This window comes from Salminus brasiliensis, chromosome 16, assembly GCF_030463535.1.
Source record: "Salminus brasiliensis chromosome 16, fSalBra1.hap2, whole genome shotgun sequence".
NCBI lineage: Eukaryota > Metazoa > Chordata > Actinopteri > Characiformes > Bryconidae > Salminus > Salminus brasiliensis.
The window spans coordinates 179082-413112 of record NC_132893.1 but is presented as its reverse complement, the minus strand read 5'-3'; the positions used below and the strand labels follow the sequence as shown (position 1 = coordinate 413112).

Sequence of the window (234031 nt, the reverse complement as noted above, 5' to 3'; positions counted from 1 at the left end):
TGTGAATTAATCAGTTCAGATGAATCTGTATAAATGAACTAATGTGAATGAATCAGTTCAGATGAATCAGTGTAAATTAACTAATGTGAATGAATCAGTTCAGATGAATCAGTGTAAATTAACTAATGTGAATGAATCAGTTCAGATGAATCAGTGTAAATTAACTAATGTGAATGAATCTGGCAGGACTGCTAATGCCAATAAACTAGTAATTACACATAAACCACCATACTAATGTGTGTGTGTGTGTGTGTGTGTGTGTAAAACAGGCCGTCTGAACGTGGGTAATGATGAGCTGGATGAGATGTTGAAGGAAGCTCCTGGACCCATCAACTTCACCATCTTCCTCAGCATGTTCGGAGAGAAGCTTAAAGGTAAAAACTCCAGCCCTGGAGTTCTGCTGTTAGCCGCGAGTCTGTTCCTTTTACTGCAGGGACAGCCTCTACTCCTCTGGGAACGCTTTACACTAGATGTTGGAACATTGCTGTGAGGAGTTGATTGCATTAAGCCACAATTCACTATCAAATAGAGACTGTCTGGATATTTCTGGACAAACACACTAAGGCCCTGTACAGACAAATATTATATTATGTCAAATCCACTTTTCCCCTGCATTTCACCACTGACACCATCTTTCTCTCTTTTAAAAGGAACGGACCCTGAGGAGAACATCCTGAACGCCTTTAAGATCTTCGACCCTGAGGGCACCGGGATCCTTAAAGGAGAGGAGTGAGTGTCCTCTGTAGCTTTCCTACTAACCTATATGATTTAATAATAATCAATAAGATAAAAGAGCACTTATACAGGAATATATGAATATGATTTTATTATAATGTGTGTGTTCGTCTCTTTCAGGATTAAGTACCACCTCATGTCCCAGGCAGATAAATTCACAGAGGCAGAGGTACGAGTCTTTACCACACATTAAAGCGATAAATAGGCTAATGTATCTCACTAATGGATGCTCATACCCCACCGATTAGCATGGTGTGTACAATGGGACACCAGTATGATGTGAGAAAGACTTCTGTAAAGACGCTGATAGATAACGCGCTCCTCTCTGACTGCTGCAGGTCAATCAGATGTTTACAAACTTCCCCCTGGACGTGGCCGGAAATCTGGACTACAAGAACCTGTGCTACGTCATCACCCATGGAGAGGACAAGGAGCAGGAGTGAAACACCATTTCCCACCATCGCCTCAGCTGTCTGTGTGTGTGTGTGTGTGTGTGTCCATTCCCTCGCCTGTATCTGTGATTTGTCAATAAAGATGTATAAAATCCAGATCAGCCCGTCAGTCGTTTCTGAAAATGATCCACACCATGTCTCCTCCTCCAATCAGCCACAACATTATAACCACCTGCCTGATATTGAGTGGATCCCCCTTGTGCTGCCACAACAGCTCTGAGGGTGTCCTGCTGTGGTATCCGGCACCAAGACCAACGTCAGCAGCAGATCCTTTAAGTCCTGTAAGCTGTGAGGTGGGGCATCCGTGCGTGTGCCGTCACACTGAGAACTGATCTCAGGACAGGCTGTACAGGGGTTATCGGGGTCACACACTTACAGATCTACACGTGTGTATCAGGTTCACTCTCAGTAATCCGCCCTGGTTCCCCTCATCAATGTAAGACTGATAAATAATCAGAAGGAGGAGACGGCTCATATACACTTCAGTGCTGCAATGCTTTTACATAACAACAGAACAGGAAATATGTATTATTAATATTAGGATTTATTATCATCATCATCATCAATATTATTGTTATCGTCATTCTCATCACCATTCTCATCATTATTGATAGCATCATTGTTATTTTAATTCCCATCATTATCATCCATATTGCTACCATTATCATCTTTATCATCAAAACTAATCATTTTTGTCATTCTTATCATCATTGTGTTTATCACTGCTATCATCCTTATCTTCATGATCATCACCATCATCCTTATCTTCATCATCATCACCATCATCCTTATCTTCATCATCATCATCATCCTTATCTTCATGATCATCACCATCATCCTTATCTTCATTATCATCACCATCATCATTATCATCACCATCATCATCATCTTCATTATCATGACTATCACCATCATTATCATCATTGTTATCTTCATTATCATCACCATAATTATCATCATCATCATTATTGTTTTTTTTTATCACTGTTATCATCATTATTGTCGTCGTTGTCACTGTTTCACCCTCATTGTGATTGTTGTTGATACTAATATTGCTGCCACTAATAATCCATTTATATCCCAAAAATATTCTGATAAAAACAGCAATTAAAATAAACACAAAATAATACTGTTTACATTTTGCATATTATAGCACACACACACACACACACACACACAACAACAACAATAATAAAATAATGAAAATAAAGAGGTTTGATGATTACGCTTTATCTCTCTCACACTGCGCACCTCTCCAGCCCCTCTAAAGCAGAAACACACTCCTGATCTAGAACCCATAAGTTCTGCTGCACTCTCACACAGCCAGTCTTCCACTTGTGAGGAAGTGATGCGCCCTCTGCTGGCCATTTGTTTTACTGCCCCCTCCTCACCCTGAACTGGTCAGTGCTGGGGATAAAATTGGACCTGTCCTGTCCAGCGGTCACGGCTGTGGCGGTGGGGGCGACGCTCATCAGCAGGTCGATTCCTGAGCCCAACTCCGGGTCAGAATCTGCAGACGTGAGAAAGAGTTGAGTCCACACACCTCACTGCAGCAACAGCTACTCCAACCCTACCATTCTTCTGACCTGCAGTTCACAACAGGAGATGCTAGGCTAACATTGCTTTGAGGAATTCAGTGAGTCAGGACTGACAGGCCTTATTCACACACTCAGTTTAGGGCTGGAGCTACATCCTCCTCCTCATCACGCCCTGCTCCGTAGTGCTGATCCACTGTCAGACTGGAGCGCAGTGGGCGGAGTGATACGAGGGGAAAGTGGTTCCAGTCATAAACTGGTAAAGCACACGTCAGACACTGGCTTCAGTGACACTCTGAGGTTTCACCAGACTGCTCCTTTAAACCTGACCGTGGACTCCGATCATGTGCTCCAGAATCAGAACTCTCTCCGCCAGGATCTTCAGCGCCACCTTCAGCTGCTGCACCTGCAGGACACACATACCGCCCAGCATACTGGCGTAACTAGAGGTGGCAAATCCAGGTCCAGAAAGTAATAATCCGCACCAGGGTTTAGTCCAGGACTGGTGCAGGCCGTCGGAAAGGAAGCCTGGTGCAGATTTTTACACTGTGGACCTGGATTTACCAACATAGGGCATAAAAATACACCGTGACTTCCTCACCTCTGTGTTGCTGTCTCCTGGATCACCCTTCCATCCCGGAGCACCCTGCACACACACACACACACACACACACACAGAAGGCCTCATTCGCCTGCAATCACTCTATGTATAGGCAGTGGTGGCTCAGCGGTTAGAGCGCCGGGATATCGATAACAGGGTTGTGGGTTCTGGGCAGTGGTGGTCAGCGGTTAGAGCACCGGGATATCGATAACAGGGTTGTGGGTTCGATTCCCGGGCTCGGCAAACTGCCACTGTTGGGCCCTTGAGCAAGGCCCTTCACTCTCTCTGCTCCCCGGGCGCTGGAGTTGGCTGCCCACCGCTCTGGGTGTGTGTGTGTACTCACTGCCCCTAGTTCACTAGTGTGTGTGTGTGTGTGTGTTCACTACCAGATGGGTTAAATGCGGAGGACACATTTCGCTGTACACTGTACAGTGACAAATACGTGCACCTTTACCTTTTTACTGGTTTGTGGGTGGAGCTAGTAGGAAATTCATCAAAACATGAAAGCTTCCAGCTCCTCCCACAGGTAAACAGAGCACATGGACAGTCGTCTGGACTTAATGATCAGAGCTGCTAAGAGATCTCAGCACTGTAACCACATCCTCAACACTATTACCTTAACATATCTTAATGTTTTGGCATATATAATTTTTTATAGAGCCAAAAAATGTATAATTTGTGACTGGCAGAAGCCCCGCCCCCACACTGAATTTAGTTAACTATGAAAACAGTACATTGTTCAATTCTGCAGTCTGAACTCACCGGCCTGCCTGGCTTCCCGGCGACCCCTGGTGGCCCCTAGCAATAAAACAGTGAGAAACTTCCCAACCAGTAACCAGTAGTTTTGTGTAGCTTTACTGCTAATTGTGTGTTTGTCTGAATCACTGAATCACTTACCCGTTCTCCTGCATCTCCCTTGGAGCCTTTGAGGCCTGGACTTCCAGTGAAGCCTCCCTAAAGTGAAGAGCTGTATTAATCAACACAGTGTGCTTTTCTTCTAACACACAAATAACTGCACCAATACTTCCAACCACTATGACAAATATATGGACTAAGTGGGGGGGTGGGGGTTGTGAGGTGGGGGGGGGGGGGGGGGGGGGGGGGGGGGGGGGGGGGGGGGGGGGGGGGGGGGTTTTAAGATGTTGTAAATGACGTGTTGTAATAAAGCTTAATGAAGTTTATTGTCAGTAAAAGCTCGTGTCCTGTAGGAGGGAGTGCTGTGCTACAGGGACGTCTCAGCAGGAGTGCCTAATGTGCATCATTTCTGCTGGATGCGAACAGCAGGCAGTGACACTGTGGAGGCTGTGAGTGGGACGCGGGACACAGCGTGTGCTGTTCCACACAGTACATTAACATGAGCTTAGTGAATAAAGGGTCCTACGTCTTGTCCTGGCACACCGGGGAGTCCCTGGGGTCCTGAGGGTCCTAGGCAGCCGGAGAGTTTGAGAAAGGAGAGAGAGGGGGGGGGGGGGGGGGGGTTACGTCTGCATTGTTAGGAGAGTGTTGTTATGTATGTATTTATCACTATACCTGGTGGGCCGGGTGGTCCAGATGGTCCTGGGGGTCCAAGCAACACTCTGCGTCCAAAGTAGGCAGGGAGGGAACCTTCACCATCTGTATGAAGCACACAAACACACGCTGGAGGTGGGTGGAGGTTCTGAAACAGGTGGAGAATTCTCTTCAGTGCGTGTTGGGTGTGTACTCACACTGTCCGTGCTGTCTGGTAGTTAGTGTGAACACATCTCGGTTAATGGACAAAGGGGAACCTCCTGGGGGTCCAGGTGGTCCTCTCTCACCTGAGGGGTTACAGAAAGACAACTTCCAACTGCAAGTCATTAACCTAAAATTTAACTTCTCTTAATTCTCTTATTATTACTATTAGTAGTAGCAAAAGTATTTAATAATAAAATTATTATTATGACTATTATTAATATTAGTAGTATTTTATTGAATATTTTATAAAATCTTTATAATAAAGCATAATCTTTTACTGACTGAAAACAGACAGATCTGACCTTGGGGTCCTGTCGGCCCTGGCTCTCCTGCAGGGCCTGGGGGTCCAATTGCTCCGGGAGGTCCTGCTGGCCCTGGGGGGCCCCTCAGCCCTTCCAGCACAGGAGAATCAGTGACTTTACAGAATCTAACAAAACTACAGAATCTAACAGAATCTAACATTGAGTGCAATTATATTTAAAAGCTGTCCCTGTTTATTAAATCAGTCTAATTATTATGCGCACAAATTTACCGCTTACCCTCATCAGCCAATCACTCGCCAGCAATACCATTCCATTCAGAATATGTGTTCACAGCATTACAACCACCTTAAGAACATGCTGGACTCACCCGGCCGCCCAACAGCATAAGGTGTGACAGGTGAGGGGCGGGACCCTTCCACCTCATTATCCGCTGCTTTCACAGCTGATTGGTTGACTGATGGGAGAGGAGGGAGTCCAGCATCTCTGAGTGACATCATCTACAAGCACCAGAGAGAAAGAGTGTCCAGCATCCAGAACAATAATATATTCATGGCCTCGCCTCGTTTTACAGTCAGTCTTGAACAGAGGCAGGGTTGGCGTCTGAGGTTTTCACACTGGAGCCACAGAGACTAACGTAGCTAACGTCTAATTATCATGTGCTAACACAGACATGCTGTTAGCACTGTGTTAATCCAAGATAGCAGCATTTGAACCTGGAGCAGGTGTCCCAATACTTTTGTCCATATAGTGTATGTTTTGGGACATGTGGGCGACTTTTGGCTCACTTGCACTTTGGCCAGGCTGACAGTGAGCCGGCAGGGCCATATAGCTGGCAGAAGTGGCCCACACCTGTATGGCCTGTCTGTAGGGGCGCGTCTAGGTCAGTGGAGCTGATTACCAGGCAAGTTGTGAAATGGGCAAAGCTTATTTTAGTAGAATGGTTTGATTGATTGTTTATGATGTTGAGTTTTTAAAGTCAAAATCATTATTTATTTAATATCCAGTAGTATTCACCAGTAGAAATATCGTTCTAAGAAAAAAATAGTTAATAATAAACATTTAATCTATCATTTATACACATTTCCTAGATGAAAAAAGTTTGTGGTCGGGCCCGTGGTGGTCATGGCCCAGAGGAGCTGTGGCGTTTCTGAATAGGTACCCTCCCTATCTGGGATGTAGCCTTGGTAGCCACTTAGCTCCAGTGAGAAGCCCACGTCAGACTGACTGATGATACCTGAGGAAAACTGAGCGTTAATACTGTACATCATCAGACTCACCTTAGATTCAATGATGTTTATTCGGTCCGTGAGGTCTGAGTGATTTGTGCAGTTCAGACAGTCTGCAGAGAGAGAGAGAGAGAGAGAGAGAGAGAGAGAGAGAGAGAGAGAGAGAGAGAGAGACAGAGAGAGAGACAGAGAGAGAGAGAGAGAGAGAGAGACAGAGAGAGAGAGAGAGAGAGAGAGAGAGAGAGTGAGAGAGACAGAGAGAGAGAGAGAGAGAGAGAGAGAGAGACAGACAGAGAGAGAGAGAGAGAGAGAGAGAGAGAGAGAGAGAGAGAGAGAGAGAGAGAGAGGTAAGCTGAATGTAGGAGATGGAGAAACCTGCACTAACCCCTCCAGAGGAAACACAGGGAAAAGTCAATGGAAGAAACAAAAGGTGTGTGTCTCTGTAGAGCGGGTAGCGTGTGTGAGTGTGTGTGTGTGAGTGTGTGTTACAGCCATTTTTTGGACTTCTACAGCTGCACACACACACACACACACTCACACTCACACACACAAACATCTACATTCCCTCACGTTCCAGCAAACACACCATCTTAACAGCCTTCACCTGCGTTTGGACCAGCGTGGTCAGCTAGCTTAGTCCTGATGATGGAACAGTGCTACCGGACTGGGCAGACTGGTCGACTGGCCTGGTCGTGCTGGTTGAGCGGCGGTGAGTTTGGGACGTGTGGTCTGGAACAAGTTGTTCTATCTGGTATTCCTTCTCTCCGTGTGTGTGTGTGTGTGTGTGTGTACAGTGCCGACACACACACACACACACACTGATGTCTTTAGCAGGTGTGTTAGAGCAGACAGCCGTTCTCTCTGGCAGCAGATCACACCTTCCACCAGGTCACAGTGAGAGCAGTGCAGGGGGGCAGAGTCCTGCTGAGAGCCGCGTCTCACTGCCCCCATCACACCTGACTGCAACAGCTGTCTCACATCTGCACCCCGCTGGGCTACTAATGTACTCACAGTTCTACAAATGATCTCCTTCATTATTTATGCTGTTGTTGACATCAGCACCAAAACAAACAACTCATCCACCCAGATCAGAATAAACACACACACACACTCACATACACACTCACACTTATGATGTTATAGTGATGACTAAGACTAAGTGATGCATCAGTAGCTCATTATCTGTCAATAACTGGCGAGACTACGGTTCAGCACAAACACACAAATCACACACACACACACACACACACACACAGTCTGACCACAGTGCACACACCCTCATTCTTAGGGCAGAGGGAATCTAATGAAGGGAGGCAGACAGACAGTTCAACAGACCCCCTAACTTTGAGGAGCTACAGGACAGATCATTACCACCCTCCTACTCCTTCATGTGTTAAATTGTTATTAGTATTATTGTTGTTGTTATTGTTATTGTTGTTGTTGTTGTTGTTATAGTGTTAGACTCAGTGACAATCTAGAAAACATGGAGGCCGTGGTTCCGTTCCCCTTCCTTCTACAGAAATGGAGCTGAAACTGTCCGCCATGTTGATCAATCTGCTACTAGAGTCAGGTGCTCAGTAGAGACCAGAGGTGGAGCTCATCAACCCCCAGGCCGAGCCTGAGTGTCTCAGACCGTCTTCACTGAGCTTCCAGTGCAGAAGCAGAGCGGATTTCCCCCTGGACTCCCAGTCTGTCCGGTAAGTGGACAACAGCTCCTCCATGTACTGACCAGAGAGGACGCCATGCAGGTCCTGCTGCAGACGAGCGCTCTCTTCCAGACAAGACTGTCTGTCTGTCAATCACTTCATTCCTAAGTGTAGCCCCGCCTTCTTCTGATAGAGCAGAGTAAGGGTTAAACTGATGTCTGGGGGAAATTAAAGATGGGTCAGTATCAGCACAGAGAGACCAACTGCTGGAATCTGGAGACACTGGAGACGGAGAGACCGTTTAGTGGAGGAGAATGGGCGGAGTTTTGTCATTGAAACATATGGGGATGGGCGGAGCTACCGGCACTGGACCTGTGGTGGCTTCACTCTGGAGAGACGTTGAGCTGAGTTATCGAGTCTGAACTGAACCTTTAGAAAGATGGTAGTACTGATGTTTTGCCTGTGAGACTAGGATCACTCCTGGTCTTTAATCCGCTGCAGCCTGGCTGCCGGACGGGCTGACGTCCATACAGTTCCCTCTGTATCTGAGTCAGGCTGCAGAAGCGAGGTGAGCTCATCAGGAGAATCGGAGGACATCATAAAGTCAGCGTTCCCGAATCAGTCATGGGAAAACCCCTGAGCTTCCCACGCTCTGGTGGAAAACACTGGGGGACGGAGTTCCTGGACAAAGCAGGCAGTATTACAGTGGTGTGTGTGAGTGTGTGTGGGTGTAAGGGTATATACTCCCCCACATTCACAGGGAATAGAAATATCTGAGGTTCTAAAATCAGTCGCACCACAAGAGGCTGTGTTACACTGGTTTCCTCAAGGTTCTGTGGTGTCAAGAACTCAAGGTGGAGTAAAATCTCTGCGACACACTAATGTCCACCCTACCCCTTAACTCACTACTACTGCTGATGATCCACAAGCACAACACCGCAGCCTGCAGTAAACTACTGTGGGTAGTCATAGCAGGCTGCGGTTTCCAACCATGAGAATGGATGCACACTATATGTCCAAAAGTTTGCAGACGCCCCTTCTAATCAATGCATCTAAGTTGCACCCATTGCTGACCCTGGTGTGCAAATGCACACACACAGCTTGTCTTGTCACTGTAGAGAAGAAGTACTGCCAATAGAATAGGACTCTCTGGAGCAGATCAACATCATGACCCTACTGGCTCCATGCTGCCTAATGCCAGGCGTGGGCTAGAGGGGTATAAAGCCCCCCAGCATTGAGGAGCTGTGGAGCAGTGGAGGAACTGTGTTCTCTGGAATGATGGTGGTGGAGCTCCATCCAGTACTTTTGGATGGGATGAGTTGGGGAGTTGGGGATGATGAGGTGGGGTGGTGATCCTCCAACATCCTGACCTCAATAATGCACAGTGTTGTTGCTGAATACAATCAAATCCTCACATCAGTGCTCCTCCAGACTCTAGTAGAAAGTCTTCTTCTCTGGACAGTAGAGACAGTTACTCCAACAGAAGCAGGATCAGCTCTTTTTAATAATCTTGCTTTCGGAAAAAAAACAATGAATAAGCAGGTGTCCCAATACTTTTATCTGGCTGCTCTGACCTTAAGCCAGGAGTACCAGTAAACCTCATCTTCATCTGAAATGAATAAGCTGCAATCACCACTGCTGTGTGTGGTGACACTGTACATTCCTGAAACATCTGCTGAAGGCCTCAGCAGCTCAGAGCTCCTCTCTCTGCGCCCTGCAGTCCCACTCCACTTCGCTTCATCTTGAAGGAATGAACCACACTGATACAGCTGGGCTTCACTTCATCACAGGGATTCCTCGTGTGCTGCTGCTCGGAGCCGAAGCTCAGATACAGAGATTGTAGAGATGCCAAGACGTGTTCGTCCCTGAAAAGTACTTTCTCAGCTACTGGTGTCTGTAAACACTGGGAGAGTAAGCACTACATGGACAAAAGTATTGGGACACCTGCCCTTTCATTGTTTTTTTCCGAAAGCAAGATTATTAAAAAGAGTTGATTCTGCTTCTGTTGGAGTAACTGTCTCTACTGTCCAGAGAAGAAGACTTTCTACTAGATTCTGGAGCAGCATTGCTGTGAGGATTTGATTGCATTCAGTGACTAGAGCGTTAGTGAGGTCAGGATGTTGAATGATGATCAACCACCCCACCTCATCATCCCCAACTCATCACATCTAAAAGTACTGGATGGAGCTCCACCACCATCATTCCAGAGAACACAGTTCCTCCACTGCTCCACAGCTCCTCAATGCTGGGGGGCTTTATACCCCTCTAGCCCACGCCTGGCATTAGACAGCATGGAGCCAATAGGGTCATGATGTTGATCTAAACTGAAACTGAATAATAGAATAATAATAATTAAACACCCCGTCAGTGAGACGCGCCCCCCTCTGGACCAGTCACCTCCTTCGTACGTCCTGATCGAGAGCCGGGACGGAAGCATTTAACCTTAAATCCTTAAAATAAACTAAAAATGGAAACATCTGAACTAGCAGCTTCGGCCCAGGGAGCCCTGAGGACTGGATAAAAATGGAGGACAGAGAGGGAAAGTTAGTGTGTGTGTGTGTGTGTGTGTGTGTGTGTGTGTGTGTGTGTGTGTGTGTGTGTTTATTTTCCATACCAGAGAAAATGGGGCCCTTGGCCTTTACCCAAGTACATCTCTCACATCTCACTGGCTCACTGGAGACGAGCAAGAATGGCAGCAGGACACACACACACACACACACATATACACACACACACACACACGGGTGCTGGCTTGGGTTAAACATTGGGGAGGTTCCCAATAAAATGACAGATTTGAGCGAGGGACACTACCCACTACATTATATACATACACTAAATGTCCAAATGTTTGTGGACACCCCTTCTAATGAATGCAGAATTCAGCTACTTTAAGCTGCACCCATTACGGACACAGATGTGCAAATGCACACACAGCTTGTCCAGTGTCTGTAGAGAAGAAGTACTACCAATAGAATAGGACTCCTGATCTCACTAACGCTCTTGCCACTGAATGCAATCAAATCCTCACAGCAATGCTCCTCCTCCAGAATCTAGTAGAAAGTCTTCTTCTCTAGACAGTAGAGACAGTTACTCCAACAGAAGCAGGATCAGCTCTTTTAATAGTCTTGATTTCAGAAGGAATGAGCATTAGGAGAGTAGTGTGGTTGGTCTGTCTGACTGACTGATCAGTTCAGCATCTTTGTCGACTCTCACCATACTCACATCAACACATACACACACACACACACACACACACACACACACACACACACACACACTGTCTGCGGTGAGCTTACTCACACACACATAAATCCCCTCCCAAAACACGAGGATCAGTAAGAATGATTTAGTGCAGTACGCTCAGCCCCAGTCTGCAGGGTTACAGTAAAGACTGACTGTCCCGCATTCAGACACACAACAACCCCGTCAGCGTCAGAGTGAACCTCCACCTGATTACAGCCCGTCTGTTCATCATCACCACTAACCGCAGAGAATCAGTACCACCCTCATATAGTTCTCCATAGTTCATCGTCACAGGTCCGGGTCACAGGTCCGGGTCACAGGTTCGGGTCTGGGGTAGAACAGCATCTGGGTCCAGACCCTGATCCTGACCTCTGCCCTTAGCCTACAGCTAGCTGTAGTGTTTTGTGGTTAGCTCTGCGGTTGGACACACTGCTGAAAATCAGCTCAGCTAGGGATGCTCACCTTCTCTGCAGTCATCGCCATGGAAACCAGGACAGCAGCGCCATTCCAGTGAAGTGACCAGTCTGTAGCTCACTCTGTAAGAAGGTCTGACCAGTGTCCTGTAGCTAACACAGACACACACACACACACACAATACTTATGTAACAACCTAATTAATGAATAATAATAATAATTGGACTGTTACATAATACGCTATATGGAAATGACCTGATGAGGTTTTTGCACGGCCCGGGCCAACGGCAGGTCTGGAAGAGCCGCTGAACCACAGTCTCCGTGCCATTGTGCGTCTGACAGGAGACTGACTTCCATACGGTGAACTGGCACCAGTTCCTGAATTCAGAAGGACTGGGGGACGCAGATTAAAGGGATAGTTAGAAAAACACACCTGGATTAAAAAGTGCTTTAATTCACACAAATGAAATGAAGAATCAGGCCTGGATATTAATGTGACTTATTTACAGCATCAACTACACACTGAGGGTGTGGCTAACACACCCCCTACTGCCAAAGTGAGGAAGGGATCATCAGGGATGGGTCCAATCGGCTCCTCTAGAAGCTGCGATGTGTAAAGCTGGCGTTCCTTACCTGCGGAGAAGACTCTGCCCTGCTTCTCCAGAAGGTTTCTCCATCAGCTGCTGCACTCTCAGCCTGGGCAGCTGATAGATCACTTCAGCAGCTCCACAGGGGACAGCCGCCAAACTGGTGACGAGGAACAGGCTGAGGAACGCTCGCAGCATCGTCCACGCGTCCACGCTGGGTCCGTCCAGCCTGCCTGGTTTGGGCTCTCTGAGCTGAGAGCAGGAGGAGCAGGTTTCACACTGGATCAAGGCTGGAGCTCGAATGGCCTGGATATAGTTGCTCTCCCCTGCCCATATTCTGGGAAGCCACGCCCCCTTGGAGAGGGGCTTATGAGTATGAATTGTAGCACCACGGGAGAGACAGGCCTAGACAAACCTAGCCAATCCCAGTGCAGCAGGTGTGGCTAAGCACATTCTGTACTAATAAAGTGGGCATGGCCTGGCCAAATGTGGACAAGGGGAGGGGTTTGTATTACACTGTATTGTGGAAACATGTCCATCTTTACTTTTCCAATATAACAGAAAGAGTTAGAGAAGTCTGTCAGAGCCTCGGAGTGGGGAACCTCTGAGTATTAGATATTCAGCCTTGTGTGAAAGTTTCTGCACCCCTGTTCATGGTGTTGATGGTCTAAAAACTGATAATATGAGATAATCTGATAAAGTCAGTAAATGAACAGTAAGTGTATTTCTGTAGAGCACATGCCTTGAGTTTAACTAGGGGTGCACAAACTTTTGCATATGTGTATATAGTAGGTAAAACGTTTATTTAGTCAAGGCAGTGGTTCAGTTTCATTGCTCTCACGTACAAACCTTGTATTTCCCATTTTGCAGTTTTCCACTTTTCCCCATAATGTGAATCTGGAGTTGTTCTTTAGACTATCAGAATTTCATGACAAATGGACCAATAGAAATGCTCCAAAATGACCAGGAGTAAAATCTCTTCATATTGACTTCCACTGAAAGTTAAAGGAGTGGTTCAGGACTGAGTTCCAGTTTTAGTTTAAAGATGTTTGAATGGCAAGTCTGAATCTCTAGTCAGGACGCTTTGCCATCAGCAGCCGGAGTCTGAGGGAGCACAACTGGCTGTACTCTCTCTCCCCTCATTATTAGGTGGTTTGGTGGAGCTGGGGGCCCAGCCCTTTCCTCTGAGCATGTCGGAGGAACTGATGGTTAATGTAGATGCAGGTACATGTAGACCAACAGTGGCAGTGAGAAGGCGGGGCTTGAACCCCAGTCTGAACTGAGAGGTAAAACTGATGTGAGCTCACTGACTTTTCACACACTTCTGATGTAGCAGCAGCTTGTGGGAAGTCCCAGTACACAGGAGAAAGTCCCAGTACGCACCAGTTCGCACCACTCCAGGCACTCCAGCAAAGCTAGTGGCTCCACCTTCTGGTCCAAACTGTGATCCAGTGAGCTCAGTCTTCAGGACAACCAAACAAGCAAACTGATTGGTGGGGCTTGTGGGAGACACACTCATGCTCCCACTGAGATCCGCCAGAGGACCACAACCACAGTGACCTTTTTGACCTTTTTAGTGACCCACTGTAAATCAGAAGAAGACTGGATGATTTTTCTGCCAGTCTGCTAAATTTGGAGAGTTTAGTGCCCCCTGCTGACAGAGATGCTCTAAACACAACCTCTTGTGTGATATGTAGTTCATTCAAATCTTATTTAATAAAGAGTTTATACAGGTTTATAGAAGTGCAGAATAAAACCAAGCCAAAATAAAACATCTGAAACCTTTATTGACATTTTAAATAATAATATAATCACATCCATGTGCCACTGAACCAGTGTGGAGTAATAAATGTCAAAAAAATAAAAACAAGCTAAATACCTTGTTTGTGTCAGTGAATCATTCAAAACCTCTCTGATTCGACATTTTAATGTAAATACAGAAACATGAGCCTCTTTGGATGCGAAGCGAAATAAAAGCTGGAAATCAACTCAAACTCCAGATGAACGACGGCGGGAGGGGAGGATTCAGTTCAATGATACAGAAAAGATAAAGACAAACCTCTGTTACAGGAGGAGGCGTTTAAGACCCTGAGGAGACGTCCGACTCCATAAGTTACTGAAATATTATTCACATCTTACTAATCATAAGTTAAATTCTCTGTTCAGGACTTTAGAATTATAATCTACAGGTATGTACATGACTGGATTAAAGGGACAGACCTTAATTGTGGTCACATTCTCTGTGACAGAGACAGAGACCCGGGGTCAGCACGGTAACCAGCAGGAGGGAGGATCAGACCAGCTGTTCAGACGGAGAGGCGGGACAATCTGCATTAGCACTATTTACCCTCCCCAGGCCCCGCCCACAAATGTGCTCTACCATAGCTACTGTTGTGAGGTTGGAGACGCTTTAAAGAATAAAGGTGCAAATCCAGTTTGACCCTAATGAGAGACTGTAACTCACATCTACGGTTCTAGATAAGCTCCCCCAGTCAGAGCTGTGGTTCTACAGTGGAGGTTCTAGATAATCTCCCCCAGTCAGAGCTGGAGTTCTACAGTGGAGGTGAAGGGAAGCAGACGTCTGAAGCTCTACTAAAAGCTCCTCACAGAAAGTTCTTCACCTAATGGTGATGAAGACGCTGCCTGATGCCTGAGACACTGTTCTACCAGAGTTCTGAGAAGAGCTCGGCTCTAGAACCTGCTTTTAAAACCAGATCATTAAAATGGTGGAGGGATACATGCTGCAGGGTGTAGTGCAGCTACAGAAAGTAGTCCCTAAAGAGAACTGCATTAGTTCAGATTCTCTATTCACTATTTTACCGTCTGAGGTGGAGATACAGCCTCTCTTTAGGGTTGAACAGGATTTTAACCAGCGTTCTGAAAGCACGTAGGACTGTGAATGATGGTGTACGTTTAACAGTTATAAAGATTTACCTAAAAAAGCAACTTGAGTATTTAAGTATATAAATAATACTTAAAAGTATCCAAATTAAACAAATTAACGAATCAAACCCGTCCAGTCTCACAGCCCCCCCTGCACAGGAATGTGTAATAAAGACTAAACCGTCTCCAAGCCCGGCCAAAACAGAACCACCAGGATAGGAACTAATATCACTGCGCTGCTGACCGGTCCATATAGAGTCTTCAGCAGAACTTCTAGACTGGACAGAACTCTGCCCAGCTGATTATCAATGGCCTAGTGCACGCTGTGTGTGTGTGTGTGTGTGTGTGTGTGTGTGTGTGTGTGTGTGTGTGTGTGTGTGTGTGTGTGTGTGTGTTAACTCATCAGAGTAGACTGGATTACTGAAGTTTGTTCAGTACAGACTCTTTTTAATGGCGGAGCACCAGAGCTTTCCTCTTCTTCCTCCTCTTCCTCTTCTTCCTCCTCCTCCTGCTCAGAAACAAACAGTGATATTTCCGTCAGATCAGACCATAACTGTAACAACTGATTAGTAAACAGTCAGATGATTAAACAACGTGGCTGGAGCCTGAGGTGGAGGTGGAGGTGTGGGGTAGGTGAGGCTCTCAGCTGCTATAACAGGAGTAATGTGATATTCATTAGGGAGGGGACTCCCATTAGGGCCACTGAGACTCCCATGACTGCTCTGAATGAGTTACACTGATGCTGCCACCACCATGCTTCACTGTGAAAGGTGCGTCTGTGGGGATGTGCAGTATTCGTTGTCTGCCAAAAAGCTCCAAGGAAGCTTCTTCCAGTTGGTCTCTGAGTCTCCCACACGCCTCTGGGTGAGCTGAGTAGTGGAGGTGCAGCTCTCTCTGCCGCTCACCCATAATGCTCTGACTGCTGAAGAACGTGGGCAGCAGCTGTTGTTGTATGCAGAGTCTCTCCCATCTCAAGCTTTACCTCCTTCAGAGTAGTCCTGGGGGTTTTGGTGGATTATATATGTGTCACATTCATAACTATCAGTCAGCTGTTGATTACCTGAGCAATGAGGGGTAAAATATCTTCCTTAATCAGCGTTGGTGGTTCATCTGCCATTTCCCGCAGCTGCAGCGACGGCTCTGCACAGAGTCAACATTCAGACAGTGCTAAACTGAAACCTGCTGAACTGAAACTGACAGTAAGAACCTGGAACTGTTGAACTGGCAACATGACAGCGACACTTCTGCTCACATCCTTAAAGCATTATAGAAAGGCTCTTAGAACTCCTATGTGTGGCTGAATGCAATCAAATCCTCACAGCAATGGTGCTTCAAAAACTAGTAGAAAGTCTTCTTCACTGGACACTTACTTTAACAAAAGCAGGAGAGACTCTTTTTAATACCCTTGATTCCAGAAGAAACTGAAGGAATAAGCAGGTGTCCCAATACTTTTGTCCAAATATAGTGTTCCTCGCTAAAGAGTGGAATTTGTTGTTGTGACGTGTGCACAGGGCAATCCTGCATGCACTCACCCTCCATGCACTCCTGCCCTAGTGTGGGCGGCTGCGGGTCATCTATGCGGTAATCCTGCGTGTGGATGGTGGGGCTGACCGGCTCGCTCGGCTGCGGACTCGAGTTACTGCTGCTGCTGTTCACCACTGCGGCCGCCTTCACCTGATATGAGTCCGACAGAGAGCTCTGATTGCTGTTTTCATCTGAAAAGTATGGCATTACAGATCAAAGGTATTATTATAGTTTGTTATTATCATTATTATTATTATTATTATTATTTTAAAAATTAGCCATAAACACACAAAAGGACCTCAAATAGTCCTCATGATGAGTACCTTGGTAGTCCAGCAGTGCTGGGCAGGAATTTTCAGATGTCTCCTCTGAAGGGAAGTTGTTCAGCTGGATCTCTGATCCAGACGGGACTTTGGGCTTCTCCTTCTGCGGAGGAACGGAGTTATGAGGAAATTACTCTAAATATTAGGCAATAATTTTATTATTTACACTAATATAATCTGGACAGGCCATTAATGCTGAACTGGGTCACAACTGTATCTACTCAGCACAGTACTCAATGAAACCCCTGTCAATCATCAACACTGTCCATCTGAATGCAGGGGGGGGCGGAGCTTCTGCTGTGAACACACCCATGTTCAAATGGATGGTTCATAAACTGTAGAATCGTAAATCCTGTGGAACCTGAAACTCCCACAGCTTTACACGGCACTGTTCCACAGGTCTACTGTACCTCCTTGGTGTCCACCACAGGAACCCACTTGAAGATTCTCAGAGACGTGTCTCCAACAGTCACCCACTTCTTCTCCCTGGAAGCATCAGCAGATCATTAATCAGCCCTTCAGACAAACACTGATTATTTTCAGCAGGTCACTGAAGAGTGATGTGATTAGAGACTCCCTGGATGATCAGCGGTCAATACAATGATAAGGTGAAGAAGGTCCAATGGGCCGTCCATGCTCCCCGGCCAATTTATCAGAAACCCCTCTCTTGTAGCTTTAACTTATTGACGCACGGTTTGTTATTCATGCTCTACTTTCACCAGCGGCCAACATGCACAAGGGAGGTGTTTCTGATAAAGTGGCCAGTGAGTGGAAGCACAAGGTAGGTGTTTCTAATAAAGTGGCCAGTGAGTGGAAGCACAAGGGAGGTGTTTCTAATAAAGTGGCCAGTGAGTGGAAGCACAAGGGAGGTGTTTCTAATAAAGTGGCCAGTGAGTGGAAGCACAAGGTAGGTGTTTCTGATAAAGTGGCCAGTGAGTGGAAGCACAAGGGAGGTGTTTCTGATAAAGTGGCCAGTGAGTGGAAGCACAAGGGAGGTGTTTCTGATAAAGTGGCCAGTGAGTGGAAGCACAAGGGAGGTGTTTCTGATAAAGTGGCCAGAGAGTGGAAGCACAAGGGAGGTGTTTCTGATAAAGTGGCCAGTGAGTGGAAGCACAAGGTCATTTTGGAGCATTTCTGCTGGTCCACTCATCATGAACTTTTACCACAATATAAAGAACAGCTGCCAGATTTACATAGCCACAATTATAGAGGGAAAAACTCTAAAAAAAAAAAAAAAAAAAAAAAATATATATATATATATATATATATTTTTTTTTTGCGTGATAAATAGTTTAGATTACGTTAGATGTGTACTTTTTTACTTATACTATTAATAGTAAACGAAGCTGTTGTTAATGAAGCATGTGGTTAGTGTATTTTATTGGATTATTAGATTATAATATCCTCACTGTGGCTCTATAAGGTAGACCGGACCTAACTCAGTGGACAGGGGCTGAAAGCACGTGGTTTAAAGTGAAAGGTGAGTGAACACTATCTTTATTAATAAAAATATAAAACCGAATTTATTATTTTAATAAAATAACTCGATTAAACTTGATCTTTATTTGTATCCTGATTCAGATTACACACCATCTCTTCTAAAACCACCTTTATTTTTGTCCCTCCTCTCACTGACCTGCTGCTCGTCTCCAGGGAGACGGCTCTATGTCTCTTCCTCATTGGCCGCTCCGCACGTCAATTATCCTACATCCTCTTACTAAGCCCCTCCCCCGGTTCCTCCGAAGTTTGGGTAATGTCTTTCTCTCGGACTGTTTAAACTCTAACTCACCATCTCCGCACTCTCTCTATAGCCGCCATCACCTTCTTAATGTCGTCTTTAGCGCGGCTCCGCGTCTCTGCCCGCACCGAGCGGCCCGACATCTTCCCCTGCTCTTAATTCCGCCGCACTTTTAGCTTTAGCTTCACTTTCTGCTCTCACTCTCCGTCCGGGAACCAACTCTCGTATCGCGAGACGCACCCTCTCTGGCCCCGCCCCGTTCCGCGCACAAAGGCTGCGTCTCAAATGGTCCCTTGTTCGCTATGTAGTGCACTTTGTAGGTCACGGAACGTAACGGCTTGGCTTTTACACGGACAGCCAATGAGAGGAGTAATAGAGCTGCTTACCGGTCAGACACGGAGTCCGTCACTAACTCCTCATGCCCTGCTGGGGGGTAAAGGTTAGTGTTCCGTGAACTACACAGGGAATACGTTGGCATTTGAGACTAAGCCAAAGTCCTGCTGTGGAAAATGAAATTATTATTATTATTATTATTAATAATAATAATAATAATAATAATCTTTACTCTCCTTACAGACTTACAGTTATAGATGAGTGTTTTTAAGTCTCAGTGATAGGAGTTCTTTTTATTTATTGATTTTTTTTTGTTTTCAACCTCTAAAATGTCCCTCAAGGAATATTGAGTATTTATTTTTATTTATTTATTTATTTATCTCATAGTATTTGTTGTATAGTGTAATGAGTAGCAGTATTTAAAATGCCTGTAGTGTAACATGTTGGAGTTCTTTCCAAATAAAGGTCCCAGTAAACTGTAACAATTCACACAAAATGTATTAAATAAAATATAAAATCAAGGAAAATTGTTTCCCCATGAACATAATAACACAAACTGTGAATTCAGATGTAATGGCTGGTTAAACTGATCAGTCTATCAGCATTAAAGCAAAAACAAAATTCAATGGGCATAAAAAAAAACAAACAAACAAAAAAAACCTTGTGATTCAATCTGATCACGGCCACATTCTGACAACTCCCATTAAGCAACTCACCGGACATGCTTGGAGAAAAAAAGAAAAAAAAAAAAGACCCAAAACACATTTCCTATGATTTATTTATTAAAACCAACATGCCAAAACAAACCAACTGCAAACACAAACCCGGCAGGCAGCGAGGGAGGGACCGAGGTAAGCGAGGTTTAGCCGTTCAGCTCTTCTGCGCGCTCAGCACCGTGTCCAAGGCGTTCTGGGCGTCCAGCAGCTGCTGCTGCAGCCTCTGCCTCACCCCGTCGTTGGAGGCTTTTTTCAGCATCGCCTGCATGTCCTGGATGGCGGCGCGGTAGCCGGTGGCGTTGTGGAAGACGCGGATGGCGCGGTCACCGCTGCAGACCAGGAATCGGTTGTTAATGTCAAATTTAAGGTCAGTGATCTCCTCGCTGTGGACGCCGAGGAACTCCTCCTCCAGCTCGCCGGAGGTGGCGCTGTACACGGCCACATCACGCCCGTTAGACACGGCCACGGCGCGGCCGTCCGGAGACAGGGCGACGCGGCTGCCCTCGGAGGCCTGGCACGGTACTGTCCGGAGCAGGTAGGGGTCCTGCTTCTTCTTATACTCCACATCTGTGTCCCACAGCTTCCAGGTGCCGTCTTTAGACACCGTCACCATCCTGCAGACCAGATCCGCACACACACACACACACGTCACACACAGGTACCACAGCACACACTCGTACAGTGGAACTATGAGTGAGTTTCTAATAAAGTGGCCAACTGCACTGCTGAGCTGCCGGGTTAAAGTCTGTACTTGTCTATAGAATTAGGCTGGAGGATCACATGGGGGACATGGGGGACATGGGGGTCATGGGGGTCATGGGGGTCGATCACCTGCGCGAGTCATTGGAGAAGTCGAAAGAATGAACTCCAGCCGAGTGTCCTTTCAGGTCAAAAGCTCGTGTGACCTCTTTAAACTCGCCGGTCTTCGCAAAACACACCTCCCACACTTTCACATCCGGGGTGAAACCACAGGACGCCACAAACCTGCCGAACACAAAACACCACAACCTTAAACACCGCTAATGCTCCACTACACCACCGCTAATGCTCCACTACACCACCGCTAATGCTCCACTATATTCAATATATTCCATATATAATACAGGCAATTAAAACCCTTCATAATAAAGTATTCCTCAAACTGATCACTGATATATTTTATTATTAGTGACAAGACAAATTCCTTGTATGGGTAACATACTTGGTGAAATAAAGAGATTCTGATTCTGATTCTGATTCTGATTATATAAAAATTAATAACATGGAAAAAAAAACAATAATATTACTTAGAATATAAATCCATTTTTTAGAAATATATCAGCACTGTCATGCAAAATCCTTGTATCTCTGGAGGGAGCATTCTGGAGCATTTCTATTGGTCCATTCATCATAAAATTCTCATTATGGTGGAACGTGGAAAGTTGGTTAGTTGTAGGGGGCGTAAAACACCCGCTTAAGCCACATAAAAACCTTTGACCCAGCGTATCCCACAGCGTGCTGCACTGAGCCCTGTGAACACCCACCTGCCGCAGGGGGAGACTGCAGTGTACGAGTTGGTCATCTGGTTGGTGTTGATGGAGGCTAAAATTTCTCCCTTCAGGTCCCAGATGAGGATGGTGGTGTCCACAGACGCGGTCATGATAAACTTGCCTTGAACAGAGGACGAAAGCACTTTAACCATAATATTAAATAAAGTATACTGCATTTTATTTACATTTAGCCCCGCCCACAACGTCTGATTGGCTGAAAAGTGCTCTACCTGTGTTACCTTCATCATCCAATGAACGCTACAACCTTAAAACAGAGGTCTTAAGAGAAGGCAGAGGTTCTAAACTGAATAAGTGGCCCACAACAAATACACCATATGTCCAAATGTTTGTGGACACCCCATCTAATGAGTGCATTTAGCTACTTTAAGCTGCACCCATTGCTGACACAGATGTGCAAATGCACACACAGCTTATCTAGTCCCTGTAGAGAAGAAGTACTGCCAATAGAATAGGACTCTCTGGAGCAGATCAACATCATGACCCTATTGGCTCCATGCTGCCTAATAATGCCAGGCGTGGGCTAGAGGGGTATAAAGCCCCCCAGCATTGAGGAGCTGTGGAGCAGTGGAGGAGCTGTGTTCTCTGGAATGATGGTGGAGGAGCTCCATCCAGTACTTTTAGGATAAGTTGGGTGATGATGGTGGGGTGGAGATCATCATCCAACATCCTGAGATGCTCCTTTAATCAAACACAGTGCAGCTCTAACCTGTCTGCGCTATTCCGATGTTGATGACGATCCCTTTGTGCCTCTGGGGGAAGTCCTCTGGAGCGGCTTTGAAACTGAACGTGCCGTCGTCCTTCTTGGTCATCTTGAAGATTCGGATGGTCTCTGCGTTGGCCAGCCACGTGATGAAGGCTCTAAAGAAACAAGGCGAGCCGTCAGTCAGTACTGCAGAGCTGCCTCCTGTTTGACTCCATCCTCCATCATTGGCCATTTTATTAGAAACACGTCTATTATAGATTTACCATCACACACGCCAGTGTTCCTGCTAGATTAAGAGTGTGTCCACCACCCAAAATTATACAACCCAAGTAAACTGTGGTCAGAAACTGACCCCTGATGAAGGTCTTTAGATCTGACACTACACGACCAACCCATTATATTTACTGTTCCCTAAACGTCCCGCGAGAACAAAATCCAGGACTGGAACCTGGATTCAAGGTCCAGATTGGAAGACCTGGGGTCTAAAGGATCTACAAGTCAGGGGTTTCTAATAAAGTGGCCAGTGAGTGGAAGATTTCTGAGTCAGCACTTACCGAGAATCTGGGCTGAAGCGGACGAGCGTGGCATGGTCAAACTCTACATTCGCCCGCAGGCATTTATGGTCGCGGTCCAGGAAGTCTTTGGTGCTCCAGATGCGGATGGTGCGGTCGTCTGAGCAAGAGGCCAGATATTTACCGTTACTGCTGAAATCCAGGCACGTCACGTTCCCACTGTGGCTCTGAGACCAGGAGACAAGTCCATCAGTTAAAACACAGACTAGGGGTTTCTAATAAAGTGGCCAGTCAGTGGAAGCACAAGGTGAGTGTTTCTAATAAAGTGGCCAGTGAGTGGAAGCACAAGGTGGGTGTTTCTAATAAAGTGGCCAGTGAGTGGAAGCACAAGATGGGTGTTTCTAATAAAGTGGCCAGTGAGTGGAAGCAGAAGGTAGGTGTTTCTAATAATGTGGCCAGCGAGTGGATCAGTCATCAGCAGTCCAAGTCAGTGGCCTTACAGACGTGGGTCTAACAGGCGTGACTGAAGCGCTGACGGTCAGAAAATGGGCCGTACCTTCAGAGAGGACGCCAGCAGAGGGTGGGTGAAGGTGTGCTGCTGGGGTTTCTCCTTCCGCGGCCGCTGCTGCTGTTTCTGCTTCTTAGAGGAGGAGGCTTTCGCCGAGCTCTCTTCAGCTGTGGAGTTAAACAGCAGAGTCCGATTAGCCCTAGATTAGACTGATACAGGGGCACTTGGGCAAACACAGTTCTGATCAATAGACATGATCTAATTAAGATCAGTGAAATTACTTTGATATTTAAGTACATTCACAAGCATTTTATATATACACACTCAATACTCACCTTTACCACCTAATACTTTATAAAGCTCACATTCACTTCATAAGTACAGTACAGTAGTACAGTAGTACAGACCCCCCCCTCCTGTCAGAGCTGGAGAACAGAAGCAGACGTCTGAAGCTCTAATCATTAAAATGGTGGAGGGATACATGCTGCAGGGTGTAGTGCAGCTATAGAAAGTAGTCCCTAAAGAGAACTGCATTAGTTCAGATTCTCTATTCACTATTTTACCTTCATCATCATCATCTTCATCATCATTCCATATAAAACTCAGAAGACTCGTGCAGCTGCACTGGTGGGTTTGGATAGGAGATACATTATGGGCTGTATCTGTGTTGTTGTAGTCATGGTGACGCCTGGTTCTAGTCACCTCCACTGTACAGAGATCAGAGGGGGTCAGTTTCTCTACAGTGAAGCTCAGTTCCCCCCTAATGAGCTCAGCTCTCACTCTTCTACAGAGACACTTTGAGAAGTGGGTGGAGTTCCCCTTTATCACCCCACCACTCGAGCACACCTGCACTGCTCCTACAGGTGGCGCTATAGTGCTACCCTGTCTGAGTGTGTGCGCGCGCGCGCATGTATATGTAATGAGGCTCACCTGTTGGTTTCACCTGCTGTGGTTCAGGTTGCTCGGGTGTTCCGTTTCTCTTGGCAACAGCTGCAAAGACCAGCACGAGGAGAGCTCCGAGAAGCAGGGAGAGCGCGAGCACAGCTGAGAACTCCATCTCGGTCTTACTTACTTACACACACACACACACACACACACACACACACACACACACACACACACACACACACACACAGTCTCTCTCTCTCGCTCGCTCACTCACTCACTCGCATTTGTACACACACACTTACTGTCTCATTCACACAGTAACTCTCTCGCTCTCTCTGTGGCGCTCGCGCTCCCGATACGCCTCTCTGCGCGTGTTCAGTTACCTGCATTAATTGCACAGGTGTGTAAAGTGAGATCAATCAGATCAATAAGTATTAGGAACAGACTAATCGCGCTCGCGCTGGAGTCGTGTACCGTGCTGACTTGTCAGAGCTGTTCTTCTGGAGTTCTCTCAGCTTTTAGGAAACCGCTGTTCCCTACCGCCCCCTGCCGGCCTGGAGCAGCGGCGCAGTTTTTATTCATATATTCACTTTTTCAGTTTTAAAAATCAGTCTATATAAAAACCATATAGCATCACATTGCAAATATCCATGCAAAACCATGTATCTTAAATTCTGGTGTTTCTCTCTTTTCTCCATAATGTGAATATATATATATATATATATAATTATATTATAGATGTATGTATACATAACAAATATAATGGGCAAGAATCTGACACTTTAACAAGAACAACTGGTTCAGAACATCTCCAAAACATCAGGCAGGTCTTGTGGGGTGTCCCGGTGGACCAGACACAAGGTCATGGGCTCCCAAGGCTCACTGATGCTCATAGAGGCCCCGCCCACCTCCCATCTTACAGGATCTGCTGCTGCTAACGTTAATCTTGGTTCCGGAAACCACAGCAGGACACCTCCAGCAGCCTCATCGAGTCCACGCCTCGACGGGTTCGAGCTGGTTTGGTGGCTCAAGGGGTGTTTAATGTTATGGCTGTATTGGTGTGTGTAATAAAGCCACGCCCACAGTGATTATAGACTTTGTTTATTTAAAGCTACCTGATGAGAAAAAACAAGTTTTATAAAAAAAAATTAATATCCATATTCACATTCATCTCATCTTCTGAAACTCATTTCACACCAACAGCTTCTCAGTCCTTCTCCCGTAAGCTGAAAGATAAGTCTTCAGTTAACATAGCGACACCTCGTGGAAGAACGCATGATGGTTTCAGTTGAGGACCGCCTCTCGCAGACGACTGCAGCACAAATGCCATGTGGCAATCAAAAAAAAAAAATACATACAGCTTTGGTTTGCGTTTAGATTCATTTATGATGTCATTGGAGTCGCAGAGCAAAGCGGAGCTGCACCTGTTCACTTTATACAACTTAAAAATAATAATAACAAAAAATAATGGTGGAAAATGCGCTCCAGGATTTAGTTCCAACTGCCTGGGCAGCTAAGCTAAGCGGATTTTGACTTTCTGGACCTGAATTTTCCACCTCTATAAAAAAGCACAGTAAAAAAAACAAACATACGTCTCTTTGTGGCTTCCAAACTCCTGCATTCAGTGTTTACCTGCTCCAACACTCCTCATTAACCCCTTTCTACCCAGGCTCCACCCACAGGTGTGTACAGAACAACACCGGTGCAGGCGAAGCAATGAGAGGGGACTCTGTTCAGTGTGTAAGAGCAGACACACTTAAACACTGCAGGGCAGCAATAGACCAGGACTGCTTTAAATGGCAAGGTGTGAAAGGGGAACTCCACCGATTTATCAGAATTCGCAGATGTAAACATTCAGAGTGGAAATTTCGGTGCGAAACGAAGGGAAGCAGACGTCTGAAGCTCTAATAATAAAAGCTCCTCACAGAAAGTTCTTCACCTAATGGTGATGAAGACGCTGCCTGATGCCTGAGACACGGTTCTACCAGAGTTCTGAGAAGAGTTCGGCTCTAGAACCTGCTTTTAAAATCAGATTATTAAAATGGTGGAGGGATACATGCTGCAGGGTGTAGTGCGGCTACAGAAAGTAGTCCCTAAAGAGAACTGCATTAGTTCAGATTCTCTATTCACTATTTTACCTTCATCATCATCATCATCACTCCATATAAAACTCGTGTAGGTGCACTGGTGGGTTTGGATATGAAAATAAATTAGGGCTGTATCTGTGGTGTTGTAGTCATGGCGACCGACGCCTGGTTCCATTCGCCTCCACTGTACAGAGATCAGAGTGGGTCAGTTTCTCTACAGTGAAGCTCAGTTTCACACCGAACCCGACTCTGAGCTCCTCACGAATACTGGGTTATACAGAGAAACTTTGAAAATCGGGTGGAGTTCCCCTTTAATAGTGTCCTCTGCTGTAGCTCTCAGTAGCTGAACATCTGTGGCGCTGTAGAGGCCTCCTGCGTAGGTCCTGAAGCCTCAGGCTGGATTTGATGACTTTGCTCCAGTGGGGGATGTGCTTGCTGGGGCAGCTGCTGTGGTGTGGCCTCCTGGGTCTGGGGATCCTGCGGGTCCGGCTGGGTTTCATCCATTGTGGCGGTGACGTGGGTCCCGTCGGCAGGGGTAACGGGCCTCCAGGCTAATGCGGGCTGCTCCATGGGGTGGGTTATGGGGTTGACGAAGGTGGTGAGGTTGATGAAGTGAGCGACAGACTGGGGGGCGGCAGGCCCCGCCCCTCCCTCGCTCTGCAGCTCTGCCGGACGGTTGTGCAGCATGGTCGAGCCGCTCACCGTGTCGAAGGTCACGGTCAGGATGGAGCTGTCCAGAGTCAAAGGCCTGTCGTTAGGTGTGAGGTGTCCCACGGCGACGGGCTGCAGGCTGGTAAACTGTGAACTGGAGGGGGACGCAACAGCGGCGGTGCTGGGGTCCGCCAAAACAACCACCTGGATGGGGAGGGGAGGGTGGAGATGACCGTTAACACAACCTGTCAGTCAGACATTTTCAACTGCAGTTCCCGGCCACTTTATCAGAAACCCCTTCCTTGTAGCTCCCCCTTGCAGGTGTTCAGGTAAAGACTGTAGATCATCTGTTCATGCACAGTTTGTAGGTTGAGGTGTTTCTAATAAAGTGGCCAGTGAGCAGAAGCACAGAGCGGATGTTTCAATGGGCCGAACCTGCTGAATGCTCTGCACGGCCGAGTTGGTCTCGTCTCCCACAGCTGTGGTGAAGGTCGTTTTGTTGGTGAACTCTGCGTACTCGTCCGAGTCCGACAGCTCCGGCTCTGCCAGCTGCTGCTTCTGCTGCTTCTCTGTGGGGCTGGAGGTCTGATGAGCCTTCTCTGCTGAGAGGGGGCTTTTCTCCAGCGGCAAAGACGGCTGAAACACACACACACACACACACACACACACACACACACACACACACACCTATTCAGGACTACTGAACCTCACAGATTTGATTTTTAGGCCTGCAGTTAGCATCATGCTAATCGGTGTACATAAGCTTCCATTAATTAGCAACATTAGCTTCACAGCTCCAATGCTAAAACTAAAGAAACACAGAAACAAGTGTTTGCTGAATTATTGCTTTAAGAGTTTGGGGAAACACACCTGCACTATGCTGATGGAGGAGGCGTCAATGGTTGGAGGTTCGTGAAGACCATCAAAGCTCTCCACCCTCACTGCCACCACCTGCTCTCAGACAGAACACACAGCATGGATATAGACACTCCACACACACACACACACACTGTACTACAAAAAACCCTGCAGAAGTCCAGTGGTGAGTGGATATATTTACATTATATGGCCAAAAGTATGTGGACACCTGCTTCTCCACCATTTCTTCCAAAATGTAAATAATCTGTTCTGTGTTTTTTGTTACCTGTCATACGTGTTGCTCTCACCAAGACAAATTCCTTGTATGTGTAACATACTTGGTGAAATAAAGAGATTCTGATTCTGAAAATCAAGAGTATTAGCTGGTAGTTGGCTGCAGGGAAGGCTTAGATGTTGGAACATTGCTGTGAGGAGGATTTGACTGCATTCAGCACAGAGACGGAGAGCATCAGTGAGGTCAGGTGGTGATGCTGGATAACTAGTTCTGCCATTCCAGCTCATCCCAAAGGTATTAGGTGGATTGCCATTATCACTCCAGAGAACCTCATGGCCCAAATGCCGGGGGCCTTATACCCCTCTAGCCCACGCTCAGCATTGGGTGCAGTGAACTCAGGGCTCCAGAGCATCCCATTCTATTGGCCAGTGCTTTTCTACATAGATTATACAGCTGTGTGTGAACATCTGTGTCACAGCAATAGAGGGAACCTAAGAGATAGAGCTCAGAGATGGAAAGAGGTGTCTACAAACTTTTGCCCATTAACAACTGTGAGACTGTGTGTGTGGGTGTGTGTGTGGGTGCGTGCGTGTGGGTGTACCTCAGGGTGTTTTCTGCGAAGGTGGCGGTTCATCGAGGCGCGTGTGGAGACTTTAGTTCCACACAGATGGCAGTCCTGCGCCTCCACCTTGTCGTGTGTGAGCTGAACGTGTTTCTGCAGCATGTACTCCGTCACGTACTTCTTATCACACACTGAGCACGACCACGTCTTCCCCACTGTGGGCACTCACACACACACACACACACACACACACACACACAGCATAAAATATAATTCTGAACCTCTAAATTTACAAAAGTACTTTTTTCTAATCACCCGTTCCACCTTAAAATGAACTGCTGCACTTCTGATTCAGCCGAGACGCCAGAGTGGAACTGATGCATCATTTAAGGTGGAACGAACAGTTTGATCAGAATTATTTACCTTAGCTGAACTTTCACTTTAATCAAACAGACTGCTCAGAGCGGGAACATCTGTAGACCATCTGCTGTGTGTTTGAGCATGTGTGGGTGTGTAAAGTGTGTAAGGTGTGTAAGCTGAGTGTGTATATGAGGGCATAAGTTGTACCTGTGTGTATGAGTTTGTGTGTTTCCATGGTGTTCTTCTCACTGAAGGTTTTTCCACACAGCTCACACATGAAGTCCTTCACACCTGCAAGAGAGGATGGGTCAATCCCACCGGTTATGACCAATTCTGACTTTAAGGGATAAAAAATTCCAATAAAATGAATCAGATATCATTTTTTGACTAATAAAGGAATGTGTGTGTGTGTGTGTGTGTTTTGTACCTGTGTGCCTCTTGTAGTGTTTCAGCATGTTGACTTTCTGAGCAAACTTGCGGTTACACTCTTTGCACTCGTACTCTTTAATGCCCTTATGGAGTTTCATGTGGTGCCTCAGTGCGTGCTTGGTCTTCATACCTGCAGAAAAACACAGACACGCACACACACGCACACGCACACACACACGCACACACACACGCACACACACACGCACACACACACGCACACACACACACACATCTGTACATTTGTAACTATTCTAAATGAGGTGTGTGTGTGTGTGTGTGTGTGTGTGTGTGTGTGTGTGTGTGTGTGTGTGTGTGTGTGTGTGTGTGTGCGCGCTCTTACCCTTTCCACACTCTGCACAGAGAAAGTCCCGGACGTTGTTGTGGACTCTGAGGTGCTCCTTCAGCATGTCCTTCCTCGCAAAGGACTTCCCGCACTGCTCACAGCAGTGGTTCTTCACACCTGAACACATCACAACAACTCACTGAACACACCACCTGCACTACCTACAGTGTGTACTCTCACCTGAAGCTCACCTATTTCACCTCGTCTACCGGAGACTCACCTGTGTGAATAATTTTGTGTCTTTCCAGGTTGCCGATGCTGTTAAAGATGCGGCCACACATTTCACATGGATGGATATACCTGCACAAGAGTCAGAATCACAATCAAGGTGCGTTTCAGAAAAGATCAATATATAATTATAAAACAGATCATTATCAGATAATCAATTATTCGACTGGTTAAATGAATCATCTATAGAAGAGAGAGATCATTACAGTGTAATAATTATGTTGGTATGTGTTTTTTACTCTACCTCTGCACGGCCGGGTCGGGGAGCTGCTCCCGGTGGATGACCAGGTGAGCGTTGTAAGTGGCTTTCAGGGCAAAGCGACGATTACAGATCCCACAGCCGTAACCTCGCTCTTTATGCATCTCCATAATGTGCTTCAGGTAATCTCGACCTTTAGCGAACGTCACCTGACATACAGAGAGACACAGCCCCAAACACCCGTCAGCACAATCAGCAGATACTGAGCAATTCCTAAACTACGAACCAGTTAGATGTACACCATCTGTCCAAATGTTTGTGGACACGCCTTCTAATGAATGCATTCAGTTACTTTAAGCTGCACCCATTGCTGACACAGATGTGCAAATGCACACACACAGCTTGCCTAGTCCCTGTAGAGAAGAAGTACTGCCAACTGTAAACCCCCCCCAGCACTGAGGAGCTGTGGAGCAGTGGAAGAACTGTGTTCTCCGGAATGATGGTGGTGGAGCTCCATCCAGTACTTTTGGGATGAGATGAGGTGTTGATCATTCAACATCCTGACCTCACTAACACTCTTGTGGCTGAGTGCAATCAAATCCACAGTAGAGACAGTTACTCCAACAAAAGCAGGATCAGCTCTTTTAATACCCTTGATGTCAGAAGAAACAATGAATGAGCAGGTGTCCCAATACTTTTGTCCAGTGTCAGCACTATGTAGCTCTAAACTGGCAGGTGTGTTCAGGTGTACTGAGCTGCTAACCTGGCACTTTTTACAGCTGTATCTGTGGTGTTCTGGGTCATCCTTCTCATCCTCGTCATCAGAGTTGTCGTCACTGTCCTCCATGGAGATTCCAATCTTCTTAATGAAGTTCTCTCGCTCCTGCTCGTCCATCAGCGCTATGTCCTGAGAGAGAGAGAGACAGAGACAGAGCCCAGAAAGGCAGTTTAGTCCCGCCCATTCACTTAACAGCATCATCTTATCCCGTACCCCCCCCCCCCCCCCCCCCCACATATCTACCACCTCCCTCTCACCTTGAAGTGGACGTGGATGTGGTCTCGCAGGACGTCCACTCTGAAGAACTTGCGGCCGCAGATCTCGCAGGTGTACTTCTTGTCACCGTGGGTCAGCAGGTGCTTGTTCATGTTACTGCGACAGGAGAACACCTGGTGGACAAAGCAGGTCAATTATTATTATTATTATTATTATTATTTATATATATATATATATATTTTTTTTAAAGATAATTGTATTACTCTTCATTCTGTTAATCTGAGTAAAGGAACAGCAGGTGTGTCTTATGGGTGTTAAGAGTGTGCAGAAGTGTGTCTCCAGAGGACGAGACCCATTTACACTCACACAGCTACACAACTACACAACTCAGCTACACATGTAGGAGTAAGCAGTGGTGTAGGAGTGGTGCAGGTGTAAGCAGTGGTGTAGGAGTGGTGCAGGTGTAAGCAGTGGTGTAGGAGTAAGCAGTGGTGTAGTAGGAGTCAGCGGGTGGTGTAGGAGTCAGCGGGTGGTACCTTGCTGCAGATGGGACAGGCTGACGGCTCTTTCCTGTATTTGGAGGCCTCCTCTCCATTCGACTCCAGCTCCTCTCTCATCATGCTCTTGGAGCCTGAGGAGCAGCAGAGCTTCACGTTAGCAGCGGTTTTTACTGGATCAGTGAAACGCTTCAAAATACAAAAGACCCTGAGTGCCCTGCGTTGTTCACTATATGGACAAAAGTATTGGGACACCTGCTCCTTCATTCTTCTGAAATCAAGGGTATTAAAAGAGCTGATCCTGCTTCTGTTGGAATATCTGTCTCTACTGTCCAGAGAAGAAGACTTTCTACTAGATTTTAGAGCAGCATTGCTGTGAGGATTTGACTGTATTCAGCATTATGAGCGATAGTGAGGTCGGGATGTTAGGTGATGATCACCACCCCACCTCATCATCCCCACTCATTCCATCCAAAGGTACTGGATGCAGCACCGCCCCCATCATTCTAGAGAACACAGCTCCTCTGCTGGTATCACTGTAACTCACCCATCACGTGGCGTCTCTGGTGGTCCTGCATGACGTCTTTTCTGTAGAACATTTTATTGCAGATCTCGCAGGCGTACAGCTTTTCTCCGTGCTTCTTCTTGTGTTTGGAGAGGTTACTGTTGGTGGAGAAGAACCGCGAGCAGATCTCACACTGAAACGTCTTATCATCTGAGGGGACAGACAGAAGCATGTGAGGCTGAGCGAAAAGTCTAAATATCTAATCCTTCTCATGAGGAGATCACTGTAGGAACATTAGAAGAGCTCCAAGAAGAGACCTTTCTTTCTTTTCACTTCATGAAAATAATAAATTGGTCAATATCTAGATTACAAAGACAGTAAATGGACACAAATATTGGGACACTCCTCTCAATCACTAAGTTTAGGTGTTTATCCTGTGGAAGTGTGTGGGGAGTCATACCAGTTCGGCAGTTGTGGAATTTCAGGGCGTTCTCGACCCGGAAGAACTTCTCACATGTAGCGCACTTATACCTGTGCTCCACATCGGGCTACACACACACACACACACACACACACACCAGTGTATTACCATTCAGAGATACTGATAGAAACCAAACACTAACACTAATCTGTATACTTTACATGTTTTAATGTTTGTAAGCTAAAGGCCAGAAAATGGATTTATATATATGCTATATAAGTGAGGACAGCTCACACACACTCTCACACACTATCTGTACCTCGTTTCTGCTGTGTTTGTAGGAGATGTGCTGCTTCAGACTTTCTTTACGGCTGAACATCTTGTCACACTCCTCACACTTGAATAGTTTATCACCTGCCACACACACACACACACACACACACACACACACACACACACACACACACACACACACACACACACACACACGAGAAAATAGTGTCAAACACACATGGGTTCTGTATTAATGCAGTTCAGAGATGAACAATTCTGGTCCAGAAAGTAAAAATCCACCCCAAGGTCTGCTCCAACTGCCTGCTCCAACTGCCTGGACAGCTAAGCTGCAGCAGATCTGCTCAGGCAGTAGGAAAACGCAGTTGGAACCAAATCCTGGGCTGGATTTTTACTTTTTAGACCAGAATTTCCATCTCTGATGCATTTATTAATTATTATATTCCTGAAGCCGTCACTGGAGGCGTAGTGTACACCGTCATTAAAGAGTCAGCGTATTACCGTGGGAGCGAATGTGGCGGTTGAGGTTGCTGCTGTTCTGAAACACTTTGCTGCAGAGGCCGCACTGATACAACCACTTATGGTCTCCCCCCGGCCTCAGAAAGCGCTTCCTAATAGCCGACCTACAGGCAGAGTGAGAGATCAACAGCCTGGTAAACATGGTGGTGGAAGCGTCATGCTCTGGAGCGTGGGTGGAATAACACAGAGACGACAGACAACTATCTCAGAATTATATACACACACACACACACACACACACACACATATATATATATATACATACATATACACATATATACACATATATATATATCTCAGGACTCCTCCCACTGTAAATGGGTGTATGTAAATCAGCAGTGAGTGAGTAAGTGTAAATGTTCGTACTTTGAGAGGGGCATGAGGCAGCGTGTGGTTTTGGTCAGTTTGACCCGCAGGCCGTCTCCGTCACTCATGAGGTCCTGAACGTCCATCACCGGCAGGGTCAGGTCAGGGGTCAGAGAGATGAGGGGTTGCACACCAGCCTCAGAAACGCGGCGGCCTACAGAGAGTCAGATCATCAGACTATAACCACAGCTCAGTAAATTTCTAATCTTACACCTGATGTAGCTGTTCAGCATCTGTCTGCTTCTTCAGTTTTACACTGGATTACAATACATGGACAAAAGTATTGGGACACCTACACTTATGCCATTCCATTTTAAACCCATAGGCATTATTAATCCGGAGCTGGTCCCCCTCTGCAGCTCTACCAGCAGCAGCAGGTCTGGAGCTCTGCTGCAGTTACTGAGTCAGTTGGAGGCTTTTCTGCACTCTGCTCTGAGCTCAGCACTCGGCCCTGACCCCGCTCTGTAACTCCGTAAACTCAGTGGTCTCACAATTCAGTGATTAAGTGATTCAGTGTCCCAATACTTTTGTCCATATATATAGCATTGGAAGCGTATACCAGTGCTAACTGATGCACATAAGCTTCCAGTACTTTCAGTATTTGTCAAACTTAAGACACTGAACAGGTCTGGGCTGATTTTGGAGGGGGTAAGGGGCGGGGCCTCCACAAATCCTCCTGTACCTTTGATGATTTCAGGTGTCCAAGTGGCTCTTGATTTCTGAGCCTTGATCTTGCGCTGTCTGCTCCGCTTCCTCTTGGTCACAGCCGGGATGGGTGCAGGGCTGGCATTGCCATTGCTGTCCAGCGTCACCATTGCTGCCACCTGCAGGACGGGTGATGATGTGACCGGTAAGGCTGTGGACAGTGGAGGGCTGAACATCTGGCCTGTGACAGAAAGAGGAAACTAGCCAGTCAATAACGTGAATTTACTGTAATTACAGCAATTAAAACACCAAGTTATTACACTGTAACCCACCATCTTTCACTTTGGTTACAGGGGGCGCTGTTGCTGCAGGCTTCTCCTGAGGGAGGCCTTGTTTGCTAGACACGATTCCTAAAAATCAGCAGCAATACAGATAATCCCACACTAACCACACATCTGTTCATATGCAGGACTTATGGTACATTCAGCATGGAGGGGATTTTTGTGTGTGTGTGTGTGTGTGTGTGTGTGTGTGTGTTTACCTGCTGACGGTGGAAGTGCAGGCAGTTTCAGTACAGGCTTCTCCATCTTTTTAGCATAAAAAGCTCCGTACCACACTCTGAGCTCCATACCAGGCAGAACATCCTGCAGAACAACAAACACTCACCGTTACTGTGACTCACACAGCAGAGCCACTTTACCAGGACCACATCAGTAAAGCTGAGGATTTACACTGGACAATAAGCGAAGAGCCTCCCTGGTGTTTATAATAATATAATAACAAATTAATAAATTGACATAAAGCATCTGAGGAAGATCAAACTAAACAGGAGGAAATGAGAAGGTCAGATGATGATCTGTGAGTGACAGACTGATCCTGATTGGGGTTCAGTAGAAAGACTGGCTAGAGACGACAAAGGAGGAACAGGAAGCAGAATCGGAGCTCTACCAGCAGAGCTGCAGGTGGGTCACTGTTGAAGAGGCAGATCACAGTTGATCTTCTTATATTTGTGTTATAACTGATTAGTAATGACCAGTAAGTTGTATATGGTCAGGGCTGACCGATATATTGTCTCAGCATTGCTATCGCAATGTGTACATGTGCAATCGTCACATCGCAGGATGTGCAATGTACAATTTATTCATTATTTTAATTATCTGCCCAATCTTATTAACTTTACTCGAATATTGGATACACACAGACTGCATTATTAATACCATAACATGTTGGATCATTTACTTCTGGTGAAATCTCAATTTCTCTAAATTCAACAAAACACTGCAGTCTCAGAATTATTCAGGTACAGGTGGAAAATTCAGGTCCAGAAAAGTAAACATCCACCCCAGAATTTCGTTCCAACGGCCTGAGCAGCCCTGCTGCAGTTGATATTCCTGGTTTCTTCAGATCTCACCAAAGATTATCTATGGGGTTCAAGTCAGCCGACTGTGACGACCACTCCAGAATCTCCCAGGACTTCTTCTGAAACCCTGAAGCCTTGGTAGAATATAAGGTATGTTTGGCATCCTTATCCTGTCGGAAAGTGCAATGACGCCAAAGCTTCAGCTTCCTCACAGAAGGCCTGATGTTCCTGATCCTTGACTGGACCCATCTCGCCCTCTCTCCACAAGCTGCAGGTCTCCAGAGCCAGAGGAAGCAGAGCAGCCTCAGAGCATCACAGAGCCACCGCCATGCTTCCTCCAGAACCAAGGTCCAGTTGTTTGCAATGGAGGCAGAATTATTTTGACTGAAACTGAACAGCAAACACAGACAGCGCCGTCACGTCTCTAGGATGTGTAAAGCGTACCTGGGAGGTGTTGAAGTAAAGCTCATCATCCAGCTGGTAAGCCGTCAGGTTCTGGTGCCTGTGGTCAGTCGCAGGTCTGACCAGCATCATCCAATTACAGTCGTCCTCATTAGACGTGTCGAAACACACCACCAAGCCGTCTTTCTGGAAGATCTGACAAACACAACACCCAGGCGATTTACCCCTGTGCTGGTACCATCACCAGCAGGACACATACAGCAGCTGTGATATCTGAAGATGAATATTCTCACGATTCTGTGTCTCAAAATGTATTTACTTCTAAAGAACCCTTCTATACAGAACCCACTCGGGCATCTCTGCAGTCTACAGCTGCGTCCCAAAGCACACACTGCTACACTTTACACACTACACTAATGAGTGCGCTTCAGTGGCTGTGCTCTATTTTTCACATATCCTTTACTGTGGTAGTGTGTGGTTTGTGACACAGCCAAAATCTACATTTCTCCTCTTTACGAGTCCCGGTGTTCTAGATGTTCTGGACAGAACCCACACAGAACAGAGTGTACAGACGGTATTGATCACATTAACGGTAATGTCTCAGAGTACCATCCAGTCCAGCACCTAAACATTCCCAATAAATGTCCCAGAGCTTACCTTCAAAGGGAACGGCCCCTCAGTGTTCAGGTTACGGACCCTTCTGGCTTCGAAAGGTCCGAATCGAGTTCTCTTGACGAGGCGCTGGAGAGCATACACCCCCTCGGTTCCGTCCTCTGCGTGACGGATCTGCAGACTGCTCGGTAGAGATGACCTGAAATGTAATAAGGGTTCTATAACGATCCTGGAACCATTACTGGTGCTACAAAGGTTATTTAAAGAACAAGACTTTACAGTGTATACGTCATAGGGAAGAACCTTTTAACCCGGCAGACGCAGAACCGCAATGACTAAAATAACTGTAATGGTTCTCTATACAACAACTGCCTTTACTAAAGAACCCTTGAAGAACCCCTTGTTTTTTTAGAGGGTGCCAAAGACATTCCTTTACTCACCGAGCGCGGCTCAGCACAAACGAATCCTTCACTGTGACGACTGGACCCAGCTCAGGACACTCAGAGTTGTGGTACTGCCCACAGTCCTCACACCCTAGAGCAAAGGACACGTCACTTTAGCCACCCAGCGGCCACTTTATTAGAAACCCCTTACTTGGGCTTTTACTCACCGGCCACTTTATTAGAAACCCCTACCCTGTACTTCCACTGACTGGTCACTTTATTAGAAACCCCTCTATGGAGCTTTTACTCACTGGCCACTTTATTAGAAACCCCTACCCTGTGTTTCCACTCACTGGTCACTTTATTAGAAACCCCTACCCTGTGTTTCCACTCACTGGTCACTTTATTAGAAACCCCTACCCTGTGTTTCCACTCACTGGCCACTTTATTAGAAACCCCTACCCTGTGTTTCCACTCACTGGCCACTTTATTAGAAACCCCTACCCTGTGCTTCCACTCACTGGCCACTTTATTGGAAACCCCTCTATGGAGCTTTTACTCACTGGTCACTTTATTAGAAACCCCTACCCTGTTTCCACTCACTGGTCACTTTATTAGAAACCCCTACCCTGTTTCCACTCACTGGTCACTTTATTAGAAACCCCTACCCTGTTTCCACTCACTGGTCACTTTATTAGAAACCCCTACCCTGTGCTTCCACTCACTGGTCACTTTATTAGAAACCCCTACCCTGTTTCCACTCACTGGTCACTTTATTAGAAACCCCTACCCTGTGCTTCCACTCACTGGTCACTTTATTAGAAACCCCTACCTTGTGCTTCCACTCACTGGTCACTTTATTAGAAACCCCTACCCTGTGCTTCCACTCACTGGCCACTTTATTAGAAACCCCTTATCTTAGTAGCCCCACCAAGCTAATAACACCTGTATAAACATAATCCAGCGGTGTATACTTACAGATATAGTCATCTGGCATCTGCTCTGCCATCCTGTCGGCCTGGGAGTGTATAAACACAGTGTAAAAGAGTGTACACCACATTTACTCAACCTTATCTAACACACAGGCCGCATCATCATCATCCTCACAGAGGAAACACACACATTACTGTTTCCTTCTATTGTCAGGTACAGTGATGCACATTATTAAAAATCATCAATTATTTGATCATAACCAATCAAAAACTATCATCATATGCCAAAACACGTCCTGCACGAGGGAGGGTGCTGTAAGTGCACTGTGGTCCATAAAGTGATCAATTAACCCTACAGGGGTGAGAGGGGTGAGCTGTGGTCAATGTGCCCCACTTCACTAATTAGCAGGTTCTTGTTGTGTACTAGCAAGTACACACACATACACACACACACGCGCATACACACACACACACACGCATATGCGCGCACACGCACGGTCTGGCTGCCTGTTTCTGAGCCCAGAGGATGTGAATGGGAGTAAATCGCATGGGGAACGCGGTGCATGGAGCTCAGATCCGCACGCAGAGCTCCAGGATTCGAGCAGATCTCAGACCTCCGCCGGGTTTTGTCTCCGATCTCTCCGCCGCGCAGATGCAACAAAGACCAGGCGGCGCGCCGCTCGTGCACACGGAGCCGAGGAGCGCGCCCCGCCGCGCGGCCAAACTGCCCGGGGCCGCCCACCGGAACGAACCGGGTCTCAAGAGGAGCAGAACCGATTCGGGTTTTAAAAAAAACACCTACCTGCTTCTCAAACCTCTACATTTATTAACAATCCTGAGTCCGGGATCCAATCCGCTCCAGAAACCGCGCAGGACCGGAAACACAGCGAGAGGAAGAAGATGGGAGTTGTAGTTTCTTCAGTAGCGGCGTTTTATTGGACTACAAACAGAACCCGCCCGCAGCGGGAACTAAAGTTCAGGATTTCACAGAAACACACGCAGAACCTACACTTAGCACATGGCTAATTTATCCCCTACCCAAACCCCCCAGTGCAGCTACACGAGTCTTCTGAGCTTTATATGGAATGATGATGATGATGATGATGATGATGAAGGTAAAACAGTGAATAGAGAATCTGAACTAATGCAGTTTTCTTTAGGGACTACTTTCTGTAGCTGCACTACACCCTGCAGCATGTATCCCTCCACCATTTTAATGATCTGGTTCTAAAAGCAGGTTCTAGAGCTGAGCTCTTCTCAGAACTCTGGTAGAACCGTGTCTCAGGCATCAGGCAGCGTCTTCATCACCATTAGGTGAAGAACTTTCTGTGAGGAGCTTTTATTATTAGAGCTTCTGGCGCTCAGTGCTTCTGCTTCTGTTCAGCGGACTGGAGCGGATTGGATCCCGGACTCAGGATCTAACGGAACGTCTCACAGACAGAACCGGGTGGAGATCAGGCGCGTCAGCGGAAATGATAAAGGTTTGGTGGTCACGTGACTTACGTGTAGTCGCAGCCTGCTGGTAGTTCCGGGAAGATTTTGGCGGGTAATTTAAACTGGTAAACACAGAGACAGCAGCGCGCGCACTGCTCACCACACACACACACACACACACACACACACACACACACACACACACACACACACACACAGACAGATATATAGATATAGATATAGTCGCTGTCCGATTGAAAACACTCATTAACTCTAAATGGAAGTTAATTTTAAACCAGGTGATTTAGAGCTTTTCTATTGATCCATTCATCCGATCAAACCATGGAGAAAAGAACAGACACAAATGGATACATATTTTACATTGGACGGCAATGATTATATATATATATATAAACAACAGCAACAAGATAACGTTAAATGTCAACAGGACTGTTAATTATCCACACTAATGCTCAAATAGTAATTAATAATGTATTGAAATAAAACTAATAAACATGTTGATGTAACTACATACTGCAGGATATATATATATAGATAGCACTGTCATCCTCACAGAGGAAACATGATTGTTTACTTCTATTGTCAGGTACAGTAATGTACATCAATTATTTGATCATAATTGTATTATATATATATATATATATATATATATATATATATATATATAAATCCTACAGTATGTAGTTACATCAACATTTGTAATTTTTTATTTCAATATATATATTTATATTATAGGGGCTTGTGTAGGACTACAGGATAGTTGAACACAAGTTTTCAGCCCACATTTCAAAATAAAAGCCCCCAAACAGCATTTTTATATTGCTTTTATATATTACAATATATTTTTTCATTAAAAAAGTATGTATATTCTATTATTTGTATTAATAAACCAGACGAAGGCAGATTGTTAATCAGTCAACATTTATTGCTCAAATCATAAACCTGATATGTTAATTATAGATGATCCCTGCACAGCGTTAGGCCAACATTCATTCCGCACAGGCCTCCTGGCTTCGGGTTTTCTACAAGTGAAGTGCAAACAAAAATGCCAGTAGTTTGCTCTGGATTTACAGGCTGCACACACACACACACACACACACTCTGTGCATTTTCAGTAATTCTGCAGGAAAACTTAAAGAAGCAGTTCAGAGAGAAATCAGAACATCATGATTGATCTCGGACCCCAGGTTCAGTCGATCAGCTATGACATGTTTGGTATCTGACGTGTGCTGCTTTAGTTTACACCAGGACATGCTAGGCTAACACTGCTAACAAATACTGGATTTAGACTGTCACCAATCCCAGCTCTGTAAACACACGCCTACAATCTTTATTTACTTCCAGCAGAAGAGAAGCTACATAAAGAGGTTTCTTAGTAAAGCAGCACAATATTTACACATTTAGTCTAGAACTACAGCTACATTATCATCCTCATAACGTCCCGCTGAGCACGCCCTGCACGGAGGTGAACGTGGTTCTGGTTCCTCCACCGCACTCTAAACCACGTCCAATTATCTAACTAATGAAGATCTGGAGGAGTTCAGAGAGACGGGCTGAGAGACTAACGTTATTGGGGGCGTATTGGTACCTGCAGCACACGTCAGATACCAAACATCCTGACTGATGGACTGAATCTCGGCTCAGAGATCAATCATTATACTCTGATCTTTCTACAAACTGCTCCTTTAAGAGGCTCAGCAACAAAGTCATGGCTAACTGCTCTCCCTCTCCCACCTCAGAGATACATTTACAACTGCATTCAGTGTTTTAAGGGCCTTCTGGTTTCTGCATACATCGATTAGGTTCCCATCAGGTCACAGTAAACAGACTGAGGAGCAACACAGCGCTCCACAGGGTTAATGCAGCGAGGTCAAACATCAGCATCAACCCAAAGCATGCACTCAGATTCCCCACGTTGAGTTTCAGCAACAGACGTGTGCATATATATATATATATTTATACACACTATATGTCCAAATGTTTGTGGACACCTCTTCTGATAACTGCATTCGGCTCTTTTAATTTACACCTGTTGCTGACAGTGTGCAAATGCACACACAGCTTGTCCAGAACTGTGTTCTCTGGAATGATGAGTTTGGTAATTGAGGATGAGGAGGTGTGGTGATCATCCAACATCCTGACTTCACTAATGCTGCAATCAAATCCTCACAGCAATCCCCTTTTGCTCCTCAAAAATCTAGAAGTAGAATGTCTTTTTCTCTGGACAGTAGAGACAGTTCCTCCAACAGACGCAGGAGAAACTCTCTTTAATACTCTTGATTTCAGAAGAAACAGTGAATGAGCAGGTGTCCAAATACTTTTGTCCATATAGTGTATATGTATGTTTATATTTCAGATTGATCAGATTTAAATTAGTGGCACTTCTCATTAAACAAGCCCGGCCAAAAAAAAACAAAAATAACAAAATGCTGAGTCATCATTTGCCGTTGCTCATCTTCCTCTTCCTGGCTTCATCACTGTCCTCCTCGCTCTCTACAGTCTGCAGATGGACGGACACACACACACACACACACACACACACACACACACTCAGGAAAATCACAGTGCTCTCCAGCTAAAATAACTGTCTGTGTAATGTCCGTTCCAACAGCAGTCCGGAGGGGAAAAGTCAGGGAAATCTCATCACCGTGGCAACCTTGGCCACATCCTTCAGGCATGGAAGTTACAGTGCTGATCCGGAATCCGCTGAGCGTTCAGGGGGAGGGAACCGATCCTCTAATGCAGGGGAGTGCAGAGCTCGTCCTGCAGGGCCTAGTCCAGCACAGTTTGCTGCTCTTGTGGAGGATTTGTTTTCCGACAGCGGCGATATGCAGTCATTCTCCCCGACTGTAATACACTACAGAAAGTATAGAGGGCGCTATAACATACAACACTGAATGCGTGTGGCTAAACTGCTGTAGGCTGAAAGGGTGGAGCTAAACTGCTGTGGACTAAGTGGAAGGGGCTTCACTTAAAACCCTGTGTCATGATATGGACCGTATCATTTTATTTTTTGTGGAACTCCTTGCAGGTGGAACAGGTGTGGCAGAGCAGGTAAATGACCCAAACTGTGCTGGGCGATGCTCAACGGCAAACGGCAGCGGACTCGTCTGCTTAGAGGTTGTCAAAAAACGAACAGAATAAAAACAAACAAACAAACAAACAAACAAAAGAATAAAAATAAACAAACAGCTGCAGTCTGATCTCACTCTGGTTAAAGCTGTTGGTCTTTTCTCAAAACAAAGCAAACTAAAGGAAGGTCTAAGTTAAGGAGAGGTCAGCTCATCGGGCTTCGCTCCAAATGCCCTAAAGTAGTGTTTTATGTCCTTTGGTTAAAAAGTACACACCAATCCTGCACGGATTATTAGTGTGTTTTTGGAATGATAACGATGATAACCATTCGATTTCTGTACACACACTCACACAATATGGCTAATCAAAAAAAACAAACAAACTATAGCTTTAGATATCTTCTCATATTTGCATTAAGATATTTAAAATGAAAAGAAGTGTAAATAAACAAAATCACTGCTAGTGTAGCATATATTAAAAGGGGAATTCCACCCACTTTTTTTTTTTTTTTTTTTTTTTTTTTTACAATTCTCACATCACTCAGTGGTTGACCTTCAGACTGGGTTTGGTGTGAGGTGGTGGTGAATGGATGTTAGTTTTATATGGAATAATAATGAATCTCAACTAATCCTCTTCTTCTTTAGGGACTCTTTAGGGACTACTTTCTGTAGCCGCACTACACCCTGCAGCATGTATCCCTCCACCATTTTAATGATCTGATTTTAAAAGCAGGTTCTAGAGCCCAACTCCACGGTAAAAGGCCACGCGTGATGTTCACGTTTGCAGTAATGTCACTGTTGCATATCATTAGACGTAATGCGCTTCCCACTGGAAGCTCACTAGTGCTAGCATACTGGTCAACCCGTACACTAGCATGTGGGCTACAGATTTGCCTGGATTAATATTTGCATATTTTGTCTCTGCAGTCCATCTTTCTTACGCACTCTCTCTTATTTTATGATTTAATGGTAGAGCGAGTGCAGAAGCTTGAGACACACAATCTGATTAATAAATTAGCAGGTGTGCTAGCATGTACACTGCAAAACCATCTGCATTAGTTTAAGCACTTTCTCGTCTTTGGTGCGAGCGCAGATGATCTGAGAAGAGGAAGCTATTAATCCGCCGGGATTATTATTTGCATATTGGGTTCACTAGAGTCCGTCTTTACTCTTCTCTCTTTTTCATAATTACACTTTAGAGCAAGAGAAGAAGACCTGCACTTGAGATGCACGATCCAATAAATTAGCTAACTAGCATAGCATGTGGGCTAGCATGAATGCTACAAATGTATCTGCAGTAATATCAGCATGTTTCTGTCTCTGTAGTCTGTTTGTCCTGTCCTCTCTTTCACGAGTAAGATCAAATGAGATGAAAAGCATTAATTAATAAGAGCTTACTAAAACACGAATGAACTTATTAGCAAAGAATGTATTAGCATGGACTAGCATGTAGGCTACAAATCTGTGGATCAGCTAGCATTTCCAGATCAGTTTTTCTAGAGCGCGCTGGTCTTTCTCTCCTCCCCTCGTTCTGGTTTACGGGATTAGTGAGTGTAGATCAGTTTAAAAGGAAAGGAGTCTGAAAGCTAGCATAGCCTGCGAGCTAGTATGAGGGGGGGGGCAATCCTTAAAATCATCTTAGCGTAAAGATTATTCTTAACTGGTGGAGTGAGCATCACACTGAACTCTCTCTCTCTCTCTACCAGTTAAGATGATCTGAACGCTAAGATGAACACTAAGGGATGAACTAACTAGCGTGAACTTGACGTGTGAGAATACAATGAAATCGGATGTTTGCAGGTATTTGGAAATTAGCCAGCTGCGTATTAGACAGTGTAAAGCATATTTTCTCATGTGAGATTAATATTTCTGTACATGTTCCCCGACTAACAGGGAATAAACTGAACTCCAGGGGCGGAGATCTCTGGAGCGGGAGGGACGGGGGAGCGTGAGGGGACATTTCCACGTTTTCAGCGGGTTTTAGAGGTGAAATCTGTCTGGATGGAGGTAGAAAGGGGGCGAGGATGAGGAGGCAGAGGCCACTGCTCTCAGGACATGACGTGTTAATTAATACAGCGAGTCCAGTTTGTGTCGGGTGCATCTCGGGTCTTTAGGACATCTCTGTGTGTTAGACATCTGAACACACTGCCTTTGTTAAATATGCACGTGAGACACAGAGCCTGTTTACACCCGGCAGTAACGGGCGTTTGGTATCTGGATCTACTTGATCTACCAGATTCTGTTTGCACTGGCCACTAAAATGTGTCCCCAGTGTGACCAGAACCTTCTGTAAACATCGGTCCCATCAAGGTGGTCCTGCTCGGGGAGACTGTGGACAGATAATGTGGTGGCTCCACAGTGCAGTAACGGCTTTATGGGAAAATTGACTCTTTAAAAAACTCAAGGGAGTTACAGTAAATAATGTCGAACAATCAATGATATTCAGAAGGGATCCGTCTCTCAGACCACCTCTGAATGAGGTCTGATTGATCCGAGGTGATCCAATTACCAAAACCGCTGTTAATGGCGTGGGTAGACAGGCCCTGAACGTGTTCTCCTGCTGTTAAGAAGGAACGCACTACATGCTGTATTTAACGCATCTGCTTTGAGAGAGCGACGGAGGCACGGAGCTTATATTATGTGTACTTTCTGATTGGTCAGGCTGGGTCATGAAGGCGGCTCCCGGGTCGTCCCGTTGGCTTTGCTCTTGCTCTTGGGCAGAAGTTTGCGGTTGATGATTTTCCGGAATGTGGCCGTCCTCTTCTCCCTCTCGGACATCGCAGAGACATCCGGTGGCTGCTCCAGGTACTGCAGGTCGTTGTGGGACTGGCTCATGCCCGGCTCCTTCCTCTGATGCCTCCTTCTGAAGAACAGCTTGGCACTCTTGTGAAGGAAGCTCCCTGCAGGGGGCGCCAAAAACACAGATGTAATATTAGCACAGACATGCTCATGAAATGGTCAACGTACCCAAAGTTGAGCCAACCTGGAGGTCAGACACGATGCTTTTAACGCAGACCCCATATAGTTCTACCATCTAAGTTTAAGAATTTGTAGAACAGTGTTTGAGTGACATGTTCGGTTCTAGATAAGCTCCCCCAGTCAGAGCTGGAGTTCTACAGTGGAGGTTCTAGATAAGCTCCCCCAGTCAGAGCTGGAGTTCTACAGTGGAGGTTCTAGATAAGCTCCCCCAGTCAGAGCTGTGGTTCTACAGTGGAGGTGAAGGGAAGCAGACGTCTGAAGCTCTAATAAAAGCTCCTCACAGAAAGTTCTTCACCTAATGGTGATGAAGACGCTGCCTGATGCCTGAGACACGGTTCTACCAGAGTTCTGAGAAGAGTTCGGCTCTAGAACCTGCTTTTAAAATCAGATCATTAAAATGGTGGAGGGATACATGCTGCAGGGTGTAGTGCGGCTACAGAAAGTAGTCCCTAAAGAGAACTGCATTAGTTGGAATTCTCCACTATTTTACCCTCATCATCATTCCATATAAAACAGCTGCACTGGTGGGTTTGGATAGGAAATAAATTATGGGCTAGATCCGTGTTGTAGTCATGGTGACCAACGCCTGCTTCCATTCACCTCCACTATAAAGAGATCCTTAAGTGGCTAAACTATTCCTGTAGAAGCACAGATTCTGACCTCCACAGCGGCCCAGTTCAGTCTGGGTGTAAGCAGTGTAACCTGTGCAGCTATATGTGAAGACACTCCACTGCATAGGACTAAAACTAGAGGTTTTAAATAATATAGGAGGTGATATGTAAAAAGCATAAGGCATTTTCTATATAGCTGCTACATAGGAGTCTTTAAAGGGCCCATATCATATCATTAATATAATATAAATAAATGGAGACGAGGTTACAAAAAGACTCTTTTTAAAATTAAACATGGTTTAGTCTACAGTTTAGTCCCACCCATTCGTCCTACAGAAGATTAGCCCACCCATTCAGCCTACAGCAATGTAGCCCCATCTATTCAGCCAAAATAAGTTTAGCCCTGCCCATTCTTCCTACAGCAACGCAGCCCCACCCATTCAGCCTACAGCCAAAAGAAGTTTAGCCCCACCCATTCAGCCAAAAGAAGTTTAGCCCCACCCATTCAGCCAAAATAAGTTTAGCCCTGCCCATTCTTCCTACAGCAACGCAGCCCCACCCATTCAGCCTACAGCCAAAAGAAGTTTAGCCCCACCCATTCAGCCAAAAGAAGTTTAGCCCCACCCATTCAGCCAAAAGAAGTTTAGCCCCACCCATTTTCAGTTCATCCAAAACCCCATAGAAGTGTCCAACACAGAACGCGGGCCCTTTAAACACCGCACAGCTCTGGGGTCATAGAGAAGCCATGACTGGCTCTGATTTGCTCTAAACTACAGAAGCTGATTGGCTAGTCTGAAGGGAGGTCTACGGGGCTACGTTAGCACACACTTACTGGGCCGGCACAACTGTCTGCTTATCACTGCTCTCCTCTTTTAGGTGGCAGAGAGAGAGATGGGAAGGGAGCGGTGTGGAGGGGAGAAGAGAGAAGCGAGTGATCAAAGAATGACAGAGAAAGACAGCACATTTACACACCAGCAGAGTGAGACAGGGAGAGGACTGAGGCATTGTGGGTAGAAAAGACTGCGAGGATCTGAAGACCTGACCTGACTGGATGTGCCTCAGACGGAAACCGCAGTGGCGAAACTGAGTTGATCTGAATTAATCTGAATTGATCTGAATTAAACTGAGTTGATCTGAATTTAACTGAGCTGATCTGAATTTAACTGAGCTGATCTGAATTAGACTGAGTTGATCTGAATTAAACTGAGCTGATCTGAATTAAACTGGGTTAATCTGAATTAAACTGGGTTAATCTGAATTAAACTGAATTGATCTGAATTGAACTGAGTTGATCTGAATTAGACTGGGAGTTGATCTGAATTAGACTGGGAGTTGATCTGAATTAAACTGGGAGTTGATCTGAATTAAAGCTGAAGCTCACCTTTTCCCTTTTTGGAGCTGGTCTCAGAGATGCAGAGTGAGAGCGAGGTCTTATCAGCGTCTGTATCCTCTCCCACCTGGCTCTCCCAGTCCTCCTGACCCGCTCCGCTGGGACCCTCCAGGGGGTCAGACGCTTGTGAAGTGGTGGGGTCGCTCACCGGCTCAGATGAGGTCACTTCCTCTCCATTTTTCATGTTCTCAGGCGCTCCTGACATGGAAGCGTCCATAGCAGCAGCATAACCGGCCATCAGGACCATTTCTTCATCCTGGGACAGAGGAGCCTACAGGGAACCAGAAAGGGCATCACTGAATATAAACAGTCCGGACTCAGAATCAGGCCATTAGAAATGGGAAACTGAAAGTGATTATTTTATTGATTATTTTATGTGTATCACAGCATCTGCAACTGAGCTCTGAACTGAAGAGGAAGAAGCAGCTTTTCTATTTCTGTACATTTTCACTTTCACAACTACATCCAAAGGTCGAACAGGAAAAAGCAATCTTTAGAAATATGACGCATCATAAAGTGCAGTAGATATGATCATGTCAGCAGTAACTTCACCTGTAAACGTTACACATTTGCCAGCAGAAAGAAACAGCTATCACCTGTGCAGTGTATATCACCAGAATTCACCAGTCACCTGTATATCCCTGTATGTCATCAATATTTACCTGTTCCCTCTATATCATCTGTATTTACCCACATATCACCTGTATTTACCTGCGTCATCTGTATACCCCCCCTTATTTACCTGTAGGTCACCTGTATGTCACCTATATCTGTATCATGTATATCCCTGCATTTACCTGTCACCTGTACGAATTTACAACATTGCGCACCTTGGCCACTCCGGAGATGATGATGGTGCTTTTTTTGACGGGAGATTTGAGCTTCTGTTTCGCTGACTCGTACAGCTGTTTGATGGCGGCCTCGGCCACTGGGTCCGTCCCATTCAGCATTAGCAGCTCTAAAAAGAACAGAACCGTTATCTGGTACTCCAGCAACTACAGCGGTACAGCACCGCGGTTACAGTTCAGCAGGGGAGAGCGCAGCACACTCCACACCAAAAGCTGAAGGCTGGTCCAGGTGGTGAAGGAATACCTGTATCTGATGATGATAAAGCCTTGCTGACTTTGGCTCCCAGGATGGAGGGCTGCTCGGACACTCTCCTCTCCGCCAGCTTGGTTTTGGACGGAGTTTTAACTGTTTCTAAAACACAGAAACGAACTGTTAACCACAGACAGCTATACACATCAGCTATAGTACAGACCCTATTAACAGATCGGACATTCATTCAATTAATAATTAAATAAAGCTGAGTGGACGTGCTGTAGTTGAGATCACCTGTAGAAGCCATTTCTTTAGTACTGTTATTACTGCCAATATTACACTTATTACATTTACTACATGACTATTTGATAGCATGGTCCCCAGTGTGTCACTGTGATTATACTGCAGTTAGGGCTGATATTAGTCAGCTGATAAAGCTGATAAAGAAGAGAGTTTATTAACAATAGTGATGAAAGAGCTCTGATGCTTAACCGAGCGCTGCTGCATTTAAAGACTGAGGGAACTCCCTCTCCTCGGCCGATTTGGGCGGGTCAGTAATAACTGTATAATCACAGCATGTCTTTGTTATCTCTGGGGTTAACGCTGACTTCTAGGGGCTGCCACAGTCAGTCTGCAGCAGGAACGGTGTTGTGATGTGTGGTGAGATGATCGTTACCTGGGGGCAGCTGCCGCCCTGGCCTGCTCCTCACTGCAGTGATGGTGGTTACCACGGTCCCACAGGGCATCACCGTCCGGTCCATCTCCACACGCTTAGTGGGGGCTGGTGTGGGGGGCTGCCATGTGCGCACCTCGCTTGGCTCCAGGAACGTAAACTAGCAGCAGGTGGAGAAAAGAGCAGTTTCTTTTTGGGTATAATAAATAAAAAATGTGATAGTCGATGATCTGTTGATCTTGATATTGCTCATTCCAACCCATAAACACTGTTCTACTTCAGCTGCACAGCGACAAACAGCAAGCACTGTAAAGCCTCGTGGTTAGATTTTATGTGGTGGTTTTTTATTGGCCTACTATAAACTCCAGAGTGAGTGCTGATGCTGACACGCTGCACTCAGTACTCAGCTGGTTGGGAACCCTGATTGCGGAAAACATGGACGCTGTGCTTTTCTTTCCCTTCCATCCTATAGAAGTGAAGCCAAATCTCTCCATGGCAGCTTTTGGCTTTGGTGCAACAATGATGCACAAGTCGAGTAGAAGCTTTCGTCTCTACGAGTTCAGAGAAATCTCGTATCTCCTACAGATAGTAAACAGCCACGCAGTGTAGGTAAAGTTCTGGTGTCCTTGTTTACCTCAGAGGTCAGAGAGCCGGTCATTTGGTCGGCGCTCATCAGAGCGAATGTCTGCTGCCCACGGGGAAGCCTCTTCACCAGGTCGAACGGCACGGACACCTGACCCAGCAAACAGTCTGAAGGGAAGGACGGCAGATGAACATATAACAGTGTGGATGTTACTATGTTATCATTTCATATTATTATTGACATTAATTATAGAATATAAAATTATATCAAATATAATTATAGTTCATAACAGTGACAAGTTCCCTGCAGGTCAGTCTCAGAGGACAGGCTGGACTCACTCTCTGGTGCTCTCCCAGTATCCAACAGTTGAATATTTAGCTCCTTTGATCTGCCGCTGAGTTCACTGCATGCGCACACACACACACACACACACACAGAAATACAAACAGTTTCAAAATAATTCCATAATGTCTGAAATTAAGGAAAAAGTCCATAAATAAATAAATAAATAAATAAAATAAATGAAGGTGGTCTAGATTACAGTGATCACACATACAAAAAAAATGTGTGTGTGTGTGAGAACTCACAATATAAATGGCTGGTCCCAAGTTGGGGTGTGTGTATTAGCCAATACTGAGCTGGTCAGCCTCTGAGGAGGGTCATCCAACTGGAGAACACACTGAGGACTCATGCTGCCTGGAATACACACACACACACACACACACACACACACAGTCTGAATGAATGAATAATGGAGCAGGGTGGATATGATGGCGGTCAGCGGTAAGGGCTGGCAGCAGCAGGGCTATTAGCGCTGGCCGATTTGAGCCGTACTGAGGGCTGGCGTCCGCTCGGGGGAATCGTGCACCACTTAGATGAATAAGACATGAGTCCATCCCTGGCATCCAGCCAACAGCAAATTTCATCAATAAGGTCTAGGAGAGTGGTGGTCGGGAACTGAGAGCAGTAAATCAGGGCGGCTCTGAGGGAAGGGCCGGAAACAGAACCCCTAATCACTAAGTAGTGCACGACTTTGTAGCGGTGTCTGAAAACAGTGCTGAATTATCCGTGCACTGTCACAATCCCACAATGCACCACAATAAGTAGTGTATGAATCATGTACACTAGCGATGTGTATCATTAGAGGCGCACCGGTTGGTGTCGTGAGTGATGTGTAGACGTGTGCTTTGGGACGCAGCAGAAAAAAACTAGTCTGGACAGCAGAGTGAGAGAAAGTGTGTGTGTGTGAGACCTGCAGTGCCGTCCTCCTCTTTGCACGTGACCCGGATATTCTTCACTAACAGTTTCCACTCATGTGCGCGAGGGGGCTTTGGTGGGGAGGTCAGCGGAGGGGTCCTGCTCCTCACTTCCTGTGGAAGAGAGTGGACAGGAAATAAAACACTGTCCCACACTCACCACCGATCAATAACATCCTCTACTGAACACGGGTTCGGGATTTGTGAGAAAGTTCAGCAGCACATAAACACATCAAACCTGAGATAAGCTACAGTTTCCCACCTAAACCTTCTGAGCATAGCGACCACGAGCCACTCCTCAACACTGTAACCCAACACTGCGCACACACAACCACAGCATTATTACACTGCTGAACAAACACTGTATCCACTATGAATTACTCAGTATCCACTATGAATTACTCAGTATCCACTATGAATTACTCAGTATCCACTATGAATTGTTTAAGTCTGTAATGGTAAGAGAGGAATTGCAGTGTGGACTCATTTGGAGACCCTTACAGTTTAAAGAGTTAATCTACACTAATCCACTGAGAAGCTGCTGGTGCTGTACTGCACAGTGTGTGTGTGTGTGTGTGTGTGCTCTACCTTCAGGTCTGTAGGTTGTGCAGGCCGGCTGCTCAGTGTTACAGATGGCTGAGCATCACTCAGAACCTTCCGGAGCCTCGCCATCACTGTGGCGGCATTCAGGACCCCACACTCTCCCTGCAACACACACACACACACACACACACACCTTGTTAAATACATGTAACACACTGTACACACACACTTTAAACGAAGGAATCTTCTTATACTGTTGAGAGTGCTTTTGGCACCAGGAGTGCTGGGGGAGGAGGTGCAGTGTGTACCTGTGTGTGGCTGGGTGTCAGCTGCAGGTGTGCCGAGTCCAGGTGATCCACTGCCCAGGTTACCTGCACCCGACCATCAACATCCCTCAGCTGCAGGGCCAGCTACATAAACATAAACATAAACACATAAACACATAAACACACACACACACACACACACACACACACACACACACACACACACACACTTACGCCTTATGCATAATGAACGCAGTCTGAGAGAGTCTGTGCTCCTCCAGAACTTCTTATTATAGCAACTATTCATCAAACACTGAATAATACAAAACTCCAGTCCTGGTTTTACTTCACACACACACACACACACACACACACACACACACAGCGGCTGGTGTCAGCCACTGACCATCAAGAACCAGCAGAACCTGCGTCCTCCATTAACATTCAGCTGCTGTGAGGTCAGTCATGGTAAAGAGACCATAGCCTGCATTCACCCACACTTTACCTCCCTTCCTGACTTCACAGGTTTTATTCACTCATACATAGTCATACCTACACACACTACGTGGACAAAAGTATTGGGACACAGGTGAATTCAGGTGTGTGATTCAGTCTCATTGTCACAGGTGTGTAAAATAGGCCCCTAGCCCTGCAGTCTGCCTCCCCTCAGGTTAGTGAAAGACTGGGGGGTTCTGAAGAGCTCACTGAACTCCAGCCTGGTAACCATCAGGTTTATGAGTCATTTGATCCAGACTGGTTTTCTCCTCATTAGCTCTTTAAAGTCTGCCGTCTGAACTCACACCATTAAAAGAGGAAAATCAGTTCAAACTCTAACAGTGGCTTTATTCTCTTTGATCTTAAAGAGCTGAACCTCAGGCACTCCGGTCCAGCTGTGGGGTTGCGAGCAGGGGGAGGGAAATGTGCCGTCATGTTCGAACACGTTCCCTGATAAACACCTGCAGTTCCGCTGAAATATGAGGGAAAACAGCAGCACTGAACCCACACACACACACACACACACACACCCCTTTAAAACCACCTTTAACCCTTTAAAGACCCCATTTTCTTCACTCCCCTTCTGTTTAATCCCCCGGAGCTCCTCATCCCTTACAGCGACACACATTCTACCTACACTTATGATCTGCTGTGAAGTAAGTTATGTTATAATAAGAATATTCTCATTTTTAACCAATTAACCAAACAGAGCCCCCGTAGAAGAGGCCTGAAACCGGACCCCGCTGACCTCCACAGCACAACAATGGCTGAAACGTCCAAACACTCCCCAAACAACAGCAGGCAGACCAGCAGCGGGACCGTTCCAGCAGCAGAGCGAGGGCAGGAGAGAGAGGGGGGGAGAGAGACAGAGAGAGAGGGGGGGGGGGGGGGGGGGGGGGAGCGAGAGAGAGAATCTTCCAGATAATCGACTGGCAGAACCACACACACCACTACTATACTATAAAATCAGTGTAGAACCATCACTTTTAGAACCCGGCTATTAGTTCAGGTCACAAAGGACAAGCTTGTCTCTGTTTCTAACACCTGACTGAAACCTCTAGAAACCAAACATCTAGAACCTCCAGAAGGCCTAGAGTGATGTTCACTCTGCTCATAGTAACACACACTCACAGCTTATCTAGAACCTCCAGAAGGCCTAGAGTGATGTTCACTCTGCTCATAGTAACACACACTCACAGCTTATCTAGAACCTCCAGAAGGCCTAGAGTGATGTTCACTCTGCTCATAGTAACACACACTCACAGCTTATCTAGAACCTCCAGAAGGCCTAGAGTGATGTTCACTCTGCTCATAGTAACACACACTCACAGCTTATCTAGAACCTCCAGAAGGCCTAGAGTGATGTTCACTCTGCTCATAGTAACACACACTCACAGCTTATCTAGAACCTCCGGAAGGCCTAGAGTGATGCTTTTATTCACAGCTCCGCCCACTGTAAACCAGAGAGTGATGACTGGTTCCTGTGTCTTCAGTTCTACCAGTGAAGTCCCGACCAATGGGAGAGCTGGTTTAGCTGAATCACTGAACACTGTTCAGAGTCTTTTATATTATAATGGATTATATTATATTATAATATTATAATCTCTGATACACAGAGTAAAAAAAGAGTTCATCAACAAAAATCAATAAATACTAAGAATTTAATGTAATAATTATCATCATGCATTATTTCCATGTTTCTGCTGCTCATTTAGAAAATGTGACACATCCAATCAGTCAGTAAAGCACCGCTTAACTAAAACTACTAACCATACTAAATCATTTCAGCTGAATATTAATATTAATTATTGCCTTTTTCAGTGCCTAGACACAGGTAATGGTATTAGAACGTATCCTACTGGTCAGGTTGCAGTAAAGTGCATCTGACTCTGGGGAGGAAAAGACGACACAGCAGTTGGGTTCTAGCGCTGATCAGCTTCAGAACGAGCTGTTGGAATCAGATCAGCTGGACTTCGAGGAGTCGAGCAACTTACTGGTTTAAAAATAGCCGTGCTTTAATTGGGTAAAGCTGAGCGGCTTCTTACACAGAGCTCCTCCCAACCCTGAGAGAGAGGAGGCTCAGAGCAGGATCAGCTGCAGCCCTCACGGTAATCCTGCAGGAGGAACTCGCACCTGCAGCCACCCAGAGCACTCCATCACACTCTGCTATCACCACTAACGAACCACACTCAGGAAGAACACACTCACTGAGATTAGAGCTGCAGGGGACAGAATCCGACCCAAACCAAAGAGCCAATCTCCTCACCTAAACTGCCAAAGCCCCGCCCCCAAACAAAAACAGACCCTCCCTTCAGGGTTCCCTCCAAAGCCATACCCCAAACAAAGAAGCCCTGCCCTTCAGAATTACCTACAAAAAGCCCTGCCTCCAAACACATACAGCCCTTCCATGCAGGGGGCAACCTAAAGCCCCGCCCGAAATTCTGGCCCCAAAACAAATACAGCCCCTCCCTTCACTGTTCCCCCCAAAACAAACAAAGCCCCGCCCTTCAGTGTTTCCACGAAGCCTCACCCTAAACAAATACAGCCCCTCCCCTCTGCGTTCCGTACAAAAGCCCCACCCCAACCAGCCTTTCAGCAACACAGCTAAGTAGCTAGTCAACATCAGTTACCAGAAAGCATCTCTAGCTAGCCTAGACACGCCTCCTTGACCTGATTGGTTGGCTGTAGGTATGTTTATCTTATTTACAGAGGCCTGTGCTCTGTCTGTCTGTCTATCTGTCTACCCTACTGTCTATCTATCCTTCTGTATATGCGTCTGTCTGTCTGTTTTCTGCGTGAGTTTCAGAGCTTTAGGAAGGACATTAGGAGGAACAGCGCTGGATCAGATCCCTGCAGATAAACCAGCAGAGTGAGTCACAGGGTATAAATCAGACAGTGGTGTGAATCAGAGCGCACTGACAGCACCGCCACCCCAGCGCTGCCCCACACTTCCTCCACTGAGTCTCTTCATTAATACCAGCTCAGAGGAATGAAGGTGCAGGGAGACCCTACTCACCTTAAACAGCAGAGATCCACAGAGTGCCACAGAGATCATAGTAGATTCATAGTGGATACTGCAGCACTGTAGTAGTAACTGTATAATTAATAGTAATCAATAGTATGAACTGATCAATAAGCCTTAACGTGTCTGAGTGTGTGATCTGTGTAAAGTCAGAGGAATGCTGTGGCTTGTGATGAGGCAGTAGCTGATGTTTGATGTATGCTGAGTATGAGGACAGATACTTTCACACAAAGCCAGTTAGATCACACTGCCCTCAGGATGCTGCTGCATCTGCGTCACCACCCTAATGCTCCGGAAACTTCCCAAAAACATGTTTCTCATACTCGGAGCGTTAGGGTCCCTCGCAATTCTCATGTCAGGCAGTGCAGCCGCTCAGCAGCGTGTGACACGCAGGATAAGAGAAGCAGCTATTATTACAAAGATGAAAGATTATTTTAAAACAGCTGTAAAACAAACCCAGCTCAGCCGATCTTATTCAGATTCTATATTTAAAAGCTGATCTGAGTGATCAATATTAAGTCTGACACTGTAAGACATGCAATGCCTTCACTTAAGCCATTCATCATTTCCTAAAGAACCACAATGGAAGTGAATAATGGCCGACTGTTTTCACTCCTGCTCTCTGAGGAAACGCCACGCAGTGAGTAAACTGACCGTGTTCAGCAGAATCCACAGACACTGTTTACACAGGAACTACAACCTGCCCAGACTCACCTGCCCAGACTCACCTGACTGAGCACGGAGGTGAAATGAAACCAAAAGACCATTCATACGCGCCAAAGCGATTTCATACCACTGATCACTGATCAGTTCCGCTGTGGGCTGATCATTCAGCTACTGATCTGAACCTCTAAACCTCTGACCTGGCTATTTTTGTTTTAGTCCCACCCATTATCCCTCATTCAGCCTTCAATTAACCATTCTCCAATCACAAAAATCTGGACATTTGAAATTATTCAGTATCCACTATGAGTTATTCTGTATGAATTGTTCAGTATCCACTATGAGTTATTCTGTATGAATTGTTCAGTATCCACTATGAGTTATTCTGTATGAATTGTTCAGTATCCACTGCTACACACTGACAGTGGCCTATGTGGAGATCTAGGCATGCAGTTTGTGTGATGCTAACTAAGAGGTCTGGAGTGAATGTCGTTGGCAGTCCTGCTTACCTGCAGCTGTAGAGGGGATACAGTGACGCTGTATCTCTGTGGAGCTTCGGTGGAGGTGGAGTTTGGTAAAGCGCTGAGAGAAAACTGCAGATTTTCTCCAAACACCTCACACTGCACATTCTGCCAACAAACACACACACACACACACACAGACAGTGAGAACAGCTGCTGTGCGCCTTAACTAGCGTCCTTACAGCCACTGTAACGCTGAGCACCGACCCTAAAAACTGAAGAACCTTAAACCTTAAGAACTGCTAGGTAAAGTGGAGGAGCTGTGTTCTCTGGAATGATGGTGGCGCTCCATCCAGTATTTCTGGGATGAGTTGAGGAGGTGGGAGTCAGAACATTCTGACCTTACTAACTAACACTCTTGTGGCTGAATGCAATCAAATCATCACAACAATCTAGTGAAAAGTCTTCTTCTCTGGACAGTAGAGACAGTTACTCCAACAGAAGCAGGATCAGCTCTTTTAATACCCTTGATTTCAGAAGAAACAGTGAATGCGCAGGCGTCCCAATACTTTTGTCCATACAGCGTAGTTAGCTTGGAAAACACTAAGGATTTTGATGCAAAACTGCAGAGACAGTTATACTTCTGTGTGCCTGTGATCAGAGTGACAGGACGTTTATCTTGACAGCAGAATGTGGGCCATCAAATGGAGGGAAGTGCCCAATTTCACGGCTCTGTAAACACAGTTTCTCGAGTTAGCAAAAAACTGCCAACGTTCGTTATCACACTAGCAGGGTACAGAACTACCAACCGCACTGTGGTATCACGCAGTACAACACGGCCATCCTTTCCTAAAACTTCTACAGTTACTGCTGCTGCTGCTCTGCTCTGACGCCACACCTTTTCCTCTGCCAGCAGAGCAATTAGTGGTCCAGACAGAATAGCCTGAAAGTGTCTGTAAGGCTAACGGAGCTGGTGTGACTGCAGGTCCCAGCCAAAGCCAAACGAAGTTAGGGTATAAATCAAATACAGTGAATTATCTGAAGTATGCAGGGTGGAGGACATTACAACCACTGAATGTGTTTAAAGACATACTCCAGCATGTTAAACCTGACCTCCACCTGCGGCGTATGGCCGGTCAACACGCATAGATGCACGCCATTTACCTGACGCTCTCATCCAGAGCGACTGACAGGTTACCTGTATTACAGAGGCGGGCCAGTGTAATGTTAGTAGTCCTGTTAAGGGCTCTTACTGGCGTGGAATTGAATCACGAATTGCGGGGCTCCGCACCACCCAACACGTCTCCCTGAACTGAGCAGAAACACACTGACTCTACTCTCAATTATAATAGAGGTCAATGGGATGCGGATGCAGAACTCCATCAGCATCAGAACACGCTTGTGAACATGTTAGTGTTCGTGAATTAGGCTATAAATCTGTATAACTCGTTGTTTTGGGGGTGATCTGTTACCAGTGTAGTAGCCTGAGTTTATGCATACTAGAATACTCGAAGAGTGAAAGTAACCGGAACTACTTTTTCACTGTGTCGCTCCAGGGCTGTTAAGATTTTAGATTTGCAGAGAGATTCTGACTCCTGTACACTTGTACTGCTCGCATTCACCCCTGAAAAATCCTAAATACTCCCTGTATTACAGCACCTGCCCACTGACGTCCATCATAAGTGAGTTCAGAGTCAGTGTGTTTCTGCCCTCATCTCCAGAGCTCAGGGAGACGTGTGGAACTGATGGTCTGTGGTGAGAGAGAGAAACTGACGCTCGCAGTAACAGTGATGATGATGATCTGCAGGTCAGTGTTTAGCAGCTATGTCCAAAACACAGAAATTCCCCAGATTCCTCACCTTCTGCCCGGCTGATTTGGTAAAGCTGGAAATGTGGCCCAGGGTAAGCTCTGACGTTTCCACGCCGTCTTCTTCAAAGGTCAGCTGAATCTGCCCCTAATGGGAGAGACCCGCAAATCAATCGGACAATGTCTTAAAAGGCCATTTACAACAGAAAGCACATGCATGCACCCCGTCTGGTCATTATCCTCCCTCCACTCTCTCTCTCTCACTCTCTCTCTCTCTCACTCACTCTCTCTCTCTCACTCTCTCTCACTCTCACTCTCACTCACTCTCTCTCACTCTCACTCTCACTCACTCTCACTCACTCTCACTCACTCTCTCTCACTCTCTCTCACTCACTCTCACTCTCTCTCTCAGAGAAACAGAATCATCGAAACTGAAAAACAACAAACAGCAGCTTTTCCCTTCGACCAGCGACTGCTGCTTCATCCACAGACAACACGTCTGCACTGTGGAAACCCTTTTCAGTGCTCTGTCATTTCTGTTTACTGTGTTATAAAGGGTTTAAAAGGTGACATAAATACATAATAAGCCATATTATTCTTACTTAATAACACACACACACACACACACACACACACACACAGACGCAGACACTTGGATCTGGCTGCACCCAGCCCACTGGACTGAGACACTTCCACACCCCAGTGAGCAGAACGTACTGATGGGTTTCCTAGATTTCGAGCATTTGTGTTGGAAAGCATGTTTTTACTCCTTTATAACATTAATAAAATCCCACATCAGTCAATAAACCAGACTGGGATTATCATTTCTATACTGCTGTCTTTTCTTGATTTTAACCCTTGTTGTGAACAAACGTTTTTCAATATTCCTGCAGTGCGTCCTAGTCTATACTACCTGTGCAGTATCCAGAGGTAAGATACTGCAACTGTTTATAGTAATAAATATATTTAAAAAGCTTGTCTTGCACCTAGAAGTAAAATATAATACTTTTTGCATTTATTTCTACATGTGCAGTATGCTGTAATTAAATACAGTATAACTATGTGTAATATTCCTGTAGTGTAGTGCTGTGTATCTTATAGAAAACTTAGTAATTCAATGTTTACCTGTGGTTTCTTGTAAATGGTAAGGGTATACAGCCTGGCCGACACCAACCCTACTCCGTTTACAAATAATACTGATACTATACAACAAGAAATTCAAGAATACGATAGAACAAACAGACAATAAGACGTATTGAGACGTATATACACTAGATAATAGTGTAGTAGTGTAATAGTGAGTGCACTGAGAACAACAGGACGGAGGTGATCTTCGGACTGAGTGTGAGGGGCTGCTGCTGCACAGTAGAACAGTGCTCCACCACTGCAGAGTTGGCTGAGGTCTAACAGGGTTTTGGTTTGACGAGCGGTTCATTTGGAAAGTAACTGTGCAGTAACTGCAGTTTCTCTTACTAGTTAATTATGTCTGTCTGTAATCTAACCAAACCCAACCCCACTCTGTTTACAAAACAATAGATACTATAACACTATAATAAGACCCTCCAGGCTTCCACACAGGAGCCCACTGTCAGGGGTGTTAGGACAGGGGGAATGAATGGGACAGTCCTGTATTCAAAATAAAAGCACACTCACCCCTGTTGCTTTAGCCTCCTGGTTCAAGGCTGTGAACCAAGCTCTCCTCCATTCACTCCTCCAGCTCCTCAGCCCTAAAGTCCAGCCCAGAAGTGCTTCTGCTTCTTCTGAGTTCTCCCTGCTCGCACTTTCTCTCCGGGAGTGAGAGAAGTGAGTGAAATACTGAACGAAATACACCACAAGAGTCACGACGGAGGCCATGAACAGGGTGAGCACACTCAGCCACTGCAGCTCCAGCCAACTTCCCGCGGGCGACATTGTGGCTGTAAAGCCCCGCGAGGGCGAATCCTACACCGACACTCGCTCAGACCCGCCGCTGCTGCTGGTGGTGGTGCTGCTGGTGGTGGTTTAGCTCTCCATCGCCGTTTATTCACTTTATTCACCAGCTCTCTCTCTGCTGGGGCTGCTCCCACTCCGCCGACACACACACACACACACACACACACACACAGCTACTGGAAATCACCACATCACTTCCTACAGTCTGACGGGGAGAGACGGAAAACACGGCAGCACACACACACACTCTCACACTCTCACACACACTGAGAAATACAACACAGATATTTCTGCCTTAACCTCGTCTGTTTTGGTCAATCTTTCCTTAAAAGTTGAATTAGTAGTCTACGTTAACGCTGAGGCTGATTTTTAGCCTATTTGCATTATTAATGCTCGAATTTCTCCGTTCCACCTTAAATGGAGCAGCATTAACTGATGCACGGCTTAAGGTGGAACGGGAACCTCGAACTTTCAGCTAAACTGAAGCTAAATTAGCTAGTGCTACATTCAACACGGCTTTCAAAAGGTTTAGTTATTTATAATTATTATAATTATGTATTAATAAATGTACACATATCCCGGCCTGTACAGCTAACTAGCTCATGTGTTCCGCTTGCTCCCCTGCAGCTAACAGGCTAACAGGCTAACAGGCTAACCGAAAGAAAGTTAGCTCTAACCTTCTCACACGACTTATAATCAATACCTTAATCAATACGATCATCCACAACATTCAGATCAGATAGCGCCTGACACAATACATTTATTAAACATTCAGGAATGAGGAATAAGTGCTTTTACTCTGAGGACATCAGAAAGTGTCTATATGTGAAACACACACACACACACACACACACACACACACACACACACACACACACACACACACACAGGGAAGTGACGCCAGTACGGTCATAGTCAAAATAATATATATTTCATACAGTAGTTAAGATTTTACTTCAGTCTGGTTTGATTACTCATGTCAGATGCATAAGTGGTATTTATTTATAATATATTACTTATAATACATTCGTCAAATAGATTAAAAATAACTTTAAAAAACGAAAATGTTAAGTACATTAAAACGGGCAATTTACATATTTTGGGGTAACAAAAATAATAATAGCCATTGTTATGTTGACAGTATTATGATTTTAGTAATAATTATAATGTTGATGACCATTATTATTATTATTGCTTTGGCTACACTCTAAAAGCTTGAGAATATTACATTGATAATAGTACACAAAGACATCAAACCAGGAGAATTTTAAGGACAGAAGAAGAAATAAAAATGTCATGTCAAGTCGGAAATAATCTCTAAAACACTTTTCTTTGTACTTTTATATGCTAAATATAATATACTACTTTAAATATAAAAGTTCCTTCAGAAATAAACATTTAAAAGCTGATTTTACCTTTTTGCAACATGGTAAAATAGTTATAATGTATAACGTAAAATATGTTATAACGTATTAATTGTATTCCTTTTTCGTAACTAAGCACGACTAAGAAAATATTAGTTTAAAGCTAAATGAAGGAGCTTAGATTAATATTTATGCTCGTTGTTTACCTGCCTCGTGTTTTTATATTAGCACATTCTATCCAATCACAAAGCGCAATGCAAATGAGTATGTAAATGAAACCGAATGTCCGCGCTCGACGCGTCCCCGCCCTCCGTTAGCCTGCTCGGCTACACGAGGAAACCGGAGACAGTAAAACAGTAAGAAATAGAATAAAATGATAAAATATTTAGATATGTGAAGTTCATCTGAATTAGTTTAGATATTTTAAATGATCTTTAATGTAAACATGGACATATTTAGCTACATCAAATAAAACACAAACAGTCACGCTAGCGCTATGCTAACGATAGCTAGCTAGCTAACTACCCAGACTAAGGGTTAAACTTGTGGTAAATTATTATTATTATTATTTTTTTAATGTTTTTTTTTATATATAAATGATATTTTCACGTTTAGCTATAAATTGTGTTATTAGGCTGACCTGGAAAACCAAAAGTGAATAGAATGAATTAGCCTCATGGTTATTGTGGAGTTATCAGCAGCCAAATAATCAATAATTCAGCTAAATGAGCACCAGCTCAGCTCAGAAAACTGAGCAGGAGGAGGTGTGATATTCTGTGCATTGTTTAATGTTAGTGTTGTTAGCTGTCAGTAGTGTGTCAGTCAGGTGAGTGTGTACCTGAAGATGCCCTCTGCGCCCCCTGTGCCCTGCCCTGTCCGCCTGGGCTCGGTCCGATCCGGCGGTGCACCTGCTCTTCTCCACAGTGCCACACTTGAGAGAAACTTACGCAGGATGGAGAAACTCCTTAAAAAAGGTAACTGAGCACCTGACATTTCATCCTTTCGGCCTACAGAGTTGTGTGCCTGCCTGGCTGATGTGCACTGCTTTACTGCTGTGTTCAGGAGTGGACGTGGACTGTGAGAATAGCCTTGGGCAGACGCCGCTGTTCTGTGCCTCTCTGCTGGGCTTTTCTAACGTGGTTGAGCTCCTGTTGCAGTACGGCGCTGACCCTAACCAGTGAGGCTTGATTTTCAGCTCAGTTGTCGCTCTGACGCGGTACAGTGTGGATCCTGTGATGAGTAACGAGACAATCATGTTCCTCCAGCCGCTGCGTGGACAGAAGTACGCCGGTCCATGCCGCTGTGTTCTCCTGTAACCCGTGGCTGCTGAGTGGTCTGCTGGACGCTGGAGGAGATTTGCGCCTTCATGATGATCAGGGCAGGACACCCCGAGATTGGGCCGAGGCGGGAGCTCAGGAACATTCCCCTAGGGTCTTTATGAATTCCAGTACACACTCACATGCACACATTCAACTTCAATTAATTTTATTTTTTGGACTTCTATTGTTTTTGAAATACTACAGGCTTTATTATGCAAAGGTTTTGTGCCCTGCAAATGAGTATGTAAATGAAACCGAATGTCCGCGCTCGACACGTCCCCGCCTTCTGGTGAATTTCTTATTTTATTATAAAAAATAAGTCTCATCCTCTACAGAGACTCTTTTTCTGCACACTATATACACAACTACTGTTTATTTACTGAATTTAACAGATAGTACAAAAAACATTAAATGTATATCGTCAATGTAACGTTTTAGTGTAATGTTCTTTATACTGTTTCAGAATTTCAGGATGAATGGACCAATAGAAATGCTCCAAAATGACTTATTACATTGACATCTATTAAAATTAGGATATTTTTTCCTGTAAATCTGCTGTTCTGGAGATGTGTGACAGTGATGATGCACATATACATAAAAATTGTTCTTTGGGTTAAAATGAATTTTGTGATGTTGTTAGATGCTGGATTTTCTGAAGAGATGTGTGTCCCACATGTGGAGCCTGACTCAGACACACTCACCCCGAGACGGACGGTCCAACCCAACTTCCTCAAAGACCCTCCTGCGCTCACCATCTCTGCTGGAGCTCCTCAGACCCGGGTGAGGCTCAGCACACACACACACACACACACACACACATCACTGGGTAAAATCACATATACTCAAGGTCTATACTTTGTCTGTTTTAGAGGCTCTGATCTCTTTGTCAACAAGAAGCCGAGCTTAAAGTCCTCCGTCTGCGACGTGGTCCAGTGCTTCGGCTACGGAAAGGTAAGAGGTTTGCTGCTATTTTTACAGTGTGCTTTGTTTGAAATCTCCAGAGACGTTTAAATTCATCTAAATCTCTGTATTTAGGCCTTTAACTGGGATGAACCGAGTGGTACTGAAATGGATCTACTCTTAATTAGGTGGGAATGAACCTCTCTGGTGTCGGTCTGTGAGACACTGTGTCTCTGTTTCCACAGTTATGTATAGAGAAGTCCAGGCGGCCTGCAGGTGTGCTGGCGTCGGTGCCTCTGATAGCGGACTGTGAGTTAGTGCAGGCCGAGGATGAAGCGCTCTACTCCTTCACCTGTGGATCCCATTGCTGCATGACCAAGTACTGCTGCCTCCTTGCAGGCCTCTTTAACTTTTAGTACTGTTTTTTAATGTGTTACAGCGACACTGCTGACACAGGCCCAGAGGGGTATAAAGGTCAAATACCCTCTATTAAACATCAGTGGTTAGCAGTGTCTCTACTGTTCTCCACAGCTACAGTTGGAGAGGATGCCGGGTTACAGTGAAAGAGCTGGAGACACACACTTCACAGAAGCATGCTGAGCAGGACGGTTTCCAGGACCTGCTTATATCAGAGCTGGAGTTCTGCAGGTAAAAGCTCTCAGCTCCTTTACAGAGCACAAACTGACGCTGTTGACTGGCCTATGTTAGACACAGCAGTCCACTGTAGGCTGTGTGTTAGTCCAGCAGACGGAAATCACTGCAACACACAGCCTACGCTCTTAAAATATAAGATGCTTGAGGAGCGTTTGGAGGTTCTTCAGTGTGTGTGTGTGTGTGTGTGTGTGTGTGTGTTCCAGCCGGCTATTCCATCCCCACCTGCTGCAGCTGATGGCAGTGAGCATTGTGGCGGATCTGCAGCAGAGCAGACTGGTTTATGAAAGAGTGCACATGGGATCACTGTACACCATACTGTACCACAGGGTAACACGCACACACACACACACACACACACACACACACACACACACACACACACATAGACTTATGACTCATATGGGCTCAAACAGACTTGTGTGCCCCACATATGTGCTTATAAATGATCCGTGTAAAGAAGACTTGTGTATGTTGTTGATGTGTGTGTGTGTGTGTGTGTGTGTCAGCGTGCAGAGTTCCCCATGTTACAGGTGTGTGAGCTGTTGGCCGTGGTTCTGCAGGTGTGTGAGGCATTGCTGTACCTGCATGGCCAAGCGCTGGTCCTCAGAGCCCTCTCCTCACACTCCGTCATCATTGTCCACCCAGGGGTCGCCAAGGTCACTGGCCTCGGCTTTATTGTGCCCAGGTCAATCTCATACACCTCAGCCCAAATCAAGCTGCTTCAGTCATTTTTTTATCATACATCAGTCCATGTTCTAGATAACAGTGTCCTACTGTGTTGGAAAGCACATAATCAGTCCGTTAGAGATGACTGGACGCCTCCTCACGGTTTGAGGAGAGTATGTGATAATGTAGACCTGCAGTAACACTCGATTAATAATACTTATCTTCGCACCTATTCAGGAAAAAACACAGCGTATCCAACAAGAAGGAAAGCCTCGTCCGGCTTTTATACAATAGTAAAAGCAAGGTAGCTCACAAAAAGCTCTGCTGATGGATTCCACTCACTGATACGATTTACACCAGTAAAAAGGTCTATTATGTATTTTGTAGCATTTTTTTCTCAAATTAGCAGCTTTAAACTCATCATGATGCTCCGCTGACTGTAGTACGGAGAATAGCACCCCATTGTTAACTTTGGCAAAAGGTAACTTTGTGAAACACTGCGTAACCTGAGTCATATTAGTGTAAAAGCCTCAGTCCACATGCTTTTCTACCTTCAGATGCTGCTGCTGAAGCTCTCAGCTTGTCCAGAAATGCTCACACTTCCTGACTGTAGGGGGGAGCTCAGCAGGAACCATTGGCAATTCTGGCATAATGCTGCTTTAAACAGAATTGTGCCATTGTACCCTGTGTTTCGCAGTGAGGGTAGTTGCCCTGGTAACGTGTCCCCGCTGCCACTTCCTGCTGCGCTGTATAACTGGGCAGCTCCAGAGGTCATCAGGAGAAGAGAATGCACAGGGAAAGCTGACCTCTACAGCCTCTGTGCACTCATACAGGAGCTATATACAGGTACATCCATCACACAGTCTCATACAGGGGGCATGTACACACAGTGTATGGACAAAAGTATTGGGACACCTGCTCATTCATTGTTTCTTCAGAAAAATAGTTGCCTGTATAGTGGAATTATAAGAGAGATTTCTAATAAACTGGCCAGTATGGGTCGATACATAGAGGTAGGTGGACATAATAAGCTGGAAACTGGTTGTCTTGAAGCTAGTAAGTGTGTCTGTGTGTGATGTTTAGATGCAGTTCCATGGCGCTGTGTGGACCCTTACTGGATAAAGCAGGCAGTGGACACAGGTCAGGCGCTTTCCCCAGATGCAGCTGTGCCTCAGCCGTACTATCAGCTTCTACAGAGCGGCCTGCAGCCACAGCCAAAGGACAGGACCTGTAGCCTGCAGGACCTTCGGTTCACACTGCGCTGTGACCTAAAGGTGCGTCCAGTACTGCAGTGGTTCCCAACCCTGATGCTGCATATTGTGGAGCATTCCTGCTCCAGTACACCTGATCAAGGTTATCAGCTCATAATAAACAGCATTATTTTACTTGTTTTTTTTGCATTAAGTTTTATTCAACCAGGAAAACCTTGCTGATTAGACTAAATTACTACAATCTGACCAGCCTATTATTATTGTCTAGTTTTAGCCCATTAGATTGAACTGGCCTTTTCACTCAAGTCTCCTTGCAGCGTTGGTATTGAGAAATAGCTGTATTGACAGATAAATTCTCTGACAGGAGTTCAGCAAGAGAAAGAGCAGGAGTGGAGTGTGCCCCCTATCAGTGGGTTTGAGCATGCCCAGATGGAGCTCTGAACTCAGGCAGGATAGAAAGCCAGAGGAAGCAGGTGAGGTTCCTCATTTTTTAGCTTAACCAGGAGATTAATGCTCCTGGAGCTTTGGCACACTGTACGTACAACTGGGGTGGCCGATCAGGACTGGAGCTGTGCAGCCCTCTGATTGTTACATTTAAGGGTGTAACAGAACACAAAACCCACGGTTCAGAACATATCATGGTTTTGGATCAGAAAATAAGATGGGAGACAAATATAAATACATGTTCTGTTTATCCAGAATTATTTACACCGTGTATAGAGCAGCTAAAGTGTTCAAGGGATGGAGAAAAATAAAAACAGACAAAAATGTAGACATGATTTTCATTGGACAGCAGCACTTAGCTTTCCATTTATCACTTAAAGACCTTTTGGAACACTTGCCTGTGGTCAAGCGAAAACAACAACCCTTTCTGACCCATCTGTGACCTAGTTCTGTTGTAGTACAGAGTTCTCCTCTTCTGTCCCCTCAGCAGGTCAGCAGTCTGCAGAGACAGACAGCATGGTGGACCAAGAGATCCAGGATCAGCTGCTGCAGCTGGATCAGCTGCTGGAAAACGAGACGGTCCAAAAAAAACGCTTGCCCACTTTTCCCAGACGACTCCAAGACAGTGAAAGCAGCTTGGACACCAAGGAGCTCTGCAGAGACATTTCCTGCCCTGATGTCCTCCCCCTTGACGAGTGGCGTCTGACGCTCTGCACTCCAGTGGCAAAAACGAGCAGCTCTCAGGACCTGTGGTCCAGCAGCAGCACTTTGGAGGACGAGCTGGCGACCCCTGCCCCCTCTGCTGTCTCAGAGTACATCAGCTCCATCGTGCTGAACCTCAAAGTGTCTCAGGTACACAATTTCATACTGTGTGCTTTTACACACAGTGCTTTTGTAGTTATTAATATCCAGCATGAAGTTCTGCATGTACTGGTCTGTGTGTCTGTATAGGTGTTACTGCAGCAGGTGGAGAGCAGTCTGGAGAACGCTGAGCTGAGGCTAACGAACAAACCGACATATAATCAGCTGGGCGCCGGGGTCAGTGAGGACGAGGTGGACGGATTGAGCCAGAAGAATAAGGGGAAAGTGGTGGTCCTTAAGGCGGTGGGACCCCCTTCCACCTACAGGCCACTGCTGCAACTGCAGGAGGGCGGATGGTCTGCGGTGGGCCAGCATGAGTGGGGCATTAACATAGACGAGGAGATCAGCCACTACTGCTCTGCTGTAGAGGAAACCTTTCTTAGTCTTGAGGTACACACACACAAACACACACACACACTTATACATACATACACTACACCATAGTACTTATATAGTGAATATAGTATAGCAGTAGTTCAGCTCTTTACAAAGTAATAATAGTAAATACATCAGTTGACACATAAATACACTGTTCGTTTGTTGGTGTTTATTTACATTTTGTATGTATACTAATTGTTTTATGTTGTAACTTGATCATAAATTATTTTCAATCAAAATGCTGATGATAATCATTGCTAATTATTGATACTTAAAAATACCAATACATATTTTATAATCAAATTTGAGCCAGGCCTGTTTCTGAGGTGCTGTTTAAATCTGAATAGGATGAACACTTACAGTCACTTTCAGTTTACACTGTGTACACAAACAGAGTCAACACCTGGACCTTTCAGGAACCCTAATCACACAGTATCACACAGTATCTCTGTCTTTTGGGCAGGGAGAGAGAAATGTGGGCAGCAGGGCAGGTGGGAGGCAGCAGCAGCCAGTCAGGATTGCTGAGCCGGCAGACAGGTACACAGATATAATTCAGTACTACACACACACACACACACACACACACTATTCAGTGCAGTAACACACTGTTCAACAAACTAGGAGAACATTAGACTAGTTAGATCATCTGAATCTTCCTGTTGTTCCAGCTCATACTTATCGTCAGATGGGCAGGTGACCACACCCAAGAGCACTGCTCAAGCCAGGCCCAACTGGACCAGTAAGACACCGTCCAGATAAGTTAGCATTAATGATACAGCAGTGTTGGCAGCGGGACGTCAGGAATGGCCACAAATCTGTGAACAGTTTAACCAGAAAGATTATGACCAACTGTGGTGTGTGTGTGTGTGTGTGTGTGTGTGTGTGTGTGTGTGTGTGTGTGTGTGTGTGTGTGTGCGTGTGCGCGCTGGAAAGGTGAAGTGAGTGAGGCTGTGGCCCAGATGACTCGAGGCAGGCTGGGAACTCCAGCAGGGCCGGTGTGCAGCAGTGACAGTGAAGATGTGGAAGAGCAGCTACGCCTCCTGGTGGACAGGCAGAGTCCTCACAGACACACAGAGCTGGAACAGCTGGTTAAGAGCTTTGCAGGTAATAATAATAAACAACATTGTTATCATAAGCATAAGATTTATTTAAGTACTTTAATGGCAGCATCATTCCATCCGTTTGAGAACAAATACACTGATCAGCCATAACATTAGTACCAGGTAACATTAGGCAGGGTCATGGGATAATTGATGGTCATGGGGGTCCCAACTTGCCTCAACCACTTACAGGGCCAGATACCACAGGGCACGCGCAGACGACTCGTGGAGACCATGCATTCATGGGTCAGAGCTGTTATGCTGCCACAAGGGAAACTGACAATAAGGCAGGTGGTAATAATGTAATGGCTGATCAGTGTAAATAAAATGAGTTAAATACAGTGAGGAGTTTAATAGTATGTGAATTCTGTACTAGCTGTCCAAAGTGAAAGTGAAGAGAGTGCAGAATTCCTCACCGTGAACCCCACCTTCACCATGCAGGAGTCTACAGAACCAGAGGTAACTGGAAGCTGGCTGTTTGTATAAAGCAGCTTAGTTTCTATTTACGAACTGTATAGACTGTGTAGACTGTATAAACTGAATGGACTGTATGGGCTATGTAGACTGTATGGCCTATATAGACTGTATAAACTGAATGGACTGTATGGCCTATATAGACTGTATGGCCTATATAGACTGTATAAACTGAATGGACTGTATGGGCTATGTAGACTGTATGGCCTATATAGACTGTATAAACTGAATGGACTGTATGGCCTATATAGACTGTATAATAGTCGAATAACAGTGTTTACATTTAACTGCGGCTTCTTTTACTTTCAATATGAGGATTAATTAGTTTTCCATTATAGGAGCTCTTTGCTCATGATCCGCTGCACTGCAGGGTCTGTAGCTGTGAGGCTGTGGGTTATGGAATTGTGTGTTTTCAGAAGGAGAGCAGTTCAGAGTCAGACTGCAGAGACTCTCCTGTGGAGCCTTCCAGCATGTTCTACACTCCAAAACACCACTCAGCCAACACACACACTACAGAGGAGCTGTCTGAGGTGATTTCAGCATCTCCATCCCAGAAATACTCTTCACACTGGACCAAAACGCTGCACAGACATACTGGTGTACAGTAACCTCAGATGAAGTGTTTTCCACTACAAACCCTTAGAGGATTAAAACAGATTAAAAAAAAGAAAAAAGGAGTGTGTACTTAATTATTATGTAATTACATTTAAATAGTAAAGCAAGTACAGCAGCAGTACCAACTCTAGACATGTAAGGGTTAAATAGACATGTGTTATACACTATATGGACAAAAGTATTTGGACACCTGCTCATTCATTGATTCTTCTGAAATCAAGGCTACTAAAAAAAGTGTTTCTCCTGCTTTTGTTGGAGTAACTGTCTCTACTGTCCGGAGAGGAAGACGTTCTACTAGATTTACGAGGAGGAGGATTGCTGTGAGGATTTGTTAGTATTCAGCAATAAAAGTGTTAGTGAGGTCAGGATGTTGGCTGGATGATCACCCCCACCCCATCCAAAAGTACTGGATGGAGCTCCACCACCATCATTCCAGAGAACACGGCTCCTCCACTGCTCCACAGCTCCTCAATGCTGGGGGGCTTTATACCCCTCTAGTCCATGTCTGGCATTAGGCAGCATGAAGCCAATAGGTTCATGTTGATTGGTCCTATTCTATTGGCAGTACTTCTTCTCTACAGGGACTAGACAAGCTGTGTGTGTGCATTTGCACATCTGTGTCAGCAATGGGTGCAGATTAAAGTAGCTAAATGCATTCATTTAAAGGGGTGTCCACAAACATTTGGACATATAGTGTATGTGTAGATGTTGTAGGACAGTGATGGATGACTGCCCGTTCTGTCAGACTCTCAGTTCAGAAGAAGACCCGAACATTACGATGGAAGTCTGTCGTCCTAACGCAGCGGTCACCGACGGCCAGGCAGTAGAGGCCAGTGTAAGGGGTAAGAGCTGCTGCTTACAATCTAAAGCATGCTCTTATTATTATTATTATCCTCTCTTTTATTGATCTGTAGGTGACCTGTGTGCACCTGCACGATTTCAATGGTCTTTCTACAGAGTGCCAGAGTGCCCCAGAAAGGCTAGACCAGACGGAGTCCAGCACATCAGCAATGAGAGCCCCACACGCCCCCAGGTAACAGCAGTTCACCACTTCATATGGCTGTCACAGTTCAGGCTAACAGAAACGGTATGAAGAGAGGTGGGACAATGGCTGTCAGAAAACTAGGCTCCTCTGTATGCACAGAGTCAGTGTTGATGGCAGTAGGATGTGCAATGGTTATCTGGAGACTGAGGGATCTCCTGTGTTCTCCTGTAATGGGATCAGTCAGGTGCAGGACTTCAGGCAGGCGGATATTGCTGATCTCTCCAGCATCACCTGTTCACCTGCTGAGCTCCAGGAGTGGGCAGGGCAGGATGGAGCTCCACCCAGCCCCCACAGCACACGCTTCCCACCATGCAATAGTACCCCCCGGAGCCCAGGTACACACACAGGTACTGAATTGGACATTTACATCAATAATTTTACTTCATAATTCTGTTTAATTTCAGATTTAATCTTATTTTTTTACTTACTTATTTCATTTGATTTTATTTGTGTTCTTTGTTGGTGTGTTTTTGTCAGGTCCTGACCGCAGCCCAGCCCCGCGTGCCTGGGAGTCCGTTCCTCTCCTGCGGACCCTGCTGCTGGACACTTCCCCGTGGGACAGTGTTCCCGAGCGGTCTGTCTGTACTGAGACGTACGCCACGGCCAGCCTCGGAACCTGCAGCACGGTCAGGACTGGTCTAACACACATCACCTCACATTAACCACCTAATTGAAATCATGCTGTACGATAAGCCGATAGCGGCGTCAGATAGTTCACGATAGTGAAAAGCAGGAGCTCGGCCTCGATACGTTGCTGCTGCCGCTGGTACATGTTGTGATATTGGTCTGATCTTCTGTGCTCAGACGGAGCCGTCACAGATGGACATTTCTCTGGAGGAGACAGACACGCCCACCACCGGCAACCAGGACTTCACCACCGCCAGCTCTGGAACCAAACACACACCCACAGAGACCAGCAGCCAGGGCGCAGAGAGGCGTGCCGCTCCAGGCAGGACAGGAACATCTTTCACTACACCTGCAGGTCCTGAGAAAGCGGAGGCCGTGTGCGAGGAAGAGGAGGAGATCGATGAAGAGCGGGGCAGCTGTGTGTCTGAACACTCAGGCTCTATTAGTACTGATCGCTCTCCGGATCAGCCCCCAGCGTCCTGTCTGGTGGGAGTGAGTGAGGAGGGTGAGTAGCGCTGAAGAAGCAGACGTCAGATGTTCATGTAGTTTTATATCATGACTGTTAAAGAGTTAATTTTGTTATGGAGTTTTATGTGGAGAAAAGTGTGTGTGTGTGTGTGTGTGTGTGTGTGTGTGTGTGTGTGTGTGTGTGTTAATACTGTTTGTTTTTCTGAACAGAGGAGGACGATGTGGAAGATAAGGAGTGTGAAGAACAGAGTAACGCTGAGGAGCAGAAGGAAGAAGAAGAAAATGCACCTGAGAAAGGTTTAACTGATCAAAACAGTGGAGAATTAGGATGGATGGGGTTCATTCTGGGGGGAAGAATATAAGAACCCCTCGACTCTAAACTCCAGCTGTGGTTCAGAACCACTAACCGAGCTGTGTGTGTGTCTCTAATCGCAGGTTTAATCTGCGCAGTGCTAGACGGCGCCGCAGCTGCTCAGAGGGCAGAGACAGGCCGATCCACCACCGCTCCGGAGTCTTCAGAGGAAACGGAAAGGTGAGCTGAAACTCTTCCACCACCGTGTTTAACAGACCTGCTAAACATGGCGATTATCAGGTGAGATGAATCAGGTGTGCTTGAGCAGGAACAGCACAAAAGTGAGCAGGAATCCAGCCCCCCAGGACCAAAATTGCCCACCCCTGCTGTCGCTAGTCGCTGTACTAACGTCCAGTCACAGCGCTTTTCACGTTTCACTGGATTTAGAGTCGCAGACAGGTCCAGATATTAAACCTGCTAGATATTTGTTGGGGGCTTGCAGACGTCTCTCGGATCACGTCTTTCAGCAGTTCACACGTAGCGGCCGAGTCGGCGCTGAGCGAACGGCGAGCAAATGCCCAATTGCCTCTGCCTCAGGCTCTTGTCAACGACCCTTGTTGCCGACACGAAATTCCAGGCTTAGATTATGTAATGTGAACCTGCCGTCAGACGTCCAGATGTATCACAGCTGTCTCACTCTGCTGAGATCATTATAAAGGATCTCCTCTTCTGTGTTCAGGTTCTGATGTGGGATCTAATGATGTTTACACTCTCTCAGGTTCTCCACTCGCTTCATTCAAAACTCAACTCTCATATGAAATAAGGGATCTGCTGTTCCCCACAGAGCGCACTCCACTCTGGATGAAGATCTGCAGCGGCTGCTGGTGGCGCAGATGGAGGGTCAGAGAGCCTTTACAGAACTGCAGCCCGTCTCAGAGGCAAAGACAGCGTGGGTGTCCCTCCTCCTCCACAGTTTTTAATCTGATCATATACAGATAGACTGACAGATATTAGTAGTAATAATACTAATAACAGCCAGCGTTTGGATAATAAAGCTCAGTGGGTGCGGTGGTGTGTTGTGTACAGGCTGTGTGAGGCGGAGGAGGACGTGCAGGTGAGAGATGAGTGTATATGTCCTGCGGGAGACGGCGCCGAGGGGGCAGTCAGAAAAGGGGTAGAGGCCAGTGACGAACTTTCCTCAGGTCAGTTATCTGACACCGATGGAGTTTACGTGCATGGGACATGTCCCCCAGCCCCGCTCACCTCCTTTAGGTGTTAGAATAGGACTCTCTGGAGCTGATCAACATCATGACCCTATTGCCTCCATGCTGCCTAATAATGCCAGGCGTGGACTAGAGGGGTATAAAGCCCCCCAGCATTGAGCTGTGGAGCAGTGGAAGAGCTGTGTTCTCTGGAATGATGGTGGTGGAGCTCCATCCAGTATTTCTGCAGATGGAGGAGTTGGAGAGTTGGGGATGTGAACACTCGTTACTAAATTCAATCACATTCTCACAGCAATGCTGCTCCACACTCTAGTAGAAAGCCTTCACAGAGGATAATCTCTGATTGAGCAGGTGTCCCAATACTTTTGGCGTATTACAATGCGTGAGTCAGAGAGGTGTATTCCACACGCCCCTTTAACGTGTGCTAATGAACAGGCAGGTTAGTTTGTGTTTATTTCCTGTAGGAAACATGAACGATCAGGGACAGAAAGCAGGGGCAGAAGGTCACATCACCTGGAATCAGACGCACAGGTAATAATGAACGTATCTACACCTCAGAGTTCAGAGTCGATTCTTTCTTTAAACCCATTAAAGTGTGTTCTTTCCTCCGCAGAGTGATCGTCCTGGAACACAGCCATTAAAACACAGTGAGCTGCTCACTCAGACGCCTCTCACTTCCTAAAACCGCTCAGATCATCGTATTCCTCAGACATGAGACACTGCACATACAGCACTGAGTTTACAGGACTCCAGTGTGTACCTCGCTTCTACCGGAGTAAGATATTAAATGATCAGTTTTATCAATATTAATTACTCCAACACAGTTGATCAGTTTACTCACTTATTCAGTTCATTTCCCGTGGTGTGTTTTATTCACACCTCTGAATCCAGTAAGCTCAGGGTGCAGATGTGGCGCTCTCAGTCCTGCTGCTTTTAAACTCGCTCCTGTTAGAGAGATTACAGGCAGGTAAACGTCCCACATTTCCAAGAAAGCTTTAAGAAAGGTTGGTGCTACAGTTACGTGAAGGAATCCTGCTTAATATTTAATGTGTTCTGTATTATTCCACCTTCACTGATTAATCCTTCAGCGTTCTAGATAACAGTACAGAAACACTTTCGCCCTCATGTAGGACATTTATTAAACACTGATAATAAACATTTAACTGACTGATTTTAGAAGTCAGATATTAAAAGGGAATTCCACCACTTTCATATTCAGTAAAGAAGCTCCTCACAGAAAGTTCTGAGAAGAGTTCGGCTCTAGAACCTGCTTTTAAAATCAGATCATTAAAATGGTGGAGGGATACATGCTGCAGGGTGTAGTGCAGCTACAGAAAGTAGTCCCTAAAGAGAACTGGATTAGTTGAGACCCCCCCTCCCCCCTCTCTTCTCCAGCTGAGCTCATCATAAACACTGGGTTATACAGAGACTGAAACTTTGGTGGAATTCCTCTTTTTCATGCGTCTGTCAGCAGTGAGGGCGTGGGTATGGCTGATCTTGTAGTTGGGAAGTTTTACAGTAGTCTTATTCTTTAGTTTAATGACCCAAACAGACCCTGCTCCTCCCCTCTCATCTTTTTAGCACCTTGTAGTCCCAGATCTGAATTTTTAAAAAATGAATTTTAGGATTAATAGATATGATGGATCAGTTTTATGGTGTTTCTTGTTTTTATCTCCGTTTGAGAGACTCTGTTCAGGCTGAGGTCGGTTGAGTCGGACTGTTTGCTGTTTGCGCTGACGCTTGTTTTAATGGTGTTTCTGCTTTGTGAGAGACGGAGGCAGAGTCTTTTCCCTCTTGTGTTTGACGATGCTTTAATTAAACAGATACAAACAACGAACACCCAAACGTCACCCAGTGCTGTATGGTCAGAATCTGTCCCTTCTTCTTTCTGATCATCATCTGAAATCTGACCCCAACTTTGCAAACAAACTTTCCCCCAAATGCCCACAGTGTCGCTCACACATTGCCAAACAGCTCAGCTCATAAGATCCTCCAGTAAACGCATGGAGAACGCTTCTCTTTCTGAAACTCATTTGTAGACATTTTTCACTGTAGTTTTACCCAGCTTTTTAAAACAAGGAAAATGAATCTGCTTAATTTCCCCAAACAGGATTCTGGGGGTTGATTTAGGATGATTTCACTTACCCAGAAGAAGTGATGTTCTAATTAAAAATAATCTGTATAAAAATAGCCTTTCACAGACCATCATCATAGTGATAATACCCAAACTGCGAGAGCTCAAGGGGGTTCCAGTTAAGGCTGGGCAATATGACATTTCATTACACTAACTTATTCTGATGAACTGGAAAGTACAGAAAATAATAAAAATCAGCTTATAAATACAATCAAAACAAAGAACAAAGGATTTTCTCTGTTTAGCTGAATCCAGTTAAACAGGCCTCAGTACACACTCTGATGTCCTTCATCATGATTCGGTCATATTACCCAGCCCTAGCTTCAAAATCCCCCCACACACCCACCCCTGCTGATGTTTCACTGAATCGCAGCATCATTAAATAAATAATCTGTATAATGGACACCGAGAGAACCCTGGCTTTCCTCTCTGTACAGGTGATCCGAACTCAGACACCTGCATCACCACCCACCTACTCGCGCTCCACCCAGCCGGCTAACGCGGCCAACAGTGAACAGAAGCTGGTTTAAAGCTTCTGACCTTCATTAACTGGTAGAAACACTTGTACTAACTGATGGAGCTCCTCCTTTAAGGAAGGGGACAGTTGGACAGCTGGAATGAGACGGTGGCTTGTAAGAGTGCTGTGGAAGTTGTGAAGCTGCACAGTCTGTTTTGGGTCTCTGGCGGTTCCGTTCAGTCTCCGGAGCACAGAGACACGCTGCCCTTCTTGTCCGTCTCGATGAGCGAGAGGTGCTGTAGAGTTTTAACCGCAGCGTCGCTCACTTTCATGTTCAGTTTCTTCATCTTCTGTAAACTCAGCGCCGCTCTGAAAGAACAGTGACCGGAGATTAGAGAGTCTGGAAGCCTGTGGTGACCACACCAACACTCCTACTGAACCGTGAGATCCAAACCACGCGACCTGTGAACCGCTACACCCCTAGAGAAGGTTAATAGGAGCGTCTCTGGGCGATACGTGGCGTTGTTGTCTGTGGGCCCACCTGTTCTTTTCTGATGAGAAGTGCTCCGTTAGCTGCCTGTAGAGCGTGTTGAGGTCACTCAGCTTGAGGTTTCCTCGGACGCTTCGTGGAACAGCATCAAACTCTGCGTCCGTCACTTCCTCACACTGCCGGTGTGCTGGTGGACACAGAACAGCTGATTAGGAGGTTCTCTCTACTCTCTGAAATGACTGCATAGTGTTTATACTGTACTACAGCAGGTCACGCCACCACTCCTCAACGTGACACTACCAACCCGAGCACACTTTCTGTTAATTACTGAAATTATTCTACAACGTGATTTTAACACGCAGATGCATTTAGGAAACTGGGCCCAGGATGTTAATTCTTCATACCAGCTCATCATTTCTCTGTTTTTGGTTTATTTATGTTATGATCAGGCCACCGCGAGAGCTATTGACATTAACAAGCATTTTCTAAATTAATCAGTTTTTAATATTAATTAAAAATAATTGTTACATTTTTTGTTATGGAAATATTTATCTATAAAATGGACAAAAGTATGTCACACTTGCAGCATCTTAACTGGAGTTTTGTCTGGACAGTTCTGTAGATCAATGATTTAACTCCTAATCTCCCATTAAAGCCCCCCCCACACTTACAGCTCGACTCCTCCCGGGCAGCAGGTTCAGCCGGCGGCACCTACAGAAACAAACACATCATAGTTATACAACGTTACTCTGCAGTACTGCTGCTCAAACATCACACAGCCGTCTAATTTACATATCAGCTCCACCCACATCATCTGGGCTGGGTTTCCAAAAGCATCTAAACACAAGGCTGATTATTAAGTGGCTCTTCTATCTGATGTGAAGGCTCTGTTCACAGGTTCAGCCATCTTTCTAATATAAGCTCTATATTCCTCAGTCGTCTGAACGGTCAACAGTGTCAGACACTTCTTTAATGGTCACGGTAATGAGCTGCAAATTTGGAAGCAAATTATGATGAGAGCGACTTTCCTTCTCCTTTGAAGATGAAGATGATGATGATGGCCTTTTACTACCTGCCAATATTAAAGAGCCCATATCCTGCACTATCCTGCACTGTTTGCTGGGGGGTTGAACTTTACTGTGAAAGCAGAACACTGGATCAATCACAGCCATAATAATGTACATTATCACAGCCTACAGTAAACACACACACACACACACACACACACACACAGCTCCGTACGGACATAAGACAGCTTTAACGCAGAAGCTGAGGTCAGCTGGGTCAGACCTCTACAGAGAGGGCGGCCACCGACGAGCAGAGAGCCTCTCTCGCCTCCTGTTCTGCTTCACTGAGGGGAGGAACCTGAAACAGCATAAACACCCAGTCAGAGTCCGAGCTGGACAGGCATTCACACACTTTAAACCAAGCTAGGGAGGTCCTGACCCAGGGTCCCGATCCGATTTCAGATACCGATGCACTCTGATCTCTATGTTTGCACCAGTGACTGTGGAACACATGGATGCCTTGGCTGTCCATGAAGCCCAAACTGTCCAAACTCTACTCATTTGGTAGACCTGCCCCCTTTCCCAGACCAATCCTCAGTGTCTCAGACCACCTTCATTGAGCTTCAGTGCAGAGGCCTGTGGTGGCTTCACAGTGGAGAGACGCTGAGCTGTCCCTGTTCTCCACAGTCGTCAGTTTGAGCCGCTCGTTAATTCGTAATTAAAAGCATGTTTTGTAGTTTGGTAGCGACTTTTTTTTTTTTTTAAAGTGACCATTCACCCACTGGATTGGATCAGGACCACCTCCAACATTTATTCTACCATAAAGCCAGCTAATCTCTGAAGCAGGTGAACGTACCTGGATGTCAGCCGTGCTCTGCAGCTCCTCCACCAGCTTCACCGTGGTGTCCAGGTGAGCTCTGATCGAGTCCATGGAGCGCTTCTGTTCGGCCGCGATCTCCTCCACCTGCGTGCACAGAGTGGCATGACGTGCCTTAATTGCAGCCAGGTTCTCCAGGAGCTGAACCGGGTTTCCCTGAAATGCAGGCGGGACACACACAAGCATGACCGGGTGGGAAATCATTCGGAACAGTGGTTACTTCACTCTGATGGGGACGGCAGGTGGAAACTCCTCTACGTTCTCAGAGACCAAAGAGATTAAGGCCACGTTCAGGCCAGGTGTGGACTTCGTCAGTTTCGACTCACCTCCACAGCTCCGTTTTCTCGAGCGTTGGTCATGAAGTCAAATTTCAGCCGCTTTTCCACATACTCTATATCAGCCTCCGCCTTCTGGAACTACAACACAACAACCAATGATCAATACAGCGGGAGATGAAGGAAAACACATCACTAGTGAAACGGTATAGACACTATTAGGCTTAGTCCAGGTCCAGAGTAAGGAACATCCCTATACACAAGATCTTAAAGGAACCCATTTCTTACTGGAAAACTCACCATGTTCACCGTTTCTAACATAAGAGTGAGAGCTGGAGCATAAACACGGCTAACGCTTCAAAAAAGCTCGAGTCATTACTGTTGCCCCGCCCACTCCCGCTTCAGCCTGGTCAGGCACAGCGCATCTGTGCAGAGCTCATTTCCATATCTCTTAGTCTTAAAGGTGCAGTAACAGAAACAGCCTGCTTAATTCTGAGAGATAAAGAGAGGTTGAAAACCATACAGACATGATGTACAGTCTCACAGGAACACAGAGGACGAGGGGAAACCTAAAGCCTGAAACCCTATAAGCAATATTGCACTACTCCGAACACAGTGGACAGCAGAGACAATACTGATAGGGTCCCAGGAATTAGGAGCAGACACAGCTTCTCCAAAACGCACACAAATATAAACAATCTAGGGGTGTAACGACACTTTCAGCTGCTATGCGACATCTATGTGGATCGGAGGCGATTCGGGGTGCGGTAATTAACACAGATTCATTCATTCACTCAAATTCTGCTTCATTTCCAGACTACACGCAGACGACACACTGGAGCTGCTGCTGATGGTGCTGCACAGCTTTACATACTGTTAGCTCTGTAGTGTGTGGTTTGGGACGCAGCCGCAGCCTCACAGGCTCCGCCCATGCCTAGACAGAGCGCCTAAACTCAGTTGAGGATTCAGTCAGCTGCGTTTTGATTGGCTATCCGAGCGTCTGTGTGTGTCTGACGAGTCACTGTTCCGAAGTGCTCACTGGCTCCACCTGCTGGCCAAGCCGGTGCGCTTACACAACACCACCCACATCTATCAGCTTATATATTTGCGCACATTATAGTTATTATTTTTAATAATGTATTTTTCTTATGATTGAGTTTAAACAATAATGACTTTGAAAATGTTTAAAGCACGATGACTACATGACAAACAGCAAACTCCGCAGTTTTACGTTTCTGTACGGTAAATGTGCGTTTCGGTTCTGCGATGCTGTATTAAGCTCGTCACACCCTTAAACAGAAGGTACAGGTTACGTTCGGCGAGCAGGTCTGTGACCTGAGCGCCTCTGAAGTTTCAGACCTCGAGCTCCGCTGCTTTCAGACGCTTTGACAATACTATTGCACTGCTAGCTGTCCAATACAGTAGTGCAATGAAGTCAGAGCGCCTGTTAGCAGCATCCGCCGACCGGCCCGCCTGACTGCTGAGCCTACCTTTGAGAAAAGTACCTGGCCAATGCCCTTTTAACATTGCACTGCTTTCATAACACGGTTACCAGTAGTACAACATAAAAGGGGCACTGGACAGACAGAACAGGGTCCGGCTACTCCGCCCGCCGGCTCCCGGGGGAAAGCGGCCCTAATCATGAGACACAGTTTAGAGTAAAAACCTGCAAGAAGAACAAGTGCAAGGTTAAGCACGTTATGAGCGACTACGAGCAGTGGAGCCTGAACACTGTAAATTCACACAGATCTAAAACAAATATATCATTTAATAGTAAAATGTGAAGCTTGATTATATGAAAATAGAGAAGTCTCAAATCGATTCACACATTTTAAGCCTGATCCAGTTCCAATCCCTTGTTTTCAGCTGTGTTCTAGCACAGCGCCCTCTGGAGACCATTAGCAGACATTAGTCCGAGCCCACAGCGGTGAGGAGCGCTCTCCTGAGAGCACAGCACAGCGGAGAGCAGAGGTCACGACCAGGCGGACTCCGCATGGCTCTTCTAGCCGTTACGGTACAGGTTCAGCGGCCCACTGGCCAATCGTAAGCATCTTGAAGTCACGCGACGCTACTCAGCCAATCAGATCTGTGCATTATAACGAGCGGCTGCTCATGTTTACGGAGTTAACTACCAGGCTTCTTCGGTACGCCGGTTACGACACTGTGTCAAAATTCAAGTTAGACAATCTCAGCCCCCTTCACATCTAACCCGCGGCTCGGGTTCGGGTGATCCGATCACAAACGATTACCTGAAGCTGTCCTGGGAGCACTCGTGATCAGACACCGCTCGTCTGTTCCGCTGGAGGAGGGGCACGGCGCATATTAATAGGCCAGTATTATAATAATAATAATAATAATAATAATAGCAGCCTTGAGCATCACCTTCATCCGTGCGGATGCGGTGATTGGTGGTGTGTGCCGGTTGATGTGGGCGGGGCTTTGCTGTTGGGGGCGGATGGAGGCTACGAGAATAACGTGCTCATGTGCGTCTCTGGTCTCGAACCTCCTACAAATGTGGTTTAAGTGATCGGACTGGAACGCGGACCCCGTACCCCACTCACACCGGTACCAGACCCCCCCAGGACGCACGTTAATGCCAGGCGGGAACGGGGCGGGGGATGTTTGAGCCGCCGACACCAAAACCGTGTGTGGAAACACTCTCCCACCAAGTCTCTCCACTGGAATTACGGCTGGCTCGGAGCACCACCAGCAGCAGAACCCGCAGAACCTTCCGTTGGTTCTACACCAGCTCTGAACAGCACCTTCAGAACCGAGAGATGGAGCGCGTGCGTGTCGGTGAGCCACAGCCGGGCCTGATGAAGGGAGCCCGCAGCAGTAATCCCTGAGGGGCACTGAGGGGCACTGGGGGGCACTGGGGGGCACTGGGGGGTCAGTCTGAGAACCGCACGCTCCTGTAGAAGGTTTCATTTCTCGTGAACGCGCGTTTCAGGCCTCACCGTCGCGAACGCGCGCTGCTCGTACTCACTTCTCCTTAAGGAAGCTGAAGTCGGCTTCTCCCTCGTATTTCTCCCGGTCCACCTTAAAAGCTGCAGCGCGAACACTCCGCCGCCCGCACGAGCGCCCGCGGGTCCCTGCCGCATCATTTAAGGTGGACCGGCCCTTCAGAAACAGACCAGCTCTGAGCTCCCGCCGCCCGCCGCCGAACCACTGAAACGTGAGCTCCACTCGGCTCTTCTGAACCGACTCTTTCCCCACAGGCCTGTGAATAAGCCGCAGCACGCGGAGCATTCTCCTAGCCCGCGCGGCGAGGGCGAGCAGTCCGCGCGCCCGCTGCTCTCCTCAGGCAGGCTAGGCTAGCGCCGCCTCGGCTCACAGGGAAGCTCGAAAATTCAACATTTCGCCGTTTTGCTGTCGCCCGCCGCGCCTCACCGCCGCCTTCCCCGGCCCCGGAGCCGCTGAACGCCAGCCTCAGGCTGCAGTTTAATGGTTTGGTGCGTAAAATAAATGTGATTAAAGGTTTGGTGGGAAAGCAGCTTACCAGAGCCTCCAGCTTATCTACTGCCGTCTCCATGTTGAATAGTTTACATTCCTGCAGCAGCCCGCCAATACGGAGCCAGCGCAGGGTGGAGACTCGCCTCTGATTGGCTGTCTGGCACGAATGCTGGGCGCTGATTGGTCATTGCAGGTTGAGGGAGAAAACGGGGAGTTCACAAAATGGCGTTGTGAAAATCGGTTGGATAAAAGAGCAGAAACAAAACTATTGGCCAGAAAATTCAAACCTGTTTACTGATCGATTAACTATATTAAGAGTGTTTACTGATCGATTATCAATTAATATTGTTTACTGATCGATTATCAATAAATATTGTTTACTGATCGATTATCTATAGAGTGTTTACTGATCGATTAACTATATTAAGAGTGTTTACTGATCGATTATCAATTAATATTGTTTACTGATCAATAATCTATAAAGAGTGTTTACTGATCGATTATCAATAAATATTGTTTACTGATCGATAATCTATAGAGTGTTTACTGATCAATTATCAATAAATAGTGTTTACTGATCAATTATCAATAAATATTGTTTACTGATCGATAATCTAGAGTGTTTACTGATCAATTATCAATAAATATTGTTTACTGATCGATAATCTATAGTGTTTACTGATCGATTAACTATATTAAGAGTGTTTACTGATCGATAATCTATAAAGAGTGTTTACTGATCAATTATCAATAAATATTGTTTACTGATCGATAATCTATAAATATTGTTTACTGATCGATAATCTATAAAGAGTGTTTACTGATCAATTATCAATAAATATTGTTTACTGATCGATAATCTATAAAGAGTGTTTACTGATCAATTATCAATAAATATTGTTTACTGATCGATAATCTATAGTGTTTACTGATCGATTAACTATATTAAGAGTGTTTACTGATCGATAATCTATAAAGAGTGTTTACTGATCAATTATCAATAAATATTGTTTACTGATCGATAATCTATAAATATTGTTTACTGATCGATAATCTATAAAGAGTGTTTACTGATCAATTATCAATAAATATTGTTTACTGATCGATAATCTATGAATATTGTTTACTGATCGATAATCTATAAAGAGTGTTTACTGATCAATTATCAATAAATATTGTTTACTGATCGATAATCTATAAAGAGTGTTTACTGATCGATAATCTATAAAGAGTGTTTACTGATCAATTATCAATAAATATTGTTTACTGATCGATAATCTATAAAGAGTGTTTACTGATCAATTATCAATAAATATTGTTTACTGATCGATTATCAATAAATATTGTTTACTGATCGATTATCTATAGAGTGTTTACTGATCGATTAACTATATTAAGAGTGTTTACTGATCGATAATCTATAAAGAGTGTTTACTGATCAATAATCTATAAAGAGTGTTTACTGATCGATTATCAATAAATATTGTTTACTGATCGATAATCTATAGAGTGTTTACTGATCAATTATCAATAAATAGTGTTTACTGATCAATTATCAATAAATATTGTTTACTGATCGATAATCTTTAAAGTGTTTACTGATCAATTATCAATAAATATTGTTTACTGATCGATAATCTATAGTGTTTACTGATCGATTAACTATATTAAGAGTGTTTACTGATCGATAATCTATAAAGAGTGTTTACTGATCAATTATCAATAAATATTGTTTACTGATCAATAATCTATAAAGAGTGTTTACTGATCAATTATCAATAAATATTGTTTACTGATCGATAATCTATAAATATTGTTTACTGATCGATAATCTATAGAGTGTTTACTGATCAATTATCAATAAATATTGTTTACTGATCGATAATCTATAAAGAGTGTTTACTGATCAATTATCAATAAATATTGTTTACTGATCGATAATCTATGAATATTGTTTACTGATCGATAATCTATAAAGAGTGTTTACTGATCAATTATCAATAAATATTGTTTACTGATCGATAATCTATAAAGAGTGTTTACTGATCGATAATCTATAAAGAGTGTTTACTGATCAATTATCAATAAATATTGTTTACTGATCGATAATCTATAAAGAGTGTTTACTGATCGATAATCTATAAAGAGTGTTTACTGATCAATTATCAATAAATATTGTTTACTGATCGATAATCTATAAAGAGTGTTTACTGATCGATAATCTGTAAAGAGTGTTTACTGATCAATTATCAATAAATGTTGTTTACTGATCGATAATCTATAAAGAGTGTTTACTGATCAATTATCAATAAATATTGTTTACTGATCGATAATCTATAGTGTTTACTGATCGATAATCTATAAAGAGTGTTTACTGATCAATTATCAATAAATAGTGTTTACTGAGCGATCATCTATAAATAGTGTTTACTGATCGATGATCTATAAAGAATGTACTAATAAATTACATTTAAAGATTATTGATTATCTGGCTCAGGTTCAGACAGGTCCAATCCTACACAGCAGCTAAAAGTTCTAACTCTATAACACCGGCTGAATTAGAGTAGAGTAGCAAAGAATACACAGTTCAAATAACTGCTCTAATTCTACACAGTAGCTAATCACTCTAATTCTACACAGTAGCTAACTGTTCTAATTCTACACAGTAGCTAACAGCTCTAATTCTACACAGTAGCTAACTGTTCTAATTCTACACAGTAGCTAACAGCTCTAATTCTACACAGTAGCTAACTGTTCTAATTCTACACAGTTCAAATAACTGCTCTAATTCTACACAGTAGCTAACAGCTCTAATTCTACACAGTAGCTAACTGTTCTAATTCTACACAGTTCAAATAACTGCTCTAATTCTACACAGTAGCTAACAGCTCTAATTCTACACAGTAGCTAATCACTCTAATTCTACACAGTAGCTAACTGTTCTAATTCTACACAGTAGCTAACAGCTAATTCTACACAGTAGCTAACTGTTCTAATTCTACACAGTTCAAATAACTGCTCTAATTCTACACAGTAGCTAACAGCTCTAATTCTACACAGTAGCTAACTGTTCTAATTCTACACAGTTCAAATAACTGTTCTAATTCTACACAGTTCAAATAACTGCTCTAATTCTACACAGTAGCTAACAGCTCTAATTCTACACAGTAGCTAACTGTTCTAATTCTACACAGTAACTAACTGTTCTAATTCTACACAGTAGCTAACTGTTCTAATTCTACACAGTAGCTAATCACTCTAATTCTGATCAATTATCAATAAATATTGTTTACTGATCGTTAATCTATAAAGAGTGTTTACTGATCAATTATCAATAAATATTGTTTACTGATCGATAATCTATAAAGTGCTTACTGATCAATTATCAATAAATATTGTTTACTGATCGATAATCTATAAAAAGTGCTTACTGATCAATTATCAATAAATATTGTTTACTGATCGATAATCTATAAATAGTGTTTACTGAGCGATGATCTATCAGCTCTAATTCTACACAGTAGCTAACTGTTCCAATTCTACGCAGAATTCTGGAACTGTTCTGGATCACAAATTCTACACAGTAGCTAACCTCTCTATTTCTACCGACTAGCTAACCACTTTAATTCTATACAGTAGCTAAACATTCTAGAACACAAGTCAAATTCTACACAGTAGCTAAGAACACAAGAAGTCAAATTCTACTCAATCTAGAATACATAGAATTCTACACAGTAGCTAACAGTTCTAATTCTACACAGTAGCTAACAGTTCTAATTCTACACAGTAGCTAACTGTTCTAATTCTACACAGTAGCTAACTGTTCTAACTCTACACAGTAGCTAACAGCTCTAATTCTACACAGTAGCTAACTGTTCTAATTCTACACAGTAGCTAACAGCTCTAATTCTACACAGTAGCTAACAGCTCTAACTCTACACAGTAGCTAACAGCTCTAATTCTACACAGTAGCTAACTGTTCTAATTCTACACAGTAGCTAACAGTTCTAATTCTACACAGTAGCTAACTGTTCTAATTCTACACAGTAGCTAACTGTTCTAACTCTACACAGTAGCTAACAGCTCTAATTCTACACAGTAGCTAACTGTTCTAATTCTACACAGTAGCTAACAGCTCTAATTCTACACAGTAGCTAACAGCTCTAACTCTACACAGTAGCTAACAGCTCTAATTCTACACAGTAGCTAACTGTTCTAATTCTACACAGTAGCTAACTGTTCTAACTCTACACAGTAGCTAACAGTTCTAATTCTACACAGTAGCTAACTGTTCTAACTCTACACAGTAGCTAACAGCTCTAATTCTACACAGTAGCTAACAGCTCTAATTCTACACAGTAGCTAACTGTTCTAATTCTACACAGTAGCTAACAGTTCTAATTCTACACAGTAGCTAACTGTTCTAACTCTACACAGTAGCTAACAGTTCTAATTCTACACAGTAGCTAACTGTTCTAATTCTACACAGTAGCTAACAGTTCTAATTCTACACAGTAGCTAACAGCTCTAACTCTACACAGTAGCTAACTGTTCTAATTCTACACAGTAGCTAACAGTTCTAATTCTACACAGTAGCTAACTGTTCTAACTCTACACAGTAGCTAACAGTTCTAATTCTACACAGTAGCTAACTGTTCTAATTCTACACAGTAGCTAACTGTTCTAATTCTACACAGTAGCTAACCTCTCTATTTCTACCGACTAGCTAACCACTTTAATTCTATACAGTAGCTAAACATTCTAGAACACAAGAAGTCAAATTCTACTCAATCTAGAATACATAGAATTCTACACACAAGCCAAATTCTACACAGTAGCTTAGCGTTCTAATTTAAACACTCTGCTAGTTTGAGTACTAGCGCGCTTATTGGAGCGCAGCCTCTCTTGAAGTCTCCTGGCTGACTGTAGTGCACTCGCGCGCTTATTGGGACAGTCTCTCTGCGCGACCCTGCGTAGGCGGCTCCCCTCGCAAGCGGCCAATCACACAAGACCCGGACGAAGGCGGGACAATGACGCGAGAGAAATCCTGACGGACCGCTCTGCCGACCAATCGGAACACCGGCATGCTCGCCCTTTCACCAATCAGAGACGCCGTGTGTCGGTAATAAGGTTAGGTGTCGCCGCTGTGCTGTCTCTCGGTAGAGGACGTTGGAGTCACAGTGAGGGGATCGCGTTCACTCTCTCACACTCACCCACTTTCTGTCAGTTTTAGGAGAAAACCCTCCAAACGTCAAGCAGCATGTTCTCCAGAATCGCCAGACCTGCGGGCAGCCTCGCCAGGTGTCTGTCCACCTCCTCACAGGTGAGTTTGCGGCGCTCTGGCAGCCGTGCGTGCCGGCTAATGCTAGCTAGCAGTAGTTAGCTGAAGCTAGCTGTCTGCTGAGATTCCTTTTATAGGTTAATTAGCTGCTAGTTGATTATGGTTAAGTGTATTCCGTTATTAGTGGTGCTGCGTTCATCTCTCTCTCTCTCTCTCTCTGTCTCTCTCTCTCTCTGTCTCTCTCTCTCTCTCTCTCTGTCTCTCTCTCTCTCTGTCTCTCTCTCTCTCTCTCTCTGTTGTTTGTATATGTCACTCTATCTGGATGTCTCTCTGGCTGTAATCAGCCTTTTAGGTGATGGTTGGGGTTTATTCACGCCCTGCTGGGGTGTGTTTATCCATATATCCAGTATATTTCAAGCTCAAAATACGTCTTTTTGGAACTGTCCGTTCCACCTTAAATGCTGCAGCAGTTACATTCTGGCGCCTCAGGCTGCTGCAGCATTTAAGGTGGAACGGACAGTTCCTGTAGGAAGCAAACCTCAACCTCCCCAAAAGTCCTCCTCTTCTTAATTAAATATATTAACACTACTTTAAGCCCCATTCTTTGCAGTTACACCCTCTTCTCATCTAGAAAACCTCTACGCATAATGCTGGAACATTGTTGTGAGCAGGATTTGATTGCATGCAGTCAAGGTGAGGTCAGGTAGTGATGGTGGATGATAAGCTAGTTCTGCCAGTCCAGCTTGGATGGAGCTCGATCATCACTCCCCGCTGATGCTCCTGGATGCTCTTGGGTGTTGTCCTACATGACCTTGCTGCTGGTCTGTAAGAGTGTAATATACGTGGTTCTGTTTCTAGTGCAAATATGAACACTTCCTGTACACACTAAGCAAAAAGGGTTCTATATAGTGCTGATAAGGAGTCGTCGCGGAACCCTTTTATGTGATGTTATGTAGAACCCTTTTATCTAATGTGACCTCTTTATGACCCAATGACAAATGCATGGGTTCTTTGGTGTATCAGTAGTGGAACACTGGTGCTATCTGAAGAACCATATAAGCATTCAGATGGTTCTTGGGGTAGACATGGTTCCTTATAGGGTCCCTGCCTGTGCTCAAGAACCGTTAAAGAACCCAATTTAAGAGTGTAAAAATGTCAATGTCCAGGCATGGCAGCCCCGCCCACACGGTCCGCCCACTCGATCTACAGCAGGGTGCTCAGCCCTCGCCCCGCCCACTTGGCCTACAGTGTGGTGCTCAGACCCTGCCTGCCCCGCCCACTTGGCTTACTGTGGTGCGCTAAGTCCCTGCCCCGCCCCGCCCACTCGGCCCACAGCGGGCTGCTCAGCCATTCAGTTTATAGCCATTTAGCCATGCCCACTCAACATCCAGCAGTTTGGCCCCGCCTGTGTGGCCCACCTGGCTTAGCCAATCAGAACAGAGCTCGTTTACATATCAGTTTTCTAGGTTATATGGGATCTTTAATATGAACTGTTTAGTAAATGCCTGCATTTTAGTAGAGGCTGTTTCCCGCAGGCTGTTTCTGTGGTGCTGCTGTGTGACCCTCGTCACTGACCTGAGCAGACCTACGTTCAGCACCGAGCTCCTCGAGCTCCTCAGATCAGCTTACAGCAGCACACGGCTCCAGATCTGGAACGTCTGTGTGTGTTTCTGCTGTTTAACGCGGCCTGCGCTTCCTCTGTTAGTCTTAACAGGAATTTGAAATCCTCATGGGCTCAGAGCCGCTCTCTAAAGGTCTAAAGGTCACGTCCAAAAATACGCCCTGACCTTCTGTGTCACTGGATTTTAGCCTGAACAGTTTAGCTCCCAGTTCTCAGAGTGAAGAGCGAGTCTCAGGTTAGACAAACGTTTACTCCCTCAGGCGCCGCAGGTCCCGCCTCCGTCCCATTCCTGCGCCCGGGGTAACTTTAGTACTGTTCTCTGAACAACTGTATTTGAATTGACTCAGGATTCAGTGAGTCATTTAGAAACATCTAAAGAACCGTGACTGAGTCAAATCATGATACGTTCATTCATTTTCAGAAAAGTTGCAAATTAATTTGGATGTGATTCATTAGGTCGTTCATTAAAGAATCATTTTCTGAACAGTTGTTATTTAAGCTAATGATTCATTCATTTTCTAAAGAATGATTATTGAATCAAATTAACGTTCTTTGGGTTTTTTTCTGTAATTGAACCATGGGTGTCCAGAGTCAAATTCTGAATTATCGAAACAGGTATTTAGAAATCATATTTGCATGAAATGAAGTGAATCTTTTTTTGAATGAGCTGTAATCTGATTGAATCGTTATGAGATTTGAGGCTGTAGGGTTGCTTAGTGAGGGGCTGGGCTGGTTTATGATTCCTCTTGTATCATAAATGAAGGGTGTGATTTCAGAGCTGTTATTAATCTCTGTCTGCAGAGTAATGCAGAGGTTAAGGTCCAGCTGTGTCAGCGTTGAAGTGTCTGAATCAATAATTTACAATCATTGGGTTTTTGTTTGTTTTGCTTTTTATTTTATTTATTTATTTTTTCCAAAAAAAAAATGTTTGTAAATATTGAATGTTTTGTATTTCACTGCTGTTCAGTTTTATGTGGTTCAGAATTGAACCAGAATATTATTTCAGAATATAATCAGGATGAAATGATTCCTAAAGAATCATAATTGAATGATTATTGGGACACAGGTTTACAACTGTTGCAGTAGGTTGTGCAGTGCGGCGCTGGGGTGACTTTTATAGTCTCTTTATCTTGTGTGTGTGTGTGTGTGTGTGTGTGTGTGTGTGTGTGTGTGTGTGTGTGTGTGTAGAATAATGCAAAGGTGGCGGTGTTGGGGGCGGCCGGTGGTATTGGTCAGCCACTCTCCCTCCTGCTGAAGAACAGCCCACTGGTCAGCGAACTCTCTCTGTACGATATCGCCCACACACCTGGCGTCGCTGCCGACCTCGGCCACATTGAGACCAGAGCCAAGGTCACAGGTACCCCTTAGACACATATCCACACCCATACAGATGTTCAATCAGGCTATGTATTAGGGGGGGATTTTTCAGATTTTTCTCTGACAGATGGGTGGTGGGAGGCATGATCTCATTGGTTAATATTATTTGGCCTGCTGATGCTCAGTGATGTCATCAAAAAGTCTTTGAATAATGATGGACAGCTGACTGAGCTGAAATGAGCTAATACTGTATACACTACATCTACAGGTGATGTGGCAGCTATAACTGGACTTGTCCAGATGTTAACGCATGTGCTCACTGTCTCCAGGTTACATCGGTCCTGACCAGCTGGGCGCTGCACTAAAAGGCTGTGATGTCGTGGTGATTCCTGCTGGTGTCCCGAGGAAACCTGGTGGGTTGGGAAGTCTCTGGTTCTCAAATAATAAACCTGTTGATGAAGACGGAAAATTCAGTAAAGTTTAGTAAAAAAGAATCCGGCCCAGAGAGGGTTTTTACTTCCTGGGCCATCTCTGAGGGGTCCTGTACCGCCGTTCTCCTGCAGTCAGGCTTGGTGTGTTGGTTCAGGTCTAAGATGGTCTTAATCCTGGTTGAGTGCAGACTGTTAAACCTGAGAGGAAGTCAGTCTGTCGCCGCTGTTTTGGTTCTAACCAGAACTGTTTCCTGTTCTCAGGGATGACCCGTGATGACCTGTTTAACACCAATGCCACCATCGTGGCCACGCTGTCCGACGCCTGTGCCCGAGCTTGCCCTGAAGCCATGATCTGCATCATCGCTAACCCCGTAAGAGCCTTTAATAGTACAAATATGCAGATTAATAAAACAATAACTCATTGAGCTCTTAATAATACTGAGTAATGATCCTGATAGCAGTAGTAATAAAGGTCATACACTCAGACCCACTCACAGCTAATAATAATAATAATAAGAGCCTTTTTACTGTACACAATAATAAAAATTAATGAAGAATTGTGGGTAATGACAGTTTGCTCCTGTTGTATTGATTGTGTGTGTTTGTGTGCGTGTAGGTGAACTCCACCGTCCCCATCACCTCAGAGATGATGAAGAAGCATGGCGTCTACAACCCCAACAGAGTGTTCGGAGTTACAACACTGGACATCGTCAGAGCCAACGCGTTCGTCGCTGAGCTTAAAGTGAGTAGAAGCTACAGTGCCTCACTCCCTCTCATTCAGCCGGCTGAAGGTTTATCCACAAGGGGGTGCTGTTAGCAAACGAAAAAGTACGAAAATGAAAAGCATGAAAATTAATATATTAATAATCTAATTTGTTAATTGTGTTTTCAGGGTCTTGACCCCGCTCGGGTTAACGTGCCAGTTGTCGGAGGTCACGCTGGAAAGACCATCATCCCTCTGATTTCACAGGTATGGTCAGAAAGCCCACCAGCCCACAGATCTACACTTGTTTGTGTGATTCAGTGCAGTACATTTACCCAGGTATTTGAAGTCTGACTCGCTCACTTCGTCGTTCTCTCCCTCGCTCTGTAGTGCACTCCTAAAGTGGACTTCCCTGCAGACCAGCTCTCCGCTCTGACCGGCAGGATTCAGGAGGCAGGGACAGAGGTGGTGAAGGCCAAGGCAGGAGCAGGTCAGTTCCTAAACTCAACAAATTCATCTGAGAGTTACTGTTCTGTTCCCACAGTGGGTACAGGGGCATGTGTTGGTGCTGACGTACCCCACCCAACACCACCCTACTCCACATGACCGGAAACTTCACCCTAAGCTTGATCAACTCCTGGAGGTTTAAACATTTTGCTAGCATGGATATCCCAGGGATTGATTATGAGCTTGGCGGCGGGTCTTTTCAGGTTCAGTTTTGCTCACTCAGGGTGTGTCTGTGTCTGTGTCTGTGTCTAGGTTCTGCCACCCTGTCGATGGCCTACGCCGGAGCCAGGTTCACCTTCTCCCTCCTCGACGCCATGAATGGAAAGGAGGGTGTAGTGGAGTGTGCGTTCGTCAGATCAGAGGAGACGGAGTGTAAATACTTCTCCACACCACTGCTGCTGGGGGTATGTTACACTGTGTATATACACAATATATTACAATAAATAATACAAAAAAAAACAATGAAATCCCTTCCTTCAGACTGATGTGTTAGAACTCGGCAGTGTATTTTAACTCCCTTGGTATTTAATTATATTATTCTATTACATTATATATAGTTATATTGTTGCATTTGGATTCCTGTTTGATGTATTGGGGTTTGTTGTATTTATATGGTGAATATTCTAATATTCAATTTGTATTTCTGAGTCATTTTCAGAAAAAATAAATATGCAAACCAAGTCATTGGTTTTGTTAAATGTGTATTTCAGAAAAACGGCATTGAGAAGAACCTCGGCCTGGGGGTGCTCTCACCATTTGAGGAGAAGCTGGTTGCTGAAGCGATGGGTGAACTGAAAGGCTCCATCAAGAAGGGAGAGGACTTCGCTGCTAACCTGAAGCTGTGAGCGCTCCGTGTAAAGAGTCGTATTTATATAGTTGTGAACCTGAATGTCCTTTAAGGGTCTCTGTGAAACTGATTTTTTCCATCTGCTCAAAACCGATCAAGATCTCCATCAATAAACAGTCGGCTTTACCAACTTCACACACTGTGCTTTACTGCGTGATGAACACAGACTCCTGTTCCAGAGACTCACGGTGAGTCACGGTGGTTTTAATTGTGGGAATAAAAACTGGGGAGAAATAAAATTATAGAAATGCTCATATCACAGTTACACTGTGTCCAAATGTTTGTGGACACCCCTTCTAATGAATGCTTTCAACTACTATAAGTTGCACCCATTGCTGACACACATGCAAATGCACACACACAGCTTGTCTGGTCCCTGTGGAGAAGTACTGCCAATAGAATAGGACTCTCTGCTGCAGATCATGAACCTATCGGCTCCATGCTGCCTAATGCCAGGCGTGGACTAGAGGGGTATAAAGCCCCCCCAGCATTGAGCTGTGGAGCAGTGGAAGAACTGTGCTCTCTGGAGTGAGGAATGAATGAGTGGGACTCTGAACATTTTATTAAGAAAAGACACTTCGACTTCTTCACGTGACATTAGGAGCTGTGGTATCTATGTGGCTGTTAGTTACCTGCTGCTTGCATCCAAACCACACACTGCTTTTACACTCTATACCAGTGATTGTTTAGTGTGCAGTTTGGGACACAGCCTGTGACTAATATTCAACATGACTACATACATAAATAGATGACTTTATTAATCCTAGAGGAAAGGTCATACATGACTTAATACACAGCAGCATAAATACTGTGGAAACTGCAATAATAATAATCCAGAGTAGAGGAAATCATTCATAGAAAGTAATAATAAATAAAGGGAAATGCAGGGACTGCTGAAGTGTACAGACAGCAGGTCACCAGCACAAAGTCCAGAGGTTATTTGTCCCGCAGTCCGTCACGCTTGGATAACCGTCCGTCTCGTCAAACAACAGCTTCAGTAGCCTCTCAGCAGTCCTCCATGCCCCTCCGCCTTCACGCAGTGAGTCCTGGTAAAGAAGCTCCAGCCTTTTCCTGAGTGAATAAATCAACAGACTTCTCAGAAGCTGGCCATTTCTCTCCGGACGCCCTTTTCTGTTCAGTCTGATGTTTTACATTAGATTTGTGAAGCTATCTCTACATAAAAGTGTCACAGTCACAATGACACTTTATTATATTACTATTATATTATATTATCACATGAATTCAACTGGAATCTAAAACTGTAGAGAAACTGAATTAAATACATTTGTGTGCTTATTTAATCAGTTTTGATAACACTTATTACATTAATCATTCACTATTAATATTTCTGGATGAATATTTTGGTTTATCCACTGATTATGAACTAAGACTCTCAGGTGACTTCGTGCTTATTTATTAAATAATTTCAGTGATTAATATTAGATTTTATATCTGTCTCAGAGTTCAGATCAGCTCTGATATAAAACACTCAGTGATGTCACTTCCTCTGGTGGGAGGAAGTGTCATTAATCTCATAGTCTCATTATTTTGTATAAAATCTTGAGGATAATTCATCAGTTTCTTCATTGATTAATGATCAGATCTTGTATTGTGATATTTAGTGAATTAACAATAATCTGTTCTAATCAATAAAAGTCAGATTGATTAGAAAAGTCAGAGCCGTGGGGGATATAAGGCGAGCACATGGAGGTACCGACCCAAAGCGGTGGGGAAAGTTGGCCCAGCTCTGTTACTGGTTTTAATGGTTTAAGCAGTTTATTGAGGGCTGAGGGGTCAGATCTGCCACACTTTAGATGGACCCTCGGTTCTAGAGGAGACCACGTGTACATACTGGGTTCTGCAGCACTAAATATGGCGGATAAAACTCCAGTATGACTCCAGTATTAATTCATATTAAGTTCATATTGAGAATTTAAATGAGCAAACAATGAATAAAACATAATTATAATGAAACTCATAAATAACTAGTGTTTTTATTGAAGCATTAGCATATACGCTCAAACTGTATAATCTACTTTACATATAATTAAAATTCATAACCAATAATACAGCTAGTCAACATGCCTGAATATGACTGAATGATTTACTCGCTTACTTTTCGAAGCACAAGCTCATTAATATTCATGAAGCGGCGTCTGATTGGAAGCTGCGGACGTAGACTAGTCCATAGCTCGACCAATCAGACTAGCGCGTTCATTAGTCTAGTCTGTGAAGTGAGCACGTGCAGGTCTGCGGTTTGGGACGGGCACGACTCGCTTACGTACTTACGTATCGTTGTTGCCCAGGTGACCGGACCCGCAGCCAATCATGTTTCGAGCTCCTGCTCGACCGTTCAAACCGCACTGGGCCAGCCGGGAGACGGCTGAGTAACACCGGTGCGCGCGCTCAGGTCGTGGGGGCATCGCGGAGGACGTGACTCGGTTTGTATGTACAGTACAGGCGCGCGTGTGTGTACAGGTGAGTGCTGAGATGCGTGCTGCACCTGGGCAACGGGAGCGCGTGCTCGCCGTGGTGCGCGCGCTGAAAACGGCAGGGATCCGAGTGAGGAACTGGAAGAGCTTCGTCCAAACCCCGGGCCAGGCGGAGGTGGGTGGAGGAGCCCGAGGCTGCAGCTGGCTTTGCCTGTTCCACCTTAAATAGTGCAGCCGGTAGCATTTTTAAGGTGGAACGGACAGTTCTGAAAGGTGGTGAATAAGAATCAGTGTTTTAGATTTTGCATAAAAAAATAAACACTAAAGCATCTAAAACTGATATAATTTCATATATACCAGAGTATATGCAAAAGTAACAGCACCCTAAGAAGTACAAATTGCCCAGTGCATTTAGCTAGTCCTGGGCCACTGTTTGCATCCTCAGTCTTGTGTACTGAGCTGAAATTTGCAGTAATGGTGCCAGAAATTGATGCATTTTGGAGCATTTTGCTTTTAAATGTGCTAAAAGGTGAATTTCCAGGTGCATGACACTTGTCTACCCTTGCTCTCGTAGGAGAATCTCCAACCCTTTGCTTTTGGACGTGAGCTGCAGGCGCTCCCTCAACGCCATCTGGACGAACTGGACGGTACAGTGCCGCTGTAGGTGCAGTCAGAGGTTGAACTGAGGGGGTTCTGTTAAAACGAGCTATTCCTGGGTTCTTTTAAACCTGATAAAAGTTAGAAATGGGAAATTCAGGTGTGGAAGGGAAAAATTTTCCCTTTCCACACCTGAATTGCTCAATATCTAATAAAAGCTAGGCAAATTATTTACAAAAACATTAAATAACGTCATAATTAGCTTATACTCACTGAACCGACCCAGATTTTCCGTGAATTTAATAAATTCTCAGCACCTGTTTTGGTTTCAGCTTCTTAGTGGAGACCTGCGAGTACCTATCTCAGCATCTGCACACCGAGGGGCTTTTCCGGAAAACCGGCTCCCTCAGCCGCATCCGCGCTTTACGGGTAAGACGGCGTTATTGCTCTCTTACTTCATTAATTATGTAGAATCTGTAAAGTGTAGAGTCTCCGCCCATTCAGCCTACCACAGTTTAGTGTTGACGCACAGCGAATCATAGCAGAGCTCATTTACATATCATATGTCTTAAAGGCGCAGGTCTCTTTAAAAGGGGTAAAAAGATGAATGCCATCATTTGCATAATTGGTTTACTAATTTATTCATTCATTAACTCACCTCTGTGCCCTCCTCTCCCCTTAGGCAGACCTGGAGCAGGGCGAGCTTATTTTCGGCCCTCCCCATGATGCCTCGCTGCAGCCGTGTGACGTGGCCTCTGTGCTGAAGCAGTTCCTGCGGGAGCTGCCCCAGCCGCTGATCCCCGTGGACCTGCAGGGCCCGCTGTGCCAGGCTCAGGCGCTGGACATCGAACACAACTTCAGAGGGGCGCGGGATCGAGCCACACTGCTGCTCACGGCGCTGCTGCCCCCGGCCCGGGCCAGAACGCTCCGGTACCTCTGCACCTTCCTCAGTCGGGTCGCTCAGAGGTTAGAGGAACCGAATACCTGATTCTGTTTCCTAGAGAAACGTCCACTGATTCGCTCACCCTGTTCCTCAGTGGTCAGGACCCCAGAGGACTGCCCACCGCAGAGCAGGCAGGTCTTGTTTGGGTGGGGGGTCACCCTCAGCGCTGCAGTGACACTGACTGACCTGGTGGAGGCGAGTGGGTTAGTGTGGATCAGACACAGCAGAGCTGCTGGACTGAGAATAGTCCACCAACCAGAAATATCCGTCCTGCGGGCAGCAGCGTCCTGCGGGCAGCAGCGTCCTGCGGGCACTGATGAAAGACTGCAGGATGACCAACACACACTGTGCAGCAGCAGATCAGAGAGCTTCAGTCTTCATCTACAAGGTGGAGCAGCTAGGTAGGAGTGTCTAATAGAGAGTGGACAGTGAGTGGACAGATCGACAGTGTTTAAGCACTCCAGCAGCACTGCCGTGTCTGATCCACTCGTCCCAGCAGCTCAGCACACACTACTACCACACTCCGCCACCACCAGGTCAGTCAGGGTCACTGCCACCACCCAAATACTGCCTGCTCTGTGGTGGTCAGTCCTGTGGTGTCCTGACCATTGAAGAACATGTTTGTTTTTTTTAAGCTCTGTTCTAACGTTTTAACGTAATTCTGCTCAGGTGTGATGAGAACAGGATGGAGGTGGGTAATCTGGCCCTGGTGATGGCCCCTAACCTGCTGCAGTGTCCAACACAGCCCTGCAGACTGACCGTGCATACGGAGAAACAGCTGGACCAACAAACAGCGGTCATCAAGGCTCTCATTTTACATGCTGACCGCATAGGTAATGCTGAGCAACCGGCTCGTAGGGCAATATTTAAGGTATGGGGTAAAACTCCTAAGGCCCACTAGTGCATTAGACTGCATGTGGTTCTGGAATGATCTCCGACTCCAAGCATAAACGTATAAGAGTTCAGAACACAGCATATAACGCTGTTGAGTTATGAATTATTCATTATTTAAATCACATACAGTCATTATAAAGCTGCTTTAACTCCTCCACATAAGATGTATGAGGTGTGAATACGCACCGGACCGCTCCTTTAACAGAACATCTTGTTTATGTGATCTGGACGTATCAGGAGTTTTGCCGTCTTTTGTGCTGGACACTCTGGGGTCAGTGGAGTCGAGCGAGTCCACATCTCCAGCAGATGGCGCTTTCTTCAATAGGGGAGCTGGACTGGGCGTGTACAGGAGCATGAGGAGGCAGAGGAGGAGGAGTGTTGGTGGTGAGATTTCTGCAGGGTGTCTGTAGACGTCTGAGAAATGCACGGTTTGGGTTTCTTTAATGCTGTTTGTGGTTGTAGAGATGTTCGTGGACGCGTTCTCCAAACTGAAGCCTGGCCGGACCCCCACCGGTCCTCCTATGACGCTAGATGCTCCGTTAGGTAAATCGGAGAGTGTTATGGTCATGTGATCTGTTGGGTGGTTAATTGAGGGTGAATCCTACAGTAGATCGGTACAGTAATAATCAGTATTATGTAAATGTCACTTCCTGTCTAGAAGGCCGAATGCGCTCCAAAAGTCCGACCCCGCAGTCTCCGAACACAGTCAAGCGGAAAGCCTCTGAGGAAACCGTCCTGGAGGTGGACGGCTCTGCCAAGAAGAGGTACAGGACAGCGAGGTGGGAGGGGAAAGTCTTTATGTCCAGTTTAATGTTCTAATTGTCTAAGATTTTTGGCCTTTATGTGGACCTTCAGGCGTTCTCTGCATGACCTCCGAGTGGACTCCCAGTCGATCAGCAGCCATTCTGCAGACGGTGAGTCAGGTCCTGTATGTCTGCTGTGGAGCTACTGCGTGTCTTACAGGGCTCGGTTTCCATTTCCTGTATCCTCAGAATCCACAGGCAGTCAGAGCCCTCCGGCCGTGAGGAGCAGCAAAGAGGATCTTCGCCCCAACGTGTCGAAGAGGAGAAGCCAAATAAGAGCACATAGAAAGTCCTATCGGTGAGTTCACCAGCAGGGGGCGCTGTTAATCACTGTGCCCAGTAATGTGGAGTCAGGTTTCCAGCGATTACTGCCCCAGTTCACTGTAACTGCAGCTTGGGCAGGGGTGTTTCCCTAGGCAGAATTTCTCAGTATAACCAGACAAAACATGGACAAAAGTATTGGGACGTATACTCATCCGTTCTTTCTTCTGAAATCAAGAGTATTAAAGAGTTCATCCTGCAAAGACTTACTACTACATTTTGGAGGAGCATTGTTGTGAGGATTTGATTGAGGAAGAGGGTCAGCAAGGTCAGGATATTGGATGAAGATGATCACAACCCTACCTCATCCCAAAAGTACTGTATGGAGCTCCTCCACCATCATTCCAGGGAACACAGTTCCTCCACTGTTCCACAGCTCAATGCTGGGGGGCTTTATATACCCCTCTAGCCCACGCCTGGCATTATTAGGCAGCATGGAGCCAATAGGGTCATGATGTTGATCTGCTCCAGAGAGTCCTATTCTATTGGCAGTACTTCTTCTCTACAGTGACTAGACAAGCTGCTATGTGGGGAGTTGTGAGTAGCTGTGTGTTCTTTTCAGGCCTCCAAAGCAAGAAGACCACGTCCATTGTAGGAGAAGGTCACTCCGCTTCTTCACCATGTCCGGTAGTGGCACCGGCAGCCCTGTGAGTTATATACCCTGTTATGAACCGTCTCCCATTACAGAGATTAGTGTAGTGTACAGGGGTTGTCAGTTCTGTGGATGCTCACTGCTGCGTCTCTTTGAGCAGATGCTCGGTACGGCTGCCTGCGCTGACCCAGAACCCTGCTTGAGTGCCTGCAGAAAACTCCATGATGATAAACCGCCGAACTCAGACAGTGAAGCATCCCTGAAGATACCCTATATTCTGATAGATGGACCAGGCACAGGTCAGGATGCGTCTTTCTTCTAGATACGCTTCACTGGTATTGAAACGCCTTCCTACACCTGCACTGCGAGCGGAGAGTGGACTGATCTTCTGTCTTGATCGTCTTGCAGTTATAATTGGAAGTGAAGTGGATGATGATCCTGACCTGCTCAACTGTAGTTTTGTGGAGAACCCTGATGACGTTCTTCTCCCTGAGTCTCCGAAGACTTTGCATGACCATCAGAGGCAGGACGGTGAGGACCCTGCTAGGGCTGAAACAGGTATTTGGGGTTACTGATGATGTTGAGATATATTTATTTGTGAACATAATAGAAGTGAAGTCTGGGTAAATCAGGACTGGGATTGGATGATCTTCGGCCCAATGCAGTTGGTCGATATTTCTCTGCTCCTGAGAGCTGAGCAGATCATTTTGGTGGGTTACGGTTTACAACCGGTACCAGCCAGTGTTGTTTTCATTAGTCTGATTAAAAGAATCATTAGCAAAACTGATGTGGTTTTGAAAATGTCCAAAATGAAACCTCTGATGTGAAACGTGATCACACATTTTGCAGCTCATCTTCTTAAAGTATTGCCAGCATAAGGCAGCAGATGTTGGCAGAATTATTACCAGTAACATTCAGTCAGTACATTAACAAGGTGAAGTCTTACTTCAGATTATTTTATTCTGACCCAGTCGTTTATCTAGAACATCACAATCTGGTTCTTTTCAAAGTGTCTCATTCTTACGCTTGTCCATTTTTCCTGCTTCATATGTAGATCCACCTGTGGATAGACCGGAGCCACTGTAGATGATCTGTGCTATTCACTTCAGCTTGCAGTGGTGCTAATGTTATGGCTGAGCGGTGTTTAGGTCATGCTTAGCTGATTATTTAAATAAATGTTGATCTTGTTCACCTGAATGAAACCTCTTAACTCCTGTGTTCTGCAGCTCTAGAAGCTGTGGACGTTGATGGGGATTATGATGACCACTGGGTCCTGCTTGAGGACGACATTTCAGAAGTGGTTGTAGAGTACAAGGTAACACAAGCTACCGATCAACCTGACACCCAGCCGCCGGCCACCGAGGGTCCGAGGGTGGTAGCTGCGGCTCAGGCGGAGGAGAAGGATGAGCAGCCACCTTTGCAACCCAAACAAACCAAGAAAAGCTCCAAGAAAGGCCCTCGACCCCGCAGGTCAATCAGCATGCCCGAGGTGGCTTTAGAAGCATGTTCTGATGAGAGCGATCCGATTCAGAAAGACGTTGGCATGAACACAGCTGCCTTTGATGATCTCTGGACGGGTTCTGTAAACCTGCCTACCGCACACGGCCTCACCAGCAGCGGAGGAAAAGCCAGCAAAGAGAAGGAAGGGCGCGACGGCACCATGAGGAGGAGGCATGGGTCGGTTCTGGACAGGAAAAAGGACAAGATGACTGATTCCGACCCCGGGTTGAGGCGGGCGCACCACCGGCTGTCCGTTGCTGATAGGCTGAGGAGTTTCAGCGCCCTGGCTGCATTGCTTCGGACTCCCAGGTCCGTTGTGCCTCAGCTCGGCCACCAGAGGGGGACAGTGAGGCTGCGCAGGCAAGGGGCTCGCCGTTTCAGCCGCTCGTTCAGCCATGATGGCGTTCCAGAGCTGCTGCCCGGAGAAAGCCCTCAGGAGGACCAGCAGGCTTTCGTGGAGCTGGGTGACTTTTATGCGGATTCTCCGACGTGCCCGGATGGACTGTCCGATCAGGCACAAGCGCCGGACACTGCTTGTTTTCAAAGCTCTCCCAACCAGACTTTGGTGGTGGAGGAGCTGACTTTGGTTGGCTCACCACAGGGGTGTAAGGAGAGCCAGCTCGTACCGTTTGAGGAGCCTGAGCCTCAGTCTGCGTGTATGCTGTCCAAACCGAAGGTCAAGTGTCCAGGCCCTGAGTTTGACCTGCATAAGCTGTTGGAGCAGCAGTGCCACGTTGCAGAGCAAGGCCAAGAGTCTGTCGCTTATTCACGGTCGACTCCTGGAGAACCTCCGGTGGAAATCCGGTATGAGCTATGTACACCACCGGCACCTCACCAGCAGGGGGAGTCTACAGTCTCTCCCATAGAGTCTTTCCAGTCTCCGCAGTACAGCAGCTTTGCGGAACGCTACACTGGTCCAGACTCCACCCCTCCGTACGATGCTTCACCCTGCCAAGACCACGCCTGCCTTTCCCTCGATGGTTTGATCTCGGTCAGCAGCAGAATGAGTGAGAGATGTTCGCTGTCTCTCGAGCTCTCCCCTCCTGCCTTTCAGTTCCAGCAGAAGGGCTCCAGGAGGCGCTACAGAGACTCCCCCCGCTGGCCCTCGCATGAAGTGCGAATGACCACGTGGAAGCCGCTGCCGCTCTGATGGACTCTCCTCCCTCTGCTCATGTTGGTGTTTATATTTTTATGTTCACGTTTTAAAGCGTGTGTGTTTATACAGCCGGACCGGACCGGACCACACCGTCACCCAGCAGCCGCTCATCCTTGTGGGACCATGTTCATTTTATTGCACCCTCGTGTCCGTTTGTGACTTTTTTTGTTTGTTCTTAATAAAATGCAAACTGTATGTAGTTCTTATTCTTTATTCCTTACTTTATTCTTTTTAATGAAAGTTTTTATATCCAAATTGTTCAAATACTGACAGTAAAGCCGGAGCCGTGGGTCTGTGCCAGGAACCGCATCAACCTTATCCTACGTTTCCCTTCTCTTTAATTTCTCAGCTCCTCTTCTGCAGTCTGTGGGTTTATGATCCCACCCTCTCTTCATCCCCTTCAGATCAGAGAGACGTCCTATAAAACCATCCTAAAGTGTCACTCTTCTACTGAGTAAATCTGGGTTGTTTCAGGTGTGTGTGTGTGTGTCCGTCCGTCCGTCCGTCCTCTCCGTAGAAAAGCACTGACCGCTCTGGACCAGATATCAGCCTTAAGGCATAACTTCAAAAATCATCCGACATCAGTACCTGACCTCACTGATGACCCACCCTCTTCCAGTACTCTACACTAGTTTCTGCTTTAGGCCACACCCACTATCAGTTCCTAATACTCATTTTCTGCTGTAAACTCCACCCAGGTCCAGCACCACACACTCTTTTCTGTTCGGTTCTGTACAGAACAGCAGCCCAATGTGAAGATTTCTGTAGAGCATTTGTTCTTTTACACGATATGGACAAAAGTATTGGGACACCTGCTCTTTCACTATTTCTTCTGAAATCAAGGCTATTCTATTGGCAGTTCTTCTGTACAGGGACTAGACGAGCTGTGTCAGCAACTGGTGCAACTTTAAAATAGCTGATTGTGTTCATTAGAAGTGGTTTCCATAAACTTTTGGACACATTGTATATACTCTCAGAACATTAGCATGTCAAATTAAAATGATTGGACATAAGTAGTGTACAGTGTCTTACACACACACACACTGTTCAGAGGGTCAGTGATGATTCTTGTGTCTTTTCTTACACAGTAACAGAGGTGAGCGATGTGACCCCCTAGCCTTGTGTTCCCGAGAAGAGAGAGAGAGAGCGAGCGAGAGAGAGAGACATGTACAGCTAGAGCCTGACAATCCCCCTGTCCTTTGGAACTCACACACACACACACACACCCCCCACGCAGACAGTCGGTCAGTGTGGTGGTCAGCGGAGAGAGGGGAGGCAGAGGCTGAGTGTGAGACAGGAGAGGAGGCTCTGGGCAGCATGGCAGAAGGAGGAGAAGGCGAGGAGGAGATTCAGTTCTTACGGACTGTGAGTTTAAACTCTTCATTCTTCAGGTTTAGAAAGACTAACTCTAATGGGTAACTCTAGAATCCTGACCTGACCGCTGCTGACCGCTGATCAGGAGCTCTGTGAGTGCAGTAACTCTGAGAGGACGAGCAGATCCACCCATAAACCCAGCTTTACTCATACACCGCTCACACGGCTGTGTTTACTGCACTGTCCATCACACCAGGGACAGGGGCTGGTCAGTAGCTCTCACTAGAAGAGTTATTAAAATAATAATATTAATATTAATAAATGTTTCACAATCCCAAGGTCACTTTATCAGATTGTGCTTTAGGACCTTCATACACACTGCTTTATCTGTTTAAATGTTTACTTCTCAAATAAAGACAAGCTTATTTGTTATTTAATAATATCAATATTAGAATATATCAAATGTAAGGATAGATCAAACAATGTAAGACTAACATAAAAAGCTAAAAGAAAAATCTCTCTCTCTCTCTCTCTATATATATATATATATACACAGATATACAGAGATAATAACATATAACTAATATATATATATATAAATATATATATACAGACTACAATAGTGTTCTAGTGTGTACACTAAGGAAAATTACGCTGTTCGACTGATAAATAAAGAAACTAATAGAACAGGTGTTAAATATACAGTCTAGTCTTTTTTTTACACCTCATCGTAAATAATAATACTAATAATAACTGGAATTATCCCCAGAACTGCTTTCCTGTTAAACACACAGACAGGCAGAACACTGTAAACACCCACACGTTCGTAGAGAACACTAACTGAGGTGTCATACAGTCAAATGCAAAGTTAGTGCATCCCTGGTCAGACTCCCTGTCTAAATTGATGATAAATAAATAAGTCCCGTCCTCTACAGAGACACGCGTCTACATTCTAATAATATAATATTTTACTGTAACAAATCAAACCACTGTTATAAAGTTAATGTAGTTAATCAGGTACTGTTTATTTACAGACTTTAAAAAAGCCTGTCTGTAAGCTGTGAAGCAGCTCAGGCTCGGTCACTGCAGGGCTCAGCGTGCAGATACTGTCCAGCTCCTACTGTCAGCAGTTTGGGTGGGTCTCCTTTCTCTCCCTCTCTAAAGGGTGTAGATTGGCGTGGGCAGGTGGTGGGATATTCAGGCATTGTTATCTATTTATACTGAAGCCGGGGGTGGAGCCGGGGACGGAGCCGGAGCCGGGGGAATGAGGCCGAACCTTCTCTCAGGGGCCCTGAGCGTGTGACCAGGGCTCAAACTCTGCAGTTCAGTGAAAAATCAGAGGAACATGATTGATCTCTGAGCCCAGATTCAGTCGATCGGCCACATGTTTGAAATCTGATATCCGCTTCTTTAGTTCACAACAGGAGATGCTAAGCTAACGTTGCTAACAGACACAGGACTGTCACCAATCTCATCTCCATCATATGTATTTGATTTTTTTCTCATGTCTCCACAGTTACGCCGTCCACCAGTTTCCCCAGCGGTGGGACAGATATTGTGTCCCAGAATTAAATCTCCTCAATGGAGCACTGTTTAGGAGTGTACTGTAGATGTGATGGTGGGTCAGGAGTGTACTGTAGATGTGATGGTGGGTCAGTCAGGAGGGTACTGTAGATGTGATGGTGGGTCAGTCAGGAGGGTACTGTAGATGTGATGGTGGGTCAGGAGTGTACTGTAGATGTGATGGTGGGTCAGTCAGGAGTGGACTGTAGATGTGATGGTGGGTCAGTCAGGAGTGTACTGTAGATGTGATGGTGGGTCAGTCAGGAGTGTACTGTAGATGTGATGGTGAGTCAGGAGTGTACTGTAGATGTGATGGTGGGTCAGTCAGGAGTGTACTGTAGATGTGATGGTGAGTCAGGAGTGTACTGTAGATGTGATGGTGGGTCAGTCAGGAGTGGACTGTAGATGTGATGGTGGGTCAGGAGTGTACTGTAGATGTGATGGTGGGTCAGTCAGGAGCGTACTGTAGATGTGATGGTGGGTCAGGAGTGTACTGTAGATGTGATGGTGGGTCAGGAGTGTACTGTAGATGTGATGGTGGGTCAGTCAGGAGCGTAGTGTAGATGTGATGGTGGGTCAGGAGCGTAGTGTAGATGTGATGGTGGGTCAGGAGTGTACTGTAGATGTGATGGTTCAGTCAGGAGTGTACTGTAGATGTGATGGTGGGTCAGGGGTGTACTGTAGATGTGATGGTGGCTCAGGACTGTACTGTGATGGTGGTCAGAGTGAAGGGCACATCTTGACTGACCATTATGGCAAACTGACCTCCAGGTTGTGAGGAATGTGACCTTACACTGACCACTGCTGATGTACTCTTGAACCAGGCCTTTAACCCTGTGTTACTCCAGCCCATGTGGCACCACTATTCATCCAGGTCCTCAGTTTGAGTCTTGGTTTTACTCAGTGGAGTTTAAGCTCTACTGGTAATTCTACTATTTCCACTACTGTAATAAAACACGTTCAGTAGATAAAAGTAATTATAATGTAAAAATGCCCAGAAATGAGTGAAATAATCTTCTTATATTCATACAGCCGACTCAAAATGTGGAACAGTAGATATGCAGTCTCAGTTTTAGATCATTTGATCAGTGTGGTCCTGAAGTAATGCAGTCACAACCATAAAAGTATTGTAATGTGTAACGGCACCGGGGCGTCTGTAACCGGGCCGAGCTGTTTCTACAGGCGTCCGTCCAAATCCAGCTACAGCTCTTTCTTTTTATAGGGCCATTAGCAGAAGCAGAAAGGTGGCCAGTGTTTGGTATGGTCAGGGCACTGTGTGTGTGTGTGTGTGTGTGTGTGTTTTAAACACTTGTGAACTGTTGCACAGTGTGATGTTTATCTGATATTCCAGATCCTGTTCAGTTCATATTGAGTTCCATGTTTTGAACAGGCCAGTCGGGTCCGTCCGGCAGCGACTGACGTTAACAGCAGCGAGAAACACAGAAAGCTTCAGACACGGCCGTGAACAACGCTGAGGCCGAGAGCCAGCGCGATGCTGCTTTCTCTGGCTCTATATATACCCCAGAGGAGGGATTAGCAGCTCTCTCAGTCACTCCATGAGCAACAGCTGGTTGGTTCTGTCTATTTAAAAGTGGGTTAGATGGTCCCTCTTAATAAAAAGTTCCCTTTAATGAGAGAGAGCACAGGTTTATAGCTCGTATTTGGGACTTCGGTGGGGATCTGTGGTCCACGGATCTCCAGAGTGACTTAAACGAAGCTTCTACTGTTTGATCTCTGTGTTCAACCTGACTGTCTTTGATCCCTGTGTTTAACCTGACTGTGTTTGATCTCTGTATTCAATGTGACAGTGTTTGATCTCTGTGTTCAACCTGACAGTGTTTGATCCCTGTGTTTAATCTCATCTCTGTGTTTAATGTGAATGTGTCTGGTCTCTGTGTTTAATGTGTCAGTGTTTGATCTCTGTATTCAACCTGACAGTGTTTGATCCCTGTGTTTAATCTCATCTCTCAGTTTAATGTGACTGTGTTTGATCTCTGTGTTTAATGTGACGGTGTTTGATCCCTGTGTTTAATGTGACTGTCTGGTCTCTGTGTTTAATGTGACTGTGTTTGATCTCTGTGTTTAATGTGACTGTCTGGTCTCTGTGTTTAATGTGACTGTGTTTGATCTCTGTGTTTAATGTGACTGTGTTTGATCTCTGTGTTTAATGTGACGGTGTTTGATCTCTGTGTTTAATGTGACTGTCTGGTCTCTGTGTTTAATGTGACTGTGTTTGAGCTCTGTGTTTAATGTGACTGTGTTTGATCTCTGTGTTTGGCCCAGCTCTTTAGCTTTGTGTGCTGCAGATAAAGACACACTAGTCATGCTCGGGTTACCTGCCGTTACTGTCTCTCAGTGTGTGTGACGTGCTATTATGGTCTGTATCCTGAGGGTGGTGGAATGTGTGTAGCAGGTGCTGCAGCCAGAAATAGAGGAACAGAGGGAACGGGAGTGGGGGATGAGGAAGAAAGGAGATGGAGGAGAATGATTTAAGGCCTTCAGAACTCCCCTTACTGTCACTGCGGTGGCCTGAGGAGCTGCATCCTACAATCTGAGCTGCTTCAGGCTGTACGGCGTCAGTTTACTTTGTTGGGTATAATTCAGAACTCTGGGCCACGGTCGGAACCATTCAGTCCAGCTGGCAAAAAAGTCTAAAGCCGTAGAGCTGTTTCCCGTGTCCCAGAATGTGCACAAACATGCCGGAGTTGGTTTGATGAGGCTTGTATGTTGGCACTGGTCTATTTTGAATGCTTATATCATGCACACACTCACCCGGCTGCAGCTGATCCCTCTAAATGTGTTCTGGCTGTAACTCGAGCCTGTGTGAGGATTAGCATCATGCAGCCTGATCAAGGTTATTCAGAGTCTGTCACTGCAAATCATTACCTGCTGAAACACGGCACACTCGCCCTGCTGCTCGCTGTGCAGCACACAGGACAGGAAGCAGGGCTGTCTGAAGTGTCATCATGGGGTTGACTCAGGAGTGCACCACTCCAGTCCTGGAGGGCCGCTCTCCAGCTAACTCTGGTAGCTGCAATGCTTAAACACACCCACTTTGCCTGGTAATGAACTGATGAGGTGTGTTGGAACAGGGCAACCACCAAACTTTGCTGGAGGCCGGCCCTCCAAGACTGGACCCCTGGCTTAGATCTTGTTTATCCACCAAGTCCACCAATGAATCAGATCCCCCAGTTTCCCCACGTTACCCCCAAATGTACTCAACCAGCCAAGACATGTTAACTAACTAGGAGTAACTAACCCCACCTCATCCTCCCCAACTCCCTAACTCACCCCACCTCAAGTACTGGATGGAGCTCCTCCACCATCATCCCAGAGAGTACAGTTCCTCCACTGCTCCACAGCTCCTCAATGCTAGGGGGCTTTATACCCCTCTAGCCCACGCCTGGCATTAGGCAGTATGGAGCCAATAGGGTCATGATGTTGATCTGCTCCAGAGAGTCCTATTCTATTGGCAGTACTTCTTCTCTACAGGGACTAGACAAGCTGTGTGTGTGCATTTGCACATCTGTGTCAGCAGCAATGGGTGCAGCTTAAAGTAGCTGAATGCGTTCATTAGAAGTGGTGTCCACAAACATTTGGACATTAAGTGTAACTTGAGCGCAAAGAAGACAAAGAAGCAAACATCAAACATCTGAACACATTGTGTGTGTGTGTGTGTGTGTGCAGGAGGATCAGGTGGTGCTGCAGTGCACAGCTACTATACTGAAGGAGCAAATTAAACTGTGCCTGTCCTGCGAGGGATTTGGGAATCGCCTCTGTTTCCTGGAAACCACGTCTAACGCACAGGTACTGACCTCGCCTCAGACTCAGACACCTCCCCACACTGTGAGTCATCAGTGCTCTGGGCTTCTGGGCTTTTGTGTATCAGCACTGTTGCCTCGTCTTTCAGAATGTGCCGCCCGATCTGGCCATCTGCTGCTTCATCCTGGAGCAGTCCCTTTCCGTCCGCGCTCTGCAGGAGATGCTCTCGCACACCAGCGAGGTGAGCACACGCATACATCCAATCAGCACACACATACTGTCTGATACTGTATTTATTAGAAACACTTTCCTTGTCTTCCACTCACTGGCCACTTTATTAGAAACACTTTCCTTGTCTTCCACCCACTGGCCACTTTATTAGAAACACTTTCCTTGGGCTTCCTCACTGGCCACTTTATTAGAAACACTTTCCGTGGGCTTCCACTCACTGGCCACTTTATTAGAAACACTTTCCTTGGGCTTCCACTCACTGGCCACTTTATAAGAAACCCCTCTATGGAGCTTTTACTCACTGGCCACTTTATTAGAAACATCTTCCTTCTCTTCCACTCAGTGGCCACTTTATTAGAAACACCTTCCTTGGGCTTCCACTCACTGGCCACTTTATAAGAAACCCCTCTATGGAGCTTTTACTCACTGGCCACTTTATTAGAAACATCTTCCTTCTCTTCCACTCAGTGGCCACTTTATTAGAAACACCTTCCTTGCCTTCCACTCACTGGCCACTTTATTAGAAACACCTTCCTTGCCTTCCACTCACTGGCCACTTTATTAGAAACACCTTCCTTGCCTTCCACTCACTGGCCACTTTATTAGACAGGGCGGCTGCAGTAGACCAGCCAGGTGGAGCTACAGGTGAGGGGTTTGTAAAAAGTGGTCTGGGGGTGCAGACAGGTGACGATGAAGTGAGATGATTGGTTGTGTATGATCTTGTTTCTAATCTTCCTCCATGCTCATCCTGGTCAGGCTGTGGATTTGGATAAATGGGTACGTCTGTGTGTGTTTCCTGTCTGTGCTGTGAAGATGACCCTCACTGTGTGTTTCTCTCCTGTCTGCTCTCTCCTCACTTTCCGCTTCCGCCCTTTAACAGCAGTGTGACACCAGAGTGACTGTGCTTACGTTCCTCTGCCTAAACAACACAGCACACTTAGTCAGCACAGCACACATACACGACACGCAAAGGGCCGCTTCAGGTTGTAATTAAGGTACACTATATGGACAAAAGTAATGGGACATCTGCTCATTCAAAGCTTGTTTACATATATCAGTCTTAAAGACACAGTGTGTTTAATTATAAGGGATAAAGACTGGTTGGAAAACATTAGTGTAAATATGAGTCATATGAGGAATATACAGACACACAGACGTTATAAGTAGGATACAGAGCCTTTAACTGAATACCTCATTATTACTGACTGAATCTGATTTTCTAGGATTTCTCTGTTTGAACTTCTTTAATCCCACTTGGGTCTTCTTTCATGGTACTGCGTCTAACTGTGTTGTGTTTAACCCTGAGATTCAGCCCCTGTTCTTACACACTAGTCCACACTAATCCCACAGAGTTAGTTCCTCTGTAACATGTTGACCACACTCTTAAATCATCACTGCGTCTCTCTCACACACACACACACACACACACACACACACACACACACACACACACACCTGCTGAAACTGTTCTTGATTATTTCCAGTCGTCGCAAGGCGGAGGCCATCGGACGCTGCTGTACGGACACGCCATCCTGCTCAGACACACACACTCAGGCATGGTGAGCCACTACCCTCCTATATGAACACCCTGACATCACCCGTCTCTCTGATCCGCTGTGTGATTTATTACATCAGTATGTTTCTCATATTTACTGAGATTTCCTCTCTTCACGTTTCAGTATCTGAGCTGCCTGACCACCTCACGCTCCCTCACCGATAAGCTGGCCTTCGACGTGGGCTTACAGGAGGACTCGACAGGTGGGCCGTGATCTGTGTTAAAGCTGTCTCTGTCAGTTCTGTTAGCTATCAGATAAACTCCTGATTATCGGGACGGTTATTGAAGTAAACAGAGTTTTAAAAAGCTCAGAGTGGCTCAGCAGGCCGCAAGCTCACATCTCCGGTCACGCTGCTTTACTATCTGCAGCCGGAGCCTGAGAGAGCACAGTTGGCCTTGAGCTCTCTGGGTGGGTAGATGGCGCTCTCTCCCCTCATCACTCCCATTGTGATGCTGGCAGACAGGCACAGTCTGTTAGTGGGAGTGTCAGAGCTAGAGACCTGGCGCTTTCCTCCAGGTGTGCTGGCTGCCTGATTCGAGAAGAGGAGGGGGTTGACTTCACATGTACTGTAGGAGGCATGTCCTTGTCCTCACCCTCTCAGTGTCTGGAGCATTTCCTGTGATTAATCGATTAATTATGACAGCCTTGACAGGTGTGCATGTTTCCTGGCAGGTGAGGCATGTTGGTGGACAATCCACCCTGCGTCCAAGCAGAGGTCAGAGGGTGAGAAGGTCAGGGTGGGTGATGACCTCATCCTGGTCAGCGTGTCATCTGAAAGGTACCTGGTGAGTATGTTCAATGAAAATGATCATAAGCTGTGTCTGAGTGAATTACTGTAGGCTGGATGGGTGGGGCTAAACTGCTGCGTTAGGAGTCACTGTTGCTTTTGGAGAGGCTGGCTACACTGGGATTGAGGTGTTTGTGTGTTTTCACAGCATCTGTCCTATGCTAGTGGAGATCTGATGGTGGACGCCTCCTTCATGCAGACCCTGTGGAACATGAACCCAGTCTGCTCCGGCTGCGAACTGGCTGAAGGTGTGTCTAAAAACACCACTCAACCCAACTAGCTGACATCTACAGTACCATAGTCATACAGTTTGAACAGTGGAAGCGTTTAGGAGGAACAGAGAGCAGCTCAGCCACCGAGTGTCTGTCAGACCACGTAAAGCTACGGAGCGGGGTCAGGGCCGAGTGCTGAGAAGCCTCCAACTGACTCAGTAACTGCAGCAGAGCTCCAGACCTGCTGCTGCTGCTGCTAGAGCTTAGAGCAAAGGGGGACAGGCTCCAGATGAATGCCTATGAGTTTAGAATGGGACGTCATAAAAGGGGGAATGTGGAGGTGTCCCAATACTTTTGTCCATATAGTATAACCACGGAAGCAAGTCTATTAGAGAACAGTAGTCAGATTCACTGTGTGTTTGTACTCAGGGTATCTGACTGGGGGCTACGTGCTCCGACTCTTCCATGGGCACATGGACGAGTGCCTGGCCATTCCTGCTGCTGACCAGGGTGCCGACCAGCGCAAGTAAGGGAAAAAACACCCCGACCCAAGAGAACACACACTCAGACAGGCCTGCAGACTCTGCTAATGACACCTAAACATGTGTGCTATCTGTGAAATCCTCAGAAATGCCCATTACGAGGGAGGCGCTGTGTGCAGCCACGCAAGGTCACTGTGGAGGCTGGAGCCTCTTCGTATCGGGTGAGTTCACTAACGTAGCGTCAACAGCAGCAACCACAAAACGAGCTAGAGATAAGGGTTCTAGATTGTTGAGTTCTGAGTTTTCAAGTCCACCTTTAATAAAACTGCATCGGCACTTAAGGAGGAATGGATCATTTCAACAAGAAGCTGCTGAATAATAATCAGCACAGCAACTGAAGAGTGTTACACGCTGCACGTCCACCACAGCTCCAGACTGAGAGTGAAGCTCTGCAGGAGATGAACCAGCACATCACAATCATCCCAAACCCCCAAATTCATTAGAAATTGCACTACTGTCCAAAAGCATTCAGCTGCTTTAAGCTGCACCTGTTGCTGACACAGATATGCACATGCACACACAGCCTGTCTAGTCCCTGTAGAGACGAACTGCCAATAGAAAGTGTTGATCATCCAGCATCCGGACCTCGGCAATCAAATCCTCACAGCAATGCTCCTCCAAAATCTAGTAGAAAGTCTTCTTCTCTGGACAGTAGAGGCAAAAGCAGGATCAGCTCTTTTTAATAGCCTTGATTTCAGAAGAAACGCTGAATGAGCAGATGTCCCAATACTTTTGTCTGTATAGTGTAAATGTTAATGACTGAAGCTGAACTGAGGGGAAGGTCCTCGCTGATCTTTCGCAGTAGAAGCTGAAGCTGAGTAAGTGTAACAGGCTACAGCTCACCTCTTGTTTCCACAGGTGGAGCGGCAGCCACATTAAATGGGGTCAGGCCTTCAGAGTCCGTCACATCACCACGGGGAGGTACCTCAGTCTGGACGATGAGAAAGGCCTGCTGTTAGTGGATCCTGAGAAAGCAAACACCAAGAGCTCTGCTTTCTGCTTCAGAGCTTCGAAGGTCGGCCTGCCGGGCGTAGAAAGCATCACACTTTACTGCCACTGCCTCAGAATTCTCTGCATAATGAATCAGCTGTGTGAGACACGGTTCTACCAGAGTTCTGAGAAGAGTTTGGCTCTAGAACCTGCTTTTAAAATCAGATCATTAAAATGGTGGAGGGATACATGCTGCAGGGTGTAGTGCGGCTACAGAAAGTAGTCCCTAAAGAAAACTTGGTGAGGCGTGTGGGGTTGATCTGCTGCCTCTGTGTGGTTTGTTGGAGCAGGAGAAGACGGAGGTGACTCAGAAGCGAGATGTGGAGGGGATGGGGACCCCCGAGATAAAGTACGGCGAGTCGATGTGCTTCGTCCAGCACGTGGCCACCAGCCTGTGGCTCACCTACGCCTCTGTAGATGCTAAATCCGCTCGCCTCGGCCCCCTGAAGAGGAAGGTAGAGATGCTCACCTGCTGTTTCCCTTTAGGCAGTGTTTTATTTGCGTGGTCTCTGAGTGTAAATAACTGCAGCTACTTTCTTCTTTCATTTGTCTGTGGCCAGCAGGAAGGGCATGAGGGTATACTAATATTTCTCAGTGATTATTTAAGGAACGTGACAGAACACATCATCATTCATTCGTTCCACGAATTAATCAAAATATGAAAAATCTAATAAAAAACCTTAGAAAACGACCTAGACACTCTATAATCCCTATAAACAACCCCATAACTTCACTAATTCAAGTTGTTTGATAATTACATTTTAAATGATGCTAATATGAAGAAAAATCACTACATCTACCTGATGTGTGACAACAGTGTGATTCTTTTATATGTATACATTTTAATTATTATTATATTATTTGCATAAACCAACAGTTCTACATTTGTATTTTTTTTTAAACTCAAATTTTGTTTTTTTTTTTATTAACAAACCCGCCGTAAAGTTGAACACACTGTGTTTCTGTAGGCGATTCTTCACCAGGAGGGCCACATGGACGACGCTCTGACCGTTGCTCGCTCTCAGACTATGGAGTCTCAGGCTGCTCGAATGATCTACAGCACTGCTGGACTCTTCACGCAGTTCATCAAGTACACACACACTCTCACACACACACACTCTCACACACTCAGCATCATGTAGCAATTTATTAGAGCTAATCTCGAGAGTTTAATACCTGCGTCCTTCCTCTATCATGTTCCGCAGTGTGGTCAGGCAGAGTGCTGAGTGTGTGTAAGTGGCCGGGCGCTCTCTCTCTCTCTCTCTTTCTCTCTCTCTCTCTCTCTCTCTCTCTCTTTCTCTCTCTCTCTCTCTCTCTCTCTCTCACACACACACGGCTGATTAAGAGTGAGGGCTGAGTGCTGATCGTCCTCATAAAGACATGCTGATCTGAAAGCTGATCCTCCTGTAGGGGGGCTCCTCTGTGTGTGTGGGAATGTCAGGGAGGGTGTGAGTGGTGACGGGCCGAGGGTGGTGAGATGTTTGAGTCCTCCTGGTGGTGCATGGTGACATCACCAAACACAAGCGTGGTGTGTGTTCTTGTGTGGTGATGGAGTCCCTCTCTCCCTCTCTCTCTCTCTCTCTCTCTCTCTCGCACAGGAGTCTGGACTCTCTGAGTGGGAAGAATAAATCTCCTGGTCCTCCTCAGCCTCTGCCGCTGGACGCTGTGGTTCTCTCTCTGCAGGATCTGATCTTCTACTTCAGGCCTCCAGAGGAGGAGCTGGAGCACGAGGAGAAGCAGAGCAAGCTCAGATCTCTGAGGAACCGACAGAACCTGTTTCAGGAAGAGGTCAGAGGTCACTGAATCATTCAGGATTCTCTGTGTCTGTAATCACAACAGCGTGGATCTGAACTCTCCCGGTCCCCCACTTCTTCCACAGGGCATGATCACTCTGGTGCTGGACTGCATCGACCGCCTGAACGTGTACAACACAGCGGCTCATTTCTCTGAGTTTGCCGGGGAGGAGGCGGCTGAGTCGTGGAAGGAGATCGTTAACCTGCTGTATGAGCTGCTGGGTATGAGCTCTGAACTACACACAAGCTGCTGCCGAGGCAAAATTCAGCGTTCAGTGCGGTGTCAATCAAACGAACAGATCAACTTAAACCTTTAAGCTGTGAATTTGATTCGGTTCATTACTGGTAACGAATGCGGTCTGTGTTCCTTCACTGCAGCGTCCCTGATCAGAGGCAACCGGGCCAACTGTGCCCTGTTCTGTGATAATCTGGACTGGCTGGTCAGCAAACTGGACCGCCTGGAGGCCTCCTCAGGTACGCAGACCTCACTGGCCGCTTTATCAAAAGCTCCATAGCTCCACCTTGCCTGCATACAGTTTACCCCATTAACAGTGGTCAGATATCTTATTTGCTGGATTTGATGGAATCTGTATCTCAGGTATCCTGGAGGTGCTCTACTGCATCCTGATCGAGAGTCCTGAGGTGCTGAACATCATCCAAGAGAACCACATCAAGTCCATCATCGCTCTGCTGGACAAACACGGCCGCAATCACAAGGTCAGCGCCATGCTCGCTCGTGTGATATCACCCACGACTGACCCGCAGCGTATCTGACCCCAGTCCTGTGCTTCTCCTGCTGTAGGTTCTAGACGTGTTGTGCTCTCTGTGTGTCTGTAACGGTGTGGCTGTGAGGTCCAATCAGAACCTCATCACAGAGAACCTGCTTCCAGGCCGTGACCTCCTGCTCCAAACCAACATCATTAATTATGTCACCAGGTAATTACTCAGGAGACCGCTTCTGGATCATCGCCCAGGCTGTGTCTGAGGGTCTGATTGGTGCAGAAATAATGACTTTGAGAGAAAGAGAAGACCCCTCTGTCTGTGTTCTGGGTTTTGCAGCATGAGGCCAAACATCTTCCTGGGCACCTGCGAGGGCTCCACTCAGTATAAGAAGTGGTACTACGAGCTGATCGTGGATCACGTGGAGCCGTTCCTGACTCCACAGGCGGGTCACCTGCGGGTCGGCTGGGCGCTGACCGAAGGCTACAGCCCCTACCCTGGAGGAGGAGAGGGGTGGGGCAGTAACGGGGTCGGGGATGACCTCTATTCCTACGGCTTCGACGGACTGCACTTGTGGTCAGGTGAGGGGGTCACGTGCGTTCAGAGGTCTGGCCTTGAGGTTAGAAGTTGTTCCTCTGGTCTCGTCTCGTGTTGATGTGAAGCCTGGCTGAAAGGCAGAGGCTGCTCTCCGCTGTTTAATCCTCTTTAGTGAGTTTGGCGTCTCCTCTCAGGTCGGGTTCCTCGCCAGGTGGCTTCACCCAGTCAGCATATCCTGGCAGCCGAAGACGTGGTGAGCTGCTGTCTGGATCTCAGCGTTCCCAGCATCTCCTTCCGCATTAACGGCCACCCGGTGCAGGGCATGTTCGAGAACTTCAACCTGGATGGCCTCTTCTTCCCTGTGGTCAGCTTCTCTGCTGGCGTCAAGTAAGAACCTGCTGTACCATCTGATAGAACCCGAAACATGTTCTTAGAGAGTACCAGAATTCTGATTTATTTATTAGAACCATGTCATTATTTATTAGTTAAAACACCATTATTTTTTATTCATCAGCATTGTTTTAGAACCCCAGCAGGATTTACTGGAGTATTTCATTAGAACCCCAACATAATTTATTAGAACCTTGACATAATTTACTAGGACCTCATTATGATTTATTTGAACCCCAAAGTAGCTGATCGGAACCACACAATAATTCATTAGAACCACCAGAATACTGATTTATTAGAACCTCAGTATGTTTTAATAAAACGTCAGAATACTTCATTTTAATCCTGACATCCTTCAGTAGAACCCCTGAATGTTCTAACAGCAGCTCGGTTCTGATGGGTTCTGCTTCTCTGAACGCTGTGATGGAGTGGATGTGGTGAAGGTGCTGTTTGTCTCGCTGTACAGGGTTCGTTTCCTCCTGGGTGGTCGCCATGGTGATTTTAAGTTCGTGCCCCCACCGGGTTATGCTCCGTGCTACGAAGCGGTGCTGCCCAAAGACCGTCTGCGCATCGAGCCCATCAAAGAGTATAAACACGACTTCAACGGCGTGAGGAACCTGCTGGGCCCCACGCAGTCTCTGTCCCACACTGCCTTCACCCCCAACCCTGTGGACACGGTGCAGGTGCGACCGCTGCTGCTGCTGCGCTGATTTCATAAATACTAGCTTTTATCCTAAAAAGACAAAAGTTTGTGGACACTCCTTTCAATGAATGCGTTCAGCTGTTGTTTTCTTCTGTATGTGCAGATCGTTCTTCCTCCACATCTGGAGCGGATCAGGGAGAAGCTGGCTGAGAACAGTCACGAGCTGTGGGGCGTCACGCGCATAGAGCAGGGCTGGACCTACGGACCGGTGAGCTCGGATTTGACTAGAACTGCTAAATAATCCATCAGACGCCTGATCTGATCTGATCTGATCTGTTTGAAGCGTCACTCAGTAAAATGGTCATTGTGTGATGAGTGGAGTCCTGCACTGTCTATCTCCACTGATATGAAAGAGCTGTGTGTGTGTGTGTGTGTGTGTGTGTGTGTGTATGTGTGTTTGGTTTAGTTTCGGGATGATAATAAGAAGCTGCACCCATGTCTCGTGGACTTCCAGAGCCTTCCAGAGCCGGAGAAGAACTACAATCTGGCCATGTCTGGAGAGACACTCAAGTGAGTGTGTGTGTGTTTGTGGGGACGTTTGGCTGTCCAAGCTGATGGTCAGCTCTCTGAGGTTAAGCTAAGGGTTAAATTGAGAACACACATCTTAAACATATGTCTTTCTGTGTGTGTGTGTGTGTGTGTGTGTGTGTGTGTGTGTGTGTGTGCGCGTGTGTGTGTGTAGAACTCTGCTGGCGTTGGGGTGCCATGTGGGAATGGGGGATGAAAAAGCTGAGGAAAACCTGAAGAAGACCAAACTGCCCAAAACGTGAGCACTGACCTCATCTCTCTAACACAGCACTGACCCTGCATATAAACAGACACACAGACAGATAGAGAGACAGACCACTCACAGCTGATGGAGGAAGATCTAGGAGGGAGGAAATTTCACCAGCTGACTTGTTGGTGTTGGTGCAGCGGTGTCTCCTATTACATACAGAACCACGCTGGAGTTCAGTGAGCTCTTCAGAACCTCCCGTTCTTTCACTGATGTGTGGAAGAGAGACAGACTGCAGGACTAGAGGCCTGATTTTACACACCTGTATACACCTGTCTGAATCACACACCTGAACTCAGTGATGAGGAGGGTGTCCCAGGCTTTGCTTGTTTAATGCTGTACTCTTTGACCTCAGCTACATGCAGAGCAACGGATACAAACCCGCCCCTCTGGATCTGAACCACGTCAAACTGACCCCCAATCAGAACACGCTGGTGGAGCGTCTGGCTGAGAATGGACACAACGTCTGGGCCCGGGACCGAGTGCGGCAGGGCTGGACCTACAGTATCGTACAGGTATCGTCTCTATCTAGTACTGGGTGCTATAGCGGTTCCTTCAGTATAGCGGTTAAAAAGGCCACAGTGCTGCAGTACACTCTCAGCTCACACACAAACACACACACACCTGGAGGGGCGAGCCAAACACTTTCTGAACACAGTCTAACCCGGGGTTAAACTGACTGCATTAAGGGCTGGTTTATCCACTAGACCTGCCCCAGGGCTCGGTTTCAGTTAGTGCAGGAGCAGTGTGGTGAACACACTTGGCGCTGATGGAGGTTTACAGAGGTCTGCTCTGTTTTTGCTGCTGGTGTTCAGGACATCGTGAATAAGCGGAACCCTCGTCTGGTACCGTATAATCTTCTGGATGAGAAAACCAAGAAGACCAACAGAGACACGGTGTGTGCTGCGGTTCGAACCCTGATCGGCTACGGCTACAACATCGAGCCCCCGGACCAGGAGAGCAGTGAGTGTGTTCAGCTTTGAAAGACCGAAACCGTCCTCATCAGTTCTGGAACAGACGCGTTAATGAGAAGCTGCTGCAGTGAGGTGTTAACTGTGTAACTACACTGACCTGCTCTGAACACACTGCCCCCTACAGGTGGTCATGGTGTCGGTGAAGGCAGCGGGAATAAGATCCGAGTTTTCCGGGCGGAGAAGTCGTACGCTGTGACCCAGGGGAAGTGGTACTTCGAGTTTGAGGCGGTGACGGTGGGGGAGATGCGAGTGGGCTGGGCCAGGCCGAGTGTCCACGCCGATAAAGAGCTCGGCTCAGATGAACTGGCGTACGTCTTCAACGGTTTTAAGGTAATGAGTGTAGTCCCAGTCAGATCTCCTCTAACCCCAACTACAGTCAGGACCCGTCCATCCAGGGCACACTACCAGAGCCTGAACTGTGCCTGCACTTCTGTCCATGTACACATGTGACATTCAGATATTAAAGCAGCTGTATGCAGCATTTGTACCTTAAACCAGCAGCTTCAGGATCATGCTGAGGCTCCACTGACTGGAACAGGGAGAAGGGCGTCTCCGTCATTCCCACTCCGGGCCGGAGCGCTGCTGCTACTGCACTATGGAGCTTTGGTGGTGGAGCTGCAGGAGGAGAACCTCTCTCCAGAATTAGTGTAAAATCCTGTAGTATTACTCTACCACCTCAGCCCACATGCTGCTCCACCTTCAGATCAAGCTTCTGCAGCTCTCGCACTGTCCAGAAATGCATGTTCTTTAGTGGTGGGATTACATTACAAGCGTGAATTACATTTCCCGGCCATAGGGGGAGCCCAGGAGCAAGAAATGCCAATTTTCCATAGTGTTGCTTGAAAGTGATCTACACAGCATTTCAGTCCATGAGCCTGATGTTGACATTATGACTCTATGGCTTTGCTAATGAGGGATGTGTTTTTGATTTGGTGGTGTCCAGGCTCAGCGCTGGCACGTGGGCAGCGAGCCTTTCGGGCGTCAGTGGCAGCCGGGCGATGTGGTGGGCTGCATGATCGACCTGACTGAGCAGAACATCATGTTCACCCTGAATGGAGAGATGCTGATCAGCGACTCCGGCTCTGAGATGGCTTTCAAAGACATTGATATTGGAGAGGGTAATCAATCACATTAAAAATACAGTCACTGAGGAGGGAAACGTCACAGTGTAACAGTCACTAATCAGTCTGGTAAAATCCATAAAAAATCTATTAATATTAATTCAGTTCAGTTCTATACTGTTGATGCACACCAGCTTTCCCACCTAAACACATCAGAATATCTGCGTCCAAATACTTATGACCAGTGAAAATTACCATCGCATCGACAGTACCTTCTGATCCACCTTTGTCCAAAACCTCAGTTTACAGATTATCTTAAAAGAAAGAGCTGATGTGACTGCCAGGACAGTGGATACAGTCCTAAAGTATGTGTTTAATGGGGGTGTGTCCTTCCTCAGGCTTCATCCCCGTGTGCAGCCTGGGCCTCTCTCAGGTGGGTCGAATCAACCTGGGCCAAAACGTGAGCAGCCTGCGATACTTCACCATCTGCGGTCTGCAGGAAGGCTTCGAGCCCTTTGCTATCAACATGAAGAGAGACATCACCATGTGGTTCAGCAAAAGCCTGCCTCAGTTTGTGCCCGTTCCAGCCGACCATCCTCATTTCGAGGTAAGAGGAAAAAAGAGAAGCCTCAGGTTTCAGCTTCACTAAAGCTCCTAATGGAGAGTACTTTCCCCAAATACCTGCCTTCACTCATCTGTGCTCCTCCACCCATATCCTTTCTAGGTGTCTCGTGTGGACGGCACAGTGGACAGCGCCCCCTGTCTGAAGCTGACCCACAAGACGTTCGGATCTCAGAACGCTAACACGGACCTGCTGTTCCTCAGACTGAGCATGCCCATCGAGTTCCACGAAACCTTCAAGGTGCCAGCAGGCCGGACCCCCCTGACCCGCGCCCTCACCATCCCGGAGGACGAGGTGCTGGAGGTGGACCCCAACTCAGACTACGAGCTCTTGAAGAAATGCGCCACCCGCAAAGAGCAAGAGGAGAAGGAGAAGGAGCCCTCGGTGCCTAAAGAGCTTCCTGGCATGAAGGAGGGCGAGAACGAGAAGGACACCACCACAGAGAAGAGCAAAAAGAAAGGGTGAGCGGACAGAGAGGAACAATCGTAATTATACTAACAGATGAAGTACTACTACTCAACGAGGAGCAGTTTCATACTTACTATTACACTAGAATTAACACTAGCAGCAAAAGTATTGGGACACCTGCTCATTCACTGTTTTTTTTAAATCAAGATTATTAAAAAGAGCTGATGCTGCTTGCATTCAGTGACAAAAGTGATAGTGTGGTCAGGGTGTTTTAAGAAGCTCCACTGCTCCACAGCTTCTCAATGCTGGGGGGCTTTATACCCCTCTAGTCCACGCCTGGCATTAGGCAGCATGGAGCCAATAGGGTCATGATGTTGATCTGCTCCAGAGGGTCCTATTCTATTGGCAGTACTTCTTCTCTACAGGGACTAGACAAGCTGTGCCAGCAATGGGATGTGCCTTCATTTGGCCACAAACATTCGGACTAGCTGTATATTATTATTATATACTAGCTGTAATTAGTGATGATGATGTAATTGTTTCTGATGATGAAAATTGCATTAATAATCAAAACTGTCTTCAATACCAAGTTATTTCATATAAATATGCAAATAAAACCATAAATTTAGTAACAAACGGACAAAAGGCTGGAACTGCCAGGTGGTGTGAGTGAGTCCAGTGTGGTGTGATCAGACTGCTCCTGGCAGGTGGAGTAGATCAGTGAAGGTGAGGAGCTCCTGAGAGCTGGATGTAAGTTGTTCTTGTTCCGGTTTGGGTTTCAGGTTCTTCTCCAAGGCTAAGAAGGCTGCTTTCATCACTCCTCCACCTGTAGTGCCCACCGTTCCCCGCCTGGTGGAGGACGTGGTGCCGGATGATCGAGATGATGTGGAGATCATTTCAAACACGACTACAGTACGACCTTCAGAGCAGCACCACACAGTTTCACACAGTTCACTAAAGCCACGTGGTGTCCTGCACTGAAGCTACATCACTACTAAAGAGTGTGTGTGTGTGTGTGTGTGTGTGTGTGTGTGTGCTTCTATCCGCAGTATTACTACTCGGTGCGTGTGTTTGCAGGCCAGGAGCCCAGTGGAGTGTGGGTTGGCTGGGTGACCCCTGACTACCACCAGTACGACCTTCATTTTGATCTGAGTAAAGTGAGGAACGTTACCGTCACTGTCGGAGATGATAAAGGAAACATACATGAAAGGTAAAGATCAGTCGGCCATAGCAACAACAACAACAACAACAACAACATCAACAACTACAACAACAACAACACTAATAATAGACTTCATTTATTTTACTGTACTGAGACATACAGCACAGCTCAGAGTGAAACACAGACTGGACACCTCTTCTAATGAAACCATCCAGCTACTTTAAGCTGCACCCATTGCTGACACAGATGTGCAAATGCACACACACAGCTTATCTAGTCCCTGTAGAGAAGAAGTACTGCCAATAGAATAGGACCCTCTGGAGCAGATCAACATCATGAACCTATTGGCTCCATGCTGCCTAATGCCAGGCGTGGGCTAGAGGGGTATAAAGCCCTCTGAGTTCCATCCAGTACTTTTGGATGGGACGGGTTAGGGAGTTGGGGATGATGATCCTGCAATCAAATCCTCACAGCAATGCTGCTCTAAAATCTAAAAATGCAGAGAAAAGCAGAAATATGCATACACTATAAAAACCTCCACCATTTTAATGATCTGATTTTAAAAGCAGGTTCTAGAGCCGAACTCTTCTCAGAACTCTGGTAGAACCGTGTCTCAGGCATCAGGCAGCATCTTCATCACCATTAGGTGAAGAACTTTCTGTGAGGAGCTTTTATTAGAGCTTCAGACGTCTGCTTCCCTTCACCTCCACTGTAGAACCACAGCTCTGACTGGGGGAGCTTATCTAGAACCTCCACTGTAGAACCACAGCTCTGACTGGGGGAGCTTATCTAGAACCCAGCGTTTCACACCAAACCCACCAAACCCCCCAAACCCCCCCTCTGAGTGACTCTTTTCATCTTAGCTGGTTAATCATGTTTAATTAGAGTGTTTTGCACTGACCCAGGATCAGTACACACTTTATTAATTATAGTATACATGTGTACTTTGTGCAGTAGTGTGTGTGTGTGTGTGTGTGTGTGTGTGTGTGTGTGGTTAAAGCCTCTGCTCTTCTCTCTCCAGTATGAAGCGCAGTAACTGTTACATGGTCTGGGGTGGAGAGTTCAGCAGCTCCCAGCAGACCCGCATCAGTCAGGAGGACTTTGTGATTGGCTGCCTTGTCGACCTGGATACGGGTCTCATGACCTACACGGCCAATGGGAAGGAGGTCAACACCTTCTACCAGGTGAGCCTCCTGTGTGAATATTGTAGGGTGGAGCTGGAAGCCACATGGAGATGCATCATCCTGCAGTGCTTCTGCACTGGCTTTAATGGGTTTCTGCAGCTGTGAGTGAGGTCAGTATTGTGGCTGAATGAGGAACTGCAGGGTCCTGTGACCTCAGGGTCTGGTGACCAAATGTTGATCAAAGTATTGGCTGATTATTTTTTTAACATTTTAACATCTCTTTCATTTGTGCAGATGTTTGATGGAAACGTAGCTACCGTGTGTTCTAATGCGGTCACTGCAGTGCTAATGTGCGTTAATGATGAGCTGCTGTGTGTTTCAGGTGGAGCCCAACACCAAACTCTTCCCCGCTGTGTTCTGTTTGCCCTCCAGCCAGAACATGCTGCAGGTGGAGCTCGGCAAGCTGAAGGTCTGTACTGGAGATTGACACCAAATGCTGTGTAACGCTGCCTTCAGTTACTTTACAGCGTGCTGCTAAAGCAGGGTGGGGTTCGGCTGTGGCTGTGAGCGAACTCTCCACACTGAAGTGGGGGAACATTCAGCGTCTGCAGGGCATTCTCTTATCCACGGTTTAGGACATTAAAGGATGCAGTTGATAAAGAACCATCCACCAATGCAAAGAACCTTTTAACCAATCCTGCCTTCCAGTCTCACTCTGAGTCGTCAGGGTTCTCCATATAGAACCACTGAACCCCTGCCTTTACTAAAGAACCCTTTTTTAAGAGTGTATTCTGATGTCTGATCCTCTCTTCCTCCAGAACATCATGCCCATCTCAGCAGCCATGTTCCGCAGTGACCGGAAGAACCCGGTTCCGCAGTGCCCGCCCCGACTCGACGTCCAGATGCTGACCCCAGTTATCTGGAGCCGCATGCCCAACCACTTCCTGTCCCCAGAGACGGGCCGTGTTAGCGAGAGGCTGGGCTGGATGGTGCACTGCACCGAGCCGCTCATCATGATGGCTCTGCATATCCCAGAGGAGAACAGGTACCGCACAAGTATACGGACAAGCCCCACCCATACAGCAGTTTAGCCCCACCCATTCAGCCTACAGCAGTTTAGCCCCACCCATTCAGTCTACAGCAGTTTAGCCCCACCCATTCAGCCTACAGCAGTTTAGCCCCACCCATTCAGCCTACAGCAGTTTACAGGCTCTTTAATGTCCCTGCAGGTGTATTGACATCCTGGAGCTGTCTGAGCGGATGGACCTGTTGAAGTTCCACTACCACACCCTGAAGCTGTACGGTTCTGTGTGCGCGCTGGGAAACAACCGAGTGTCGCATGCACTCTGCAGCCACGTGGATGAGTCTCAGCTGTTCTACGCCATCGAGAACACGTATCTGCCAGGCCCGATCCGCAGCGGCTACTACGACCTGCTCATCTCTATGCACCTGGAGTCTGCCAAGCGCAACCGCCTGATGACCAACCGAGAGTTTATTGTGCCCATGACAGACGAGACACGTAGCATCACGCTGTACTCAGACGCAGAGAAGGCCCACGCGCTGCCCGGCGTCGGCCTGACCACCTGCCTGCGGCCCAAACTGCACTTTGCACCCACCGGGTTTGTGGGGACCAATGCCGACCTGTACACACTCAGCCCCGTCATACCGCTGCAGGTACACAGAGGATAGCAGTGTTTACTGCATGCTCATATTATATAATGGAATTGGAGAGCTGGGGATGAGGAGGTGGGGTGATCATCATCCAGCATCCTGACCTCACTAACGCTCTTGTCAGTGAATATAATCAAATCCTCACAGCAATGTTCCTCCAGAATCTAGTAGAAAGTCTTCTTCTCTGGACAGTAGAAGTACAGTTACTCCAACAGAAGCAGCATCAGCTCTTTTTAATAGCCTTGATTTCAGAATGAATGAGCAGGTGTCCCAATACTTTTGTCCATATCTATATTGCACTACACATTAACTGTGTCTCTCTTTCTGTGCAGATGCTGAAGGACCACGCCCTGAGCATGCTGACGGAGGCAGTGCAGGACGGTGGTCAGGCCATGCGCGACCCTGTAGGGGGCAGTGTGGAGTTCCACTTCGTTCCCATCCTGAAGCTCATCAGCACCCTGCTCATCATGGGCGTGTTCGAGGACGAGGACGTCAAACACATCCTGAAACTGATCGAGCCATCCGTCTTCTACGACTCCGAGACCCCGGAGCACGAGGGGGGCGAGGGGGAGCAGCCGGAGCTCAGCAGGGAAGAGAAGGCACAGGAGAAGAAGGAGGAGAAACAGAGGGAGCACGAAGAAGAGCTGCTGGACGAAGGACTGGCTGAAGAGGAAGAGGAGGAGGAAGAGGAGCTGGAGGAAGAGGAAGAGGAGGAGGAACAGGATGAAGAACACACCGAGCGGGAGGAGGAGGGGCAACATGCCCTGGCTGAGAAAACCGACCGTGAGAAGGCAGCGAGTGAAGAGGCAGAGCCAGGGGCGGAGTCTGCAGTTGGGAAGGAGGAGCCTAAGGAGCAGGAGGACGTGGGGGAGGGGCTTCTCCATATGAAACTACCTGAGTCTGTTAAACTACAGGTGATTTTATAAATGATTCCTGAGTTTTACTTATATATAATACAATATTTCATAAACACCATAGCAACCATCATAGCACAACCTCTCTCTCTCCCTCTCTCTCTCTCTCTCTCTCTCTCTCAGATGTGTACTCTGCTGCAGTATTTCTGTGACTGTGAACTGCGGCACCGTGTGGAGACCATTGTAGCGTTTTCAGACCGGTTCGTGAACGAGGTTCAGACCAATCAGAGACACCGTTATAACGAGCTGATGCAGGCCTTCACCATGACCGCTGCAGAGACCGCCCGAAAGACCAGGGAGTTCCGCTCGCCACCACAGGAACAGGTACGTGCACACGCCTCAGAGACCGCCACCACACCTCAGAGACCACCACCACACCTCAGAGACCACCACCATACCTCATGTTAAGCTCTTTGTGTGTTTGCAGGTTAACATGCTGATGAACTTTAAGAACTGTCCAGAAGAGGAGGACTGTCCGGTTCCTGAGGACGTTCGTGGTGAACTCCAGACGTTCCACACTGACCTGCTGGCCCACTGCGGTCAGTCCAGCTCCGGCTCTCCAGGACTAATGACACCTAGGGTGAAGCCTCACAGTGCTCAGCTTGCTCTTGTGCTCTCTCTGTCTGTGTAGGTGTGCATATAGAGGAAGAGGAGGAGGAAGAGCAGGTGGACACGTCTCTGCGTGGGCGGCTTCTCCGGCTGCTGGAGAAGGTGAAGAGTCTGCGCAGGAGGAAGCAGGAGGCGGAGCCAGAGCCAGAGGATGAGAAGAAGCCCAGTGAGACACTCAATTCATCCTGTTACTCATCCAGCAGCCCATAATCACCCATAATCACCCTCAATCACCCTCAATCACCAGTAACCACCCATAACTACTCATAATCACCCATAATCACCCTCAATCACCCTCAATCACCCTCAATCACCAGTAACCACCCATAACTACTCATAATCACCCATAATCACCCTCAATCACCCTCAATCACCCTCAATCACCAGTAACCACCCATAACTACTCATAATCACCCTCAATCACCCATAATCACCCTCAATCACCAGTAACCACCCATAACTACTCATAATCACCCATAATCACCCACAATCACCCTTAGTCACCCGTAATCACCCATTATCACCCTCAATCACTCATAATCACCCGCAATCACCCTCAATCACCCTCAATCACCAATAACTACTCATAATCACCCATAATCAAGAAACCAATAGTCAGTGGATTACTATATGATGTACAGTATGAGGTGTAATTCTCTTTTGTAATGAGTGTGTGTGTGTGTGTGTGTGTGTGTGTGTTTGTGGTTTATCTATTAGGCACTCTGCAGGAATTGATCTCTCACACCATGATCCACTGGGCGCAGGAGTCGTTTATCCAGAACCCTGAGCTGGTGCGGATGATGTTCAGTCTGCTGCACCGGCAGTACGACGCGCTGGGCGAGCTGATCCGCGCTGTGCCCAAAGCCTACACCATCAACGCTGTGTCTGTTCAGGACACCATGGAGCTGCTGGAGTGCCTGAGCCAGATCCGCTCACTGCTCATCGTGCAGATGGGCCCTGAGGAGGAGCGGCTGATGATCCAGAGCATCGGGTCAGTTACTGGTCAGAGCGAGAGTGAGACAGAAATACAGTGAAAATAAAGGGCAGGGACGAGGAGTAAAAGCCAGGCTCGCCCTGAAGGTGGAGTAGAGCACACCCCCATCTGCTCCCCGCTGGTGTTTTTATGGCGGCGGTGGCGTCGTGTGTGAATGCAGTCAGGGCCTGGAAATCCAGAACAATGGTTGTGAGGAGGGTTCAGAACCATATTTTTAGTTCTCAGCACTTTTCAATAATTAATATTTTTATTAAATAATAATACTAATAATAATAATAATACTAATAATAATAATACACTGTTAATAATAATACACACTGTAAAAAAAATCCTCCTTCTTCAGAAACATCATGAGCAATAAGGTGTTCTACCAGCACCCAAACCTGATGAGAGCGCTGGGCATGCACGAGACTGTCATGGAGGTCATGGTCAACGTCCTGGGAGGTGGAGACTCCAAGGTACTGGTGGGCTGGTCAGAGTTAACGAACTGCTGAAGGTGGAGTTATGGAGAAATGGTTGTTGATTGTAAAAGTTTGATTTTTGACTCCAGGAGATCCGGTTCCCGCGCATGGTGACCAACTGCTGCCGCTTTCTGTGCTACTTCTGCCGAATCAGCCGCCAGAACCAGCGCTCCATGTTCGATCACCTGAGTTACCTGCTCCAAAACAGTGGCATCGGGCTGGGTCAGGCTCTTAATTCACCCTCTCTTTAATCCTTAGTGAGTTGTTTAGAGAGGCGTGACGCTGAAGGCTGATCATTGCTGTTTCAGGGATGCGAGGCTCCACTCCTCTGGATGTTGCTGCGGCGTCCTGTATTGATAACAACGAGCTGGCTCTGGCTCTCCAGGAGCAGGACCTGGAGAAGGTGATGGGCTTGGAATCCTTGGGGACACAGTGTTACTCCTGCTCTACACGATATTCTGTGGGGCACGAACTCATGGGAAAAAAGGGGCAGTATAAGCATGAGGTCATCCCATTACAGCGCCACCAACAGTCTTATCTTATGCTGAGAGAAAGCATACTCCCGTTTCACAGGAGAACTGTCGGAGTGTGCCGTTTCTCCTGAGGCAGCCAGAACAGCGGCACTGCCCAAACAGGGGGTTGACCTCTGCTTTTAGCCCATGCACCTTCTCGTAGATTTTAGAGTCCTAAATGCAAGTAAATAGAACAAAAGTAATGAAGAGGTGTGTCCGAACCTAGTTTCACGGTGTGACTCCTGTCTGGTTCAGGTGGTGAAGTACCTGGCAGGCTGTGGGCTGCAGAGCTGTCCGATGCTCCTGTCTAAAGGATACCCTGATATTGGCTGGAATCCCTGTGGTGGAGAGAAGTACCTCGATTTCCTCAGATTTGCTGTCTTTGTGAATGGTGTGTAAAAGTCATTATAGATGGGTGGATGGGTGGGTGGAGGTATGGTTGGGTTGATGGACAGATAGCTAAGTGGACAGTGGATGGATGGAAGCATGGATAGATAGGTTCTTGGATGGATGGATGGATGGATGGATGGATAGATCGGTAAGTGTGTGGATGGATGGACAGATGGAGGGCTATATAGAAGGATAGTGGATGAATGAATAAAGGGTGGGGTAAAGAAGCTCTGTGTGGTGTGGGTGTGTGTTCTGCAGGTGAAAGCGTGGAGGAGAATGCGAACGTTGTGGTGCGTCTCCTGATCCGACGGCCCGAGTGTTTCGGTCCTGCACTCAGAGGGGAGGGAGGAAATGGCCTGTTGGCGGCCATTGAGGAGGCCATCAAAATCTCAGAGGACCCAGCCAGAGACGGGCCCAGCGTCAAGAAAGACAGACGCTTCCCAATGTACGAGCACCACGGCACACAGCCACAGCAATGTCTAGTAGCTGCTTCTGCTACCAGCTAATTCCCTTCATTTAATTTCCCTTCATTCCCTTCAAACACTGTTTGAGTGGTTGTCCACACACTTTTGGCCAGTCTGTGTGTATATATGTAGACGAACAGCTGGAGTGTGTGTGCAGATAGGTGCTGTGTGTGCTCTCTGGGAGGGATTGGAGGTGTACCTGCCAGCTGCTGTGTGTAAGAGGGTAACACCTGGATGTTGGTGTTGTAGGTTTGGAGGAGAGGAGCAGCATGAAGAGAACCGAGTCCACCTGGGAAACGCCATCATGTCCTTCTACGCCGCTCTCATCGACCTGCTGGGCCGCTGTGCTCCGGAAATGCATGTAAGAACTCGGTCTGGGGCAGGTGTGGGAGAATGGAATGGAGGTAAATGAACACGGCGCTTTCAGAGATTTCAGATTTTGCAAGCTGACAGAAATGGAGATAGAAGGTTTATGCCGGGCCTCCTAGTGGGTTCGGCCCAGACAGCTACCGGCCTCGTCTAGCGTTGCTACCATGGTGTTAGTGTGCTGGATGCCGGCCTCATCTAGCATCACTTCCACAGCACTGGCATCGCTTTCTCTGCATTAGCCACGCAACCGCGCCGTCCGCCAGCCTAGCACAGCATCATTGCGGCGGTGCTTATGAGGGCCTGGGCCCTTCACAGCTAAACACCAGGCCTCTCCCAGGATGTGTGCCGGGTCACATTAGATGTTGAAATGCTGATGATTCTATGCAGCCGACTGAGGTCCGGATTTCCTTGTGCGGGACAGCGCCTAATGCTTTTCCACTAATGTGTTATTTTTGGTTGTATCCGTGCAGCTGATCCAGGCAGGTAAAGGCGAGGCTCTGAGGATCAGGGCTATTCTCAGGTCTCTGGTGCCGATCGAGGACCTGGTGGGTGTGATTAGTCTCTCAGTCCAGATCCCTGCGTTTGGAAAAGGTGAGCAGCACAGATGTGTGTGAACACTGTTGGGGGGATGGAACTGAAGGCGTGGCTCCTGTGTGACTCTGCACTTCTCTCTGCGGCGCTAGACAACAGCGTCATTGAGCCCAAGATGTCTGCCAGTTTTGTTCCTGACCACAAAGCTCCGATGGTGCTGTTCCTGGACAGAGTGTATGGTATAGATAACCAGGACTTCCTGTTACACGTGCTGGAGGTCGGATTCCTGCCGGACATGCGGGCAGCGGCCTCTCTGGACACGGTGAGCACCACTGATCTTAACCGCAGTTATTATAACAGACACTATGTGTCCAAATGTTCCTGGACACCCCTTGCTAACACACATACAGCTACTCTACTAGTCTCTGTAGAGAAGAAGTACTGCCAATAGAATAGGACTCTCTGGAGCAGATCAACATCATGACCCTATTGTCTCCATGCTGCCTAATGCCAGGTGTGGGCTAGAGGGGTATAAAGCCCCCCAGCATTGAGCTGTGGAGCAGCATATTGCGTTTGATTGTTTTGCTGTGTGTGTGTGTGTGTGTGTGTGTGTGTGTTCCAGGCTGCGTTCAGCACCACTGAAATGGCTCTGGCTCTGAATCGCTACCTCTGCTCCGCTGTTCTGCCTCTCATAACCAAATGTGCTCCCCTGTTTGCCGGAACGGATCACCGGGCCATTATGATCGACTCTATGCTGCACACCATCTACAGGCTGTCCCGCGGCCGCTCGCTCACCAAAGCTCAGAGAGACGTCATAGAGGAATGCCTCATGTCCCTCTGCAGGTCTGTGTGATGATGGTCTAACCCCCAGCTGTCCAAAGTGTGACCATGAGGGTATCTGATTTGCCCCTACGGCTGAGAACTCTCTGTAAAGCTCCCTCTCTGCCGCCTCTCTCCTTCAGGTATCTGCGCCCTTCCATGCTGCAGCACCTGCTGAGGAGGCTGGTATTCGACGTGCCGATTCTAAATGAGTACGCCAAAATGCCACTGAAGGTACGTCATTATCCTCTGTATCCATGGGTGTGAGAGTAGGAATCATGAAGTGTAGCCAGGGGGCCTGCAGCTTTTTTCTCAGCCAATGAGACACAAGTGTGACCCATCATGAACACTCAGAAGCAGAACTCAGTATGATGGTACATGTTGCGTTTCCTGGGTGGTTGCTACGGTTTCATTTGATGTAGTGGCAGTTGATATGGTATCACATGTGTCTAGGGTGTTGCCATAGCTGGCAACACAGGCTGCAGACGTTGGAGAACCTCTGCTCTAGCACCTGCACAGGCCTTTTCCTCTATCTGTTTACTATGTGTGTTACAGCTGCTGACCAATCACTACGAGCGCTGCTGGAAGTACTACTGCTTGCCCAATGGCTGGGCGAACTTCGGCGTGTCGTCAGAGGAGGAGCTCCATCTGACTCGGAAACTCTTCTGGGGAATTTTCGAGTCTTTAGCTCACAAGGTGAGAAACCTGTCAAAGTAAATTCCACCATGGACTGACGTACCACACTACCGTACACATACACTACCTGGCCACTTTATCAGAAACTTCTCCACTCCTCCTCCACCTTGCTGGTGTATATTCAGAGACTGCAGTGCGTGTTGTCCAATCTCTAGAGCTTTAGCGGTCGGTGCTAAACACAGAGCTGCTCTTGTCCAGATATTTTTGGAAGGTCACGCCAGTACTACACACACTACCATCAAAACTACCGAGGCCAGGGGGTGAAAGCACAATCTAATAAAGTTTCTAATAAATTGTCTTTTTTCTACAGAAATTTGATGCAGAACTGTTTAAAATCGCTATGCCGTGCATCTGTGCCATAGCTGGTGCCATAGCGCCGGATTACGTGGATGCCAGCTACTCCTCTAAGACAGAAAAGAAAGCTTCTGTTGATGCGGAGGGCAACTTCGATCCCAAACCCGTGGAGACCACCAAGTATAGTGCATTTTAGAGCCCGATCTACATGGACGAGTGTCTGATGTGAAATGCATGAGTAGAGTAGAGTTCACTGCCTCAGCTTGACCTTCTGCTTTCCCTCACACTTCTTTAGCACGATCATTCCTGAGAAACTGGACGGCTTCATTAACAGATATGCAGAGTACACACATGATAAATGGGCTTTTGAACGGGTGAGTTTTGCAGATATTCTGATACCACTTGATAATATGTATAATACAGCTACTCTTATCTCCAGGGTTTAAGACTGGTTAAGACTGGTGTGCTTATTAATGGTTAATAATCAGGTCATGAATACCTTTAAAGCGTTTAATAATCAGTTCTAATTTATAAATAAAAAGGTCTGTGATCTGCTGTCCACTCAGTGGCCCACACTCCTCCATACTGTTAAAACTCAGAAGCTGCAGGTTCCTGATCTTACTGTGGGTTCTCGCCTATCGGTCCGGGTTCTAGCTATCAGCTTCAGCAGAGCTCTGTTAATACCGGACTACAGCTGAACCCCAGCAGGAGCTTTAATCGCTCACTAATGATCACCTGATCAGCTCATTAACATATGAAGAGAGTACTCTCACAGTAATGACCCTTTTATAGAGTGTACCTGTAGAGGGTGCTGATATTTCTGTTTGAGTTTTTTATTTGCGGCAAATTTAATTTTATGATTAAGTTGATGATTATTATGTGTTTATGTTTCTTCAGATCCAAAACAACTGGACGTTCGGCGAGGTGCTGGATGAAAACGCCAAGACTCATCCCATGCTCAGGCCGTACAAAACGTTTTCTGAAAAGGTATGAAGCAGCTACCTCCTCTTTCCGTACATCCCTCCGTCCGTCTGTCTGTCTGTGTGTCTGTCTGTCTGTCTGTCTGTCTGTGCGCTTCGCCTGCTCTGCTCATCAACACGACACCTCCCGTGTCCTGTGCCACAGGATAAAGAGATCTATCGCTGGCCCATTAAAGAGTCCATAAAGGCCATGATAGCGTGGGAGTGGATGCTGGACAAAGCCAGAGACGGAGATGAGGACAGAGCAGAGAAGAAAGCAGCTCGCAAGATCTCCCAGACCGCACAGGTAAAGCATGAAAAGACACCGGAGACCGTACTGTACACCTGTATAGTGGAGCTAGAAGACCGGGGTTCCTAATAAAGTGACCGTGGGTGTTTTAATGAGTGCTTAAGTTCTTTTGTTCATCCTTTAGGCAACCTATGACCCCAGCCATGGCTACAGTCCTCAGCCTATAGACATTTCCGGCATGACGCTGTCCAGAGAGCTGCAGGTATGATGACGCACAGAGAGAGAGAGAGTGGGTGCCTGTGGGTTAGAGATGCGAGAAGGTTTACGCTGTGGTTCAGGGTTCAATTACACTTACAATGGGAGATGCTAGGCTAATGTTGCTTACATGTCGTGTCTGATTGACTGAATTTGGGGTCAGAGATCAATCATTATGCTCTGAAATGTCACCAAACTTCTCCTTTAATGGCCTCTCGCTCTCTCTGTTCCCCTCCAGTCCATGGCTGAGCAGCTGGCAGAGAACTATCACAACACCTGGGGCCGCAAGAAGAAGATGGAGCTGCAAGCGAAGGGTTCGCCTCCCTCCTCACTGTGCTGTGTGAGTCCACACCACGCTCAGCCTTCAGTCTAACCCCCCCCTCTCTCTCCCTGTCTGTTTCGTCCAGGCGGTGGGACTCATCCTCTGCTGGTGCCTTACGACACTCTGACGGCTAAAGAGAAGGCCCGCGACAGGGAGAAGGCCTACGAGCTGCTCAAGTTCTTACAGCTCAATGGATACGCAGTTACCAGGTAGAAGGTCGCTGCTCTGACTCTAAATCGGATTGGGAAGGTTGACCCTGCAGGTTCTTTATTATTAGCCGGTTAGCCGACGGTTTCCTCTGCTGATACCTTGACCCGCACCAGACACTCCACATTTTAAGACAAACCGACAGAAGACAGACGCAGGAGAGGAGCTTGGGCTCCTGTTATCTCCAAATGATGGTACATGTTGCAATTCCCTGGTGGTTGCTAGGTAACGACCATGAGAGAGACTGTAGTAACCACAATGAATAGCATAGCAACTGGTTATTGTCACCATTGTCTAACAACCACCTAGCAACATCTTAGAAACTACCTAGGACAATGTAGCAGCATCATAGCAACCACTTAGAACAGTATAGCAGCCACCTAACAACCACATAGCAACAACCTAGCTGGGTTGTGGGAATTGCATCTTTCTAGTTTCATGATGTTGCTGTGTGTGTGTGTGTGTGTGTGTGTGTGTGTGTGTGTTTTGGCAGAGGGCTGAAGGATATGGAGAGTGATATCTCCTCCATTGAAAAGCGCTTTGCTTACGGGTTCCTACAGAAGCTGCTAAAGTGGATGGACATCGCCCAAGAGTTCATAGCACACCTCGGTATGAGAAGAATTAACGGCTATTAGAAGCTCATAAATAAAAGTACTGCCAATAATAATGCTGCCTAATGCCAGGCGTGGGCTAGAGGGGTTTAAAGCCCCCCAGCATTGAGCTGTGGAGCAGTGGAGGAACTGTGTTCTCTGGAATGATGGTGGTGGAGCTCCATCCAGTACTTTTGGATGAGGTGGGGTGTTGATCATCTGACAGAATGACCTCACTAATGCTCTTGTGGCTGAATGCAATCAAATCCTCACAGCAATGCTCCTCCTCCAAAATCTAGTAGAAAGTCTTCTTCTCTGGACAGTAGAGACAGTTACTCCAACAGAAGCAGGATCAACTCTTTTTAATAGCCTTGAGCAGGTGTCCCAATACTTTTGTCTATATAGTGTGTGTAAAAGGATCATCTTTAACTGTCAGTTTGGTCTTTCTGTGGTAATGAATGTGTGTTCCTCTGGGTGGCTGTCTGTGTGCAGAGGCGGTGGTCAGCAGTGGCCGTGTGGAGAAATCACCTCATGAGCAGGAGATCAAGTTCTTTGCGAAGGTAAGTTCTTTAGAATCTGCTGGAACCGGGTTCTTCTGTGTGTGAACTCTGAATGCCCTCAGCTGTAACACTGAAGAATAGACCCAGTTCCAGCTGTCGTTCACATGCTTGTCCTTTGCAGATCCTCCTGCCTCTGATCAATCAGTACTTCAAAAACCACTGCCTCTACTTCCTGTCCACTCCCGCTAAAATCCTGGGCAGCGGGGGTCACGCGTCCAACAAGGAGAAGGAGATGATCGCCAGGTTAATCCTCAGCCTCATTAAACCACACTCAGCTGTAGAACTCGAGCAGTGCTTCCTCCTGCTCCTGGAGTGTCCTGTGTTTTCTCTCTGTCTCATGCTTTTCTCCTCCTCTGTTCTTTCTCCTCCTCCTCCATCTCCTCCTGCTGCTCCTCCTCCTCCTGCTGCTCCTCCTCCTCCTGCTGCAGTATTTTCTGTAAGATGTCTGCTCTGGTCAGACACAGAGTCTTTCTCTTCGGTAGGATCCCTGCACCTGCACTGATACCTGCACAGCTATTCCATTCTATTCTATTCTATTCTATTCTATTCAGTATTGTTCTATTCTATTCTATTCTATTCTATTCAGTATTGTTCTATTCTATTCTATTCTATTCTATTCAGTATTGTTCTATTCTATTCTATTCTATTCAGTATTGTTCTATTCTATTCTATTCTATTCAGTATTGTTATATTCTATTCTATTCTATTCAGTATTGTTATATTCTATTATATTATATTCTATTCAGCATTGTTCTATTCTATTCTATTATATTGTATTCTATTAAGTTGGGGTTGCCAGTGAGCAGTTACACCCTGTGGGGTTCGATTCCTAACACTACCTTGGCCCTCTGTAACCTCTGTAATAATAGTGCTCTGGATAAGAGCTCCAGCTAAATGTATTCTATTCAGAATTTTCTATTCTATTCTATTTTTTCTGTTCTATTCAGGCACAGATGCTCCAGCCATCGTTAACTGTCTCCACATCCTCGCTCGCTCGCTTGATGCCAGGTTAGTGTATCATTGCTTGTGTTTCTGCACCAGCCTAGTCTAGACCTGGTCCTACTAGTCTTAGTCCTGCACCATACGGGCCTCAGACATCCTTCAGCGTGTGCGACTGGTGTGTTCTGGTTCTGGTTCTCTGCAGGACGGTGATGAAGTCTGGGCCTGAGATTGTGAAGGCCGGGCTGAGGTCGTTCTTTGAGAGTGCAGCTGATGACATCGAGAAGATGGTGGAGAACCTCAAACTGGGCAAAGTGTCCAAAGGCAACCAGGTACTGAACCCCAGACGGACTGTGGGGCGTACTGAAGAGTTAGTCTGCAGAGAAATACAGTCAAGGGTGCTCCTTTAGTTTTAATCTGGAATCTCTGGAATGATGGTGGGGCTCCATCCAATCCACTTGGTCAGTGGTGGGTCAGCTGTTAAAGCATCAGGTTATTGAAGACAGGGTTGTAGGTTCGATACCCGGGCTCCAACACAAACGGTGAAAAGGTTGGGGGGGGGGTGGTGATCATCCAACATCCTGAATAAACTGGGTAAACTGGGTAAACTGGGTGGAACTCTATCTGAATCAGACTGAAACGTGGTTTTAGGTTGTGTGTGTGTGTCTGTGTGTGTCTGTGTGTGTGTGTGTGTGTGTTTGGGTCTAACTCTAGTCTCCTCTGTGTTTTAGCCGGTTAAAGGTGTGTCTCAGAATATAAACTACACCACCGTCGCCCTGCTGCCCGTCCTCACCTCTTTGTTCGACCACATCGCGCAGCACCAGTTTGGAGATGATGTGATATGTAAGAGATGTTCTTCTGAAATTTATTCATAGTTCAGGTGTCTTTGGGGTGATGAGGTGTGTGTGTGTGTGTGGGGGTCTAAAGGCAGTACTGGGGAGTGAATGATGGCTTGTCTGTGGCTGGTTTCAGTGGATGACCTGCAGATGTCCTGCTACAGAATTATGTGCAGTATCTACTCCCTCGGCACGGTCAAAACTCCTCATGCTGAGAGGTACCTCTTCTATTCCGTTCTTATTACTCTGTTCTGCTTCTTTCCTTTTTTCTATACTATTCTATTATATTATTATATTTCATATCAGGTTTTTATTTTATTCTATTCTATAACACTGTAATAAGCTATTCTTTTCTATAGCACTCTAATAATTCAGTCAATTATATTCTGTTATCCATTTTAATGCCACAATGAGGTATTCTTCACTTTATCACTCTAATAATGCAATTTCAATTCGATTCTATTCTATTTTATTCTATTCTATTCTATTCTATGTTTTTTATTCTATTCTATTCTATTCTATGCTTTTTATTCTATTCTATTCTATTCTATTCTATTCTATTCTATGTTTTTTATTCTATTCTATTCTATTCTATGCTTTTTATTCTATTCTATTCTATTCTATTCTATGTTTTTTATTCTTTTCTATTCTATTCTATTCTATTCTATGCTTTTTATTCTATTCTATTCTATGTTTTTCTTTTTTATTTTATTCTATTCTGTTTTATTCTGTTCTTCTCTATTATTTTGCTGTGTTCTAACACTGTGCTTACTAAAGTAATTTCTGACATCATTCTGTTCAAATGATTACTCTAATAATTTATTCTATTCTATTCTATTCTGTTTCACTGTGATTTTACAGTTTATTTTATTTATTTTTTATTTATTTTTCTCTGTTGTTTGCTCTGTTTTATGACTGTGCTTCCTGAAGTTATTATTTCTGACACCACAAACGTCACAAAAGCTGTTTATGACCCATATTGGATGGGACCGGGTTGGGTGTGCTGCCATAGTTGTCATAGCGATGTTGCTTCCAAGCAATCCAAATTAGCGAGATGAAAATCCAGGGTTAGATTGAGCTGAGGATAAAGTTAGCTGGCTAAATGAGAAACCCTGCTAAGTGAGAGTCCAGGTGTGTGTGTCTGTGCTGAATACTGTATTTGTCTGTGTTCGTCTCTTGCAGACAGCGTCCTGCTCTGGGTGAGTGTTTAGCCCATCTGGCCGCTGCGATGCCTGTAGCCTACCTGGAGCCTCACCTGAACGAGTACAACGCTTTCTCCGTCTACACCACCAAAACACCCCGAGAGAGAGCCAGTGAGTCTCCTCTACACAGCATTGCTGCTAACTCTCTGTTCTATGAGACGTCTGCTGCTGAAGCAGGAGATGGACTCTTTAATGGGTCTAAACCTAAAGACAAACTTCTTTAATGGGATGTTTTGGAGAGTCCTAACAGGAGGTCTGGGTCAGACGGATGATGTGTTTATGAAGAGCAGAATGAAGAACGTCAGGATCTGAAAAGAAGCCCAGTGTAAATACTGATCTAATCAGTGCTCTCTCTCTCTCTCTGTCTTTCTCAGTCCTGGGTCTTCCTAATGAGGTGCAGGAGCTGTGTTTGGACATCCCTGAGCTGGACGTGCTGATGAAGGAGATCGGCCACCTGGCCGAGTCCGGAGCCCGTTATACGGAGATGCCGCACGTGATCGAGATCACTCTCCCCATGCTGTGTAACTACCTGCCTCGCTGGTGGGAACGTGGGCTGGAGAACCTTCCACAGCTGGAGGGGCAGCTGTGCACTGATGTCACCTCAGACCACCTCAACCAGCTGCTGGGGAGCATCATGAAGATCGTAGTGAACAACCTGGGCATTGACGAAGCTCCCTGGATGAAGAGACTCGCTGGTAAGGAGCAGCGACACATGCACACTACATGTCCAAATGTTTCTGGACACCCCTTCTAAGGAATGTGTTCAGACACAGATGTGCAAATGCACACACACAGCTTGTCTAATCTATGTAGAGAAGTACTGCCAATAGAATAGGACACTCTGGAGCAGATAAACATCATGACCCTATTGGCTCCATACTGCCTAATGCCAGGCGTGGGCTAGAGGGGTATAAAGCCCCCCAGCATTGAGGAGCTGTGGAGCAGTGGAGGAACTGTGTTCTCTGGAGTGATGGTGGTGGAGCTCCATCCAATACTTTTGGGATGAGTTGGGGAGTTGGGGATGATGAGGTGGGGTGGTGATCATTCATCCAACATTCTGACCTTCCTAACGCTTTTGTTGCTGAATGCCATCAAATCCTCACAGCAATGTTCTTCCAAAATCTAGTAGAAAGTCTTCTTCTCTGGACAGTAGAAACAGTTACTCCAACAGAAGCAGGATCAACTCTTTTTAATCCCCTTGATTTCAGAAGAAACAGTGAATGAGCATGTGTCCCAATACTTTTGTCCATATAGTGTATCTCAGTCTGAATAAATTAGTCTGTGAATAAACGTGTGAAATATGATTGGCTGTTACAGATGACACGTGTGTGTGTGTGTTACAGTGTTTGCGCAGCCCATCGTGAGCAGGGCCAGGCCGGAGATGCTTAAGTCCCACTTCATCCCCACCATGGAGAAGCTGAGGAAGCGCACGGCGAAGGTGGTGGCTGAAGAGGAGCATCTGCGCATGGAGGGCAAATCCGAGGGAGACGAGGAGGAGGGGACGATCAGGGACGAGTTTGCCGTCCTGTGCAGAGATTTGTACGCCCTCTACCCTCTGCTTATCCGCTACGTCGACAACAACAGGTGCAGCGCCCCCTGACTGCTGAGGGGACTTCCTGAAAGCTTCCTGAAATGTGATGTGAAATGTATTATTGATTAAGCACAGTGAGATGGTTAAGATCAGTGCAGGAACGTTTCTCACTTTTTGTTTGTTTGTTTGTTTGTTTGTTTGTTTCAGGGCAAGGTGGCTGACCTGCCCTGACCCCGATGCTGAGGAGCTGTTCCGCATGGTGGGAGAAGTCTTCATCTTCTGGTCCAAATCTCATGTAAGAAACCCACTTCAAAACATCGCCATTTTTCTACTGTGGGATGAGTGGGCGTGGCTAACCTGTGGTAAAACATGAACGGGTGGGGCTACATTGTTGTAATCTGAATGGGTGGGGCTACAGTGCTGTAATATGAATGGGAGGGGTTACACTGCTGTATTCTGAATGGGAGGGGTTACACTGGTGAAATCTCAATGGTCGGGGCTACAGTGCTGTAATCTGAATAGGCGGGGCTACATTGTTGTAATCTGAATGGGTGGGGCTACATTGCTGTAATCTGAATGGGCGGGGCTACAGTGCTGTAATATGAATGGGTGGGGCTACAGTGCTGTAATCTGAATAGGCGGGGCTACATTGTTGTAATCTGAATGGGTGGGGCTACACTGTACTCCTCTTTCTCTCCCTGCAGAACTTTAAACGCGAGGAGCAGAACTTTGTGGTGATGAACGAGATAAACAACATGTCCTTCCTGACCGCCGACAGCAAGAGCAAGATGAGCAAGGTGAGAGGAGTGTGGTCAGCAGGTCCGGGCTGGGAGGAGCAGTCAGGAACGCTAGATTATTGTTGTTTGCTGATAGTGATATAGCATTTGAGGCCAGTTGAGCCGTCCAGAGCCGTCCAGGGTCTGACTCAGCCTGGGAGCTGCGGGTCTCAGGTTCGTCTTTACCGTCAGGATCAAACATCTCCTACATTTATAAGCTGCAGCAGATGCAGTTGAAAAAGACCCATCATGGATTACTCATACCCAGTTCCAACTTAAACCTGGAGGGCAGGATCAGGTGTGGGGTTGGGATTACACACAGGGCTGGATTAGATTAGATTAGATTAGATTATTATAGAGTTATTTAGATTATGATGAGGAGTTTAGGATTAGACACACTGCAGAAGTGATATTTTGGCAAGTGAAAACATCTCAGATCTAGTAGATTAATAATGATAATGATTATGAGACAGTAGTTCTCATTGTTGGTATTGAGTTATTATTTATGCTTTTGGCAAAATATTCATGGAAATGGCTTTAATATGTAAGAAATTCCCAGAAATATTATTATATTGTTGCTTTACACTAAATATTTATCTTAGTTCTGTTGTTTTTCATTTTTCTCTAGAATGTGAATCTGCAGTGCTTCTTTATACTGTATCAGAATTTCAGGGTGAATGGACCAATAGAAATGCTCCAAAAGTAATCTTTTACATTTACTGTTTTGAAAATGTGATGTTTTCATGACAGCAACAATGCATATATATATATATATATATATATATATATATATATATATATATATATATATATATATATATATATATATATAATGCCTATAAAAATTATTCAACCCCTTTGAACATTTTCCCCTTTTATAAGTAAAATCACGGTCAATATAATTCAGCTTTTTGACAAGAATTTACAAAAAAAAACATTCAAAGAGCAGCAGAGGTGCAGTGGTAATCTCATTACAGTGTATAAATATCTCAGTAATCTCACAGTGAGAAATATTACATATAATGACTAGATTTGATCTGATTTCACTTCTCAAGACATCGTGTTTTACAGTGTAAGGTTAGGATTAACTGAGCTAATTTACCCTCTAACATGAGCAGCATGGTGTTGCTGAACCCTGCCAGTTGTCCCCTGTTGTGAAATGAAGGCAGATCACTGTGTTAACCCGCAGCCGGGCCGGACGCTCGTCCTCAGGAGAAGGTAACGTATGATAGTGATGTTCACGGCTGCTGTAGACCTGCTGTCCCGAATCCAGAGAGAGACGGCCGGACGTTCTGTGGGTTCTCTGTGTGTGAAGAGAGACTGTTCTATTGTGTGTGTGTGTGTGTGTGTGTGTGTGTGTGTGTGTGTGTGTGTGTGTGTGTGTGTGTGTTTTGTTAACGGTTTTCTCTTTCTGACTGTTCCTTGTCCCTGTGTTCGGCGTGGACGCTGGTGTGTTTCTAGGCCGGAGACTCTGAGGTTAGATGCTCTTCCTGCACGCCCACTGTGCTGCCGCATGGCACCCCACGTCCTGGGGGGCTTTTCATCAACCCCCCTGGCACACTGGCACCCACAGCACACTGGCACCTATTACACTAGCACCCTGTACATTAGCACCCTGTACACTAGCACCTAGTACACTAGCACCCAGCACACTAGCAGTCAGTACACTATTGCCTAGTACACGTTAGCGCCCAGTACACCAGCACTCAGGACACACTAGCACCCAGCATATGCCAGAATAGCAGCCGCTCAGGCAGACCCACACACACACATACAGCCTGTGACACACTTAAAGTGGTTCGGCCAAAAATCTACTTTACACACCCTTATTCAAAAGTAGTGGACCAGCCAAACTGGAGCTCTAAGATAACGGATAGAACACCTGCCCCAAACCACGTCAGCAGATTTAACTCAGACTAAACTGAGTGTCAGTATTTAAACAGGCCCACAGTAAACTCCTGAAGTAGCTGTTATTATATTTCATTATTATTATTATTATTATGATCATAAACTCTTGAATATTTAACATGTTCAGTCTTATACTTACCTAAATATGGAGACTGTTAGTATCTGTGGTATTAGCAGAGGGCATGCTTAGTCCTTACTCCCCTTCTGAAAACCAGTTTCTGCTGGTAGCCAGTTTCACGTGGTCTGAGCTGGTCTTTGATGATCATGCTGGTTAAAGGCTTAGTGGTTGTGACATTTGATCTTTGTCAAGCTGGTTGTCCAGCTTGGTAATACTGGTCATGCTGGACAACCAGCTTGTCTAGTCCCTGTAGAGAAGTACTTCCAATACAATAGGACTCTCTGGAGCTGTGGAGCAGTGACACTGTGTTGTGTGAAAAATTTTGTCACTGAATGCAATCAAATCCTCACAGCAATGTTCCTCCTTCTAAATCTAGTAGAAAGTCTTCTTCTCTGGACAGTAGAGACAGTTACTCCAACAGAAGCAGGATCAGCTCTTTTAATACCCTTGATTTTAGAAGAAACAATGAATGAGCAAGTGTCCCAATACTTTTGTCCAAATAGTGTATGTAGTGTAGTTTCGTGTAGTATCGTGTAGTTTATTAATTAAAAATCAATATTGTGTTTTTGAGAATCGATACAATGTTGCATAATGTAGTATTGTGACACCTCTAGTGAGCACCGTGCTAATCGGTAGGGCACAAACGGCTGTTACTTGTTGGTTACATTAGTCTTGTAGATCAAACACGTCCTCAGCTGCTTGATTTTTAGCCGAACCATCACTGTAGTGCTTTAAGCCTTGTCATACCCATTGACAGAAGGGCGCCCCCTGGCTGTTGGGCGCCCGCAGTCTTGCCGGTGTGTGCGGGGGGGAGTCTGAGCGGGGCGTTTGATGAAAGTTTCTGCAGTAGACTGTCAGGCTCATGGTTCTTAGCCCCGCCATCAGAAGCTGGAGCCCTGAACCATCGGCCTGACCGCCCGTTTAGCCTGCGTGGACCACTGTCCGGGATGGGGATCATCACGAGTGTATTGTTTCAGAAACAGATCAGTTTCTCGTGTTCGTTTTCAGGCGTCCAGGACGTTTCAGCTGAGCCAGTTCAGGAGATCCACTCAGTATGGATCCGTCTGTATCTGTCCACCTCGTGAACTGGCTGACCTGAAGGGAAACTGACCCCAGCCTGAGTGGTTGGTTGGTTTGGTTTGGTTGATTTTTGGATTGCAATACAGCTTCCTTGACCCAAGGGGGCAGTCAGGTCCATCTTGTCATTCCTGTTGTTCTAACAGTCGTCCCACTAGAGTCCCGTGGCTTTAAACTCCATGTAACTCTAGAGCCTCTCCCCATCCTCCCCTTTTAACCCATGACCCCTAATGCAATCAAACATAACTGATTGAACTGGGATTGTGGAAAAAGGGACGGTAGAGTAGCGGCAGGCGACTTACAGATTGTGCTTCACACCAACATTACTGATGCAGATCCTTGTGTTTGTAGACAGACCTCCAGGAAAGTGGTCCCAGCAGGCCCAGTCAGTGTGTTAACTGGTGCTACTTGCACGTCCAGTCGACCGGCTTTAGGTCCTGGCGCCATTCAGGAGCCCCCGCAATTTAAAGAGGCCATAGCATGTACAATTCTACAACGGGTGACCATTTAACCTACAGTAGTGTGGTCCCACCCATTCAGCCTACAGCAGTTTAACCCCACCCATTCAGCCTACAGCAGTTTAGCCCCACCCATTCAGCCTACAGCAGTTTAACCCCACCCATATAGCCTACAGCAGTTTAACCCCACCCGTTCAGCCTACAGCAGTTTAGCCCCACCTATTCAGCCTACAACAGTTTAGCCCCACCCATTCAGCCTACAGCAGTTTAGCCCCACCTATTCAGCCTACAGCAGCACTAGACAGACAGAGCATGGGCGTTTGGTGTTGTGTTAGCGTGACTAGCACAGGTAGGCTTCACCTGCAGCACTAATGCATGAGCTGTGTCTGTGAACAGAGGACAGTGTGCATGCTTCACTCCTGTAATACGAGCATGCGCCTGGACCGTCCCTCTCTGTTAGGTATTAAACTGAGCTCTAACTGATCTCTTTCTCCCTGCAGATTAGAGCAGATAGATGAGCTAGGTCCGCCTCCTCCTCCTCCTCCTCCTCCTCCTCCTCCTCCCCATCTCCTGCACTAAGCCTCCTTATCTTGTCCTCTCTGACGACAAGTGATATTAAACGTTTTCCTCTACCCTCCCATTAATGACCCCCATATTTAAAACACTAAAACAGCCCTGAGATGAGAGCTCCTATCTGGGCTCCTCCATGTCCAGTCATGAGCTGAAGGAGGATTCAGCACAGCCTCTTATCTCCACATCTCCACATCTCAGAGCCACTCCAAGAACCTGCATTCTGATAATAGTGTAATGCAGTTGGGTTGCTGAGTTCATCTGTGAGTACAGGATATCTGTATTCAGTGTTTTCCTTTAAATACAGGTAAAGTTGCTCAAAGTGATTTACGACCCAATACAATGACAGCTGTCAAATGATTCAGCAAGCTTAATTTGTGTTTATTATTGTGTTTAATCCTAATTATGAAGTAGTTGATCGGGGTTGATCAAATCACACAAAATAAATACAATGCAAGATAAAATGTTAGTTGTTGCTAGTATGAATTTGCATTGTAATACCAAGTGGGTCCACAGGAGGGCAGTGCTACGTCCATTTTAAATGACAGTAAGAACTGATCCTGTTTTATAAAAGCATAATCTTTTTATGTAATAACAGTTACTGGGCTTGTGAAACTTTTAAGGCTTATAAAGCATTTCAGTAATAGTGCTTTTTCACATTTAGCTGAAGATGCTCTTAATTAAAGTCACTGTATGAAATATTGAGAGTTAAAGATGTGTGTGAAGACAGCGGGCGAGCGAGGGAATATTACAGATGTTCAGAAACTGCTGTTGGCTTCAGCTGAGTGCAGTGTCTCGTGGAGTGGCTCTGAGATGTTAGGCTGTGGGTGTTGGACTGAGGTAAAGCAGTCAGACGTTATGGTTTATTGGTTTATTCTGCTTTGAGTCAATAAAGGAAGTTGTTTAGCGAAATAGCGCCCTCTAGCTGAGGATTGTGTGCGAGGATGAGTTTAAAACGTGTCATTTGTGCTGCGTTTGCCTTGCGCTGGTTCTCCTGGTGGTGAGTATAAGGATGTGTATGGTGTTCTGTCTGTGGTCATGCTGTGCTGTCTGGATCTGACCGCAGGCTGGTGGCTCAGACGTGGAGCGCACTAAGAAGAAGCGGCGGGGGGACCGCTACTCAGTGCAGACGTCGCTGATCGTCGCCGCGCTGAAGAAGATGCTGCCCATCGGACTCAACATGTGCTCTCCAGCTGACCAGGAGCTCATTAACCTCGCCAAGATCCGCTACTCTTTGGTAGAGTGACCGCACACAGTTCTCAGTACATGCTCCTGAATCTGGACTAAGGATGTAATATTTGGTTCTGTGTGTTTGTGGATGTTCAACAGAAAGATACAGATGAAGAGGTGAGAGAGTTCCTGCAGAGTAACCTGCACCTCCAGGGCAAGGTAAAGCACCAACCCAGCCGACAGCGTCCCATTACCTGAACACAGCCTGAGCACCTGCTGCCAGAGCCCAGCCCCACCCACAACACGACCGAACCTGCCCTGCCTCGAACCGCTTTCTCATTCAGTTTATACAGTACAGCAAAACTATCTCGCCCCACGTCCCAGCGTAGACAGCCGGGATCAGAGCGCAGGGTCAGCCACGCTACAGCGCCCCCTATAGCACAGAGGGCCAACGGTGGCAGTTTGCCAGGCAACCCCATGATCACTAACCCAGAGCTCAGCCCACTAAGCCATGATGATGTGACCCCATGTGGAATGATACACTACCATGTCCAAATGTTTATGGACACCCCTTTTAATGAATGCATTCAGTTACTTTAAGTTGCACCCATTGCTGACACAGATGTGCAAATGCACATACACACACACACACACACACACACACACACACACACACACACACACATACACACACACAGCAGCAGATAAACATAAAGCTGTTGGCACCTGCCTAATGCCCGCAGGTGGAGGACCCCTCCATGCGCTGGCAGATGGCTCTGTATAAGGAGATGGCAGGGAAGGCAGAGGACGCAGACGCTCCTGAGAAGGTGGTGAAGCGAGTGCAGGAGGTCTCTGCGGTGCTTTATCACATCGAGGTGGTGAGTTCCTCACTCTCGCTGCTTTCTGTGTGGACCTTATAGATTACCCCCAGGACTCGGAACCAAGGTGGTAAGCTAGTAATTAAAGTATTAGCGTACTGTAATTACAGTACGTACGGTCATCACCTTCAAGAACGGACTGTTCACCTGCTGACTAATAGATCCACCCCTGGGAAACACAGGAAATTGTGTTATGTGTTATGTTCAAACAGCTGCACTCTCTCCTCTCGCTCAGACGGAGCACCCTTTCAAATCCAAGAAGATGGTCTGGCACAAGCTGCTGTCCAAACAGAGGCGGAGGGCAGTGGTGGCCTGCTTCAGGATGACCCCCCTCTACAACCTGCCCAGGTGAGACTGCTCTGCTTTTGGGGGCGGTTGAGACTTGATGCTTTTATGCCCATGTGAAGGAAGGAGGACAGAGTCTAATTAGTGCTGCTCTCTCAGGCATCGAGCGTCCAACATGTTCCTAGACGGCTATAAACGGAACTGGCTCCAAACCGAGGGATATTCCTTTGAGGACAGGATGATCGACGATTTGTCTGTAAGCACAAACGCCCCTCTCACGCCTGATTACACCGGTCATATCTTCATATACTGTATGGACAAAAGTACTGGGACACCCCAGAAAAGCATCCAACTAACTCAATACCTGCAGAGCTCCAGACCTGCTGCTGGTAGAGCTGCAGAGGAGGACCAGCTCCAGATTAATGTCTATGGGATTAGAATGGGATGGCATCAAAGTTCCTGTAGGTGGACTGTGGAGGTGTCCCAATACTTTTGTCCATTTAGTGTATGATCACATTCAGAAACTGAACCACTAACATTGTAATGTAAAATGCAAAGCAGCTTACTCCAGCTTACTCCTGATTTTATCACATGTATGACACAGAAAGCCATGGAGCAGGAGGAAGAGGAAGAGGAGGAGACTGAGACAAAGCCCGACCCTCTCCATCAGCTCATCCTTCACTTCAGCCGCACAGCCCTCACTGAGAAGAGGTGAGAACACTGTGAAAACACCAGCTGCTCTGAGCTGTGTGAACACTGACTGATGCAGGGGTCAACAGAAGCTTCGAAAAGTCAGCCTTTATTGTCACTCAGAAATACACTATATGGACAGAAGTATTCGGACACCAACCATTAAGATAAGATAATCCTTCATTCACTGTTTCTTCTGAAATCAAGGCTATTAAAAGAGTTTCTCCTGCTTTTGTTGGAGTAACTGTCTCTACTGTCTAGGGGAGAAAGCTATCTGATAGATAGGAGGTCAGAATGTTGGATGATGATCATTCTATTGGCAGAACTTCTCTACAGGCACTAGACAAGCTGTGTGTGTGCATTTGCACATCTCTGTCAATGGGTGCAGCTTAAAGTAGCTGAATGCTCTCATTAGAAGGGGTGTCCACAAACTTTTGGACATATCGTGTATGGACTGGTGTGTTTAGTGATTTTAAGAATCTTTGCATGTTTTAAATCCTTTATTAAGGAAAGGCAGGGAAGCTGATGGTTGTATGGCAGCACTTTCACACGTTTATCTTTACTAATAAAATCTTCCTTTTTCAGCAAACTTGACCTGGATCATTTGTACATGGCCTATGCTGATATCATGGCAAAGGTGGGTGGGGCCTGTTCCAGCCTGTAGAAGGTTTTTAAATATTGTCTAATTAATTCTGAATGAATTCAGACATCTGGCCTGCACTTTTCCCACCAAGCAGGAGTTTAATGTTCATCTGATTTGTGATGAATTTGTGCTCCACATGTGTCCAGAGCTGCCACATGGGTGAGGAAGATGAGGGTGAAGAGGAAGAGCAGGATGGAGGAGCAGAAGAAATGTCGTTTGAGGTGCGACAGTCAGAGACGGTAATGTCGGCCGGGGGCAGGGGACAGGGACACCAGAGCGGTACAGAGGCCAGAGACTTCACCATCATCATCCTCATCCTCATCCTTATCATTATCACCACCAATACACTCATTCTTCACCACACACTCCACATTGGTATTAGAATAACACCTGCGAGTGCTCCTGTGTGCTCTGGTTATGTACAGTACAGTCCTCAGTGTAACCCTGTATACACACCGCTGCCAACCAGAGCAGTGAGGGCTGAATGAAGGTCGAGTGGAGATCTGATCACTGGTGGAGTGACCTGAGACGCTAAGAGAAGCGTGCAGTGACAGGGTGCATAAATAAGTGAGCGGACATGTTCACGTCCCTTAAACTGCAGTTTTAAAATCCCACCAGCTTTTGGGGGGTTTGGTGTGAAACACTCGGTTCTAGACAGTCAGAGCTGTTCTACAGTGGAGGTTCTAGATAAGCTCCCCCAGTCAGAGCTGGAGTTCTACAGTGGAGGTTCTAGATAAGCTCCCCCAGTCAGAGCTGTGGTTCTACAGTGGAGGTTCTAGATAAGCTCTCCCAGTCAGAGCTGGAGTTCTACAGTGGAGGTTCTAGATAACCTCCCCCAGTCAGAGCTGTGGTTCTACAGCGGAGGTGAAGGGAAGCAGACGTCTGAAGCTCTAATAAAAGCTCCTCACAGAAAGTTCTTCACCTAATGGTGATGAAGACGCTGCCTGATGCCTGAGACACTGTTCTACCAGAGTTCTGAGAAGAGCTTGGCTCTAGAACCTGCTTTTAAAATCAGATCATTAAAATGGTGGAGGGATACATGCTGCAGGGTGTAGTGCGGCTACAGAAAGTAGTCCCTAAAAGTTGAGATTCTCCAGTATTTTACCTTCATCGTCATCATTCCATATAAAACTCGTGTAAGAGAAGAAGACTCGTGTAAGAGTGGTTTGCTTCAGAGAGTCGGGCAGGGTGTTGGGGTTGAGCTGTGGGTTTTGGGTAGAATGATGGCCGACGGAAGCGAGCTCTGCTTCTGAGGATGCCGCCGGTCCGATAGGGAGAAGCTGTAGGAGAACTGCAGGTGTTATTTTAATGCTAATGGTTCTGCTGTGTCGTGTGTGTTAATGGGCTGTGTGTGATGCTGTGTATTTGTGTCCTGCGGTGTTTAATACACACAACCCAAAGCTTTCGCCACTGCTGAGCTCACTGAGTTCAGTCAGAGCGGGTCCGAGCGCAGACGCTGTGTTCTCTGATTTCATAACTCAGAAGTGTCCAGTGTGCTGTGAAGCTGTTCTGCTGACTGAGCTTCTGTAACCCTGCTGAGAGTTACGCCATAACCCATCTGTCCTCCCGTTCATTCACTCTCACACTCTCTAAGAGTCAACCTGAAATCAACTGGACCTTTCTGATAGACAGCATGGGTAAGAGATTAAGTGGGGTCTAGCCAGCCAGTTTAATATCCACTATATGGACAAAAGTATTGGGACACCTGCTCAATCAAACAGATTATCCTGCGTTTGTTGGAGTAACTGTCTCTACTGTCTAGGGAAAAAGGCTTTCTACTTTCTACTAGTGTGGAGCAGCATTGCTGTGAGGAATTGATTGAATTTAGTAATTTGGTGAGGTGATTACCACCTCATCCCCAACTCATCCATCTCCAAAAGTACTGGATGGAGCTCCACCACCATCATTCCAGAGAACACAGTTCTTCCACTGCTCCACAGCTCCTCAATGCTGGGGGGCTTTATACCCCTCTAGCCCACGCCTGGCATTAGACAGCATGGAGCCAATAGGGTCATGATGTAGATCTACTCCAGAGAGTCCTATTCTATTGGCAGTATTTCTTCTCTACAGGGACTAGACAAGCTGTGTGTGTGCATTTGCACATCTGTGTCAGCAATGGGTGCAGCTTAAAGTAGCTGAATGCACTCATTAGACGGGGTGTCCACAAACATTTGGACATATGGCGTATGTCCACCTAAAGCCTTAAACACACTTTAACTTAAAGGCTGATGTTGTAGGAGGAGCCTGTTGTCATGTTTGGATCACTGGCCTTTCGCCATCCAGTCAGGTATCAGTGAGTGTCCTGAGTATCTGCGTCCTCAGTGCAGGAGGACGGGCTCGGATTCTCCTTTCACGTTGACTTCTTCATCGTCACAGTCAGTCTGAGTGCTGTCCTGCAGTGTTTTCTGTACTAACCTACTCACACAGACTACAGTCAAAGCCACATCAGACACACAGTACATTATACACACACACACACACACACACACACACACACACATGCATATAAAGGAATATACAACACACACATACAGAGCTAAACGGATCGCAGAAGGACTTGGTAAGACAAAACACACACACACACACACATACAGCACACGCTCATAGGAAGGTTGGGAATAGGCCAGGTTAGCAGGGGAGGGGGGAGGTGCTTTGGGTTGAGGGGGGGGGGGGGGCTGTAATTGCACAGTTTATGTAAAACAGATATGTGAACATACACAATATGGACAAAAGTATTGGGACATTGCTCTTAATCACTGAGTTCAGGTGTCTGATTCAGTCTCATTGTCACAGGTGTGTTAAATCCAGCCTCTAGTCCTGCAGTCTGTCTTTCCTCCACACATCAGTGAAAGAACGGGAGGTTCTGAAGAGCTCACTGAACTCCAGCGTGGTTCTGTATGTAATAGGAGACACCGCTGCACCAACAACAACAAGTCAGCTGGTGAAATCTCCTCCCTCCTAGATCTTCCTCCATCAGCTGTGAGTGGTGTGATTATTGAACAGTGGAAGAGTTTAGGAGGAACAGCTCATAGAGAGCAGCTCAGCCACCGAGTGTCTGTCAGACCACGTAAAGTTACAGAGCGGGGTCAGGGCCGAGCGCTGAGCTCAGAGCAGAGCCTCCAATAACTGCAGCTGCTGCTGGTAGAGCTGCTGAGTGGGACCAGCTCCAGATTAATGCCTGTGGGCTAGGATGGGTCAGAATGAATGAATCAGAAAAGACCCTGTAGGTGTAATATGGAGGTGTCCCAATACTTTTGTCTATATAGTGTATTAGTATCATCACTATCACAACAAAACCTTGTATCTCCAAAACAGCAGCTTTACAGGAGGAGTGGAAGTGAATGTAGAAAGGCTGAGATTCTGATACAGTAAAAGAAGAACTGTCAGATTCACATCATAGAGAAGAGAGAATGTGTAAAAATATAGATGATATGAGGAGATATGAGGTTTATGCCTGACAGTGATGATACACATGTATACAGTCTGATGTGAAGGTCAGGGCACCTCTGTTTAAGTCACATGTTGTTGATGTTAGCTTTTATCCTTTTCATGTCTGTGTGTAATCCCCTCTTAAGAGTGAGCAGTTTTAGCGAGTGGACGATTAGCTGAGAGACGCCTATCAGTCGTAACATTAGTACCACTGACCAGACAACTGACCTGACCTGTCAAAGGCAGCCGCTTCCACCTCCAGACACTTTGACAAGAACCAAACTGTAATGTTCTAGACAATGACTGGGTCAGAACATCTCCAGAACGTCAGGCAGGTCTTGTGGGAGTGTTCCGGGTATGCAGTGGTCAGTACCTACCAAACGTGCAAGGAAGGATATCCGGGTCATGAGGTCTAAGGCTCACTGATGCTCATGGAGGTCCCACCTCACAACTCACAGGACGTAAAGGATCTGCTGTAACACCTGAGGGTGTCCAGATACTACAGGATGTCTTCAGAGGTCTTGTGGAGTCCACGGCTCGAATAGTCAGAGACGTTGAGACAGCCTACTCAGTATTAGGCAGGTGGTACTAATGTTATGGCTGACCAGTGTATAATAAAGGCAGTGTATACAGTCTGTACATCAAACAGAAGCACATGTTAATTGCTCGTCCAGCACCTGCAGGTCAGGAACACCAGGGTGACCCCTGCACTCGGAGCTAAAGCGTCGTTGGCTGCTAACTGTAGTCCAGCGTTTGTTATGCCCGACAAACGTGAGGATAACAATAACTCTCCACAACTAATCACACTGTGTGACTTAAAGGAGCAGTCCGGTGAAAAATCTCATCAATACCATTGATCTCTGAGCCCAGATTCAGTCCATCAGCTGAGACGTGTTCGGTCTCTTAGCAACAGGAGACGCTAGGCTAACACTGCTAACAAACACTGGACTTAGACTGTCACCAATTCAGACGCCTACAAAGTCGTTCCTCTCTCAGCACGTCTCTCAGAGCTCCTCCAGATCTTCATTAGCTGGTAGATGGATGTGGTTTAGGAGGGTGGTTTAGGTGATACTTACTTTAGTCTATAAACCCAAACAGAACCAGAACCACAGAGCTGAGGAACGCTGGAGGAACTGGAACCACCTTCACCTCAGCACAGTGAGTGGTATCACTCCGCCCACTACGCTCCGGTCTGAGGGTGGAGCAGCTCTACAGGAGGATGTAGATCTGGTTCTAGATTAGATGTGTGAATAAGCTCTATCAGGGCTGATTTACTGAATTGTGTCAGAAGGGGGCGTGTTTACAGAGATGAGATTGGTGACAGTCCAAGTTCAGTGTTTGTTAGCAGTGTTAGCCTAGCGTCTCCTGTTGTAAACTAAAGAAGCTCAGGTCAGAAACTGAACACCTCTGGTCTGATTGACAGAATCTGGACTCAGAGATCAATCATGTAGATTAGACTTTTCAGTAAAATGCTCCTTTAAACTCCTGAGTGAAACTCAGTAATGCGAGTGGAGCGAGGTCTACGCCACTCGGGCGTGTGCGTCCAGTCCACATGAGCACAGTCGGTCAGTTCAACACGGGTGGAGTGAAGAGAGGTGGAGTGATGTGCTGCGCTGTGAATTCTCAAGCATAGTTCAGTGAAGGGACAGGAAGCCCAGCCTGCGTCCCACAGAGCAGCCAATCAGAATCCAGGTGAGTAGAGTTCCAGAGAAGGAGCTGAAGACTGCAGACTGGTGATGGACGGCGGCGGGTGAGGAAGGACGTGTGTGTTGGGAGTGTGAGGTGGCTGATTGTGGGTTTTCTGTGTAGGAGAAAGAGATGGAGAAACAGAGGCTCCTGTATCAGCAGTCTCGCCTCCACAATCGCGGGGCAGCAGAGATGGTCCTGCAGATGATCAGCGCCTGCAAGGGTACGACCCAAACACTCACCCAACACTCACCCAACACTCACCCAACACTCACCCAACACTCGCCCAACACTTACAAAACACTTGCCCAACACTTACCAAACACTCGCCCAACACTTACCAAACAGTCGCCCAACACACACCCAACACTCACCCAACACACACCAAACACACATCCAACTTACCAAACACACCAAACACTCGCCCAACACACACTCAACACACACCAAACACACACCAAACACTCACCCAACACTCACCCAACACACACCAAACTTACCAAACACTCGCCCAACACTTACCAAACACTCACCCAACACACACCAAACACACACCAAACACTCACCCAACACACACCCAACACTTACCAAACACTCGCCCAACACTTACCAAACACTCACCCAACACTCGCCCAACACTTACAAAACACTCACCCAACACTTACCAAACACACCAAACACTCGCCCAACACTTACCAAACAGTCGCCCAACACACACCCAACACTCACCCAACACACACCAAACACACACCAAACACTCACCCAACACTCACCCAACACACACCAAACTTACCAAACACACCAAACACTCGCCCAACACTTACCAAACAGTCGCCCAACACACACTCAACACACACCAAACACTCACCCAACACACACCAAACACACACCAAACACTCACCCAACACTCACCCAACACACACCAAACTTACCAAACACACCAAACAGTCGCCCAACACACACTCAACACACACCAAACACTCACCCAACACACACCCAACACACACCCAGTTTGGTATGCCTCTGCAGTGTTGTGGTTGGGGTCCTATGAGTGAATCATTAGGCTCTTGTCTTCCAGGTGAGACGGGCAGCATGGTGTCATCCACTCTAAAGCTGGGCATCTCCATTCTGAACGGAGGGAACAGTGAAGTCCAGCAGGTCAGTACAGCGCCCCCTGTCCAAGTGAACTGGAACTGGTGTAAACGCGTTCACATGTGACCTGTAATACTTGAGCTGGACTCTCTACCCCTCTGCAGAAAATGCTGGACTACCTGAAGGACAAAAAGGATGTGGGTTTCTTCCTCAGTGTGCAGACGCTGATGCAGACCTGCAGGTACGAGGGTTTTATACAGACCTACACTTAATGGACACTTTATTAGAAACATAAGCATATCTTGTAGCTTAACTCACTGGCCACTGGAAGGGTTTCTGATAAAGTGGCCGGGGGTGCAGGTGAAGTAATATACACTAACAGGAGGTGCTGCTGTGTGTTACAGTGTTCTGGACCTGAATGCCTTTGAGAGGCAGAATAAAGCTGAAGGTTTGGGGATGGTGTCTGAGGAGGGCACAAGTAAGTCATACATTTATTGCAGTTTCACCCCCCACACACACACACACACACATATGTCTAAATGTTTGTGGACACCTCTTCTAATTTCATTCAGCTAATAGAATAATAGAATAGAATAGGACTCTCTGGAGCAGATCAACATCATGACCCTATTGGCTCCATGCTGCCTAATGCCAGGCGTGGGCTAGAGGGGTATAAAGCCCCCCAGCATAGAGGAGCTGTGGAGCAGTGGAAGTACTGTGTTCTCTGGAATGATGGTGGTGGAGCTTCATCCAGTACTTTTAGATGGGATGAGTTGGGGATGATGAGGTGGGGTGGTTGATCATCATTCAACATCCTGACCTCACTAACGCTCTTGTGGCTGTATGCCATCAAATCCTCACAGACATGCTCCTCCAAAATCTAGTAGAAAGTCTTCTTCTCTGGACAGTAGAGACAGTTACTCCAACAGAAGCAGGAGAAACTCTTTTAAATACCCAGCAGAAACAGTGAAAGAGCAGGTGTCCCAATACTTTTGTCCACATAGTGTGTATATATTTATATATGCACACATTAGTTTTAATGACTGAAATGGGTTTGTGCTCCTGTTTAAATGACATGCTGCTGATGTTCTAATTGTGAATCAGTAAAAAGATGAAGGGCATGTCTTTGCTGTTTCTGCCTGGACCTGTGATTCCGAGGTTAGCATGCCTGCAGAGAGACAGCTGTGAGTTGATATGAGAACATGTGTTAGAGAGAACCTGCAGGCCGGAGGATTCGTTCTGGTCCTCCGTGTGATCAGTATGTCCAGCATGAGGTCCACTTCACCTTCCCATGTATTTGCATCATTCTGTGATCATTATAATAAAGCCATGTTCTCCATCTCTTCCCTGGGAGAGATCTGAGTCTGATCTCCTGAGGGCTTCAGTGGGGAATGTAGGAATCAGGGCCTGACCGATATATCAGCTGGCCGATCGAATCAGCCCATGTTCAGGTCTTTTGAACCGTAGACGGACAGCTCCGATACGAGGGGAATTACACGGCTCTGAGGTGCTAACAGTAACCGGTGGTTCTCCCGGGATCAGTGGTTATCATTAAAACATCTAACGTGCATCCAGACTCACCTTTAACACACAGGCGTAACACCTGTGAGAGGAGACAGACCAATGAGCTCGTTACACGCTGAGTAAAGAGGAAGCACAAGGTAGGTGTTTCTGATAAAGTGGCCAGTGAGTGGAAGCGGAAGCATAAGGTAGGTATTTCTAATAAAGAGGCCAGGGAGAGCACAAGGTATGTGTTTCTGATAAAGTGGCCAGGGGGAGCAAAAGGTAGGTGTTTCTGATAAAGTGGCCAGTGAGGAATCCCAGTGTAGAGGTAGGCAGTTAGGTGTCTGAAGACGTCTGATCCACTGGCTTGGTTGTTGCCGTGTGGCAGCATTAGCATAGGCAGTCGTGATTGGTTGAGTGAGTTCAGAAGTGCAGGGGATAAGAGGAGTGCCCTCTAGTGCCCTCTAGTGTCTGAACAGCAGTTACTCTGATGTTACTCAGCAGCATCTCTCCTCACTACCGGTTCTGTATGCGACGGTGTTTATATCGGCCAGGCCCGGTGATAATACAGTGCTTACTCCCAGCCATCTCACCTCCACCTTCCCTCTCTCCATCACCATACTCTCTCTCTCTCTCTCTCTCTCCTCTTACTCGGCCCCAGACATGAAGCGAGAGCGGGGTAAATACTGCCTCGGTGCCTTTTTCCCCTTTTCCTCTCTCTGTCCACTCTCTCTCTTCTCTCTCTCTATCTCTCTCTCTGTCTCTTTACCTTCATCATTCTCTACCTTCTGGATTTTAACTCGTCACTCAAGGTCAAGACCTTCAGTTCTCAGATCTCAGTCCAGAGTGTGTCTGTTTACACCACGTGTCCAGTTTATTAGATACCAGCTGTGTTCTGGGCTCGGCCTGGTTCAGGTCTCTGGTTCAGGTCTCTGGTTCAGGTCTCTGGTTCAGGTCTCTGTATTTTTTAGGAAGTTTCAGGCCTGAGGAGATGAACGGTAGCGTGAGCGAGAGAACGGCGCAGTGGAAACTTACGCCCAGATCTTTCCCCTGAGCTTCACTCCTACACCAACCTCTCTCAATCCCCTAATTAAGCACCTCGATACTGTTGCTATACCTGTAAGCCCGGTGTATGTAAATTATCACTGTTCTGATTGGCTGTCTTGTATTTTGACTTTAAGCTTGATGGGCAACTCAGGTCCTGGAGGGTCAGATTCCTGCACAGTATTGTGACTCTCCTGCTTAAGCACACCTGATTCAGCTCGGACTCCGGCTCCTGCTGCACGCAGTCCGGGCTGAAACACTGACGGAATGGGTGGAGCTAAACTGCTGTATGCTGAATGGGCGGGACTTAAACTTCCATCTTAGACTGTTAAACATCCAGCAAGTAGAAGGTAGGTGTATTCGATAAAGTGGCCAGTGAGTGGAAGCCAAAGGTAGGTGTTTCCGATAAAGTGGCCAGTGAGTGGAAGCCAAAGGTAGGTGTTTCTGATAAAGTGGCCAGTGAGTGGAAGCCAAAGGTAGGTGTTTCTGATAAAGTGGCCAGTGAGTGGAAGCCAAAGGTAGGTGTTTCTGATAAAGTGGCCAGTGAGTGGAAGCCCAAGGTAGGGGTTTCCAATAAAGCGGCCAGTCAGTGGAAGCCTAAGGTAGGGGTTTCCGATAAAGTGGCCAGTGAGTGGAAGCCCAAGGTAGGTGTTTCAGATAAAGTGGCCAGTAAGTGGAAGCCCAAGGTAGGTGTTTCTAATAAAGTGGCCAGTGAATGTAGCTATGTAGCAGGTATGTAATAAACTGGACACTCAGGGTACACTCACTCGCACCGAATGTAGCTGATGGATTTCGGCCTTGAGTGTCTTCTTGTTGATCTGCTGTGACTCCACAACTCTGACGTGTGCTTCAGTGTCCACCATATTGACCAGTAGATGATTTGTACAGCCCGATGTCCCTGCCACTGTGTGCTCTGTGTGTTTCTCTGGTGTGAAGGCTCAGGTGTGCCGTACCTGAGTGAACACACTGGCAAATGCTGTTTCCCCCTGTTAAAAACAAGTCCTTGGAATTTTCTGTGATACAGTATAAAGAGCCACTGCCAGATTCACTTTTTGGAGAAACGGTGTATGATGATGCGAAAAACAGTAAAAATGGACATAGAAGGATTTTGCGTGACAGACATGATATAGATCATTGAGTTCCTAGTTTTGACAGTATTTAGTGTTTTTGTTCACACTGACCCTACTACCTCTAATAAAACCCACCTGTAATCAGACCCACCTCTAATAAAACCCACCTGTAATCAGACCCACCTCTAATAAAACCCACCTGTTATCAGACCCACCTCTAATAGAACCCACCTGTTATCAGACCCACCTCTAATAAAACCCACCTGTAATCAGACCCACCTCTAATAGAACCCACCTGTAATCAGACCCACCTCTAATAGAACCCACCTGTTATCAGACCCACCTCTAATAGAACCCACCTGTTATCAGACCCACCTCTAATAAAACCCACCTGTTATCAGACCCGCGTCTTATAAAACCCATCTGTAATCAGACCCACCTCTAATAAAACCCACCTATAATCAGACCCACTTCTTATAAAACCCATCTGTAATCAGACCCACCTCTAATAAAACCCACCTGTAATCAGACCCACCTCTAATAAAACCCACCTGTAATGAGACCCACTTCTTATAAAAACCCACCTGTTATCAGACCCACTTCTTATAAAGCCCACCTGTAATCAGACACGCGTCTTATAAAACCCACCTGTAATCAGACCCACCTCTAATAAAACCCACCTGTAATCAGACCCACCTCTAATAAAACCCACCTATAATCAGACCCACTTCTTATAAAACCCACCTGTAATCAGACCCACCTCTAATAAAACCCACCTGTAATCAGACCCACCTCTAATAAAACCCACCTGTTATCAGACCCACTTCTTATAAAGCCCACCTGTAATCAGACATGCGTCTTATAAAACCCACCTGTAATCAGACCCACCTCTAATAAAACCCACCTGTAATCAGACCCACCTCTAATAAAACCCACCTATAATCAGACCCACTTCTTATAAAACCCACCTGTAATCAGACCCACCTCTAATAAAACCCACCTATAATCAGACCCACCTCTAATAAAACCCACCTGTAATCAGACCCACCTCTAATAAAACCCACCTGTAATCAGACCCACCTCTAATAAAACCCACCTGTAATCAGACCCACCTCTAATAAAACCCACCTGTTATCAGACCCACTTCTTATAAAGCCCACCTGTAATCAGACATGCGTCTTATAAAACCCACCTGTAATCAGACCCACCTCTAATAAAACCCACCTGTAATCAGACCCACCTCTAATAAAACCCACCTATAATCAGACCCACTTCTTATAAAACCCACCTGTAATCAGACCCACCTCTAATAAAACCCACCTATAATCAGACCCACTTCTTATAAAACCCACCTGTAATCAGACCCACCTCTAATAAAACCCACCTGTAATCAGACCCACCTCTAATAAAACCCACCTGTAATCAGACCCACCTCTAATAAAACCTACCTGTAATCAGACCCACCTCTAATAAAACCCACCTGTAATCAGACCCACCTCTAATAAAACCCACCTGTAATCAAATCCAAATCTCATAAAATCACACCTGTTTTAAAACTCATTATCAGACCCTCCTCCTATGAAACCAACCCGTTATCAAACCCACATTATCAGACCCACCTCTAATCAGACCCACCTGCTAGTCTACTGAACTGACACACCTGAGTTTAGGAGTTCAGTAGTTCTGCATGCTGACGTGTGTTTGACTGCAGCTCTGCTTTCTAACCTTCACTCTCCTCCCTCCGTCTGTCCAGCAGCGTCCGTCTGATCGTATGTCCGTCCCAGAGATGGAAAATGCAGGTCCAGAAAGTAAAAATCCAGCCCAGGGTTTGGCTCTAAATTCCTGAGCAGCTCTGCTGAATTTTCCACCTCTAATCTGTCCCCTATATCCATGTTTACAGGCAGATCCACAGTAAAGCTGTGTGTGTGTGTGTGTGTATATCTGTGTATATGGGTGTAGTATATGTGTGTGTGTGTGTGTGTGTATGAGAGCAGAGTGTGTACTGAATGTGAGCAAGTGCATGATGCGTAGAGTCATCATGTGATCTTGTGCCCTCAGTGTTAAAGGGGCTTAAAGAGGAGAGTTCATCCACATGCTAATGCTAATGCTAACATGGAGGAGAGCCAGTCAGCTGGGGTAGCAGTGCTGGATGAACTGTCGCTTTAATGCTGGAACTTTCCCTGCTCTCCTCGCTGCGCTGCTGCTCACACCTGCCTATTAGTGTCTCTCTCTCTCTCTCTCTCTCTCTGTGTATTAGTGTATCTCTCTCTCTCTCTCTCTCTCTGTGTATTAGTGTATCTCTCTCTCTCTCTCTCTCTCTCTCTCTGTATTAGTGTAGCTCTCTCTCTCTGTATTAGTGTATCTCTCTCTCTCTCTCTCTCTCTCTCTCTCTGTGTATTAGTGTATCTCTCTCTCTCTCTCTCTCTCTCTCTCTCTCTCTCTGTGTATTAGTGTATCTCTCTCTCTCTCTCTCTCTCTCTCTCTCTCTCTGTGTATTAGTGTATCTCTCTCTCTCTCTCTCTCTCTCTCTCTCTCTGTGTATTAGTGTATCTCTCTCTCTCTCTCTCTCTCTCTGTATTAGTGTAGCTCTCTCTCTCTGTATTAGTGTATCTCTCTCTCTCTCTGTATTAGTGTATCTCTCTCTCTCTGTATTAGTGTATCTCTCTCTCTCTCTCTCTGTATTAGTGTATCTCTCTCTCTGTATTAGTGTATCTCTCTCTCTCTGTATTAGTGTAGCTCTCTCTCTCTCTCTCTCTCTCTGTATTAGTGTAGCTCTCTCTCTCTCTCTCTCTCTCTGTATTAGTGTAGCTCTCTCTCTCTGTATTAGTGTATCTCTCTCTCTCTCTCTCTCTCTCTCTCTCTCTCTGTATTAGTGTAGCTCTCTCTCTCTCTCTCTCTCTCTCGCTCTGTATTAGTGTATCTCTCTCTCTCTCTCTCTCTCTCTCTCTGTATTAGTGTAGCTCTCTCTCTCTGTATTAGTGTATCTCTCTCTCTCTCTCTCTCTCTGTATTAGTGTATCTCTCTCTCTCTCTCTCTCTGTATTAGTGTCTCTCTCTCTCTCTCTCTCTGTATTAGTGTAGCTCTCTCTCTCTCTCTCTCTCTGTATTAGTGTATCTCTCTCTCTCTCTGTATTAGTGTAGCTCTCTCTCTCTCTCTGTATTAGTGTATCTCTCTCTCTGTATTAGTGTATCTCTCTCTCTCTCTCTCTGTATTAGTGTATCTCTCTCTCTGTATTAGTGTATCTCTCTCTCTATATATATTAGTGTATCTCTCTCTCTCTGTATTAGTGTAGCTCTCTCTCTGTATTAGTGTATCTCTCTCTCTCTCTCTCTGTATTAGTGTAGCTCTCTCTCTCTGTATTAGTGTATCTCTCTCTCTCTCTGTATTAGTGTATCTCTCTCTCTGTATTAGTGTATCTCTCTCTCTCTCTCTGTATTAGTGTATCTCTCTCTCTCTCTGTATTAGTGTATCTCTCTCTCTCTGTATTAGTGTAGCTCTCTCTCTCTCTCTCTCTCTTTCTCTCTCTGTATTAGTGTATCTCTCTCTCTCTCTCTCTCTGTATTAGTGTATCTCTCTCTCTCTCTTTATTAGTGTATCTCTCTCTCTCTCTGTATTAGTGTAGCTCTCTCTCTCTCTGTATTAGTGTAGCTCTCTCTCTCTGTATTAGTGTAGCTCTCTCTCTCTGTATTAGTGTATCTCTCTCTCTCTGTATTAGTGTATCTCTCTCTCTCTGTATTAGTGTATCTCTCTCTCTCTCTGTATTAGTGTAGCTCTCTCTCTCTCTGTATTAGTGTATCTCTCTCTCTCTCTCTTTATTAGTGTATCTCTCTCTCTCTCTCTTTCTCTCTGTATTAGTGTAGCTCTCTCTCTCTCTCTGTATTAGTGTATCTCTCTCTCTCTCTTTCTCTCTCTGTATTAGTGTAGCTCTCTCTTTCTCTCTGTATTAGTGTAGCTCTCTCTCTCTCTCTGTATTAGTGTATCTCTCTCTCTCTCTCTCTCTCTCTCTCTCTCTCTTTCTCTCTCTGTATTAGTGTATCTCTCTCTCTCTCTCTCTCTGTATTAGTGTATCTCTCTCTCTCTCTCTTTATTAGTGTATCTCTCGCTCTCTCTCTTTCTCTCTCTGTATTAGTGTAGCTCTCTCTCTCTCTCTGTATTAGTGTATCTCTCTCTCTCTCTCTCTCTCTCTCTCTTTATTAGTGTATCTCTCTCTCTCTCTCTCTTTCTCTCTCTGTATTAGTGTATCTCTCTCTCTCTCTCTGTATTAGTGTATCTCTCTCTCTCTCTCTCTCTCTCTCTCTCTCTCTCTCTCTCTCTCTCTCTCTCTCTCTGTGTGTGCTGAGCTGCTGGGGGTGTATCTGGACGGGGAGTGCTTCTGAGGTCACTCTGATGTGTTCTAACCTGTCTCTCGTCCCGTCTCAGGTGAGAAAGTGATGGCGGATGATGAGTTCACCTGTGACCTGTTCCGGTTTCTGCAGCTGCTCTGTGAAGGACACAATAACGGTCAGTCAGTCCCTGTCCATCACTGCTCTTCACACAATCATATGATCACTGAGCAGAACCACGACTGAACTGTGTCCAAGAGAACCCGACCACACTCTGAGTGTGAGCTTTATCATCCCTGCAGACTTCCAGAACTACCTCAGAACCCAGACTGGCAGCACCACCACCATCAACATCATCATCTGCACTGTGGACTACCTGCTGCGCCTACAGGTGAGCACACTATGGTACAGTGGTACAGTGTGGACCAGCAAATAATACAGTGTATGGACAGAAGTATTGGGACACCTGCTCATTCTGAATCCAAGAGTTTAAAAAGAGCTGATCCTGCTTCTGTTGGAGTAACTGTCTCTACTGTCCAGAGAAGAAGACTTTCTACTAGATTCTGGAGGAGCATTGCTGTGAGGATTTGATTGAATTCAGCCACAAGAGTGTTACTGAGGTCAGGACTTTGGATGATTGATCACCCACCCACCTCATCATCCCTAACTCCCCAACCCCAAAAGTACTGGATGGAGCTCCTCCACCATCATTCCAGAGAACACAGTTCCTCCACTGATCCACAGCTCCTCAATGCTGGGGGGCTTTATACCCCTCTAGCCCACACCTGGCGTACTTCTCTACAGGGACTAGACAAGCTGTGTGTCTGCATTTGCATATCTGTGTCAGCAATGGGTGCAGCTGAATACAGCTGAGTGCATTGATTTGAAGGGGGTCCACAAACAGTGACAGGCTGTGTTTGATGCAGATGTGAAAACTCATGAGCAGTGTGAAAGGTGAAGTTCAGAATCCGGACCCCTGGAGCAGGTTTGTGAATTATTAGTTCAGCTCAACTTCAGGTCATGTCCAGGACCCCCCTGTGAGACCCACATCTGTTATAAATAAGGCCAGCGTGAAGCTGCCAGTGCCTCCACAATGGCTTGCAGTGTTTGGGCCCCTGATGATTGCCGTGGCGCTGTGCCAGGGGTTGTAGGGGTTAAACGTCAGAGTTATCTGTGGTTCTGTTGTGGTGGTGATTGTAAAGGTTCTGCACTCCTGATTGCAGGAATCCATCAGTGATTTCTACTGGTATTATTCTGGTAAAGAGATCATCGACGAGCCGGGAAAGAGGAACTTCTCCAAAGCCATGACCGTCGCCAAGCAGGTCTTCAACAGCCTGACCGAGTACATCCAGGTGATACACACTACAGCTCGCAGCACTTGCTCTCTGAACACTATGTAGGACATACAAACAACGTGTGTGTTCTCCCGTTCAGTGAGGGGGGGGGGCTTAGGCCACTGGGTGGAAATGAATAACTCATTTAGACTCTCTCTCTCTCTCTCTCTCTCAGGGACCCTGCACAGGTAATCAGCAGTCTTTGGCCCACAGCAGGCTCTGGGACGCTGTTGTGGGTTTCCTTCACGTCTTTGCTCATATGATGATGAAACTGGCTCAGGTGAGCAGCGTTACATCAGCTTACACTGGCAGTGCTGCGTACACACACCCTCACCCTCACCTTCATGTTTGACGTTTAATTTAGTAATTTCTGTATATAAAAAGTACATACTTTCAGTATATAATGAATGCCTTTGCTTAGAGTAAATAGTATATATTTGTATCTTATATACCCACGTAACGCTATCTACACATACTATACATACACTTATATACACACATAGCACTATATACACACACTATAAAATCCTATATACACACATAAACCTACATACACATATACACACACACAACACTAAATACACACACTATACACTCTGTCCAGTTCTGATTGTAGAGTCTGTAATGGTGTGCAAACAGCTGCACATTCTCACTGTCTTACTTACAGTGCTTACTGTAGTGTCTAATAATGAGCCGTTTCTTCTTCTCTGTGCATGAAAGAAGAGCTGTGTGTGTCCTGGCTGACACAGTCCTGTTTAGATCAGACAGTAGACGTGAACCGTGTTACATTCCTCACTCAGACTGTCCGATGCTTCGGAATGTAATGCTGTTCTTGCTCTGAAATGAAGGAATGTTTTATTAATCAGTGCAACTGTTTTTCACCTGGTCTGTGCAGGGACGAGTATGTATCACTCTATTTATCTATCGAAGTGATTGTGTTTGGCCCTCTCTACACTCCAACCCCCCCCCCACCCCCTCACCCCCACAGACTCAGAGTGTCTGTATCCCCTGCTGTTCACACAGAGATTAGACATGATTACAGAAGATCTAAAGATGTCTGCTGGATTTGAACTCTTCTCAGAACTCTGGTAGAACAGTGTCTCAGGCATCAGGCAGCGTCTTCATCTCCATTAGGTGAAGAACTTTCTGTGAGGAGCTTTTATTAGAGCTTCAGACGTCTGCTTCCCTTCACCAATCACAGTGACAGAAATATTTATTTTCAATATTTCATCTATCATGTTTATCTACCAGCTCAGAAGGCTCATAGACACTGTTTAAGGAGTGCAGGCTTTACAGTGAGAACGTAAAAGCAGGTGGATCAGACAGCCTGGGAAAGAACTGTGTCCACTCACGCTGTAGGCAGGGTTGGGGAGAGCCGCTACGTACATCTTATTAGTTCAGCAAACATTTCTCACCATTGTATTTATACCACATCACCCAGCCCCAAGTGTGACAAATAAAAACACAATGTTTGTGGACACCCCTTCTAATGAATACATACAGCTACTTTAAGTTGCACCCATTGCTGACACTAAAATATTAGAGTGTTACAGTATTATGATTTTTAAGCTCTAACCCCCCCAACCCTGAACAGAAGAACTTGTTGTGATGTTTGAGATGAGATGTTTCCATCACTACACTTAACATCTTTCCACATTCTAGTGTTTTTAATACACCTGCTGAAAAAACTGCCTGGCCAGCTCAAACTGGTTGACCAGCTTGGCTCGTGGCCAGTATGACTACCCTGGTCTACCAGTATGACCAGTTTAACCAAATTAGGCAACCAGCATTACCAGCTTGATAACAAACTGGATTACCTGGTGGAGGTGCTACTCCATTAAACTCTATACTATACCGATCAAAAGCTAAGCTGCTCAACCCTCTTTACCAGCAGGCCTAACAGCATAGTGTGTGTTATCACCTGGATGACCAGCTGTTCAACCATCTTGACCATCGTAGACCATCTGAACCCACCCAGCCAGCATGCTCATGTGGGGCTTGCATGGGTGAAATGTGGGCTAGGTGGGTTCCAGATGGGTACGTGCTCTGACTGGGTTTGTACATGTCCCATGGGTCCATGTTTAACTCCTCCGGATAACATCACTGACCCTGGTGGGAGTCTGGTGGGCATCCATATATGAGGCCAACATGGAACCCATGGATACCCATAAACATAACAGGCCCCACATGGGCGTTATCTGGGCAATTACCAACGGAACCTGGTCTAGGGCTGGACTCCTCAGCAGGGGAAGCGTCTGATGTGTGGTTTTGGGAATATTCTTTTTTCACTGCATGAATTTAACAGGCTGTAACCTTAGTACCCACACCTGCCCCCACTGTGAGCGCTGAAATCCCCAAACAGCAAGTAATCCTGACTGAACACACTGCTCATCACATCACGTTTACACCATTTTCTTCAGTTTGATTTTATTTTTTAATCAGTTTAACATTTCTGAGGTTTCTTTTAGAACTGTAATCCATGCCACGGGCTGTAGAGCTTTCTGTGTGCTCTGTTTCAGGACTCAAGTCAGATCGGCCTGCTGAAGGAGCTGCTGGACCTGCAGAAGGACATGGTGGTCATGCTGCTCTCCCTGCTGGAGGGTCAGTATACGCGTCCAAACTCGACTTGAGGTTCAGATTGTGTGAAGTGGTCGGGGTTCAGCACAGCACCAGTTAGCATTCAGCTACAGCTCACAGACATTATTAAGGGCAGCTGTGGAGGAACTGTCAGAAGTAGCTGAAAGATTGAGTCGATGGTTGTGGATAAGTGGGCGGAGGTTAGGCAGTGTAGTGTGTGTGGTTGCTGATGTAGTGTGGGGTATAGTGTGTGTGTGGTTGCTGATGTAGTGTGGGGTACAGTGTGTGTGTGGTTGCTGATGTAGTGTGGGGTGCAGTGTGTGTGGTACTGGATGTAGTGTGGGGGTTGCTGATGTAGTGTGTGTGGTTGCTGATGTAGTGTGGGGTGCAGTGTGTGGTAGTGGATGTGGTGTGGGGTGCAGTGTGTGTGGTACAGGATGTAGTGTGGGGTATAGTGTGGGGGGTTGCTGATGTAGTGTGGGGTGCAGTGTGTGTGTGGTAGTGAATGTGGTGTGGGGTGCAGTGTGTGTGGTAGTGGTAGTGTGTGGTGTAGTGTGTGTGGTAGTGGATGTGGTGTGTGGTGTAGTGTGTGTGGTAGTGGATGTGGTGTAAGGTGCAGTGTAAAGTCCTTCCTTTGTTCCTCAGGTAATGTTGTGAACGGCACAATCGCACGTCAGATGGTGGACATGCTGGTGGAGTCCTCCAGTAACGTGGAGATGATCCTCAAATTCTTCGACATGTTCCTCAAGCTGAAAGACATTGTCGCTTCGGATGCTTTCCGGGACTACGTGACCGACCCCAGGGGCCTGATTTCGAAGAAGGACTTCCAGAAGGCCATGGACAGCCAGAAACAGTACACACCCTCCGAGATCCAGTTCCTGCTGTCCTGCTCCGAGGCGGACGAGAACGAGATGATCAACTACGAGGAGTTCGCAAGCCGCTTCCAGGAGCCAGCGAAGGACATCGGCTTCAACATCGCTGTGCTGCTGACCAACCTGTCCGAGCACGTCCCTCACGACACCCGGCTGCAGAACTTCCTGGAGCAGGCAGAGAGCGTGCTGAACTACTTCCGGCCCTTCCTGGGCCGCATCGAGATCATGGGTGCCAGCCGGAAGATCGAGCGCATCTACTTCGAGATCAGCGAGGTGAACCGGCGGCAGTGGGAGATGCCGCAGGTCCGTGAGTCCAAGCGGCAGTTCATCTTTGATGTGGTGAACGAGGGCGGCGAGTCGGAGAAGATGGAGCTCTTCGTCAACTTCTGTGAGGACACCATCTTTGAAATGAACATCGCGTCCCAGATCTCGGAGCAGGAGGAAGAGGAGAAAGGAGAGGATGACGAAGAAGTGGGTGATGGAGGAGAGGGAGGAGGTGGAGGAGGAGGTAACGACGAAGAAAGCGGAGGAGAAAACGGCCCGCCGGAGTCCAGCTCCGCTTTCGCAGAGTTCCTCAACAGTTTGGTCAACTTCTTCGGGATGTTCACCTTCCGGAACCTCCGCAGGCAGTACAGGAGACTCCGGAAGATGACCGTGAAAGAGATCGTCGTTGGAATTGCCACTTTCCTCTGGACAGTCCTGTTGGGAATCTTCCATTTCATCTACAGCGTGTGTAAAGGGCTCTTCCTGCTGCTCTGGCACACCCTATTCGGAGGCAGTCTGGTGGAAGGTGCTAAAAACATCACGGTGACTGAAATCCTGGCCAGCATGCCTGATCCCACTCAGGATGAAGTGCACGGAGACCTTCCTGGAGAACCTGGAGCCGGGGAAGAGCAAGAGGCCGGCGGAGTGACCGACTCCACGGAAGCAGCAGGAGGAGAGGAGGAAGATGAGGAGAGCGCAGAGAAGGACGTTGGGAAAATCCCGGGTATCGATACCCCAGGGGGTCTGGGGGATATGGGGGACACCACTCCAGTCGAGCCCCCGACTCCAGAGGGTTCCCCTTTGACAAAGAGAAAAATGGTAAGGCAACATGAAAGGTACTGAAACCAGGTGTCTGTTGCCATGACTACAACACAGATATAGCCCATATTTTATGTCCGGTCCAAACCCACTGGTGCAGCTGCACGACTGAACAGCCAGGTCCTGAAGTGTGTGTGTAATGTGTCTGTTCCAGCAGCCAGAGGAAGCTGGAGGTGAACAGACGGCAGCTGCTGAAGAGCCTCCACCAGAGCCGGAGAAAGCAGAGTGAGTGACGCTGTGTTCACAACAGGTCTGCAGCCCGACTCCAGCCTGACCAGGCCTGGAAAAGTACTGGTTTTTGGTTCTGATTGGTCCCAATTTTTCTTCTACAACGTCTGGACCAAGCCTGATGAGACCCGACAAGAAAGACTTTTTAAATACATCAGCCCGGGTCGGACTCGGGTCGGACTCGGGTCGGAGTCGGGTCGGAGTCGGGTCAGACTGATTTCAAAGGAGAGATTTTAAAGTATACGTTGTGTCTCTCTCTCTCTCTCTCTCTCCCTCTATCTCTCTCCCTCTCTCTCTCTCTCTCTCTCTCCCTCTCTCTCTCTCTCTCTCTCTGTCTTTAAAGTTAAGGTCTATGTGTTATAGTCTATAGCTGCTTTTGGGGCAGCAGGCTCAGGTTTGGTTCGGATTCTGGTTCTGGGTTTAACAGTACGAATCAGCTTTGATTGAGTCGGGTCATTAAGCTCACAGGCACGGGTCGAGTGCAGACGTCTTACTGAAGCAGATCAGTGCGGCTGTGTGTGTGTTCGGTGTGTGTAATTTGGCTGTTTTCCACCAGCACTGAAAACGTGGAGAAGACGGAGAAGGAGGCGGAGGTGAAGACCGAGGAGCCGCAGGAGACACAGAAGGTGGAGAAGACCAGCAAGACCAAGAAAGAGAAGAAATCGTCCAAAGATGAAGGGTTTGAGCTTTGGAACGAGCTGGATGTTCAAAGAAATAAATTCATGGTGGGGAAAAGTGAAGTGAATGAATTCTGGGTTTTTAATTTGTTTATGTTTATTTGTGTTTATTTGTGTTTCTCCTTCATCTGCAGAACTATCTGTCCCGCAACTTCTACAACCTTCGCTTCTTGGCTCTGTTTATCGCCTTTGCCCTGAACTTCATTCTGCTCTTCTACCGGGTCTGTATGATCTATAAATCCTTAAAGTTAAAGGTGTTAATGCTGAGTGTATTTGCAGAGCACTCCTCAGAGAGTGACAGTAAATAATACTAAGTTTGGTTAAAGCAAAGTATTTTGGCTCTTTTTATCACTTATTATTGACCCCAGATAAAGCTGATTGGCCGAGACTGTAATATTTAGAGGTGGACTATAATTCAGGCTTCTAGCTGCAGCTGCTGGCCTCCATACTGGAGTTCCATGATCCACCTTAAATGGTACAATAAAAAGCTGGAGCCTGAGGTGCCAAATCTGTTGCACTGGGGGATCCCAGTTAGACGCCAGTTCCAGCTCCATTAAGGCAGGTGTGTGAGGATTTAGACATGCAGTTAGCACAGTGCTAATTGGTGGGGTACAAACTTCCATTAGTTAAGTTAGCTACATTAGCCCCGCAGCTCTGTGCTCAGAGAGAAGAAGCACACGTTAGATGATCTTAGCTGGGAATCAGTGGTTATCGTACCGCAGCTGACAGACTATGTTGTCTGCAGGTGTCGGACACTCCTCCAGGGGAGGAATTTGAGGGTTCCGGCATGTTTGAAGGTTCTGGGCTGTTTGAAGGTTCTGGGGAAGAGATGGACGGTTCTGGAGTGGAGGACAGCGGGGGTGATGATGATGACGAGGAAGGCCCTGTGTATTATTTCCTGGAGGAAAGCACAGGATACATGCAGCCCACATTGTCCTTCCTCGCCGTGCTCCACACCATCATCTCCTTCATCTGCATCATTGGATACAACTGCCTCAAGGTTCATCCTCCTCTAAACACACACAAGTTCACAGATTCACCTCCATTTATAATAAAGCAGCGTCATGTGCTTTTCTGGACAAGCTAGGAGATACAGAACCAGGCCTTTCAGGATTTTACTCAACTACAATATGTCCAAATGTTTGTGGACACCCCTTCTCATGAGTGCATTCAGCTAGTTTAAGCTGCACCCATTGCTGACACAGATGTGCAAATGCACACACAGCTTATCTAGTCCCTGTAGAGAAGAAGTTCTGCCAATAGAATAGGACTCTCTGGAGCAGATCAACATCATGACCCTATCGGCTCCATGCTGCCTAATAATGCCAGGCGTGGGCTAGAGGGGTATAAAGCCCCCCAGCATTGAGGAGCTGTGAAGCAGTGGAAGAGCTGTGTTCTCTGGAATGATGGTGGAGGAGCTCCATCCATTTGTCTTGCTCACCTGTTTAAGGGCTGTGTATTGATGACGACTCTGTGCTGCAGATCCCGCTGGTCATCTTTAAGAGAGAGAAGGAGCTGGCGAGAAAGCTGGAGTTTGATGGGCTCTACATCACCGAGCAGCCTGAAGATGATGATATTAAGGGGCAGTGGGACCGACTTGTGCTCAACACACCGTGAGTTCATTCATTTCTTTACCTGCTTTTTTATCTGCTCTTATCTCAGCGTTTCAGCAGAAGATCAGAAAACAGCCCAAACGCACTGTTACGCTTTCAGAGGTACTCATATTTACTGCCATCTAGTGGTAGCTTCTGATTCGGTCTGTGTATTTCTGACTGTATTTCAGCTCCTATCCAAACAACTACTGGGACAAGTTTGTGAAGCGAAAGGTGAGTAGAGAAAGTAGTGTTGAGGCATGTAATGCTCATATTGCTGCACACCTGTTTATCTCACACCTGCGTGCATTGGTCATTACAGATTCAGCTATTTTGAGGATTTATCTTACTAAGGTTTTTACTTAGTGAATAAAGACTAGTCCGAATCTGAGACAGAGTACAGTGGAGAAGCTGGACAGTGTGTGTTACACAGCGGAATAACATATTTACAGATATAACCGTGTTGACGTGCAGGGTGGTCTCCAGTCTCTGATTCGGCCCTGCTGCTTTTTACCAGGTGCTGGATAAATACGGAGACATCTACGGTCGAGAGAGAATTGCGGAGCTGCTGGGCATGGACCTGGCCTCACTGGACGTCAGCAAACAGCAGAATGATAAGAAGCCTGAGGAACAGGACAACTCCATGCTGGCCTGGTAGTAAAGCCTATATACAGTATTATTATCTGCCAAGCACACAAATTCAGCACCATCAAACACAATGATTACCTCTATCCACTGTTAGAGGCAGCAGCAAACAACTGGGGCTAAACTGCTGTAGTGCTGAATGGGTGTAGCTAAACTGCTGAAGGCTGAATGGGTGTAGCTAAACTGCTGTAGTGCTGAATGGGTGTAGCTAAACTGCTGTAGTGCTGAATGGGTGTAGCTAAACTGCTGAAGGCTGAATGGGTGTAGCTAAACTGCTGAAGGCTGAATGGGTGTAGCTAAACTGCTGTAGGCTGAATGGGTGGGGAAATGTGACCATCACACCTGTTTTCTCCGCTTGCTGTTTCAGGCTCACTGCAGTCGATATCAAGTATCAGGTCTGGAAATTCGGAGTTGTGTTCACAGACAACGTAAGAGCACTGGAGGACTGTACTGTATAGTATTGATTGCATTAATTGATTGATTCCTCTGGCAGACATGTGCGCGGTTCAGTAACACTGCTGCACGCTGTCCTCTCTGCTCTGTAGACGTTCCTCTACCTGGTCTGGTACACTGTGATGTCTCTGCTCGGACACTACAACAACTTCTTCTTCGCCTGTCACCTGCTGGACATCGCCATGGGCGTGAAAACCCTGCGGACCATCCTGTCCTCCGTCACACACAACGGCAAACAGGTACGGCAGCACTGCTGGCGTTCACACTGAGACCTTGGGAGTCAGGCAGGTGTGTGAGGCTGTCATCATCACTGAGTGGGAGGAAGGCTGTTCCCTCAGAACACTGTATCAGGCTGCTGATTGGCTTATCGACTTAACGGAACAGTTGGCGTCTAACCGATCACGATTGATCATTGATCCCAGGTTCAGTCGATCAGCCAAGACATGTTTGGTGTGTGGTGTGTGCTTCTTTAGTTTACAGTGGGGATGCTATGCTAACGCTGCTAACGAACTTCTCCTTTAATAATACACTGTTGTGGACGTCAGTTATGGCTCCACACTGTTTGTGACTCTTTTGATGCTCATCTCGGTGTGTATGTGTGTGTGTGTGTGTGTGTGTGTGTGTGTGTAGCTGATGATGACTGTGGGCCTGCTGGCGGTGGTGGTGTATCTCTACACCGTCGTGGCCTTCAACTTCTTCCGCAAATTCTACAATAAGAGTGAAGATGAGGACGAGCCGGATATGAAGTGTGATGACATGATGACTGTGAGTCACTGACCCCACTGAGCCAGGAACACCACCCCCCCACACACACACACACTGTGCTAATGAGGAGATCTGAGTGTAGTTGCAGAGAGCTGCGGTGTGAGATATGGGTGTTGAGGTTGCAGGCTGAGGGCTGAAGGCTGTAGATGAGCTCACCAGCACTGATCTCCCAGTACAGCTCCTCCTCACGACAGTTGCTGCCTTTTTATCACAGTTCTGTTCATGATACACAAAGAACAAAGAACCTAACCTAAAGAAGATTCTTTACAGTAGATATAGTTACTCCAGGAAAAGCAGGCTAAACCAAAAAAATTTACGTCCCAATACTTTTGTCCATTTTGTTACTGTACATTTTCATTCACACTGCACCAGCAGCCACTAGGGGGTCTGTGCTCTCAATTACAAAAGTAATTAACATTTCTCTCTCTCTCTCTCTCTCTCTCTCTCTCCCTCTCAGTGTTACCTGTTCCACATGTATGTAGGTGTGAGGGCAGGTGGAGGTATAGGTGATGAGATAGAGGATCCTGCAGGTGATGAGTACGAGCTCTACCGAGTCGTTTTCGACATCACTTTCTTCTTCTTCGTCATCGTCATCCTCCTCGCCATCATCCAGGGTGAGTCGGCTCATCCTTTTGATCAGTAGCTTGTTTACTATTCTAGTGATTCACTGATTCACTGATTCACCCACTGTTTCCTATGGTGTGCAGCAGGTTTTAGGGTCATTATGTAATAATTCTGGTATGTGTGTGTCATAGCACACCGGGTGGAAAACTCCTTTTTTCTGGTTCTGACTTCCTGAAGTCTTTTAATCCGTACTGTTTAAATTCTGTGCAGGTTTGATTATTGATGCGTTTGGTGAGCTGAGAGATCAGCAGGAGCAAGTGAAGGAGGACATGGAGGTACAGAGCTTTTCACTCATCATTATCAGGGCTTTTATCTGGGGCTGTTGTAGTAGAACTCTGAACTCTGGATTCTGGATTCTGAATTTGATCTGTTTGAACCTGTAAGAGCAGCCGGTGGTAATGGTAGCATCAGGGAAAAAGATGGTATGCTCCCTCCAGGTAGGGGGTGTGAACCTTATCCAACTGGTGTTTAAGTCTCTGGGCACAATCAGCTTGGAGGAGAGCCAGAGAAAGACCAAAGACCTGCTTGAGGGATTATACTCAATCCCGCCACAACACACCTGACCATGGACTCCTCGAGACCTCTGCAGGTGTGCTGTGGTATCTGGTGCCAAGATGTTAGCAGCAGATCCTTTAAGTCCTGTAAGTTGTGAGGTGGGACCATCAGTGAGTTTGGGAGCCCATGACCCTGCGACTGGTTCACTAGCTGTCCTTCCTCAGAGAACTTTCAGTAGGTACTGAACACTGCATCCCGGGAACAGCCCACAAGACCTGCCTGATGTTCTGGAGATCTCACAGCTGACCTGGGCGTGGGGAAATTGCTGGGGACAGGGACACCTGGGATTCTGTGCTAATCCTTTTCCACAGGGCCCCTGAACTGGATAAGCAGGAAAGAAGAATGGATGAATGGATGGATGGATGGATGGATGTGAAGTCAGCTGAGACTGGAGGTAGAATGAATGACTCCTGTTGTAGTGAAGACCTTTAGAGGCGAGTCTGAATCAAAGGAGGGTGTGTAAGGAGCACAGCTTCACCACATCAGCTGATGTTGTATTGCATTTGCACTGTAAAATAAAATCAATAAAAAAAGGCGTTCAGATTCCTCCATGGAGCAGCAGGGGGCAGTAGAACAAGACCAGCACTGTTCATTTTTGCGGCCTTGAAACTGAAAAGTCAGGGAAATCAGCAGCCCTGCACTCGGCCTCACTGGGACAGCATCAGGAGGTTCAGTGTTGCAGTGCTGCAGTGTTAGGAGTGTGTTCGGAGTGTGTGTGAAGTGTGTTCGGAGTGGGCGGAGTGTGGGTGTGTGTCACTGATGATGAACTCTCTCTCAGACCAAGTGCTTCATCTGCGGGATCGGCAGCGATTACTTTGACACGACTCCTCACGGCTTTGAGACTCACACTCTGGAGGAACACAACCTGGCTAACTACCTGTGAGTGCTTGCAGCTTCAAACACACTCACACACACACACACACACTCACACACACACACTCACACATATAAACAGTATGTGTGTGAAGTTCAGTTCTCGGACCAGTGCATCTGTGTTACTGACATTGCCTCTGTTGTGGAGGGTAAAGCTGACTGTGTTCCTAAAGCTTAGTAATGAAGGACTTTCCCTCACACAGGTTCTTCCTGATGTACCTGATAAACAAGGATGAGACGGAACACACCGGTCAGGTAAAGCGCTCTCAAACACATCCTCAACACTACAGAACTGACAGCAGTCCACTCTCTTACACGGCAGTCTTTATTCATTTATTTATTTCATTAATTAATTGTTTGTTTTTATTTAGGGGTTGTGATGCACATTTACAGTGATTAATCTATTCCCTATTATTTATTGATTCAGTGTTTCTGTCTTCATCATACGCTTTATGGTGTGTGTGTGTGTGTGTGTGTGTGTGTGTGTGTGTGTGTTAGGAGTCATATGTGTGGAAGATGTATCAGGAGCGCTGCTGGGATTTCTTCCCTGCCGGAGACTGCTTCCGGAAACAATATGAGGATCAGCTGGGATAGCCTTCCTACCAACCCCCCCCAACACACACACACACACACACACAGAGATAGTTTATGGGAGTGAAATTTGTAAAGACACCAAAGACAAGGTTTTAGCTGCTGTGGTTGTAGGAATCGGGCTGAGCGTGTGTTTGAGCTCGCAGCATTAGTGTAAGATTACTGTTTTATTTACATCTTGAAATATTTCGGTTCGAAGCTTTTCTCTGCCTGTTCAGAAGTGTAATGACTGTGTAGTGCCTGTAGGTGGCAGCCTTTAACTGGATTTTCTGCTGATACACCTCCAACTTTAAGCTTCTGACTGTTATTTTATTTAATAAACAATCTTCTGAAAAAGTGCAGTAGTCCCTTTTTATTAAACAGCCTATGAGAGTAAAGTGGGGGTGGGGCTTATACACCTGGTTACAGACTATGAGAGTAAAGTAGGGGTGGGGCTTATACACCTGGTTACAGACTATGAGAGTAAAGTGGGGGTGGGGCTTATACACCTGGTTACAGACTATGAGAGTAAAGTGGGGGTGGGGCTTATACACCTGGTTACAGACTATGAGAGTAAAGTAGGGGTGGGGCTTATACACCTGGTTACAGACTATGAGAGTAAAGTGGGGGTGGGGCTTATACACCTGGTTACAGCCTATGAGAGTAAAGTGGTTAGTGTAAGAGTATAGTGGTTGACTGTGCTGGAAATGGTGTGACCTTTTTAGCCTCCTACGCTCTGAAATATCTGTACTATATCTCTAATCAGCATATTCAAAACACTCAGCGCTCAGAGCTCCGCCTCCATTTACTGTTTATTCATTTGTTACATGAGTAAATACAAACAAGCACAGATCGCTTTTATATGCTCCTAATATTAATCATTAGTTATAAAGCTTGACAACTGTATTTCATTTTGAAGCGCACACACACACACACACACACACACACACTCACACATACAATAAAACAGCAGAACAGCAATAACAATATTGTTATTTTCTATTAATTAATAACCTGGATATACTTCTGATCCTGTAATTATATATTTAAATTCAGTTTATAATCTAGATATTTCTTGCTTTAACATGAACAGCAGCATGTGCAAACATTAGAAAATATACAGAACTTCAAACAGGAGTGATAACTCATACAATATATGGACAAAAGTATGTGGACACCTGCTCATTCATTCTTTCTTCTGAAATCAAGGGTATTAAAAGAGTCTCTTTGATTCATTAGAAGGGGTGTCCACAAACCTTTGGACATATAATATATGTGTGTTCACAATGGTGCACAATGGTGCTCAGTTTCTCTTCATTAGACACACATTTACATTTACAATCCTTGTTAGTTACAATCTATCAAGAAGGTTCAGTGTTTGTTAACAACGTTAGCTGGAAATCTCCTGCTGTGAACTCAACACATATTAGATACCAGTGACTGCAGAAAACATGGACGCTGTGGTTCCCGTCCCTTTTACAGAAATAAAGCCTAAACTGTCCGCAATGTTAATAAATCTGCAACCGGACTCAGTAGTCTGAGCAGTAGAGACCGAAAGCCTGAGTGTCTCAGACCGTCTTCACTGAGCTTCCAGTGCAGAAGCAGAGCGGATTTCCCCCTGGGCTCCCAGTCTGTCCGGTAGGTGGACGCTCCAGCTCCTCCTTGTACTGACCAGAGAGGACGCCATGCAGGTCCTGCTGCAGACGAGTGCTCTCTTCCAGACAAGACTGTCTGTCTGTCAATCACTTCATTCCTAAGTGTAGCCCCGCCTTCTTCTGATAGAGCAGAGTAAGGGTTAAACTGATGTCTGGGGGAAATTAAAGATGGGTCAGTATCAGCACAGAGAGACTAACTGCTGGAATCTGGAGACACTGGAGACGGAGAGACAGTTTAGTGGAGGAAGATGAGATGGAAAATTTGCGGGGTTTTGCAATTGAAACATATGAGAGTGGGCGGGGCTACATAGGGTAGGCCTTTTGAGAGACACTGAGCTGTCCATGTTTTCTACAGTCACTGTCAGGTACCAAACATGTCTTGGCTGTTCGAATCTGAATCTGGGGTCAGAGGTCAGTCATGAATTAGCTGCTTCTGTAAGACAGACTACACTGAAATCAGCGGCCACACCCGTCTGAGAGGAGGCCATATGTCCAGTTTCCTGTCAGCCTATGGCCTGCATTACATTCAATTCTGCGTATTGTGACTGACTTGTGTTACTCCGCTGTTGAGTTACAGCACTCTGGGGGTGGTGGGCGTGGCCTGGGTGGTTGAGGCAGGGGCTGACAGGGTGGAGGCTGAGGAGTAGCTGCGCATGGGCTGGTAGTCGGTGGAGACGTCAGTCAGGCCAGAGTGTGAGCTGTCGCTGGAGGAGCTGCTCTGAGGAAGCCACTGGTACTCCCGAACCGGACAGGTGCGCTCAGTGAAATTCGGCTTGAATCCGTCCTGCAGCTCCTTCGGGATGTTCATCCACTTCTACAGCACAGATAGTCAAACACACTCAGAACCCTGCTCAACTGCACAGAGACCAGCCACAGTCTCCAGAACACGAGCAGTCCACATTCATACACTTCATACTGGATATTAATGTCATTAGAGCTTCATACTGGATATTAATGTCATTAGAGCTTCATACTGGATATTAATGTTATTAGAGCTTCATACTGGATATTAATGTCATTACAGCTTCATACTGGATATTAATATTATTAGAGCTTCATACTGGATATTAATGTCATTAGAGCTTCATACTGGATATTAATGTCATTAGAGCTTCATACTGGATATTAATGCTATTAGAACTTCATACTGGATATTAATGATATTAGAGCTTCATACTGGATATTATTGTTATAAAAGCTTTATACTGGATATTAATGTTATTAGAGCTTCATACTGGATATTAATGTTATTAGAGCTTCATACTGGATATTAATGTTATTAGAGCTTCATACTGGATATTAATGCTATTAGAACTTCATACTGGATATTATTGTTATAAAAGCTTTATACTGGATATTAATGTCATTAGAGCTTCATACTGGATATTAATGTCATTAGAGCTTCATACTGGATATTAATATTATTAGAGCTTCATACTGGATATTAATGTCATTAGAGCTTCATACTGGATATTAATGTTATTAGAGCTTCATACTGGATATTAATGTCATTAGAGCTTCATACTGGATATTATTGTTATAAAAGCTTTATACTGGATATTAATGTCATTAGAGCTTCATACTGGATATTAATGCTATTAGAACTTCATACTGGATATTATTGTTATAAAAGCTTTATACTGGATATTAATGTCATTAGAGCTTCATACTGGATATTAATGTTATTAGAGCTTCATACTGGATACTAATGCTATTAGAACTTCATACTGGATATTATTGTTATAAAAGCTTTATACTGGATATGAATGTTATTAGAGCTTCATACTGGATATTAATGTCATTAGAGCTTCATACTGGATATTAATGTTATTAGAGCTTTATACTGGATATTAATATTATTAGAGCTTCATACTGGATATTAATGTTATTAGAGCTTCATACTGGATATTAATGCTATTAGAACTTCATACTGGATATTATTGTTATAAAAGCTTTATACTGGATATTGATGTCATTAGAGCTTCATACTGGAGATTAATGTTATTAGGGCTTCATACTGGATACTAATGCTATTAGAACTTCATACTGGATATTATTGTTATAAAAGCTTTATACTGGATATTGATGTCATTAGAGCTTCATAGTGGATATTAATGATATTAGAACTTCATACTGGATATTATTGTTATAAAAGCTTTATACTGGATATTAATGCTTTTAGAACTTCATACTGAATATTAATGTTATTAGAGCTTTATACTGGATATTAATATTATTAGAGCTTCATACTGGATATTAATGTTATTAGAGCTTTATACTGGATATTAATATTATTAGAGCTTCATACTGGATATTAATGATATTAGAGCTTCATACTGGATATTAATGTTATAAAAGCTTTATACTGGATATTAATGCTATTAGAGCTTCATACTGGATATTAATGTTATTAGAGCTTCATACTAGATATTAATGATATTAGAGCTTCATACTGGATATTAATGTTATAAAAGCTTTATACTGGATATTAATGCTTTTAGAACTTCATACTGGATATTAATGATATTAGAGCTTCATACTGGATATTAATGTTATTAGAGCTTCATACTGGATATTAATGATATTAGAGCTTCATACTGGATATTAATGTTATAAAAGCTTTATACTGGATATTAATGCTATTAGAGCTTCATACTGGATATTAATGTTATAAGAGCTTCATACTAGATATTAATGATATTAGAGCTTCATACTGGATATTAATGTTATAAAAGCTTTATACTGGATATTAATGCTTTTAGAACTTCATACTGGATATTAATGATATTAGAGCTTCATACTGGATATTAATGTTATTAGAGCTTCATACTGGATATTAATGTTATTAGAACTTCATACTGGATATGAATGTTATTAGAGCTTCATACTGGATATGAATGTTATTAGCAGTGGACATTGGAACAGCAGAGTGAAGCTTAATTTCCTAACACTTGTAAAGAAGTTAATCTTCATCACTATCTTGATCTCTCAGAGTCTAGAAGATAAGCAGAGGAGAACATTTCCTGGTGTGCAAAAAGATAAGCTAGATGCTGTAAACAGGAAGTCGGTTACCTCCACGTTTCCTCCGTAGTTCTCAATGAGCTCTGCAAAGTTTTTTCCTGGGTTCGGGACCACGGGGACAAGGATGACCCTCAGCCTGAGCAGACAACATACCATAATCACATCAGACTACATCATCAACTGATCTTCAACAGAAATCCAATAACAGATGAAACATTTCTTTAATAATTTGATCAAGATTTTTTCTTTTACAGTTTCAGAATAGCAGAAGCCAAAACCAGCTGGAGCCAGGGTTTGGTCTGCATGGTCAGTACCTAGTGACCTCTGCTTTGTTGAGTATCACAGCTTGTGAACTCTTTCTGTAGCTGCTACGAGTCTCAGTTCTTCACCCGTTCTTCCAGCAGATGGTTCTAGATCTGTGGGCTTCTTGGGTTGTCTTGCTGCTCTGTACTTTTGAGGTACATCCTCAGATGCTGGATGATGTTAAGGTCAGCGGACTGTGAGGGCCATGGCCGAACCTTCAGCTTGCGCCTCTTTAAACTGTTGAATTTCTTCTTCTCTCTACCTGTGAAATGTTCTCCTGTTCACTGGCTGCAGCACAAGCCCAAAGCATGATCCACCCACCCTGAGTCTAGCAGTGGGAGAGATGTTCTTTACACAAGACTGCATCTTTTTCTCCAAGCGTATCTTTACTCACTGTTTCCAATTCCATCAGGCCTGTTTAGATGTTCCTCAGAACGTTCTGAAGCTGAATGTTGTGGTGAGGATGCAGGGAAGGTTGTCCTCTGATGATTATCCCATGATGGTCATATTAGTGGAGCTGTCGCTGTTCAGTAGAACAGTGCACCACCACTCTAGAGTCTAAACCTCAAAGCAGCTCTCTCAGAAAGTTCTCCTGGTCTTCTAGACCTCAGCGTGAGCTCCACTGTTCTCTCCATGGCTCTGCTATCTTTTTATAGTCTTCTCCTGCTTTGTGGGCATCAGTTTGGTCAGGGTTCTGGAGAGCCAGTGTCCAACACCGCTCAAACACACCCACTCCACTTAGTTATTAACAGACAGTTTGATCCAGGTGTGTCCAAAGGGAAGACATCACCAAACCGTGCTGGACACTGGCCCTCCAGGGCTGGATTTGAAGAACACTGAGGTGTGGTATCGTTCATAGCCCATGGCTGCTGATTGTTGGGATGAGGTTTGAGGGGTCAGAGTTTTGACAAAGTTTAGAAATTAGCATCTCCTGACCTTTCCTGAAGATGATCAGAGCTCCTTTCTGTTTTTCTCTGTAAAACTGTAGAAAACAAATCTCCACTAATCCGTTCTGAGCTCGTGATTGTTCATAGTAACAAAACCAGAACCAGAACTGACCAACAGTGCTCAGTTGTTTGCATGTAATGTGTGTGTGTGTGTGTGTGATCTGTTGATTAGTCTGCTGTGTGAAAAGTGTGCAGTTATGATAATAAACCCACAGACCTCTCACTGTGGACGAGGAGGCAGGACAGTATGATGAGGACGACAGCAGCACCGACAGTGTACAGAACCATCAGAGCAGCTGAGGAACTGGGCCGGGTCTCTGGAAAACAGCACACACACATCTCAGCTACACGTTCGCTTCTGCCTTTAGCTCATATTTAACACATTCACTAAAATCTGAGTCTGGGAAACTGGCCCTTTCTTCTTTCAGTGAAAAAGTTCAGAATGCTGGTGGGTCCTGGTCCAGCTCCTACAGGGTTAATCTGGAGGAAGAATTAGTTCATCTTGAAGTGCTACAGGGTTAATCTGGTAGCTGTAAAGGATTAATCTGGTAGCTGTAAAGGGTCACTCTGGTAGCTGTAAAGGGTCACTCTGGTAGCTGTAAAGGATTAATCTGGTAGCTGTAAAGGATTAATCTGGTAGCTGTAAAGGGTCACTCTGGTAGCTGTAAAGGGTCACTCTGGTAGCTGTAAAGGATTAATCTGGTAGCTGTAAAGGGTCACTCTGGTAGCTGTAAAGGATTAATCTGGTAGCTGTAAAGGGTTAATCTGGTAGCTGTAAAGGATTAATCTGGTAGCTGTAAAGGGTTAATCTGGTAGCTGTAAAGGGTTAATCTGGTAGCTGTAAAGGGTCACTCTGGTAGCTGTAAAGGATTAATCTGGTAGCTGTAAAGGGTCACTCTGGTAGCTGTAAAGGATTAATCTGGTAGCTGTAAAGGGTTAATCTGGTAGCTGTAAAGGATTAATCTGGTAGCTGTAAAGGGTTAATCTGGTAGCTGTAAAGGGTTAATCTGGTAGCTGTAAAGGATTAATCTGGTAGCTGTAAAGGGTCACTCTGGTAGCTGTAAAGGATTAATCTGGTAGCTGTAAAGGGTCACTCTGGTAGTAAAGGGTTAATCTGGTAGCTGTAAAGGGTCACTCTGGTAGCTGTAAAGGATTAATCTGGTAGCTGTAAAGGGTTAATCTGGTAGCTGTAAAGGGTCACTCTGGTAGCTGTAAAGGATTAATCTGGTAGCTGTAAAGGGTTAATCTGGTAGCTGTAAAGGATTAATCTGGTAGCTGTAAAGGGTCACTCTGGTAGTGTTATCCCTTTACCTCTACCAGATGAATGCAGTAGGGATAAGGGGTTAATGTGGTATAGGTAAGGGGTTAATGTGGTAAAGGCGTACCCGTGTCGTTGCAGTCTTTTAACGAGCCCCAGCAGACTGACTTGCTCCAGTCGCTCCAAATCTCGGACCTGCCACATGTGCTGGACATCCGCACTCTCACTTGAAACTCGTACTGACTGCGGGTGTTCGGAAACGGCACGTTGAAGGAATTTCGCCCAGCTCTTATGTCCTGAGTCTGCAGAGAAACATCAGAGAAACATCAGAGAAACATCAGCTGTGAATTTTCCTGTTTCTCAAAGGTTTTCCCACTGGAGTGGAAGCTCTGCGGTACAGATACAGATACAGGTACAGGTACAGCTGGCCTGCCCTCCACATTGGAGGGAACCACAGACACAACAGCACATTAAAAAAACCCGCTGTCACTACGGCCCCAGTGTGACCCCTGGTGTGACCCCAGGCTCACTGGTGTGAAGTCTGGGTTGCGCTGCTTCCCCATCAGCAGCCGGAGCCAGAGAGAGCACAACTGGCCTTGCTCTCTCCCCACATCACTTCAGTGTGACGCTGGCCGCCTGCTGGCCGTCTGCTGGCCGTCTGCTGGCCGTCTGCTGGCCGTCTGCTGCCAATGCATCAGAGCTAGGTACTATTCTGTACTGGTTAGTGTTTATGTAAGATTATTATGATTAATATCATTCTTAAGTGTTAATAAGAGATGTTAGCCAGTCTGATGGTGAAACACGGCTACACTAAACCCTGAGGGACGGTCAGGTCCTCCTGACGCTGCTCTGGATGATATTAACTCTTTACCAGCCAGTTTTTGCAGCCGGTCCTGTACCGAACTAGCCCCTCTACACAGTCCGGTTTGGTTCTTCTGGTGATGTTCCAGTAGAGCCACAGCTCAGGGTTCTTCATCTCCACCGTGAGGTTAAACGCAGGATTCAGCTTCACTGATTACAGCAGAGACAGAGAGACAGAGAGAGACAGAGAGACAGACAGAGACAGACAGAGACGCAGAAGTCAGGTTCAGGCTCCACTTTTATTGGATAGTTCTCTGTTTTGTGTAGTTTGTAGTTTCTCACCCTGCTGGATGAGTTTGTGCTGCTGCACCGCCGCCACGCTGCCGTTCTCTCTGTAGAGCTCAGTGTGCAGCGTGTTAAACCGCTCAGTATTGTTTTCACTGTATGAAAACACGCAGCCCACGTTGATTTCTCTGACCTTTAGATACGCCGGACAGTCCTTTTTACCGCTGTTCTCAAACCTGAGAGAAGACACAAGCACGTCTGAACACCCGCCCGGACAGGCCTGCACAGAACTCCACCACAGAGACACACTGACCTGCTTCTGAAGGTGTAGTTCTCCCGAGGAACCCCGTCCTCACCCCAGGTGCAGTTGGTATACTCCAGATCAATGATCACACACCTCACATCTGAGTGAAACAGAACCGATCAGAACTCTCCAGTTTAATACCATCTAATGCTGAATAACACTTCTAGAAATGAAACTATACATTCTGTGTCATTTTTACACTGCTAACTTCTGTCTCAAGTAAATACTACATTTATATACTATTAATACCTATTATACAATATATACTATTAACTAAAACAGTAATATATATATATATACACTACAAGCTACAAGCTTTGTAATAAATAAAATACTATATCAAACTAAAATTGAATGATGTAATAATTTGTGTAATATGTATTATTAGTATTATAAGCAACACTATACTGATAAATAAATCTGTATAATATTAATGAATACCATGCACTGCTAACTGATACTGATGTGGTGATATAAGTAATTCTACACCACACTGCACTGCCGATGATGATCGTATGATTTAGTACATTAGAACTATATATTATATTCAATTAAATTAGTTTAATAAATTGTATCTTTCAATAAATAAAATAACTTTCATTTGTTAATTTACTGAGAAAAACGGTAAACGTTACTATGGAATATTAAATTACACTAATAATTCTGTATAATACTGTGACACTACGTGATACAGTCTAATTGTATGTAATACAAACTAAACTGATGAGCCTGATCTAATAGAACTGGACACTGTAGAAGATACTGATGATAGAATTCAGGGTTAATTCAAGTGTAATTTCATATAATGTAATATTTGCTGTAGTAGATCTAATCCAAGAGCCGGTTACTGCAGGACAGCTGAGCAGAGAGGGAGTGTTGGTGTTAGTGAAGGTAGTGGTGTGAAGAGCTCTGTGGAAAATGGGCCTGGTCTTCAGAAGCGGACTTGGGCCCGACAGCATCAGTTCAGAGGAAACGCTCTACACACTACAGCTAAAAGCAGCTGCGCCACGCACACACAGGTTTCCTGTTAGTCCTGCCCTGCTCTGAACACTGAGACCCATCATGATGTTCTCATGATGTTCAGGTGTATCTGGTTGGTGATGGTGTAAAACCTGCTCGTCTATCATAGAAGGTCTGAAAGGAACACCAGCACCAACACAAAACACCTCAGCAAACAGAACACACTCAAACTGGAGAGTCAAAGTAATACAGTAATAAAGTCAATGAAATAAAGCCAGTAAATCTCACTTGTGTTGGGTTTAGAAGCCAATCCAGAACCAGAACCAGAACCAGTCCAAAGAAGGAGAAAAATCCACAGTAGGGTCATGCTGGAGAAGCAGTGTACGAGCTGTTAAAGTTTCCGTGTGCTCCTTTTGAAGTTCAGCAGCTGTGTGTGTGTGTGTGTGTGAGTGTGAGTGTGTGTGTGTGTGTGTGTGTGTGTGTGTGTGTGTGTGCGTGTGGTTGTGTGAGGTTTCCGGTTCTCGCTGGAGGCCTATGCTCACCGGTAGAGCAACTGCTTCTAAAAGCAGAATTTACAGCAGCAGAAGAAAAAGTACTGAAGTACTGGATTAGTACTGAGTAAAAATACTGAGGAGCTTCAGCGGATCCTCTGTCAGCACAGCAGCCGTGAGACCGGCCTGTAAATGTACAGTACACTTTAACAGCAGGGTTTCCAGCACAGGTGAACTGCCCCTGTTCACTTACTGCAGTCAGCAGAGACCCGGAATCCAGCCAGAACATTAACACCCTGCAAACACCCTGCATTTCACACACGCCGTGTTCCACACTCTGCCCCGGACCGCTGGGCTCAGTACTGACCAGTCCTCCCCTGACCAGTGTGTTAAATCTGCTTCTCTGAGGAGGCTGAGACTTTATTTCCACACACAAATTCAACAACAGTGTATGGTATTAATTAGCATGATATAGTTCAGTAGTACTGTAGTACAGCATTAACAGCTATTATAGTTTTATTTAATAATATATAGTATTAATTAGCATGATATAGTTCAGTAGTACTGTAGTACAGCATTAACAGCTATTATAGTTTTATTTAATAATATATAGTATTAATTAGCATGATATAGTTCAGTAGTACTGTAGTACAGCATTAACAGCTATTATAGTTTTATTTAATAATATATAGTATTAATTAGCATGATATAGTTCAGTAGTACTGTAGTACAGCATTAACAGCTATTATATAGTTTTATTTAATAATATATAGTATTAATTAGCATGATATAGTTCAGTAGTACTGTAGTACAGCATTAACAGCTATTATAGTTTTATTTAATAATATATAGTATTAATTAGCATTTAGTTTAGCATCTGTTAGTAGTAGTATAGTATTAAATCATTTTAGTAGTATATAGAATTAAATAGCATTACATAATGTAGTAGTACAGTAGTAGGTTCTATAGTTTTAGTAGTATATAGTATAAATAAGCATGATATAGATTAGTAGTACAGTAGAGTGAGGACTGATCTAGTGTGGGTGGAACTGAGAGAACAGAGACAGAGCGAGAGAAAAACACGAAATATCAAATTCCTTTATTTTCTATTTTACACATCAGGACCAGCACTGGTTTAACAGACTGTGAGGACCAGCACTGGTTTAACAGACTATCAGTCCCAGCACTGGTTTAACAGACTATCAGTCCCAGCACTGGTTTAACAGACTATCAGTCCCAGCGCTGGTTTAACAGACTATCAGGACCAGCGCTGGTTTAACAGACTATCAGGACCAGCACTGGTTTAACAGACTATCAGGACCAGCGCTGGTTTAACAGACTATCAGTCCCAGCCCTGGTTTAACAGACTGTCAGGACCAGCACTGGTTTAACAGACTATCAGGACCAGCGCTGGTTTAACAGACTATCAGGACCAGCGCTGGTTTAACAGACTGTCAGGACCAGGACTGGTTTAACAGACTATCAGGACCAGCACTGGTTTAACAGACTATCAGTCCCAGCGCTGGTTTAACAGACTATCAGTCCCAGCACTGGTTTAACAGACTATCAGGACCAGCACTGGTTTAACAGACTATCAGGACCAGCGCTGGTTTAACAGACTATCAGTCCCAGCCCTGGTTTAACAGACTGTCAGGACCAGCGCTGGTTTAACAGACTATCAGTCCCAGCACTGGTTTAACAGACTATCAGGACCAGCGCTGGTTTAACAGACTATCAGTCCCAGCACTGGTTTAACAGACTATCAGGACCAGCACTGGTTTAACAGACTATCAGTCCCAGCGCTGGTTTAACAGACTATCAGTCCCAGCACTGGTTTAACAGACTATCAGGACCAGCGCTGGTTTAACAGACTATCAGGACCAGCGCTGGTTTAACAGACTGTCAGGACCAGCACTGGTTTAACAGACTATCAGGACCAGCACTGGTTTAACAGACTGTCAGGACCAGCACTGGTTTAACAGACTATCAGGACCAGCGCTGGTTTAACAGACTATCAGTCCCAGCGCTGGTTTAACAGACTATCAGGACCAGCGCTGGTTTAACAGACTATCAGTCCCAGCCCTGGTTTAACAGACTGTCAGGACCAGCACTGGTTTAACAGACTATCAGGACCAGCGCTGGTTTAACAGACTATCAGGACCAGCGCTGGTTTAACAGGTTATGAGTTTAATGTCCCATTTTTACAATGTTCATATTTTCTCTACAGGCTCACTGCATACATTTACACTCCCGCACACAGAAACTGTGTGTGTGTGCGAATTTCCTGTGTTGACAGATGTGTGTAGATGACACATATACACACACACACACACACACACACACAACCTCCATGCCAGTAAATATGACTAAATATGTTCATTATAAATCAGAGTAATGTTTTATGTGTGTTCATGTAAGTTCAGCTACAGCTCAGGCTGGCTGGCTTCATGTTGGAGAGCTGCTGTGCTGTCTATGTTCTCTACAGTCAGTGGATCAATACAGTGATAGTTATGGACACTGAGAGCTGGTCAGTAACTGTGTCAGTGATGCTAAAGTCGCTAACAATAACAGAAAAAGAAATAGCCAGAAGTTATCATGCTAACTGGTTAGCAACATTAGCATGCTTCTTTACAGAGATGTACACACTGAATGAGGCATTAGCTGGTGAGCGGCTCAGGCTATTAAACAAGAGCCAGAAATTCACCACATTTCTCCCCAATAAAACAATAATCTCATATTTTTATGTATCATAAAGTTCATCATTAGTAAAGTTTACAAAAATAAATCTGTACTTTCTGCAGCTGTCTACATTCATTTACATTACACCCAGCACTGCTCTGGGGGCGTAACGGGGTTGTAGGAGATCCTTAAACTTAAACACACTCAAGTGTAGAAAAGTGAACCGCTGTCACTAATTAAGTGGAATTAATCACCTTTTTGTGCAGCTAATATTTTAATCAGCCAATCAGATACAATCAAACACTTTTTTGTAGCTACTTACTATCAACCACACAACTCCATAAATATTCAGTTACAGTTCACGGCAATATGTGATGATCGTGATGAATAACTGTATGTTTGTAGTCAGTTAGGATTACTCTGTGTTTAGTCCAGGTCCAGAAAGGGGTCCCACCTTATGCAGCAGTCTGTGCATTGTGTGTGTGTGTGTGTGTGTGTGTGTGTGTGTGTGTCTGTGTTTACAAGGTGAGTATGTCCGTGTGAAGTGGAATGGATGCTTCCTGTGCCAGCTGAAGCAGAGAGGGTAAAAAATCTGCTTCCTCCGAATCCCCCCCAAAACTCGCTTCCTCCTGCTGCTGCTGCGGGGCTCTCACCGCTGCTACCACACACACACACACACACACACACACAGATCATTAAAGGAATACTCCAGTATGTCTTATCTTAATCTTAATCATCCACAGCCAGTAAATGTTTTCAGTTTATTAAGAATTCAACCCTATATTCACTACATGGACAAAAGTATTGGGACACCTGCTCATTCACTGTTTCTTCTGAAATCAAGGGTATTAAAAGAGTCTCTACTGTCCAGGAAGAAGACTTTCTACTAGATTGTGGAGGACAATTGCTGTTAGGTTTGATTGTATTCAGTAAACAAGTGATTAGTAAGGTCAGGATGTTGGATGATGATCACCACCCCACCTCATCATCCCCAACTCATCCCAAAAGTACTGGATGGAGCACCTCCACCATCATTCCAGAGAACACAGTTCCTCCACTGCTCCACAGCTTAATGCCTGTGAATCTAAACTACAGGTTTGCATGTGTGTACAATATACCACTCTCAGTGTGTGTGTGTGTGTGTGTGTGTACCTGTATATTTGTGAGACTGTGTGTTTGCTCCTCGCTGCGTGTCTCGTTTCCTCTTCAGTGTGTGTGTTTCTGAGTCATAGACGGTCGGCCTCAAGAGCTGACAGAAAAAACACACCAGAGAAACTTCAGGAAACACCCACACACACACACACTCACACACACAGTCTAATCACACCTGTACTGAATGAATTCAGCATGCTTCATCAGTAAACGTGATACCCAGAACCATCCTGCAGTGCTGTAGAACCGTAGCAGAAGGTTCTAGAACATCCAGCTTCTATCAGCATAGTAACTCCACTGACAGACGCCATCGTACACTGTGTCTGTTTTCAGGTAAGAGGCAGAGACTGACCTCAGCGAGGACGTCCAGGCTCAGGGACAGCGGAGACGCCTCAATGGCGGCCAGGCTTGAATCAATCAGAGACAACGGGTCCACCAACTCAGTCCTGAACCCAAACCGAGAGAGAGAGAGACAGACAGGTAGAGAGAGGCTTAGTTATGAAATACAGCCTCTCAGTAAGGCTAGACCCGGTCCGACCTCACAACAGAACCTTCAGAACAGTGCCCCTCATTCAGACCCTCACAGCCTCCTCACCTCTCCGGAGGTTTCTCCTCCGTCTCCTGGCCTGCAGGGTCGTCCAGCAGAGACAGAGTCAGGTCTACCGGAGACAGAGCAGGAGAGAGAGGAGTGGTTGGGCAGCAGGGGGCGCTCTCTACTGCTGGACCACTAAAAACACAAAATCACAACATAGTTACTGAATAATTCACAGCCAACAGTAAAGGTGCACACGGTGCAATATCAGCTGCAGTCTTTGGAGGCGTGTCCTGTCTCACCTGTCCTGCCCAGGTAGAGGCTCCATCAGGTGTGTGATGTCAGAGACGATCGTGCCGTTGAAGCAGACGTCAGCAGACACTGAGTCCAGCTGCCGGAAGAAACCCAGGCCCAGGTTAGCGTTCTGTGAATCAGTGCTCTACAGGAAACAGCATTACAGCTCTACCAGGTGAGTCCGGAGAACCGGAAGCCCACTGGACTCAAACTCTGCTTTAACACTGTGATGGTAAATGTGTTACACAGAGTCTTACAGGAATGTCCCGTAAAGAGGGAGTCTCCAGCACAGAGGGAGGGGTCAGGTTTGAATCCATCGAGGAATTGGACGATCTGCTGTACTTTGGAGAAGAGTGGGCGTCCCTGGAGATGTCAATCATGGGACTGATAAAAGTGAGTGGTGTGAACAGTGTAGAGGGAAGAGCGCTGATGATAAACCCGAGCTGTGGACGAGTTGGTATGAACACTGAGACGGTTATTCCACTTTAACTGCACAGTCCATACTCACAGCTTCCTCTTCAGGCCCTTCACTCCGCTGGACTGCACGGTGTTGATGATGAACTGCATTATCTGTGAGGGGAAGGTTTGCTGATATTGATCCTGACTGTTACTAATGAAAATACATTTCATATTAATACTGTTAACATGATCTCTGTCTGCTGAATCAGCGGAGTACGGTCAGCGGAGTGAGGTCAGCGGTCTCCCTGACCTGAGATAAGAGAAGAAACACCTGGACTCTAAAGCTCTAAAGCTCCTGCCCACTGAAGTCCGTGATTCAGCAGAGAGAGATCAGGAGGAGAATTGTGGAGAGCTCCTTTAACGTTGGTGTCTCGGACCTTGCGGATGATTCTGTGCTGCTGCTGGTGCTTCTGCTGCAGGGCGGTCAGCTCTCTCCATAAACTCTCGTTATCCCTGAGCAAGAAGGAAAGTCAGGTCTTCATTAAAGAATAAAGCACGTCTCCATACGGACGCTCACAATCAGCTCAGACTGACCCTCACCTGCACAGCGCCATGAGCTTAAAGTCAAACGAGTCCTGCCAGCCGCGCACATGACTGACCTCCAGCAGCACCTGAGAGATCTGTCCAGCGTCGTCCACTCCACGGCTTACTGACACCTGCATCAGCACACACACACACTTACCCTTCATTTACATATACACTCACACTCACACTCTGCACAATATATATATATATATATATAAACGTCCAAATGTTTGTGGACGCCCCTTCTAATGAAGGCATTCAGGCACTTGCTGACACAGATGTGCAAATGCACACACGTCTCTGTAGAGAAGAAGTACAGCCTATAGAATAGGACTCTCTGGTGCAGATCAACATCATGACCCTATTGGCTCCATGCTGCCTAATGCCAGGCGTGGACTAGAGGGGTAAGGATAAAGGTAAAGGTGCACGTATTCGTCACTGTACAGTGTGGACTGTACAGCGAAATGTGTCCTCCGCATTTAACCCATCTGGTAGTGAACACACACTCACACACACACACACGTGTTAGGGGCAGTGAGTACACACACACACCCAGAGCGGTGGGCAGCCAACTCCAGCGCCCGGGGAGCAGAGAGGGTAAAGGGCCTTGCTCAAGGGCCCAACAGTGGCAGCTTGCCGAGCCCGGGAATCGAACCCACAACCCTGTTATCGATATCCCGGCGCTCTAACCGCTGAGCCACCACTGCCCCAGCATATGGGGTATAAAGCCCCCCAGCATTGAGCTGTGGAGCAGTGGAGGAACTGTGCTCTCTGGAGTGATGGTGGAGGAGTTTTTTTAATGTTTATTATGAAGAAAGACTTTAGTTATTTGCAGTTAATGTGTGTGTGTGTGTGTGTGTGTGTGTGTGTGTGTTTTACTGTTCGTTCTCTGGGTTGGTGCTGACCTTTCTGCGGATGAGGCTCAGCAGATGTGGCTGATCTCTGCGGAAATGCTCATGCTGAAACTCTACGCTGTCTCCACGCCCGTCCTCCTTCAGCAGCCCACAGTCCACCGGCACCACCTTGTGGAAGCCGTCTGCAACAGCAGGCAGAGGAAAGACACCCTTTAGGGACGCAGCAGTAATCCTCAGACCTACCCAGATTTAGGCGGGGTCTGTGTGAAGGAGCCCACTCTGATATACATGCAGGAGCAACACGCACACATGTTGAGCTGGCGTACGAAGCTGGTCATGTTGCAGTGTTTGTAGTAGAGCGGCAGGACGTCTTTACTGAAGCGCTGCTCGTCCAGCACCACGAAACTGCAGCCCTCCTGAACACCACAACAAACACACACGTTTAATCACACTAATAACATCATAATGATGAATAAATACTGTTCCATCTTAATATTAATCATAATAATAATAATGATCATATAAATATATATATTTTATTATAATAATGTTTTTAAGATTGATTGATTATTAATCTAAATATATCTCTTATTGATTGCACGTGGAACCAAAAATCAATACATTTTATGATAAATTTGCACTTAATTGTGCTATTAGTTTAGAGGGCTGGTCTAAGTCCAGTGCTGTTATCATGTTCTCTCAGTTTGACCCGTTTGTAGTGGACAGGCCGGTCAGTGATAACGAGAGTCGTTAATTAAAAGTGTGTTTGGTAACTGAAGTGACAGGAGGCTGGAGACCAGGCTGCACTGCGGCGGGGCTGGTGGTGAGTTCAGAGCAGGTGTCTGTAAGAGGAAGTGATGTTTGGAAATGATCCAACTGGTCTGACCGAAGCCACAGCTCACATCAGAGCCAGAGTAAAACCCTCCCTCTGCTCCCTCCCTCTGCTCCCTCACTCTGCTCCCTCCCTCTGCTCCCTCACTCCACACCCTCACTCTGCTCCCTCCCTCCACACCCTCCCTCTACACCCTCACTCCGCTCCCTCACTCCACACCCTCACTCTGCTCCCTCCCTCCACACCCTCCCTCTACACCCTCACTCCGCTCCCTCACTCCACACCCTCACTCTGCTCCCTCCCTCCACACCCTCACTCTGCTCCCTCACTCTACACCCTCACTCTGCTCCCTCCCTCTGCTCCCTCACTCTACATCCTCACTCCACACCCTCACTCCACACCCTCACTCTACATCCTCACTCCGCTCCCTCCCTCTGCTCCCTCCCTCTGCTCCCTCACTCTACACCCTCACTCTACACCCTCACTCTGCTCCCTCACTCTACACCCTCACTCTGCTCCCTCACTCTGCTCCCTCACTCTGCTCCCTCACTCTACACCCTCACTCTACACCCTCACTCTGCTCCCTCCCTCTGCTCCCTCCCTCTACATCCTCCCTCTGCTCCCTCCCTCCACACCCTCACTCTGCTCCCTCACTCTACACCCTCCCTCTGCTCCCTCACTCTGCTCCCTCCCTCCACACCCTCCCTCTGCTCCCTCACTCCACACCCTCCCTCTACACCCTCACTCTACACCCTCACTCTGCTCCCTCACTCTGCTCCCTCCCTCTACATCCTCCCTCTGCTCCCTCCCTCCACACCCTCACTCTGCTCCCTCACTCTACACCCTCCCTCTGCTCCCTCACTCTACACCCTCACTCTACACCCTCACTCTGCTCCCTCACTCTACACCCTCACTCTGCTCCCTCACTCTGCTCCCTCACTCTGCTCCCTCACTCTACACCCTCACTCTACACCCTCACTCTGCTCCCTCACTCTGCTCCCTCCCTCTACATCCTCCCTCTGCTCCCTCCCTCCACACCCTCACTCTGCTCCCTCACTCTACACCCTCCCTCTGCTCCCTCACTCTGCTCCCTCCCTCCACACCCTCCCTCTGCTCCCTCACTCCACACCCTCCCTCTACACCCTCACTCCGCTCCCTCACTCCACACCCTCACTCTGCTCCCTCCCTCTGCTCCCTCACTCTACATCCTCACTCTACATCCTCACTCCGCTCCCTCACTCTACATCCTCCCTCTGCTCCCTCACTCTACATCCTCCCTCTGCTCCCTCACTCTACACCCTCACTCTACACCCTCACTCCGCTCCCTCACTCCACACCCTCACTCTACATCCTCACTCTGCTCCCTCCCTCTGCTCCCTCACTCCACATCCTCACTCCACACCCTCACTCTACATCCTCACTCCGCTCCCTCCCTCTACATCCTCCCTCTGCTCCCTCACTCTACACCCTCGCTCTACACCCTCCCTCTGCTCCCTCACTCTGCTCCCTCACTCTACATCCTCAATCCGCTCCCTCCCTCTACACCCTCACTCTACACCCTCCCTCTACATCCTCACTCTACACCCTCCCTCTGCTCCCTCACTCTGCTCCCTCCCTCTGCTCCCTCACTCTACATCCTCACTCCACATCCTCACTCCACACCCTCACTCTACATCCTCACTCCGCTCCCTCCCTCTACATCCTCCCTCTGCTCCCTCCCTCTACACCCTCACTCTACACCCTCCCTCTGCTCCCTCACTCTGCTCCCTCCCTCTGCTCCCTCACTCTACATCCTCACTCTGCTCATATATATTATATGAAACTTTGTATTAGACTAGAACATATATATGTAGAACATATATTCTATATAATATTTTCCATACGATTCCTGAAGTATAGATGTTATTAAAGGTCGTTTTATTTATATTTTATATTGAACATGATTATTGATTTATATGATTTATATTTATATATTTATATGATCATATACTGTAAAATTATCAGTTCAGAGAGTTAATATGAATTTAGACTGTAATTAAAGGTGTTTAGTCCGGGGTTATTATTATTATTATTATTATTATTATTATTATTTATAGCTGCTCTCACGCTGCCCTCTTCCGCTGCACGAACGTGTTACAGAATATGCAAATTACCCAGCGCGCTGCAGCCACTCCATGAACGAGCTAGTGACATCTTGCTCGCTGATTGGTGTAGACGTTACCCAATCAGAAGGCCCCACTGCCAGCGTGTGGACAGTGCACGTGTGTTTGTGTATGTGTGGGTCATGCTGAAATAGAGGCTACAATAATAATAATAATAATAATAATAAAAATAATAATAATAATAATAACAACAATAATAATAATAACAATAATAATAATAACAATTACAATAATAATAATAACAATAACAATCATAATAATAATAATAATAATAATAATAATAATATGCAGAAAAACAGGTTTATTATCGTGTTTCAGGGAACAAAGTGTGTTTACATCATTATTATGATTATGATTATTGATGTTATTATTAAATGAGTGTAAAGCAGAGGTGTGTGGCAGCTCAGTGGCTCTGTCTGGAGCTCGAGCTCCTGTAAACCCTCTGAATCTGTGTGAGCTCTAGAGACACTCGGGCTGTGAGTGGACTGACCTCGCTCCAGCAGACCAGCTCATTGGTGCAGTGATCACCTACAAGAGTCCAGAGTTTGGTGAGGAAAGCCGGAACCGGGCAGTTCTGCTTCATCTCCTCAGTAGAGGTTCGGTCCGGAACCGGGTCAGTGTGCTCCTCTTCAGGCTGCGCAGATAAATTAGCAGCTCCAGCTCAACACAGCCACGTGAATCTGTCCACTGCGACACGCCCCCTTCCAAATCCACCAATCACAGGGCGTCTCGATGAGCGCTTATATATAAGAGCTGAGTCGTTTTTGCCCACTCGAATTCTGATTGGCTCGTTTTTCACATTTCTTTGCAGACCGCTTTCAGCCGAGCTCAGCTCAGGAGGCGATTAACAGCACAGGGGGCGGGGCTACCAGCCAATTCTAAAACAGGGGGTTTATATTTTTAATACAGGGGGCGTGGCTGTTTGAATCTATACAGTGGTAGAATGTAACCATTTAGCTTTTCATTAATTAACATTAATTAATTGATTTATAATAATTAAATCTAGTTGTTGTTAACAACGTAAACAGTTAATTACGAATTATAATAATAGATGAACTGATTATAATAATAGATGAACTGATTATAATAATAGATGAATTGATTATAATAATAGATGAACTGATTATAATAATAGATGAATTGATTATAATAATAGATTAACTGATTATAATAATAGATTAATTGATTATAATAATAGATGAACTGATTATAATAATAGATTAACTGATTATAATAATAGATGAACTGATTATAATAACAGATTAATTGATTATAATAATAGATGAACTGATTATAATAATAGATGAATTGATTATAATAATAGATTAACTGATTATAATAATAGATTAACTGATTATAATAATAGATTAATTGATTATAATAATAGATGAACTGATTATAATAATAGATTAATTGATTATAATAATAGACGAATTGATTATAATAATAGGTGAACTGATTATAATAATAGATGAACTGATTAGTAGTAGTAGAATCTTTGAGCTGTTTGGACTTTTATTGTGGAGAGTTGAGGGTGTGTCCCAGCAGGAGGGTGAGTGGGTGTGTATCAGGGTGTATGGGTGTGGGTGTGAGTTTTTGGCTTGGGCACAGTGTGTGTGTGTGTGAGGAGGATGGTGCTGTGGGGAGTGTGTGTGCTCTCTCTGGCTGTGCTGAGAGTGTGTGTGTGTGAAGGCTCTGGGCTGGTGGACGCTGTGTCTGAGAGGAGAGCTGAGGAGAGCCACCGGCAGGACAGCACCGTCGCCCTGCTCTTCACCCTCCTGCTGACCGCCACCATCCTGACCACATGGCTCTTCAAACACCACCGCCTCCGCCTGCTGCACGAGACCGGACTGGCCATGATCTACGGTGAGACCCTTACCCCAGTGTCTGATAGAAGCTAGAGGTTTATCTGTACTGGTAAAAAGATCAGACCTGAGTTTCCTGTAGACAGACGCACTGCTGCGGTCAGATCAGCTACCTAACCATTCTCCACACCTCAGCAGAACTCTAGTGTAGTCTGAAAACTTACATATGATTTCTGTAGATTTCTGATTCATTCTTATGAGCTTGTAGTAAAGCAAACGTTTCATTTCATTTTAACTTTAGAATTTTTACAAGTTACACAAATAACCATTACAGTAAATATATAAATATACATTATATAAATTCTGTAATCATTTAATGAATGAAGTCATATCTGTTTAACTTGTTGCGCTGACACTGTGAACACCGCACTCCTCAGCTAGGGTTCCTCAGGGGTTCTGGAGTAGAAGCCATGCTTCTGTGTAGAACCACAGCGTACGGGTTCTAAGAGTCGAAGAACCCTTTTCTCCCAGTGCTCTAGAGAAGAGCCGATGAGCAGCCATGCGTGAACTCGTCATGTTCCTATAGAGAACCACCGCCTGTACTAAGGAACCCCTGTAGAACCCTGTGTAAGGAGTGGAGGAGCAGTAGCTGGTGCTGGGTGGAGATGTTGTGAGGGTAAACAGTGACCACGGCAGGAGCTGTTGTGGCCCAAACTGGACGTTCAGGAGGGAGCAGGTTTGAGGATGAGGGCCGGGAACTTTTCCATCACATGTGTGTGTGTGTGTGTGAGTGTGTGTGTGTGACTGTGTGTGTGTGTGTGTGAGTGTGTGACTGTGTGTGTGAATGTGTGTGTGTGTGAGTCTGTGTGTGTGTGTGTTTGTGTGTGTGTGTGTGAGTGTGAGTGTGTGTGTGTGAGTCAGTATTAGTATTAGCCTCAGTTCTGAGAACAGTGTGGTGAGGTGTCTAACAGTACTATATAATAACACAGTAAAGATAAACAGCATAGAAATATAGAATAACAACTCTCAGCTCTATTCCACTCTACTGTACTCCACTCTACTCCACTCTACTGTACTCCACTCTACTGTACTCTACTGTACTCCACTGTACTGTACTCTACTGTACTGTACTCTACTCTACTGTACGCTACTCTACTGTACTGTACTCTACTGTACTCTACTCTACTGTACTCTACTCTATTATACGCAACTATACTGTACTGTACTCTACTGTACTGTACTTTACTGTACTGTACTCTACTGTACTCCACTCTACTGTACTCTACTGTACTCCACTCTACTGTACTCTACTGTACTGTACTCTACTGTACTGTACTCTACTCTACTGTATGCTACTCTACTGTACTGTACTCTACTGTACTCTACTCTACTCTACTGTACTCTACTCTACTCTACTGTACTCTACTCTATTATACGCTACTATACTGTACTGTACTCTACTCTACTCTATTATACTCTACTGTACTCTACTGTACTGTACTCTACTGTACTATACTGTACTGTACTCTACTCTATTATACTCTACTCTACTGTACTCTACTCTACTGTACTGTACTCTATTATACTCTACTCTCTGCATTCATTTGAATGGGTGTCCACAAACATTTGGTCAGTGTGTTGTAACTGTGAGTTCTCTGCTGTTCTCAGGCCTGTTGGTGGGTGTTATCCTCCGTTTTGGGGTCCATGTGCAGCCGGACCTTAGCGATGCTCCGCTAACCTGTGCGTTTAACTCCAGCCCTGGATCTCTGCTGCTCAATATCAGCGGCCGTGTGTATGAATACACACTGAGCGGAGAGGTCAGCGACACCCCCGGAGAGGACGCCCCCAACACGCAGATCCTGAGGAAGGTAGACGTGCACAGATTCACCGATACTACAGAAAGCTCTGGAGAAAGCACTAACCCCACCTGAGACACCCACGCCGCTCCAGCGCCCTGCTGTTGGGTCTGACTGCGCGTGATAAGGAGTGTGATGTGTTCAGCGGAGTGTCGGAAATTGGTCACGTTAAAAAACGTTTGGTGGGAAAATGGGATTTGGGACGCTTTACCTGCTGTGAGAATGTAGCCTCAGTGATGTCACAGCAGGTCACATGACTAACAGCTGTAATTACTGTCTTCTTCACTGTCAGGTCACTTTTGATCCGGAGGTGTTCTTCAACATCTTACTGCCACCCATCATATTTCACGCTGGATACAGACTGAAGAGGGTAAACGCTCGCTCGCGCTCTGACCAGTCCATCTGTCCCTGCCCTCACTCCCCCTAAAACTCCCCAAAACACTCACAGCAAAGCCCAGACAAGACAAGCAGCCAAGCACTCTGCTCACAGAACATCCCTTACACTCAGATATTAACTGTGTGTGTGTGTGTGTGTGTGTGTGTGTGTTGTTTTTCAGAGATACTTTTTCAGAAATCTGGGCTCGATCCTCTCCTTTGCGTTTGTAGGCACTGTGATTTCCTCGTTTGTGATTGGGTGAGTTGTTCAGAGTCTTGTAAGCAGAGTACTGTGGTCTCCTTATTGTCTTGTGTTTATTAATGTCTAAGATTAGAGGATCTTTGAACTATTAGTCTATTCAATCTAGCTGAGGCTTTTCTTGGGTAAATAGCAAAGCACTTTGTTGTAAGTCGCTCTGGAAAAGAGCATCTGCTAAATGCTGTAAATGTAAATGTAAATCTATATCCTGGCCCCACCAGGGGGCGCTGTGAGCACGACTGAAAGTGTAATCACAGTACAGGCTAAAGGCTTTTCACCTAATCTGTTTCAGCAGGAATTTGATAGGTGCTGATAGGTGAGTCGGGTGCTGATAGGGGTGATGGGGGCTCTACATTAGAGTTACTCCCTGCCTACAGCCGTGGTTTGATTGTAAACGGCACCGTAGACACTCTGCTGTTTCTGTAGGTTGGTGATGTACGGCTGTGTGGCGCTCATGAGTGCAGTCGGTCAGCTGGGAGGAGATTTCTTCTTCACAGACTGTCTGTTCTTTGGAGCCATAGTCTCTGCCACAGATCCAGGTAATACACTGTTAATTACACTGTAATACACTGTTTATAACACGATAATACACTGTTTATAACACTGTAAAAAACTGTTTATAACACTGTAATACACTGTTTATAACACTGTGAAAACTGTTTATAACACGATAATACACTGTTTATAACACTGTAAAAAACTGTTTATAACTGTAATACACTGTTTATAACACTGTAAAAAACTGTTTATAACTGTAATACACTGTTTATAACTTAATAATACACTGTTTATAACACTGTAATACACTGTTTATAACACTGTAATACACTGTTTATAACATGATAATACACTGTTTATAACACTGTAATACACTGTTTATAACGCTGTAATAAACTGTTTATAACACTGCAATATACTGTTTATAACACTGCAATACACTGTTTATAACACTGTAATACACTGTTTATAACACTGTAATACACTGTTTATAACATGATAATACACTGTTTATAACGCTGTAATAAACTGTTTATAACACTGCAATATACTGTTCATAACACTGCAATACACTGTTTATAACACTGTAATACACTGTTTATAACTCTGTAATACACTGTTTATAACACAATAATACAGTTTGTAACATGGCAGTAAGTTAAAGTTATGTATAGAGGGAGCAAAATACTCCATTAATTAGCGACTGAGTAATTGACACTAGATACTGAGTATTTGGCAGTAGATATTGAGTAATTGGCAATAGATATTGAGTAATTGGCAGTAGAGACTGAGTATTTGGCAGTAGATATTGCGTAATTGGCAGTAGAGACTGAGTAATTGGCAGTAGATACTGAGTATTTGGCAGTAGATATTGCGTAATTGGCAGTAGATACTGGGTAATTGGCAGTAGATACTGAGTAATTGAACCATGTGTTTCAGTGACAGTTCTGGCCATCTTTAATGATCTGAAGGTGGATGTGGATCTCTACGCTCTGCTGCTCGGTGAGAGCGTGCTGAATGATGCCGTCGCTATCGTTCTCTCATCGTGAGTTTATACACAATACACACACACACACACACTCACACACATACACACACACACACACACACACACACACACACACACACTCACACCCATACACACACACACACACACACTCACACACACACACACACACACACACACACACACACACACACACACACGTAGAATGATGTCTTAGCTTAAGTCCAGGGTGTGATGCTGAGTGTCAGTCAGCCAGTTGCTCTTACTAAGTAAGCAGGTGTGTGTTGTGGACAGCGCGGGTCAGACGTCTCCCCTCTGTACAGCTGTTCATCTGGACAGTAAGGCTTCCTACCCCTGAACCTCGACTGGAGTGATGCAATATGATGTGCAGTATTGACGCTCTCCTACTATACGTTACACGTGTGTGTGTGTGTGTGTGTGTGTGTATTCAGATCCATTGTAGCCTATCAGCCATCCGGATCCAGCAGCCACACGTTTGAGGGCGGAGCCATGCTGGTGTCTCTGGGAGTGTTCCTTGGGGTTCTGAGCGGATCCTTCATCCTCGGCACGGTGACCGGGTTCATCACCGCTCTGGTAAACTTCTCCAGCAGACGATTCTCAAGAGTTGGTGGAGTTCCCCTTTAAAGAAAAACACTCAACAGTGTGTATGTGTGTGTGTGTGTGTGTGTGTATGTGTGTGTAGGTGACAAAGTTGACCAGGCTGAGGGAGTTCCCCCTGCTGGAGACCGCTCTGTTTTTCCTCATGTCCTGGAGCACCTTCCTATTGGCTGAGGCCTGCAACATCACTGGTAACTATTAGCAACCATGACAAATGGTGTATTTTCTCACTGTTGCCGTGGGGATTTGATATGTTAATTAAATTCTTAATTCACTACATGAGATGTGTGTGTGTGTGTGTTTGTAGGTGTGGTAGCTGTGCTCTTCTGTGGAATCACCCAGGCTCACTACACTCGCAGTAACCTGTCAGCAGAGTCCAAAAAACGAACAGAGGAGGTAAAACACACACACACACACACACACACACACACACACACACATTTTTGTTACACATTGAGAGTATCTGTAAATTATTTAGTATCCACTTTTTATCCACTGAGAATTCGTTAGTATACACTATTCCATATGTGTGTGTTTTAATGTGTGTGTGTGTGTGTGTGTGTGTGTGTGTGTGTGTGTGTGTGTGTGTGTGCTCTCTTCTTTAGTTGTCTGAGCTGATGAATTTTCTGGCTGAGAGTTTCATCTTCTCCTACATGGGTCTCACACTCTTCTCCTTCCAGCACCACGTCTTCAGCCCCGCCTTCATCTCCGGTGCTCTCGTATCCTGACGAGGAAAAGCTCTCACCTGCTTAATTCACTTCCATGAAAAGTTGTGTGTGTGTGAGTTTGTGTGTGTGTGTGTGTGTGTGTGTGTGTGTGAGTGTGTGTGTGTTAGTGTGTGTGCTCAGCTACCGGTCATTTTGGAGCTCTCCTATTGGTCCATTCCTCTGGGATAGTGTGTGTTAGTGTGTGTGTGTGTGTGTGTGTGTGTGAGTGTGTGTGTGTGAGTGTGTGCTCAGTGTGTGTGGGGGGGGATCTCAGGCTGTGTGAACATTAGGTAGAGGGTATGGCTGAGATCAGACAGTGAGGAGATGACGCTCAGGTTTCCATCGTTACCCTTGACTGTCTCCTGCACAGCTGGCTATTCTCCTCGGCAGAGCCGCTAATATTTACCCGCTGTCCTTCCTGCTGAACCTGGGCCGCTCCAGCCGCATCCGCCCCAACTTCCAGCACGTCATGATGTTCGCAGGTAAAACCGCAGCTAGGCTAATCCTCGTCTCCTCCTACTCCGTCAAATCCTCCTCCTCCTCCTGCTCCTCCTCCTCGCGCTCATTATTAATAACGAGAACTGCAAAAAGGTAATGTGATCTCTGACCTCTCAGGACTGCGGGGGGCCATGGCCTTTGCCCTGTCCATCAGAGACACGTCCACCTACGCCAGGCAGATGATGTTCTCCACCACGCTCCTCATTGTCTTCTTCACTGTGTGGGTGTTTGGAGGGGGCACCACCCCTGTACTGATCAGTATGAACATCAGGTACACAGACACACACACACACACACACACACACACACACACACTAATGCAAGCTTATTGGTTTAAGCTCATTCACTTTGGTTTATTGATACTGGTTCAGTCTTACTGGTTGATTCATACTGGTTCAGTCTTACTGGTTGATTCATACTGGTTCAGTCTTACTGGTTGATTCATACTGGTTCGTTAACATTGGTGTGTTCACTCTGGTTCACCTGAATAAATTCTCTCTGGATTCCCACTGGTTCTGGTGTGCAGACTGAGGGTCATTAGGGTAATCAGGGCTGAATACATTAACAGTGTGGATGTTTGACCGTGTTTCTTTTCGACCTTCTCCAGAGTGGGCGTGGAGGACGAGGAGGAGGAGTGTGTGAGTATCAGTGGATCAACACTGTCCAGACAGGATTCATACTGTGAATATCTGCTGTGTGTGCAGTCAAGAATGGCTCGGAATAGCATAAACACACATGCCAATACATTAAACACAGGGGTTCAATACTGTAATTAAATCACTGAAATTTATATCAAATTTATATGATTTTTTAAATGTATAACTATAATAATATCTAATGCACCAGTATAACAACCTAATATACAAAAACCCCTGCATACATTTACATACTGTAATCCAATAGCATATATATATATATATAAATAGTCTCTCTCTCTCTCTCTCTCTCTCTCTCTCTCACTCTCTCTCTCTCTCTTTCAGGTTACAGAGCTGGACGAGATGGTCAGTGGAAGATGTAGTCGTAATGCAGCCTGGCCAATCAGACTGTGGCACAAGTTTGACCACAAGTATCCTTTAGTGACCCTCACACCAACAGATTCACAGACAGCACTGTACAGCAGCAGCGTGCGGAGCCTGGTGGTCATGCACAGAGCTAACGGTTCAGCCCAGTCCAGAAGGTTCCTGTGCAGTTTAATACACACACTGACCCGGTCCAGCTCCGGTCAGTGAGTCAGATCAGGCTGAACCTGTGGGTAGTAAAACACTGCAGCATAAGGAGTTCAGAGTATCAACAGCAGAGGGCGCCCTGGGCCGTGCAAAATTGCCTCTATGGCCATATTGTGAAGTTAGCAGCACATCTGTTTGTCATTAAACAGAAACAGCCACTCTGAGCTCACTCCTAAAAACAACTGCAGGACCGAGCTAATAAAGACTAATCACACAGATACACAATTATTACCCAGCAGCCTCATCACACACGCAGAGAAAGAGCCAAAGCAAGTATAAAGGCCTAACGCTGCAGCGCAGACCGGGCGCTGATCCATCATCTTGGACATATAATAATAATAACAGTGTTATTAATATCTAAGACTGATGCTAATGACATTAGAAGATCACAAAAACACTATGGCTGCTGGAGCGTTAGTGAGGAGTGCTGATGTTAGATATTCTGTTAAAGGGCCAGTATCATGGATTTCACTGGGGTGTGATGTCATACATAAACACACGTTAAGTCTCAAAACATCCCACAGGTTATATATGTGATCTCATCTGCAAACACAGCCTGTTTGAATTCACTATCTTTCTGATGTCACAAAATCTACTTTTTTAATACGGGACATATATGGGCAAAAGTATTGGGACACATGCTCATTCACTGTTTCTTCTGAAACCAAGTCTATTAAAAAGAGTCTCTCCTGCTTCTGTTGGAGTAACTGTCTCTACTGTCCAGAGAAGAAGACTAGATTCTAGATTCTGGAGGAGGAGCATTGCTGTGAGGATTTGATTGCATTCAGCCATAAGAGCATTAGTGAGGTCAGGAAGCTGGTTGATGATCACCACACCACCTCATCATCCCCAACTCCCCAACTCATCCCAAAAGTACTGGATGGAGCTCCTCCACCATCATTCCAGAGAACACAGCTCCTCCACTGCTCCACAGCTCCTCAATGCTGGGGGGCTTTATACCCCTCTAGCCCACGCCTGGCATTATTAGGCAGCATGGAGCCAATAGGGTCATGATGATGATCTGCTCCAGAGAGTCCTATTCTATTGGCAGTACTTCTTCTCTACAGGGACCAGACAAGCTGTGTGTGCACTTGCACATCTGTGTCAGCAATGGGTGCAGCTTAAAGTAGCTGAATGCACTTATTAGAAGGGGTGTCCACAAACAGTTGGTCATTTAGTGTAGTTGCTCAGTCACAACAGAGCTCAGTACATGTATCAGTATTGAAGGCGCAGTGTTTGATTGTGGGGGATGAAGAGTGCGTCTCTCCTTGACCTGTTCAGTTATCTGAAGCCCCTCCTGACCCACAGTGGTCCTCCACTCACCAACACTCTACCTGCCTGCTGCGCACCTCTGGCACGCTGCCTCACCAGCTCTCAGGACTACAAGGTGAAAACACACACACACACACACACACACACACAGTCCACCAATTATGACCTTTCAGCTACATTATTCAAATAGCTCCAGTGGTAATTGGTGTGGTACAAGCTCCTATAAGAAAGGGGTGGGGTCTGGTGTTTGTGTCCTGCAGAGCATCCACCAGGCGCAGGACGACGACGCCGAGCTGATCCTGAACGAAGCTTCCAGTTTGCTCTACAGTGACCTGCTGATCAGCACGGATGACCCCTCTTCTGGTGAGGCTGAGACGAAGGAGGACACACCTCCACCCACCGAACAGCCTCTGCAGACAGTGACCCCGTTGACCCCTCTGGTCCCACCCCTCTCAGAGTTGCTCCGCCTCAGACTGTGAACAACTTGGAGCCGACCATCAGGCACCTGCTCTGACACACCTGACCCCACTGACATTAACATAACCAGGCCCCACCCACAGTGATCTTCCATAGCAACTGTTGCTAGGTTGGCCAAGCTTTGAAGGCTGCTGGTAAACTCTGAGTAAAGCTAATCAGGGACTGTTTACTCTCTGTAGCTGTTAGCAACATTAGCACGGCTGACCATTCTGAACCATTCCAGGAATTCAGGTGTGTGTTTTACCCTCAGGTGTGTGTTTTACCCTCAGGTGTGTTGGAGCAGAACACCAGCTGGAGCTCAGGTTTAGCCACTTCTAGAAGCTAACTGCTATCTGCTAAGCGCTCCTCGCTGTCCTGGCTCCTGCCGTGTGTTTGTGTTTGGAATCTGGGTGTTTTTGTTGTCCTCTGGCTGCAGATCTGGTCTAATTCTGTAGAGTTGTGTGTTTTTAAGCTTTTGGGGTTTAGTAGTGTTTATTTATTGGCCTTGGAAACACAGTTGTGGTTTGATGGACTGTGGACTTTCCCCTCCCTGCTGTCAGAAACCAGAGGAAAGGGGTCACTGAGAGTGACATCCGCATTCACGTGCATCAGCCTCATGCAGAGTGGAGGCGGGTGGAGAACGTTCTGGTAGGATTTGCTGCCACTGTTTCTGCCGTGGAGCAGCTCAGTGGCTAGAAATAGAAAGTTCAGGTCCAGAAAGTAAAAAACACTCAAATCTGTTGTTTTTTTCTTCATTAAAAAGGAGCCTGGATTAAAGCCTTTCTGCACGTTGTGTGATTATGTGGGGAGGTGTGGAGGTGTGGAGGTGTGGAGTTGGGGAGATGTAGAGGTGTGGATGTGGGGAGGTGTAGAGGTGATGAAAATATATGCTTTCTTTTGACATTCATTGGTAAATATAATACAAGTAATAATAATAATAATAATAATAATAATAATAATAACTAAACAGTGTTATATCACTTTTTAAAAACTATACAACTTTTTTAAAATAACAAGTAAACAAATAAACCAATATAAATTACTCACTCACAAAAAACAAGCTGTTATTTAAATGATTGATTATTATATTATATATATTATGATAAATTATATTACTTTAAATGACTGAAATAATGTATTACATTTGAACTGAACAAAGTTAGACATAAGCTTTTATATGTTATGTATGTAAACTGTACACGTTTTCTAAAGGTTTATATTTAATAAAAAAACAAGTTGTTTTGTGTCTTATAATAATAATAATAATAATAATAATAAACACATGTTTAACACAAGTATCAATTTGATCGATTTCATGATTGTGTCCCGCCCCTTGCTCTCGCGCACACTGCTTGCTGCTGCACACGCCTTCAGCGTGAGTTCCGTGCACAGAGCAGAAAGGCTCCAGCGCGTGGAAGCAGCAGCAGCAGCAGCGACAGCAGGAAGAGGAGGAAGAGGAGGAGGTGAGTTTGTTTGTTTGTTTGTTTGTTTATTCCCTGTCTGCTCAGTGGTGCTTAGATGCTTCAGGTGGGGTTGAAGGCCAGGCTGAAGTGGACTTGTTGCTGGAACTCTCCGTTCCACCTTAAATCCTGCAGCAGCTACAGTAGGACCGCCCGAGGCGCCAGAGTGGAACTGCTGCGCCAGTTAAGGTGGAACGGAGAGATTGAACAAACAGAACAATTTGGGAGGATTGTTAAGTTGGTACTGATCACTGCTGTTACCACACCCTTCATGCTGGACTAATAGGCACCTGTGCAGGCCCCTATACCCCCCCCACCCCACACACACACACACACACACCTAAATTCTGTAGGTTATCTAGAACACCTGAAATGTGTCCTAACACCCCTGAGCCTAGCAGTGATGAGTGTAGGCCTCTGCATACTTTTTGTTATTGTAAATTATTCAGTTGGTTATCTAAATAATCTTCACGTCATTAGTCACTGCAATAATGCATGTTCTGCTGATGCTGGGATGGAGGGGTAGGTCTAGGCAGGACAGGGGCGTTGGGCAGCTGCAGGAATGTTCTGCATGTGGGCGATTTAAGAGTGTCTGACAGAGAATCTGGTTCTTATTAGGCTTTTTCACTCTGGAGAGGAAGAGGAGGGTCCGTTTTTCTACAGTGGCCCCCTAGAGCTAGTGTGGCAGGGTGGCAGGACGTTTAGTGCTCTAAAAATGCAAATGAGCTTTTTAACATAATCAGAATATGTGGAGGTAATTGGTGTCAGCTGTTTTTGGCACTGTGCCTTTAAGGCTGATATGCACTGTCCTGTTCCCAACCTCTGAATGGGTGGGGCCCAAGTGCTGTACGATGAATCTATATGCTATAGGCGGAATGGGCGTGGCTAGACTTCTGTGGGCTAAATGGGTGGGGCTAAACTACTGTAGGCTTTATGGGTGGGGCTAAACTACTATAGGCTGAATGGGTGGGGCTAAACTGTTGTAGGCTTTATAGGTGGGGCTAACTGCTGTAGGTTGAATGGGTGGGGCTAAAGGAACACCTTAGGAACCTAGGAACACCTTAAAGACACCATAGCACCAGTTTAGCACCACCTTAAGAACCATCTGAAATACCAGAGCAACCACCTGGAACTCCTTAGCAACCACAAGGAAAACCATAGCAATTGTATAACAACAACCTAGCAACCACCTGGGATACCATTGAAACACTTTATTATTACAGCACTGGCCGTGTCAGCTGGTCAGTCTGGAAATGACTGACGCTCAGCTGATCTGAGAGAGAGGGAACCTCAGGCCTGAGAGAAGCACTGTTTTTAAGAGCGTGTGTGTGTGTGTGTGTGTGTGTGTGTGTGTGTGTGTGTGTGTGTGTGTGTGTGTGTGTGTGTGTGATTCAGTGTCGTGGGACTGAGCTGTTTATTGATGTATCCTGAAAGAGTTCTGTTCTGTTCAGCAAGAGTTCACAAACAAATCAAATACACACACACACACACACACACACACACACACACACACACACACACACACACACACATCACTGTGTTTGTCATTCTAGCCCTGGGCTAACTGTGTAACATGCCCTGTCGGTGACGCCAGTCAGTGTTAGGCCAGTCTCAGAATAAGGAGCTCATCATGGAGAACTGCTTCTGCACATCTGAGAGTCGTCTGTCTGACGGTCCCAGCAGTTATTACTGGGGTTTCGGTTGTACTGGGAGGTGTGTTTGAGTTGTACTGGGAGGTGTGTTTGAGTTGTACTGGGAGGTGTGTTTGAGTTGTACTGGGAGAGGACTGTCACAGTAATTAGATGATAGATTTATCATACAGTGTTTGGACCTCAATCATTTTTGCTGACCTCAGTATTGCCCATCTTGTTTACTACGCAGTACAGTACTACAGTACAGGACATCCACTCAGAACAGACCTCATTTGCATACGTCAGTCTTAAAGGCGCAGTATGTTTAATTCTAAGGAATGAAGAGAGTGTCCGTTACATTCATACTGCAAAGACAGCTCTGACCCATCGAGGCATGGACTCCACAAGACCTCTGACACAAGTATCTGGACACCTTCAGATGTTAGCAGCAGATCCTTTCAGTCCTGTAAGTGTGAGGTGGAGTCACCATGGATCTGATTAAGGAGCCCTAGGAGCCCGGTAGGGTTATATTCCATAAACACGTTCCTATTAGTCCAAAGACGCAGTGGTTCAGGTTCTAGTCTGCAGGAGCTGTTCTGAGAGCAGCTCTTTGGGGAACGTCTGTTTCCCCTTTGCAGTCTGTCAGGGCCTCTTTGAACGTGTATGTGGAAGCCATTACAGTGATGACTCATGGGAATTTATTCTCCACACCAGCATTCCCTGCCATTCCCGCTACATTATCCCACTCTCCATACACACACACACACACACACCCTGGCCTGCTCGTGTTCTGCTTCATGCTAATCAGTGTCATGTTCCGTCAGTGCTGGAGTTGGGGGTCATTTACCCCCTTGGTGAAATCTGTACAGCGTCTCCAGGTGGAGGTGGATTCTCTTGCTCCTGAATCAACGTGATGAAAAGCTTCAGCTTTAGCCTAGTGTGCTAATTTTGTGAAGCAGCGCTAGTGGGCTAACGCAAGCTAACCAGGCTAACGTGCTGATAATTTAATGTAATATGGAGGAGGGAGAGGAGGGAGAGGAGGAGGAGGAGAGGAGGGAGAGGAGGGAGAGGAGGAGGAGGGAGAGGAGGGAGAGGAGGAGGAGGGAGAGGAGGGAGAGGAGGAGGAGGAGAGGAGGGAGAGGAGGGAGAGGAGGAGGAGGAGAGGAGGGGGAGAGGAGGAGGAGGAGGAGGAGGGGAGGAGGAGAGGAGGAGGGGGAGAGGAGGAGGAGGAGGAGAGGAGAGGAGGGAGAGGAGGAGGGGAGGAGGAAGAGGAGAGGAGGGGAGGAGGAGGAAGAGGAGAGGAGGGAGAGGAGGGAGAGGAGGAGGAGGAGAGGAGGGGGAGAGGAGGAGGAGGAGGAGGAGGGGAGGAGGAGGAGAGGAGGAGGGGGAGAGGAGGAGGAGGAGGAGAGGAGAGGAGGGAGAGGAGGAGGGGAGGAGGAAGAGGAGAGGAGGGGAGGAGGAGGAAGAGGAGAGGAGGGAGAGGAGGAGGGGGAGAGGAGGAGGAAGAGGAGAGGAGGGGAGGAGGAGGAGGGGGAGAGGAGGAGAAAGAGGAGAGGAGGGAGAGGAGGAGGAGGAGAGGAGGAGGAAGAGGAGAGGAGGGGAGGAGGAGGAGGAGGAGTCGAGCGCAGTGCTGTTTGCAGGTGGGGCAGAAACTGATAGCACTGATAATGTCTATGGCGTCGCCCGACCGGGTGTGGCTTTATTGGCGTTTCTTAAAGTAATGCAGGGCGATGAGGGCTGATTATTAACAAAGTGCCAGAGATAAATTAGTAAGTTGCATTAGCCTAGCATCTCCTGTTGTCTCCTGAATCTAAATCTGGGCTCAGTAAGCGTCCACTTTCCAATGTTTCTTTAAGGTGTGTGTGTGTGTGTCTCTGTGTGTGTGTGTGTGTGTGTGTGTGTGTGTGTGTGTGTGTGTGTGTGTGTTAGCGCTGCAGCGCTCCTGTTCTCTTTCTGTTTCTCCAGCTTCCTGTTTCCATGCTTCCCTCCATTCTTTAGCATAGAGCTCACACTCCGAGCACAGTGTTTTCCCAGCTGCCCTGCACAGTGCACCCTGACACACACACACACACACACTCCAATTACACACGCTGGAACTCCATTAAAGTTGTTTTTAAGACTTTATTTCTGTTCAGTTACACACACCCAGAGTCTGAGCTCACACACACACATGTAGTCCAGCTGTGTGTGTGTGTGTGTGTGTGTGTGTGTGTGTGTGTGTGTGTGTGTGTGTGGCTCAGAGAATGCTGCGGTTTTTGTGAAGGTGATGTTTTGAGTGATGTCATCGCCCAATTTATAATTTTGCTCCCCTTTTTTTTAACTGCAGAACGGAATGTCACCACACCCAGACAGAGAGAGAGAGAGACAGAGAGACAGAGAGAGAGAGAGACAGAGAGAGAGAGAGTGGGAGGAAAGGACGAGAGACAGAGAGACTATTACAGTGAATGGGGGAGAGAGAGGTTATTTTTCAGGGCTGCGGTAAATCGTGCAGGTCAGTCGAACTGTGAGGTCAGTAGGTCACGCTCCCTCCTGCTACTCAGACACATGCGATGAGCCGATCATCCTGATGGGGGCGCCTTTTAATAAATGGTTCTTCATAGCACCAAATTGGTTCTACTCTACTATAAAGAACCCCTTTGTTAGACAGCATGGAGCCAATAGGGTCATGATGTTGATCTGCTCCAAAGGGTCCTATTCTATTGGCAGTACTTCTTCTCTACAGGGACTAGACAAGCTGTGTGTGCATTTGCACATCTGTGTCAGCAATGGATGCAGCTTAAAGTAGCTGAATGCACTCATGAGAAGGGGTGTCCACAAACATTTGAACATTTAGTGTTTATGTATCCGTTTATTCCTTCAGCGTGTGTGTGTATGTGTGTGTGTGTGTGTGTGTGTGTGTGTGTGTGTGTGTGTGCGCACTGTTTGCCTTGGCTGCGATGCTAAAGCAACTGTGTTCCAGATGTAAGAGCATGAGGTCATCCAGAACGCAGTCTCCAGACTCAACACCCTCCCCACCGCGCACACCACATACCTCACCCTGTTGGGGGGTGACTAGGGTCTGGACACAGTGAAACCAAAGCTGACCTTTCACACAGTCACACTGATTCAGGGTCAGTCCCAGCTGTTCTGTTAGCTCTTCAAATGCTAATCGAAGCTCTGTGCTGCCTGTATTGTTGGATGCACTGCAGGAGTTCCTGAGTTCAGTTGGAGTCTCCATGGGAACAACGGGTTGATCAGAGGAACAGCCGGCTCGTAGTTCAAAAAGCCGGCGTTTAACTCCTGATGTAGGCAGTGCCCAGCCCTGAGGGGTCCCCACTGTGCTGAACCCTCAACAGCATTTCTCCCAGCACTGCCTGGGAATATTCTGGCTGCTCTGTGGCCAAATATTTACTGTATAAACACGATTTTGCTGTACAGCAGGTGTCCAAGCGGATCTACAAAGGGCTGCCGTAGCTGCAGGTTTCTGTGTTAATATTTACAACATTTAACGTTTTTTACTTTCAAGTATTGGGACACCCCTCTTAATCACTGAGTTCAGGTGTCTGATTCAGTCTCATTGTCACAGGTGTGTAAAATCAGGCCTCTATTCCTGCAGTCTGTCTTTCTTCCACACATCAGTGAAAGAACAGGAGGTTCTGAAGAGCTCACTGAGCTCCAGCGTGGTTCTGTATGTAATAGGAGACACCGCTGCACCAACAACAACAAGTCAGCTGGTGAAATTTCCTCCCTCCTAGATCTTCCTCCATCAGCTGTGAGTGGTGTTATTATTGAACAGTGGAAGAGTTTAGGAGGAACAGCTCACAGAGAGCAGCTCAGCCACCGAGTGTCTGTCAGACCACGTAAAGTTACAGAGCGGGGTCAGGGCCGAGCGCTGAGCTCAGAGCAGAGTGCAGAAAAGCCTCCAACTGACTCAGTAACTGCAGCAGAGCTCCAGACCTGCTGCTGCTGGTGCTACTACACCAGTGCATCTTCTGTTTTGAAGACTGGTATACTGGCCAACAGCATAAACCAGTATAGTATAGCCTAGACCAGCACAGAAATCATTTCAGTTCAGTTATGCTAAAGGCTTCCTCAGCTGAGCCGGCGGTGGGCTGTTGGCAGGCACGGCTAGCTCATTACATGCTGGACTCTGTAATATTCATACACTGCTTTTCCCAGTGATCTCATTTTGCCTGAGAGCTTTTACAAGCAGCTGCAGACGACCCTGAGGGATCGGAGCTGATTAAGGCGGTCTCTGTGGAGTCTGTGACTCCTGGCCTGGTTGGCGTTCGTGCTGAACTAGAGAGATTATTAGGAGCACAGGTCAGCTCTAGCCGTCAGTGTTTCCTCTGGACCGTATTTACAGTGGAGCTGCTATAGTTCCACCTTCCTACACCAGCATCCGTCCTCCCATCTCGTAATCAGGCACTAACAGGAAGCTTGCGTCACATTTCCACCATTCGGACAATGGAAGAAGCTTTAATTTCAGCAGCTTTAAGCACATATTTGTTTCCCACTGGTTGTAAATGAGCACATGACAGACAGACTGTGCACGCAGTCCATCAGCTGACTGTGTTATCATCTGTACTGCTGCTCCCAGGCCCATTCGAGCCCTACCGCCCACATGCTAGATATCTACACTACAGACTCTGCTACTGCAGTTTACTGATGAACTGTATATTTGTATAAATATTTCCTAACTCTGTAACACTATACGGGCAAAAGTATTGGGACACCTCTACATTCCCCCCACAGGGTCTTTTTAAGCCACCCCATTCTAAACCCAGCAGTTTGTTTTAGTGTGTGTGTGTGTGTGTGTTGGTGTTTCAGGCTGAAGAAGGATCAGAAAGGGAACACAGCAGCTATGAGAACGTTAGCGAGGCTCTCTGGCCTCTCTCGGGCCTCTCGGGCTTCTCTCTGGCCTCTCTTGGGGTCTCTCTGGGTCTCTCGCACAGCTCATATGTTTGCTCACATTTTTATGTGAAGTCTGAGCTTCTCTCTGCTCATAAAGCAAAGGGTTCAGCACACAGCTGTTGGAGCTGGACACAGCCAGAGCAAACGCTTTACTTTCCATTCTGAAGCCTGGGGGGTGGTGAGGGGGTGGTGGTGGTGGTGGGGGGTGTTTGCACAGCAATGAAACATCTCAACAACACAGACGCACAGAATTACAACAGTGTACTGCTGGACCGTCCTGCTGAACCTGTAATATTCTCAGAAGGTTTATCAAATGACCTGTAGGTCTCCATCACTAAGGTGAATATTAGCATGTAATGATTAACATTAATAAAGTGTTATGGTGAATTAGCATTTCTTGCTCCTGAGCTTGTCCTGAGGTCTGGCATCCCGAGCCCAGAGTAGCAGCGATAGAGAGGCTATTCCCCCTGGTACAGTCAGTGGAGCGTCACCCTGATCCTGCTCAAAGTGGAAGTGCTACACATGCTCCAATGTGGGAAGAGTTGGGGAGTTAGGGCTGAGGTGGGGTGATGATCATCATCCAATATCCTGACCTCGACATAACTCATAAGTCACTGAATGCAATCAAATCCTCACAGCAATGCTCCTCCTCCAAAGTCTAGTAGAAAGTCTTCTTCTCTGCACAGTAGAGCAAGATTCCAACAGAAGCAAGATTAGCTCTTTTAATACCCCTGATTTCAGAAGAAACAGTGACTGAGCGGGTGTCCCAATACTTTTGTCAGGTGTGTAGGTGTGTAACACTCAGCGTCTGTATGTGTTATTCCTCACTGGGTTGCTATGGTAGTAAAATCAGATTTGTTCATCAGTTGATTTATTTTATTGGCAAGACAGAAACTAGCACACACACACACACACACACACACACACACACACACAGCCTCTCTTATTCCTGCTCTGCTCTGTCTGATCACATTCCTGTGGGTGAGGGAAGGAGCAGGTCAGATGATGGAGTACAGCAGATGTTTGTGTGAATCTGGTTAGGGTTAGAGTAATAGCACTTGCTCTGCATCCTGTCTGATTTCCTGAGCTCCTGCTCTGCGTTACTGAATTAGCCCTGATAAACAGACGCATTTATTCAGTTAAAGAAGGCGAGAGGCTCCGGCTGTTCCACAGCATCACTGCCTTCATCCGTTAAAGGGATCCTGCAGAGTTCTCCATCCTGATCTCAGACCATGCTCCCCTTAGGCTGAATGGGTGGGGCTAAGCTGCTGCAGGCTAAATGGGTGGGGTTAAGCTGCTGTAGGCTGATTGGGCGAGTATATGGAAAGGTTTTGTGACCTCACAGTTTCAGCATCACATCAGAAGTGCGTGGTCTTTAAGCCGTGTGAGAGCAGGCTTCTCCTGCTGGGTTTACTGGTGAGCGCCGTCAGCGCTGTGCTCCTGCTGTTGCCTGTCGTTGCCTGTAGTAAACCAGCCCCGTCCGTCAGGAGGGAGTGTTCTTACATGTCTGGTGGAAAAGGAACAAACACTCTTATCAATAAAGGCCTCTCAGAGCGTTTCCCAGGGCGTTCCTCAGCCTGTCGCTCAGACCGTGGGAGAGAGAGAGGGAGAAAGAGGGAGGGAGAGGGAGAGGGAGGTCTGCTAATCTGGAAAAGTGAGTCACGGTTTAATCAAGCGTTAGGTCATCGCGCTGTGATGTCGCCTCCCTGACCTTGCTTTATAACCCAGATGTGATCATTAACGGCGCGGCTCAGCCGACTCACTTCCTCCTCTGCTCCTGTCTGCAGAGCCGCCATGACGGACCGATTCGACTGCTTCTACTGCCGCGAGGACCTCGGGGGCAAGAAGTACATTAAGAAGGACGACAAGCCGGTGTGCGTGCGCTGCTTCGAGAAGTTCTGCGCCAACACCTGCGTGGAATGCCGCCGGCCGATCGGCACAGACTCTAAGGTAAGGTTAGGTGCTCTCCTGGAGATCGGCTGCTGTGGTCAGATTACTACAGGTTCAGTCTGCACCTGTCAGATACATTTGCTTATAAAGTATCTTTACCTGTGTCTTATCGCAGGAAGTATTTTTACTGCTCAGGTATTTGAACCCTTAGGGCCTCTTCAGTTGTAAGGTGTTTTTACCTGTGAGTCTCTCTTGCTGTGTAGGAGCTCCACCACAAGGGCCGTTACTGGCATGAGGACTGTTTCCGCTGCTCTAAGTGCTATAAGAATCTGGCCAAGGAGTCGTTCAGCACTAAAGATGACCGGATCCTGTGTGGTAAATGCAGCTCGCGCGAGGACGCCCCCCGCTGCCACGCCTGTTACAAACCCATTCTGGCAGGTAGAGTACTGAGAGCAGTGGGCGTGTCCGTTATGATCCTTACCAGTCACCACACACCCAGACCAACTCACACAGAGGAGAGTAGCAAAAGCATTCGGACACATGTCCTTCAGTGCAAAACAGGCAGGCGATAGCTTGTGTTGTGTTGAGGTGTTAAGCGCTCGTCTCTGTGCTGCAGGAACCGGGAACGTGGAGTATAAAGGAAACACGTTTCATGAGGAGTGCTTCACCTGCTACCAGTGTAAGAAACCCATCGGCTCTCAGAGCTTCCTGACCAAGAACGACAACATCTACTGCAGCTCCTGCCACGAGAAGAAGTTCGCCAAGCAGTGCGCCGGCTGCAAAAAGGTGAGAGAGCGCCCCCTTCAGAGCTCTGTTATTATTATTATTATTTTAATTTGGATCTGGACTAGAACCCACAGTGCTGGTTTATAAAGCTGTTGAGGTTTTGCTGTGGGTGTGTGTTGTAGTGTGTTCTGATACGTTATGGCATGTTATAATGTGTGTTATAATACACTACATGTCCAAATGTTTGTGGACATCCCTTCTAATAAATGGGTGTTTCTTTAAGCTTTAAGGGGTATAAAGCCCCCCAGCATTGAGGAGCTGTGGAGCAGTGGAGGAACTGTGTTCTCTGGAATGATGGTGGAGGAGCTCCATCCAGTATGTTGCAACATGTGTTTTACATTGTGTGTGTGTGTGTGTGTGTGTGTGTGTGTGTGTGTGTGTGTGTGTGTGTGTGTGTGTGTGTGTGTGTGCAGGCCATTACCTCGGGTGGGGTGAACTATCAGGACCAGCCGTGGCACTCTGCGTGCTTCGTGTGTGTTTCGTGTCAGAAGCCGCTCGCCGGGACTCGCTTCACCTCTCATGAGGACCGAGTGTACTGTGTGGACTGTTACAAAACCAGCGTCGCCAAAAAGTGCTCCGGCTGCCAGAACCCCATCACCGGTCAGTCCCACACAAGCTCCACTAACTCTGGTAGACACTGATGTGGCTTCTGTGACCGTCCGTTATCAGTAATACTGAATGATGGTGGATCGGAGGCAGCTGTGTGGGGTTGCGAACAGCCAGAGTTCATTTCTACACACCCTCTCTTCATCCCTCACTGTTACACACACTGTTTCTGTTACTGCACCGTAAACTCTGATATATGTAAATGGCCTTTGTTCTGATTGGCTATGCCTCATTTTAAATAGCATTTTGTGCTGAAACACTCTTTAGGGCTGAAATGGCTCTCTGTTCGAATGCTGCCTCCCCCTGAATTCTGTGACATCACAAAAACACTCCATGTAAAACGGGCTGGTGTCGTAGGTGTGGTGGACAGAGTGGACGACTGGTGGAATTAACAGTGTTCACACTCCACAGCCCTCGCTCTGAGGGACGTCCTCTGAGATCCGAGCCTTTACAGGGATCGGTTTACCTGACAGGAGGACCCTGAGTAAACTCTAACTCTCTGCTTTGTGTGTTTTTGCCGCTTGCTCTCCCGCAGGGTTCGGAAAAGCCACTAACGTGGTGAACTACGAGGGAGGCACCTGGCATGATTACTGCTTCAACTGCAGGAAGTGTTCTCTGAACCTGGCCGACAAGCGCTTCGTCTCCAAGAACGGAGACGTGTACTGCAGCGACTGCTCCAAGAAAGTCTAGCTCCGCCTGCCGGGACAGAGAGGGAGGAGCTAACAGAGATCGATCAAAATAAAAAAATAGCACTAAATTAGACTTGCGGACCCGCCTCCTAGTGTCTAACTGTAGAACTGCGCTTAGTAAAATCACCACAATGCTTTTTCTGGAGTAAAATATAATCACTCATAGTTTTGTTTAGATTCTGATTATAAGAAAGATTTAGTTTCCTAATTTTACACTTAAAAGGGAACTCCACTGATATTTAAAAATTCTCTACATAACACATTCAGAGGAGGGGTTGGGGGTTTTGGGGGTTCGGTGTGAAACTGAGCTTCACTGTACCCACGACTACTTTCTGTAGCTGCACTACACCCTGCAGCATGTATCCCTCCACCATCTTAATGAACTGATTTTAAAAGCAGGTTCTAGAGCCGAACTCTTCTCAGAACTCTGGTAGAACCGTGTCTCAGGCATCAGGCAGCGTCTTCATCACCATTAGGTGAAGAACTTTCTGTGAGGAGCTTTTAGTAGAGCTTCAGACCTCTGCTTCCCTTCACCTCCACTGTAGAACCACAGCTCTGACTGGGGGAGCTTATCTAGAACCTCCACTGTAGAACTTCAGCTCTGACTGGGGGAGCTTATCTAGAACCTCCAATGTAGAACTCCAGTTCTGACTGGGGAGCTTATCTAGAACCTCCACTGTAGAACTCCAGCTCTGACTGGGGAGCTTATCTAGAACCGAGCGTTTCACTCAAAACCCCCCAACCCCCCCCCCCCCCCCTCTGAATGAGTCTGTTCACATCTTAACTGATTGATTATGCAGAGAATGTAAAGAAATGGAGGAGTTTCTCTTGTGTGTGCAGAGCAGAGATAGAGATGGCCAGTTCAGGTCCAGAAAGTAAGGAAGTCCAGCCCAGGATTTTGTTCTGGCTGCCTGGGCGGCTCTGCTGCAGCGGATTGTTACTCTCTGGACCTGAACAGAAATTTCTTATCCACAGTTTTGAGTGTTGGTGATGATTAGATAATCAGTAGTGTTCTGTCTGTGAGTGAGTGTGTGTGTGAGTGTGTGTGTGAGTGTGTGTGTGAGTGTGTGTGTGAGTGTGTGAGTGAGCGTGTGAGTGTGTGTGTGTGTGTGTGTGTGATGAGTGAGGAAGGATGTGGTGTGTGTTCAGGTATTTCCTCTGCAGTCTCAGTGTGTTAGTTGTATAATATGGCTGATAAACACATATTTGCATACATGTAGCAGATCCGTGTCTGCAGTGTAATGTGCTGCAGTGTAACCCTGCTTCAGATAAAACTGACTGACTGCTGCGCTCTCCAGGTCCGGCCTCCATAATCACTGCATGGTGTCATTTGCATGGTGTGGTTTTGTGCAGTTGTGAAAAATAAATAAATAAAGAATCCAGAAGCAGTGCTGTTTTCTGCTGCAGGTTTATTTAGGGTGTGATAATAGCGCCATCTGCTGCTGGAATACAGAAAGCAAAAACGGGTTAATACAGTATTGCAGTGTTTCTCAGTCCCTTCAATGCATTTCTCCAATCAGAACTGAATTTCTCAAAGCTGTTTGATCAATCTTCACATCATCTACTCTGAGCCGATCATAGAAGCCATTTCCCATTTAAATTATTCAAACTCAAACCTTAATTTCTACAGAACATAAGGAGTTTGTTCCACCTGCCCGGGCAGCTCTGCTGCAGCTTAGCTGACCGTTTGCCACCACTGTTGACCGTTACAGTGATGAAGATTGCGCAGTCGGAGGAATCCAAATTCCCACAGTCTGCCAGGCACTGTCTGAAGTTTACCTTCACACTGGAACCTAAAGCTACACTGCTGCAGGCTGGATGGGTGGGGCTAAACTGCTGCAGGCTGGATGGGTGGGGCTAAACTGCTGTCGGCTGGATGGGTGGGGCTAAACTGCTGTAGGCTGGATGGGTGGGGCTACACTGCTGTAGGCTGGATGGGTGGGGCTAAACTGCTGTAGGCTGGATGGGTGGGGCTACACTGCTGTAGGCTGGATGGGTGGGGCTACACTGCTGTAGGCTGGATGGGTGGGGCTAAACTGCTGTAGGCTGGATGGGTGGGGCTACACTGCTGTAGGCTGGATGGGTGGGGCTACACTGCTGTAGGCTGGATGGGTACTGGTATATTAAAATGCTGATATTTGTGACATCACAGCAGCTAATCTAAAGCTGTTGGTTCAGTATAAATATACAGTCTGTTTCCACACACATCACAGAAAAGTGAGGTTGGGTTCTTTAACGGCGCTGTGGGTTCTGCACTGTGGGTTCTGCACTGTGGATGTAAACCTAAATGTAAACATGGCTGAGTTTAATGTGTAACTGAGCGGTCAGCGGGTGGGTGTGGTCCTACAGGGTCCTCTAACTCACACCTGGACCAGGTAAAGCTCAGCAGCCAGACACACCACGCCTGGAGTGAGAGAGCACACGCGCACGAGAGAGAGAGAGAGAGAGAGAGAGAGAGAGAGAGAGAGCAGGTGCTGAGAGAGGTGAGTGTTTTTCTCAGCCGTCTGTAAAAGTGTGTGAGTGTAACAGGTAAAAGGCTTAATAATGATGATTTAATTAAGTAAATGAAAGCATATAAACATTACATCATTTATAAAATCACATTTAATAAGGTAATCTGTTTATTTACATCCAGAGAAAATGTATAACGAATAATGTGCATAAATATTTATAATATATATAATAATTAGTATAATATATATATAATATATAAAAGCACATGAAAATAAGTCCTCAACATCACAGCTGTTCTAAACGCCTGTTCAGAGGAAGTGTGTGAGTGATAACACTGTAAACTCTGCTCATATAGAGACATATAGGTCATATATTACCTGTGTGTGTGTGTGTGTGTGACTCAGGAACTCAGTGAAGGTGTAAACAGGCCACCAGAAGTTAAATATCTCAATAAAAGATCTGCTGATTAAGAAACTGTGGATTTAGTTGATAGATTTCCTCTCTGAGCTGATCTGAGACACATCATATCTAACTTTAACTACTGAACTGATTTTATAAACATATCATAAATAAATAGTCTGAGAGCTCAGTTCATAATCAGAAAATATTCATCCAGAAATATGAATAGTGAATGATTCATGTAACCAGTGTAATTATTCACAGTTAGATCGAATAAAGACACACACACACACACACACACACACACACACACACACACACACACGCATACACACACACAGGAGAGCTGCCAGGGATTTTGGGCCCCACAGCAGTTCTGCCAAATTATTTAAATAATAAATTTTTACGGCCCCATGTCAGTCTCAGGCCCTTAACATCATACTACACCCCCCCCCCCCCCCCCATGCCCTACAGCGCCCCTGCACACACACACACACACACACACACACACACACACATACTGCTGTAGATGGGTGTGTAAGGAGAGCCTGGTTATAAGGCCCGGTTGATGTTTGGTTCCACAGCCTGGACTGAGACAGGCCTGTTCTCTTGCGTGGCGCCGAGCGTCCGGGTTAACGGCCCTTTAATTAAAATGTTCTGGACTGACTGGAGCAGAAACAGTGGTGAGAATACGGGCCCTGGCCCCGGGCCCCGGCCTCACCGCATATTTATTATATTTGCTCTGCAGCTTTACGAGGTCAGACCGTTCAACTGTCCGTAAATCAGGAGCCTCTCCTCCTCCTGCCCTGCTCTCTGCACCTCAGGACCACAATCTCTGTATGTCCCACAGAGCAGACCATCCCCAGTGTGTGTGTGTGTGTGCGTGTGTGTGTGTGTGTGTGTCTGTCTGTGTGTGAATCAGCTCTGTAAAGGTGTCACTATCTCCCTCTTCTCTGTGTCAGTGCTGGAAAAAGCCATGGAGGCCGTCTGGCTGTGGGTCATCCTCCTCACTCTGCACGTCCCATCTGCTGACCATGCAGGTACTGAGCCGGCCGCTAACTGCTAACTGCTAACTGTGGAGAAGGACGGAGACAGGGTTCCACTCCTGAGCATCAGCTGCCAGCTTAAAGGGTCTTTGCTTAAAGCTGCAGTTAACAACTGCCCTAAAATCTGAAGATACACCCCTGTTACTGCCACTGACCTACACTACCTGGACAGAAGTATTGGGACACCTGCTCATTCATTGTTTCTTCTGAAATCAAGGGTGCTAAAAATTGATCCTGCCTCTGTTGCAGTAACTGTCTCTACTGTCCAGAGAAGAAGACTTTCTACTAGATTTAGGAGGAACATTGCTGTGAGGATTTGATTGCGTTCAGTGATAAAAACGTTAGTGAGGTCAGGATCACCACCCCACCTCATCATCCCCAACTCATCCCAAAAGTACTGGATGGAGCTCCTCCACCATCATCCCAGAGAACACAGTTCTTCCACTGCTCCACAGCTCAATGCTGGGGGGCTTTATACCCCTCTAGCCCACGCCTGGCATTAGGCAGCATGGAGCCAATAGGGTCATGATGTTGATCTGCTCCAGAGTCCTATTCTATTGGCAGTACTTCTTCTCTACAGGGACTAGACAAGCTGTGTGTGCATTTGCACATCTGTGTCAGCAATGGGTGCAGCTTAAACTAGCTGAATGCACTTATTAGAAGGGGTGGTGTGCCTAGCATAGGTATGGGGATGTTTACCTGGTGGAGGTATTGGGTACACTAAGGTTCTCCTAGGAACTACCTACTGACCTCTGCACCGTTTCTTACTGTGTGCTGCTGCGGCTGTTGTTGTTGTTGTTGTTGTTGTTGTTTACAGGCTCTCCATAAATGATCATTCTCTTCTGTAGGCACTGGGAGTCTGTGGGGTCTGAAGGCTGTCCTGCAGCGATCAAGTTGTCAGTACTGGACACTCAAACCGGACCACTCCCTGCCCGCTCTGGAGGAGTTCAGTGTGTGCGCCAACATCCAGAGAAGCATCAACAACTCGGCCTGGACGGCCTTCACCTACCTGCACCCGGATCAGAGCCGAGTGGACCTGGGTCTGGGCGGCCGCGGCGGGAAACTGCACGTTTGGCTGTTCGGAAAGAACTGGACGATGCCACACACTCTGAGCGTGGGTCAGTGGTGCTCAGTCTGCATCACCTGGTCGTGCTCCCTGAAGCAGCTCCAATTTTTCATCAGCGGGGGTAAGACTGTGGTGATGAGCGTCCAGCCTGAAGGAGCGGCCTGCGGACTGACCGCTGGGGGGTCGCTCACGCTGGGGGCGGCACATTACTTTGTGGATGGGAAGCTGGAGGTGGAGAGCGGGACCAACCTGCAGGGAGACGTGGCTTTGTTCAGGGTTTGGGGGAGAGCGCGCAGGCCCGAGCTGCAGACAGCGCACGCCTGCACAGACGGGGACGTGCTGAGGTGGCACAGCCAAGCCTGGAACACACACACCTGCCCAGCTGTGACAGATGACACGCTGACGTGTGGTAAACACACACATACACTCACACACTCACTTACACAAACGGTAGCCTTCAGAAGACCGTGTCACAAGAAAATACTGATCTGTTTCCCTTTGCTGCCTCTGCTGATGCTGTTTAATGCGACTCTGTTTGATGTGTTTCTGCTCCAGCCTTGTTTTTAAATCTTCACAGAAGATCATTAAGTATATTTAATATTTCATTCAAACGTGCATTTGACTTCTTTGCTTTATTGTTAGTCAGCAAAAGCTACAGATATGAGAGTGATTCCTAATCTGAACAATCAACTATTTTCAATAATCAATACAACTATGAAATCGCGCTCCGGTCTGGAGTGGGAGTGGCCGAGACTGAGCTCCTCTTTACAGTCAGTGGAAGCTGCAGATTGGAGGGGAAGGTGATGCAGGCTGCTGCTGCTTCCATCTCATGGCCGTGTTCTCCTTCTGCTCTCCTCCTCTGCTAGCCTGGTCTCTGTACGAGGTCCAGGCTCTACTCCTCATCCGCCACTCCAGAGGGAATGTCACTGCTTATGAAGCCAGGGAAATCGCACACATCTGGGTAATCCGCAGCCGTGCAGAGAGAAACGCTGCTTTTCAGGAACAGTAACAGATTCTCACATTTCTTGATGTTTTTCCGTTCCGCAGCTGAGGCAGACGCTTCCATCAAACATTTACCTGCACAAGGTGGCCGTGTCCCCAGCATTCAGGTGAGACGTTTACCTGTTCAGAAAGCTAGCAGACGCACGGCCCCGCAGCACTGGAGCCTAACTCTGCTGAAATGTGCTTCCCTCTGCAGCTCTGCTCGACCCTCCAGAGACAGAGGAACTGTGAGTGACCTTTCTAATGACCTCTGTTCTCCAGCTCATAGCATGAGTGTGAGCTTACCTACAAACCTAAACCCTCTTCTTCTCATACCAGGACAGAGGAATCCTCCGAGACGTCCCCCAAGTCAACCGGTAAGGTCCACCCAACACCACAGACTGCACATCCATTACCGTGTGCTTTACCTTCAACCATCAGGCGCCAGTCAGCATCCAGGCCCAGCTGGTGGAGCTGCTCTGAGCAGCTGTGCTGATGCTGCTGCTGCTGATCTGTGCAGGTTTGACGGTCTGGCTCATCTCACTGTGATTCCCAGCGAGGACGTAGGAAAGGTCCAGGACTTGGTTTCTCAGCTCCTCAGGAAGGACTTTCACACAGCCGAGTACGATCTGTACACACACCGGGACTTCCTGCATGTCTACTCTATCGGTAAGCTGAGCTCAGCGCCATTGCGGCTCTGTTACCTTCGCTCGAGTTTAGGGTTCCATCCATAATTAAGCAGCAGAACACGTTCTATTGCACGTAGTTCTAGAACCTCAGGGCTGGCCAAGTGGAGGAGGCTCAGGGTACCTGAGTTCTGTAGGCGGTTCAGGATATCAGTCAGATTGGGGGATCGGACCTAATGACTGTATAACCTCCAACAGCCTCCCGATGAACCGTGCTGTGTGTTTCTCCTCAGATGGGGAGGAGCTTCCTAAGCCAACGCCAAAACCAACCAGCACACCAGCAACCTCAGCATCTGCCTCTACCTCAGCTTCTGCCTCTACCACAGCATCTGCCTCTACCATAGCTTTTGCCTCTACCACAACATCTGCCTCTACCACAGCATCTGCCTCTACCATAGCTTTTGCCTCTACCACAACATCTGCCTCTACCATAGCTTCTGCCTCTACCACAACATCTGCCTCTACCTCAGCTTCTGCCTCTACCTCAGCTTCTGCCTCTACCACAGCATCTGCCTCTACCATAGCTTCTGCCTCTACCACAACATCTGCCTCTACCTCAGCTTCTGCCTCTACCTCAGCTTCTGCCTCTACCACAGCATCCCATACAACCTTAGCATCTGCCTCTACCACAGCTTCTGCCTCTACCACAGCATCCCATACAACCTTAGCACCTGCCTCTACCATAGAATCTGAGACAATCTCAGCATCTGCCTCTACCATAGCATCCGATACAACCTTAGCATCTGCCTCTACCATAGCATCCAATACAACCTTAGCATCTGCCTCTACCATAGCATCCGATACAACCTTAGCATCTGCCTCTACCATAGCATCCAATACAACCTTAGTATCTGCCTCTACCATAGCATCCGATACAACCTTAGCATCTGCCTCTACCATAGCATCCGATACAACCTTAGCATCTGCCTCTACCACATTATTTGCCTCTACTATAGCAACCGATACAACTTTAGCATCTGCCTCTACCACGGCACCTGCCTCTACCATAGCATCTGAAACAACCTCAGCATCTGATACAACCACAGCTTCTGCCTCTACCACAGCATTTGTCTATACCACAGGATTTGATAAAACCACTTCTGCCTCTACCACAGCTTCTGCCTCTACCACAGCTTCTGCCTTAACCACAGCATCTGCCTCTACCACAGCATCCCATACAACCACCACACCCAGTGCAACTACAACATCTGCCTCTATCATAACGTCAGGCCGAGCCACACCATCAGCTGCTACAAATCCAGTGTCTCCTGAGGCCGCAGGTGAGCAGGTCACTGATACTGAGTCAGAACTGAGCCGTACCTGCGTACCGGTTCCCTGTGCTCCTGCTGATGATGTATTTGACTGTGCTTTGATTCAGACAGCTTCTTCAGGGTCAGTTTGAATGTAACCATCAGAGGATCAGATGAAGACCCTGAGGACACCATTCAGACATGGGTAGGAACAAAGGCACACCGGCCTGTAAGGCTACTGTCTGATAGAGCTGGGGGTGGGATGAACTGCTGGTTTCCCTCTAAATGATATATAACAGAGGTCAGAAGAACTAATACTAAACTGGGCCCAGGCGCTGTCCTCTCCGGACCTGGACCCGTAACCAATGAACCACTGAGAACTATTTCCCTGTTTTTTTAGCTGGTGTAACTTTTTAATCGTGTTTACAGTGCAGGTTTAGCGCTCCAGGAAACTCACAGACCAATCACATCACATGTGACGCTACCCAGCCAATCAGATCTGTGCATTGTGATAAGCGCTGCGGCTCCAGTCAATTCTACTCCAGTTCAGTGAGAAAACTGAAACATACTGAACTGTAATTGGACCTGATTTGAAGTCATACATCAGACCTTATGATTCTTCTGAACGTGGTGTGAAGAAGTTCTCTTAACTGGACCTTATGTTAATTAAATACCCCTGCTACGAGGGTTCCCTAGCTCCTCAGCCCTTAATGCTCATAATACTCATTATTCTGACGGTTCTATGTAATCAATATGGGCCTTCTCCTGTCTGTAGCTTTATTGGACTCTCTCCACCAAAGGGATAGTGCTGAACCTCCGTCTGACCTCTCTCCATACAGTCTGGTGAGGACTTTTCTAGCACTCATGTAAAATGCTGACTGTGTTCTGCTGAGCTGGAGCGGGATGTGTTTGCTGTTTTTCAGCTGGGAGGACTGCAGCTCTGAGACGAAAGCGGTATGGGTCCGGTTCAGCTCTGCTGTCTCTTATTCTGTTGTTCTTTGTGTTTGCTCTTGGGAGAAACACTGACCGGTGGATTCTGCTCTTTTTACAGCCTTTCTTCATCACGAATAAAAGGTAAGAGCTCGAATGATCTGCACAGGACTAACCGTCCACTCCAGGCCCCACCCTCTTCCTTAGCTACTGTTGCTAGGTTGAACAAGCCTTACAGAACGCTGGTAAAATCCCATTGGACTGTTCTGTAGAGCACGTCCAGGCTCTCAGCCGTAGCTATGAGGGAGCACGTCTGTAGGCGGAGCCTGGAGGGTGATGTGGTAAAGCGTGTGGAGAGTGCGGCTGTGTTTCTGTAGTACGACTGTCCGCTTCACTGACCGCCACGCCTGCTTCCAGCCACAGCTGTGTGTTTCAGATGCTGGTTCGTGACTGTTCGGACATCAACGACACCCAGAGACAGATCCACACCCTGCTGGATCAACCCTACGCCAACGGCAGCGTGAGCCTGGACGCTGACCCAGAGGACATCCTGATATCACACATACGTACAAGGCTGAGACACACACACACACACACACACACACACACACACACACACAATATGTCCAAATGTTTGTGGACACCCCTTCTGAAGCATTCATTCAGCTACTTTAAGCTGCACCCATTGCTGACACAGATGTGCAAATGCACACACAGCTTGTCTAGTCCCTGTAGAGAAGTAGCTGAGCTCCCGACACAAGACTGAAGCTGAAGTCGGGCGACTGGTGTTGGAGAAACAGAGAGAAGACATGAGAGGCTGGTTCTGCTGGGTTTGGGCTCAGTCGGCTTAGATCAGCAGGCTAAACACCGCAGTGCAGGCCGTGTTCCAGCTGACTGAGGCTCCTGTTTCGAGGATAAGGCCTCATGTCTGAGAGCACAGAGTGGGGGGGGGGGGGGGGGGGGTCCACTGAGCGGACCACTCGCTCTGTCTTTCAGTCGGACTCAGCGTCGCTAAACTTGCAACTATGGTGGGCTCGTCTTTTTTTCCCACCTGTTTTCAGAACTTGACACCACCAATCAGTGAGCACCCACAGCGCCCCCACCCTGTGGCTCTCATATATGCAGTCGGTGCTGGTCAGTGCTGGTGTAGGTCATGCTACTTTATATAAGAAGCAGAAATAAAAGAAGAGCAGTGATTCTATTTTGTTCTTTTTATTTCTATCTAATTCAATTATTGATCATTGATTGATTATAATTAAACTGATCGAACAGGCTAGACCGCTCCCTCTCCTAACCTCCATTGTGTGCTTGTGTGTGTTAGAGCCTGGCCTTTGTACCCAGCTGACCCAGCAGACACGGCAGGGCCTGTACATCTGGCCCTGGACTCCGGCCGAGCACACGGCCCAGCAGCACTGTGAGGGAGATCAGAGCTTGGCCTTCCGCAGGTGGTACGACATCCAGCAGCTCAGCATCTCATCCACAGCAGTGACTCCCATCCTGTGTGTGTGATGTGTTCTGATTGGCTGTTTTTACTTATGCTATATTTTCACACACAAGTCTGCAAAGAGAAATATGCAAATTAGATTCAACTACATACTAACAGCATTATTCTGGAGGCTTTGGTGGACTTTATTGATCACTGTCATTATTTGTGTTATTATTATACAGGCTTTTAGATACTGCGGTCATTTACAGCTAGCTGGACTCGTCGGTAAACAGCACTGCGCGTTACAGATACTTCATCTGTCCATGTTTGCGCTGGCTATCTTAATGACTCATTAATCATGCAGTCAGGCCTTTCAGCACTCCACAGTTACTGCCGTCACTCAGCCCATCCAAAAACACACAGCCAGATTTCCTATTTGAGGTTCTGTTGTAAACCAATTTGTCAGAACGTGCTGAAGATAGCAGCAGGAAGTCTGCCCGGTCGATCGGGCAGTTTTATACCAGGTACAATAAACCATTTGTCCCAAACTGAGATACACTCTCACACAGATAACCCTGTACCGAGTGAACTGTGCAGCGAATAAGCAGCTAAAACAGCCCGCTAACCATCACTGTCCAGTCAATAACTTACTGACCAACAGCACATTCTGACCCCTGACTTTCTGTTCATTTGGGTTTATTCTAATGTTATATAGAGTTTTACAGGTAGACACTCTCACTGACCGCTGATATATATATTTATATGTATTTATATTTATATGTATTTATATATATCAGATGTGTTGTTAACTGTGTAAATTTTCTTCTGCACATATTAATACACTGTTCACTCACAGGTTTGATTAATACAGATTATGGAAATGAATAAATATATAAACTCTGAATCTTAATGTTTAGATTGTTTTGTTATTGTTATTATTTCGTTGAATCTGATTATTGTTTGCAGTCTGTTGAGCGCAAAGACCAATCAGGCTGCCTGGGACTCTCCGAGGCTGCAGGGCTGCCCCACTGTGGTGGCCAACATCTCTGACCTGGAGCAGATAGCAGTCACCAACGGTCAGTCTCTCAGATCCTTCGTCTTCAGTTTAGAGCCTGTTTCCAAACAATCCTGATCCTGATCTACTGCCAGAGACAGTGATGATGTTTCATATCATATCTGCCCCCCCCCCCAAACTGTAGACACAGCTGAGGACGTTCTGCAGATGATTCAGGACCTGCTGAAGGAGCACGACTCTTTGGACGAGCGTGACCTGCAAACTCTGCTAACCCTGCTGGAGGCTGTGCTGAACGCCACTCTGGTGACCCTCGACATCGCAGAGGTCATCATCAACATCATGTCTGACATCCTAAACTCAAAGAGTGACCTGCAGCCCTTCACTAACATGTGAGTGTGTGAGGGTCATTAACAGGATCAGTGTGAACACTGTGCTCAGAGCACAGATCTGTAGTGTGTTCAGCGCAGTGTGTGTGTGTGTGTGTGTGTGTGGGTGCTGAGTCTCCGTGTCTGGTTTCTGTGCAGCATCCTGAACGTCACAGAGAAGGTTGGCGACCAGATGTCAGGCTTCAGTGAAGCCTGGGTCAGTTTTGTGGCTCCGGCTTTAGCCCTGTCGGTGGTCAGTGGTGACCCAGGACTCGTCCACAACCTTACATTTGGAGTGACCTCAGCAAACAACTGGCCACATCCAGAGGTACACATGAACACACATACTCTTAATGGACAAAAGTATTGGGACACCTGCTTATTCCTTCAGTGTTTCTTCTGAAATCAAGGCTATTAAAGAGTTGATCCTGCTTCTGTTGGAGTAACTGTCTCTACTGTCCAGAGAAGAAGACTTTCTACTAGATTTAGAAGGAACATTGCTGTGAGGATTTGATTGTATTCAGCATTCAGTATTTACCATAGCAACCACCTGGGACACATCAACCACTGTTGTAGTTCCTTTAGGAAATGCAAATCTAGTTTCCCTTGTAATACTGGTGGAACCCTACACAGAACCAACTCAAAGTTCCACCTGTAAGCTGGGTTGTTGACGGTTCTCTGCAGGTTTACATCAATCAGGAGCCGTTTGAAGGCACAGTGGCATTTATCTCCCTCCCTGCAGCTCTTCTCACCAGCTTTCCCCAGGAGAACCTCACACACCCTCGCGTCCAGTTCCAGTTCTACGGAGTTCCTGCACTCTTTAAGGTACAGCTCATCCCCCCGGTGCTCTATTTATTTGTGTCTAGAACAGAGTTTTCAGACTGTTCTAGCACTTTCACCAGCACAGCTGCTCCTGCCGTTCCTGAAATCACCAACTCACACACTGTCCTCTCCCTCCAGGACGACGAGGACAAAGGTAAAGTCCTGAACACGTACGTGGTGTCGGCGAGTGTGGTCAACGCTGCAGAGCCTGTGGAGGGCCTGAAGGAGCCGGTGGTTGTCAGACTCCACCACCTGGACACTCATATAGTGAGTACTGAGTGAGTGTGTGTGCCTGTCTACACTGACCTCATATAGAGGCGGAAGATTCAGGTCCAGAAAGTGAGCTGCAGCAGAGCTGCTCAGGCAGTTGGAACTAAATCCTGGGGTGTATTTTTACTTTCTGGACCTGAATCATCCAAACTATGCATAGAGTCTGACCAGGGGGCGCTAGCTTTTGCACATGGCCTAATTCTAACTGGTTATCTATTACTCATTTCAGACTGGTAAAGGCGTTCACTGTGTGTACTGGGACTTCAACAAGAATGGTGGGTCGTCGTTGTTGTTGTTGTGAACTTCAAGTGCTTTAGTCAATTTACTAATTATTAATTTCACACTATTTTGAAGATTGTCCTTGAAGATTGGGATCAGTCTAAACACTCCTTTGATTTCATATTTTGACAATGTGTGTGTTCTCTAGTACGTTAATAAATGTGTGTGTGTGTGTGTGTGTGTGTGTGTGTGTGTGGGGGGGGGGGGGGGGGGGGGGCAGATGGTTTTGGAGGCTGGAGTTCGAGAGGCTGTTGGAAGTATAACATCACCCCAGAATACACAACCTGCATGTGTGACCACCTCACACACTTCGGAGTGCTGCTGGTACTCTAACTCTACAAACACCCCGTAGCCTCGATTCAGTGCTTATTTTATGATGAACAATGTGTAGAAAGAGGTGTGTGTGTGTGTGTGTGTGTTAGGACGTGTCCAGAACTCCTATTGATGAACAAAATGAGAAAATTCTCACAGTCATCACGTACGTCGGCTGCGGGCTGTCCTCGTTCTTCCTGGGCGTGACAGTGCTGACCTATTCTCTGCTGGAGTGAGTCTTTAACATTAGCAATAACAATACATACTGCCCGATACATTATCAATACATACGGCTCTATACATTATCAATACATACGGCTCTATACATTATCAATACATACTGCCCGATACAATATCAATACATACTGCCCGATACATTATCAATACATACTGCCCGATACATTATCAATAACAATACATTTCAGAGTATTATACAGTACAATACAGAGTGATGTCGGGGCTGTGATCTACAGCACTGTGCACTTCCTGCTGCTCTGTGTTTAGGAAGTTAAGGAGAGATTACCCGTCTCAGATTCTCCTCAACCTCTCCATCGCTCTCCTGGGCCTCAACCTCGTTTTCCTCACCAATTCCTGGCTCTCGGCCTTCACCATCTACGGCCTCTGCGTTGCTGTAGCGACGGCCCAGCACTACTTCCTGCTGGCCTCGTTCACCTGGATGCTCCTGGAGGCAGTGAACCTGTACTTCGCTCTGGTGAAAGTCTTCAACGTCTACGTTCCGTCCTACATCCTCAAGTTCTGCGTCCTCGGCTGGGGTGGGGTTCCGTCCCATGGTTCTGTAGAAAGGGTAAAAACTCTCTGAACCTTTCTGGTAGTCTGATCTCTGTGTGTCTGTGGACGTTTCAGGAGTTCCTCTGCTGATCTGCTTCTTGGTGCTGGTGGTGAAGCAGCAGGCGTATGCTGTGGCTTCTTTCAGCGGTGGTCTGGAACATCTGGACAGTGCCGAGATGTTGTGAGTTGTTCTAAATCTGGGCTTTTCTTTAGAACCTGAAAATAACTGGAACAGCACTGCTGCTCCCATCTGCTGCACGGTTTTACAGCTCATCTGCCGTATGGCTGCTCTCAATCAGACCCAACATTCTGGAGTCAGATCAGTGTCAACTCCCCAACCCATCCCATCCAAAAGTACTGGATGGAGCTCCACCACCATCATTCCAGAGAACACAGTTTCAATGCTGGGGGGGCTTTATACCCCTCTAACCCACGCCTGGTGCTGGTAGGTTCATGCTGATCCGCTTGAACAATCTTCTGTCTCTGAGTTTCAGCTGCTGGATTCAGGATGACGTGGTCTTCTACGTTTCTGTGGTGGGCTTCGTCGGTCTGGTGCTGGTCTGCAACTCCTCCATATTTGTGGTGGTGCTGCTGCAGATGAGGAAGATGCGCGTGAACCAGCCGGCCGGAACACGCCGCGACCTGCTGAAGGACCTGAAGGGCGTGGCCAGTCTCACTCTGCTGATTGGACTCACCTGGTCCCTGGCCTTCTTCACCTGGGGTCCGGCCAAGGTGCCTCTGCTCTACATGTTCACCATTCTCAACAGTCTGCAAGGTGAGGCATGAGGCTGAAGCTGAGGATCACCTCTACATTACCTCCGGCGGTTCCTCTCGCTCCTCTAACAGGACGCTTTGTGTTTCAGGTTTCTTCATTTTTGTGTTCCACTGCCTCATGAAGGAGAACGTGCGTAAGCAGTGGAGGGTCCACCTGTGTTTCGGACGCTTTAAACTTCAGGACCACTCAGGTGGGTCAGCCAGTCGCATTACTTCTGTTCAGATCTAAACTCAGACATGAGGAACCCGAGCCTGATGAACCGTGAATCTTCTGGTTTTGGTGTTTTTGATTAGACTGGAGCCACACCGCGACCGGCACCGCCAAACCCAAACACTGGCAGCTCCCAAAGTTCCCCACGGTGGCTTCATTCAGGTCCAGTAAATCGAACTCCACTCAGAGCTCATCAGTGTCCTCAGAGACCAGCCAGCGCCAGGTGTCCATCAGGAGACCCAAACTGGGTGAGAAGAACCGTTACTGCATTAACAGTGCTTTACAGTGCCCGGCCTTTTACCACAGTCATTCTAGTCCTTCTGGAGGTTCTAGATAGGCTGTGAGTGGAAGCATGAGCAGGTTTCAGTCTTCCTGTGAAGAAACATGTTCATGGTTATTGCCTTTAGCTTATTGCTAACATACTACTAGAATTACATAGCAGGGCTAGCAGAAGTTAGCATTACGGTACAGGTTACTGACCCACTTTTGACCTGAACTGAAGAACAAGCTTTAATAGTTCTCCACTGCAGAACCCAGTCAGGTTCTCCATGTGACCTGTTCCTCTCTGTCTCTCCAGGTGTGGTGTGCCAACAGGGTCTGGCTCTGCCCCGAATCCACTGTGAACCCTCTGTGCCCCCCAGCGCTAATTCTACTGCTTATGCTAATCTCCCTGAGGCCTTCGGATACGAGATCCATTCCTGGATCCCTAAGGACGGTTCCGTCTGCGGCGATTACTACAGCTAAACCCGGCTGCTTTTACTCGCTCGGCTGCGGCGTAGTGTGTAGATGGTCTGTGTGTATCTGCAGGCTGTAACAGCTCCGGACTTCAAATGTCCCTTATTAAATTGGGGGGTGGGAGTGGGGGTGTATATGCTGATACATCAGTCACTGTAACGTCCTCCTGTCTGATCTTTATTAATGATGCACTAATAAATCTGATACTGTACAGATGCCTGCTTCATATTTTAACAGAAACATCGGAATTAAAAATACTCACTCAGCATGCTTTGTACACTAGTTGTCCAAATGTTTGTGGAGAGAGAGAGAGAGACAGAGACAGAGAGAGAGAGACAGAGAGAGAGAGAGAAAGAGAGAGAGAGAGAGAGAGAGAGACAGAGACAGAGAGAGAGAGACAGAGAGAGAGACAGAGAGAGAGAGAGAGAGAGAGAGAGAAAGAGAGAAAGAGAGACAGAGAGAGAGACAGAGAGAGAGAGAGAGAGAAAGAGAGAGAGAGACAGAGAGAA

The 234031-nt window shown here is 46.3% G+C and overlaps 16 protein-coding genes across 22 annotated transcripts in view; 8 read left to right on the top strand and 8 right to left on the bottom strand.

Annotated features, from left to right (window-relative positions):
• Positions 1-1178, top strand: part of myl10 (myosin, light chain 10, regulatory) — a 1616-nt gene extending 438 nt beyond the window's left edge. Inside the window, exons 2-5 of the mRNA XM_072659535.1 lie at positions 270-374; positions 651-729; positions 856-904; positions 1074-1178. Of these exons, the coding sequence (XP_072515636.1) occupies positions 270-374; positions 651-729; positions 856-904; positions 1074-1178 (338 nt within the window). The remainder of the gene's footprint in view (positions 1-269; positions 375-650; positions 730-855; positions 905-1073) is intronic.
• Positions 1179-1715: 537 nt separating this feature from the next.
• Positions 1716-12679, bottom strand: col26a1 (collagen, type XXVI, alpha 1). Its single transcript, XM_072658904.1, has 14 exons — positions 12462-12679; positions 12084-12221; positions 11877-11980; positions 6577-6638; positions 5667-5796; positions 5339-5428; positions 5030-5119; positions 4854-4937; positions 4705-4748; positions 4221-4277; positions 4086-4121; positions 3324-3368; positions 3053-3128; positions 1716-2697 (listed from the first exon to the last, which is right to left on the bottom strand). Exons 1-14 carry the CDS (start codon positions 12611-12613, stop codon positions 2561-2563), a joined length of 1245 nt encoding a protein of 414 aa, XP_072515005.1. The 5' UTR covers positions 12614-12679; the 3' UTR covers positions 1716-2560.
• A 1503-nt stretch (positions 12680-14182) lies between these two features.
• On the bottom strand, positions 14183-19095 carry bcl7ba (BAF chromatin remodeling complex subunit BCL7B a). Its single transcript, XM_072658648.1, has 6 exons — positions 18935-19095; positions 17556-17631; positions 17146-17248; positions 16831-17013; positions 16359-16438; positions 14183-15806 (listed from the first exon to the last, which is right to left on the bottom strand). Exons 1-6 carry the CDS (start codon positions 19024-19026, stop codon positions 15693-15695), a joined length of 648 nt encoding a protein of 215 aa, XP_072514749.1. The 5' UTR covers positions 19027-19095; the 3' UTR covers positions 14183-15692.
• An 881-nt stretch (positions 19096-19976) lies between these two features.
• On the bottom strand, positions 19977-24615 carry tbl2 (transducin beta like 2). Its single transcript, XM_072658761.1, has 7 exons — positions 24136-24615; positions 23254-23372; positions 22740-22924; positions 22189-22340; positions 21456-21582; positions 20764-20916; positions 19977-20546 (listed from the first exon to the last, which is right to left on the bottom strand). The coding sequence occupies exons 1-7, from the start codon at positions 24260-24262 to the stop codon at positions 20087-20089; spliced, it is 1323 nt and encodes a 440-aa protein (XP_072514862.1). The 5' UTR covers positions 24263-24615; the 3' UTR covers positions 19977-20086.
• A 566-nt stretch (positions 24616-25181) lies between these two features.
• On the bottom strand, positions 25182-39051 carry prdm15 (PR domain containing 15). Of its 4 annotated transcripts, none has more exons than XM_072659190.1 (25): positions 38775-39051; positions 38019-38058; positions 37098-37191; positions 36703-36856; positions 36088-36240; positions 34825-34927; positions 34616-34693; positions 34321-34524; positions 33639-33792; positions 33255-33376; positions 32782-32876; positions 32502-32589; positions 32084-32251; positions 31576-31670; positions 31081-31212; positions 30809-30952; positions 30091-30254; positions 29839-29918; positions 29616-29735; positions 29274-29405; positions 29054-29137; positions 28526-28710; positions 27702-27782; positions 27267-27467; positions 25182-27035 (listed from the first exon to the last, which is right to left on the bottom strand). In XM_072659190.1, exons 2-25 carry the CDS (start codon positions 38047-38049, stop codon positions 26517-26519), a joined length of 3381 nt encoding a protein of 1126 aa, XP_072515291.1. In that variant the 5' UTR covers positions 38050-38058; positions 38775-39051; the 3' UTR covers positions 25182-26516. The 4 variants fall into 4 exon arrangements, with proteins under 4 accessions (XP_072515291.1, XP_072515287.1, XP_072515288.1 ...); XM_072659186.1 differs by lacking the exon at positions 38775-39051 and adding an exon at positions 38469-38556; XM_072659187.1 differs by lacking the exon at positions 38775-39051 and adding an exon at positions 38469-38556 and having other exon boundaries at positions 28526-28701.
• A 6027-nt stretch (positions 39052-45078) lies between these two features.
• On the bottom strand, positions 45079-60354 carry c2cd2 (C2 calcium dependent domain containing 2). The gene is made up of 14 exons (XM_072659108.1): positions 59942-60354; positions 58341-58436; positions 56530-56649; positions 51883-51984; positions 51620-51736; positions 51028-51145; positions 50363-50471; positions 50114-50178; positions 49827-49942; positions 49196-49352; positions 48571-48678; positions 48309-48436; positions 47470-47749; positions 45079-45398 (listed from the first exon to the last, which is right to left on the bottom strand). Exons 1-14 carry the CDS (start codon positions 60197-60199, stop codon positions 45166-45168), a joined length of 2007 nt encoding a protein of 668 aa, XP_072515209.1. The 5' UTR covers positions 60200-60354; the 3' UTR covers positions 45079-45165.
• A 1945-nt stretch (positions 60355-62299) lies between these two features.
• On the top strand, positions 62300-74502 carry tex14 (testis expressed 14, intercellular bridge forming factor). Its single transcript, XM_072659534.1, has 30 exons — positions 62300-62558; positions 62647-62761; positions 62850-63015; positions 63544-63683; positions 63773-63854; positions 64049-64182; positions 64335-64451; positions 64661-64784; positions 64964-65142; positions 65821-65969; positions 66207-66397; positions 66699-66807; positions 67266-67630; positions 67730-68029; positions 68481-68554; positions 68686-68756; positions 68951-69121; positions 69494-69576; positions 70008-70121; positions 70952-71048; positions 71164-71239; positions 71432-71598; positions 71729-71877; positions 72056-72383; positions 72557-72643; positions 72782-72878; positions 73483-73587; positions 73725-73840; positions 74326-74392; positions 74475-74502. Exons 1-30 carry the CDS (start codon positions 62429-62431, stop codon positions 74500-74502), a joined length of 4131 nt encoding a protein of 1376 aa, XP_072515635.1. The 5' UTR covers positions 62300-62428.
• A 1144-nt stretch (positions 74503-75646) lies between these two features.
• ska2 (spindle and kinetochore associated complex subunit 2) lies at positions 75647-82679 on the bottom strand. The gene is made up of 7 exons (XM_072659184.1): positions 82601-82679; positions 79153-79242; positions 78806-78982; positions 78233-78307; positions 77614-77653; positions 76994-77129; positions 75647-76821 (listed from the first exon to the last, which is right to left on the bottom strand). The coding sequence occupies exons 1-7, from the start codon at positions 82631-82633 to the stop codon at positions 76689-76691; spliced, it is 684 nt and encodes a 227-aa protein (XP_072515285.1). The 5' UTR covers positions 82634-82679; the 3' UTR covers positions 75647-76688.
• A 5013-nt stretch (positions 82680-87692) lies between these two features.
• mdh2 (malate dehydrogenase 2, NAD (mitochondrial)) lies at positions 87693-93396 on the top strand. The gene is made up of 9 exons (XM_072658404.1): positions 87693-87877; positions 90645-90813; positions 91103-91186; positions 91466-91575; positions 91821-91946; positions 92097-92174; positions 92298-92397; positions 92667-92818; positions 93125-93396. The coding sequence occupies exons 1-9, from the start codon at positions 87815-87817 to the stop codon at positions 93257-93259; spliced, it is 1017 nt and encodes a 338-aa protein (XP_072514505.1). The 5' UTR covers positions 87693-87814; the 3' UTR covers positions 93260-93396.
• Positions 93397-95597: 2201 nt separating this feature from the next.
• On the top strand, positions 95598-102635 carry LOC140536747 (uncharacterized). Of its 2 annotated transcripts, XM_072658742.1 has the most exons (14): positions 95598-95868; positions 96268-96353; positions 96623-96719; positions 96973-97256; positions 97903-98066; positions 98365-98511; positions 98590-98670; positions 98786-98891; positions 98983-99041; positions 99120-99228; positions 99814-99898; positions 100004-100142; positions 100252-100401; positions 101070-102635. In XM_072658742.1, the coding sequence occupies exons 1-14, from the start codon at positions 95752-95754 to the stop codon at positions 102491-102493; spliced, it is 3048 nt and encodes a 1015-aa protein (XP_072514843.1). In that variant the 5' UTR covers positions 95598-95751; the 3' UTR covers positions 102494-102635. The 2 variants fall into 2 exon arrangements, with proteins under 2 accessions (XP_072514843.1, XP_072514842.1); XM_072658741.1 differs by having other exon boundaries at positions 98983-99228.
• A 1181-nt stretch (positions 102636-103816) lies between these two features.
• ryr1a (ryanodine receptor 1a (skeletal)) lies at positions 103817-175913 on the top strand. The gene is made up of 108 exons (XM_072659533.1): positions 103817-103864; positions 109064-109183; positions 109287-109379; positions 110854-110928; positions 111049-111127; positions 111598-111710; positions 111861-111960; positions 112354-112450; positions 112553-112627; positions 113325-113481; positions 113744-113911; positions 114425-114546; positions 115073-115244; positions 115336-115471; positions 115628-115723; positions 115848-115966; positions 116052-116185; positions 116309-116550; positions 116701-116893; positions 117363-117579; positions 117703-117807; positions 118006-118109; positions 118282-118365; positions 118730-118889; positions 119190-119337; positions 119473-119678; positions 120292-120466; positions 120808-121016; positions 121134-121492; positions 122222-122351; positions 122489-122649; positions 123623-123785; positions 124108-124194; positions 124544-124770; positions 124955-125399; positions 125729-125981; positions 126192-126310; positions 126434-126634; positions 126738-126849; positions 126942-127085; positions 127637-127910; positions 128257-128371; positions 128467-128596; positions 128683-128777; positions 129142-129277; positions 129535-129721; positions 129990-130101; positions 130580-130700; positions 130793-130962; positions 131263-131483; positions 131603-131693; positions 132015-132155; positions 132466-132629; positions 132745-132823; positions 133347-133436; positions 133575-133716; positions 133859-133920; positions 134152-134227; positions 134321-134444; positions 134936-135051; positions 135525-135592; positions 135714-135835; positions 136021-136070; positions 136540-136600; positions 136737-136863; positions 137263-137374; positions 137504-137585; positions 138550-138680; positions 138944-139264; positions 139913-140153; positions 140308-140395; positions 140805-140897; positions 142338-142352; positions 146074-146244; positions 146337-146396; positions 146921-147055; positions 147291-147403; positions 147500-147596; positions 147945-148051; positions 148616-148667; positions 148820-148894; positions 153912-154011; positions 154867-154946; positions 155045-155121; positions 155285-155358; positions 157045-157062; positions 162917-162997; positions 163122-163210; positions 164043-164171; positions 164329-164433; positions 166673-166754; positions 167376-168685; positions 168840-168910; positions 169470-169638; positions 169725-169811; positions 170336-170369; positions 170418-170590; positions 171073-171203; positions 171374-171416; positions 171700-171836; positions 172195-172255; positions 172373-172519; positions 172911-173045; positions 173503-173659; positions 173880-173944; positions 175003-175103; positions 175301-175352; positions 175596-175913. Exons 1-108 carry the CDS (start codon positions 103817-103819, stop codon positions 175689-175691), a joined length of 14919 nt encoding a protein of 4972 aa, XP_072515634.1. The 3' UTR covers positions 175692-175913.
• Positions 175914-176461: 548 nt separating this feature from the next.
• Positions 176462-186491, bottom strand: il2rga (interleukin 2 receptor, gamma a). The gene is made up of 8 exons (XM_072658171.1): positions 185490-186491; positions 184251-184341; positions 183995-184173; positions 183723-183862; positions 182979-183153; positions 181811-181910; positions 180395-180479; positions 176462-178136 (listed from the first exon to the last, which is right to left on the bottom strand). The coding sequence occupies exons 1-8, from the start codon at positions 185566-185568 to the stop codon at positions 177894-177896; spliced, it is 1092 nt and encodes a 363-aa protein (XP_072514272.1). The 5' UTR covers positions 185569-186491; the 3' UTR covers positions 176462-177893.
• A 285-nt stretch (positions 186492-186776) lies between these two features.
• Positions 186777-195844, bottom strand: LOC140536392 (heat shock factor protein 1). 2 transcript variants are annotated; one of them, XM_072658169.1, is made up of 12 exons: positions 195672-195844; positions 192495-192603; positions 192239-192369; positions 191349-191464; positions 191186-191261; positions 190858-190919; positions 190607-190733; positions 190358-190446; positions 190119-190250; positions 189876-189969; positions 189524-189620; positions 186777-189026 (listed from the first exon to the last, which is right to left on the bottom strand). In XM_072658169.1, exons 1-12 carry the CDS (start codon positions 195762-195764, stop codon positions 188890-188892), a joined length of 1263 nt encoding a protein of 420 aa, XP_072514270.1. In that variant the 5' UTR covers positions 195765-195844; the 3' UTR covers positions 186777-188889. The 2 variants fall into 2 exon arrangements, with proteins under 2 accessions (XP_072514270.1, XP_072514271.1); XM_072658170.1 differs by having other exon boundaries at positions 195714-195844.
• Positions 195845-196812: 968 nt separating this feature from the next.
• slc9a6b (solute carrier family 9 member 6b) lies at positions 196813-205978 on the top strand. The gene is made up of 16 exons (XM_072658168.1): positions 196813-197047; positions 198655-198854; positions 199135-199212; positions 199400-199476; positions 199903-200015; positions 200914-201019; positions 201433-201574; positions 201684-201789; positions 201906-201994; positions 202204-202317; positions 202676-202787; positions 202921-203074; positions 203411-203441; positions 203784-203869; positions 205311-205416; positions 205562-205978. The coding sequence occupies exons 1-16, from the start codon at positions 196813-196815 to the stop codon at positions 205778-205780; spliced, it is 1968 nt and encodes a 655-aa protein (XP_072514269.1). The 3' UTR covers positions 205781-205978.
• Positions 205979-207126: 1148 nt separating this feature from the next.
• Positions 207127-219100, top strand: fhl1b (four and a half LIM domains 1b). Its single transcript, XM_072659122.1, has 6 exons — positions 207127-207220; positions 215529-215691; positions 215895-216069; positions 216248-216417; positions 216831-217017; positions 217559-219100. Exons 2-6 carry the CDS (start codon positions 215536-215538, stop codon positions 217711-217713), a joined length of 843 nt encoding a protein of 280 aa, XP_072515223.1. The 5' UTR covers positions 207127-207220; positions 215529-215535; the 3' UTR covers positions 217714-219100.
• A 1640-nt stretch (positions 219101-220740) lies between these two features.
• On the top strand, positions 220741-233722 carry adgrg4b (adhesion G protein-coupled receptor G4b). Of its 2 annotated transcripts, none has more exons than XM_072659495.1 (28): positions 220741-221605; positions 222460-223086; positions 223544-223638; positions 223725-223786; positions 223876-223906; positions 223998-224035; positions 224179-224327; positions 224578-225624; positions 225723-225799; positions 226370-226437; positions 226518-226548; positions 226646-226668; positions 226942-227090; positions 227846-227972; positions 228917-229026; positions 229150-229354; positions 229490-229658; positions 230015-230155; positions 230291-230419; positions 230652-230697; positions 230922-231025; positions 231124-231245; positions 231518-231786; positions 231878-231983; positions 232297-232577; positions 232666-232767; positions 232871-233035; positions 233365-233722. In XM_072659495.1, exons 1-28 carry the CDS (start codon positions 221542-221544, stop codon positions 233529-233531), a joined length of 4704 nt encoding a protein of 1567 aa, XP_072515596.1. In that variant the 5' UTR covers positions 220741-221541; the 3' UTR covers positions 233532-233722. The 2 variants fall into 2 exon arrangements, with proteins under 2 accessions (XP_072515596.1, XP_072515595.1); XM_072659494.1 differs by having other exon boundaries at positions 227846-228023.
• Positions 233723-234031: the final 309 nt, after the last annotated feature.

Coding starts and splice junctions, on each gene's coding strand:
- LOC140536392 (XM_072658169.1), bottom strand. CDS start 195,764: ATGAAGCAGAACTGCCCGGTTCCGGCTTTCCTCACCAAACTCTGGACT. Junction 191,262..191,348: donor AAGCTCATGGCGCTGTGCAG/GTGAGGGTCAGT, acceptor CTTCTTGCTCAG/GGATAACGAGAGTTTATGGA. Junction 189,027..189,523: donor ACAGTCTCACAAATATACAG/GTACACACACAC, acceptor GTGTGGTAGCAG/CGGTGAGAGCCCCGCAGCAG.
- col26a1 (XM_072658904.1), bottom strand. CDS start 12,613: ATGCTGCGAGCGTTCCTCAGCCTGTTCCTCGTCACCAGTTTGGCGGCT. Junction 6,639..11,876: donor TGGCGATGACTGCAGAGAAG/GTGAGCATCCCT, acceptor CTCTCTCTGCAG/ACTGTCTGAACTGCACAAAT. Junction 3,129..3,323: donor CAGGAGACAGCAACACAGAG/GTGAGGAAGTCA, acceptor TGTGTCCTGCAG/GTGCAGCAGCTGAAGGTGGC.
- LOC140536747 (XM_072658741.1), top strand. CDS start 95,752: ATGCGTGCTGCACCTGGGCAACGGGAGCGCGTGCTCGCCGTGGTGCGC. Junction 98,892..98,982: donor GACGGCTCTGCCAAGAAGAG/GTACAGGACAGC, acceptor GTGGACCTTCAG/GCGTTCTCTGCATGACCTCC. Junction 99,229..99,813: donor GCACATAGAAAGTCCTATCG/GTGAGTTCACCA, acceptor TGTTCTTTTCAG/GCCTCCAAAGCAAGAAGACC.
- slc9a6b (XM_072658168.1), top strand. CDS start 196,813: ATGGTGCTGTGGGGAGTGTGTGTGCTCTCTCTGGCTGTGCTGAGAGTG. Junction 197,048..198,654: donor CGGACTGGCCATGATCTACG/GTGAGACCCTTA, acceptor TGCTGTTCTCAG/GCCTGTTGGTGGGTGTTATC. Junction 201,995..202,203: donor CCAAAAAACGAACAGAGGAG/GTAAAACACACA, acceptor TCTCTTCTTTAG/TTGTCTGAGCTGATGAATTT.
- il2rga (XM_072658171.1), bottom strand. CDS start 185,568: ATGACCCTACTGTGGATTTTTCTCCTTCTTTGGACTGGTTCTGGTTCT. Junction 183,154..183,722: donor CCGGCTGCAAAAACTGGCTG/GTAAAGAGTTAA, acceptor GTTTCTCTGCAG/ACTCAGGACATAAGAGCTGG. Junction 180,480..181,810: donor CTCCTCGTCCACAGTGAGAG/GTCTGTGGGTTT, acceptor TTGTCTGCTCAG/GCTGAGGGTCATCCTTGTCC.
- bcl7ba (XM_072658648.1), bottom strand. CDS start 19,026: ATGTCGGGCCGCTCGGTGCGGGCAGAGACGCGGAGCCGCGCTAAAGAC. Junction 17,249..17,555: donor CTGTGGTGGACACCAAGGAG/GTACAGTAGACC, acceptor GTTCCTCCGCAG/AAGGAGAAGCCCAAAGTCCC. Junction 17,014..17,145: donor AGCACTGCTGGACTACCAAG/GTACTCATCATG, acceptor CATACTTTTCAG/ATGAAAACAGCAATCAGAGC.
- tbl2 (XM_072658761.1), bottom strand. CDS start 24,262: ATGGAGTTCTCAGCTGTGCTCGCGCTCTCCCTGCTTCTCGGAGCTCTC. Junction 22,925..23,253: donor TGCTGGCGTCCTCTCTGAAG/GTACGGCCCATT, acceptor TCCTGGTCTCAG/AGCCACAGTGGGAACGTGAC. Junction 22,341..22,739: donor CGCTTCAGCCCAGATTCTCG/GTAAGTGCTGAC, acceptor TTGTTTCTTTAG/AGCCTTCATCACGTGGCTGG.
- c2cd2 (XM_072659108.1), bottom strand. CDS start 60,199: ATGTCGCCCGCGGGAAGTTGGCTGGAGCTGCAGTGGCTGAGTGTGCTC. Junction 49,943..50,113: donor TACTGGGAGAGCACCAGAGA/GTGAGTCCAGCC, acceptor CCTTCCCTTCAG/ACTGTTTGCTGGGTCAGGTG. Junction 48,679..49,195: donor AGGGCGGCAGCTGCCCCCAG/GTAACGATCATC, acceptor TCTGTGTTTTAG/AAACAGTTAAAACTCCGTCC.
- ryr1a (XM_072659533.1), top strand. CDS start 103,817: ATGGCAGAAGGAGGAGAAGGCGAGGAGGAGATTCAGTTCTTACGGACT. Junction 117,580..117,702: donor ACCCTGTGGACACGGTGCAG/GTGCGACCGCTG, acceptor CTGTATGTGCAG/ATCGTTCTTCCTCCACATCT. Junction 121,493..122,221: donor GAGAAGAGCAAAAAGAAAGG/GTGAGCGGACAG, acceptor TTTGGGTTTCAG/GTTCTTCTCCAAGGCTAAGA.
- mdh2 (XM_072658404.1), top strand. CDS start 87,815: ATGTTCTCCAGAATCGCCAGACCTGCGGGCAGCCTCGCCAGGTGTCTG. Junction 91,187..91,465: donor TGGTGTCCCGAGGAAACCTG/GTGGGTTGGGAA, acceptor TCCTGTTCTCAG/GGATGACCCGTGATGACCTG. Junction 92,819..93,124: donor CCACACCACTGCTGCTGGGG/GTATGTTACACT, acceptor TGTGTATTTCAG/AAAAACGGCATTGAGAAGAA.
- tex14 (XM_072659534.1), top strand. CDS start 62,429: ATGCCCTCTGCGCCCCCTGTGCCCTGCCCTGTCCGCCTGGGCTCGGTC. Junction 65,970..66,206: donor CATACAGGAGCTATATACAG/GTACATCCATCA, acceptor TGTGATGTTTAG/ATGCAGTTCCATGGCGCTGT. Junction 70,122..70,951: donor CTACAGAGGAGCTGTCTGAG/GTGATTTCAGCA, acceptor CCGTTCTGTCAG/ACTCTCAGTTCAGAAGAAGA.
- adgrg4b (XM_072659494.1), top strand. CDS start 221,542: ATGGAGGCCGTCTGGCTGTGGGTCATCCTCCTCACTCTGCACGTCCCA. Junction 221,606..222,459: donor CCCATCTGCTGACCATGCAG/GTACTGAGCCGG, acceptor TCTCTTCTGTAG/GCACTGGGAGTCTGTGGGGT. Junction 228,024..228,916: donor ACAGCAGTGACTCCCATCCT/GTGTGTGTGATG, acceptor TATTGTTTGCAG/TCTGTTGAGCGCAAAGACCA.
- fhl1b (XM_072659122.1), top strand. CDS start 215,536: ATGACGGACCGATTCGACTGCTTCTACTGCCGCGAGGACCTCGGGGGC. Junction 216,070..216,247: donor TTACAAACCCATTCTGGCAG/GTAGAGTACTGA, acceptor TCTGTGCTGCAG/GAACCGGGAACGTGGAGTAT. Junction 216,418..216,830: donor AGTGCGCCGGCTGCAAAAAG/GTGAGAGAGCGC, acceptor GTGTGTGTGCAG/GCCATTACCTCGGGTGGGGT.
- prdm15 (XM_072659186.1), bottom strand. CDS start 38,537: ATGCACCGCGTTCCCCATGCGATTTACTCCCATTCACATCCTCTGGGC. Junction 33,793..34,320: donor GACACCTGAAATCATCAAAG/GTACAGGAGGAT, acceptor GACTCTCTGTAG/GCCGCCGCGTTTCTGAGGCT. Junction 30,255..30,808: donor ACAGCTGTAAAAAGTGCCAG/GTTAGCAGCTCA, acceptor TCTGTATGTCAG/GTGACGTTCGCTAAAGGTCG.
- ska2 (XM_072659184.1), bottom strand. CDS start 82,633: ATGGAGACGGCAGTAGATAAGCTGGAGGCTCTG. Junction 78,308..78,805: donor AGAGCACGGCTGACATCCAG/GTACGTTCACCT, acceptor ATGCTGTTTCAG/GTTCCTCCCCTCAGTGAAGC. Junction 76,822..76,993: donor TTCTCATCAGAAAAGAACAG/GTGGGCCCACAG, acceptor CTGTTCTTTCAG/AGCGGCGCTGAGTTTACAGA.